The following is a 274,137-nucleotide window of genomic DNA, read 5'->3' as shown; positions in this document are numbered from 1 at the left end:
TATCCATTAAGCCAAATTAATGATCCCACAAGCCTATGGGATGCTGGGTTTAATTCCATTGGCATTATTCCATCCACATCCCAGTGTTTTATGTTGGGATTATTCATATGCCACTTACAGGAAGGTCTCCCAGCTTCTATTTGCCATTCCAAGAACTCCATGGAATGGGACACTCCAGCCATTGAACATGGAACAATCCCAGTTTTACCACTCTTCACCAATTAATTACAGCAACGAGCTTAAGACAATTAAAGACAACTAATTAATGGGCTGCTTCATTGTTTGTCAGGAGTGATTCCTTTGGATAGGAACTGGAGCTGAATTACAGCAGTGTTAGAGATGGGAAGAATCAGGGAGCTGGGAATACAATCCCCTTCCTGAAGATGTGGCAATCATTCCTGCTGGGAATTTAAGTTAATCAAAGCAGCATCTCCAAGCTCTGATTTAACTGTAACTCTGACTTTTCATTAAGGTTGGCCACCTTATAACTCACAAATTCCTAGCACAGGAAATATTTTCATTTTCCATGAGATTCCTCTTCTGGACTCTCATCATTTCACTTCCAGCCTTTTCTCCTTGGTTACCTTTAAACAGATGCCCGTTAAAACTCACTCATCTTTTCAGTTTGAAATGCTATTTTCAGGCAGTTTTGCCGCTTCCAAAAACTTCACAAATGTGATTTTTTCATCCCAGAATATTTGTTGGATTTGAATTCTGGTTATTTTTTGGAATTTGGGGGTTTCCAATAGAAAATATGTTCAGAAGAGAGGAATAAAAATAAGGAAATGATAGTTATTGTTTTTTTCCTTTTAAAGTTTGGATTATCTGTGTGAGGATTTTACCTTTCTAAGCAAGAAAGGTGGACCAGAATTCCATGAAAACCAGGAACACTGATGCAACTGAGCCTTTTTTCCTGCCTTGCCATAAATCCCTTCCATCAACCTCCAATTTATCAATTCTCCAGTGGCTGTGAGAGTGATCCATAGCCCCATTCCAAAGTCCTACTTCCAAAAGCCTCCAAGCCCAAGAATTAAGGAATGATCTGCAGAAGTTTGAGTTGAGAATCAGAACATTTAAGAAAAGATCCAAATGTGACATTTGTGGTTTGGAGACAGAGGAAAATCACTGGATTCATGTTCCAATATTCCCTTTTTCCAGCCAAGGAGCACAGAACTGTCAGGGAGCTCCAGCTGCTGTTGGAGGTTTGGCACCTTCACGGGAAAAAGGTGGGGAGGCAAACTGAAGGGATGGAAATGTGACATGGAATGGCTGCAGCTCCTGGGATTTACCAGCACAGGGATTTCCGAGCAGAGCCAGGCTTCTCACTGCACCCAGCAGGAAAAGGCACCCACGGGCTGGGAAGTGCAGGGAAATACACCTGGGCAGGATAAATAATGTCCCTGGGGCACATCCCAAGGGATAAACTGAATGCCAGCCCTCAAGCAGGGAAGTGCTGGACAGTGCAGGACACCAGGAAAGGCCTTTCAAGCCAGTCATGGGCATCTCACAGATCCATGGAATTCTTTAGGCTGGAACAGACATTACAGCCCATCCAGTGCCACCCCTGCCATGGCAGGGACACCTCCCACTGTCCCAGGCTGCTCCAAGCCCCAGTGTCCAGCCTGGCCTTGGGCACTGCCAGGGATCCAGGGGCAGCCCCAGCTGCTCTGGGCACCCTGTGCCAGGGCCTGCCCACCCTGCCAGGGAACAATTCCTCTTTTAGCAGAAAACTGCTCCCTCCTTGTCTCACCTGCCTTCAAAGCCAGGATTTTTCTGTTTTCCCTCAGGTTTTGAGTGGAAAGTGTTGAACAAATATCCAGGAATCTCCATGGACAGGAGGGAATACCATGAGCTCTCTGCCGTGTGAGGAGGAGCATGGAATCCACTCCCAGGGGTGGCCCTGGCTTTGGGGATGGAGAAATGAGCAGAATTAGGGCTGGAAGTCCCTCTGAACATCCCTTCCCAGCACAGGGGACTCCTTAATCCGACCCTTGTCCTGAACAGGGATGTGGCACATGGAAAAGGAGCCTGGATTGAGGCTGGAGGAGGAGGCCCGGCCATGCTGGAGCTGCTGGATGGCTCAGAGTGATGGCTCCGAGCCCTGGGTTACACAAGGATTATCCTAATCCTTTCATTAGCTTAAATCCTGCTTTTCTCCAGCACAGGCGAGCCTTTTCCAAGGAGAAAGGAGTCAGTGGTGCAGGAGCACACTCCCCCTTTCTGCCAAGGAGAAGGTGCTGGGAATAATCCCCTCTGTTAAACTGGGATGAATGGGATGTGATTGACACCCCTGGTCCCCTGTTCCTCACTCCAGAGTGGATGGAGCTGCTCTCACAGCAGCTCGGGAAAAGAGCAGGAAAAACCCCAGAAGAGGTTTCTTAATGAGGAAAATTTCATTTCTGCAGATTAACATATTTATTAGAGCCATTAATCATCCCTGCCTGTGTCCTACAAGAGCACAGCTCCACAGGAGCAGGGTGGGATGGGGGAACTCCAGCAGGGAGCCAGTGGCTTCCAGAGGAGTATCCCAGTACAGAGCATCCCTCTGCTCCAGGGTCACTGGGAATGAGCCAGGAATAGCCTTGACAAAGTTGTCACCACTGCCACAGGAGGCTAAAAAAGAGCTGGAGAGGGACTGGGGACAAGGGATGGAGGGACAGGACACAGGGAATGGCTCCCACTGCCAGAGGGCAGGGATGGATGGGATATTGGGCAGGAATTGTTCCCTGGCAGGGTGGGCAGGCCCTGGCACAGGGTGCCCAGAGCAGCTGGGGCTGCCCCTGGATCCCTGGCAGTGCCCAAGGCCAGGCTGGACATTGGGGCTTGGAGCAGCCTGGGACAGTGGGAGGTGTCCCTGCCATGGAGAATGGGATGAGCTTTAATGTCCTTTCCCTCCTAGGCCTCAGGACTCAGAGGAACCAGTCTGGGGTCCCACCCAGTGGTCTGAGGGATGAGAATTGCTCCAGCCCTGATTTCTGAGTCATTTCCACCTCCCACCATATCCCCATAACACCACATCCCCACCCAAGAGGGCAAAACAGGCTCTCCAAACATCTGTTCCAGGATGGAACCTGGACCCCTCCTGCCACGAGGGCACTGCTTCAGAACTTTACATGTGGAATATAAACGGAAAATACAAATGAACTTTAAGGGATCACTTCGTACCCCTGAGGCTTCTGCTGGAACAGCTGGGGCTTGGGGGTTCCTTCTCCTCTGCTGTGACCCTTTTTGGGGGTCAGGGAGGTGCTGGTGTGCCCTGGTGGGAGGGGAAAAGAAGCCTGGCTGGCCACACTTGTCACCACTGTGCAGTGAAGTCTGTGCTCTCTACCCTTCACTCCGTGACCTTCTTCCCTCTTTTCCCCTTTCCAGCACTCCCAGAGCCCACCCAGACTTTGAAATCCTCAGTGACCTCAGCATCCCTGTACAAACAACATCATTATTGTCCTACTGTATTTTCCCTGCTGAACTGCATCTGCCCTGCTCCTGGAGGAGAAGCAGAAGGAATTTGCTTTCCTCTCCCACATATTCCTGGGCACCACCATCAGGATCTCTCTGAGCCTGCCCTAATTTCTGAGCCTGGGAAAGGGCAAGGGGCTGCTGTGTGCTCCAGCTCCAGCCTCCAAGGTGCTCCCAGGACAGGCAGGGGAGGGAGAAGTTTTTGGGAGGTCTGGGCTGAGCAGGAGGACTTGGCAGCACTTACAGACACTCAGGAATAAGGAATTTTTTAGAGTGATGTTTCCTCTGAGCTCCAAAGGAGCAGATTCTGCCTGGATTTGCAGTGATGAGCAGCACAGAGCTCATCCATCACACTCAGAGGGTTCCCCTAATTCGAGATCCCCTTTTGGAGCTTCAGGCCCATCCAGTCCCTGACAGAATCCAAGCAGGGCCTTCCCTCTGCTCTACTCCAACCAGAAGATTTTTCTTCATCTGCCTCTGACAATTGCAGCTTGTTGGGAGCTGCTGTGGCTGTTGGGAGCTGCTGGCCAGCAGCCAGAGCCGGCAGCAGGAGTGGCTCGGTGGCACTGGTGCAGGAGAGTTCCCAAGAGATCCAAGGCCTGGCCAGGGTGCCACTGGCTCCCCCCAGTGTATCCCAGTGCCTCCCAGTGCCACAGGACTCAGCTGGATTTCCTGGCAATGACCCCAGGGTGCAGGTGGGTGTCCCACATCCACCCCTCATCTGCTCCCCGGGTTTGTGCCAAAGGCAGCAGCGCTCCAGCAGCTCTGCCCAGCCCAGCCCAGGGTCAGGGGCAGCTGCCCTTCCTCTGGACAGGTGTTTGTGGTTATTTTATTTTACCTCTGGACAGGTGTTTGTGGTTATTTTATTTTACCTCTGGACAGGTGTTTGTGGTTATTTTATTTTACCTCTGGACAGGTGTTTGTGGTTATTTTATTTTACCTCTGGACAGGTGTTTGTGGTTATTTTACCTCTGGACAGATGTTTGTGGTTATTTTACTTTGCCTCTGGACAGGTGTTTGTGGTTATTTTACCTCTGGACAGATGTTTGTGGTTATTTTACCTCTGGACAGGTGTTTATGGTTATTTTATTTTGCCTCTGGACAGATGTTTGTGATTATTTTGCCTTTACCCCCAGAACCATCACCTGATATCAATCTGTAGCCCACAACAATTCCAGCTAATCAGTCACTAATTACAGGATTGAATATCTCAGTGGCTTTTAGGAATATCACACCGTGCCCTGGCAGGAGTCAGGGATGTGCCAAAGATCCTGGACAAACCACCTGGGAAGGGAAATGTTTATCCAAAGGCCAGGCTGGCCCCGGACTCACTGTGGTTCTGGTCCTGTCCGTGTGTCTGCTGCTACTGTGGATATCCTTGCTCCTGGAAGGAGAAGGGGCTGGAATTGGTGTGGTGAAGTTTCAAAGCCCAAATCAGTCCCTGCAGATGCATTTCTGATCTGCTTTTCTGCTGGAGTTTTAGAAAGAAGTCCATGATTTTCCCTGAGTCCCCAGTGCCTCACGATTCATTTTATCCCCCCAGAAAATTCCTGTCCCCACTTCCAGTCACCTGTCCTTGCTGAGTGAGGCACAGGAGACAATCTTTGAGGAAAAAACAGCTTTTTTTTGCTCAGACCAAAGTCCTGCTTAGCCCTTGGCAGCACCACAGCAGAGATGTTTGTCCCAGAGCTCCTGCAAACAGGAGCTGATCCCATGCACAGGACAGGGTTCAGCACTGGCAGAAATTTGGGGCTCCTGAATCCTGGCAGGGAAGTGTCACCTGGAAATGACAGCAAGAACTGATCCCAGCCAGGAGCTGCAGTGAAGCCTCTGCTGCTCCATAGCAGGAAGGCAGAACTGCAGGAGACTTTATTTTGGGAATTTATTTTGGGAATTTCTTTTCTGTGTCTGACATCTTAAAACTTTTCTCTCAGGATTTGCTGGAGGTTATTGTCAGAAATACCAAGTTAGATGGACCTCTTGTGGTTATTTACCTTCTGAAAGCGTGGAAATACAGAACAAAATATCCAGGATTTGTTTTGACCTCCACATCCATTAAATATTAACCTCATTTGCTCGCTAAGTAGGGAAGACAGGGCACCAGGTCCATGGAGAGAATCTCTTCCTGTCTCCTCCATAACTCAGCTAATGATGATTTTGGAAAACCAACTGTTCCAGGGAGCTGAATCCCAGCACAGGGCACGGGGCTGGCACAGGGAATGGCAGGAGATAATCAGGATGTGCCGGAGCAGATGTAGCAGCAGAGGAAGATAAATGGGTGGGAGTTAGAAGGGAAGCAGCAAAAATGAATAGGGGCTGCGAGACCTGAGAGATTAAACAAGATAAAAAGCAATAAATATGTACATTCCTGGTAAACAAGGATTAATGGGAATGGGGGATGCTGCCAGGAGAGGTCTGCTGGAGCCAGCAGAGGGTGACAGGGCTAACAAGACTCTGAGGAGACAGAAGAGTGCTGGCAAACCTTGAACCATCCCAGTGAGGAGGAGGAGAGGAACCCAGGGTGGGGTTGGTTGGGAGAGAGGACAGGGAGACAACAGGAATGTGGTGACAGCAGTGACCAAATTGGTGCCACCTCACAGGGCAGAGGCAGGGGGTGATGGAGACAGCCAGGCCTGCAGCAGCCTCACACCAGCTCCTGGGGTCATTTGGGAACAGAAACTTCTCTCCTAGGGAAGGGTGAAGCCTCATCGAGAGGATGAAACCTCCTAGCAGCTGCTCTGTTTTATTGCCCAGAGAGAAGCAGAGTTCAAATCCTTTTTCCCTTTTCTCTTACACCAGGACCTCCAAGGCTCCTTCTCCAGAAGGTTTCAGCCTTGATCCTCCTGCCCAGAGGATCCAAACACCTTCACCCCCGGCTTTGGGCACTCCCTGCCCTCTGGTGCCGTTGCAGAGGCCCAGAGGGGAGGAAGAAGAGGGTGAGGGAGGATCATTTGCCCACCTTGGAGAGGATTTTGGAAAAGGGGAGCTGGGGATGGGGTGGGAATTCTTGCCAAGGACAGAAGAGTGAGTGCTAAACTCTCCACCAGGTGCTGGGAGAAGGGAGACATTCATTAAATGGAATTTCCCTTTTCCCACCAGGCTGCAGATTCCGCAGTGATAAAATTAATTAACAACTGCAATTAAACCCAAACCTCCCCTGCTTTGTCAGGATGAGCTGGGGTTTATTATGGCCCCAGCATCCAGGGGAAAGCAAGGGTAGGAAGTGCTCACAGGTTGGGATCCTCTGAACCCTAAATCACTTTGTTCTTGTGGGAAAATTTATTAGGAGGCTTGGATTTGGGAAAGCAGGATCCAAATTCCCTGAGTATCCTGGAAAATGATGGACAGGAGAGCTCCAGCTCTGAGGATGGGCTCCAGCTTCAAGATCTCAGGGATCTTGGATTCATGGCAGAGAGCAGAGGGTGAGAAAGGCCCTGAGTGAAGAAAATGTGGATGCCCAGAGCAGCTGGGGCTGCCCCTGGATCCCTGGCAGTGCCCAAGGCCAGGTTGGACACTGGGGCTTGGAGCAGCCTGGGACAGTGGGAGGTGAACCTGCCATGGCAGGGGTGGGAATGGATGGGCTTTAAGGTCCCTTGTCCAAAGTCCCTCTCAAACAGAAGTGCTGGCACTGCTGATGCCCAGATTTTCCAGAGTGTGAGTCCTAACTCTGACTTCTGGGAGCAGCAATCCCATCTCGTCCTGTGCTCCTAATTAAATCAATTATCAGAAGTAATTTAATTAAGAGCCATTTATACAGAGCCTGATTATTTCAGGTCTTTGTAGAGCCCTTAAGAGAGCAAAGCCTTCAAGCAGGACCTGACTACAGCCAATCTAGCCAGGGAATACACACCCAGCCAGAGCAAGGAGAGAGAAAAACTCAGGGAAAAGCTCCACATTAAGACATCAGCAGTGTGCAGGGGAGGTGTCTGTGAGGTTGTGCAGTCTCTGACTATGGAGACTCCAAGATCAGAAGGACTAAAAGCCCTGAGCATCCTTGTCTGACCTCAAACTCCTCCTGCTCCGAGCAGGAGATTGGTCCAGAGCCCTCCTGAGGCGCCTCCAAGCTGAATCCTGTGTGACCACATCAGTCATTAATGGGACATCGGCTCTCATGGTGCTGCACAATTATTAATTATCCATTGGATAGCTCCTGTTAGGCTACCAGCAAACCTCTTCAGCCTTTTTCACCCCTTTTTTAGTGATTCAGCAATGCAGGAAGCACAGGGGCAGCAAACCCTGCAGCCACAAGCAGCAGCATCTTAATTACAGCTCCCTGCAAGTACAAGGAATCATTTCAGAAGGAATGAAGTATGTGGGTTCTTGGGCTGGTGTTTTTAGCAGAGACATTTCAGGGTTTTCTAGGCTTGGATTTTAAATAAACATGGCATAATTCCCTGGGAAGGAGGGCTCTGCCACTACAGCAATAAAGGAAAGATTAGCACTTGGAGGGGAACATTTCAATTTGCCTACAGGTGGCATTTAAACCCTCTTGGCTGGGCCTTTCCCATCCTCATTCCCTGGAATGGGCTGCCTGCCTGCCTAGCTGGGATAATGAAGTGGCAGCAGTGCAGGAATAATAGGGAAAAAAAATAGAATTCATGCTTTTTAATTCCATTTTGAGGGAAATAAGCAAAAGGCTGCGTTGGTATAGACACAGAACCTGGCGTGGAGCCTGGAGCTCTTCTCCTTCAAGGATCTGCTGGAATGCCAGGGAAGGAAAAGCCTTGCTGGTTAAAAACTTTGCATTTCCCTCCCCAGAGGTGCCCCTGTGGCTACACCACAGAGGAGGAACCAATTCCCATTGTTGAGTTCCGAGGGCTGGGCTTTACAGCAGCGACTGGGCTTTAATAACAGGGATTTAATAGAAATCCAGAACACTTGCCTTGCACGAAACGGGGATCAAATGGAAGCAGAACTCTGGAGAAAGGAAAAAACCTTTCAGACAGCCTGGCTCCAGAAAGAGGGGAGAGATTAATATCAGCTGTGGGATCATCCCTGCTTGTGGATTTTATTTTTATTTTATTTTTATCTAAAAGAAAGAATTGATTCCATGGCATAAATTCTCGATCACATCTAATTGTCATATATTATAGAATGACATTGTAATGCCATTTTTGTCTTATTAAATGGATCTGGAGAAGAGATTTTTCTTCCCCCAGTTTCAGGCACTTGTTAGCACCATAAAATGGCAAATGAAGTACTAATGAGAGGAAAATCCTGTGGGAACCAAGTCACCTTCTGCTGGGAATGTTGGGATGAGCCTTTGGCTGACACAGAGCTGTCCTCGAGGCGTCCCCTCAGTGTCACAGTTTCTCTCTCAGTCCCAGCACTGTGTCCTCCTTGTTTTTGGGCACCACCTAATGGCTCCTCACCGCCTCACAGATCAGGGAAAAACGGGAAAAAGCATTCCCAACATTGGTGGCAGCACAAGGCAGAGAATTGCCTTAAATCCTGCTCAACTCCTGAGGCAGAGCGAGGGCTGTGTGCCTGAGCCCCATCCCACTTCCCACCCTTCAGCTGGGACAAATTCTTCTCCCAGCTGGGGTGGGATGGAAACACACATCCAGTGAGGGCAGAAATGCAACCCTGAGTTTTAACTGTGCATGGAATAATGAGTTATAGGAAAAACCTCCTTATGGATCATGCAGATTTATTAGAGAAAGTGTTCATGGAGCTATGCACATGAAAGGGTTGGGGCTGCACAAACGTGGAATTGTTTGGATTTTTAGGATTGACTGCAAGTCTTCACCTTAGGGAAAGATAATATTCCTGTGGGAAGGGAGAGAGCAGGTCACAATGGAGCTCTGCTGACAAGACAAGTGATCTCCTGCCAGCTTTCCTCTTCCCAAAGCAGAGGAGCTCTGGGGTGAACACATCATCCCAAACCCTGTCCCTGAGGCAGCCCTCAGCAGGTGCAGGGATTCAGGAATGCAGGGATGAGCATGGAATGCCCGTCCCAGAGCCCCACAGCACCTGGGGTGAGGAGGTGCAAAGCATTTGGATCAGGGACTGTGTCCTGTTGAGATGTTTGTAACCTTTCTTTTTGCCATTTTGGTTTTATACCCCCAGGTGTCTTTTATCTTCACCAGCAGGAAAATAGGACTTTTCTTGCTTCCATGGGATCATGGAATGTTTTGGTGGGAAGGGTCTTAAAGATAATCACATTCCATCCCCTGCCATGGCAGGGACACCTCCCACTGTCCCAGGCTGCTCCAAGCCCCAGTGTCCAACCTGGCCTTGGGCACTGCCAGGGATCCAGGGGCAGCCCCAGCTGCTCTGGGCACCCTGTGCCAGGGCCTGCCCACCCTCACAGGGAGTGCCCACCCCAGAGTGACCATCTCAGAGTGACCAGAACACGCTGCCCCACCAGTGTGACCACTGCAGAGTGACCACCATGGTGTGCCCACCCCACCCTGCCCACCACAGAGTGACCACAGTGACCACAGTGCCCACCCCACCCTGCCCACCACAGCTGCCCAGAACCTCCCAAGCCCTGCCAGAGCCGTGCTGTGATGGCAGCAGGAGGAGGAGGATTCCTGGAAGGATTTGTCACTGGGAAATCATTTGGGGTTTGCTAATTGGATAACAAGGCAATTAGAGCCTTGCATGTGTAATTCCCCGCTCCGGGTGTGCTCAGGCCATGGGATGAGGATGTGTCGGTGTGAGGGGAGGTTTGGATCAGCCCCTGAAGGATCTGTTTGACATCAGAGCTTTGCTCAGACTCGGGGAGAGGCTCCCAGCTCTGCCCCAAGGCCTGGAGAGCCCTGGCCCAGCCCCTTCCCTGCTCTGCACTTTGTCCTGTGGGACTGCCCGGGGTTCCCAACACTCCTGGGAGCACCAGGAAGATCCTGAGGGATCCACACACCCCAAAGCCCACCCCAGCCACTGCTGCCACCCCGGGATGGGGCTCACAGTGCTCCACAGCCCTCCTGGGGCCCCCTGCGCTCCTCTCCTGCACAGCTGAGAAATGTCCTCTCTTCCAGCTCCTCCACCACTCTGAAGGGCCAAACTCCCCTTTCCAGAGCAAAGCACCCCAAATTCACCTTTCCCTCACTGCCTTCCAGCTGAACTCTTGCCAAGGGGATATCTGTGGGGTTTTCTCCCTTTTTCCAGCAGTCAGAGTCTTTCAGATCCCTCCTTTCCCCGCTCCCATTGTTCCCACCAGAGGAGTAGCAGGGGGACACCAGGAGCACATCTTCAGGCAGGGCTGTGGCAGCACCTGGCTCCAGGGAGCTTCTTCCTTGAGGTTTCACAACATTCCCACCTCTCCTTATTGGTTTATTCCATGTTTTTCATTAGGAAGAGCTGCCCCCCTTCCTCTGCTCCCGCAGGTTCTCCGTGCCCAGCCCACAGAGCTTCTGCTGGCACCACTGAGATGTTCCTCAAACGTGGAGGTTTTTCCAGAGTTCCTTTGCTCCTGGATTGCAGGGGAATCCCATCAATGTGTGCAGGACACTTCAGCCTTTCCTCAGTTCTGGAAAGACAAGCAGTAAAGTGTTAGGAATTCATGGAATCTCAGAATGGTTTGGGTGGAAGAGATCTCAAAGCCCATCCAGTGCCACCCCTGCCATGGCAGGGACACCTCCCACTGTCCCAGGCTGCTCCAAGCCCCAGTGTCCAACCTGGCCTTGGGCACTGCCAGGGATCCAGGGGCAGCCCCAGCTGCTCTGGGCACCCTGTGCCAGGGAACAATTCCTTCCAAACATACAAAATTTTGCCAAGTTCTGCATCGCTCTTTCAAAGTTCAGCTCAGACCCCTTTTCCTTTGGGAGCAGGGGATCCACCCTGGTAACTCCTCCTTTGGGATCTTCCCTGCAGATCTTCCTTTGAGCTCCCAGAGGCCCAAAGTCACTTGGGAATATCTAAGTAAAGCAAGAATTAATGCCTTTAGCAACACAATAATCACAGAATCATGGAATATCCTGAGCTGGACCCACAGGGATCATGGAATCCAGCTCCTGACCCTGCACAGACACCCCAAAATCCCACCCTGTGCCTGGAAGCATCAGTCAGCCTTACACCCAGGGACACCTCTGGGATCATTAAATCTTTATTTACTCCATTTCCTCCCTCTGCCTACTCTAAAATTTCACTCTTTTATTTTACTGAAGGAGTTTTACACCTTCAGTCTCAGATTTAGCTGTAATTCTGACAGAATTGTCTCTGACCGTGCTCATAAATCTGTTCTGTGCCAAAAAATAAAAAAATCTTTGATTTTTGCTTTGTTTCACACTAGAATCAGGAACTGTCACTGCTAGGTGGAAATGTCACAAAACTACATCTCTATAATTTTTATGTCCCTGTTGCAAAATGCCTTTGTGCTGTGTTTGCGTTTTGAATTTGCTGCTGGAACAATAACATCCCATTTGGGTCACAATCAGGGGCCTTGTGCTAGGATAAAATTTTATGCCTAATCAGAATAATTTGGGTTGTTTTGTGGGCATTTGGAGTTTGGGATGTCCCAAACCATTCGCTTTGTTGCTTTTAAGTGGCCAGGTGTGCTAAGTAGGGACTTTACTGTCAGTCAGCCATCCATAATTGGCTTTGGAAGCAGAGACTTGTGGTTTTCAGAATATTTACAAGCAAGTGGTGACATTTTCGACAGATCAGGCAAAGCTGCTGACTCGAAAAAGCCTCATTTTTGTGACTATCAGCACCATGACCTCCCTGGTTTGAAAGGAAAAGGAAGGGATTGTGCTGTTTAGAGCTGACAATGAGGTTTCACAGCTTTTCTCAGATTCACGGGGTTTTCCTAATGCAGCTCAGTGATGGAAACTGGATTCCAGCCCTGCACAAGGACTCAAACTCCAGCCAGGAAAAGTTTTGCCTTAGGGAATGTTTTATTAGGATTACTAATTGAATCATAAAATCATGGAAATTTTTGAGGTGGGAAAGGACATTAAAACCCACCCAGTGCCACCCCTGCCACGGCAGGGACACCTCCCACTGTCCCAGGCTGCTCCAAGCCCCAATGTCCAGCCTGGCCTTGGGCACTGCCACGGATCCAGGGGCAGCCCCAGCTGCTCTGGGCACCCTGTGCCAGGGCCTGCCCACCCTGCCAGGGAACAATTCCTGCCCAATATCCCATCCATCCCTGCCCTCTGGCAGTGGGAGCCATTCCCTGTGTCCTGTCCCTCCATCCCTTGTCCCCAGTCCCTCTCCAGCTCTCCTGTTGACCCCCTTCAGGTCCTGGAAGGCCAAAATTGGGTCAACCCAAAGTTTCTCTTCTCCAGGCTGGACAAACCCAACCCTCCCAGCCTTTCTAGAGCAGCCCAGGGAGAAGAAAAATTCCCACTTTTCCTTATCAACAAAATACATTGAGCAGGGATACACTGTCCCTCATCTCATTCCCAGTGGAGATTCCTTGTGGGGGCACACACAGGGTCTGGCTGAAAATCATTAAAATTCAAGATTAATTCTAAAATAGTCATAATTCTATCCTTCCTGACAGCAATCCCAGAACTTGGAGTCCAAAACATTCTGATGTGACTGGGAGAATCTTTTCTGTGGCCATGTCTGCAGTGTCTTTGTGAGCTGCCACAGGACACCACAATTCCATAAAATCCATGGCATTTTGTCTTTTTCTTCTTAGACTCAGTTCTGCATCACTCTCAAAGTTGTGACAGTCACCACAAAAACGGTGACACATTCCTGTCTAAGCTTTACACCTCCAGCTCTTCAGGAGGCTGAAACTCAGCACTAGAGTTGAGCCCAGCTGAAAAACCAGCTTGGATTTAGGTTCCAAGATGGAAATAACCTGATGTTGGCAAACTGGTATTCCGGGAGGTAACCATAGAAACATTCCCAGGGATGGATGGGGGAGATTCAAAGCTGCAGGAAGGCAGGAACAGGCTCTGGATCGGTTTTTGTTCGTGTGAGGACAACACCTTAATGAGGGATTATTGACTGCATTAAAGAGCTGCTTCCATGCAGCTGCAGGTGATTCCCACATGGATGAGGATGTGGGAATCCTTCCCAGAGGAACAGAAGCTCCCGTGTGTTCACGTGCAGGCGTTGCAGCTCACATTTCCATTATTATCCCGTTATTCTGTTCTGGAGTGTGAGCAGTGACTGCCCCAAGCAGGAAACTGGGACCAAATTCCTGCTGCCCTTGGAGCCAGTGGTTGGATATTGTGGAAAAGGCTCCTGCTTTTAAATTTGGGAAGAGTCCAGTGAGTGCAGGGGAGAACTTCCCAATTTAGCACAGGGCTAAAACTCTTCTCCTGAGGAGCAGCTGAGATGGAGAGGAGAAGGCTCCAGAGACACCTCAGAGCCCCTTCCAGGGCCTAAAGGAGCTCCAGGAGAGCTGGAGAGGGACTGGGGACAAGGGATGGAGGGACAGGACACAGGGAATGGCTCCCACTGCCAGAGGGCAGGGCTGGATGGGATATTGGGAAGGAATTGTTCCCTGGCAGGGTGGGCAGGCCCTGGCACAGGGTGCCCAGAGCAGCTGGGGCTGCCCCTGGATCCGTGGCAGTGCCCAAGGCCAGGCTGGACATTGGGGCTTGGAGCAGCCTGGGACAGTGGGAGGTGTCCCTGCCATGGCAGGGGTGGCACTGGGTGGGTTTTAAGGTCCCTTCCCACCCAGCCCATTCCATGATTCCCTGACACAGCCCTGATCTAAAGCTCAGCAGGTGCCATCCCCCACACCCCCAGCAGCTCTCACCCCTCCCCAGGCAATCCAGGCCTGGCTCCAGCTCCCAAAATACAGATTTGCACCAGTCCTTGGAAGTTTGAGCAGCTCATTATTTATTGCATCCTTTTGCTTTTAGAAACTCAAGATGAAACTCTCTGTTTGCCAAAATCAAACCTGTGCCCTTTGTGTGACACAAAAACACCTGGGGACATTTTCCATCACTTTGCAAGAGCAGGCACAAGATTTTGGACAAGTCTCCCTATTGACCAACTTCCAAACACATGAAAATCCAAATTAAAGCCATCAAACTTGATTGGTTTTGGGAGTGTAGCCCTGTGCTCCCCACGTTTGTTTGGATAATCTCTAATGACTCATTAGGTGGGAATCGGAAGAGCAATCAGGGTTTAATTTGTTTCACAATATTCCTGCAAGATTCCATGTTTATTTTAATTATACTGAAAACCAGGCATCCTTCATGGAAACTTGCTCTGAACTGTTGCTGCTGTAACAGTGAAAATAAAAATAAAAGGAGAAATAAACCCATGAACTCAATAAAACCACCAAAATATTAGGATATTTCTCCACTTTATCCTCCATGCCTGCCACTGGACCTGCAGAGTAAGCAAAGCCTGGACAGAGAATCCCAGAATCATCACAAATTCATGGAATGGTTTGGGATGGGAGGGACCTTAAAGCCCATCCAGTTCCAGCCCCTGCCATGGGCCTTCCACTGGGCCAGGAGCAGAGGAGACGAGATGCCGGAAGGGCTCAGCACAGAGATCCCATTCCAGAGGTTTTCCAGAAGAAAGGATGTGGGTCTAAGACCTGGACATTGTTGCTCATGGACATTCCTCCATGGAAATTACATTCCATCCATCTTCACAACAAAAACATTGCTGTGAGCCCCAGGTACCATCAAACTTCTTCCCTAAAAAAACTCTAAATATACTACAAAGGACCAAGACTTTACTGATCCCAAGGAGATTTTAATGCCTTTGTTTGCTTTTAATTCTTGCTTTATATTCAGTACAGCTACTTCTCGTGTGTATTCCAGACTCATGGAATCACTGAGACTGGAAAAACCTTCCAGGATCACCAGCCCAAGCTGTGCCTGATCCCCACCTTGTATGCCCCGAGTGCCTCATCCAGGCCTTCCCTGGGCACCTCCAGGGATGGGAACCCCAAACCTCCCTGGGCAGCCCCTTCAAGGCCTGACCACCCTTTCCATGGAGAAATTCCTGCTGATGCCTCTCCTGGAGCAGCTTTAGGCCTTTTCCTCACATCTGTGAGTGTCCCCAAGGAGTGAGGACTCTCAGGATCACCCTCACTGGAGCTGCTCCAGTTGTCTCAGGCTACAAACCCCTCTTTCACCAGGAAATAAATTATCTGGGAAAACAAATCTCCCATTTCTACCCCAACCCTGATGTCTTGCTAATGGTACAACACACAGAGAGACATGGCTGAGCCACAGCTGAGTTATTTGTCTTTTCTTTTCCCTGTGTCAAAGGCTAAAATAAACCCAGAGCAGAATCCAGACCCAGAAAAACCAGCCCCATTTCCCCCTTTCCAACACGCTCCTGTTAATAAATTTGGGCTGATGATCTATTTGAGGGGGACACACTCCTGCCCTTTCCTTGTGGTATCTGGACAGCTTCTCTATAAAATTAATAACAAGAATTAAATCCCCAGTGAGCTCCAGGCAGTATCTGATCCTTCTCCCTGCCAAGGACAAAGCTCTGCTCTGTGTGGGTTTAACAGAGCTCTGATAACCAGAGCAGAAAAGAAGAATTGGGTTTTAGCACAAAGAATTTTAGAGATTTTCAAATATAGTCCCAAAAGGAACGTGAAACTAAACATTGATATTTTCTTCCTGGGTAACTCTTGAGGGGGAAATTCCAAGCAGCCAATGAAAGGATTTAATTTGGACACAATGCAGTGAGATTTTGATTCTGAAATTGGATAATCAATTACAATATATTATATTATAAACATATTGGTCTCTGCAGTCTGGCAGGCAACAGTTGGCAAAGAAAATGAGGAAAGTTTCCATTGCAATATCCTGCAGGGATCAAAAACCCTCCACTTGGAGAGCCAAGACAGCAGGGGGCAGAGGGAAATCCTGGAGGATTTTGGAGTGCAAGGAGCTCTGCTCACATGGAATTTGTTGGGTCTGATGTAGATCCCCCTTTGGTGGCCCAAGGCAGAGGGACTGGGCAGCTCTGGACAGCTGGACAGAGGCAGCTCCTGCACCTGGGATTTCAGCTCACTTCTGTCACTGAGATGTGGAATCACAGAACCATGGAAAATCCTGAGCTGGGAGGGACCCAAAAGAGCTGGAGAGGGACTGGGGACAAGGGATGGAGGGACAGGACACAGGGAATGGCTCCCACTGCCAGAGGACAGGATGGATGGGATATTGGAAGGAATTGTTCCCTGGGAAGGACCCACCAGGAACATCAAATCCAGCTCCCAGCCCTGCACAGACTCCCCAGCAATCCCACCAGGACCTGATGGAATCAAAATACTCTGTCAACACTGAGGCCCATCTCCTCCTATTCCCTGATCCCCATGTGAGAACAGAGGGAAAGGCAATTTTATCCCTGTACTTGGAGCATCTCGTGGTGAGCACAGCTCAGGACTCAGTCTGAGGGCTTCAAGTTTGATTTTACAAGTAAAAAAAAAGAAGAAAAAAAGGAAACAAAGAGAATGAATCCTCTGAGGGCTTCAGGTGCATCTTTGTGCTCAATAACACCTCCTGTCCTTTCTCCAGGTGTTTCTTTAGGCACAGATGGAATTCCCTCATCCTCCCAGACACCAAGGACAAGACTTGTGCTATTCAGCCTTATTTTGAGGGGAAAAAACACCAAGTGAAAAAAACTTTGAATGAAAATACCCAAACCATTCCATTGAGTCTATCTGCTCTCACATCATCCTGTTCCCTGGCTGTCCATTATCACTGGACAATCTCAGGAATTCCCATTCCCACTCCATTCTGGCATTTAGGAGTTGCTTCTGTGTCTCTGTTCCAGCTGAACCAGCCCAGCCTCCCTTGTCCATCCTCGAGGCCATTCCAGGTTTCCATCCCCCTTGTTGCCTTTCTCTGCTCCAATTTCTCCTTTCCAACCTGTTCCTGCTTTTCCAGCACAGGGATCAGGAGTGAGTCTGGAGGAGCAGGAACACCTGGTGTCCTCTCCATCCTTTCATCCCAACATCACCTAAAGAACCTGGGGCATCACCGAACCTGAATGTGCAGAGGAATCCTCGGAGTCGCTCCAGGATTTCCCTCCTGAGCAGGAACAGCCTCTCCAAGGGACACTTTGGGAAGTGGTTGGTTTTGCTTGGCAGTTGTTGCATTTCTTTGGAATTTGCTGGTTGGATCATGGAGCATCCCAAGCTCCTGCAGCAGCTCTTTGCCATCAGCTGCCATTTCACCCTCCAAGGTGGGAATGTCACGGGAACAGCCTGTGCTGCTCAGGAGATTGGATTTCTCCTTCCAGCTGAACAGAGGGAAGGAGATGAGGCTGGGTTTCCTCATCCTAGGGAGAAAAAAAACACAGCAGAAAATTAAAAGTTCTGGAGAACAATTTCCCTAATTAACTCCCAGACTCCAAGCCCCAAACCTGGTGTATTTATTAATCTTATGACTCAGAAATGCATTTTTCTACACATGGCTCATCTGTCTTGTGCTTTAACTGCTGTTCTGTGTCCATCTTCAGGAACATTGGCTGAAAAATATTGGGTATAAAAAATATGAATGGATGAAACATAATACATGTAAAGAAACTCCTGGACTTCACTGTTTTCCCTAAATTTTTATCATGTTGAGGAATGCAAGGAAATTCCCAGCACAAGGAGGGCAATAACAGTGAGCAACTTAAAGATGCTGTATAATAACCTGGAATATTAAAATTAATTGCTTAATTGAAAGGAATTGGGTGAATTAGTACAGTAATACAACCTCCAAAGTGGAAAAAGTGTTTAAAAATTTAATATTTATTATTTGTATTTTATTTTATGTATTTTTTTTACAACAGAAAATGGAAAGGCTTCTCACACACTCCAGGCATCTCAGTCTATAGATCCACATAATTCTAATTCATTCCATCAAATCATGTGTCACACTTCCTGAATTACTGCATGCATGGATTGCTTATCAAATGGACCTGACCTGGAAAATGCAGGGAAGTGGAAATGTTAAATTCATTGGGATAAAGGTTCCAAGAAAAATACCTCTCCTCTCCTCTCCTCTCCTCTCCTCTCCTCTCCTCTCCTCTCCTCTCCTCTCCTCTCCTCTCCTCTCCTCTCCTCTCCTCTCCTCTCCTCTCCTCTCCTCTCCTCTCCTCTCCTCTCCTCTCCTCTCCTCTCCCTCCATCCCTGTGCTCAGGATCCTCACGGGTGAGGAGATCCAGTGAACTGCAGTGGGAACAAGACAGAAAATTGAATTATTTTTTTTTCAGTCCCAGGGAAAGAAGACCATGAAATCCCTGAGGAGGATGAAAACCTGAGCATGAGGAGCTCCCAAGCCTCCTGTTTGCCAGCAGCTTTCAGGCCATGGTTGGAAGTCATTGCCCAAAAAAAAAGGATGCAAAAGGCTCAGCAGGACATTCCTGATTCTCCTTTGGGAAGGAGCAGATCCAAAGGGAAGCTGGGTGTGAAAGCACCACGGCGCCTCCACCCTTTCCCCACCAACCTCCTGTGAGGAGCTCCTCCCCTGCTCCTCTCACCTGAGCACCCATCACTCCTTCCTGGATGAATCCTGATGTCCCTAAAAATATTTGTTCTGCATCCCCAGGTCCTTGCTGTGGAGCCCATTCCCTTGGGAATCCTGCAGCTGGGAGTTTAATTAGCCAGCAGCTCATTAGTGTGTCCTCTCCAGCAGCCACTGCTCGGCCTCAGAACCACAGATCTGACCACAAACTCCAACCTGGACAGACTCCAGCAGGTTAATTGCTTTATTTAAAGCAAATTTATTTAAATTGCTGCATTTCCAATTAATTCAGCTCAGAGTCTAACTCCTTCAACTCAAAGCCCTTCCATGGCAGAGTTTCTTTTGGAGAGCAAAATCACTCATTCCCGGCCTTTAGGGACAAAATTTGGGGTCATTATATTTTGTCTCACTCCACTGGGATTACCCAGCACATCTGAAATCTGGAGATTCATCACAAACAGACAAGGAAATATGAAATTATTGTCTGGAGCATTCCAGGATTCTGTTACAAACTGAAGATCTCTTTGTCATTACCAACTCTTTCCATAGGCATTTTTTTTTCCTGGGAAGCTTTGAACCCATTAGCATAATAAGCTGTTCCTCAAATCCTGATTGCTAATTAAAGCCATATATTGTTGTCAGCTCCCCCATTGCTGTGTGGGCTCAGTTTTCCCTCATTAAAGTGTAATAAATGCTTCTTTTTTTTATTTCCCTTTCTTTTTGTTTCCCTTTTTTCCATCTTTTTTTTTTTTTTTTAACTTGCAAAAACAAACTCGGAGTGAACTTACATAAAATTGGATTAGTTCTTTCCCTGCTTTCTGGAGGGAAACTCTACAGCTTATTCAGCATATTTTCCATGTGTTTTCCACAAATAAAGGACTGTATTGACTCTCAAAGATATCACACGGCTCCGGAGCTAATTAAAAGTCAGCCTCTGTGCAATTATCACGGCACAGGGAGAGCACAAACAGCTAAAAATTCACAGATTTTCTTTGAAACTCAACCCCAGAGTTACTCTGTGCAAATACTAAATGAGGAAGTCAATTAAAAAAAAAAAAAAAAAAAGAAGAAGAGAAAGGCAGGGAATGATGGTTGTGCTCAGCACAGAGGGGGTTTAAACAGCTCAGGAGTCCCACGAGGGTTCCATGACCCAAAATTAAGAGACAAAAGGAGATGTGGGATGTTAGATTGGAACCCAGCTGGGACAGGCTGAGCAGCCTCTTCCTGCAGAGGAAATATCACCAGAAATATCCATGAGAATCCAGAGGAGTGAGAAAGAACAAGGAGAAACCATGAAGGGAAGGAGAACAAAGTAAATCTACAAATGAAAGTTTGGACTCGGTGATCCTGGAGGTGTTTTCCAGCCTTGATGACTCTATGGATGCGTGGCTGGAGAGGCTGGAAGGATTCTCCACCCCTCAAGTTGGATGTCTACCCCATGGATGGATTCCAGAGCATGCCACAGGTTGTTTTTAAACATTCCTGTGTTTCCTGGAGAGGGAATCACCCCTTTTTGGGTGAACAGGATGTGTTGGGATACAAAACCACAAGGAACTGGCTCAGTGGGTCAGAGCAGGGGGCTGATACCACCAAAATCATGGATTTGATCCCTGTATGAGCCGTTCATTTTAAAGCTGGACTTGATGAGCCTTGTGGGCCCCTTGCAACTCAAATATTCTGGGATTCTGCGTGAAATTTAATCCTTGCAAAAGAGACTGAGCCTGCCAGAGGGCAGGGCTGGATGGGATATTGGGCAGGAATTGTTCCCTGGCAGGGTGGGCAGGCCCTGGCACAGGGTGCCCAGAGCAGCTGGGGCTGCCCCTGGATCCCTGGCAGTGCCCAAGGCCAGGCTGGACATTGGGGCTTGGAGCAGCCTGGGACAGTGGGAGGTGTCCCTGCCATGGCAGGGAGGGCACTGGATGGGATTTAAGATCCTTCTCATCCCAATCTAGTCTGTGGTTTTACCATTTTGACACGGAATTGCAGGAGTCCCTTCCAAATGTTTAAATCCCAGAATAGTGGAGGGCAGCTCAGGGCTGAAGAGAGGCCACAGGCCAGGCTGTGCCTGCTCCTCCCGTGGAGAGAGGATGTGGGACAGGATTCCCCAGCTCCTGCTTCTTACTTTCTTTCCTAAAAAATAGCAGTTTCCAGAGAAAGGAACATCCCAACCAAAACAAGAGAAGATTTTGGAGTCTCTCCATGGTCTTTGGGCAAGACTCTTCCATGGCAGAGCAGGAATGAGGGAAGAGATTTCTGTCCTGGGAATAAACGTTCATCCCATTCCCTGCAGTGTTTCTGAGGCATTGATACAATTGTCTCTGAAAACCACAATCCCACTGAAGCCTTCCAGCTGGGAAGGTGCCTCTTCCTGTCAGGCTGGACACAGGAGAGGGTTAAAAGTGGAAGAATAGCAAGGAGGGGGTGGATTCCAAGTGATAAGGGCTGGAAAACAAGTGTGGGGAACCCATCTCTTATCCCTACTGCTCTGTTTTGGGAAGCAAAACCTCTGTGCAGGGTAAGGGAGGTGTTTGGAAAGACTTGGAGGAAAACCTTTCCCCTCCAGTGGACTAAAAGCTCCATAACCATGCTGTGGTATCCCAAAAAAACCTAGGGACAATTATAAGTGTATGAAAAGTCCAGGAGTGTGGGGGGAAACACAGGAATTGTGCAAAAAGCAAAAAGAAAAAGTTCCCCTGAGAAGTGCCTGCAGCACAGTGTTTCCATTTCACTCCTTCACCTCCCCAAATTAAATTAATTTAAAAGTATTAGCTGGAGTTATTAATCTTTCTGTAATTGCTATCTCAATAATAAGGAATTGATTAATGATTGCATTAGGAATTATAATAATAATTATTAAAATTTATGCTGGCCAGTAATTATCAAATGCCTGCTAATGGGTGGAATGGAATCATTGAGCTTTCCCTTGGAGGAGTCAGAAAAGTGAGAGGAAACACAAAGTTTTTGGGAGCTGTTGGACTGAATCCTGATGAGAATCATTCCAAGCCTGTCCTGACCTCGGTGCTGAAGTCAGGGATGTATGGGATGTTCCCAGAGTCCTGTGACACAGGAGACAAAATTCCTGCTACTGGATCATCACAGAGACCCCTCTGGTGCCCTCTGGGCTCCTGGAGTCCAGCAGATTTCTAAATTAAGGCGTCTCTCAGAAGAGGGCTCAGCTGACCTTGGCAGTGCCCAGAGGAAATCTTGGAGTCATGGAATCATTACAGTTGGAAAAGCCCTTTAAGGGCATTGACCATCACCACAACACCTCCACATGGAAATGAGAAATGCACTTTCTTTATTTCACTTTCAGTAACAACAGCTACAAATGGTTCCCAAAGGAGAGGAACTGTGGACTTTGTCTTCTGCTCCCACCAAGATCTGCACTGGAACATCTCCTTCCACCCTAAATGGACAACTTCAACTCTCCCAGGCTCCTCCAAGCCCCATCCAACGTGGCCTTGGACACTTCCAGGGATGGGACATTTGCCAGGGATGAGATGCTTTTCCCCTGGCCAGAAACAGAAAGAAAATGGGGGCAGAGAAAATGAAGAAATCGAATTTGCCTTTAAGAGGATTTCTACTGAAGACCCAGAAATCTGGAAACTTTCTAAGGTAATTAGCTCAAAACAAGGTAGTTAAGAATATCTACAGTCAAAGGAATCCTCATATGATGATTTTACAGTTAATATTTAATAATGGTCCTAAAAATACCTGCCTGAGCACAGCGGAAATTGTGGAGCCTCCGGGAGATTGTTGGGAAAAGTTCAAGGAGATATTTTTTATTGTCTGAGTTTTCAGAGGTGTGGGTCCCTCTCACCCCTTGCTGTTGTCATTCCTGGGGTACCAGGACTTCTTTCCCATATTTTGCCATTTTTTTAAAGCTCTACTAAAAATTCACCTGGCACAGATGGTCTTTGCATCCTTGGAAAACTTTGTCAGCTCTGCCTTCCTCCTGCTGGATATTCCCTGGATGTGGCAGGTGGAGAAGTTGAGGCCAATCCCAGCTGGCTCAATCAACTCTAGAAGGTCTTGAATTTGATTTTTGTGGATGAAAAGATCTTCCATCTCACGATTCCTGAGTTTTCCAAGCAGGCTGAGACCCTCTCCTTGTGCAGAAGGAGATGGGAAGCACAGATGTTCCATGAACTTTGAGGCACCAATTCCCATGAAAAGGCCAGACATGGAGCAGTCTGGAGAGGGAAAGAGCACATTTATCCACCTTGAAGGAAAAACGAAGCTCTGGTGGCTCCACAGAGGTGTCATTTTCCTGGCAGTGCAATATCCCACAGGATTTCTGCCTTCCTTAACCTCTTCCATGTTACCAGCACATCCCTGTCACCAAAGGGAAAACGGGGCCCTGGGAAAGGCTGTGGGAGGATCACATTTCCCAGTGGATGGTACTCCAATAAGAGCAGGAAATCCTGAAAGGTGCACAGCTCAGACCTTGTTCCCACTGGTTTTAATTCCAGACTTTCACTTTAGGCCTGAGCTCAAGCTGATTTTCCTTGGGATTTTCACCTCCATGTTTTACCATCCCTTCCACATCCATGAGGAGGTGGTTGGTCCTGGCTGCTGTGGGAAGGCAGAGCAACTCCAGGTCTGGGCATGCAGGGATTCAATATTTTTTTTTTTAATTTCATTTTATTTTATTTTATTTTATTTTATTTTATTTTATTTTATTTTATTTTATTTTATTTTATTTTTGTTTCATTTTATTTTTGTTTCATTTTATTTTTGTTTCATTTTATTTTATTTCATTTCATTTTATTTTGTTTTATTTTTATTTTGTTTTATTTTAGTTTGTTTTGCTTTAGTTTGTTTTGCTTTATTTTATTTTATTTTGGTTTGGTTTGGTTTGTTTTTTTATTTGTTTTGGTTTGGTTTGGTTTTTATTATTTTTATTTTTTAATTATTAAGTTTTTTATTTTCATTTTCATCTAATAGATTTTCAAGTCATTCTAATGTGACAAAACTCTACCAGACAGCCATGGCTGAAATCCCCATGGGAACCTGAGCTATCCCAGGACCAAAGGCAGGGATCCTTTCCCCAGCTGCATTCTCTGTGAAGTTCAAGGCAGCTGTGAGGATTTGGGATCACCCAGCTGTGTTGTAGGACATTCCCAGGGCTGAGTTCTCCTCCTGCTCTCCAGAATTCCATGTCTCGCTGCCATCCCCTCACTATTTTCACACACATTCCTCAGGAAGAAGAAGACACCCCCTAACATGGGATCACGGGGAAAATCCTTCCCTTCCTCGGGACACCGACCACAGAACTCGGGGAGAAAGGGATAAGAGGACAACTTAGAAGACGAGGGGAAATAACAGAGTGATAAATGACAGATTAACCCAAATCTGCTTTATCCCAGGGGTGACACCACCCACGAGCCCCAGCCTAAAGAGAGGTTTCCCACAGGCTCTGATGGAGCACAGTGGGAGGCCTCAAATAAATCATGGAATGGTTTGGGTGGGAAGGGACCTCCAAGCCCATCTTGGGCAGGGACAGCTCCTGCTGGGCCAGGATGCTCCAGGAGAAGGGATCATCTGAGCTCAGCTGGAAGGTCCTGAGCCCTTCCCAAAGGAACAACTGCTATGAGCACTCACATTGATCTCCCCAGGCCCCCCCATCCATTTTGGGCTCCAAAGGACAGTTAATCTTCCTGAGGAATAAACACCCTCAATTACTGCAGAGGGGAGAGGAGCAGTGTATTTATTGGGAGGAAATCGAAAGTAATTACTGTGGAAAAAGTTATGCTGTGGCCTGGAAGTGTAATGCATTATCTGTCATGGCTCTTCCAGCAGCTGGCAAAGCCCATTCCATCATATCCCTCCCAATAACCTGGGAAAGGCTGCAGGAGCAGCACAGAGGGATAAAATGATGCTGCTTGGGCAGGGTTGGCTTTTCTGTACCTCAATCACCCAATTTGTCCTGGCTCACCTGGCAGGAGGAGCGGTGTGCTGTCTGCACATCACGCCAGGCTGGCTTCCCACCCTGTCTCCATGTCCCTTTGTGCCAGACCTGTGCTTCCAAGGGTCCCCAGACCCACAGCATTCTCCTCTTTCTTCTCCACCTTTCCCTCTGAACCCACCATCACCTCCTGTTTTCCTGCTGGGCCTTCCCTCTGTCCCCAGGCTTTTCCAGGAACACAAATATTTCTGCTGCAGAGGCTCTGATGTCACGTCAGGTCAGGACACCCCTTTCCTGTGCTGCTGGGAAGCTGATCCCCAAAATTCCATGGATAATCCAGCTCAGCAGATCAACTGTTAACAGTCCTCCTAGCCCTCCTTCTCTCAGATGAGAATATTGAGGCTTTGGGGCAGTTCAGAAGTGTCCATCTCACAATACCCCCATTCCTTGACACCGGTGACCAGTGGCCCATCCCAGTGCCCCACTTGCCACAGAAGGTGCCTGACACCTGCCCTGCTTGGGCAGAGAAGTACCTGGAGCAGAGATTTGGGGAGCCAGGGGTGCTGCCCTCTCCCCATCACTCCTTTAGGGATCATTAGAGGGATCCCTTAAAGCAACCTGAGCTCAAATTGCTCCCAAAGAAAAGCCCAAAGGAATATTTGTTTGCCAAATTCCAAATACATGGCAGAGTTATGTTGGCTGTGAGGAGATAAGCTCTGAGTAGCTGGACTGAACCTTGTTTTTATTTATCTCCCATTCCATGAGTAATTCCTGGCTGTTGGTGGTGCACTCAGGAGCATCCAACTCACAGGATGTCCCAGCTGGAGTGTGGGGGGGCTTTAACATCCCCAGTGTGTCCTCACAGAAAGAATTTCTATATTAAAAACCTTTCCATGTTTTCTGTGTAATCCCATGGGCCCATCTTTGATATTTATCCACACTGGACCCTCTGACACCCTCACCACCCCCCTCTGCACCTCCCACCATCCCAGTTATTTCTCTGCAGTGAGGAAAATTGGCTTTTCCCGTGTCTACGAGGTGATCTGCCCCTGCTGGCTTTGAATGTGGCAGTGTCCCTTGAGCCTGAGCTGCTGCTCTCCGTGTTTGCTCTAAAAACAGCCAGTTAAGACTCTTCCCTTGCTTTAGGAAGCTCTCAGCAAACTGCCCAAGGAAAATGCTCTTTGCAGGAGTTGTGCCAACCTTTACACAGCATTAAACTGCTTAAAACCACTTGAAGCTGCTGGGAGTGGCAGTGCTGATGTTCCAGCACCCTCTGCCACCCCACAAGGGCCTTCAGGAGCTCCTGATGCCACCCAGGCACAGGGTGGGGCTGTTGGGGTGTCTGTGCAGGGCCAGGATTGGGCTGGATGATCCCTGTGGGTGCCTTCCAGCTCGGGATTACCGGGATTCTCTGAACACCTCCTCAGTGTGGGTCTTGTTTTATGGTTGTGTTGTCACCAGGGACAGTGGAGAGGTTGTTTGGAGAGGTGTGAACCTTGCAGTGACTGTCCCAAACACACAATATTTGTGTGTGATCTGTCCCCACTGTCCTGGCATGCTCAGGGACAGGGATTCCCTGGATAATTCCCAGTGCTGCCTGCTCCCCTTGTCCTGGGAAGAGATCCATAAAAACAGCTGAGAGAAACCTTTTCAGCCCAGTTCCTCTTATCAGCTGTCTCACACAAGGCATTTGCAAATAAATGTGCCCCCCTTTCTCTTCAGACACCCGATAACCCATGTAAGATAAAGTCCCCTCAGCGACCCCATTAATCACTCAGGATAACATTTGCAAATGAGGATTTCACACTTCCACCTCCTTTAGATCTGATCAAATTTCTGCTTCAGAACTGGGCTTTAAAATGCTGACAGAAAAAAAAATAATTCTTTCATTTCCCACCCACTTTTCCACAAAGGAAAAGAAACCTCACAGGTAGAAAGAGAAGAACCACCAAGATCACCTGTAAACATTTTTCCAGGGTGTTATCTGTGTTTATCCCTCTTCCCTTCTCCTACCTGTAGCAAAATCAGTTCTTTCAGGAGAACAACAAAGGCTAAACTGAAATGGACAAACTCAGTGAACAAAAAACAGCTTTTGGAAAGGGGTGGTGGTGAATTATCCCACATTTCCATCAGCTCTTTCTCTCCAATATTCTTGGAGCAACCTGGGATAGTGGAAGGTGTCCCTGGAATTTTCTGGGAAATCAAATCCCTGGAGAGTGCCCTGCTGACCTTTGGGGTCTTTCCATCCATCCATCATCCATCCATCCATCCATCCATCATCCATCATCCATCCATCCTTCATCCATCATCCATCCATCCATCATCCATCCATCCATCCATCCATCCATCCATCCATCCATCCATCATCCATCCATCCATCCATCATCCATCCATCCTTCATCCATCATCCATCCATCCATCATCCATCCATCCATCATCCATCATCCATCCATCCATGATCCATCATCCATCATCCATCCATCCATCATCCATCCATCCATCCATCCATCCATCATCCATCCATCATCCATCCATCATCCATCCATCATCCATCCATCCATCCATCCATCCATCATCCATCCATCATCCATCCATCATCCATCCATCATCCATCCATCCATCCATCATCCATCCATCATCCATCCATCATCCATCCATACATCCATCCATCCATCATCCATCCATCCATTCATCCATCCATCCATCCATCCATCATCCATCCATCTTCCATCATCCATCCATCATCCATCCATCCATCCATCCATCCATCATCCATCCATCTTCCATCATCCATCCATCATCCATCCATCCATCCATCCATCCATCATCCATCCATCATCCATCCATCCATCATCCATCCATCATCCATCATCCATCCATCCATCATCCATCCATCCATCCATCCATCCATCCATCCATCCATCCATCCATCCATCCTTCATCCATCATCCATCCATCCATTCCCCTGTAGATCTAAGCAGGAATAATATTCTTTCACTCTGGAGATGCTCAGACTCCTGGGCAGCCCTGCTGGTCTGTAGCCATGACACAACTCCAAAATTCCCCTTGATCACGAGGGAATCCTGGAGTGCTGAATTCAAACTGTGCCAGCTCAGCAGCTCTGGGAATGAACAGCTCCTCAAACTGTGTCACTTGTGGAGCATGGATTTGTCTAAAGAATGAACTCCCAGGCTGTTGTGTGCAGGAGAACTGCATCTCTCTGGAATTCTTCTCCTTTTCCAGATCCACAGGCAGGGTCAGCTCTCTGGCCAAGGTGAAAACTGGAGCTGGGGACTCACTGGTGCAGAGGCAGGGCTGGGTCCACCCACCAAACCAAAATTCAAATTAACTGGCACCCCTCATGTGGAAATTATGCCTCCTGCTGCTCTCAGGCCATGGTTAAGGTCTGGAAGAGGGTGATGCCTTTGGAAAACTCAGCTTCTGCACTTGACTCTCAAAAGTAGGATTTTCACTCCTGCCAAGCTCCAAAGCCCCCTTTGCCCATGGGAGATCCCCTTGGGGGGCCACCACAGCCCTGCCTTGGAGAGGCTGGAGAGGCACAGGGGAGAGGAAATTTGTCCTTTGAATATCCCTGGGCTGGGGTTTTCTCCCTGCTCCAGGGAACACAGCCAGCGCCCTCATCCCACGGATCCGAAGCTGAGCCCGGCTGCTCCGTTGTTCAGTGGCTCCTTCAGAGATTAAGTGGGATCCTGCCTGGATGTCTGAGCACACAGCTCCCCCACATTTCCAGGGAGAAGAAATTATTCCCCTGCCTGCAAACTGAGACTTGATAAATCAGATTAACCTGTCCCAGCCGTGATGGATTGGTCCTCTTGCTCTGATACAAAGCTCCAGGGCAAGACTGGAATTTCGATGTCCCCAGAGCCACCTCTTGGCCTGGGAAAGCCACAGCCCTGCTGTGAGCAGTGGCTGAAAGGGGCTTGAGAGCATCTCCAGGACTGCCACAGGTTGGGGACATGGTAGGGCAGGTCCCCAACAGGTGGAAAAGGCAGGGCTGAAGCCCCTCCAGCAGAACTGAATGTGTCACCTTTGGATGAGATTTCCCTGGACACGGCTCTCCGTGGTACGGTTTAATGGGGATGGGAGTAATTGGCCAAAGGTTGGACTTGATGATCTTGGAGGTTTTTCCAACCTTAATGAATCTGTGATCCCGCAAACCTGGGACAGCAGTGACAGAGTCAGTGTTAGAAGGGATGGAGTTTGCTCCCTCAGGGTGCTTTTACACTCCTGTTGCATCCTGCTGCAGGAACAGCAACAGCAGAATTTTGATTTGGATTTGATCCAGACACCACCAAGGCCCAACTCCTCAGCCCACCCACTACAGCCTCCATTCACACAAGCCCTTGGCCAAGGGCCTGGAGGCACCTGGAGGGCTCTGGAGTTCACAGATCTGTGTTCACAGGCAGCTTTAGGACTTCTCATGCTCATGAATTCCTCAGGGCTTCTGCTAAGAAGAGAAAAATGAGTCCAGTTACCAGTTTTAATGAGCTGGAGATCATCAGAGGAGCTGTGTCAACACAGAGTCCAGCAGGTCCAGCTGCTCTGAGCTTTCTGAGAGCTGAGAGCTTTGGACAAATAAAGCTGCCTCACTGAGCATCCCTAGAACACCAAATTCCAATGCCCAGCGTGAGGGTTTTGCAGGAAAAGTGGATGTGTACAATAATTCACCTGCTCCCAAATGCCCTCCTCCTCTGCCCTGGTGTCTGGGAAGGGAGGGAGGGAGGAGATGAACACATTCCCAGCTGCCCAGGAATGGGGCTCAGCCCACTTCAAACAGATCAGCTGAGTTAATGGACACAGCTCAGGGGTTGGTTTCTCCCCAGCATTACCAGGTGTTAATCAGCAGAGAAGGATTTTGAAGTAAGCTCCCAGTGAGCAGCTGGAAGTGAAGTGATGCCACATGTGCATCAGGAAAGGTGATTTATCCCAAAGATAAATATGGATCCAGTTTTGGTTAGACCAAGGCAGTGGCAGCTCCTCTGGATTTCCAAGCTCAGAATTGTGAAGTGGTTTGGGTTGGAAAGGACCTTAAAGATCATCTCATTCGGTGGAATGCCATGGGCAAAGGTGTCCTGAATTCCATGGATCCCGTAGGATGGATGGTGTGATTGATTGATTGATTGATTGATTGATTGATTTTTGCTCAGCTAATTAATTCCTTTCCCTGATCAAGTCTGAGCAGGTCAGGAGGGATGAAGGGAGGGATGAAGGGAGGGATGAAGGGAGGGATGCTCCTTCCCCAGGAGTGATGAAATCTCCATTCTGCTGAGATTCCTAGGGTCAAAGCTGTGGAAACCAGGAAGTTGTTCCAATGGATGTGAGCCCACAGACTGCATGGAGCTCTCCCACAAATTAATGTGCCCAGGGAGAGGATGGAGGAGGTTGCAGATTGAATTAAATGTAAATATTTGTCTTCTGAGAGCTCTTTGTTTGCTTGGGTTTTTTTTAGAATAGAAGTGAGCCTCAGGATGGTACAGAAGAGACCAACAGCCCCCTGGACCAGCAGAACTAAGGAAGAGATGATCCTAAAAAAGTCAGGAAATGTTTTTAATGGAGACTTTTTTCAGGATCAGCCTCCCAATCTTTCTAGGGCTGAATTTCGACGGAATCCCTGTCCTCTACTCCTTGGCAAACTTATTCAGCGGCTTTTTCCCAGCTCCACAATTCTTGTGCTGCTTTGATACCAAACTTCCACATTGAAAGGTGTGGAATTGGGGGTTGGATCTGCCCTTGTCCATTGCTTCCTCTCCACGGAGTTGCAGATTTACAGCATTTTAACAACTTGCCCTTGTTTCCTGTAAATGTTTCTTCAGTAAATTGAAGCAATTACTGCTGGAGGTGATCAATACTGCAGCCAATACAGAGGTTCAGGAGCTGTGATCGGGATTGGGATTGGCAGCATGGAGTTTATTGGTGCTGGAATACATTGTGGGATATCCCATGGAACAAGCAGCCCTTCCCTGAAAAACACTGAAATGTAAAATGTAGGATTAATTCTCCTTGGGATGCGTTTAGGGCTTTACCTGGATGGAAAGAAGAATTTTCCCACTATTTGGTGTTCCAAACACAAAGGAAAATGCAAATGGTTTCATTAGCATGTAAATAGTTGGATTTGTCACCCCAAGGTGTGAAGGCTTTCCCTGGGTGCAGAAGGCTCAGAATCCCAAAATTCCAGGAGATGGGGTGGCGGCAAACTCAAAATAAGTCCCCAGGAATGATGTGAGCTCCAATCCAGCTCCAGGTAAATCAAAATGCACAGGGAAGAGCCAGACAGGTGTAATGACACAACAAAACATTTGTCTGCTCCCAAATTTCTGGCTCATGGAGAGAGTTTTCCATCACAAGGAGAGTGTGGGTCCCCCAGGAAAGCTCCTCTGGCTCATTCTTCACGGCAGCTTCTTCAATGGCCTCTGGATATTTGTTCCTGGGGAATTTCCAGAAATATTGAAAAGTGACGAATTGAAAAGCACCTGAAACTCTGTCAGGCTCCTTTTGGATTTTGCATTTAATTGAATTTTACCCTGCATTGTCCCAGAGTGTCACTGAGAGATGATGTGTCTTCTATAGCTCCTGGGAAGCGTTTTCTGCCTGGGACAGCAGCTCTGTGTGGACACTTCATTAAAACTCCCCGTGCTTCCTGATCCATGGGCACTTCCACAGGGAATGGGAGCGCTGCTGCCACAGCCCATCCCAGCTGCAGCTCTGCTGCCACTTTAAAATGAGATAGGAATTCCATCCAACCCTAAAGCAATGCTCTGAGGGAGAAATGTGACATTTTTGTGTCCTCAGAGGGGCCAGAGTGACCAGGTGGGGATTGTCCCCCTGTGCTGCAGGGGGTGAGGGACCAGGAGGTTCCTTTGCCATTCCAGCCCCTTTTCCCTTCCCTGGTAACAGCTGCACTTCAGGGGAGGAACAAATGGATCCTGTTCTGTTCTGTCCTCTCCAATTCCACATCCTTTCCTATTTGTGGCTGGCTTTTTTCCAAAGCTGTGTCCCTGTTACTCTGCTGGGTTCTTGGACCTTCCTCCACTGCATAATAACAAATAGCCAGGAAAAAAAATTCCTTTTTCCTCCCAAGGACAGCAGCATCGTTCAGCAGCCATCCCTGTGACACAGCACAGCCCTCAGGGAGAGGGAGCCACTACTGGAGCACATCCCAGCAACGGGAGAAGCTCTGGATTAGGCCCAGAGGGATCACAGGAGCCTGACAGGAGATCTCACAGCAGTTTCCAGCTTCCCCCAGGGCAGCTCTGATCTCAGCCCTGGGACAGGGCCAGCAGCCAGGGAAGGGCTGGAGCTGTGTCAGGAGGTTTAGGTGCAGATCAGGGCAAGGTTCTTCCCCCAGAGGTGCTGGCACTGCCCAGGCTCCCCAGGGAATGGGCACGGCCCCGAGGCTGCCAGAGCTCCAGGAGCGTTTGGACAGCGCTGCCAGGGGTGCCCAGGGTGGGATGTTGGGGGGTCTGGGCAGGGCAGGGACAGGGGTGGGGCTGGATGATCCTGTGGGTCCCTTCCAGCCCAGGATATTCCAGGATTATGTGAGAGGAGGGATGAAAAATGATGAGAGGGCTGGAGCAGCTCTTCTGCAAAGACTGAGAGAGCTGAGAGAGCCTGGAGAAGGCTCAGGGGAGGCCTTGTTGTGGCCTTTCAGCACTTGGAGGCGGCTCGTAGAGGGGCCGACAGCGACAGGCCAAGGAGTAATGACTTAAAATTCAAAGAGAAATAATTTGGAATAAATATTGGTCAGGAATTGTTCCCTGGCACAGGGTGCCCAGAGCAGCTGGGGCTGCCCCTGGATCCCTGGCAGTGCCCAAGGCCAGGCTGGACATTGGGGCTTGGAGCAGCCTGGGACAGTGGGAGGTGTCCCTGCCATGGCAGGGGGGCACTGGATGGACTTTAATGTCCTTTCCCACCCAAACCAATCTGGAATTCTGTGATTTCATGATTTGACAAATCCCTGGGGGAATGTGGGGGGCACAGTGTGGGACAGGGATGTGCTGGGATCCCAGCACAGTGAGCAGCCTCTGCAGGCAGGAATTGTTCCCTGGCTGCAGAGGAATGGGATCACAGCCACACTCCCAGCTGGGCTGCTCCCAAAACATCATTCCCAAAGCAGGCCCGTGGCCTCCAGAGGTACAAAACAGCTGTGGTAGCTCTGGAGAGCTGTGACAGGAGCTGGCAGAGCTTTGGGAGCTGCTGCAGTGGCTGCAAAGGTCCCTTGTCACAGGTCATGGCAGCTCTGCTGAGCCCAGCACTGGGGTGGCGGATTGGGGAGCGAGGGGCAGCAAAGGCACAGCGGTGACACCGAGCTGGCACCACACAAACCAGCCTGCAGCACCCGTGGTGAACCTGGGCCTGCTCATCCCCTCTGGAGATTTGTTGGAACAATTTGGGGAGCAGCAGGGAGCTGGAGAGCTGCAGGTGACACAGGCAGGCAGGTCCTGGCAGGGAAGGAGGGGACCAGGACTCAGCAAACGCTCCTGAGAGGACCCAGCTTTGGAGCACAAAGGGACAGGGGTTGGAAAGGGGGAAATCCCTGCTCTGTGCCTTCCCCGATAACCTCAGTCCTCCCCAAGGACAAAGCTCCAGGTGCCAGCTCTGCAGTGCTGAGAAAGGAGATGCTGGTGCAAACTGGGACACCCCGAACCCCCCGTGGGAGTGGAGCCACACAGAGCCAGGATCAGGATCAGGATCAGGGCACCTGAGCACCCTGTGGGAAGTGTCCCCTCTGCCTGGACCAGGAACATGCTCTGGAGACGTGAGGGAAGTGAGGAGAGCACGAAGGGAAAAAAGCACACAAGGGGAAAGATCCAAACCAGAGAAAGGTCTGAGGGCAGTGAGAGGAAATGGAGGGAAGAACACAGGAAAGGAAAATGGGAAAGGGAAAGGGGAAAGGAAAATGGGAAAGGGAAATGGGAAAGGAAAATGGGAAAGGGAAATGGGAAAGGGAAATGGGAAAGGGAAATGGGAAAGCTGCTGAGATCCACACCCCAGATTCTGAGGTCTGGTGCTGTGCTGGTGCCTTTGGTGCAGCCAAGTGCCCCACAGGAGCCCCAGCCCAGCAGCAGCGTCTCTGCAGGTGCCTGAAGGTGTCTCCAGGGTGGGCAAATCCATGCCCAGATCCTGGCTCTGTATGGAGATGGCAGTGGTGCCCAGCCCAGCACATCCTTCCCCAGCTCAGGGGAGTCAAACTCCCCCAGGTGCCGTCCCAGAGGTGCCCAGGAGGAGCCCCAGCAGGGTTTGCTCACACAGAGACACCTCTAAAACAGACACTGGAATGGCGTACCCATGGATCCAAGTCCCAAATTCAGGATGTGCAGCACAGAACCACTGAGCTGAGCCCAGCTGAGGGAAGAACAAGAACCCAGAAACATCAGTGCTGCTCCAGGACTCTGTGTCTTCTCTCTTCCTCAAGTTCTTTCCACGTCCATCCCACTGCTTCCATACATTCCTGCCCCTCCCAGAAAAAATCAGAGATCTTGGAATGCAGCTTCAGCAACCAGCTCAGTTTCTCTAATGGATTATTAGTAGTAGTAGTAGTAGATAATAATAATAATAGTAATAATAATAATAATAATAATAATAATAATAATAATAATAATAATAATAATAATAGTAGTAGTAGTAGTAGTAAACCAGAGTGGAGCATTTTCCAGACTGTTCTTGCTTCAATCCAAGTCTCTGCTCTCACAGACAGATATTCCCTTTTTTCCCTACCCCAAGCCCTATCACAAAGGATTATCTTCCTATTCTTTCACCCTATAAACAAATTGTTTTCTTAATTTGCCACATGCTGGTGCCTGCAATCGTCTCCTTATTATTCCCTTAGCAGATGACTCTCTGCAGCTCCCTGGAAGCATGCTCCCAGGCAGAAATTTATGTCTATTCTTCCCTAAAAAACGTGTGCTTGGATGTTTTCCTGGTTGTCTGAGCTGGGGAAGAGCTCCTTTCATCAATGAAAGGCCTATTCAGCCTGGACCAAGCCCACAAGAGCATTCCCAGCTCCAGAATATTTTTAATTGGTTCCATTTCAAAAACTGGGCTGCACAGCTCTTGAAAGGGTCTTAATTCTTATTAATTTTCCTGATGGCAGACGTGGCTTCCTTTTGATGTGTAAATTTGAAACTATTTTTCCACACACAACCCCCCCTCCTGCTGCCGTGCGTAGATTGGGATCTGTGGGAATGGAATACAGAGCAGCTCTGGGGGAAGGGATGGGAGGGATGGGAGGGACAGGCCCAGGGATGTGTCAGGAGGAGGAGAAAGCAGCAGCCAGGAGATGTCAGAGGCTTTAGAGATCAAGAGCAGGCAGCTCTGGCCGTGGAGGGCTCTGGGGGTGGAGGTGACTCCGCTGGATGTTCCCTGTGGGATGCAGAGGTGCTGCAGCATCCCAGGGATCGCCAATCCTGCCAACAGCAGCTGAGCCCCGGCTCTGACTGACCCCACGGCTGGCCAGGCACCGTGGTGGTCACTGGTTTTACCTGGAGCTCTACACCCACTCTCCCTGGCCAGAATGGGGTAGAAAATGCCCCGTTTTATCCAGGATTTTCATTTTTCCCTGTTTCAGTCACCCATAATCATGGAATGGTTTGGATTGGAAGGGACCTTAAATCCCATCCAATGCCCCCCTGCCATGGCAGGGACACCTCCCACTGTCCCAGGCTGCTCCAAGCCCCAATGTCCAACCTGGCCTTGGGCACTGCCAGGGATCCAGGGGCAGCCCCAGCTGCTCTGGGAAACAACTTCTGGGGCCACGGTTGCAGGAGTGGTTTCCTGGTGAGGTCTCCTCTCCTCCAGCCTCAAACCCTGCCTGTCCCTCCCCTCCCCAGCCCTGTGGGACTGGAAATACCCTGGCAGTGCCCAAGGCCAGGCTGGACAGGGCTCAGAGCAGCCTGGGACAGGGGAAGGTGTCACTGCCAGGGCAGGGGGGGAATGGGATGAGCCTTAAGGTCCCTTCCAAACCAAACCACTCTGGAATTCTGTGATTTCATGATCTTTTCAGCCATTTATTTCTATTTACGGACAGAGGGCACTGATCTGCTGCCAACAATAAAGGAATATAGCTGTAACATTCTCTGTACAAGACCATCACTATTTTCCCTGTCCCTTTCCCCATCCTTTTCCCTCTCACTGCTGATCACCACCTGCACCTGTATTTTTATGCACCAGGCCAGCTCTGCAGTCCCTGCACTGCACATTTCTTGGGCCTCAGCACCCTCAGACCCCTCCCAGGCTTTTTCTCCACAGGGCACAAGGATAAACTTCATCCCCTAAAAATGGTAAAGGCTGTACCTGAATTTACCAAGATCAAAATCCATGTTCACCGTGGCCCCTTTTGTCACATAATTCCAATTTCTGTAAAAACCTCCTGGTCCCTGAGCAGCAGTTTGTGTCACATGCAAAATCCATGGGATGATTTAAGGCGTGCCTGGCTCGGGATCATTGAGGAGGATTAAGACTTTCCCAGCAGCCTCCCAGGAACTTGTGGCAACTTGGCACCCCTTTATGACCTTTTGGGGACATTCCATCCCCAGCAAACTGCTCCAGGGAGGGGAATCAGAGATGTCCAAGGACTGTAGATCAAATCAAGCAGAAAAGAGAGAGAGGCTCAGTTTGGGAAAGGTTTACCCAACCTCACCATGGAAATCATTTCTGTCACTTCTTCCCAGCGAGAATGAGGGACCCAAAAATGGGACAGTAGCCACCCCCAGTGAAACTCCAAGGAATATTTTGAAGTAATGCCACTTAAAATTTACCCTGTACAGCCAAGTGATAAATGGAGAGCGAGACAATGCAGCCAGTGTGGAGAATCCAAGCTTGACCATAATATGGGATTTATGTAAAAATAAAGGAAGGGATTATAAATGTGATATGGGAAGAATTAATTTTTTTAGTTCAGGAGTTTTGTTCTGGAACAAAACACAGATGCCCAGCTTGTGTCCAAACAAACTTTACTGAATCCCACTCTGACATCAGCCTCCTTCAGTGTGGGCACTGTGGGATTTGGGCTGGAAGGAAGGAGCTCCTGCAGTCCCAGGCAGGTCAGGGGTGTTTCCCAAGCATTTTTTCCCACACCAGGATCCTTTGTTTGCACTTTGGCATCTCCCAGCTGCAGCTGGGATGCGCAGCAGAACACGGGCATGGATAAGGATGGGACTGCAGGAAAAGCATCCACAGAGGATATTTTCCAAATCCCAAAGTCCCAAAAGTCATGGATTCCCCTCAAGCAAAGCCCCTCTGCCTTCCCAGGGATGGAAAAACAGGATGATGGAGTGAAAACTTGGCTCACTGAGGAAAACACAGCTTGGGTGGATCCATGGGAAAAAGATTTAGCCATTTAAATATAAAAGATAAGAAAAGTCTAATCCCAAGCCCATGACTTTGTTGAGGTCAGTGAGAAGAAAGGAAGCTACAATTAACAAACATTTTAAACCTTCCTTAACTGAAGGGAGAAGGCTGAAAAATTTAACAGGAAGACCCTGGTCCCAAATTTAATTGGATATGGGTGTAGAATATGCATTAAAGGTTCATTTTAACTCAATATTGCTGAAATATAACCAGCACATCCAGGGCTGTGTCCATCAGCTCCCTGCCCCATTCCCAGCGTGACCCCCTCCGTGAATTTTTGCTGGGGGAACCCAAGGTGGCTCCAGGGACCTGTGGCACAGCCAGGTCCTCCTGGAAACCCTGGGAATGTGCTCCAGAGGGGTTTCCAAAGGATAAATGTGTGACTTTCCATAAACACATTGTCTGAGGGCTGTCAATGCTTATCCATATTTTTAAGAAGGGTTACAATTTGTGACGTCAAACCTCATCACCTGGAAAAATAATTCCCACTTCTCTGGTGCTTTCACCACCCATGGTCCATGTCCCAGAGCGTGGTGACAGAGACAGGACAGCAAAAAACTGGGAGGAACTGGCCTAAAATAATCCCATGTGTGAAAAAGCAGCTTTGGAAGTGTGAAACCCTGAAGGGAATGGACACGAGGCTAAAGGGCCACTTTCCAACCCTTTGTTTCTCCTTCACCACAACTCAGAGAAGCAACCCAAAGGTTTATTTATTTTATTAGTATTATTTCTCTTTAAATCCACATATCTTTGATTTGGGGGTGGCCAATTCCAGAGGGAGCTGATTCCCGGGAAGCACTGAGCCCTTACCCTTGAACTTTAGCCCAGTTTGAGTTATTAAAGCAGCCACAGCACCTAAAACTTGCACCAGTCTTGGCCTGAGGCCACATCTGAGCCTGGATGAACCTCTAAAAAACAAATCTCCTGGCAGAGGAGCAGAGGGGAGAGTGTGGAAAAGAAAAATGAGGCCATTGCTGGGGCCAGGTCACATTAGAAGACTTTAACACAAAGCCTACAATGGAATGTGGGGTTTTTCCAATCTTTTTTTTTTTTAATTTGCTTGCAGAAGCTGCCAGGGGACCCTGTGCCAGCAGCCAGGGATGTGCTGAAGCAAGCAGGAGGATTCTGGGGACAGGAGGGACAATTCTTCAAGCACAGCCATGAAAATGCCATCAGTGTCTGATGAGTTCATTCCCATTTGTAGCCCCTTGGTTTCAGTGACACCCATTTGGATAAACACACTCTGGGATCCCTGGATTCTCCAGCAGTGGGGAGCAGCAAACAGCACTTCAGGCTGATGGAGCAGGAACATCCCTGGATGTCCCAGAGCAGCTGGGGCTGCCCCTGGATCCCTGGCAGTGCCCAAGGCCAGGCTGGACATTGGGGCTTGGAGCAGCCTGGGACAGTGGGAGGTGTCCCTGCCATGGCAGGGGTGGCACTGGGAGAGTTTTAAGATCCCTTCCAACCCAAACCATTCCTGGCTTTGGGGTGGGATGGGGAAGGGGACACCCACTCCGTGCTGTTTCCCATGGATGTGTGGGTTTGGGAATAATTAAACTCAACCACAAAATTCATTTCCCCAACAAGGAGGAGATTCTGCATGCTCTTGATACCTGCTGGGGATTCTCCCTGAGGAAAATCAGGATTCATTTAGGGAAAACACTGATGACAACAAACAGCCTGGGCTTAGATTCCACTTGGAAGTGATCCTGGCAGGATGAAGGGATTGGTGCTCCTGGGCAGGACCAGTGGGGTGGCACAACTCACGTGGCTCCCCCCATCCCAGCAGCTTTATCCAAGATATTTTGGGCAACACAGATGCAGATTCCAGCTCTTAAATCTTTCAGGCTTATCAAAGAGTTTGTTGCTTTTTTTTTTTCCCCTTCTTCTTTTCCCATTTTCAGCCCCGTGGATTCTTAACCACTGAGATCTTCTTATGTCTAATAAACACAAAAATGCTTCTCTTTCCAGCTTTACTGCTAAAACCAGGATGATTATAAAGCTAAATCCTGGGCATATGGCGTGGGTGCTGCTCCTGGAAACTTCTCCTGGGTCTGGCACTGAAGGGGGAATTAACCCTTGGCAGCAAAAGCGGGGGGAAACCAGGGCTGTCCCCCACAGCTCCCTGTGCCAGGGAGGCAGAAACAGCTGCCCACAAGGTGACAGAGTGGTGGGGCACACTCAGGGCTGGTGACACTCCCCATTCATGAAGGAATTGCCTCTGGAAGCACATCCCCAGCACTGGACAGGCAGTGGGAGGGAGGGAGCACAGGGACAGAGGCAGGGAAAGGTTTAGGTAACTTGAGCACCTGAATGATTCCAAAATTCTGGCCCTGCCTCGCTGAACGCTGCTGCATCCCAAAGCCGTGCCAGGATGATCCGGTCTGGGATGATCCAGCTCAGGATGCTGCTGGGATTCCATAGACCTGGGAAGGGAGGAGAGAGCAGGGAGAAGCAGAATCTTGCTGGGAAGTCCAGAGGTGGCCAGGGCACAGGTGCCATCCCAAAAAATGGTGCAAACACCCGGAGCTGGGATCATCTGAGCCCAAATCAGTGCCAGGGACCATCCTGAGCTCCTTATTGAGGCCACCTTCCAAAACCAGACCTCCCTAAAAAGGCTCAGCTGCCTCCTCCAGTGATGGGGCTGAGCAGCAGGAAAGCCTCAGCTGCTGGCTCCAGCCCAAGTGGCAGCCAGGAGCTGGAATTCACTGGGATAACTGGCCAGAGCCACTGCACACCTCCAGGGAGTCCAGAAGAGCTGCAGGTCAGGAGGGGTTTGCTCAGCACAAGATGCAGCTGCAGAAGGGCCCAGCCAGGCCCTGGCTCCTGGATAAGGTGGGATAAGAGCCCCACGGGATCCAGTGGATCTCCCAGAGGTACAGGAGCACTGGCAGGGCACTGCCAGCCTTGGCAGGGCAGGGGGCACGTTCAGAGCATCCCCCAGAGCTGAGCCTCACAGGGCAGGTACAGGGAGAAACCCCGAGATGTTCCTGGCTGTGTTTTGTGTGTTTGTGTTTGAATACAAATTGGTTTTCCATATAATTTCCAAGCTTTGCACTTTTCAAAGTGATAATTTTTTTCCAAAAAAGGGCAAGTTCCACATGATTTGACAGCATCTCTGCCCCATTAGTTGGAATTAAGTTCCAAGTACAAGGATTTACATTGTTAAAAACAGGAGGGGCTCTACAGACCCTTTAAAAACATTGGAGGTGTCTCCCTAATTTAACTTGCAAAGTGATGCTGGTCCCTACCATTGCCTCTGGTGGCTCTGTGCTCTGCAGAGGGACAGCTCCAGCCCTGGGGGGCAGCAGGAGCAGGGCAGGGCCCGTCCCCTGTGCTGGCCCTGCTGGGGCACCTCCAGTGCTGGGGCAGCTCTGGGACCCTCCTGACAAGAGAGCCCTGGAGGGGCTGCAGCGTGTCCAGGGCAGGGAACGGAGCTGGGGAAGGGGCTGGAGCCCCAGGAGCGGCTGAGGGAGCTGGGAAAGGGGCTCAGCCTGGAGAAAAGGAGGCTCAGGGGGCCCTTCTGGCTCTGCACAACTCCCTGCCAGGAGGGGACAGCCGGGGAGGGTCGGGCTCTGCTCCCAGGGAACAGGGACAGGAGCAGAGGGAACGGCCTCAGGCTGGGCCAGGGGAGGCTCAGGTTGAGTTTTGGGAAAATTCCTTCACTGGAAGTGATCAAGCACTGGAGTAAGGTGCCCAGGGCAGTGCTGAAGGGATTTAAAATCCCTGGAGGGTTTTAAATGACACATGGATGTGGCACTTGGGGACATGGGCCAGTGGGGAGCATTGTGGTGCTTGGTTTATGGTTGGATTGATGATCTCAGAGGGCTTTTCCAACCCAAACAGCTCGGAGATTCCATGATTCCATGAGGAACAGCGCTGTCTTCACTCCCCTGGTGTGAGGTGAGGGACCCTCAGCACCCCTGATGAGAACAGCCCCATGAAGAGTTCAGCAGGAGCTCCAACACTGGGAGAAGTTTTCCATGACTGTGTGGCTCTCACACAGGACCTTGTCCAAGGGACAGGCCCAGGGGAGCCAGGACAGCTCTCACTGGCCAGAGACAGAGGAGTTTCCTCTGAATATTCCCACAGAATCCCAGCCCTGAGTGGGTGGGGTGAACTTGAGCACGAACTGCTGCAGATGTGCTGTGGTCAAAGCCCAACTCTCCTTATGTGAGATTTTGTGAGGGGCAAAGACAAGAACAAACTGCAGCTTTGAGCAGTTCAGACACCTCAAGAGCTCGAGTTGCAAGGAGAAAAACCTCAGCCCAAAGACAGCATGGAGGCCCTGCCTGCTGCAGTCATTACTGAGGGGATGGGCGAGGGCACAGGTTCAAACACGAGTTTTTGATCAGATCCCGGGAAAGGCTCTGTGGGGTCAGCTAAAGGGGTTCCCTGTCAGCATTTCACACGTGGCTCCAGAAATCAAACACTCCTGCAGGCAGCTCGGAGCCACAGGGCTGCATTGGGGAGCACCCTTGACTTTGAAAAGCAGGAGGCTGCATCCACAGGAAAAATAACTTCAATAAATGCAAGCCCTGGGTTCTGGGCCTTTGGGATCCTTTGGGTCTCTGTTCCCTGCATGGATTTTGTGCATATCAACAATTTATCTCTTGCAGGAGTGCTTTGAACAGTGGCCACGTTCTGTTCCATGAGTTATTTCAAATATTCCTTCATGATGGACAAGGAGTTTGATACATAAAATGGTCTGAAGGGTCCCCTCCCTTCCTGCTGTGCTCCTGCCCCTGAGGGGTGACACAAAGAGGGTCAGCAGGGAGCAATCCTGGTCCTGAGGGGACAAGATTGTCAGGATATTGTCAGCCAAACTCTGTGTCCATGGGCAAGGTGCCTCCCCTTGTTACCTCAAAAACAAGGAGTGCTGGAGAGCTGCTCTCCTGGAGGAATTGCTGAGACATCTGAAAATCAATTCTCTGCCTCTGGGAGGAGCATTCGGTGAAATATTCCACAGGTCACTTGGTAAGGAAACCTCCATTCCAAAGATTCCAAAGGAGCCATTACCTGCTCAATGGGGAAAAAAAAACACCTTGAGGATGGAAACAGAGGTTCCATCCACTTTGTAAAGGGTGGCAGCTCAGCTCAAACAGCCCAGACATTCTTTTTATCTCTTGTGATTTCAGGTATTAGAGCTTTATCCCCGATTGCATCTCCTTGCTCCTCCTCAGAGCCAAGTGCCCAGCACAAATCTCCTCCAGCCTCCTGTGAGGGAGCATCTTCTGCAGCAAATGACCTCTGAGATGTTATAAAGAGGCTGTGGAACCACATCAGGCACCAAATAATGCAGCATTTGAGTGTCCCCTGAAAGATGACCCGAGCCAGAACACAACTCGTGGGCATCACTCTCCTCCTGTGACTGGGATGTGATTTAGGGCTTCACATCCTTCTTCAAAAAGTGCCAAAATTAATAATGAAATCGGTGCCTTTCACAAGCAGGGAGCAAAGCAACCCAGTGGCCAGTGCTGCAGATAGGTTTGAGAAGAAAAATGGGAGCCCAAAAGCTGTAAAATGACGAGGGAAGGAGAGGGAGTCAGAGAAATGTGAGCTGTGTGTAAAGCACAGGAGGTAATCACGGAGCTGGGAGAGGAGCAATGCTGGGGACTCACGGGGACAAGAGGAGCACAGAAGTCCCAGAGGGTGGAGGGAGAGACTTTGTCAGGGAACAGCAACAGCATCAAATCAGCCAGCAGGGATGGCAACACAACCAGGGACTGCTCCTGGAAAACCTTCTAGGGAATGGTGATATCGATGGGAAATGATCTGATCCATGGGATCTGATCTGTGGGAAATGATCTGATCCATGGGATCTGATCTATGGGAAATGATCTGATCTGTGGGATCTGATCTGTGGGAAATGATCTGATCCATGGGATCTGATCTGTGGGAAATGATCTGATCTGTGGGATCTGATCTGTGGGAAATGATCTGATCCATGGGATCTGATCTGTGGGAAATGATCTGATCTGTGGGATCTGATCTGTGGGAAATGATCTGATCCATGGAAGTGATCTGATCCATGGGATCTGATCTATGGGAAATGATCTGATCTGTGGGATCTGATCTGTGGGAAATTATCTGATCCATGGGATCTGATCCATGGGAAATGATCTGATCCATGGGATCTGATCTGTGGGAAATGATCTGATCCGTGGGATCTGATCTGTGGGAAATGATCTGATCTGTGGGATCTGATCCATGGGAAATGATCTGATCCATGGGATCTGATCTATGGGAAATGATCTGATCCATGGGATCTGATCCATGGGAAATGATCTGATCCATGGAAGTGATCCATGGGAAATTATCTGATCCATGGGATCTGATCCATGGGAAATGATCTGATCCATGGGAAATTATCTGATCTGTGGGATCTGATCCATGGAAAATTATCTGATCCATGGGATCTGATCTGTGGGAAATGATCTGATCTGTGGGAAATGATCCAATTCATGGAAGTGATCTGTTCTATGGGAAATTATCTGATCCATGGAAATCATCTGATCTATGGGAAATTATCTGATCCATGGAAATCATCTGATCTATGGGAAATTATCTGATCCATGGGAAATTATCTGATCCATGGGATCTATGGAAGTGATCTGATCCATGGAAGTGATCTGATCCATGGGAAATGATCCAATCCATGTGATCTGATCCATGGAAGTGATCTGATCTGTGGGAAGTGATTTGATCCATGGGATCTGATCCATGGGAAATTATCCAATCCATGGAAGTGATCTGATGAATGGGAGATGATGCAATCCATGGAAATGCACTTCCAGTGCCACGTAAATCCATGGCTGGTGCATGTCCTTGGCCTCTGGTGCCGTTGTCACCTCCTCACCTCAGACTCATGGAACAAGATGATTTTTAGGATCCCTTCTATCCCATTCCATGACACAGCAGAGCCAGGAAAACAGGGCCACAAGGAGGTGCTCAGAGGTCTGGAGTGGTTTTGTGTGAGGAAAACTGGAGGATGAGATTGTCCAGCAGAGAAAAGGGATTTGCTGTAACAGAGCTATGGAAGAAGTCAACAAAATGATGAGAGGACATCAAGGACTCAGGTTGTGATCCTCTTCCTGCAGAAGGAAAAGGGGAAACAAACAGGAATCAAGGTCAAAACAAAAACAAAAAAAACTCTTTCTTCATCAACAGGAATTGGATTTTCTGAGCTTCTTGCCAAGGAAAACTGCAAGTGCTGAAATCCTGCATGGCCCATAGGAAAAGTGGGAGAGGATTTGGGGAAAGATGCACCAAGGGGCGCTGAACTCCTCATCAGGCTCAGGAATCTGCTGCTGGAGCAGGAATGTGGTCTCCCCCAAAGCCCTGCAGATGTTCTGAGATGATAAGAGAAGGTCCTGATAAGTAAATGTCTAAAATGGTTTAAAAAGGTCCAAAGACTCTAAGAAAATGTCCAAAAAAGCAGGAAGCAAAGGACAGGAATAAATTTTTGGTTCCTGGAGTGCAAGGAGGTGGATTGTGAAGGGATCTCTGCTGAAGGCAGGATACTTCTCCATGGTCTGTGAAGGAAAGGATGGAATCATAACCAGATTTGCAGGGCTGAGTTACTGAAGGTGGAAAAGGCAGAGGCTGCTGCAGAGAATTCCAGGAGGAGCTCGTAATAGTGAGTGAGAGGGTGACAGAACAGCAGCTGGAATTCAGTGGAGAGAAATGGAAATGGATGCACAGAGGGAAAAGAAACCCTGACTCCAAATGGACCATAATGGGCTCTGAAAAATCCCCAGTCAGGAAGGAGGGCTGGAGTTATGAGGGACATTTCTGAGGAAATGTCAGCACAGCTCTTTGCAGCAGTCAGAAAAATGGGAAAATTGAATGGTGGGGACAGGCAGGGAATGAAAAGGAACAGTCCTGGTACAACACAGAGGTTCAGCTGCAAGCAGGAAATTGGGAGTCTTCCCTGTCCTCATCCCATCTTCCAGAGGCACAGGGCAGAGGATTCACTGAGAGGAAAACCAGACATTACTGGGTGCAGAGCTATTGAGGCCAGGCCAAAGGGAATCCCCAAGGCACAGGCAGCTGGAGCCAAGGAAATCTCATCTCTCCAGGCTGGTGCTGCTCCCCAGAGCTTCCCTGAGCACTCCCCACAGTGCTTGTTGCTGCTGCAGGGGATGAGATCCAGGGCAGGACAGGCTGGGATAATCCCGGAGCCAGAGGAGTGCAGAGATCACGGAAGAACCAGCGCATGGATGCAGGTCCAGGAGCTCTCATTGCAGGCCTGGCCTGGTGTCTCAACTTCATGGCTGGCTGAGGCTGTCCCAGCTCTGTTTCTCACTCAGAATTAATTGTGTCTGCTGTCCAAAGGTGGGAGAGTCGGGCTCTGCTTCCGTCTTCGCTCACGTCCCAGTCGTGGGCTCAGCCTGGAGCTGGGACTGTCGCACATTATGGAGGTCAAGTCTTGTGGAGCTCATCCCTGTGGAGCCTGAACTCTTTCTCCTCTCCTCTGCTCCTCAGTCTTCACCCTGATCAGCTCTGGCAGAACTTGCCTTCTCTTTTCATGGGGACTTTGGAATTCTTCAAGGTTTCACAGAATCCCAGAATGGTTTGGGTTGGAAAAGCCCATCCAGTGCCACCCCTGCCATGGCAGGGACACCTCCCACTGTCCCAGGCTGCTCCAAGCCCCAGTGTCCAACCTGGCCTTGGGCACTGCCAGGGATCCAGGGGCAGCCCCAGCTGGGGCCTCACAACCCTCAAAGAGAGGAATTTATTCCCAATATTCAATCTAAACCTTCCTTCACCTTTAACCATCCCCCTTGTCCTGGTCACTCCATGCCCCTGTGACAGTGCGTCTTCAAAGTTATTAAGGCCCTTTATTAGAGAACTTGGTAAAAATCTTTAGGAAAGTCACGTAGATTGTGCCCATTGGATCTCAGGGCCACTTGATCTCCTCCCTTGCTGCATCACTCAGAAACTCCAGGACAAAAGCCTGGTTGAATTTCCCAGGAGCTGGTCTCCCATGTTCCTTAATTCCCCTCCTAAGTTCAGTTCTACCTCATTTGAACATCACTTTTAATAATCTGCCTTTTCCGGAGCTGCTCAGGAGCGTTTTTTCCAATCAAGGTCTCGCTGCTTTCTTCCCCTCTGATGGTGAGGAAATGTTAAGTGAGAGCTTTCACAGCAGAGTTAATGCTGTTAATAGCTCAGCTATTTCATCCTTGAATTCCTTTGGAGCTCTGGAATGAGAAGCAGCCGGCACTAGCCGAGTGTTACCGTTTATTTTGTCAGCTTGTTTTATAACTTCATCCACCGAGACAGCACTTGGAGCCACATTTTCTGACTCGTCCTCCATCAAGGTTTCCAGACTGAGGATTCCTGGAAACTCCTTTTTCCTAGAAACCTGCAGTAGGTTCTCTGCTGAAGTTTGATCCTCTTCGTTCTGTGCTTTGCATAATTCCAAATACTTGGAATAATCTTCTTCCTGCTCAGGTGTGTTTGGGAAAGAAAACACCCCTGGAAGGCAATGGCTGAGCTTCCAGCGGGCACTGGAGGGATGCAGGGTCCTGTGGATGGTGTGGGGGATGATCCTCATGGAGGATCCAGGATTTGGAATCGTGTTGATCCAGTCCTCCTTCCTCTGCTGCCTCCTTTTCCTCAGGATAACCACGGGGGTGACCCTGATCCTGCAGGAGCAGCTGCCAAATCTTCATGAAGGAGTAATTTTTACATGAGCAGAGAATGATCAAGTTTTAAACTAAAAGAGGAGAGATTTGGATGGGATATTGGGCAGGAATTGTTCCCTGGCAGGGTGGGCAGGCCCTGGCACAGGGTGCCCAGAGCAGCTGGGGCTGCCCCTGGATCCCTGGCAGTGCCCAAGGCCAGGCTGGACATTGGGGCTTGGAGCAGCCTGGGACAGTGGGAGGTGTCCCTGCCATGGCAGGGGTGGCACTGGATGGGCTTTAAGGTCCCTTCCCACCCAACCCATTCCATGTTTCTATGATTCCATGTGCAGCTCACCAGGCAAGGCTGGAGGCAGCAGTGGCCTCAATGACCCCTGGCCTTGGCCACCCCCAGGAATGAGGCAGACCCAGCTTCAACTTCCCCCACATCCCTCGCTCCTCCCCAGGCATATCCATATTCTCCTCCATCCTCTTCTCTTCCTTCCAGAGCCTCAGTTGTGCTACAGAGATCTCCCTGCCCCTGCCCCAAGCTCACATTCCCCCCCAGCCCCTCCCAGCTCGGAGCTGCTCCCTGTCTCCCACAGCTCAAGCTCAATTCCAGCCTCACTGAGCATTTCACCGAGGCTCTGGCTGTTTGCTGGAGTTTGTATCCAGCAAAAATTGGATTTGCCGTGCTGTTAGAAGCATTTCCTGCCTGGGAGAGGGAGCTGTGGCAGCGTTAACATTCCGGTCACTGCTCCTTTAGTGCTTCCCCCTGCTCTGGGGATGGAGCAGCCTCAGGATTCCCCCTGGGCTCCAGTGAGCACCCCCCGAGTGCCAGCGAGGCTCAGGTTCATTCCTGCAGTGTTTGACACTTTTCCAGCCCCTTTTTCCCTTTTTCCAGGTGCACAGGAACCAGCAATGCCTCTGGAAGAGGAAACACCTCAGGGAAACACCTTGCATGAGGAATGAGGATCATGAAGGGTCAGGTACAATTCCCTCTTGCTGCCTTTGTCTCCAGGCAGGATTGGGCTGGGGTAAAGCAGCCTCTGTCCAGCAGGAGCGGCCCAAGAGGTGCCAACAAGGATGATCACGAAGGACGGGAATGTGCCCTGCTCTGAAACTGCCAGTGAGGCTGGACATGGAAATCTCCTGGGTTATGGAGGAGATTTTTCCTCACTTTGTGTGGGGAATCCTCCCCCTGGGCTGGAGGACGTGCTCTGGGATAGATCTGCTCTGCTCAAACCCTCCTGAGAGTAGGGCAGAGCTGCTCTGATGGAAGTGGTGAACGGAGAGAGCTGCCCAGGGAAACATGGAAACACCAAGGAAAAGGGAAAATTGTTCCTTATCCCTCCCTTGGGGGTCACAGATGTCCAGTGCTGGCACTGCCAGGGAATGGGCACGGCCCCGAGGCTGCCAGAGCTCCAGGGATGCCCAGGGTGGGATGTTGGGGGCTCTGGGCAGGGCAGGGGTGGGACTGGATGATCCCTGGAGGTTTTTTCCGTCTCGGGATATTCCATGATTCTACAACAAGCCCAGGCCCAGGGTTTGGCTTTAAGGGTGTTTCATCCAAGGTCTGCACCTCAGACATGGAGTTGGGAAGGATCCTGTGGATCTGAGCCCTGGAGGGGCCATTCCATGGCAGAGACCCCTGGCCCAGGCTGCCAGAAATGCCCAGTTTGGGAAGAGGGGGGTGGCACATCTGGGACCGCTCCATCCCTCCCTGTCCTCCCAGAGCCATCCCGCTGCATCCAGCGGTGCTGCTGTGCCTCGCACATCTGTATCCCGCTGCTTTCGGAGGAGGAAACCCCTCCAAGTCTCCAGGGAAGCGGGAGCTGATGGATTTTTGTCACATTTGCGGTTTTCCGAGCGCTCCGAGCGGAGCCAGCGTTGTGCGGAGCGAAGTTGCCATCTAGTGGGACAGAGCATCCCTGCAGAGCTGCTCGGGGCATCCCTGCTCCCCGCACCGGGATTCATCCCCAGTGGGAATTATCCAACGGGAAAAGCTTCCAATTAACCCTTGGGATGAGCACAGAGCCTCCCACAAGGGGCCACCGCTCTCCATCTGCAAACTGAGCAGGGATTAAATGCATTGACCCCGACCTTGCTTTTAGCCCCAAACTTGCTTTTGTCCCACTAATTTACGGCAGGATGGATCCTGTGTGTGTGCACATGGGAAGGAAAAAGCCTCGGGATGATGTTCTGGGAATTTCCTGCCTGCCTGGGACTTGCTTTGGGCTCTGAGGCTGCAGCTGCAGCTCCAGTGCAGCGTTCAGTGACTGCAGAGCTGTTCTGACTCCTTTCCTAATTGCCAGATTTTCCAGGGTTCTAATTAAAACAGGAGCTCTGTGTAATTCCAACACCCATTGGATGCAGCTCCTGCAGGGAATTGGATTTAAAAAAAAAGAAAAAAGGTAATAAACCATTTCTTTTCCTACAAATCAGCACACACAAAGGGTGTGTGTCCCCCTTTATGGTGGGACCCCACCTTAAACACCCCCAAATTCCCCCAAATACCCCCAAAGGTGCTCAGGCTGCAATTCCTGATGGCAACTCCACAGCTCTGCCTGCTTTGAGTATCCCAGATTTTGAAAACAATTGGCAGATGTTGCAATTTGCTGATCTTTGTCCTGTAAGCACCAGGAGTTCTCCAGGGTTCCGCAGAACCAAGGAATGGTTTGGGTGGGAAGAGACCTTGGAGCTCATCCCAATCCACCCCAGCCATGGCAGGGACACCTCCCACTGTCCCAGGCTGCTCCAAGCCTTTCCAACCCAGCCTTGGGCACTGCCAGGGATCCAGGGCAGCACTTCCAGGATCAGCCAGTGACAAATTTCCTCCTTTTCCACCCTCATTACTCCAATTTTCCCAGCAAAGGTGGGAATTTCTCACCATGGTCACGATCAGCTGGGAGCATCCACAGGGAATGGGAATGAAAAAAGCCCCAAAAATTGGCTGCCAGAGCCAGAAATGGCAACAGGGGTTGCTCAATGTGAGTACAAAACGCATTTAATAAATTTAATTACACCAAAATTAAGAGAATTAATTGTCCCTGCTTAATGGGCATTGATGGTCGAGGACTGAACAGCAATCCCAGCCATTCCATGGAAATTATGGGATTTCAACAAAACACACACCTGATGGAGCAGAGCTCCTCGAGGATGGAAAGAGTGGAATTCTCCAGGCAGGGTGGGAATTTTTGCTGTGGGACCACCAAAATCCCTTTCCAAGCAGAGTTTCCCTCAGGAGTGAAACATTCATTGCCACTTGTGCCTTTCAGAGGGGTTTAGCTACAAAATGTCTTAAATTGGGAATAAAGGCTGTGCTGGAGCAGCGTCCTACAGGAATTCCTGGAATCAGGAAGAAGACAGCGAATGCACCTTTAGTTCAGCACTGCTGCACCTTCATTCCTGTGGGGAATAATTAACCAGGAGAATAAAAATGTCTTTTCCAGGCTGAAATTGCCTCAGAATAGTCGTAATTAATCCCCGAACCCACCCCGTTCCCTGTGGCATGGCTGGAGTTCATCATCATCATCATCATCATCATCATCATCATCATCATCATCATCATCATCATCATCCAAGGAATCGAGGTGATGAACCAGGACTGCCCAGGAAAAGTGGGAATGAGGGAGGTACGTTTTCACTTGAGGTTGATGAACTTGCTCCAAGCCCCAATGTCCAGCCTGGCCTTGGGCACTGCCAGGGATCCAAGGGCAGCCCCAGCTGCTCTGGGCACCCTGTGCCAGGGCCTGCCCACCCTGCCAGGGAACAATTCCTGCCCAATATCCCATCCAGCCCTGTCCTCTGGCAGTGGGAGCCATTCCCTGTGTCCTGTCCCTCCATCCCTTGTCCCCAGTCCCTCTCCAGCTCTCCTGGAGCCCCTTTAGACCCTGGAAGGGGCTCTGAGGTGTCCCTGGAGCTTCTCCTCTCCAGGTGAGCACCCCCAGCTCTCCCAGCCTGGCTCCAGAGCAGAGGATGAGGAATTCCCAGCTGTTTTACTGGGAAGTGCTGCACTTCAGACCCTTCAGCAACATCAGCAACTTCCCAAGCAATCCCTGGGATCCTCTGGATGGCTCCAGAGCGAGGCAGTGGCTGCGGTGTCCGAGCACATTCCAGCTGCACCCCAGGGTGGGGAAAAAGGTCAGAAATGGGGGGGGAAAGGTGAATTCATGGATATTTGAAAACATCTGACTCCATCTGCTGCCTCACAGCTCCTTTAGAGGTTCCTCCCAGGAAAGCGTTCAATTGGTTCCAAAATCCCAACAGCACCACAGGGCTGGAAAACTCCATCCCAAGAGCATTCCCAGCTCAATTCCCATTGGAAAGGATCCTGCTCCAGAACCAAACCAAAAGATCTCCTTTAAATCACGTCCTTTTCACTCTTTTTTTTTCCCTGGGGAATAATTTCAGTTTCTTGTGGCAGTGGATCCAAAGGATCCAGGACCCCACACATGGCACCAGCACCAGGACCCTGAACCCTAAAACTTGGCACCCACCCCTATGTGGGACCCTGCACCTCAACCTTGGCACCCTACAGCCCAAAACTGGATCTCTGCACCCCAAAACTGGATCCCTGCACTACCTGGGACCCAGCACCACCCCAGGCTGTGCCCCAGAGGTGCCCCCAGGATTCCCTCCCTGCTTCTGCGACATCACGAGGGAGCACCTGGCACTCGGACAAGCGGAAAATCCCCCGGGATGAAGTCCTGGCTGTGACCATTCAGGGATTTGGGAACCATTTCTCCAGCAATCTCCTGCTGAAGGGTCAGTTCTGTGTCCCTTGGTGCCATCCACATGTCCAGGAGCCCTGAGGTTGGCAGAGACACCCACAGAGCCTTGCAAACATTTGGGGTTTAATTAAAAACTGTATAAAAATGGGTTTGTGGCACTGTCCTGCTTGTGAAACTTAAAAGGAAAATAATAAATTCTGACCTTCAGCCAGGGACTGGCCAAGCATCCTGAGGGATTCCAGATTTTTCCTGATCCCACATTGCAGAGAAACAAACAAAACTCACTTTTATTTTCATTGGAAAGAAAACACACAAATATTCCAACCCTCATCCATTCCCTCCCCTGGGCACAGCAATGAAATCCTGCAAGAAACATCCCATGGAGAAACTTTCCTTGGATGTTCTCCTGCAAATTAAAACCAGCATTTCCCAAGATGTGCAGAGATGGAGGAATGGGTTTCTCCTTTTCCAAATTAAATTAAAGCATCCAAACAGAACAATTCCCTTGGTTTTCCATGAAACCTCTCTGTCGCAGGGTCAGCGATCCCAGCCTGGCTCCATGGGCAGATCCCACTTGTCCAAGGGCACTTGGCAGCTCCAGGATCTGTCACAACCTCGTGGTGCTTTTTGAGGAATTTTCAGGAGCTTTGTTCTGCCTATTGTAATTCCATAAGTGAGACCTCAGTGTCCAGGGAGAAAACTCAGAATCACGGAATGATTAAGGCTGGAAAAGACCTCCAAGATCATCAAGTCCAACCTTTGAGCAAATCCCACTAAAGCCCATCCCAAAGTGCCACATGGACCCGCTTTTTTGACACTTCCAGGGATGGTGATTTCACCACTGCCCTGGGCAGCTTGGGCCAGTGTTTAACTTCCTTTTCAGCTTGGAATTTTTCCCAGATATCCAACCGGTGTCCTCGTGGTGGAACAGAAGAGAAAATGTCACCTGCAAGCTGCCCCCGGCTCTGTCCCAGAGTGAGAGATGGGGGAGTGACCAGGGGAGGAGCTGCAGGCTGGGAAGAGGATGTGGGAGCCCTGTGCCTGATCCCTGGGATTCCATGGCCATCCCACCTGATTCCCTCAGGATGGAACAGTGACCCTGGGATCACTGGTGCCGTGGGGTGCTGCTGGTGGGACCTGCCTGAGGGCTGTTCCCACCGGGAATTGTGCTCCATGGTGGAGCTCTGCCCCTCTTCCTTTCCTTGGATCAGCGCTGGGCCGGTGCCAGAGGGGGAGTCCCCACCTCGGGCTGGCCCCGGGTCTCCTCTCTGGGGCCCAATTGTCCCCCAGGGCCGTCGGGCTCCCCGTGTCCCGTGTCTTCTCCAGCTGCAGCTCCTGGAAGTGCTGCTGGAGCTGCTGCAGGAGGGAGGGATGGGGATGTTCCCTCTGTCCCTGCACAAGAGAGGGAAAAGTCAGCTCGGCCCAGGTTTGGGAGCTCCAGGAGGATCCTGCCCACACATTCCTGGTTTCTCTTGGCTTGGAGATCAGCCCTGGACTCTTGGGGCTGGACCTTTCACCAGACAGCGCTGACGGAGCCTCCGGAGCTGCTCCGGGGGTGCCCGTGGCTCTCTGAGACCCCAACCCCGCTGAGACCCGGCCCGGGCTCGGAGCAGGAGCAGGAGCAGGAGCTGGGCATTCACCTGGACCAGGGGCTCCCTCGGGGCTCCTGGAGCTGGGACCTTCTCCGGCTGCTGCCTCTGCTCCTCGTCCTGCTCGGGGACAGAACCAGGGCTGACACCCCCCGAGCCCCAAAGGGAAAGCTCCAAGGGTGAGGAACGGGGCTGATGCTGTCGTGAGCTCCGTGTCCTTCCTCCCAGCCCCCAAATCACCTCCTGCCTCTGTCCGGCGGCTCCCAGGGCTCCCTGCAGCCTCTGCCACCGCCCGAGGCGCCGCTGGATTTGCTGCCGGAGCCGCCGCAGGACGCGGAGAGCGCGGCTGGGGAAGGGCAGGGATGAGCTGCAGGGACAGGGAGGGAGGGAGGCTCGCACGAGTGGGACCCCCCCGTCCCCCTGGGCAGCTCCTGGGACCCACCCGAGCGCTGCCGGCGAGGGGCCGGGTCCCACGGCACTGCTGGGGCGGGGGAGGGTCCCCAGGGCCCGGGAGCCCCCAGCCCGCCCCGGCACCGCCGGGTCCCGCGGGCGGCTCGGGAGATGCTCCCGCAGGACGCTCCTGCCGGCCCGATCCTGGAGGAGCAGGGAGAGAGGGATCAGAGCAGCACCAGCTCTGCCCCCCGAGCCCACGCAGCCTCTGCAAGGAAAGCTCTGGAGCCAGGTCAGAGCTTCAGGGAACATCCGCAGCCCCCAGGGCCGAGCAGAGGTTTGGCAGGAGCAGAACAAGCACAGAAACACCCGGAGGGCGCCTCCTGTGTCCCCCGAGCCCCCTCCCAGCCCAGTCCGTGCCCCCGACACCTCTGTGCCCCCCAGCCCCTCTCCCGGCGGGGACAAAACCTCTGGGTGGCCTCAGAGGAGCAGCACATCTGGGCTGCTGTGCCCCGCCGGCTCTGGGGCTGGCTGTGTCCTGGAGCTGCCCCGCATCCCCACCGCTCCCTCCTCCTTTCCCTGACCTGCTCCAGGGCCTCCCGGAGCTGCCGAAGGGTCTCCGCCTTGTCCCTCTGGAGCAGCCCGTGGAGCCGCTGCAGGACCCGCAGCCGCTGCTGCAGGAGGGAGCGGCTGCCCCGCTCCAGCTCCCGCAGCCTCTGCGGGAGGAGCAGAGTCACCCTCTGGCTGCCCAGGGCCACCCCCAGCTCCTGCAGGGCTCTTCCCACGGGCAGTGTCCAGGTCCCTCCCGGTCAGGGCGGCACCACCCCCGCCTCGACGCCCATTGGAAAAGAGCTGAAGTTTGGTGGGTCAGTGCCCAGGAATTCTCACCCCTGCCTGCTTCTCTGCCCTTCCCAAAATTCCAGCTCTCCCTGCCTCTGCTGGGGCTCTCCAGGGACCTTCCGACCTGCAGACAGTCACCCCAGTTTTCCTACAGCCACAAGGGTGGTTTTCCCCACAAATCCTTCTCCTAAAAGTCTCAGTCCCTCAATAAAACCTCCCGGTGGATAAGTCCAGTTTGGTTCTTCAGGAATTTGGGCAGCACGGAATGTTTCCCAGGGGATACACGTGGCTGGAAAAGGGGCTGAGCTGCTGGCAGGGGTGGGATGTGTGTGCTCCTTCCCACGGCCCTGCCGGTGTGATCCTGGCCCCTCTGGAAAACCGGGAGTGCGCTGACCTCCAGCAGCTCCAGTTTCTCTTCTTGTGAAGTTTTCTCCTTGTCCAGCCACTCCTGGCCCACACAGGCTCTCTGCCCCTGCCAAGACTGGAAAAACCCCCTCTTTTCCCATTCCCACATCTTTGCCTCTTCCAGGAGCCGGCTCTGGCCCTCCCATCGCACCCAGGAGCAGCAAAGCAGAGCCCCCAGCCTGTCCCTGCCACCTGCAGCAGTGCCAGGCCAACCCCTGCTGGGGCCACCTCGAGGTCACCTCACCATCCTCTGCAGGTCGGCGTGGCACCGGTGGTTGGTGTCCCAGGTGTGTCCCAGCAGTGCCAGGCCATTCCTGTGCCAGGGACAGCGTCACCCACGCCCCCAGCCAGGCCCCAGCCCAGCCCTCAGGGTGCAGGACCCGGCCCTGGAGCCCCCTTACCCGGCTCTGTCCCCTTTGCTCCAGGGCTCGGCACCGGATCCCGGCTCTCGCGTCCCCTCCTGGCGGCTCCGCAGGGACCAGCGCGGTGGCACCGGCTGCCCCGTCACCCCCTGGCACCCAGGACCGGGGTCACAAACCCGTCTGCCCCTTTTCTATTGCGTTTCCTCGTGCCTTTCCGTGGCCACCACGTGGGACACAAGGAGCAGGGCCAAGCTTGGTGTCCTGGCCGCATCCCGCTGCTCTCCAGCAGAGCCAGGAGCACCCCTGCACCCATCCCTGCCCCCACCAGTGCATCCTGTGCCAGCCGTGCCTGTGGCAGACCCCAAACCCCAGAGCCCAGGGCCGTACCTTGCAGGGCAGCCCCCCTTTCTGGTCCCCACGCAGCCCTGGGGACACGGGTGACCCCCAATGCCCGGGGGCTCCCAGGGCTGTGCCAGCACCTGCGGGGAAAATGGCATTTGGGGGAGGGGGCCCCACAAACCCACAGAAACCCCACAGGCAACTGGGGCTGGTCCCTGCCACTGTGTCCCTGGCCCTGCCATGTCCCTTCCCGTGCTTGTCCCAGCCCTGCACCTCCCAATGCCCCACGGCCAGCCCGGACTCACTCCTGCTGCTGCCTGCTCCTCCCCTGGCCGTGCCATCCGTCCTGAGGGTGACATTCCCTCCACGTCCCCAGGGAGCCGCTGGCTCCTGTGGCCTCGTGCCCAGGACGGGATGTCCCCCGGCTCTGGCACTGCTGGCCCTGGGAAAGCTGCTGCCAGGAGAGCCTGTCCTTGTCCCAGCCCTGCCCGTGCCAGCAGAGACCCCCGGAGTTCTCCAGGAATGCCCAGGGGAGGCGGTGGCCAGCAGGTCCCCACAGGGAGAGTCCCTGCGGCCCAGGGCTGGCTGGGCAGGGGGGGATGGCCAGGGGACCCCCCAGGCCACCCCCACATGGCTCTGGCTCAGGCGGGAGATCCTCGCTCCCAGGGACTCCAGGCTCTCCCTCCTGCTCCGGGATGGAGACGGCTCCTGCCAGGGGGCTCTGCCCAGCCGTGCCTGCGTGTCCAGGCTTCTCCCTGTGGGGAACAAGGGCTCATCCTGCCCAGGGTGAGCTCCTTCCGTGGAGCCATCCCCAGCAGGCTCCTGCTGGCACAGCAGCGGCTCCACCATCCCCTCCCAAAAGCTGGCAGCGAAGTCCTCGGTGCAGATGGAGCTGGAGCTGCTCCAGCGCCCCGGGCTGGGCTGGGAGTCCAGGAGCTGAGCCCAGGAGCGCTCCTCTTCCCCTGGGACAGGGCTGTCACCCCTGGTGTACCTGGCACGACGTCCTGCCAGCTCTGTGGGGGACAGCAGAGCCATCAGCCCATCCCAGTGGGAAGGAGGCATCCCATCCTGCTGGATCTGAACCACCTTGGAAGGGCTGGCAATTCCTGTTCTTATCAAGGAGCTCATGGAGAGCACCAAAGCACCGACACTGAACACATCCCACCCTCTCCTGCAAGATCCTCAACTGCTTCCCATAGGAAAAGCCACAGTATCATACTTATTTTCATTTTAAACCAGGATCAATTTTGACCTTGATGCTCCCAGGGTCGGCACAGCGTGGTGGGGGCCAGAGCCAGCAAGGGCTGGCAGCACCCAGGATGAGGTAGGGATGTTGTCAGCTCTTCCCAGGAGGAAATTATCTCTAATATCCAATCTAAAGCTCCCCAGCATGACTTGAGGCCATTCCCTCTGCTCCTGTCCCTGTTCCCTGGGAGCAGAGCCCGACCCTCCCCGGCTGTCCCCTCCTGGCAGGGAGTTGTGCAGAGCCAGAAGGGCCCCCTGAGCCTCCTTTTCTCCAGGCTGAGCCCCTTTCCCAGCTCCCTCAGCCGCTCCTGGGGCTCCAGCCCCTTCCCTGCTCCCTGAACCTCTGCTCCATCATCATTCCCAGCCAGGCATTGCTCTGCAGGAGAACAGGCAGAGGGGGCTGGGGGCCCCAGGAGAGCTGGGAAAGCCCCAGAGTGCCCCATCCCCACTCACCGGCCATCCCAGGACACTGCTGCGATGGATGGCACCGTCCCTGCTGCCACCAGCTCTCGGCACAGCCACACGTGGGTGCTGCAGGGAATGGGGCAGGGAATGGGGCAGGGAATGGGGCAGGGAATGGGGCAGGGAATGGAACAGGGAATGGGGCAGGGAATGGAACAGGGAATGGGGCAGGGAATGGAACAGGGAATGGGGCAGGGAATGGGGCAGGGAATGGGGCAGGGAATGGGACAGGGAATGGGGCAGGGAATGGAACAGGGAATGGAACAGGGAATGGAACAGGGAATGGAACAGGGAATGGGGCAGGGAATGGAACAGGGAATGGAACAGGGAATGGGGCACTGCCAGATGAGTTCACCAGGGGGGCCAAGGCAGGAGCTGGGCTGTGTCTGCACCCCCACATCTGAGCCCCACAAAGGAATCCCCCATTCCCACACCCCACACCTGGATTTGCCAGGCACCAGCAGGGTGCAGGTCCAGGATCCTGGAAACCCTGGGATCCAGGGCTGAGAGAGGAGAGAACCACCGATGGTCCCAAAGCCCTTGGGGGTGGGCCAGAAATCCCATGGGCGGTTCTCCAGTGGGGCCAGGCAGGGCAGGCACCGCCCGGCCCCACCAAACCCTGGAGGGGATGGGGTAGGTCCGTGCTGGAGCAAAGGAGTGCGAGTCCTGGTGTGTCTGTCCAGGTGTGTCTGTCCAGGTGTGTCTGTCCCGGTGTGTCTGTCCCGGTGTGCCTGTCCCGGTCTGTCTGTCCCGGTCTGTCTGTCCCGGTGTGCCTGTCCCGGTGTGCCTGTCCCGGTGTGCCTGTCCCGGTCTGTCTGTCCCGGTCTGTCTGTCCCGGTGTCTGTCCCGGTCTGTCTGTCCCGGTGTGTCTGTCCAGGTGTGTCTGTCCCGGTGTGTCTGTCCCGGTGTGTCTGTCCCGGTCTGTCTGTCCCGGTCTGTCTGTCCCGGTGTGTCTGTCCAGGTGTGTCTGTCCCGGTCTGTCTGTCCCGGTGTGTCTGTCCCGGTCTGTCTGTCCCGGTCTGTCCAGGTGTGTCTGTCCCGGTGTGTCTGTCCCGGTGTGTCTGTCCCGGTCTGTCTGTCCCGGTCTGTCTGTCCCGGTGTGCTGGTCCAGGGCTCAGGGAAGGTGCTGAGTCCGACACAGCCCGGCCCGGCCCGGCCGCCCCCGGTGCAGATGGGCCCGGGGGATGTTTCTCCTCAAACCCAGGACACGGCACCGGAGCTGCCCCCGGAGCTGCGGTCCCGGGGCCATCGCCGTGCCCAGCGCCCCGAGCCCCCGGTGCCCAGGGGGGGTCACAGTGCCCGGGTCCCCCCACCGCAGCCCCGACTCACCTGGGCCGGCACACAGGAGGCAGGAGCGGGACGGGCAGGGCTGTGTGTCCCTGTCTCCTGGCAACATCCCGCAGGGACCGGCCTCAGCCTGCCCGGGCCAGCTCCTGCCCACCAGCCACAGGGAACCTCCGCGTCTGGGAACCTTCCCTGAGCCCCGTTTGCTGCTCCTCATTCCCTGTTCCTCCTCTGGGCCACCACCCTCCCCCTGGGCCAGACTCCCCTGGGACATCTCCATCCCGATGATCTCTCCTGGCCCATCTCCCTCCCGGGGCAAACCCTGCCCTGGTTCTCCTCCTTCAAGCTCCCAGATGATCTCTTTCCATGCTCCTCCTTCCCTGGACCTCCTGCCCTTGGACACCTCCTGCCTTGGACAACTTCCCCTGGATCACCGCCCCTCCTGCCCCTCAAACCACCCTCCCTGTTCCATCTCTTCCCCTCAGCAACTTCTCCCCCAGATCCTTCTCCTTCCCTGCATCACCACTTCCCTGGTTTCCCTCTACTTTGGGCAACCTCCTCCTTTGAGCAACACTCCCTGGATTTTCTCCTTCCTCTGCCACCTTCCAGGATCCCTCCCCATCCTCCTTGGAGGATGCCCAAGCTGTGTCCATGTCCCCTCTCACACCCAGATCTCCTCCAGGACCTGCAGCCCTGGGGAGCCAGAGACCATCTGAGCACCACGGCTTTTAAAACTCCCGAATCCAAGTTTTATTTCCATGTAGGAGAAGAGGGATCACTCACAATATATTATTGTTCAAAAAGAAAATACATTCAACAGCATTTACAGTGGAATGACATTAAAATCCTCGAGGAGGAACAGAAGGACCAGGAGATGGTGCTCTGGTTAAGTGCTGCTGACAAGATGATTTCTGGGAGATGGAGCAATTTTTTCCATTAGCCTAAAATCCGGGGGATTTCTGGGTTGGGGTGCTCCTGGTGCTCCCCCCGCTGTGCAGGGTCAGTGATGGGCATTCCCAGACGGACACAGAGGGGGGCACAGCACAGGGGACCCCTCAGGACCAGCACTTAGGGAGCAAAATCCCACTCCCTGCTCTGCTCTGCCCGGGAACACCCCAATCCAGCTTGGGAACAGCCTGTGCTGGAGCTTCTCCCTGCTCCAAGCTCCCGGGTGACGCTTGCATTGACACAGCAAAAAGGAAAATAAGGCATTCTGAAGAGCTCCATCACGGCCCCGGCCCAGGCCTCGCGTGGGACAAATCCCCCGGGACACTTCGGGGCTGCCACAAGGAGGCAGCGGCATCAGGGATCAGTGGGAGCATCCTCCCTCTCCCAGGCAGGACACCTGGGGCCGGGGCACAGGCAGCTCTCCACAGGCCGAATCCCAGACTGGGTCATTTAAGATCGGCTTTCCCGAGCCAGGGCAAAGCTCCAGGAAGGAGGGAACATTCCGGAGCAGCAACTCTCGGGACACTGGGAAGCAGCTTGGAGCAGCCCACTCCCAGGAATCCCCAGTGCCACTCCTCAGACCACAGACTCATCGTTTCCAGGTGGGAATGTCTCTGGAACACCCTTTCCATGCTACAGGATCCAGCTTTGGAGCTTCCCTGCAATGGGAATCATTCCACCACCACCCGAGCTCGGGGATGAGCCAAGGGGAATCGTACTTGTGCTGTAAAAACTCAGACAGACACTTCTGTCTTCATCATTTTTCATCTATTGTGTACCATAGAAATTTAAGCAAAATAATTTTTTATATATATATTTTATATATATATGTATAAATTAGAAGCAAATAAATAAGATTCAAGGGTGCAGTGGGGGCTGCCCCGCACCACGGTCCAGGGCCGTGGGGACTGTACATTGTGGGGATCACAGGGATGGAAGTGCTGGAAGCTGATCAGGAGACTGATGGATGAGGAACCTGATTGCATAAGTGTCCCGTGTGCAGCCTGGATATTCCAGTTACCATTGCCTCAAGGTTCGTTATTGCTAATTAACTTCCACGTGGGTGTGACGGCCCGGCCCGGGGCGGCCCCGGAGGCAGGGTCAGTGTGATATGATGGAGGGTGGGAGAAGGAGACAGCAAAAATGGGATCCAGCAGGGCCAGTGCAGATCTCCAGGTGCTCCTGCTACTCCCTGGCCCAGCAGATCCCGTGTTTGGGGTGCTGCCACCTCCTGCTTCCCCTCGGTGCTCCTGATCCTCACCTGTCACCAGCAGAGCTCGTTCCACTTCTCCCGGTGCATCCAGGGCCAGGCAGGGCGATGGCAGCCAGGAGGGGTGAGGGGACAAGGGGTTCCCTGCCCTGCCAAACTGGAACTGCTGCAGGGAGAGGCCAGGACGAGGGAGGAGAGGAACAGGAGCCGGGAGCAGGAGCTGGGATGCAGGGACCCTCCAGCCTCAGCCTGTGCCCAGGCCTGTCTGGCTGAACAGGGTGGGAGATGCAGGACCGAGGCTCCATCCCAGCGGGATCACAGCATCTCTCCCCTCCTCTCCCACCCAACATCAGGCACAGCTCAGCAGGAGACACCGATGGAAAAGCCAGCATGGAGAGCCAGCCCCCGTGTGCAGGGATATGGAGCAGGGACACGGAGCCAGAAGCATCTCTGGGATAAAAACTCTTGACTGCACCAGCCTGGCACTCCCAGCCTCGCTGAGGCCATTTCTCCCTTCGGATGTGGTCGCAGGAAAACCAAAGCAAACTTCACTCAAACCACTCCCACATGATAAAGACAGGCCCAAGCTTTGCCTGAACACATCAGACTGTGGGGAACCTCCAAAGCTCTTGAAAAAAAACAAAAACCACATCAAAAACCCCAAAGTCACCAGCTGAAATATCCTACTGGGTGTTACTGGGATGACTGGGCACTGTGGAACCACCAAGAGCCTCTGGGATCAAGCTCCTGGGGACAGTTTTCCAAGCAGAGTTGTTCGTGTCCGTCTTTGAAGGAAACCTGAACCAGGAGCAGGATTTGTTTTTATAAAAAAATAATTCCATAAAGTCCACACAGAAATGGGGTCCAAAAAACAAAAAAAGAAAAAAAAAATGGCAAAGAGAAGAGTTCACACAAGCACAGCATTCCCACACCCCAGGCATCTTTGGAAGTCGACGTCTCGGCCGCCGGAGCCAAGGCGCTGGAGGATATAGGCAGCAACTCCTGACAGCAACAAACATCCTAAACCCAACCCAGCTCCACGTGTCCTCACTCCTGAGCAGTCACTGGAAAAGCCATCATTATAAAAAAAAAAATCAAATCAAAACAAAAAAACCCAACAAAACCCAAAACAAACAAAAAAAAATTTAAAAAAAAAAAAAGGATGCTATTTATTAGTGCATAAAAAAATAGGTTTGGAATCCGTGTTTGGATCTCTGTGTGTATTGACTGTGTCGGCCCGGCAGGACGCTGCCGGCGTGTCCCGGCTGTCCCTCGGGCTGTGCTGCTGTCCCAGGAGCACTGGGGGGCTCAGAAGATGTCGGGGCAGGCGCTCCAGTCCTGCTTGTCCTTGGCCTCCCAGTAGCCGCCCTTGTAGACACAGATCAGCTCCCCGGTGACGGCGTCCACCTTGCGCTCGAACCACAGCGGGGTGTACCCCTCGTAGTCCTTCCCTGGCCAGGCAGGACGGGGGTCAGGGGGGCTCCTCCACCCGGAACCCCGCGATCCCACAGCTGCCCCAAGTGCCAGGACTGGCTTTGCTGCTCCCTGAGCTCCCAGACTGGTTTGAGCCCAGCCCTGAGGGTCACAAGGGCCAGGGGAGGACTGGTCCCCAGGGGGACAAAGTCACTGCTGGGACATCATGGCCAGGGACAGGGTGACCAGCAAGGCAAAGCGGCCAACAGCCCTCCCTGCCAGAGCCCACCGCCCCAAAACCCCAACCAGCCCCACAAGTGCCCCAAACCCACCCACAGGAGTCCCCAAAGCCGCCCTCCCACTGCAGGGTCTGTCCTCCACAACCCTCCCCCAGCAACGGCAGCGCGGTCCCTGCATCCTGAACCATCCTGAACCATCCTGAACCATCCTGAACCATCCTGAACCATCCCTCACCTTCCTCCAGGGCCTCCACGGCCTCGGCCTCCCTGCGCCGGCGCACGGCTCTCTGCTTCTCCTCCAGCCTCTGCTTCTCCACGTTGGCCTCATCCCAGCGGCCGCTCTCCATCAGCCGCTGGTCGGGGCGCAGCCGGCTGTCCGTGGGCGCCACGCGCTCCTCGGGCTCGTTCAGCGTCAGCGCCAGCTCCGAGAAGAAATACATGTTCTCTGCATTTTCCCTGAATCCAGAGAGCCTGGTCAGGCTGGGGGCTGGGGGATTCCTCAGGCACAGCCCCCCAGCCCCACTGATCCACTCTCGCTGTGCTGGCCCTGCTGGTGCACCTCCAGTGCTGGGGCAGCTCTGGGTCCCTCCTGACAAGAGAGCCCTGGAGGGGCTGCAGCGTGTCCAGGGCAGGGAACGGAGCTGGGGAAGGGGCTGGAGCCCCAGGAGCGGCTGAGGGAGCTGGGAAAGGGGCTCAGCCTGGAGCAAAGGAGGCTCAGGGGGCCCTTCTGGCTCTGCACAACTCCCTGCCAGGAGGGGACAGCCGGGGAGGGTCAGGCTCTGCTCCCAGGCAACAAGGGATGGAATGAGAGGAAATGGCCTCATGTTGCACCACAGCACCTTTAGATTAAATATGAGGGGAAAATCCCTCCTGGAAAGGGTGGTCAGGCATTGGAACAGGCTGCCCAGGGCAGTGGTGGAGCCCCAGGGACTGGCTTTGCTGCTCCCTGAGCTCCCAGACTGGTTTGAGCCCAGCCCTGAGGGTCACAAGGGCCAGGGGAGGACTGGTCCCCAGGGGGACAAAGTCACTGCTGGGACATCATGGCCAGGGACAGGGTGACCAGCAAGGCAAAGCAGCCAACAGCCCTCCCTGCCAGAGCCCACCGCCCCAAAACCCCAACCAGCCCCACAAGTGCCCCAAACCCACCCACAGGAGTCCCCAGAGCCATCCTCCCCTTGCAGGGACCTATTCTCCCACCTCAGAAAAAGCCACTCAGCCCCACACATCCTCAGGCCTGGGCACGTGAGCCTCCCATTCCACAGGGCTCTGAGAAATCCCACCCCCATCCCTGTCCTGCTGCTCCATCCCACCCCCAGGGGACTCACGGCAGCGGGTACTTCCTCCACAGGACCTTTGGGGACAGTGTCTGGTAGACAGTTTTCTGCTTGCCCTCAGTGCTGGTGCTGCCATGGCTGCTGTGGACAATCTTGGAGCACTCCATCTTCTCATCCCACGTGCCAGACATGACGTAGTGGGCTTTGCCATCGGCGTCGCTCACCACCCCCGTCACCTGGCAGGGGGATACGGCTCTGGTGGCATTTGGGAACGTCCAGATGGACACCACAGCCTCCAGATGCCCAGCTGGACGTGGTGCTGTGTCTCCTGGGACATCCCAGGTAGGTGCCCAACCCACCAAGCCCCTCCCAGGCCTCAGTGCTGCAGCTCCAGCACATCAGAGCCAAGCCATGGCACGTGGAGGTGCCACCCAGCCCTCCCTGGTGACACATGTCAGAGGTGCCTGACCAGCCCCTCAGCCCTGTGCTGGGGCTCATCCCAGTGGTACTGGGAGCCTGGAAGAGCCAGGTCTGACCCTTGAAGGAGCAGAGTCCCTGCTGGATACTCACCTTGCGGGGGACATCCCTGGAGAAGTAGCTGTAGGGGGTAAATTTCAGCTGGCATTTATCTTTGGACTTATGGTTAACAATCTCTATTTCACCAGACTGGATAAAAGACAGAAAGAATCACAGCAGGGAGAGACAGAGGAGACATTAGTTGTAGTGCAGGTACCAGGGGCTGTCCTACACAGCCACCCCCACCACACCTGCAGGCCTTGGGGAAGGCTCCAGGAGGCCTCTCCCATCCCTGCAGGGAAGCACAGCTTCCCATCGTGGCAGGAGCACGTGCCCCAGGAGGGCAACGCTCCTCCAGCCCCCCAGAGCCAGGCAGAACTGTCCCCTCAGCCACCTGGTCGATCCAGAGCTTGCCCACGATGATGTTGTGCACAGTGGAGGTGACTTTCCTCCAGACGTAGTGATTCCCGCTGGAGTGGAACTCCAGGTGGATGGCGCCTGTGGAGAGAGGAATGATCTGAGCTCAGCAGGGCCAGATGTTCTCCAGAGCCCACCACCTCCCCAGCCCTGTGCTCATCCTCAGAGCCATCCCTCTCCCTGCATCCCCCAGCCTGGTCTGGCTCTGGATTCATCCCTCCCAGGCTGCTCCAGGAAGGGAGGGTACAACTCCTGCCAGGCCCTCTGCCCAAAGCACGTCAGAAATGTGCTGCCTGGTTGATTAAGGCACTGGCACCACTGTGGGAATGCTGCCCAGCCCAGGGACAGGCAAAAGGAAAATAAAATGCTGGAAGGAGGCAGCTTATTGCACTTGACTGGCAGAGAGAGGGTTAAAACAGGCAGCAAGTTAACTTCAAATATCATGGAAGGAAAAATCAATTTCTGGGCAAAGCAAAGGAGCCTTTGCAGCTGGCATCACTTCCACTTCCAGGGCAGACGTTATTGTTGGATCATTGGATCAGGAGCACAAATCTGGGCTCCTTAATTGCTTGGGGTGGAATTCACTGAGCCCTAGGTGAACCCAGGAAATTCCTAAAGGCTAAGGAAGCAGTTTCTTTAACTGCTGGGTTTTGCATGAGCAAGGCCTATCAATCCCAGTTAATTCCAGAATCCATCACCTACCCAGTGGCATGATGGAGAGGTATTTGCCCCTGAACTTGCTGGCGATGGTGATCTCCTGCCACAACGTCCACCCTCGCCTGGAGTACACGTGGTGGGCAGCTGCTGGGGGGTGGTGGCTCACCTGGGGACAGGACACAGCCCATGAGAGCCCAGCTGAGTGCCTGGAGCAGCTCCACACCAGCCCAGCACTAAGGATACTCCAGGCTCTGCATAACCCAGTCTCCTCCTGGCCATCAGGGGGGTCCCCATGCAGTGCCCTGGCAGCAAATGCAGACACACCAGGATCCTGCCAGGATTTGCTAAGGCTCATTTCAAAGCATGATCCATGAAATCTTCACTTGAGCAACCACTGCTGAGAGATGCTGTTGTTTCCTGACCCCAGAACATGGCCCTGCTTTCCTGGGATCCTGGCTGAGAAACACGGATGTGCTGGCACCCCAGTAATCCCAGAGGAACAGCAGCTGGGAAATCCCAGAGGACACAGGCTCACAAGGTGTCCAAAACACACAGCAAGACTTTGGCTTTTCCCTCCCACACACACCAGGCTGGAAAAGCCGACACAGCATCCTAAACCCCGAGAGTGACTTGTTAGAGGATGGTGCTCACAAGCCCTGCCCTGGAAAAGCTGCCCAAAACAAAGGTGGGAGCAGGAAGGTCCCAGGCAGAGGGATCTGTCCTCAGGCAGGCTCTCAGCTCGTGGCACAGCCTGGCACAGGCACCCACGGATGCCCAGAGCTCTGGGATGATTTATTTCCCTGCTGTAATTACAGGCTGAGCGCCCCGAGCTCTGGATTACACACACGGGCAGGCCAAGGCCTCGCCATTAAATCCCAGTCACCAGCAGCAGGAAATCCTATTTGGATAACTGGATTTCAGGCACTGGATTATCACTGCTTGGCTGGGCGTGTTGGCAGGCTGAGCAGCACAGCCAGCATCCAAGGAAAATTCAGAGCAGTGGGAAAGGCAGCTGGAATTGGTCAGGAATAGCAAATCTGGGTACAAACAGAGGAAAACTGGGACCAGCCAGAGAAAGTAATTCTGGGCAGGTTATTTATTTGGGAGGGAACAGGGCTGGAGGAAGGAGTGTGGTGAAAAGTGGGGGTGAAAGAATGAGAACAGGGATAACAGAGTTTGGGAATGATGTAGTCTGGGTGTCCAGCAGTACTGGACAGGCAGGATTGGGAATACTGTGGTCTAAGGTATCCAGTGCCGGGGTGTCTGAGGGATGAGGCCACCTCTGACCCTGGCAGGCAGGAGGGCTGCACCAGGGCCCACCTGCTGCAGCCACGGGCACTGGGATGGCTCCCAGGCTGGGACGGGCGATCTGGGGACGTGCAGAGCTGGGTGACATCGGGCACACAGAGCTGTGGGGTGTGGAGGCACAGCAGAGCCAGGAATTTTGGGGATTACCTGCTTCAGGACCTTCCTTGGGTCACACTTCCAGGAGACCCCACACAGCCTGTTCCCTGCCACTGCCCAGAGCAGCACGGCCTAGAGATGCAGGGTGGCATGGCATGGCATGGCATTTGACAGGAGGCTCCATCCTGCCTCAAACAAGTGCTGCACAGGTGTCTGACAAGTTTGGGCACTCACTGCCAGGGAGGGCTTTGCCCACCCCTGGGTGTCCTGCAAGGAACTGGTGGCACAGCCTGGCACTGCTACAGCAGCTGCTCCAAACCTGGGGATGAAGGGTCAAACCCACCGAGTCCAACGTGTTCCCAATGCCCCCCTTGTCACCCAGCCCAGAGCACTGAGTGCCACGTCCAGTCCTTCCTTGGACACCCCCAGGGGTGGGGACTGCACCGCCTGGGCCACATCCCACTGCTGGGAGAGGAGCCCACGGGAGGCTCAGGGAGGTGCTGGGTGCCCCCAGCAGGACAGCAGCAGCAGCAGGATGATCAGGATGATCCCACGGAGCCCCAGCCCTCACCTGCTCGCAGAGGGAGCGGAATCCCAGCTCCTCCAGGCGGTCCAGCTCGTAGGTCTCCCCCAGGAGGGGGTTGAATGGCTTTGCAGTGCGGTGGACAGTGGTGGAGTAGGAGGACACGGAGAAGGCGGCCACAAAGCACATCTGCTCCGTGGAGCTCTCGCACTTCACCGCCTTGTCCAGCAGCTCGTGGTACTCCAGGTCCTCCGTGAGCCGCTGCAGCATGGACAGGGGCTCGTTGAAGTTTACCTGCAGGGGAACAAGGCAGGGTTAAGAAAGCAGCAGAAATCCCCAAGAGGCACCACCAAGCCCAGAGGGAATATGTGCTTTGCCCCCTGATCTGTGCCAGGCAGCACCAAGGGGTGTGGTGGAGCCAACAGCCCTGTGAGATAATCAGGGATCACCCCAGGTTACCACCCTGACCCCAAAATGAGCTTCAACAACGAGATCAGCCCCCTGCTGCCTCCACCAGACACAGGACAGGGATGTGCTGCTCCCCAGCCTGCCCTCATCACCTTCACCCCTAGGCCAGGTGGCCCAACTGCCCAGAAAACCTGGAAAAGTCCCATTTTGGGGTCTCCCTGCTCCTGGGACTCGAGTCACATGACGGCACCCCTATTTTTCACACTGAAAATAATGAAATTAAAAAAAAATTGAAAGAAAGACAGAGCCTCAAAAGGTCTTCTGCCTTTTTAGTTCCAGTTCAAAACAAAGAAACATATTTTAAGAGGAGCAGATGGCTGAAGGATGGGAGAACCACTTCTGTAAGCCAAGTTAAATATTTCATAGTAGAAAAAACAAACTCCAGATTCCAGGATTTAGCTTTTTTTAGATTCTCCACTCGGGGATTTAGCCTGTAAGTGGCAGGGATCTTACAGCATCAGAGAAGGAGAGAGCTGGAAAGAAAGAGCAGCATCAAATCCACATAAAGAGCAAATCACTTGGGATAATTCTTGGGAGAAATGCAGAGAACAAAGCCAGCAGCTGCATCCTCAGAACTGCTCAGGCAACAGGGAGCAAAACCCTTCTATAGGGGAAGAAGATGAATCCACCCAAATCCCTACAACTGTTTTCCTCCTTTTCAGTGCTGCAGGTTTGTTCATTCAGAGGGAAAATCAAGGAGCTGCTTGCACAAGAGTTTTGTCAGTCCATCACATCCCCAGGAAGGGGATGGTTCTCAGAAGAGCTCAGAGAATCTCAGAAATGCTCTTAATTCATCAGGAATCTCCCCAGAGAATGTCCACATGCAGCTGAGCTTGTGGAGTGGATCCTGGTGCATCCTCTCATTTCACAGTGACTGTGGGATCCTCCAAGATTTCACAGAATCCCAGAACAGTTTGAGTGGAAGGGACATTAAATCCCATCCAGTGCCACCCCTGCCATGGCAGGGACACCTCCCACTGTCCCAGGCTGTTCCAAGCCCCAATGTCCAGCCTGGCCTTGGGCACTGCCAGGGATCCAGGGGCAGCCCCAGCTGCTCTGGGCACCCTGTGCCAGGGCCTCAGACCCTCATGGGGAACAATTCTTTCTTGTATCTAATCTAAACCTCGTCTCTTCCACACTGCCCTCAAGTTTGGACTCAAGCAGCTCCCAGGATGATTTGATTGATAGGGAAAATATAAACTTCTCTCTCCAGGCACCAGCAGCTGCTGGGATTTCACATCCTGAGCTTACTCCTGTGTCCATCACACCCTGATCTGCTGCTGCTGCAGAACTGGATGGTGCTGGGCTGTCCATCCCAGCTGGAAATAGCACAAGGAAGAGACAGTTCATCACTCAGCCAGAGCTCTGAGCTCTCACTCAGGCTCTGTTTGAAGAGACAGAACACAACCAATTCAGCATCCCAGCCTCTGGAATGAGCTCCTTGCTCTTTACCCAAGAGAGGATGGACCGTGAATGCAGCTCTGTGCAGCCCATGCGAGGGGCTGTTCCACACAGACCCCCCCAGCAAACCCTTTCTGGCCATCATGGGGAGCCTCTGCCCCCAGGGCTGAACCAGCAGCACCCAAAGTCTGCCCCAGCACCTCCTTCACCAAAAAGCTGCTCTCTGTAAGGAAAATGAGGCTCACTGAGCCCCTGAGATGGAACCCAGCCCTGCCGTGCTTGGTGCAGGTGGGACTGAGCCCTGAGTGTCCTGACCTAGATCACACCAGGGAAAACATCACCAGCAACAAGGTCCCTTCTTCATGAATCCTCAGGGATTCACAGTGTCCTGCTTCCCTCCACACCTCTGCAACAGCCGGATTTACAGAGCATACCCAGGCAATGTTCCCTCTGCTCCAGCTTGCCCAGGAGCCACAATGTGCAGCCAGTCCAGAGGAGGCCACGGAGCTGCTCCAAGGGCTGGAGCCAGGCTGGGAGAGCTGGGGGTGCTCACCTGGAGAGGAGAAGGCTCCAGGGACACCTCAGAGCCCCTTCCAGGGCCTAAAGAGGCTCCAGGAGAGCTGGAGAGGGACTGGGGACAAGGGATGGAGGGACAGGACACAGGGAATGGCTCCCAGTGCCAGAGGGCAGGGCTGGATGGGATATTGGGCAGGAATTGTTCCCTGGCAGGGTGGGCAGGCCCTGGCACAGGGTGCCCAGAGCAGCTGGGGCTGCCCCTGGATCCCTGGCAGTGCCCAAGGCCAGGCTGGACACTGGGGCTTGGAGCAGCCTGGGACAGTGGGAGGTGTCCCTGCCATGGCAGGGGTGGCACTGGATGGGCTTTGAGTTCCCACCCAAACTGCTCCACAATTCCACGATAAGCATGCAGCAGTTACAGAGGGCTCTGCCAGCACAAAATCCAGTCCCTGGTGACAATCCCTGTCCCTGCTTGGGGCTGCTGGGCCACCACAGCACCGGCAGGACCACGCAGAGCTGTAACCCAAACCCTCTGCACGGCCCAGAGCTGCCCAAACACAGCCCCTGTGCTAGCCCTGGGTGCCAGGGACACTCAGACTCACGGGCATGGGGATCTTGGAGAGCTCTTTGCCAATGCAGTTCTTCATGATGCTCCAGAGGTTAAGGCTGTAGTTGGGTTTGTCGGGAATGCGAGTCCGTCTCCTTTTCCTCGGCAGGAGATCTTTGCCCATGGACTCATTGTAGCTGCTTTGATTTGAACTCTCAAAGACCTGTGGAAGCAACACAAGGAACTCAGGTTTAAGCTGGACCCAACCAGACCCAGCAGCTCCCAGGAACAGCAAGCACAGCCCAGGAGACACCTGAGGAGCATTGCTGGAAGCCTGCTCTCCAGGGAAACATGGGTACAATTGTCCCCCAACGCTCTCCTGCTTCCCTCAGGAGAATGTTTAGGACGCTGACGACTGCTGATATCTGACCCCCACCCATGACTGACAGAGGAACCACCACAGAGCACCTAGACCCAGATGGAGGGTCCCTTCACAACCATCCCCTCTCCCCTGCTTTCACCCCACCAGGACCATCCTTCCCACTCTGCCCAGCAACTCACGCTGTCCTCCAGGTTCCAGTCCTCGGGGTGGCCCTCGCTGGCCCCGCTCAGGTTGCTGCCCGAACGCCTGCGGGAAGGAAACAGCGGCTGCTGAGCACAGGTGAGGGCAGAGCAGGGGAGAGAACACCCAGGGCTGGTGCAGCATCACCCAGAGCATCTCCCTGCACCACCCCAGGGGACTGCCAGGAAGGAAAAGGGCTGACAGAGGCTGTGCACGGCTGTTAGGAGGGGATTCTAAGGACAGGATGCTCAGGACGGGATTCTCAGCCCCAGCCTCGGTGGTACAGAGATTCTGCTTTCATCACCAAGCCCAGTGATGTGATCATGGGTCAGACCACAGGTTCCTCCAGCCCAGATGTCCATGGAGGAGTAAGAGCAGGTGACAGCAGGCAGAGGGCAGGGTTTGATGGGGTATTGGGAAGAAAATCTTCCCTGTGAGGATGGTGAGGCCCTGGCACAGGGTGCCCACAGAAGCTGAGACTGCCCATCCCTGGCAGTGTCCAAGACAAGGTTGGATGAGGCTTGGAGCAGCCTGGGACAGTAGAAGGTGCCCCTGTCCATGGCAGGGGTGGAATGAGAGGAGCTTTAAAGCCCCTTCCCCATGGAATCCCATGATTCTGTCACGGCAAGGTGTTCCCTACCTCTGCCCAACACTCGGAGGGATTTCCCTCCAAGTCCCTGCTCCCATCAACTGAGGGGCAGAGGATTAAGCTCTCCCACAGCACCTGCTCTTCTTCACCTGCTTCACTACAACTGGGAGCCATCCTCAGCCTTGCTCCAGGAATGCAGGAGCACCTGGACACAGGATGGACCCCTGGACAGAAGCTGGGGAAATTTTGGATGACATGCCCACAGAGTGACTCTGTGGGAGGTGCTGCTGCAGGAGAATTAGCTCTTCCCAGCCCTTCCCACATTCCCAGGCAGGTTGGGGATGGTACCTGTGGTGCTTGGGGTCTGCGGTTACTGTGATAAAAGCTGGTGCATCCTCCATGGCATCGAAGTACTCTGTCTCCTCATCTTCATCACTGGCCTCTCCTTTGGCAGACTGCACACTCCCTGCTGGCACAGAGCCTTTGAGACATCCCGTGCTGCCATCCCCTCCAGAGCCCACAGCGCAGGATCTCTCCCCAGAGCCCCTCTGTGTCCCCTCCTCGCCGGCTCCCTTCACAGCCTGACCCCTCCTCCACATCCCACTCCACACCCCGAGGATGCTGAACCAATTTCCAGCTCTTAGGAGCAAGGATGTGCCCTGGCACACAAGGTGACCCTGCCATGCTCGGGAGCACCCCCGAAAATGCCCCCAGGCCACCTGACAACACTCTTCTGATGTGGCTCCGCTCCAGCACCGCCCCGTCCACCGGGAAATCCGGTTTGGATTAAAGCAGGAATCAAAAGTCACGTGTTTCAGGTGATGCTTGGAGAGGTTTCCCAGTCTTGAATTTCCAAACATTCCTCTGCTGTGGTGGGAGGGATCGATGGCTGCGAGTCCCGGTGCAGCTTCCCCGCTCCTGCCCCATCCCGGACAATCCCATTCCCTGCCTCATTCCCACTCTCCAGAGGAGCAGGGTCACCACCTCAGGCCGATTTGTGCCTGTCCCTGCAGCAATTCCCACCCTGCCCTCCCCACCTGCACCTCACAATTGTTTAGGCTGGAAAAGCCCTCTGGGAACTTCAAGCCCAGCCTTTCCCCCAGCACTGCCCAGGCCACCACCAACCTGTGTCCCAGGGCCACATCCATACAGCTGGTAAATCCCTCCAGGGATGGGGACACGGCTGGACAACCCTTTCCATGAAGAAATATTCCCCAACATCCAAACTAAACCTCCCTTGAGGCCGTAGAGGAACGAGGGCAGTGCCTGGCACCAACATCACTCCCCCCCTCCAGCAGCCTCTCTCCCTCGGGTCTGTATTTCCTTTAAAAGTAAGACCTAGCACTATTAGCAGTTTTTGTGGCTGTAACTAATGCTTCCCTGGGGGAAGGACATTTGGCAGGAATCTGCAAAGCTGTTAGATCTTATTGCAAACAAGCCCTGGCCGTTCCACTGCCACCCCACGCAGCCAATTCAGCAGTGCCAGGGGCCCCTGAGCCTTTTCCCAGTGCCATGGCTGCCCTCCAGCACCCGGAGATGTGCCCAGCCGTAAGGGTTAAAGCTCCCAAAATAGCCAGGAATAGCATGAGTGAGCTGGGGACACAGCCCTCCCTCACATCTGAATCTTGGGGACATCCAAGTCCCTGAGCAAGGACAATTAGGAATAATTATGGCATAATGGGATCCATTTAAAAAAATACCATGGGGATACAGGGCATTGCCTTGGGCATCCTTCCCATTGCTGCCAGCTCGCTGGGAGCAGCCAGGCAGAATGTTCTGAACCCTCCCAGAGGTGCCTGAACAGCCCTGGCCTGTCCCACGGGTCCCTGAGCAGCTCTATCCCATTCTGGGGGTCCCTGAGTGGAACATCCTGACCCATCCTGGAGGGCCCTGGTCGATCCCAGGAGCCCCCAAGCCATCCTGTCCCATCCTAGTCCCTGAGCAGCTGTGTCCCATCCCAGGGATCCCCAAGGGGAACACCCTGGTCCATCCCAGGGGTCACTGAGAAGCCTTATCCCACCCTGGAGGTCCCCAAGTTGAACGCCCTGGGTCCATCCTGGGGGTCCCTGAGAAGCCTTATCCCACCAAGCTGAACACCCTGGGTCCATCCTGGGAGTCCTTCAGGAGCCCCATCCCATCCTGGGGATCCCAAACAGCCCTGTCCCATCCCGGGGATCCCAAACAGCCCTGTCCCATCCTGGGGATCCCAAACAGCCCCGTCCTATTCCAGAGATCCCGGAGCAGCCCCAGCCTGTCGCTCACCCTTGGCGGTGCTGGAGATGCTGGCAGTGCCCGAGGCCAGGCCGGGTGCCCCGCGGCAGGCGCGCTCCAAGCTGTTGTGCTGCTTGGCTAACTGCTCGATGGTCTCCTCCAGCCGGATCCGCTGCTCCCGCTCATGCTGCAGCAGCCGCTGCCATTTCCGGCTGTGGCTCTCGGCTAAGTCCAGGAAATCGCGGCAGGCCTGCGGCAGGAGGGGAAAGCTCAGCTGGGAGGCGTCACGGTGACTCCGGGGCTGGTTCCCCAACGCCCCCCTCCTGCTCCTCTCCCAGGAGTGTTTTACCAACTCCCAGAGCTCTGCTCAATCCCCACATCCACAGCTCAGCTCCGGCCATCCAGAGCTGAACCACCCCACGGAGGTGGCTGCAACACGGACACCTGTCCACGGCAGCCTGGCCTGTGCCCATCCCTGACCCCACCGTGCTCCCCAGGCTGGGCCCTCACAACCCTCAGCCAAGCCCAGAGGTCTTCAGTGGCACCTTCATGCCCAAATTCAGCAAATAAGAAGCTGGATGGGACCGTGGTCCCTGGGGTGACAGCCACAGACAGGAGAGGATCATAGAATCACGGAATGCTTTGGGCTGGAAGGGACCTAAAGAACATCCAGTTCCATGGGCAGGGACGCCTTCCACTAGCCCAGGCTGCTCCAAGCCCTGTCCAACCCGGCTTTGGACACTTCCAGGGATCCAAGGACAGCCACAGCTGCTCTGGGCTACTCAAGCCAGCAATCCCTATGCTCCAGGGAGGCAGAGGGGAAGGATGCCCAGCTCCTCCCCACAGCTGCACAGCCCAGGACATGGCACAGGGCCTGGCCTGGCCCCTGCAGCAGAGGGGGCACATCCACCATAGCCAGAACCCCCCATTCCCCTGCCCAGAGAGCCCGGGGGACCCCCCAGCCATGGGGACCCTGCTGGGCACAGGGAAGGAGGGCTCAGGGAGTGCTCCAAGTGAAGCCTTGCGGTGCACACAGCATCACCATCCTGTGCCACCAGGCAGAGGACAGCCAGGACACCACAGTCCAGGCTGGCAGGGAACCCCTTGGCACCCAAAGCCCCCTGGGCTGGCATCACCCAGCCCCAGCCGTGCCGGTCTCGCAGCAGATTTCCGGGAGCAGGACATCCGCCCGGGGCCAGGACACCGGGACACTGCTGGCTGTCCCACACTGCCTCATCCCAAACAATGGTCTCACAGGACAGCCCGGCCCCCACAGCTCTATTTTTAGGTTATTTTCCATCTTGGATGAAACCCTGAGTTCCCGTGGCCTCGGCACTTCCTTTGCCATCAGCCCCACGTGCAGCTGCACACGGAGGCAGGGATGCTCCTCCCGCCCCAAATCTCTGCCAGATTCGACACACTGAACTCCTTCTTATGTTTCAAAGTAGGAAAAGAGGATTTTTATGGAAATTCTCCAGGAGCTGGCAACATGAAGGGAAATTAACTGTGCTTGCGCAACTCCTTGTCATACCAAGCAAGTCCAGTGGGTAAATGCTGGCTGATAAACTCAAAGCTATTCAAAAGTACTAAACCTGCAGAGTTTTGGATGTCTGACAGACTTCCAACATTCCCAGGACTTGCTCATTTTCTGTTTCCAGCTATTTGGAATCTACAGATTCCAGCTCTTGGCTTGGTTACTCAGCATTTGGGCTGCAGGTGGCACCTGAGGATCGAGGTAAGATTCAGGGTTTCAGCTGCCATGACTTGCTCTGATTTTACCAGGATTTGTCCAAGGAAAGCTCCAATTCATCAGTTCTTCATCAAACCTTTCCTTTGAATAGGAGCAGGATTTGAGACTCATCTAGTTAGGAAGTTTTTCCTTTAAGGTTTTGTATCACATACACTTGGAACGTGGAGGGACCAGACCCCACACGTGTCCCCTCCATCACCCCTTTGATACTTTCCTTACTGAAGGCAGGGAGGGCTCAAGGTCCTGTCCTCCCAAATTCCTGGCTGTGCTTCCATCTTTCACGTGCTCAAAACTGGGATCAGCTCTGGGACCCTCCTGACAAGAGAGCCCTGGAGGGGCTGCAGCGTGTCCAGGGCAGGGAACGGAGCTGGGGAAGGGGCTGGAGCCCCAGGAGAGGCTGAGGGAGCTGGGAAAGGGGCTCAGCCTGGAGAAAAGGAGGCTCAGGGGGCCCTTCTGGCTCTGCACAACTCCCTGCCAGGAGGGGACAGCCGGGGAGGGTCGGGCTCTGCTCCCAGGGAACAGGGACAGGAGCAGAGGGAACGGCCTCAGGCTGGACCAGGGGAGCCTCAGGCTGGATATCAGAGAACATTCATAGAAAGAGCTGTCCAGCCCTAGCACAGCTGCCCAGGGCAGGGGTGGAGTCCCCATCCCTGGAGGGATTGAACAGCCCTGGGGATGTGGCACTGGGGACATGGGGCAGTGGTGGCCTTGGCCGTGCTGGGGAATGGTTGGACTTGATGCTCTCAGGGGGCCAGAGCAGACCCCACATTCTCAGGGCCGTGTTTTCACCTCCTCCTCTGGAAACAACTCACCTCCTCCCCACCCCAAAATCCTTCTGGGAGCCACCCATGGCCCAAAGCCCACGGAGAACCTTCCCTGGCCCTTCCCAGTGACACCATCCCAGGCCAGCCCCTGGCTCCGTGCATCCCACGGATGCACTGGGCTAAGAGGATGAAACCAGGGCACATAACGGGATCTGGCCATGACCTCCCCATCCCAGCAAAGCTCATTATCTGCTCCAAAGGTTCAGCTCCACAGGCAGCAGGAGCAGAAATGCCCCGTTTGGCACCGAGGGTGGGAACTGCTGGCTGCTCCCAGCTTAGGGGCTGAGCAGTTTAAAACGAGATCACCTGTAATTATCCTACTGCAATTAACCACGGGCTGGAAGGTGTAAAAGGGAATTAGGGGGAAAGGAGGTAATTATGAAGGAGCCATGGGGAGGGAGGGCTGGGAGAGCTTGCACCAGCAGCTGATGGGAATCAATGTCCCAATGAAAAGGAGCAGGTGACACCTCAGAATCTCCCACCCCAAAGCTTCAAGGAGGATTCCATGCTGTATATCCCAAAGGGAAATCTGCACCACTGGGCTTCATTTACAGCCATAAAAAAAGTCCAAGTGATGGGGAATGGTTCTCAGCGTTGCAGAGGGTGGGGAGGTTTTGGGAAGGTGAGCAGGACAGTCCTCACAGGGCCACAGATGCCACCATGGGCTGTGGAGCTTCCATGGAGCAGGACAGGACAATGCATGGTCCACACTGCATCCCACAATGGTGTCCATGTGGATTTAGGAGCTGGGATACAGGTACAGGAATTCCCTGTTTTTGAAAGGCTGTACAGGTCTCTCTCTGCAGCCTCTTCCTCTGTAATTCAGACAATGGCTTGATCCAAACCTGGATCAAAGGATCCAGATCAACCCAGGAGGTTCACAAGGATCACGTTTGCTCCTTGGGAGAGAAGTGATGCCAGGGTGGAGAGGGGAGAATTTCCTGCAAGAGGGATCTGCCAAACTCAGCCCCCACTGCTGCCACCAGCAGCCAAGCAAATTAAAGTGATTAATTTGGGTTTACACCCCCTACAGCCAGGACAGTGCCAAGTTCCACAGGGATGCTCACTGGAGGTGGGAGCAGCACCAAGCAGGGATCAGGCAATATTTTTTCACAGTCTGTCGACTGAGCTCAGTTCTGAGCCAAAACTCATCCCTGTATGGAACAAGGGCTGCAGAGCACTGGGGTGAGGAGCTCAGACACGAATATCCCAGCTCATCACTCATTCCCAGCATTAATCCCCTGCCTTGGTGTTCCCAAGCAACAAACAATCCCAGCCACTGAGCAGGAGCAACACCTCGAAATCCAGCTTATAAAATCCTCATGGAGAGGTGGCTAAATTTAGTTCCAGCTGAACTTGCTTGGGGATGCAAGACTCAGCCAGAAATCCACGTGAGGCTGGCACAGGGACACAGGACAGCGGGAAGAGGCTCCTTGAGGAATGCACCCAAAGGAGGGCACAATGCCCAGGCTGAAGGATGAAAGTGCAGGAAAAGTGATTCCCCAGTGAGCTGTAAGGCTGAGGAGTCAAAGCCATGAAGGTACAGCCTTGGGAGGCACCATCATTCTCAAAGCTCTCCCAGGACCCATCCTCTGGAGAGTGGAGAAGAGGAAAGGGCAGAGGATGCTGTGCCTATCCCCACGTGCTCCTCACCCCATCAGGAGACTGCCTTTATGCTTCACAGCATCCAAACTGCTGCCTGCCACTCACAGAGGGGCAGCAGGTACAGGAGCTGACAGAACCTGGGTTTTGCCCCAGGATCAGAGCTGGACCAAATCCTGAAGTTCCAAAGGCTGTTCTGCCTCAGCATCATCACGGCACAGATGGGGCTGGAGAGCAGCAGCCAGGCTGACAGGTCACCAGCGACCAGAGCTAAAAGCAGGCTCCATCCATGTGCAGCCCCTGATCTCAGGGTTACCTGCAATCATGTGGAAGAGGAACAGGGGAGGTTTCTCCTCCTCTCCAAAGCTGGAAAAAGTTGTGGCAGGTCCCAATCCAGCACTGGCCGATGGAACTGCAAATCTCAGCCAAGACAGGGAGGCACAGCCGAGGTGGCCAAAAGAAGTGGAAAAATACCACCGAGGCTCCTGCAAATTCCCGTGGAGGAAGAGGCAAAGTGCCATCGAGGTCCTGCCGGGGAGCAGAAGGCAAGACTTGGTGCCATCAGCTCTGCTGTCCTCCCAGTGCCCAGCAGCTGCCTCCCAAGGGCACATTTAGCACCTTTCACACATTTGTCACGGCAAATATCCCGATTTCACAGCTTGTTGCTGGCTAATGGGAACGTCCTTAACAGCCCCGGGATTATTCATGCAGCGGAAAACAATCACCCATCACCCGAGGTCACCCATGTCCTGCCAAGGTGGTGGTGCCACACACCCACGGGGATCTCTGCTTCCTCAGTGGAGCAAACAGTCAAAATCGGATGGAAGGAACAAAGAGACGAGGTTAATTAGCTTGAAAGGGTAAATGATCACAGCAAGGCCTGCCAGACTGCATAGAATCATGGAGTGGCTTGGCTGGAAGGGACCTTAAAACTCGTTTTGTCTCATCCCCCTGCCGTGGGCAGGGACACCTTCCACTATCCCAGGCTGCTCCAAGCAGTGCAGCAAGTGGCCTTGGACACTTCCAGGGATCTAGGGACAGCCACAGCTTCTCTGGGCACCCTGTGCCAGGGCCCCACCACCCTGACAGGGAACAATTCCTGCCTGGGGTCACCACAAGGGGACAACCTCTGGGGCAGCCCCAGCACAGCTGAGCATTCCCAGTGTCCAGCACAAAGCTGATGGATGCCAAAGGAACGTGCTCACACCTGCAATCCCACCTGTCCCACCATCCCAGAGGATCAGCTACACAAATCCAACCTGCAGGAAAAATCCAGCAGGGAAGTGCCTGCTGCTGTGGGACCAACACCTCCTGCTCCTCAAGCATGGGACAAGGACCACTTCATGGCCCGGGAGTGACATGGGAGGAGGCAAGTGCCAGATGCGTTCAATCATCTCTTTCTTGGGTGAATTACAGAGCAGGAGCCGTCACCACTCAGCGGGGACAGAGCTCTGTCGCTCCCTGGGAGATAAGTGCTCCCTTCCTTCCTGGAGTCATCAAAACCCTGGGAGACACAGCTGGCTGCTGCTTGCTGCAGAACAGCCCCCCGAGGGAAGGACACTTGCAGAGCCTGTCTGGCTCTGAACATGGCACAAAGGCACAGAATCACAGGATCATGGGTTGGGTGGGAAGGGACCTTGGAGCTCATCTCATTCCACTCCCTCCATGGGCAGGGGGACCTTTCCACTAGGCTGCTCTGAGCCCTGCCCAACCTTGAGCACTTCCAGGGATGGGGCTGGAGCCATTTGGGTTTAGAGCTGTGAGACAGAGTCACAATCTGCCACTGCACCCAGAGAGGGTTAATTTGTCCTTCCTCCCCCAAAAAACACTCTGAGCAGAAAGCAAAGGGGAAATAAAAGGATGGAGCCAACCTGAATCCCAAATCATCCCACACACCGTCAGATGGCAATGAGACATGGAGTGTGGTCATCTGCTCAACAGTGATGGCACCCACAGCCATGCTGGGGCCCAAGGCCAGGCTGCTGCTCAGCACCACATCAACACAGCCTGCTTAAATAACAGCAAATCTGTCCCAAATCCTTGGGGTGACCCTCAGCCAGCATCCCAGCTGTCTGAAGCAGGAAGTGGGAACACCAGGAGCTGCCCCTCCCTGGGGCAGGGCTGGTGGGGAGAGCTGGGCTGAGCCTCAGTAAGTCATGACACCCTGAGAAACCAAGGTGACGTGGTGCAAAACCCCAGGAGTTCAACACGGAAAATCACCCCACTCCCTCTGCAGCCAGGGGAAATAGGTGCTACAAAAAAAGCACAGACATGGAAAAAATCCTTAGTGAGCCAACAGGAAATGGGAATACACTGGAGCAGGCTCCAGCCCATCCCTTGATGCCACTGTCAGCAGCTCAGCCAGACCCCCAGTGCTTGAACAAGGTGCTCCCTAAATCCCTGATGGTCCCATTCCATGTGGCACCTTGTGCCCCAGCAGTGCCTGCTGCCCTCTGGGGTTCATGGATTCCCTGGGAGTCAGAGATATTCAAGATGGAGATGTCCAAGACTGAGAAGTATGGGACAGGTATGTCCGAGATGGAGACATCCACAGGTCTTGTCTCCTGGTTGTGAATCTGGGAATTCTTCCACCTTACCATGTTCTTTTGGGCCACCTGCTGCAAGGCCATGGACACAGCAGTGTTCCACCAGATCCACCCTGGCCAGGGGTTCCTTAGAGCCGAGCTCATCCCAAAGCTCATCCTGAAGCACCGGGGCCGGCACAGCACCCAGACCCCGCCTGCAGCGCCGCCGTCGGCGCCATGGAATCCACCCCATCAATACAGAGGGGATTAGTGGGAAACAGTGGCAGATCCGCTGGCTGGCTGTGCTAAGAGGCTCTAATCCCAACCCCACACAGCCTCCATGGAGGAGGAATCACGGACTGATCCCGAATCGGCGGCGCTCGGCGGGACAGGAGGACGTGTTCAGTGCGGTTCTGGGAAGGGGAACGAGCCAGTGCTGCCCATGGGTTACAGACCAAGGCAATGCCAGCCTGGAGCTGGACCATGGGAAGGATCTGGGTCTGGTTTCTGCTGGGAAAACAACTAAGCAATTTGCTGGATACTCTGGGGTGTCAGTCCTTCCACCCCAAACCTCACTGAGCAGCACCCAGCAGCCTCCACTGGCCATGCCAGAGGGTGCCAAGGACATGCTGGGACCAGTACAGAAGATATCCTGGGAGCTGAGAGGGTGCTGGGACCTCCTGCTGCAGAGTGGCCACCCCAGAACTGTGTCCCTGCAGGGCTTCCCTGCTCTCCTCCAGCCATGGAAAGTCTCAGGCTTGTCCTGGTGCTCCCACCTGCCTGCACAGTAGTGGGGCCTCTCCACTGCCACCTGTGCAAAAATCCCTTCCCTGGGAAGCTCCCAGCACTGTTTCCTTCCCTGCAGGGAGGTACCTTCAGGTGGCTGCTGCACATTCTTCATTCTCCTTTGCTTGCCCAAGCCCCCAAACCCACCCCAGCAGTGGGGGACCACAAGGAGAGTGGCCAATCTCCACTTCCAGGCCCCTGGAGCCCCAATCCAGGTGCTGGTGTGCCTGGAGAGCTCTGTCCTGCCGACAGCTCCCAGGATGACAGATTTCCTGAGGCTGTCACTGGCTGCTTTCCTCATCCCCTGATGGAGCAGATTCCAGGCTGGAGGAGCATCTGTCCAAGCACTCAGCGGCAGGAGCAGCTGGCACTGCCCGCGGGCAGCTCCGACCCCGGGATCTGCAGGAAGCTGCCTCGGATTGTCCCTCACGTTCAGCCTCGTGCAAACCTCCCCACGGTATGAGAGGGGCTGCAGGAGCAACAGCAGCCCCCCACAATCCCCTCATCTCCCTGTGCCGTAAGTTCTTCCTGGGTAAATCCATGGGAGAGCAGAGCTGCCATTCCAGTGCTTTTTCCTTCACTGGAGGAAGGAGCCGGAGTGAAGCATCTTGGGGCAGCGGCCCAGGGAAGAGGCAAACCCAACCCTCGTGATCCCAAAGGTATTCACCCAGCAATGCTTTGGTATTTGCCCTCCCCACAGCCCCATCCTGCCCCAGGCTCCAGGCAGGGATGAGGATCCCAGGAGGATCCCTGGGCATCAGGAGATGCCTGGCTGGGCTGGCTCCCAGCTCAGCAGAGCTGCTGCTCAAGCCCAGGCACTGCTGATGGTGCAGGGCTGAGCTGGGCCCACCAACACAGCCCTGCTGAGCCAGCAGCACAGCACAGACACTCCCGGCTCTCCTCAGTGCAAAAGTCAAACACATCCAGGAGGGAAGGGCTGCAAGAAGCACCCTCAGGTGCTGGGGACAGATTCATCCTCCCTCTTCTTGCATGAGGTTCTGAGGGGAACCCTGGGACAGTCTGAAACCTCCTGGGTTTCTGGGACAGCAGGAGGAGGAAGAGACAGGAGAGGGGTAAGAAAGGTGAAAACCCCCACAGCAGGTGAGCACCCACTGCAAGCACTGGCCAGCACAGAGGCCCCACGGCCACACACAAGGGCTGAGTACCCACAGGCCTGATAAAATCCAGTTGGAAGCACTCAGGGAATGATGATGACGAGGGAGTGGGAGGAAGGCACTGCCTGTCTGAACAGATCTGCTCAGAGATACCCTCACACTTCTACATTTAAAAGCATCACAGGATGCTCTGGGAAAGGCACAACAGCTCCAAGAGCAGGGGCCAGGCTCCACCTCTGCCCATCTGCACTCCCCCAGCCCCACTCAGGCAGGGACAGACCCCAGGGTGCCACTGTCACCCTCCACCCTCCCCCGTAACAGCAAAGCACCCACCAGTGATTTCCTGTGGCGCCTCCACAGTAGGAACACGCAGGACACCCGGAGCCCTCGCTGCAGCCCTCTCATCCGAGGGGGATTAGGGCTGGGTTAGGGATTTAATCCCACTGCCGGGGCTTTTCTGGGTCGGTGACATGGTTTGCGAGGCGCTGATTAGTGCGCGTCGTTAGCGCAGCACGGATAATTAACACAGCCTGTGCCACATGCCAGCGAGAGCTCCTGCGCCATCACCCTCACCACAGCTACGGGGGACAAGCCCTGGCCCTCTGTGGGGTCTGGCTGGACTTTTGGGCAGCAGAGCAGCTGCCTGGGGTCACAGAGGGAATCCTCGCCCTGAGGAAGCAAATCCAGGAGTTAAAGATGGGAGTTTTCTCACTGCAGTGCTGGAATTAACCCCTGAGAGCACAGGGAGAGCTCCTCCAGCCCACTGGCTGTACTGGGGTGAACTGGGAGCTGCTGCCCAGGTGGAGGATGTCAGTTCCATCATCCTGCCTGTGCCACGATGGGTTTGGGGACCCCAAGGGACAGACCATATGTCCATCCACACCAGTTCAGCACAGGGACGTGCCAAAGGTGGGGACCAACAGCATCACCCCGGCCCCACGGTCACTCCAGAGAGGTGATCCCAGGGACTCTGTTGCCCCCCAGCTTTGAGCAGGTTTCCAAGCAGACACAGACACACCCACAGGGTGTATCCATCATCTACCACTGGATAAACCCAGAACTCACACACTGGGCTGGAGGCTGTGCTGGGCAACCTGAGGCTGCTCAGAGCAGGTGCTCAGCATCATCTGAGTTAATATGGCAAGAGTTTGGGGAGTATGGATCAATCACAGCAGCATTCCCATGGGGCAGTGCTCCACAGGGAAGCTGGAGGGAAGCACATCTTGTGCCCAGGCAGCTCATTCCAGCACAGGCACCCAAAGGGCTCCAAATAAACCAACTCCAGCAGGCAGATGCCACTCTGAGTTCCCAGGAGACCAGTGTGGCTGCAGGGAGAGGCCAGAGGTTCCTTGAGCCACTGGCACATGGCCACCCCAAAAGTGCTGCTGAGCTGGAGCACAGCCCTGGAGGGACTCGCAGTGAGAAACCCTGCTGGGACTGGAGCGTGCAGCCCCTGGGATGCTGCTGGGTGTCCTGCAGGGGATTAAAGTGACAGCCTGGGGGCCATGTCCTGGAGGAGAGGCGGCACATGCTGTTGTCCACCTCACTCTGGCTCCAGCTCTGTGTTTCACACTATTGGAGGCCCTCCTGGCAGGACTGAAGGATGTGTCAGGCAGGACTGTGAGATGTGTCAGGTGCTGTTCCTCCAGGAAAGTTCATTCCCATGGGAAAGGAAAAGCTGGGTGGGAAATCAGCCTGCCTCAAAGCAGCTGCTGGCATCCCTGCAGGACAGCCTGGGGCAGCCAGCAGTGCCTCTCAAGGGCAGGTGAGTCCTTTGCTCCTGATGGAGCAGCATCTCCCACCCAGCACTGCACTCCTGCTCCTCTCACCCTTCCTGCACTGGCCTGGCAGAGCCTTCCTGAACCCCTGCTTCTCCAAAACCTCAAGGGGAAACACAAACTAACCCAAGAATGACACAGGCAAGCCCAAGCCCTGCTGCTCTCCAAGCTCCCGTTCCTTGAGGAAGCACAAAGCTCCACCGTAGCATCCCCATTCTCATTAAAAACTATTTCCATCACCACCCACAGCGCTGTGAGCTCTTCCCGACGCCCAAACTGCTTCCTCAGCTCATCCACACACCCCTCCTGCCTGCTGTCTCCTGCTCAATGATGAGACAGAGCTTTCCCCACCCTTCCATGAGTCTGTCTACACAACTCAGCGCGCTGCTCCGGATCCTCTGGGCCTCTCATCCCGGTAATTTGTTGCCCTTATTTTTCCACACCTCCCACTCCTCCCCCGTGGCAGATTGTGCCTTGGCTTTCCGTGTCTCTGCCCAGCCCTGCTGACACTCTGCTCCCTCATCCCAGCAAGCCTGGACCCTGCCTGGTGAGATTCCAACAGGGAACAGAGCCAACAGGAGGCTCCCAGAGCTCTGGGCTTCAGTTTAAGCCCTGCAACAGCCAGTCTGAAATCCAGCACATCTGAAACCCTCACCTGTAACAGCCCAGCACATCCTGCTCTGCCTCTGCCCAAACCCTTCCCCATCACTCCCAGCACCTGCCCAGGGATGTTCCCAGCCTCTGGAGAGGAGCACCCGGTGCCAGTCGTGGCAGCACCCAGAGCACAGAGGGAAGGTCACCTTCGCAGCAAAGCTCTTTTATTTCCATCTCTATTTATTTATTTCCTCCGCTTGCTGCGCTCCCCGTGGCTCCGGGGCCATTTACATAATCAGATCAGAGGCAGCTGCACAGGAACTGCACACGCTGGCCCCAGAGCTCCCAGCCCTTCTTCCCAGGAGCACCTTTCCATTCCCTGGACTATGCCTTCCCTCCCTGGAGCATCCATCCCTTCCCCAGAGCGCCCATCCCTTCTGCTCACAGCCACAGCACCAAACCTCACAGATCCGTATCCACTTTTCCACTTCCATGGAGCAGATCCATGAGCTTCGGTGCTGCAGCCAGGGCAGAGCCTGGACATGGAGCATCCACATGCCAGCACCTGGACAGTGCTGCCAGCTGGGATCTCTGGGAAAAACCTGGTGGGCAAGGACACTTTTAACTTCTCCTGCAAGGAACTTCTGGCCTGGCAAAAGCACCCTGTGCTCCCATGGGATATGTGCTCAGGGATGGGCACGAGCACGATGTATTTATACATGGAAACTCCACCTGCTTCCCTGGAGCAGTTTCATGTTCTATACAGATTTTGGGACCTTTGCACTGCACAGAGCTCCCCCATCCCCCCACGAGAGGCTCCTGGCAGCTCCAGAAGGCATCAGCCCATCTAAAAGGAGAAATCGAGGCACAGGAAGGGATCCATGCTGGAAAAGGTGACAGTGCGGCTGGGAGCCACCAGTTCCTGTGACAGGGGCATCAGGCTGGTCCCCTCCTTCCTGGTCCCCCCCTCTCTGCTTGTCCCTCTCCTGCCTTTCTAACCCAGCCCCTCAAAGTGTCCCCCTGCCCACAGCTCCATCACCTCCTCCCAAAACAACTGATTCAGCAGGGATCTGGGAGAGCCACAACCTCCTCCCAGAGCTGCCACGCTGCTCCCACCCTGCTCCTTCCAGTCCTGCTCCCTCCAGGGCACAGCCTTTCCCTCAGGCATCTCCTCAGGATGCCCATCCAGAGCCAAAGTACCAAAGGATGCACAGCATCCATGTGAGAACGTGCCCTGCCACCCCCCAGCCCCTCTTACCTGTTTGGGACTTTGGGCAAGCCACGTTCCTGCTGTTATATCCCAGCACAACAGTTTTTGTGGAATTTCCCACCCTCCAGACAGCCTTGCTCAAGCTTTTATCACGTTGCAACCACCACAACCTCCTCCTCCTCTTCTTCCTCCTCCTCTCTGTGCTGGACACGGCAAATACTGCTCTGCTCATCCCTTCCCAAAGGCTGCTGGAGAATTCTCTCCCTGGCAATTCCCTGCCCACATCCCAGTGCTGTTCCGCCTCCTGACAGCAAACCTGGGCAGCACCGAGGGTCTGCTGGCACCTCCCACCACGCTGCCAACCCCATTCCCAAAACTTGGACAAACTCTCCATGGGGAAAGTGCTGCACAAGCATCCCCAAACTGCTCTGAAACACAAAAGAGACTCGGGAAGCCCTTTCCCCCTGTGGCTACAGAATCCTAGGAGTGGGAATGGGGAGGATGCAGCGACCATGGGGCTCTGAGTACCCTCCAGCTCCTGCTGGGAATTACATCAAACACCACCCAACCTCCTTCTGCTCAGGGCTAGGACAGCCTGATGACAGCACTGCTCCATTCACAATTCCCTGAGCTCTGCCTTCATACATTATTCCAGCCCGTTGAAGCTTTGGGATTGTTTTTTTTTCATTTCCTTTAAATATTTTATTCAGTTTTGCTCTCTTTCAGAGCTCCCTGGAGTAAACCAGCCTCCCAGGAAGGGCTGTCTCACTGCGATGGAGGCACACTCAAAGCACAGCCGGAAAGCACCGTGAGGCTGCACAAGGCAGGTGCAGAGGTGGTGCCAGCACCGCTTCCTGACCTCCAACAGCCTGGCTGGGAGAGCAGAGCCAGCACGAGACCCAAGGGGGTTAAATCCCACAGCTGTGTGGAACACCAGCAGCTTCATGGAAGCAATGAGGATGTGAGGGATGTGGGATGTAGGTCTCAACCCGCAGCGGGATCTGAAGTGCTGTGCCGGGCAGAACTCCCCCACGGAGCAAAGGAAAGCCCCTCAGCATTTCCAACATGCACATTTCCCAGCTTTACAAAAATGACCTACACATGGAGCAGGCTGTAAGGATGTAGCAGAGCTGTGTCTCGGTGGGGTCCATATCCACGCCCTTTCCCCAGCTGCATCTTCCCAACTTCCCATGCCCTCACCACGGCGCCGAGCCCCGGCCGTGCCGAGCCCCACGGTAACGCGACTCAAGCCACGGGGAACAAACAGGGAGGGCAGGAGGATGGAGGAGGAAGAGGAGGGGGAGGAAGGGCAGGAGAAGCAGCACTCACGTTGATCATAGCATTGGATGTGATGCGGAAGAGCGTGGCGCGCTCGTTCACCGCCTTGATCTTCTCTCCGCTGTCGGCCGGCAGGCGCAGGTTCTCCAGCTCGCTGAGCGAGCGCTGCAGGGCCGCGCCGTGCTTGGCGATCAGCTCATTGCAGGTGCTCAGGTCCTCCAGCTTACTCGACAGGGTCTTCAGGGGGCCGTGCAGCTCGCTCTTGTCTGACTGCGAGGCGGGCTCCTCATCACCCGAGTCATCTGCACGGGGAGGGATGGAGAGAACAGCGTTTCCATGGTTACCCCCGCGGGCAGGGACCAGGGACCTCCCTCCTCCTGCCGGGCCGGGGGTCGCGGCCGCCGCGGCCCCTCCGGAGCACGGAGTGGTGGGGGTGGCACCAGAGCCCCGAGCAGCCACTCCTGGGGCTGTCACCGAGATCTGCTCCAGGGTTGGGTGGTGGGGTGGCACAGGGGGTGCCACACACCAAACCTGCCCTTCCCAGGCTCACCGGGGTCGATCCACCCTGCACTGGGGGCTCTGCCAGCTCTGCTCGGGGCAGGGTGTTGTCACCTGAGGGAAAGGTGACAGAGACACCAAGGAAAGTGACACTTTACCCAAAACCACCACGTCTTCAAAGGGCAGAAAACTCCACGATCAGCACCTCAGCTACAGCAAAAATTTCTGCAACTCCAGAACACTTAAAACCAGGAAACAAATCCAGATCCGCTCAGTGGGAGTAACACAGCATTTCTGATCACCCCACTGCTCCCCCAGGAAGGAGGTGATCGGACCCAAGAGGAGCAGCACCCAAAGCAAATACAAAGAGAGAGAAGCAGGTCCTGGGCAGGGGCTGTGCCCCATCCTTATGCTCCAAAGTTTAGCCGAGGGTTTTCCAGGTGCTCCCAAAACCTTCTGAGGCAGCAGAGCAGGGACCTACTCGTGTATCTCCCCTCCCTGAATCTTCTGTCTCTGGATTTCAGAGAGATGGGCACCAGCAAAACCCGGCTGCAGCTTCTCTGCCAGGTCTGGGGGAGCTGGGGGAGTGAGAACATTCTCCAAACAATCCAGGCACAGAGCTCAGGGATGGCTCTGGTGTAACGGGGGAGCAGCACATTCCCTCTCAGGGCTGCGAGGAAAGAAGGAAACCCGTGATTCCCTGGCAGGTGGGTGTTTGGCTGCTATTCCTGGCTCATTGATAGGAGCTCTGGAAATGCTGTGGGTACTGGGAGAGGTGTTCAGGCACTGCTGAGATTGAATCCACAGTAAGGGAAGCAGAGGAAGAGCAGTGATTCGATTACTGTGATCCAAAAGCAAGGATCTGGATAAATGTGACAGGATCATGAACCTGGAGTGGAAGCAGGAGCAGAGCACAGCACAGTGTCACCCCAGGACTCATGGTGAACCTCCCAGAATGGGTGTGATGGGACAGGGGACACAGCTCAGGGACAGCACTGATCCTCTACAGCAGGACCAACCTCACTGCCCAAGGACAATGGGAGAAAATGCGAGGGAAACAGAGCATGGAATGGCTCATGAAGCACCAGGACAGCATCTCCCAGTGTCACCACTTGGTCCCTCTGCAGCCCAGCTGACAAACACGAGCAGCAGCTGCTGGAGCCAGGAGAGAAAGCACCACCAAGGACAATCGGAGCACCCAGGGGAAACCAGCTGAGAGCTTCCCAAGGAAGGTGAGCTGCCAGCTGAGGTGTTTGGGAGATGGGCAGCTCCCATAGCCAGGCTGGGGAGCTGCTGAGCCCGGACAAGGGACAGGACCAGAGGTTTGAAAACACACCCGGAATCAGGGAAGTCTCCAGAACAGCTGGTAGGAGAAGGGGAATAGGAACAGGCAGGATTCCAGGGACTCCATCCCAGGAGGGTGCACAGAGGCACCACAGCGATGGCACAGGCTCACACCACAGGCCAACTCCAAAAGACCTGGCAAGAAAATTGAAGCCACCTTTCTACCAGTACAGAATATAACCAAAACCTCCTCAAAGCCCATTTTCTGATACAAAAGTTCACTGGGGCACACAAAGGGTCTCCAGCAGTGTGGGTACGTTCCCTGGGCTTGGATATTGTCTCTGCACCTGTCCTGATCCGGTGCTTCCAAGGACAGAGCATTCCATACCCTGGACACTCTCTGGGACAGGGGCACCAGGCTGCTCCTGCTGCTCTGAGCTGTGTCCCTGGGGCTTTCCAGGGCGGTCTCTGGCCTCCTTCACCATCTCTTCTCTCCAGGTGGGGAATTGTGCTCTTCCCACCAGCATCCCAGCAGCCTGTGCAGGCTGTGCCTGCTGCCTGCACTCCTCCACAGCTCTGGGATCTGATCACTAACGAGGCTGGACTTTAACAGCCAATTTATAATGAAGTCTCATGTTTTATAAAGCTCTCAGGAGCAGAAGCCAACCCTGCTGGCTCAGCTTTCATTGCTAACAGGAGCCTCAACATGGCAAAACCCACCTCTGAGGGACTCCAGGGGACAATCCAAATTTCCCAATTTTCTGTTTGCAGGCATCAAAAGCAATTTACAAAGCCAATTTTACCTGCTTACAAGCGCTGCAAAAATGGTGCCAGGCAAGAGAAAGTGCCTCTCTGCCCATCCCCAGGCAGCACTTAACACCCAAACCCCTCCCTTTGATTTTCCCCCATCCTGCCTTTCCAGAGCAAAGCCTGGATCACCTTGCCAGGTGCAATCCCAGATCACAGCCTGGAGATTTTTCACAGAATCACAGAATGCCCTGAGTTGGGAAGGACCCACAAGGATCACCCAAAGCCCCCAACAATCCCACCCCGTCCCTGGCAGCGCTGTCCAAACACTCCTGGCAGCCCTGGGGCCGTGCCCATCCCTGGGAGGCTGGGCAGTGCCAGCACGGGGATGGCAGGGCACGGAGAGGGACGGGCTCTGCACTTTGCCAGGACATTATTTCCTGCCCATTGATTGAGGCTGTGGGAACAATCCCTGCCTGAGTGCTCAGCTTGAGGCAGGAACACAGCATGGCCCAATTTTCTATCGCTGTGCAGAATTATATAAACGCCTCAAAGCCCAGGAAAAGGGAGAAGGAACCTGGGTCAGCCCAGTGATGCTGCTCATTGCAGCTGAGCTGGCTGAGCTGAGCATCCCTCACCAGCTCCTGCTGTCCCACAGCCACTGCTGTGGGATGCTGGAATGCTGACAGGGTGGGCAGCAGGATCCCACCTTCCCTCTCCTGCCTGAGCAGCTGCAACCATAGAGTGGTTTGGGTTGGGACCTTAAAGCTCATCTCCTTCCACCTTCTAGACATGGGCAGGGACAGCTTCCACTAGAGCAGGAACCAATTAAGAATATATACATACATACATACATATATATATATATATAAATCTCAAGCAACATAATTTCTTGCAATTATCTCAAATCAAAACATGGGAAGAAGGAAATCCAGAGTCACAGCTACAGTCAAATAAATCAGAGTAGCTGAAAGCAGAAACGATCACACAGAGCACCCAAACCTCCTCACTGCCATGCCCAAGAGCTCTGACACTGGCTCTGAAGGTGCTTCCATCTTTCTCCTGGGAGCTCCTGGGAAAGCTGACCAAATCCCAAATCCACAGAAACATGAATCCTTCTGTTTCCTGCAACAAGTAGCAGCCACTCAGATCTGCACCAGCTTTGGAGCAGCAGCTCCAGGTCCCAGTGGAGGAGCCCTGCTCCCACCAGGCCATCCCCTCCAGCTCTCCGGCTGCTGTTTGCACCAGCAGGACAAACTGCCATGGGAATGCTGGGACACAGCACAGGACAGGGGCTGGGCTCTGCCATCCCCTCACTCCCCCATCAGGGCTGGTCTCAGGAAAGCTGCTTTGAATCACGGGACCAATTAGGCAGGAAAAGACCCCCAAGACCACCATGTTCAACCTTTTCCCAACTTTGCACATGACACACCAGTTCCTGTAGTTACAGCTGATTATCATGAAGGGTTGGAGGAGAGAGCTGCAGATATATTCATCCTGTTGCTGAGGATGAAGGATTCACTCATCCAGAAAGGTGGAAGAGCAGCAAGCCTCTGCCTGGAGGTCTTTGCCTGGAGCCCAGCCAAACACCACAGCTTTGAGGATCTTGCCCTTATTCCAGCTTTTGTATCAGCTCAGACAGGGAAAAAAATTATTTGGCTTTGCTAAGGCTGGGAAAACACCCTGAAGCTCAGGAAATACCCACAGAGAGTCTATCCAGGGCTCCTCATTCGAGGATGGACCACAGGGGATTTGCAGAAGCCAAAGTGCAGCGGGCCCAGCAAGATCACAGCACTGGGATTTCAACCCAAATGGGGGTCCCTAGCTGCACTCCCTCGGGGTCACAGAACCTCTTGGAAGCTCCTTAAATACCTGGGAGGATTTAGGAGAGGGACGAGGGGGAGAGGGGAAACACAACTCCCACAGGATGATGGTGATGGACACCCAGCAGAATCCAACTGAAACATTTTCCAGCACAGCCCAGAAGTGAGGACTGGCTGAGGTGGACGATGCTCAGGGGCTGCAGCGTGTCCAGGGCAGGGAACGGAGCTGGGGAAGGGGCTGGAGCCCCAGGAGCGGCTGAGGGAGCTGGGAAAGGGGCTCAGCCTGGAGAAAAGGAGGCTCAGGGGGCCCTTCTGGCTCTGCACAACTCCCTGCCAGGAGGGGACAGCCGGGGAGGGTCGGGCTCTGCTCCCAGGGAACAGGGACAGGAGCAGAGGGAACGGCCTCAGGCTGGGCCAGGGGAGCCTCAGGGTGGATACTGGGAAATGTTTTTCATGGAAAGAGCTGTCCAGCCCTGGCACAGCTGCCCAAGGCAGGGGTGGATCCCCATCCCTGGAGGGATTGAACAGCCCTGTGGGTGTGGCACTGGGGACATGGGCCAGTGGTGGCCTTGGCCGTGCTGGGGAATGGTGGGACTTGATGATTTCAGAGAACTTTTCCAACCATAATGATTCTGGGATTCTATCCCAACACTCTGTGCTCCTTGTCTCTGGATGCTGCCCTCACTCCTTTCCTCCAGTTTGGTCCTTTTGGATCCTCAGCTCCCAGCAGCTCCTAAATCCCATTAAACCTCAAACCAACATCCCCCAGCTGGGAAGGGCCAAAGTGGGTCAGGACCGTGTCCAGGACCAGCAAAAAGCCTGGAGGCCCTGCAGGAGCCAGGAAGGCCTCCCTGCTCCTCCACACAGGGAGATCCTCCAAGGACACAAAGAGTGCTTTAATCCATGGTTTCCAGCCCCCAGCACACCCTGTCCCTGCAGAGGGAAGAGCTCAGTGATGGATCCCCTCTTTCCATGCAGGATGACAGCAGTGCTCTCACCCGACCCTCATTCCTCCTGGTGCTCCAGCTCTCCATGGAATAAAGATCCTCCCTGGAGCAGCAAACCCTCAGGGGCTGGCAGGGGGGCTCCCAGTCCCATGCTGGGATGCAGGTGGCCCTGGATCCCCTCGGGAAGCAGCACATCCCTAGCTCAGGAGCTTCACCCCGGCTCACCCTGCTCCTCCTCGTGCTCAGAATGAAAGGCAGACATTCAGCAGGAACTCCTGCTGCACTTCCCCAGGGAACAAAAGCTCCTCAAGAAAACAAACATGAAAGGCTGGCAGAAAAAAATCTGACAACAAATTGCCAGGCTCCTCTGGCTCCTGTACTACGGGTCAGGCAGCCCAGCCTCCACAGCCTCCTCCTAAGGGTTCCTGCATTCCCAGTGGGCTCTGGAGATTTCCCTGTGCTCGCCAGTGGCACAGAAGGACTATCCACGATTTGAATTCATCCCCATCTCCATCCTGCAGCCAAGCTTCGCCCTGGCCTTGTGCAGGGCTTGGTGCCAACACCTCCGGGACCCTGGGCCGGAGCAGTGGATTTGGGCTGAGCAGAGCGTGAGCGGCCATCACCACCCAACTCCAACCCCATCCCTCTTCCCCGTGCCACAACACAAGTGTGGCACAGCAGGGCTGGCCCCAGGCACTGCAGTAACCCACATAACACCCTCCTCCTCCTCCTCCTCCTCCTCCTCCTCCTCCTCCTCCTCCTCCTCCTCCTCCTTTTCCTCCTTCTTCCCCCCCTCACTCCGGAAAGGCTCCACAAATGCAGCTGCTGCTTCCCGCTCCCCTCACGATGCACTCGGGGGGCTCTGCAGGCACAGGCTCAAATCCCAGAGACACAAACCACAGCAGCTTCCCATGAATCTCCTCTCCAGGAACACTCCAGGCTCGTATTTTACACCTCCAGCCCCAAATCCAAGTGTTCCCCAAGCCAAGCCCCTCGTGCTCTGTCTGGACTCGGGAGCAGCTCTGGCGATCCAGGCTGCCTTTGGTTTGTAGGGCACAGGCACGCAGCGTTGCTATAGGAACAGGCAGCCGCACCGTAAGCTGGGGAGATTATTTTTGGAGCTGTGATGCAACTTAATCTATGGAAAATGGATCGGCAGCCATCGGCCATAAGCCTCCAGGGGTTGTTTCTCAGCCCAGAAAACACAAACCTCAGTGCCTGGAGCAGTGTCCCACCAGAGCCACCAAGGCAGAGCTCCCTTTCCACCCTTTTTCCATCTTGAAATCTTCCCTCAGATAAATGTTTGCCATTGCCTGCAATTTCACCAGAGCTGATGGGAAAGCTGCTGGCTGGAGGCACCAGAGCATTCCCAAGCTCTGGGGACACAGTAGGGCTTTGCAGTGCAGTCCATGAGATCCCACAGGAGGCACTGCCACGCTGAGCTCCCACCCCAAAACCAGCAGGGAGCTGCTGCTCACGGCTGGGCTGTGCCAGTGCTGCCCATGGGTGAGCAGAACTGGGAACAGCCTTTTCAGGGATAAGCCAGAAGGAGGAGAAGGGATTGAAGGATTCAGGCTTGGATCTTTTATTCCAAAATTCCCAAACTGCATCCAGAGTCTGACTGTGATATCTGCAGCCCAAAGCACCACAGTTCCTCAGCCCCACACCATGCAGTTCATCCCTGCTTATCTTCCTCTCCAAATCCAGCACAGTTCTTGTCACCCTACACCCCTCACCTTCCTCCATCCCTCACCTTACTTCTCCCTGTGAGTAGAAAACTTTCCCTTCCCAAGTATTCTCTTTTTCAACAACAGCCCTCGTCCTTCCTACATCACCTTGAATGTCTCCCCAGTCCTCCTGCAACCCTGAGCTGCTTTCCTACCACTCCACTGGAGCCTCCGGAGCCTCCCAAAGGCAGGACTGGCCCTGTGCTGGAAATTGAACCCAGCTTTCTCCTGGAGGCAGCTGGAATGAGCTGATGGGAGGTTTGGTAGTGTGGGATCAATACTGCAGGAGTGAAGTCAAGGCAGAACAGAGATCCCTGAGTGTTGTCCTCAGAGAAAGCTGTGATGGGATAAAAGGAATGCTGATGACTTGAATTCAAACAGCATTCCTGGGTTTCCCCAAAGCCACCAGAGACTGCAGCAGTGACAATGGGGAATCTCAGATTTCCCTATGGGCAGCAGGACCTGCACATCTGCCAGGGGGAGCTGGGCTTGGGAGCATTGGAGCCCCAACCCTGGCTGTTCCCAATGCCTGGAACAAGCTGCCTTCAGGTGCCTGGATGATCCAACCACCAGCACAGCATGGATTATGTCTCCATTCCTGGTTCCACCTCTTGTGCACTTTCTCCTACCTTTTCTCACACTTGTCTGGGAGTTTTGGATCTGAAAGTATGAGAAGTATCCCACTGACTGGGAAAAGCCTTTTCTCCTCCCACAGTCAGAGTGGAGGATGTCCATGAGGATCAGCCAGCAGCAAATCCTGCAGCCATCCCAGCCAAAACTCCAGGCTTTCTCCCCACAGTAAATCCACAGAAAACAACCCCACTTCCTTTCCAGATTCCCTGTTTATCCCAACACCAAGCAAGGGTATGATTCAGAATCAGCAGCCCTTCCTGTGTGGAATTATCCGGATCTCTGGGATACGCTGCTCGCCCGTCATTCCTGGAGCAGAGCAATTTCCACCCTGGCTCTGGCAGACACAGCTGCTTTCATCACTTTTAATCGCTATGAATATTAAATGGAGCAGGGATCTATATTTAATAGCCTGGCCCGGCTGCCAGGGAGATGGATGAGGTTTATAGCAGCTGCAGATGCAGGAACAAGCGGAATTTTGGTGGCTAGAAAGAATTACACTGAGAATTAATCATCAAAATAGTAGGGAAAATAATCATTCATAAATCATTCCAAATCCGGGTGATCGCTCAGCAATTACCACCAACCTGGCAGGGCTGTTGTTTCTCCCTGCTAATGCAAAGGGAAAGCTGCACAGGCAAATGGGAGCCTAAAAATAGGGAAAATTGGCTGCTCGTGACAAGCTGGGACCTATCCTGAAGTCACATTCAGTGGGAGCAGGTGGGGAGGGCTCCACAGAGCAAACCCAGAGATCAAAGGCCACTGCAGACACACTGAACTCCAGGTCTACCTGGAGAAGAGAAGACTCCAGGGACACCTCAGAGCCCCTTCCAGTGCCTAAAGGAGCTCCAGGAGAGCTGGAGAGGGACTGGGGACAAGGGATGGAGGGACAGGACACAGGGAATGGCTCCCACTGCCAGAGGGCAGGGATGGATGGGATATTGGGCAGGAATTGTTCCCTGGCAGGGTGGGCAGGCCCTGGCACAGGGTGCCCAGAGCAGCTGGGGCTGCCCCTGGATCCCTGGATCCCAAAGCCAGGCTGGATGGGGCTTGGAGCAGCCTGGGACAGTGGGAGGTGTCGCTGCCATGGCAGGGGTGGAAGGAGATGGGCTTTAAGCCCATCCAGCCCAAACCATTCCATGATTCTGTGAAAATAAGCAGGATACAAAAATGGGCAGTGGGAAAGCACAAAGCATCTCCATTCCCATCACTGCAGCATTCCCAGCCTGGCTATTGAACATTTTATTGCTGCAATTACAAAATGATGATGCTCCTGGTCAATAATCCTGAGCAGCACAAGCTGCACTTTGTCTGGACTGCAGTCATGCACTTCCTGGCACGAATGGGACTTTCCCAACACCCAAACACCTCAACAACCCCAAGAAGTTGAAATTCAGGCTACAGAGTCATGCAGATTGAGTTTAAAACACACCAAAATGCAGAGTTTAAACTACAAATAGGATGGACACACTGAAGAAATGGAGATGAAATGCAGGATGTGATCAGTCCAAGACTCCTCATGGCATCCGTGGAGAGGCCCAGCCCAACAGGCAGCCCTGGGAGCCACTGGTCATGACTACTTCTAAATCCATACAAATTCCAGTGAAACTTTTAGAAGTAAGCTAAAAGAGCAGATGAATTCAGGGTTACAGGAATAGAGAAGGCAAATTCAAGACATGAGGTGGTTTCTGGTAAGTCCTCACCAGCCCATGGCCGGTTGGGGATCCTGCAGGAGAGGACAGCCCTGAGGGCACTGAGGATGGGAAGCACAAAGGAACAGTGACTGCAAAGCCAGGCTTGGGCAGAAGTGGGAGAACCCAACTGGAGACATTTTGACAATGCACGAGGAACAATTTGAGACACTCGGGAAGCAAAGCTGGAAAACAGAGCAGCTACAGAGGGGCAGCTGTGACACACAGAGCCCTGAGGGGTGGAGAGCAGTGTCCCTGTGTCCCCCAGTGCAGGAGAGCCCTGGAGGGGCTGCAGCGTGTCCAGGGCAGGGAACGGAGCTGGGAAGGGGCTGGAGCCCCAGGAGCGGCTGAGGGAGCTGGGAAAGGGGCTCAGCCTGGAGAAAAGGAGGCTCAGGGGGCCCTTCTGGCTCTGCACAACTCCCTGCCAGGAGGGGACAGCCGGGGAGGGTCGGGCTCTGCTCCCAGGGAACAGGGACAGGAGCAGAGGGAACGGCCTCAGGCTGGGCCAGGGGAGCCTCAGGGTGGATTTTGGGAAAATTCCTTCACCAAAAGGGCAGTCAGACACTGGCACAGCTGCCCAGGGCAGGGGTGGATCCCCATCCCTGGAGGGATTTAACATTTAGCATTGAATGTGGCACTGGGGACATGGGGCAGTGGTGGCCCTGGCAGTCCTAGGGGAACAGTTGGACCTGATGCTCTCAGGGGGCTTTTCCAACCTAAAAACCATTCTGTGATTCTATAAATACCTATATATGTGTGTATGTATATCTGTATGTATATGTGCATATGTGTATATATATGTATATATATATATATATAAATATATAAATATGTATATATATGTATATGTATGTGGGCTGAAACACAGGCAGGCATCAGTGCTGCTTCCACAAGTCTTTCCAGTGGATTTCTTCACAATCTTTCCAAAACTCTTCTCAGGAGGAGCCAAGAGAGCTTTGCAAGATGCCACTTTGCTGGCTTCTGGAGGAGGTGGAGGATTGGTGGTTGTTTTTCTGCTCTGCCTTTTGAGTAAAATACTCTGTTCCCTATTTCCAACAGGATAAGAAGTTGGGAAACTCTACAGAAAAGTAGGAATCCAGCCCTGAAACCTCCTGAACAGCAATCCCAGAGACTGAGGGGCAGAGCTGGCAGGGAGCACCAGGGGAGATAAAATGAAGCCAGCTGATGCTTTTGTGGGAACGCCGGAGAGTCACAGTCAGTCCTGCTGGACACAGCCAAATGTCCCTCCTGTCCCCTGCAGGCACTTGTGAATAGCAATGAACAAAAACATGGAGGGGAAGGTGTGATTACAGGGAAATAACAGCTCATTAGCAGATAATTGGGGGCTCAGCAGCACAGCTCATTGCCAGGAAAGAAAATTAAAAAAAAAAATTTAAAATAATGGCTTGATAAAAATAGAAACTTTTTTCATTCTCCAGCTCAGAACAGCAGCAACACAGGAAGTGCTGAACTCCAGGAGCAGTTTGGGTGCAGAGCTGGGGCCAGGGACAGTGACTGCCTCTTGTCACACCTGGAAAATGTTTCCCTTCCAGGAATCCCTGCGAGAGAAGATGGGACTGGCCCCACTGGCAGGGGGCAAGAACACAGCGTCAGTGCCTGCATCACCTTCAGCTTCTCATTTCCTCCACAAGCCCAGGAAGTGTCCAGGGATCCCAGCAGCCCCTGCCAGTGCCCAAAGGGGCTCCAGGAGAGCTGGAGAGGGACTGGGGACAAGGGATGGAGGGACAGGACACAGGGAATGGCTCCCACTGCCAGAGGGCAGGGATGGATGGGATATTGGGCAGGAATTGTTCCCTGGCAGGGTGGGCAGGCCCTGGCACAGGGTGCCCAGAGCAGCTGGGGCTGCCCCTGGATCCCTGGCAGTGCCCAAGGCCAGGCTGGACATTGGGGCTTGGAGCAGCCTGGGACAGTGGGAGGTGTCCCTGCCATGGCAGGGGTGGCACTGGATGGGCTTTAATGTCACTTCCCACCCAAACCATTCCATGACTCCAGGAGCTATGGTGACCTTGCAGGAGGCCCCATCACTCCAAAATCCTGCAGTCAGCCTGGATATCCAGTTACCTCCCCACCAGCCCCTCCCAAAGCTGCCTGTAAAAGCTTTTCTCATCCCTGGACAGATCCATATCAGCAGGACAGAGGCACAGACCTCTGTGTCCCTTTCTGAGCCTCTGAAAGATCCACGTGCAGCTGAACATCTCCCATTTGTCCTTCACCAAAGCTCCCCTGCTCGTATTTCTCTTTACCCTCTGAATTCACAAGCCCTCACCTGATCTGAGACATCCCAGCAGGGAGAACCTGCCCTGCCTGCAGCTCCAGGACCATCTCCAAGGGAATATTTAACCCATGGACACAAGTGGCATCATAAATCATTCAGTCACTCGTTCTTGTCCAAAGCATGTCAGAAAATATAAGAAATTTGTTAATTAATTGTTTCTCTTTGTTTAGTCACTGAATCCTTCGGTATCCAGTGATTACTACAGATTTACATCACTCCCCCACACTGAAATGGAGCAGCTGCCACAGTCTGGTGGCACCGTGGGCTTGGGGACAAGAAATCCCCGAGTCCCTGAAGGGGTGACAGGCAGGAGCACGACACCAGGCCAGGCATAAGCAGCTTCCTTAGCCAGGAACAATCCCAGAAAAGGGCAGAAATAACTAAAATTCTAATATTTTGGAGGAAATGAGCCTTTTCTCAGAGCAGAAACTCACAGAAGTGAGCACTGTCACAGCTGGGGGGTGACACCCTGTTCTTCCACAGACAACAGCAAACCCTGGCACACTGCTACCGAAACCATCACAGGTCTTGGATGTCTCCTCCTGCATCACTGAACATCCATTTTTTATGATGCTTAAACATTTTCCAGCCCCAGGTCCATCTCCAATGTCAGAAGGTGAGGAGGGGAGCTCACAGGTGGGCTGGCCTCTCCCCTGACATCCATCAGGGAAGGAGACTCAGGAAGCCGATGGCCTTGGAGAGCTGCAGGAGCTCCCACCCCCGAGCACAACGTCATCCTTGGTGTACCCAGGACCACTCCCAGGGTTCACCACAGTCAATCTGGCCCAGGATTTTTTTCCTTTATGTTTTTTACCAAGAGCTTCTTTTTTTTTTTCTGGAAGTCTCCCATCAGCAGGGAACACATATCCTGCCCCAGGCTTCCTCCCTCTCACAGAAAGCAGTGGGAGATGTGCAGAGGACACTCCTACACTCCTGTCAGCTCTCTCCTTGCTCACTAACCCCATGAACATGAAGGAGATGACAAGGGCCCTCACTCCCAGGAGGGGGAGCAGAGGAGAGCGAGGCAGGGAAGGGACAGAGCCATCACAGCACTGTCCCTGTGGCACCCACGGCTGCACAGGATCACACAGGAACAGTGAAACTCAGCAGCACCGGGACAGCAGCAGTCATGGTGTGCTGGGACACGGGCAGCCCATCCCAAACGGCTGCTGTGCCACCCAGAGCAGCTCAGAGAGAGCACCTGAGCCTCCCTTCTCCCAAATCCAGCAGCTATCGTGTCCCTTGCCTCGGGATCAGGGCTCAGCACATCCCTGCAGGCCCATCCCAGCTCATCCCAGGCCTTGGAGAAGCATTCACACTGAGCCGCAGTGCGGACACGGAGATGGAGACACGTCCTGATGGGCACTGAAACCCTCCTGAGCTGCCAGGGCTCATCTTACCTGGGGTAAGAGGATCCAGGGGTGTCACTTATCCACCATCCTCCGATTCCCGAAGGTCAGGACATGCCAAAGCCACTGCAGAGATGTGCAGGACCTGGGAGTCTCCCAGCCCCCCTGCTCAGGCTCGGGGAGGATGGCAGCAGGGCAGCAGCAGCAGCCCCAAAAAGGCACCCAACTTACATCCCCTTTGCCTTTGGATTTTAATGCTACTCCCTCAGAACCCACAGGCAGGGATAACCTCCAAGCCCATAAAGTCCAAGCTGTGCCAGGTCCCCACCTTGTCCCCAGCCCAGAGCACTGAGTGCTACATCCAGGCCTTCCTTGGACACTTCCAGGGATGGGGACTCCAAACCTCCCTGGACAGCCCCTTCCTGACCACCCTTTCCATGCAGAAACTCCTCCTTATGTCCAGCCTGAGGCTCCCCTGGCCCAGCCTGAGGCCGTTCCCTCTGCTCCTGTCCCTGTTCCCTGGGAGCAGAGCCCGACCCTCCCCGGCTGTCCCCTCCTGGCAGGGAGTTGTGCAGAGCCAGAAGGGCCCCCTGAGCCTCCTTTTCTCCAGGCTGAGCCCCTTTCCCAGCTCCCTCAGCCGCTCCTGGGGCTCCAGCCCCTTCCCCAGCTCCGTTCCCTGCCCTGGACACGCTGCAGCCCCTCCAGGGCTCTCTTGTCAGGAGGGTCCCAGAGCTGCCCCAGCACTGGAGGTGCCCCAGCAGGGCCAGCACAGGGGACGGGCCCTGCCCTGCTCCTGCTGCCCCCCAGGGCTGGGACAGCCCCGCTGCCCTTGGCCACACCTGGGCTCGTGTCCAGCCCCTGGCACCGGCTCCCCCAGGGCTTTTCCCAGCAGCAGCTTTCCAGCCCCTCTGTCCCCAGCTCACCTCCCCTGCAAGGACAGGTGATTTCACGGGTGCCACAGGATAACACACCTGTCCCCACGGCCAGGGCACTGTCACATGTCCCACGTTAGAGCACAAAGTCACAGTTCCACTGCCTGTGGTGAGCCATGGACCACTGGCACCAGCCTCCTTTACAGCCAGGACAACCCCAAGCCCCATCCTGGGCTGTCTCAGTTCCTGCTGTGGGAGCACCTGTAAATCCAGGTTTAATCCTTGCAGGAAGCAGCAGCACAGCAGCACTGACAGCTGCTCCAGCAGCAGGACACAGAGCAGCAAGGGCTGAGGCCGGGCCATGCTCTGCTCCCTGCACAGCAGGTCCTGTCACTGATTTACTGCCAAAAGCTCCTCCAACAACCAATCCATCCCTGGAATCTCAGCAGCTCGGCACAGAGAGGGAGAAGGGCACTCCATGCTGTCTCCCCAGGAAGTGCTGTGCTGGCTGTCAGTGCAGACACATCAGGAAAAAAGGGAAAAGAAATAAAGAAATCCACTCCTGCTGCAGTCAGAGCCTCTATTTGCAGAGCTGTTTGATGGAGCTGGGAGTTCATCTCCCTTCCAATTCTATAAGAGCGTTCCTGGCCTCTAATTAACACTATCAGGCTGTCAAGATGGCTATTTCCTCCCTAATTACTGTGCTTTGTAATTAAGATACAGCTAATAAACTCCTGTTATTAGTGATTGCTGCTGATCAGCTCCGAGGTGCAGAGCAGCTCCTGCCTTGTGCCTGCACCGGGAGCTCCACGCAGTGTGTCCACATCACTGAATCCCAGGATTATTTGGGTTGGAAAAGCCCTTTAAGGTCATTGAGTCCAACCATTAACCTCCAACACCTCCACACCCAACCCCAAACAGTGTCCCTGAACCATTCCCATGGCACTTGCACATCCTTGGGATTCATCCTCTCCCAGCCAAGCCACATGTGCTCGTGGGCAGGAATCCACCTTCACAATAGCTAAAAATGAAAGGGAACAGGGCAGAGAGGGCATCATTTGGAAAGAAAATGAACATTCCCTGCCTTCAGCACATGATCTGCTCTTTGCTGAGCGTTGAGGGCTCCCTGCTGTGAAGGATGGGCTCAGCCAGCTCCAGGCACTGCGACATTCCCTGATGGCCCCACAGACACTCACTGTCCTCGCTCATCCCAGTGAGAATCACGGAATAGAATCATGGAATACCCTGAGCTGACCCACCAGGATCATCCAGTGCAGCTCCAGGCCCTGCCCAGACCCCCCAACATCCCACCCTGGGCATCCCTGGAGCTCTGGCAGCCTCGGGGCCGTGCCCATTCCCTGGGGAGCCTGGGCAGTGCCAGCACCTCTGGGGGAAGAACCTTGCCCTGCTCTGCAGCCTGAGCCTGCCCTGGCCCAGCCCAGTGCACACAGATACCCCCACATCCACCTCCCCCAGCCCTGGGGGTCAAGGGCAGTCACAGGGGAGGGTTTCCTTCCACTCCTGGCCTGGACACCCCAGCTCACACTGAGCTCCCTGAGCTCTCACTTCTTGAATTGAAAGGATTCCACTCCATGAAACATCTCCAAACATCTCCATGGACATTCCTACATCATTATTTCACCTGGAAAAACCATCCAAAGCAAAGGAAACCAGGCAGGGCCCCGTATCAATGCACCCAGTGTGACCCATGACTCAGGCCTGGAGCATCCAGGCTTTCTTTAAACGAGGTGAATCCACCAGCCCTGATTACAGATTTTAACTGCTCTTCACAAATAAATCAGCAGCCACAACTGCTAAAGCTACAACAAAACACCTCCAGTTCCACAGCAGCTCCAGCCAGGCACAGCCTCAGCCCAAATTCCAGACTTAACCCAGGAGCAGAACAACCAGGATACAATTGGTGGATTCAGCACCTCCTCACACTAAAACTCTCAGGAAAGAGCTCCTCACCTCAAGAAATTTCTAAATAAATCTGGAGAAAGGCTGAACCAACATATCTGCTTTGGGAGCAGGATACAGCAAGTCCATCATCAATGCTCCAGCAGCCACATGTGCTTGGTCCTCCTGGAAATTTAATCCAGCTCATTCCTGAGCAGACTTTAAACACTCATTTAAATGGTTCCTAGCTGGGCCATGAAATAAATACACTCTGCATGTCTGTAGGGAGAGAAATGCATTTTTCCATCTATTTTATGCTCCTCTGTGTGCTGAAGCTGTGGACCAGGTGCAGCCCAGGATCTGCCATTCCTTTGAGGGTAATTATCCATGTCACCACCAAATATTAATGACAGATTTCATTTGGGCATCGTAAGAAACTGAGCACGGAGCTCAGGAACTTCAGCATGGAGCTGGAGAGAGGAATTCCTGATGGAAATTCCCTCTGAAAGCAGGAAACAACACTGCTTCTACTGGCAAGAGCTTTGAGATCCTCAAAATTAACTAATGATAAGCTAATTATCTTTATCTCTTAGCTACCCACAGACCTTTCTGTGCACAGCAAGTGAAGTGTCTGCACTCCTCTTTCTGTAAAGACTTCAGCACCTCAGTCCTTCCTCCTTAATTTGACCATGAACACAAAACCCAAGATCCTGTCAGCTCTGACTGAACCAGATCAGCCCCTGAACCCACAAACACAGAACGAAACACCTCCTTAAATCCATCCTCACCTTCCTTTGTCTCTATAACCAAAAGAGCACAGGCACAATTTGTGCCATCTGCACCCCTGGCAGTGGCCAAGGCCAGGCTGGACAGGCTTTGGAGCACCCTGGGATAGTGGAAGGTGTCCCTGGCCAAGGCAGGGGTGGCACTGGAGAAGCTTTAAGGACCATTCCAACCCAATCACTCTGGAATATTGAATCATTCAACCCAAAGATTCAATAATTGGTTTTATCTTACAAGCACAAAAGGAACTCCTAAAGCCACCCAAAGCCTCCAGGCTGAGCTCTTCTGTTCCCAAGGAATCTCCTGCTGAGCAGAGCCAGGCCCAGCTTTCCCCTGGGCTGCTCATTAAAAATCATCAGCATTTTAAACATACCTCAGACAGCTCCTTTTGAGGAGATAAGTGGATTTAAGGACAAAATTTTGGTAGGGAAAAAAAAAATAAATCACAGCATGAGGATTTCCAAATGAAAAGCAAAGCCTCCTTGGGATGTATTTTCCCATCCAAAATAATGCATTTCCAATGGGGAATGCGCTTACCAGAGCAACACACTTTACACATCACAGTTTTTACAGTAAATTGGTTTTAAAAGCCAACATTTTCCCAGCTTTGGGGTTCAGTTTGCTGTTAGACCGTGGCAAATATTTGTCTGTCATGTCCCAGGGCCAAAGCCTCTGGGTTTGTCAAATTTGTTCCACATGTGTGAAATAGATGTTCCCCTCCCAGACAGGGAAAATTTTTCCATGTCACTGCAAAGCTTTCCCAAAATACCACCATAAAATGGGGGAAAGATGTTTTGGGGGCAGCAAAAGACCAGGCCAGCCATGGAAATACCCCAGTCTCACCTCAGACACCCTTGGAAACATCTCCCCAGGTTCTTCCCTGCAGTTCCCAAGCCCACTCCCCGTTTCTCCAGTGCTCACCACTCACCTTCCCCCAAATTTTTCACACAAGGCTGGTTTCAGCTTTTGATGAGAATAATTCTGGTTTGGGGCATTTTATTCTCCACTGAAGCCTCGTTATGTAAAGCTCTGTGCAGAACTCCTGGAACACGCATGTCCTTACGTCACCCAGCTGGAAAAACAGCTCAAGAAGGAAAGCAAAGGGAAGGGGACAATCTGGATTTGATAGAAAATGATTTTTGGTTTTTTTTGGTCATCTGAAGGCAGCTGTAAATCCTCAATTGTTTGAATTTTGATTTGACCTATTTGCATTTCTCCTTTCCTCATCCTTTTCTGGGGGAAAGAAATTGCATTTAGATAAAATAACTTATTGTGAAGTGACGCTTGAGAGCAGGATGGGACCACAGGAAGGAGTGGAGTGACACAGGGCCATGGGATCATGGAATGGCTTGGGTGGAAAGGGACCTTAAAACCCATCCAGTGCCACACCTCCCACTGTCCCAGGCTGATCCAAGCCCCAGTGTCCAGCCTGGCCTTGGGCACTGCCAGGGATCCAGGGGCAGCCCCAGCTGCTCTGGGCACCCTGTGCCAGGGCCTGCCCACCCTGCCAGGGAACAATTCCTGTCCAATATCCCATCCATCCCTGCCCTCTGGCACTGGGAGCCATTCCCTGTGTCCTGTCCCTCCATCCCTTATCACAAATTACATCAAAGAAGCAACATTTGGATTTGACAAGGCCCAGGTGTGAATCACCAGGTGCTCCCAGGTCCCTGCAGGGAGACCCTTGGAACACAGCAGGGATAGAAATAAAACATGGGATGTGATGAGCTGCCAGTGCTCAGGATCAGGGGAGCTGTCTTGGGTCTGCAAGGAAAGCAAAGAACCTCCTGCAAATCCTCATTTCTCACCATCAACCTTCACTGTGAGACACCGGCTTTTGCTCAGCCCCTCCACTGATGAATCATGGAATGGGCTGGGTTGGGAATGACCTTAAAGCTCATCCAGTGCCACCCCCTGCCATGGCAGGGACACCTTCCACTGTCCCAGGCTGCTCCAAGCCCTGTCCAACCTGGCCTAGAACACTTCCACAAATTGCTGTGCTGCCATGAAGCAATATAAAAGTTGAACTGAAAGGCAGGACCCACCCCCAGCCTTTTCCTGCTTCATCCCACTCAGGAAAAAACACCAAAACGAGGATTTCTGCCCCAAACCAGCACAGATTTGGGCACAGCATCCTTTACCCCATGAAGGACAGCGCTCCTGCACACCCAGCACTGAGCTCGACTGGGAAACACCTGGAGTAACACAGAGGGCAGTAACAGATGGGACATTTTAGTGCACACCTTAAATCACAGCTCAGTGCTCCTGGAGAACATCTCTGCCTCTCACCACGGCGTGGGTAGGCAGCAGCACAGGACTGACACAGCAATGCTCTCATTCCATCTCAACTCCAAAGGAATTTGGCTTAGAACTAAAAAAATAAATCCTGACACCAACACAGGGACTGATTTATCCATAACAAACAGACCAGTACCCTGTGCAATTAAAGGCGCCCCAAAAGAACAAATTATCACCAAATTTAATGGGGTTTTGTATTAAAACTGAGTCAGTCTGAGTTAATCTGGATTTTTTTAAACACCTGATAAAGCAGGAGCCCCACACTTTGTCCATCTCCAAGCAAACCCAGCAGGGCTGTACAGCAGGTGATGCCTGCAGGGCAGATTCCACACGTGCATTCCTAATATTCCTCTTGGTGGGGTCAAACACCCCCTCCCCACCCCGGGCAGACACCCCAGTAGAGCAGCCCGTCCATCGCTCCCCAGCAGAGCAGGGAAGCCCCAGGGATCCATCCAGAGCCGGGAAGGCCACTAACCCTTGTGGAATTTATTCAGACAGCCGGCGTTGCAGAAGGAGCGGAGGGATCCTGTCTCCCAGCAGCCCCTACCCTTCATCCCCACCGCGGGATCGCTCTCGCCGAGGCTGCCTCCTACATGGCTGGGAGCTTTAGGATGGAGGAAAACCCACAGGAATGAAGAGAGAACAGCCAAGGGAAATGTCCTTATTCCAGTGCCACACTTGCCATCATCCATTCCCGGCACATGCCGGTAGCAGGGCACTACGGCTCCATCATCAAACCAGCCTCGTACCAGCATGCACCACGGAGCAGCCCTTAACTCCATCCCTGCCGGAAAATCATCTCATCCTCCCAAAAAATCGGGATGCAGAACACCACCAGCAGCCCCAGCCCGGGGAGGTTGGGCTGGGACCGGCTCCGGAGCGGTGCTGCTGGATATCCAGCCCCAAATCCAGAGGGATGATGGTTTTTTGGGGACAGACGGGGAGATCTGGAAGCTTGTCCCTTTAAATGCTGCTGGAGGTTATTTTTAGGACACTGGCTTAAAATAAAGATCAGAATTCCTTTCTTTTTTATCAAAAAGTCCATTATCCATTTTAGTCGCTTGGCCACATTTCACATCCCAACAGCTCCGTAACAAACCCCCAGAGGCTCCTTCAGCCCCTCCTCCCTGAGATCCCTTTTCTCGCCCCTCCGTTCCAAATCCATTGGATTTTCCCAGCTTTGATTTTCCCAGTCTTGAGGGAATGAGAGATTCTGGAGGAAAAATGCAGCATAAGTCCCAGTTCAGAGCCCAGCAGCTGCAGGCAGGAGCTGCTGCATTTGTGCAGCGGGATCCAGAGCATGGAGTGGGAACTGGGAATCTCCAGGACCCACATGGATCAATAGTTTGTATTTGATCATTTTTTTCCCACTTGAGATGGATTTAAAGGATTTTACAGCAAGAAGTTTATATTCCAGCTTTTAAGTGGGAACCCCTTTCTGTGGACACACAGAGGCAGGGACTGTGCAAGAATTCCAGGTGGAAAAAGGAGAAATTCAGCCAGATCACACAATCTCTCCTCTGTGCATCCAAGCCAAGGAAACTAATGCTGGCATCCACACAAAGATTTTATTAAATCATTGGCATATTTATTGATGGTTTGGGTGAGAATCAGCAGCTCCTAAAAGGAAAATGACCGCCACAAGAGACTGGACTGTTAATTGGAGAGGAGAGGGAGGTCTTGATGGGATTTAGCCCAAAACAACCATTTCCAGCTCTGATATCTGATCCAAGGACCATGTGGAGGCAGGATCTGGGTTTTGACACTGAGACCAGAGTTAACACAGGGCGATACAGACACAGACACACACACACATTTATATTCTGTATTATATCCTCATTCCCAACCCCTGATCAGCAGGTATGGAGACACAACTCAGCTCCACTCCTGCTGCAGGAAATCAAGGCAGGATCATGGGAAAAAATCCTAAGATCCTCTCCATAGGGATCACATTCCCAAACTGCCACAGCTCTGCATCTTTTCTGCCAGCTGCCCCCAGCCTCCTCCTGCCAATATTTAAGTCACACCCCCAGTGACACATCTGAACATTTGGAAATCAGTCCTGAAGTTCCCAGCTTAACAACAGACTGCAGGTTTATCCCTGGATTTAGCTGGTTCTTCTCCAAACCAAGAGTTACCTGAGTCCCAGGAACAGCAGAAGGTGCCTGGGAAAGGCTCCCTGCCCTGTGTGTCAGAATGAGCTTCCTCCTTTCCTTCCAAGGGAAATGCTGGAACTGTGATGTTACTTGTGCTGAGCAACTGAAATGCAGGAGGTGGCTGAGGTGGGAACAGGAGTGAGGGTGTGGAACAGCCAGGGCTGGATGAGGGGCCAGGAAAAGGCTGGGATTAACACAATGAATGAGGGGAACCAGGAGGAGATGATCCATCTCATGATGGCACACACAGCTCCCAGACCATGGATCTCCCAGCAACACCAGAACATTCACCTTCCAGAAACTGTATCAAATTTAAAAAGCCATTAAAAAATGCAACTTCTACCTTCCAAATATTTTGCCTGGAAGAAAACAAGGCGGGTAGGTCAGAGGATGGCTGTAGTTTGGGTTTAGTCTGACTTCTTTTCCAAGTTTGATGAAATTCCAAAACAAACTGGAGAACTTTAAGAATTCTGTTTTCCCATTCCCGAGCATTCCCAACACAACTCCCAGCTGCAGTCACTGCACTCTTCAGCCTGACATCTCCTTTATCATTATCCAGATAACCTTGAAAGCATCCATAATCCCTAATTTTCTAGTATCTTTACAGCTCTGCCACATCCACTTCCCAAACCAACTGATAAAAACATCAGGTGATTGTTACAAAGCCCTGACAGGATCAGTGGGACCAAACTCAAACTCCAGCTCATCCATGAAAATCGATTGGAAATGTTTTATTTGGAGCAGCTACAAAAACTTCTCGCTGGTTCAGAGGTTCCCTGCACTGGGCAGAATGATGGACTGGGGTGGGTGGGAAGGGACCTTAAATCCCATCTCGTTCCAGCCCCATGGGATTGCTCTGATCCCCATCCAGCCTGAGCACAGGGCAGGGTGGGAGGAAGGGCTGCCCCACACCAGGACCCTCCAGAGACCCCTCGGGGATGGGAACACCCATCACTTCATCCATTTATCATCAATTCAAGTGTCTGACCAACTCCTGGGGCTCTCCCCAACACTTCCAAACCCACTGCACACCCAAGAGGAGCCCGGCCCCACACGCTGCACCCACAAAGCTCAGCCCAGGGAGTTACATACTGCGTTTCCCACAGCACCTCTTCCTCATCCAGCGCTCCGGAGGGGAGGCAGGGACGGGGGCTGTGGGATGGGGGCCCGATGGCTCCGGCCCCGGGCCAGCCTTTCCCCGGGATGCTCTCCGCAGGCTCCATATCCTCATTTCTTCCCTTGCCCTCTCCGCAGCTCTCATTCCCCGTGCTCAGGGCTGGGAGTGCCTCCTCCTCCTCCTCCTCCTCCTCCTCCTCCTCCTCTTCCTCTCCCTCCTCCTCCCTCTCCCGCACCTCACTCACAGCAGCTGCGCTGCCCCAGCACATGGAAAATGGGCTCAGAAAAAGCAGAAACTTGGGAAATTTCACCTTTTACAAGTTTCCAGTGGAAAAACCCAAAACCAGCCCCTTTTTGGGGTCTCTTCTGGAGCACATCAGGGCAGAGTTGCACATCAAGGGTGACACAGACACTCCTTGCCCAATTTCAAGTCATTGCTTCAAATCTTTAACCTACCTAAAAATAATTCTGAGGACTTATGCCTGCACTGAAATACCTTACAGTACACTGAATATGAGATATTAAATACAGTCATTTACTGTATATAATCTAATATTGCCTTGAAATACTCTTTCCAGAGTATTTACATTCTTTTTGGGCAGAAATGCTCAAATATTCCAAAATAAAATAGCTACGCTGATTGCAGGTCTTCCTGCTTAGGGATTGTTGTGTTTTGTAGGCAGAGTTATTCCCAACCCTCAAATTATCTCCTTGCTCCAACTGCAGGGATTGTCTCTGCCCCCTGCAGACACAAAGGAGAAGTGGCCACTTCCCTCTGCAAAAACCTTCATTTAATCAGAAAACACTCAGCCCATCTTCATCCTCTGCTGCTTTTGGCGCTTTTAATAAAATTTGATGAAGTGTTTCCTAGAGGGGTGGGTGTCCCTCAACTCCCCAAATTCCTGCTGTCTGTTTAAAGTGTGATGCCCAAAACCACCCCACATAAAGTCACACACAGGAGTGAACATGTCTTAAATATCACAGAATCATGGAATGGTTTGGGTGGGAAGGGACTTTAAAGCTCATCCAGTGTCACCCCTGCCATGGCAGGGACACCTCCCACTATCCCAGGGGGCTCCAAACCCCATCCAGCCCTGCCTTGGGTACTTCCAGAGATCCAAGGGAATCCACAAACTCCCTGGAAATCTGTGCCAGGGCCTCTTCTCCAACCCTTGCTGGTCCTCTCCTCCCTCCCAGGAAAAGCCAGTGTCCTCGTTCCTCCATTGTCAGAAAACTTTTAGGATTTCCAAAAGGAAACCCATTCAGGACTTGAAACCTTCTCTGGGCAAGGAGATAACACTGGATCTTTACTCTTGCTCTGTGTGAATCAAAGAAAGAATTCTTGACATGGTAAAAAGTAAAGAAAAAAACCTAAGTTATACTGGGAGGGATTTTCCTTCCTGACTGAGAAGAGCTCCAGCCCCTGGATATCACCAGGAAACAGCAGTGCAGGTCCTGAGCAGTTTAAGCCCCATCTCCAGGCTGCAAATCTCAACCCAGGGATGCCCAGAATCCAGCTTGGTCCAAGGTCAACCACAAAGGCTCTCTGCAGAGAAACAGCTCCCTGAAGGCTCTTCAACAGCTCTGCCCAACAACTGGGATTTTTAACAGTTTTCTCCTGACTCCATTTATTTTATTTCTCTCAAAAATGCTGCTGGAGTGCGAGAAACTTCCACCTGTTCCACCTTGGTGACACTGAATCCCATGGTGGGTTTGTGTGCTCTGGAAATCTTGGATTCTTCAGTTACACAATTCACCCTCGAGAAGGTAATCGGTGGAATAACCAAAATATCACTGGTTTAGTGTAAATAGGCAGTTGGAAGAGCTCACACATGAGCTTTCCTTCACACTCCACCAGTTCTGCTCCCAGACTGCTGGGGGAACTTGGTTCATCCAGGAGCTCCATCCTGCAGCCAGGGGCTGGAGAGCAGAGGCAGAACCTGGAGGGAATTTGAGGGTTTTTTTACTCCTTTCATTGTTTAAAGCCAGACATTCACCCTCCAGTGGATTTCTTCTGCACTGCTTACTGACAAGATGCCAAGGAAGGAAAGGGAGCAGGAAAATGCTCCTCTGGGTCAGGCTCCCCAGGGCAGAGAGGAAAGGAAGGGACCACTTGAGCTGCCTTAAAATGACAGAGCTACAGAAGGAGAAGTGGCTTAGCTGGGATTTCCAGAGCCAGTGACACAGACAGAGACGAGATCCATGGAATCCATCATTCCTTGCAGTCTGCAGGAATTACATTCAGGCAGGAGCCCTCTTCCAATGCTCCCCACGCAGCACCCAGGTAACTGAGTGCCCTGGGATGGCACTGCCTGCTCCACCTCACTGTCCATGGGAATGAGCTGTTCTCCTCCAGCAGGGAATCCTGCCAGGAACAAGCACAGCCTGCACCATTTCTGGGAAGAGGGAGCAGTGATGCTGGCTGTGTGCGGGGGCTGGCTGCAGGTCACAGCTCCGAACCTGGCAGCACTGGGAGCACCAACCTCCTCACCACCACACAATCCCAGGATCTCTGAGGCTGGAAAGGCCCTCCTGGGACTTCGAGTCCAGGCTGTGCCCAGCACCCACCTTGTCACCAGCCCAGAGCACTGAGTGCCACCTCCAGCCCCTCCTTGGACACTCCAGGGACGGGGACCACAAACCTCCCTGGGCAGCCCCTTCCAGTGTTTAACACTTTCCATGAAGGAAACTTTTCCTGATATCCAGTCTGAACTTCTTCTTCATAAACCAACCTCCATGGCTGGAAAACCTCCACCTGCAGCACCCAGAATCCTGGGTTTAAAAAGGATTAACAGCTTTTGTACTCCTCCATCCTCTCCCAAGTCAGTGCCAGCACTTTACACAATCAGATCTTGCTGCTGCTGTCTGCATCCAAGGGTTCAGCCCTTGCTCCCTCCATTCTGTCAGGAGCTGAGGGATAAGCCAGTGTGCCACTGTGCTCCTAGATCCAACACCCACCACACCCCTCAGTGAGGCTCTGGCAGCAGTTTAAGCTCCTACCAGCACATTTCAGGGAGAATCCCAAATTGGGTGTTTCTCATCTTGTCATGCTTTCAGCCCTCTCTGTTCTCCCTTCCCTTGCCCAGCTTTAACTGTAAATGAATACTTGAATTCCTCATGAATGAGTTACTGCCAGAGGGAGAGCTGCTCCCTGAGGAGACTCACTTTAAATTGGAAACACTCCTTAGAGCTAAATTTTTAGTTGAAGCTACAAATCTAATCACTGAGGTCAAAACTCCCTCGTTACCCATCTCCAGGAGCAGCATCCCTGCCAACATGATGTTATTACAGAACCACAAGAAGTCATTTTCCATGGGAAAAGGCAGGCTCTGGTGCTGCATCCATCCTTGGAGAAGTGGCTCTTCACTCCCCACTAGGTTTGTGTTTCACCTCCAGCATGGAGCTGGAGCTGGATCCCTGCCCCCAGGACAGGGCTCCTGCAGGAGAGGCTGCTGAGCCCACCCAGGGCACCAAATGTCCTCAGACCAGCAGGGCCAAGACCCCCAGCAGACCTCCCAGCAGAAGCAGCATTCCATGAATCCCATCTCATCCCTCACCAATGGAGCCAACGGAGGAGACTCCAAATTATTACACAAGAGAGATTTTCCTCAAATAAAATAAAAAGCTGAGCAGAATAGAAGTGGCATTTTATCCTCTGCAAGTTGATCTTCACTCCCTAGAGTGACAATTTTAGCTTAAAGACGCCTAAAACTCCACAGGAATTCTCAATTTCCCAGGTGGATCAGGGGAAATACCCCAAAGGAACCTCTGCTGGCATCAGATTCCAGCCCTGGGAGGAGCCGAGGCGCTGCAGAAGCACAGGCACCACAAGGTGCCAGCACAGCCCAGCTGGATGAGCCATTTCCAGCCCGGAATGTGTCGGTGCAGGGGGAATTTTGGGGTCCCCACGTGCTGTGAGCAGCCCGAGGGCTCTGTCTGGAACTGGGAATGGGGCTGGAATGCTGGGAGAGGAGAAGCAGCTCTTCCCCACGGAAAAGCCGACTCTCCTGCCCTACTGGAGCATCCAAGCAAGGTCTGGCTGGCAAATCCCTGTTTTCCAAGACATCCATTAAAGGCCAGCTGCAAAGTCAAGCACAGGCAGTAAATAATGTCGGCACCTCCAAGGCCGGGCTCTCCGCAGGGACAGCGCTTACACAAGAGCTGGGAAACCTCCCAGGAGCCAGAAATCGCTGTGAGCAGCCGGGAGAGGGCAGCCTGCTCCTGCTGCACGGCCTGAGACGGGAACACGAGCAAAGAACCCGGCTGGAGAGTGCCCGGCAGGAAAAGCCCTGGAGGAGCCGGTGCCAGGGGCTGGACACGAGCCCAGGTGTGGCCAAGGGCAGCGGGGCTGTCCCAGCCCTGGGGGGCAGCAGGAGCAGGGCAGGGCCCGTCCCCTGTGCTGGCCCTGCTGGGGCACCTCCAGTGCTGGGGCAGCTCTGGGACCCTCCTGACAAGAGAGCCCTGGAGGGGCTGCAGCGTGTCCAGGGCAGGGAACGGAGCTGGGGAAGGGGCTGGAGCCCCAGGAGCGGCTGAGGGAGCTGGGAAAGGGGCTCAGCCTGGAGAAAAGGAGGCTCAGGGGGCCCTTCTGGCTCTGCACAACTCCCTGCCAGGAGGGGACAGCCGGGGAGGGTCGGGCTCTGCTCCCAGGGAACAGGGACAGGAGCAGAGGGAACGGCCTCAGGCTGGGCCAGGGGAGCCTCAGGCTGGATATCAGAGAACATTCATGGAAAGAGCTGTCCAGCCCTGGCACAGCTGCCCAGGGCAGGGGTGGATTTCCCATCCCTGAAGGGGTTTAGCAGCCACCGGTGGATGTGGCACTTGGGGACACGGGGCAGTGGTGGCCTTGGCAGGGCTAAGGAATGGAGGGATTTGGCTGATCTTTGAGGGTTCTCCCAACCTAAACAATTCTGTGACTGTGGTATGCTCAGATATCCCACATCCCTTGTCCAGAGGGATGTCACAACTCCCATGGGTTGGAAGCCACACATGGCCCTGCAGGTGTTCTGTTCCCTCAAGCTGTGATTCCCAGAAATTCCCTGGCTCCTGAGTAACAAATGAACATCCAACCCAAATTCCTTCATGTGCAGGGAGAACCCTGAGGGACTCCCTGTGCCCTGCCAGGGTTGTATAGAGCTGTTGTACCCCACCACCAACCTAAATCCCATTTTCCCTTCTGTGGCCAGGAGCAGGAGCTGTTTGGCTTCATTAGGCACAAACACCACAAGGTTTCCTGCCAGACCCTCATTCCTCAGTGTCCAACAGCTCTGCCACCTCTGCCCCAGCCCAAGCCTCCACAGATGCCTTCAGACCCACTGAAGGATCAGTTTTCACTCAGTGACTCATTTCTACCTAGCAAGGACTGCTATTGTTTCCAGAGTTCAATCTTGATTTACCTCCAACAGCCTCTTCCTGTGCCAGGTAAAGAAAAAGCCCGTGGGAATTCTGAAAGACTGACAATAACAGTGAGATACTGAACTGACTCCCTGAGCTGGGAATCTCCCCCTTGCTGCTCCCAATTGTATGAAAATCCCTGCTGTGTTGATAAATGTGGCATCAAAAACTACTTACAGGTGAAACTTGCCTTAAAAATCAGCACCCAGAGTCTGCTCCCAGCACTTGGAGTTCAGGGCACAAGAGCCAGGGTGAGCAAGGACCCGGCTTTGTCCCCTTCCTGCAGCCCTATTTCCATGAGGACACCACACCCCCTCACCATACCAGGAAACTCCTGTGCTGGAATTGTTCATCCCATGGGCAGAGACATCTTCCACTGTCCCAGGCTGCTCCAAACCCCTTCCAGCCTGTGTCCTGTCCCTCCATCCCTTGTCCCAAGTCCCTCTCCATCTTTCTTGTAGGCACTCTCAGGTACTCTCATCCTCTAATTCTCCCAGTGGATAAAGTTGAACTGTGTGTCCAGACCCTTTTCATGTGTTGTTTTTCCACAAACCTGTGAATCTTAGTTTGGGATTAAGGTTTTGCAGCATATAAATACGATGCATGCTCCTATTTTAGACAGCACTAGAAGTGCTTGAAAGTTTTGATATTATTTTTAGCACAAATATTTTTGAAAGTCTTCCCAAGCTAAACCTGGTGTGTCACTGGTACTTAGGGAAACCACATTTTTTTGCCTGTTGTGAAAAATAACAAGTTTGTAGTATATGAAAGTGTTTTCTTGCTCAAACACCAAAGCCTTGTCACCAAGGGTGAGTCTCTCTTGGTTCCCTGCCAGGCAAGCACTGTGTATTCCCTGGGATCTTAAAAATCCCCCTTCCTGCGTGGGTGCAGAAGTGGGAAGGATGATCCTTGTTGTTCCTTCCCTGCTGCACTGGCTAATGTTGACTGGGTTTGTCATTTTGGGAACTTTTCACTTGAGTTGGGATGAACTCAGGGCAGGTGGTCCCTCCTTGCTGGGCACCGGGAAGGGGAAAGGACATAAAGGTGTCCCTGCCCATGGCAGGGGGTGGGACAAGATGAGTTTTAAGGTCCCTTCAACCCAAACATTCCATGATTCTATGGCCCTGCAAAGGCTGTTTGAACCCATTTGGCTGGAAGTTACAAAGCACCACTTGCAATTCCCCAAGGGAAATAATTAGCCCTGAGTTAAGGTGAAATGTGGGCACAGCTGCCCAGGGGTCACTGGTTTGGGCTTTGCAGCCTTGCCAAGTGACCTTGGGAAATTCTATTGTCAAAAAGATGTGTGGAAGGGAGAAGACTGTGTGGAATCAACAAAAAAAAAAGGCACTGAGAATGACAGAAAGCAAACACTAACTTCTAAACAGCTGGAAAACATGGAATGATGGAAATCCCCTTACTCAGGCCACACATTCACAGTGTTTGGCCAGGGCACAGGGGGAAAGGGCCATAAATAATGAAATGAGGGATAAAAATAGATTTAAAGAAACACAGGAGATGGGAATGGGAGAAACACAAACCAGTAACACAATCCACAGCATTTTTGGAAATATGAATGGATTTGTGGTACCTACAAACATGGCACAGGAGAGACCATTCTGCCCTGGTATTTATCACTTTATCAATTTATAACCAGTTTTTCCCTGCTATTTATCAGCTCCAGGAGTAGCACTATCCTCAGCACAGGAATTTATCCCTCTTTCTCCCATATTTTTCTGGAGAAGAATCTGCTCTCCAACTTGCCATGGAGTGAACTGAGTCCTATGGGCACGATAGGATACTTTAGCCCTGGGGTTTTGCCCACCCTCCCAGCTCCCACAGGCACCAGGCAGGACTGAGCAAGGACCCAGAAGGATTTCTCCTCCTCCTGTTCCTGCACCAAACTCCTTCTGCATCAGCTCAGCCAAGAAAGGGCCTTTTCCTTCACCACAGCTGTCCCAGGTCACCCTGGTGAGGAAAGGAGGGGCCTGGTGTGCCAGTAGAGTTCAGAGAATCATGGAATCACTCAGGCTGGAAAAGCCCTCTGAGATCATCGAGTCCAACACGATGCTCCCCAGCGCTGCCAAGGCCACCCACGTACCCAAGTGCCACATCCACATGGCTGTTAAATTCCCCCAGGAATGGGGACTCCACCATCTGGGCAGCCCGCTCCAAAGCCTGACCACCCTTTTCATGAAGGAATTTTCCCCAATATCCAATCTAAACCTCCCCCAGAATCCTCGTGCTGCACATCCCACCCTCCTCCTCCGGCAGTTTTCCCGAGCTCCGGCGTGGGCACGGAGCCTCCTGCCCACCCCTGCTCGGCTCCTGCTGCGCCAGCCCTTCCCAGAGCCTCGCCCCCACCACTCCTCTGCTCTGTCACGTTCCTGTGTTTATTTCCAGGGGGTTATTGCTGCAGCCTCACCTGGAATGCTGAAAACACGGGAGCCCAAAAAGCTCCATGGAGAAACTGCCACAGGGCCTGGCTCACCACACACAGCTGAATGCCAGCCCTGCTGAGGGATTTCAGGAGCCCTAAAACATTCCAAGAGGCTGCCAAGAGAGTGAAAGGACAGGGTGACTGCCAGAGAATGGAGCACCAGGATTCCCTGGGCAGTGGCACAGGGCAGGGGAGGCAGGGGGGGATTTGCCTCTGCCCTTGGGCAGGGGTAAGAGCATCACTGGACAGCAGTAGGAGCTGTGACATCAATTCCCATCCCACTTCTGAATCACAGAATCCCAGAATGGTTTGGGTGGGAAAGGAACTTAAAACTTATCTAGTTCCCCTGCCATGGCAGGGACACCTCCCACTGTCCCAGGCTGCTCCAAGCCCCAGTGTCCAGCCTGGCCTTGGGCACTGCCAGGGATCCAGGGGCAGCCCCAGCTGCTCTGGGCACCCTGTGCCAGGGCCTGCCCACCCTGCCAGGGAACAATTCCTGCCCAATATCCCATCCAGCCCTGCCCTCTGGCATGGGAAGCCATTCCCTGTGTCCTGTCATAGAATCATGGAATAGTTTAGGTTGGAAAGGACGTTAAAGTTCATCTTGTTCCAAGCCCTGCCATGAGCAGGGACAGCTTCCAGTGGACCATGGAGACCATCCAGTGCTGAGGAGCAGCCACGGCTCCTTCGCTCACTCCGGAGGATGAGGCAGGAGCAGCAGGAATGGCCTAAATACTGCTGGCTGCTCTGAGCTCCTGCTGGAATGTTTAATTCGTGCTGTTATGTAAGTACTGTTTTCTGGGTTCCTTCGCTGGGAATGATTATCACGGATTACATCTGCAAAACAACAACAGCCAGCGTGGAGCGGTACCTGGGAACCACGGGAACAGCGGCACCACAGCAAGGAGGGAAGCTCAGTGCTGGGGTTACTCCATCCCCACATGCAAGTGGAGTGGAAAACAGCAGCAAGGGAATTAAAAACAGATTAGAAAAATAACAAGGCGGGGGAGGGAGGGGAGGGAAGTGGCTCCTGGCTTGTGAAATAGAAAAATTCAAAGATTCCTCCCATCTTCCTCGTGTTTGCACCACCAGGAGCAGCCAGGAGAAGGGAGCAGTTGGAGGCTGTGTAGATAAGAGAACCCTACACTGATTTGGTGTGGAAGGGACCTTAAAGCTCATCCAGTCCCACCCCCTGCCATGGACAGGGACACCTCCCACTGTCCCAGGCTGCTCCAAGCCCCATCCAGCCTGGCCTTGGGCACTTCCAAGGATCCAGGAGCCACAATTTCTCTGGGCACCCTGTGCCATGGCCTCAGCACACTTACAGGGAACAATTTCTTCCCAGTATCCCATCTCACCTGTCACTCCAGGCCTTTGTCCCAAGTCCCTCTCCCTGGCACAGGTTCCCATGGATCCAGCCTGTCCAGATCCCTCTGCAAACCCTTCCTGCCCTCCAGCATTCCTGTGGCTGCGGCAGGAGGGGCTGAAGTGTTGCCTGCAGCTCACTGGGGTGGCTGAGATGGATGAACACCCCAATCCATCAGGAAACCGGGGAGCCAGAGCATCCTGCCAGCTGCAGGAGGGAACCCAAGTGAGAGCAGAAGGCAATGAGAGGAGTCAGGAATCATTAGGAATGGGAAATCCAAGCAAACAACTCCATCAGCAGCACCGTCAGTTCTATTTCCCACAGCAGCAGCAGCTCCTGGCATAGTTAACAACAGCTGGCTATCCTGGGAAAATCCAGACTCCAAGGATAAAAAGACAATTAGAAGAGCAAGGTGACAGCGCTGGCAGCCAGTGCCTCCAGGCACGAGCCCTCCAGCACAGGGAAAACAGCTCACTGTGCCGGGGAAGCTCAGGGAGGAGGGGAAAAGGGAATGCTGTTGTCAAAAGAGCTGGGAATAGCTGGACTGTTACAGACAACAATGACAGGGATTGTCCCGTCCTGCCACAACCCCAGCAGAGCCACAAGCCAAGGCCACCTGGCCAGGAGCTTCTGTGAGGCCAGGGGGAGCAACAAGGGGATAATTCATGGAAAGGGACAGGGAAGGTGCCAGATGCTTTGCAGTGTCACAGGCCCAACTCAAAATGGCTTTTGCAAACAAAACGCCTGCCTTGGAAAAAGAACAAAAACCAGCCAAAATTAGTTGAGTGACAAAAGTGACATTATCAGTGAGTGATTAAAGAGAAAGCTGAGGAATAATTAATTACGACTATTTCTTAATGCAGCCATAAAGGCTGGATCTGGGATGCTGAAGGGGAACTCCTTGCTGGCTTGAGCTGCCCCTTGGCTTCCACCCACCCAACTGCAGCCCAACCCTGCAGTGGGATCCCCACGGCTCCAGGGTCCCTGTCCAGAGCTGGATTTTCCCTTTCCACTCTACTGCAACAAGAATTCACCCCAGGACCAGAGCAGAGGGCATCACCAGCACAACCAACCCTCCTCCTCCCCCTTGCTCAGAGGTTCCACCCTCCTGCAGTCCACAGAAAGCCCCCAAAAGCAATTCCTCCCTGTTTTTCAAGAAGAAAACAATGGATTGAGGCAGGAGGAATAACCAGTTAACCCAAGTAATCACCCCCATTATCACTGACCCACACCACAGGGTGTTGGTTTTGAAGTGAATCCTCCCCCTGGTCGCACAAGGTGAACCTAAAACCCCAGGAGATTCCATCCCTTCCCAGCAAGCAAACTGCAATTGGTATTTTGGAAACAGGATACTGGTTCCTCTGAGCACTGATCCTTCACAGTCAGAGCTGTGGTGCACAAGGAGCCCCCAGGTCACATTCCATACACAGCCAGTTACAGCTTGTACCCCAAGGGATGAAATTGTGCCCAAATCTGTTGAGTCTCCCTGGATTTTCTGGCTCTCGGCAGCAAGTGCCACCATTTAATTGGATGTTGTACAAAATATTAATTATTCTTGCTCCATTTATGACCTGATAATTCCCTCCTTTCTCTTGTTTTAAGCACTCATCCCCAAATTTTCCTAGACTCAGACATTCACAGAAACGTTGATGTTGGAAAAGACCTTTAAGATCAAGTCTAACCATTAATCTAGAACTACCAAGGCCACCAATAACCCATGTCTCCAAGTGCCACATCCACTCCTCCAGGGATGGGGATCCACCCCTGCCCTGGGCAGCTGTGCCAGGGCTGGACAGCTCTTTCCATGAAAAACATTTCCCAGTATCCACCCTGAGGCTCCCCTGGCCCAGCCTGAGGCCGTTCCCTCTGCTCCTGTCCCTGTTCCCTGGGAGCAGAGCCCGACCCTCCCCGGCTGTCCCCTCCTGGCAGGGAGTTGTGCAGAGCCAGAAGGGCCCCCTGAGCCTCCTTTTCTCCAGGCTGAGCCCCTTTCCCAGCTCCCTCAGCCGCTCCTGGGGCTCCAGCACATTTCCTGCACCACTGACTATCATCCATGCAGCACCTTCAGCTGTCCCTCTCCCAGATGAAAAATTTACTTTCCATCATCCTCCTTCCCTTGTTAGAGGAGCTCTTATTTCTCTGGTTAATCTTGTGCCTGTTTGGTTATTTGGGTTTTCTTTTCAAGTTCTGCTGAAAACCCTGTGAGCCACTGTGGGAAGAGACAGGGCTTCTCTAGGAAAGAGGTCACAGCAGCACACAGAGCAAACCTTCACTCCTTCTTTTCCACTCTGATTATCAATTCCCAGTTTTTCTGCTGCACTGACTCCAGCCTCAGCCAAAGGAACCAGATGCCTCTGAGAGTGGCTGGCAGGTGAATTGTTCTTGGCACAGATAGCAGCACTGACCTGTCCAGTGAACTCCTGGATTTCAGCACCATGAACACCAAAATCACTTTCTGGAATCTGCTTTGGATCAGGAGAGCACTGGAATTACAACACAGCTTCCACCCTCTCTCCTGCCAGGAATCCCCAAGCAAGGAACCAAAAGGAGTCACCAACTCCCTTTCCAAGCAGCCCAAGCCCATTTTGGGGAGTTTTCCTAGTGCTTAAAATACCAGGAACAGATTTCCACCCTTCCCTTGTACACTCTTCCAAAGACCCTCTTATTACAGAGCCAAGAGAACAATCCTCATATATTCAGCAATCATACAATTCCTGGATGTCATGATACTGCTCTAAAAAGAAAAGATAGTTTTGTATCTATTTTTGTATTTGTTTGAAGAAAATCCACCACCCACAGTCACCAAATACAGAGGGTGAATACAGAAATCTGATTTTCAGGCCAGGTAACAACACAGGGCCACAGCCAGTACTGATAAAAGCAGGTGATGGAGCTGAATGTGGACAAATTGAGTTTACTACAACTTTTCCAACACTTTGCAATCCCACCTAGAAAAAGGAATGCCAGGTTTGGCTGAGCAGAGCTTGGTTTGGGATGGGACTGTCCTGTCCTCCTGTCACACTCTGCATGGAGGAATTAAGCACATGTGCTAATTGAGGAGAGAGATAAGCCAGCAGCTCAGCTCTGCTCTCACTTTCTGCCGCTAATCCACGCGGAATCCCTGGGCAGGTTTCTCCCTGGGAAGCAGGATGAGGACAGGGAGCTCAGGTCACATCTCTCAGTACCAAGGTCCCAGGTAACAGCTCGTTACCAAAATACTCCTGACTCCAGAGGGCGGAGGGGAAACCAGAGCTCCCCCATGCACAGAACAGCAAAGTCTCCCACCCCATATTGGTTTGGGGACAGGTTTGCTGTTAAAAACAGACATGAAAAGCAGTCCTGCGAATGGCCACTGTGGGTGCACAGCTCCAGCCAGCAGCTGAGTTAAAAACACTTCCACAGCTGTTCAATTCAGGAGAACTCCTGGGGAAAAAACCCTTCTCATCCACCCCAAAATGGTGACCCAGCAGTGAAGATATGGGCAGCAATTTGCCAGTCCTTCTACCCACCAAATTTCCCATCAAATCCCAAATGCCCTGACAGCACTGAGGGATCACTGATTCCTGCAGAAACAGTGAATAAATCCCAGCTCAGGCTCCAGCAGCTTTGTGAGTGATTCAAGGCTGAGTGGTGCAGTTGACACAACAGAAGGATGGGGACATCCAGGGGGGTGGAAAGCTGGAGAGGGCCCAGGAGAACCTCACAAGGTTCAACAAGTCCAAATGCCAGGTCCTGCATCCGGGTCAGGGCAATCCCAGCTGTGAGCACAGTCTGGGAGAGGAACTCCTTGAGAGCAGCCCTGGGGACAGGACTTTGGGGTGCAGCTGGGTGAGGGCTGCCATGCCCTGGCTCTGAAACCCCCCTGCCCTGGGCTGAACCCCAGCGTGGGCAGTGGCTGGGGGGGGATTCTGCCCCTCTGCCCCACTCAGGTGAGACCCCACCTGCAGAGCTGCCCCAGCCCTGGGGCCCTGCACAGGAGGGACCTGGAGCTGCTGGAGCCAGTCCAGAGGAGGCCATGGAGCTGCTCCAAGGGCTGGAACCAGGCTGGGGGAGCTGGGGGTGCTCACCTGGAGAGGAGAAGGCTCCAGGGACACCTCAGAGCCCCTTCCAGGGCCTAAAGAGGCTCCAGGAGAGCTGGAGAGGGACTGGGGACAAGGGATGGAGGGACAGGACACAGGGAATGGCTCCCACTGCCAGAGGGCAGGGATGGATGGGATATTGGGAAGAAACTCTTCCCTGTGAGGGTGGTGAGGAGAGGTGTCTCTGAAGCAGGCAGGGCAGCAGGCAGTGCCCATGAGCACAGATGGCCACAAGGATGCTCTCTGTGTCCTTTCCCAGAAGGACAGACAGCATCAGCAACAAACCTGCCCCCTCTGCCACCCTCTCCCCACCTTTTGGACTCCCAGAGCCATGGATGCTCCTCCTTGAGGGCACAAATCCCTTCAGCTGCTTAACCACCCTTTGCACTCCTTGGAGCCCACCTGGGCTCTGCAGAGCAGCCCTGGGGGAACACACAGATTCTGGGGATCCCTCAGGATAAGAGGGGGCAACTCAGACAATTCTGCACATGAGCAGACTTGAAAGACTGGGGATTTCTACAGCAAATCCAGAACTTCTTCCCTTTACTTGTAAACATCCAACCCCAGTAGGGGCACAACATCAGGAATTCTATTTTGATTCAAGCCAAACACACAGTCACTCTTTACTATAATTAAAAGATCTCTAATTGGAACCATCAGCCAGATGAACATTAAGGCATAAATTAATTCACTGATGTGCTCAGCTCTACCTCCACAGCACAAGGATTCAGCACCCATTTACAAGGTGTCTTATCCCCTCTGATGAGATCAGGAAAGCTTGGAAAAGCAGGAATCCAGTGCGGAATTTCTCTCCCATCAGCTCCATGGCCTGGACCAGAGCTGAGTCAGCAGAGCCACAGGGAAGCACAGTCACAGCCACAGCACTGCTCTCAGCCCAGAGAGCCCAGAGCCAGAGCTCAGCACAGCCAGGCTCTGCATTTGCTATTTTTATGGGCAGACACAAACCAAAATAGCTGTGCCTGACTCAGGAGGCAGCGTGGCTGACAGCCCCTGTGACTGCTCCACCCAGCACTGCCACAGCCCCACGGTCCCAAAGGGAAGGTAAAGCCACACACCACATCTCCAGGAGATCCTTTCCCACACCACTTCTCCAGGAGATCCTTTCCCACACCACTTCTCCAGGAGATCCTTTCCCACACCACTTCTCCACATCCTTCTCCACACACCCACCCAGCTAAAGGACTCGACAGTCCCCACAGCCCCCTCAGTGCAGCCACGGCCAGCACAGAGTCCCACCTGCCCAGCTAAACAAGCATGCCCAGAAACTCTCCCCTTCTCCTGGATCAGCTGGGCTCTCTGTCAGTATTTGCATATTCCAGAGCTGGAATTTTAAGGGACAGAAAGTTCACAGCTCTTAAAGTCACAGAATGGTTTGGGCTGGGACTTTGAATATCAAGTACTCCAACCCCCTGCCATGGCAGGGACACCTCCCACTGTCCCAGGCTGCTCCCAGCCCCAATGTCCAGCCTGGCCTTGGGCACTGCCAGGGATCCAGGGGCAGCCCCAGCTGCTCTGGGCACCCTGTGCCAGGGCCTGCCCACCCTCCCAGGGAACAATTCCTGCCCAATATCCCATCCAGCCCTGCCCTCTGGCAGCCATTCCCCCTTGCCCTGGCACTCCTGTCCCAAGTCCCTCTCCATCTCTCCTGGAGCTCCTTCAGGCACTGGAAGGTGCTTTAAGGTCTCCCTGGAGCCTTCCCTTCTCCATTTCTGAAGTTTGTTTACTGCAGCTGGAAGCTGTGTGTGCTTGTAGAAGAAAACCCAATGTTAACCCCAGAAGCATTATAAACATTGAAATACAGACTCACAGAATCATTGAAGTATTTCTAAAATATTCTGTTTGTCAAGCCTAGCTGACCCAACTGACCCATTACGGAGCAGAACAAGGTCACCCTGGGGAGGAGCTCTGGACCAGGCACAGGGCTCTGACAGCTTTACAAAGTGTAGCTGTCCCAAACCTACTCCAATAAACACCACAACAAAGGGACAGAAGGAGAGATGCACACAGAAACAGCTCAACTAAATATCTGTGTCATTCATCCACCAAACCTCCCCAAGCTATGGAACACCATCCACGTGGTGCCCAGGCCTCTGACCACAGCATTTACAGCATTCCCAGCACAAAGTCTCCAGGAGAAAGACTCGTCATTCTGCCTTCCAGAAGCAGCATCATTAGCTCATTGTTACTGCCTCTCCACAATTTACAGCCATTCCCAGGCTTTAAAGACCTGCTCAGAGCTGCCCAGGCAGCTGAGATACCACAGGTGCAGCAGGGCTGTGTCCAACCCTTTGTGTCCCTGGGAGACCATCGGCAACTCCCAGCTATGTGTGAAGCCATACCTGGGTGGGTTCTGCACCATTTAACAAGCCCAGGAGAGCTGGGTGACCAGGAGGAACTGGAAGGCTGTGGCTGCCCATCGGGTGCACCGTACCTGACTGGTTGTTCCGCATGCGGATGGCCTTGGCCTTGGCCAGCTCCAGGGCCGTGACCCAGCGCTGCCTCTCCACCTCTGAGTTGGCCTTCAGGTGGTAGGTCCTGCCCCCGTTGGACAGCACGATGTTGCACGAGTCCTCCGTGTCGATGTGGGCCGTGGACAGGTTGATGGTGCCTCGGCACGTGTGGGCCATCTCCGCCTGCGTCCTGCACAGGAACAGAGGGACAAGGAAGTGTCAGTGCCCCTGTACCTGACCCCAGAACGCCTCCAAGGCACTTTCCTGCACAGCACAGACCTGTGGAGATATCCTGAGCTGGCAGCACTCACATCCAATCCACTAAAGCTGGAAAAGATGGACAATCAGAGAAACAAGGACAGGCTGAGGTATTTAGATGGAACAGGTTCACTTGGAGGAGCAACACCCCATCATTCCTTATACATTCACATCCCACTGTGTCCACTGCTTCTGGCTGCCCTAAAAGCAAAGTTACCAACTATGCAACACTGGCTTTCTCATCTCATTACCACTGCTGCTTTTCTCCCTTCTCCCAGCTGTCCCAGCTCCAGAATCCAGCATTTTGTGGCTTTTTATGCCCTCTCCATTCCATCATTGTTTTTGTCCAAGTGTGCTTAGACCTCGTATATCCCAGCCCTGGGGGGCAGCAGGAGCAGGGCAGGGCCCGTCCCCTGTGCTGGCCCTGCTGGGGCACCTCCAGTGCTGGGGCAGCTCTGGGACCCTCCTGACAAGAGAGCCCTGGAGGGGCTGCAGCGTGTCCAGGGCAGGGAACGGAGCTGGGGAAGGGGCTGGAGCCCCAGGAGCGGCTGAGGGAGCTGGGAAAGGGGCTCAGCCTGGAGAAAAGGAGGCTCAGGGGGCCCTTCTGGCTCTGCACAACTCCCTGCCAGGAGGGGACAGCCGGGGAGGGTCGGGCTCTGCTCCCAGGGAACAGGGACAGGAGCAGAGGGAACGGCCTCAGGCTGGGCCAGGGGAGCCTCAGGTTGGACATAAGGAGGAGTTTCTGCATGGAAAGGGTGGTCAGGCCTTGGCAGGGGCTGCCCAGGGAGGTTTGGAGTCCCCATCCCTGGAGGGATTTAACAGCTGTGTGGATGTGGCACTTGGGGACATGGGGCAGTGGTGGCCTTGGCAGTGGCAGGTTAACGACTGACCTCAATGATCTCAGAGGGTTTTCCAACCTCAAGGACTCTGTAATTCCACATGAACATCAGAGCAAGGAGGTTTTACAGGCACAGCCTAGAGCTGCCTGATTCCTGCTTGTTATACAGATGGAAACCACTCTGCCTGACCAGGAACTCAAATCCTCAAACCTCCCAAACATCTCAATGACATCTCTCACCTGCTCTGCCCTGACACTGCTTTGTGGGACAGATTTATCCCAGGGCCATATCCAAACCTGACATGAAATCCTCCTGGTGCCTCCTAAAGACTTCCAGTCTGTGTCTCTCAGCACCACAGGGTAAGTTCAGACCCAGTGCACAGCATGGTTACACTTTTTGTAGGGGACGAGTTGGCCCCAAAGGAATCAAGCCCAGATTTTCATTCCCAAGTGATCCCTTCACACTGCAGCACATACTACATTCCCAGAAGGAATCCCTTCATACCTTGAGAGAGCTGCTAAAATAATTTTTTCTCCACAAAGCGAAGTTCTCCAAGGTGACTGCAATAAATCAACTGCAGATGTTCAAAGAGTTTCCCAAGAAAACTGGGATGTTGCTCTCCCAGCTCCCTTCCCGTGCCAATCCACATGGGAAATCAATTCCTATCAATCAGCACCCACACACGAGGCAGGCATCTGACCCAGCCTGGAGCCAACAGCGATCTCCTATGTCCACACATGGGGAAAGAAGCAGAGGTGCCCTTCAGAGCCCTCGTGGTCAGCTGGATCTGCTTATTCACCGCTCACACTCGGCTCTTGCATAACGTGATCCCGGCAGATTTCCCGGTTCTCCCCTTCCCGCAGTGCTCGGAGCGCTGTGTTTGGAGAGCACCTGGCTGAGGGAGGTTAAACATGGACATGGAGCACACAGAGGTGGAGGCAGCTGAGCCTCCGGGATTTTTTAGCTCTGAGAGGGAGCAAAAACTGCCGGGATTCGCCCTCGAAGAGCCAAAATTAGAGCTGTGCAGGGGAGGCTGGGGGGGGAATGACAGCCTTGGAGAGAGTCCTGGCCAGGACACACCAGAGAGAAAAAATATCCCAAAATACCACAGGGAGGACTAAAACATCCACCAAATCAGCCAGGGGACAGCAAACATCATCATATCAACACCAGTATGTCCCTTTTCCCAGCAGCAAGATCCCAAAGCATCAGGACACGCTCCATGGAAGCCTTGAGTGATTGGCCCAAGGCAACACTGGCCAGCCCAGGCAGCCAGCTCCAGACAGAGCAGGACAGGAATCATGGACAGATATCCCCAAAATCAGGTTTGTGGCAAGACCAGTGCTGTTATGGATGTGCTAAGATCATCAGAGAGAGGATTCCTTACTCTAAAACCACTGATGTCTTTTACCACAATACCAGCAAGACCCTATTTCAGCTCTCCAACCTCCTCTGGATGCATAGGTCCCAATTCCCACATGGATTTTGTCCAAGCCAGCAGATGTTGCTGCTCTAAATATATTTTTTTCCTTTTTTATTTCAACAGAATCATAGAAATTTCAGACTGGTGAAAACCCTGGCATCTCCATCACCTACCCTACCCACCAGCCCAGCACAGCTCTTGTATCCCAGCCACTCACAATGACAGGTTTTGCAAAAATCTTGAAAGATTTTCTTTTTAAAATATTATTTATAGCACTTCTCTCTTTTTTGACTGAAAAAGCTGCTCCAGCTCCTTAACACCACAAATCTAAACACAGAGCTTGACAAGACAATTTACAGCATCAGTTCCTTAAAAGGGCTTCAGTCTAAAACTCGTGGAGTCTGATTTTCAGGGGCTTGGATTCTACAGCCTGACAGAGCAGCTCCACACTGCCATAAAAGAGCAGCAAATTATAATTTAAAGACCTGTTTCCTACTTCTGAAGGGACACTTGAGCTCCAGGAGGCTGCTCAGCATGCCAGTGCTGTGCAAGAGAAAGATGCTCCCAATTTTTAACAACTGTACCAAATCTCCCTGGATATAAACAACAAATCTCCCTGTAAGGGCTCACAGGACAGGTTTATCTACAGACCAAAGAGAAGGTGAAAAAGGAGATAATAAAATGGTTTTTGCCTGCCAGCTCCACAGCTGTGGTTTTGGTGATATCCCAACAGCCAAAGATTGAGCTGTGGATGCTGGGAAGATGCTGCTTACACAGAATCTCTAATTGTAACTGTGTGGCTCTGCTGGAAGTTAACAGGACACAGCAAGGAATGAACAAGCCCAGCTCACTCTGCTCCCAACACTTAACAAGCACAAGGGATGCCCATGGAATTTCTCCTAGAATTTTATTTCCAGCAGCAAGGCTCTGCAGCATTCTGGGTATCCCTGTCCTTCCTGACAGCATCAGGCAGAGGAACCCAGCAGGGAACCAAGACTGTCCCCATGTCCCAGGCACAGCAGAATTACAGCCTGAGCATCCACAGGAGGTCAGGGAGCTCCCAGCAGCCCAGCCCTGGGACCAGAGCATTCCAGCAATCCTGGCAGCTCAACAGCTGCCCCAGTTCAGCCAAGCAGAGTGGGAGTGACACCTGGAGGGACCCTGTGCCATTCTGTCCTGCCTGGGAGCATCTGGCATCTTGAGGGAGCCAGAAACACTCAGGGTAGTGAGGGACAGGTCTCCAAACTGGATTATCCACCTGAAACCCAGCAAGGAGCTACACAAACACTGAGCTGAGGGTCCCCTTCAAAGCTGGCAAGGCCAGTCTCCATTACCAGCTGTGTTCTAAGGAATCTCCACAGAGAAATCCAAAAATAGCTTAAGTTATATCCTGAAATACATCCACACTCTCATCCTACAGATTTCCCCGATTATCTCAAAACCATTGCTTCGCTATGAGCCTCAGAAATCAGCACACCTGATTCTACATCATGGAATCATGGAAGGCTTTGTGTTGGAAGGAACCTCAAAGCCCATCCAGTGCCACCCCTGCCATGGCAGGGACACCTCCCACTGTCCCAGGCTGCTCCAAGCCCCAGTGTCCAACCTGGCCTTGGGCACTGCCAGGGATCCAGGGGCAGCCCCAGCTGCTCTGGGCACCCTGTGCCAGGGCCTGCCCACCCTGCCAGGGAACAATTCCTGCCCAATATCCCATCCAGCCCTGCCCTCTGGCAGTGGGAAGCCATTCCCTGTGTCCTGTCCCTCCACCCCTTGTCCCCAGTCCCTCTCCAGCTCTCCTGGAGTCCCTCCAGGTATTGGAAGGGGCTCTGAGGTCCCCTTGGAGCCTTTTCTTCTCCAGGAGAACATACCCAGCTCTCCCAGCCTGTCCCCAGGATCTCAAACACTGAATTCCCACCTTATCACTGTTTGCTGGTGTAAATGTAGATCACTGCAGGGCTCACACTCAGCCACTTCCCCAGGACAGGCTCACAGAAGCACAAGGGGAGCAGGAGAGACCCTTAAAGACTCAGAAGGTTTTGTCTTCCTTATCCCAGTGTCACCCTGGGCTTTCACTCCCTGCTGTTACACCACAACCAGTGAAATTTGGGCACTGAGGGGTTCAGAGGCTGCATCTGAGCCCCCAGCCTCAGACCACACACTCCAGGAACTTCACCCCAGTGTTACCCAGGAGCCATCACATCTCAGGAGGAGCCAGAACAGCTTGTGAGCAGCCTCTGACTCTGCCTCGTCTGGGAAAGCAGCACCAAGTGCTCCAACAGGGACCTGCTGGGAGCTCTGGAAGAAGCAGGAGGCACCAGCAGCCACACAAGACCATTTGCAGGGCACCACTCAGCTCCCTGGACACTGCTGACCCAGCAAGTATTTCCTAATTTAAACAGCATTTACAGAAAAATCTCCTGCTGTTGCTGCACAATCTTAGGGTTTTTTTTTTTTGCCTTACATAATGATCTAAGTTGTTTCCCAAGGAAGTTTTGCTGTCCAAGTTTGGGGGTGTGAGTGTAGATCCAGCAACAGCTTCCCCTGCACGACCAGACAGCTTCCTGCAGGTCCCACACTTCAGCTGGATGGGCAACACAGGGGCAGAGCCAGCAGGGATGCCCCCAGCTCCTCCTCTCTTAGGCAGGATTTAAGGAGAAAATAAACATCTGAAGAGCTGGAAAAAGCACAAACTGTCAGGGAAGAGAAGGAAATTGCTTGTGGTTTGGGGTGGGTTTTGAGTCTCTGGCTGTGAGGTACAGAGACCTCACAGCAACATCCATCACTACACACGTGGGATGGAGCTGGACACCAATCCCAGGCTCATCCCTGGAGCTGGCAAATGGATGTGTCAAGGGATTTTCCCAGTGAGCTCCACCACCACACTGTATTTGGAACTCAGAAACACTTTCTGGCTGTCAGATCTCAACAGAATTACAAATCCAGGCTCCTGAATTGCTGCAGATCACGCCCAAAACCCAACACAACACAGCCAGGAGCAAACACACCCACCCACAGCACAAACCCAACAGCTTCATGAAACACAGAGGAGCTTTGGACAAGAGCCCAGAGGGACAAGGGGGAATGGCTTCCCACGGACAGGGGTAGGATTAGATGGGACATTGGAAAGAAATTCTCTCCTGGCAGGGTGGGCAGGCCCTGGCACAGGGTGCCCAGAGCAGCTGGGGCTGCCCCTGGATCCCTGGAGGTGTCCAAGACCAGGCTGGACGGGGCTTGGAGCAGCCTGGGACAGTGGAAACTGTCCCTGCCATGGCAGGGGTGGAACAAGATGATATTTAAAGTCCCATCCATCCCAATTTATTCCATGATTCTGTGACACCCTCGCTGCTTCTTACACCACTGACCTCTCCAGACTTGGAGATTAAGACCTGTTTTTTTCTACTGTTTCTTTTATGGATTAAGTAGAAACCAGTTTATAAAACTCATTTCTTCATCATACTGGAAAATATTGTACCATTAAAGGCTCTGCAGCCATAGAGGAATATTTATACCCGTGGCCAACTGGGAAATGCTCTTTGGAGTCAGGTGCAAGGACTGCTGCAGGCAGAGGGAAGGAAAGAAATCAAGGACAGGGAGCAGACCAGGCAGAATTGGATAATTCAATAGCTGAGGACATTCTTTTCTTTTCTTCCCAAGAGTGGGAGGCAGCACAAGAGATGCCACAGCCCTGAGTCCCTGCTGTGCCTGAGCAGCACAGCTCACTCTTCCTACAGGAACAAAGATTTCCATGCAGAATTCAGAGCCTAGCACAGCCACCTGTGCTTAGGCTGAGCTCTCCCATTCCTCACAGCATTCCCACAGGGCGCAGGGACAGGAGCTGCACTCCCCATTGCTCACTGCCAATAAAAGGCTCTTGTGCCACCACCTCCTCCCAGCGTCACCCGCACCAGACAACAGCTCCCACTTCCAGAGCATCCGTGCCCACATGTGGTGTTTGAATTCCTGTCACCCCCACCCCACACTCCATCCCTGAAGAATCAGACACAACGAGCCCACCCACACAAGTGCTCCAAGGCACATTTCCCAACAAACTGACATTTCCCATGTCCTTGGTTCAGTTTTGGGGGGTATAAAGCCAGTGAAATCTCTGCTTCCCTTTTAGGCATGAGAAATTCCAAAGAGCACTTGAATTTGAGCTCACATGCATGAAGTCAGGGCAGGGAACATTGAAACCAACCCTCTTGGGGTTATTACTCTCCCTGGGTTCAAGGAAAAAGGGATTTTATGACAATTCAATTCCAGAACTCAAATACCCAAGGGGATGCAGGTGTGTGGCTCCAGAGGTATTCTCCCAGTGAGTTCAGCACACAACAGCTGGTTCAGCAGGGCTCTCACAAACCACAAGCTCTATGTGACAAACAGCTCAGCTTTTCCCTTTGCTTCCTCTTTTCGCCTTCCCCAAAACCAAGAAAGCACAAATCGACCCCAAACAAGCACATGGCAAGTGTTGGGCTGAGATTGCTGAAAGAACACGTGATTTAAATCTATTTAAAGGCCAACTAATCTGCAACTGGCTGCAGTCAGGGTGGGCACAGATTGGGAATGATCAGGGTTAAGGGAAAGCCTGCAATCCTGGCTGCAATCCTGGCTGCAATCCCCACCAGCCAGAGGGATGTCTGAAGCTCGGGTACTCACCACCTCCACAGATCACAGGAATATTCCACCACAACCTATCCAGCAGCTTCCCAAGCTGGTTTCCAGGACAAACCCCTGCCCACACTGGGACCCAACACCAAAGAGCCTCAGCAAGACCACCCAAGCATGATTTAAGGAAGATTTGGCCATACAGATCTTCTGTAAGTGAGCAATAAGCACAGCAATCTGGAGTTTACACTCCATTCTCCAGTGCTTTTCCACTTCAATTTGGCTGCAATACTCACCCCAGTGAAGGGGCAAGGAAAAACCTGGAAGATACCTTCTGCTCCAGATCATTAACAAACAGCCCTTGTCTCTCTGTGCTTCAGAGAGGGGAAAAACCTCCAGAGGAGCTCAGGACAGGCAATTTGTCAGACAAATTCCCTCAGAGCCACAGTGCAGGACCTAGCACTGCCTGCCAGGAAGGTTCCATGAAACATCTCAGGAGGATGAGACATTCTCCCAATGGCAGCACTTCCTGCTCAGAAGCATCTCCGATGTGACTCCATCCAAACAATCCCTGCTGGGGGAGTGCAAGATGTGCTCAGGGCAGGAAAACCAACATTGCCAAGCTGAAAGGGCTCTGAAAAACAACACCCAGGCTACCCCTCACCTCTTTCCTAAATAAAATCTAGCTTGAGCTGCTGGGTGGCTGAGGGGCACACAGAGAGCAAGCTCCTTCCAATATACAAGGGATCCAAGCTGGGTGCCAAGTACAGGGGTTCATTTCCTGAAAACCTGTGTAAAACCTGCAAAATGCAATCAGACCTCAAAACCTTTCCCTGCCAAAATCAGAATCACAGCAAAAGGCACCGTTCCCTTCCCCTCATTCCATTGTCCCCATTGTTCCATTGAGGACAATGTTGTTTCTGCAGTGCTCCCAATGACAAGACTCCCACCCCAAATACAAAGACACTCTGAAGTCAGCCCATCCTGCTGCACTTCTCTGGCATTGCCTTTTACACCACACTCCTGCTTCTCTCATGTGCACGGTGCTGGTTTTCTGACACCTCAGCAACAGCCAGGAGATAAACTAAACCATAGTGCAGGTATCAGCAGATATGGGTGGCAAAGAGACTTTGTGTTGGAGTTTTTATGGGAAAAATAAATAAACAAATAAATTAATTAATGATAAAACTAATGTTAAAAGAATTACTAGCAAGCACTCCCACTCCTCCCAGCACTTTGTGCTATCTCCTCTGCACCTCTGGAGAGGCTGGTGTGGCCCTGGCTGACAAGGGCCCTGCAAACATGGGCACCCAAGAAGTTTCTGGAGGCACTGGTTTGAGGCTTCACCTGCTCCACCATCCCCCAGCTCTGCAGGGCACCAGCAGCTCCCTGAGCTGGCATGACACAGAACAACTCCAGCTCCCACCCAACACCGCTGTGGCTCCCCAAAAAAGGGCTTCCACTCCTTCCCTCCCTGCAAGAGCAGAATTAAAGGAACTCGGCGTGGGGAAAGGATCTCAGTACGTGAGCAGAAGGAAACGCCCCGGGAGCGTGTCCTTGGTGGCAGCTGACCCAGCACAGGGACACTGGTGTCCCTCACAGCCCAGAAACCAAACCACCGGCTCAGCAACTTCGGTAAAACTGCTGAGCAGGGCTGAGGGGAGCTGGATCCTGGGCATGGAGCTGGGAATGGCTGTGGGGAGCTGGGAATGGCTGAGGGGAGCTGGGAATGGCTGTGGGGAGCTGGGAATGGCTGAGGGGAGCTGGATCCTGGGCATGGAGCTGGGAATGGCTGCAGGAGCCATGCTCTGGGCATGGAGCTTCCAAAAATGCCAGAGGAAGCCCCCCAGTTGTGCCAGTTCATTGTTTAGTTTCCAAACTAAAATGCCGAAGATCCAGAAATGGAAAATCCCACCAAGACTTTGGTGCAAAAATCCACCAAGCCTTTCAGCTACGCTGAGCTTATCACATCAGTGATATCACATCAGTCATGAAAGGTCTGGTCCAGATCCCATCACCTCCACGGCTAGCAGGATAATCCAAGACCTGGGCCAGGCCTGACTCACGAGCTCGGTGGCTCATTTGTAAGCAAGAATGAACAAGGAGTGACCACACACAAGGTTCATTTGACAAATGCTCTTTACTACACAAGAAATAATTGTACTGAAGCAGATGAGGGCCTCAAGCAGTCATTTTTCTCATTACAGCCTTTGCTTTCAAGTTTTTACTGGTGCTTCAGCCCTTGGGAATTGCGTTAAATGATCAGCATAAAGATCAGCCACAGTCAACTCGTGTTTTATCTTTTCTCACCAGCACAGCCAAGGACATAATACCACACATGGCACACAAAGTCAACATTAAAACCCAATTTTTATTCCTATCCCACCAATTCCTATCTCATTTACAATATTCAGACTGGTTAAAAAACCCTGGTTTTCCAGACTACAGACTTGAGGGATGTATTTGCTTCAAGCACAGGACTTATCCCATCTTTCCTGAGATTGAGGGTGGGTAGAAGAGCTCACTTCCAAGAATTTTTCCATGCTGCAAGCATCTCTCTTTTCTACAAGCTACTGTCAATGTTAATGTTTTCAGTACCAAACAAATTTCCCTCAGAGACAGCACATGAACTACAGTCTGTGACCTCAAACATCACTCTAAAATCATCACACTCCTGACTTCTTGCCAGCTTTCAAACAATGCTCAATTATAGCCCAGGATCTCTGTGTGGATGAGGTGTTTCTTAGGGATAGATATCTAGATGCAGAATCTCCTTCTGGATGAAATATTCCTTAGATATCCGGATGCAAAGCCTACATGGTTGCATAAATATACATTTTCCTCTATTTTAAGGCATGAGATGAAAGATAAAACTTCATATTTAAAAGCTGAAGTGTTGCTTCTCAGCCCTTGACTATGAAATCCTCAGTTCAAGAACCACTTTCCTACATGTTTATGTGGAGGCTGGTTTCAGGTGTGTGTCCAGCACAGACATGGAGAGAGGTTCCTTCAGCTCCATCTTCTCCCTGAACAGGACTTGCAGCTGCCTCTGCTCAAGGCAAACACCCCGTATCAGCCAACAGCAGCAACTTCTGCAGCCTCCTGTGACACCCAGAACTTTATTCTGTGACAAATCCATGCTCAGCTCGACAGTCAGCATATCCTATTTCTGGGAGCAGTGGCCAGTGGAGGCAGCTGCCTGCTTCCAGAACGGATTCCAGGGGGCAGGAAATCACTACTTGAGAGCAGAAGGAAGGGATCATGAACTTGAATACTGCATACAAGGTGCCTCTATGACCTCCACTACCCAGGAAACGATCAGCTGATCCTTGCAGGACATGCTCCTGAGGAGTGTGGATGGAGGTCAGCAATCCTGGGAAGAGCAGGTTTCCCATAAGAACTGAGGAAACAGAGGGAAATGCAAGCAGCACAGCAAACCATGTCAGCAGTGGGAGTGCAAGGGGCAGTGTGGCACAGTGCAAGACCTTTCCCATCCCTTACAACACCACCAATAAAATATGTTGGCAGCTGGCATTCCAGATGCTGCAGATGCCAAGAGTTTTATATAGAACAGAAATCAAGAGTTAACCACTTACTGGGCCATGACTGGGGCTGAGGGTGCTTTTGGATCAAATCCTGCAGGAGCCCGAGTGACCCTGGCCAGTAACTCAGGGACAGTCCTGGCACATCCCAGCTGCTTCACTGTGACACCCAATGTCCTTCTGCACTGAGTCCCAGGGCCAGCACCAAGGGCAATGGCTCCCACTGCCAGAGGGCAGGGCTGGATGGGATATTGGGCAGGAATTGTTCCCTGGCAGGGTGGGCAGGCCCTGGCACAGGGTGCCCAGAGCAGCTGGGGCTGCCCCTGGATCCCTGGCAGTGCCCAAGGCCAGGCTGGACATTGGGGCTTGGAGCAACCTGGGACAGTGGGAGGTGTCGCTGCCCATGGCAGGGGTGGCACTGGATGCGATTTCAATTCCCTTCCAATCCAAACCATTCCATAAATCTGTAATCCAAGACATGCTGCTCTGGGATCAGTGTTCAGGGCTGCGTATCTTCTGCAAAAACCCCACAGATATTGACTGTGGGTTACCAGGAACAGCCAAGAGGGAAGGCAAAGTCATTGACCTTCACAAGGGAGGGCTCTCACACGTAGAAAGGATGAATTGCAGTTTTCAGCCAATTTCCCAAGTGTTCAGACCAGACTCTGTGTTATTTCAGTGCATTGTGTTGCAAGACAACTTGTGTGGTGCAATAAATGCTCAGAGGTTTTAATGCAGAAACATTGCAGTTGTTTCAGCACAATCTGAGTCCTGCCCTTTGTGCTCCCCTGGCTGCAGCCAAGCCTGGCCATCATGTCCCTGCACAGGACACCTTCACACCTCCCAGAACACCCAGCTGCCATCCCACCCCTTTGCTCCATGCAGGAAAGGTTCACATTAACAAAAGCAGCACCAGAATATCCAAAGTCACTCCCTCCCATTCCAGAGCCACTCTGGGAAGCCAAGGGGTTCCAAAGCAGCCTGCTGTACACACAAAGGCAAAAAAGCAATCCACGAATCATGGAATGGGTTGGAAAGGACCTTAAAGCTCATCCAGTTCCACCCCCTGCCATGGGCAGGGTCACATTCCACTGTCCCAGGTGGCTCCAAGCTCCGTCCAACCTGGTCTTGGACATTTCCAGGGATCCAGAGACAGCCACAGCTTCTCTGGGCACCCTGTGCCAGGGCCTGCCCACCCTCACAGGGAACAATTTCCTTTCAATATCCAATCTAAATCTACTCGCTTTCAACTTTAAGCCATTCCCCCTTGTCCTATCATTCCAGGGCCTTGTGTGAACTCCCTCTCCAGCTCTTTTGAAGTTCTTTAGCTGTTGTTTTTCAATGAGAAAAACCCCCAATTTTACATGTTGCTTGGCCAGACAACTCCACAACCCCCCTCAGCTGCTCAGGCTCCTCAGAAACAACAGGACTGTGCCAGGAGGCCCCAGAATCCCACTGCAGCCCAGGCTCTGGTGCTTCATAGAGGACATTAAAAGCCTCCATCCCCGAGAGCTCGTGTCCAGCAGTTCCTGTCAGGAACAGGAACTGTTCCTGCAGGGACAGGGCTGGGAATGGTTTATTTTTAGCCCTCAGCATCTTTAATTTCTGAAGGAGCTGCATCCAGTGCTCCCTTCTACAAAACACTTCCTCCCCTGCCTCTCCAACAACTGCAAAACCAGACTGCAGGGACAGAATGCAGGGTTCTGGCTGCTCTTCAGGACAAATCCCACCCAAGGAAAGAAGCAGAGAGGCAGCACACACAGGCTGGGTGCTTTGCCAGTGCAGGGAGACAGGGAAAAGCAAAGAGACATTTGCCACGTGTCCCAGCAGGATCCGTGCAGTGATCCACGCTCCCAGTGAGGTGTGAGACAACAAACAAACACCAGAAGTGCAGCCAGCACCACAAGCAATCCAACTCTGTGGAGCCTTTCCAGAACTTTTCATCTTCTCTAGTCAACAGCAGGGAGATGAATGTTGCTCTCTAGTTTTAATTTCCTGTGTGGTGAAGTGCACCTATTTATACAAATTTTTAAACAGATAAGATGCCAAGTTTGGCCTAGAAGCCACTGTCTGCATCCACGTGCTCCTTGAAAGACTCCAAGGAGTGGCTCTTGGCCCTTCTCTCCAGCAGGACCCCGAGTCCTGGGGGTCTCACCCCGGCAGGTTCAGCAGCTGGAAGGGTTCCACCAAAAGACTCCAAAGCACACAGAGGAGGACAGGACACGGGAAGTGTCCCAAGAGAGAAGGAAGAGGCCAGCTGAGCTGCAGAGGAACAGAGCCCAGCACTCAGCTGGTCTCCCAAGCCAGACTTCATGCAGGGGATAAATAAAACTGTGACCACCCCACTACTCCTTTCTTCCCAGGATACACCAAACTGCTTGAAAACTTTTTATTTTTCTTTTCTTCTCTACCCACTTTTATTTCTTTAATCTTCTGCAGGAATAAAAGCAGGTTTAAACCTTCAATTTTCTATCTATTTTTATGTTATCAGAGGTTTTAAAAAATAGTGTAAGAGGGGACAGAAGCCAGACCACTGAAGGGAATTCTCCCATAGGAACATATTCCAGGAGCTGGACTTTGATGATCCTTGTGGGTCCCTTCCAACTCAGGATATTTCATGACTCTATGATATTAAGGAGCACAGAGCAGTGAAAAGCAGCACAATGCCCTTTTCCCAAGTGAGGGAGCAGGATCACATCACATCCAGGCTCACTGAAGCTAAACTGTTCCGACTCCAACACTTGCACATGGGTGCAAATTCTTTTTATAGAGACCTGCCATGGCACAAACACTTCTCATGAGGTAGTGTTAAGGGATAAAGGTGCAGCAGCAGGATGTGCCCCCACAAACTGCCATCACAGGACTGCACTAATCCCACATAAGGATTTCAAGCACCTCTGCTGGGTTTACATCAAACCAGCAGTTCCATAAATAAACCAATCTGTAAACTAAGATTACAACTAATGCTATAATGGTCTATTACACGGTAGAATATATTTTGAACTTGGAAATTAAAGCTACACCTAATGCTAACAGCAGAGTTTAGGTACCTGACCTGTGGGACAAAGGGCTCACTACCTATTTCCTTTACAAGGCAAATGGAAAATAAGCAGAAATATTTGGAGGATGGTGCCTCGAATGTCAAACAAAACTCTAATTCCCTCTGTACCCATGAGGATGTCTCACTTCAGGGTAATGCCTGACTTAATATTGGTGCTTTAGCTACTTTACAAATTCACCCTTCCTAAAACTACAGAAATTGTAAATCTTCATGGAAACACCCTGGACCAAATTACCAACATTAACCTCACTACATTAAAGCTGAAAGAATTAGGATTGTTCAGCCTGGAGAACAGAAGGTTCCAGGGCCACCTCAGAGCCCCTTCCAGGGCCTAAACCAACTCCAGGAGAGCTGGAGAGGGGCTTGGGACAAGGGATGGAGGGACAGGACACAGGGAATGGCTCCCACTGCCAAAGGACAGGGATGGATGGGATATTGGGCAGGAATTGTTCCCTGGCAGGGTGGGCAGGCCCTGGCACAGGGTGCCCAGAGCAGCTGGGGCTGCCCCTGGATCCCTGGCAGTGCCCAAGGCCAGGCTGGACACTGGGGCTTGGAGCAGCCTGGGACAGTGGGAGGTGTCCCTGCCATAGCAGGGGGTGGGACTGGATGGATTTTAAAAGGCCCCTTCCCACCCAGGCCATTTCATGATTCTATGATTAAAGATTTCCCCCACCCCCCAGCCTGACACCCCAGGCCTTGCACCGCAGCCTCATGACAGAGAGAAGCTCCTTGCCATGATCCCACTGCTTCCTACAAATGCGTCACTGCCTCCCTGCAGCATCCACAGGGATTCCTCCGTAAAGCTCTCGGTCTCCACTGCCTGCAGAATGTGACTTTCACAACCATTAAGCCTGTTCAGGTATTGTGCACTTGGAAATCAATTGTACAAATCCTGATGGGATCAATCCTGTTCTCACGGTATGTGCTTTGTGCTTAAATTAATCTACAACATTCCAAAAACAGGGAATAACAGCTACAGGCAGCCAGAGGTTTCATTCCTGCACTGCAATGGCACCTTAGGGCTGCAGTTGTGCAGCAGAACTCAATCCAATCCAGTAATTACAGACCTTATCTGTGCTGGGATACAGAGCTGCAGCCTCTCAAGGTACTTACAAGTGGCAATTCCAGGCTGGATGTCTGCAACTGTAAGGAGAGGAAAATGGGCTTGTTACAGAGCAACAAAGCACAAATTTCCAGACCTTTACAAGTCAAGTTTCAAATTCAAAACTAAATTTCCAAGGAGCTTGCATCCATAGGTTTTTCCACTCTGAAGCAGAAATTTTTACTTTTTTCCTTGTGAAAAGGAAGGGGACAGAGAGGGAGAGGCAGATGCTTCACCCAGCACATACTCAGTGTTTACCCACAAAACAATGTAGGTTCCTGGGAAAACAGTTCCAGGGCAGCACCCAGCGGGGACATCCCAGAGACTGCAGAGGCAAGAAAATAGGAAAATTGCTGTCCATCAGCTCCTAAGCCAATCCCACTCCTAAAAGGATCAGAAACACCACTGGGTCTTTGCTTCCCCAAGTGTTCCAGCAAAACACTGTACTTATAATAAGCTTTAACAAATAAAAGCCTGATAGAGGAGTAAAGCACAGCTTAATCCCATAAATTTGGCTTGCCAATCCTCAGGCTGTCCCAGTGTCAGGCAGCTCCTCCCTCAATTCAGAGTGCCGTGGAAGTGGAGTGAACAGACCTGTGGGGCTGTTTCACAAGGCCTGAAACATGGTCTGTGTAACAGCCTGAAGGGTTCAGACACAGAAACCACCAAGGCTCCCCTGGCACTGACAGGACAAGCCATAATAGGACATGGCTTTTCCTCATCCCCATCAGCATCCAGAGAGCTAAAGGCAAACTCACAGAAAGCATCAGAAATAATCATAGAATGGCCCATGAAATGTGTCTGGAAAGTACCTCAGGAGGCCTCAGGTCCAGTCTCCTGCCCTGAGCATCTGCATCCAGACAAGGTTGCTCAGGACCCTGCCTATGCCCAGCTGGAATAGCCATGAATTCCCTGCACTTCTCCAGATCCCTATCCCAGTATCCAGTCCTCATTCCCAAGTCAACATGCTTCCATGTGTCCATGCAGGATTTCCCACATGTTCTCCCGGTCCTGTACCTCACCCTGCCACGAGCAGAGCCAGGCTCTGTCCTCTGTTTCACATCCTCCACCATGGAGCTGTGGGTGTCCCTGTCTCCTCTGCTCCAGCCTCATCCTAGCAGGTCCCAAACCAGACTGATGGCCCAGACAGGGCACCCCAGGGCACTCCTCTGCTGAGCAGAGGGGACAGCCCCTTCCCTCAACTCTTCTGCTAACACAGCCAAAGCCACCACTGACCGCTGGTCACTCCTGGTCACCTTCTTGTCCCCAAGACAAGGCTCTGCAAAGCTGCTTCCAGCAGCAACCCCAGGGCAGGGCTGGTGCTTGCCTCTGCTGAACACCACAGGGTTCCCATCACCCTGTTGCTGCTCCAGCCTGTCACAGTCCCTCTGAAATCCAGACCTGTGACCTCTGTGCTCCACTTGGCATCACCCACAGCCCAGCTGCGAGCGCACTCACCCGTTAATAACCACATTACACAGCAAATACTGCAACTAATGAACTGTGATCACAGCTACCAAAAATCAATCAAATTAGATGTACTCCTAATCAATGCCTGAGAGGATACAGCAAACTAGAGCACCACCAGCACCAGCCCAGCTCTCAATGGGAGTGAGTCCTGCATCTTGTGTACAGTTCCAAATGGGAGCTGATAATGTGCCATGTGTGGCCATGTAAATTATGCAGTATTAAGATTATTGTCACCTTTGTACCATCACAAAATAACTTTTAGTTTGAGCACTCTCTTCCTCCTGCTTATAGAAGTTCCATTCCAACAGAGATGCAAAGCCAGGAACTTCAAGCAGACTCTTCCCAGCACAGACCACAGAGCCCCAGCTGACAAGGAACGGAAAACTCTGCTGGGATAAAATAAAGCCATGGAGTAGTTCCACCTGACCACGCACTATAAACCTGCAGTGCCTTCTGCTCCAGAGCCCTGCTGGGAAACACTGCAGTGGCAACTTGGGAATAATAAACAGCAGATAAACAGCATCAGTCACAGGAACGTGCATGCTTGAAAACACTAAAGACGGAAGATTTCAGTCTTCCAAGAACAAAGGATGGGGCTGCTGGAGAATAGAGCCCTGACACCAGACACCACCTGAGCGCTCCCGGATGGAGCTCTCCATAAAGGGCTTCAAACCAAAGGCTGAAACTTTACACAAAATCATGGAATCTCCTGAGCTGGAAAGGACCCACCAGGATCATCCAGTGCAGCTCCAGGCTCTGCCCAGAGCCCCCAACAACCCCACCCTGGGCATCCCTGGCAGCGCTGTCCAAACGCTCCTGGAGCTCTGGCAGCCTCGGGGCCGTGCCCATTCCCTGGGGAGTCTGGGCAGTGCCAGCACCTCTGGGGGAAGAACCTTTTCCTAAAATCCAACCTAAACCTCCCCTGACACAACTTCATTGACTCCTCATGAGCTGTGGGCACAGCCACCACCCCCACCTGCTGTGCAGCATCTCCACATCTCAAGGATAAAATCTGCTTCTTTAATCTTGTGGTCTCCACCCCTGTATCATCCTGGAGAGGAGGGGCATGCCTGTGTCCCACTGCCATGAGCACATCCCAGTCACCCATGTGCATGCTCCAGCCAAATCCACCCAAACTCACCCCATCTTCCAAACTGGGACCGGTGTATTTTTCAAGCGCTTCCAAGAAGAGCCACCACTCCTGACAGTTGCAGAAGACCTGAAAAAAAAAGTTTGTGGAACCACCCCTGTGCATTTCACAGGAAAAGAGAAACTTCAAAAATCGTGAAGATTTCCAGAGCTGGGGAATTAGTTGCCATGGATATTTGCTGCTGTGACAAATACTCTAATTCTGTGCTGGGGTGAGTGACAGGCACAAAGCACCAAGTCAGCTGGGAACAGCAACACGGCGCGGCTGGAACACAGCACACACAGCCCCACATCTCTGGGAGCATCCCTGAGGAAACTAAGCCATGGGCCTGAACATCACCAGCACCAGGCTGACTCACCAAAGGAGCTTTGCTCCCATCCAGGCTACCCAGCCCTGCTGTCACATCCATGGCTGTGCCACGGGAAGGAGAGTTCACTGTTCTTTGAGAGCCCACCCAGCCACAGTGTTCAGGTGTCTGTGCCAACCAACCAGCCTGCAGTGAGATGATCTTACTCACAACAGCAATACACAACCAGCAGGCCCCCAAGGACAACATTTTCCTGCTCTGTTTCTTATAAAGTTCCTAGAAGAAACCTGCTCTAGCTATTAATAACAGATTAAGAATCACTGTTTTATGTTAAAGAAGGAGAAAGGCACTGACTCCCACTTCACCATATTTACCCCCACATGCATTGCAGAAGCTGCTTTAAACAGCCACGTGTGCCCAGACAGTGCTCTCATCCAGAAAGATTTGGAGAATTAAGACTATTTTTAGGAAGTGAAGCACCTCCCCCTGTGTCACTGCAGGGACATACATCTATCCAGTCGTGATTCAAAGCAGAAATAGCCTTGAAGAGTTAGATAAAATTTTTTTAAAAGCCAGGAAAGTGGTTACTAACACAGCTTGGTGTGAAAAGAAGGGCAGGGAAAACAGAGGTGACAATGGGTTTGGCCACAGTCAACAGTGCTGGCACAGCAGCAGCTCCATCAGTGGCCGTGTCACAATGTGACCTGTGAGCAGCTCCAGCCCCACAGCGATGCTCACAGCAAGGAGCAGCATCACCTGCAGACAGCACAGGCCAGGTACAAAACAGCACTGCCAGGAGCCCTGGCTTGCAGAGGGGGGAAACGAATCCCAAGTGCCTGGAAGGGGACCAAAGAGCAGATTTGCTCCATTTGTTCCGCGTTCATCGCAGAGCTCCGCTGACACGCAGTCCCACGCTTCCCATCTGCGTGTTTCATTCCAGCGTTGATCCGTTCGCAGCCCGAGGCTCAGCACCAGCCCTGCACACACGGCTGTGAGTCAGCAGCACTGCCCCAGCACCACACACACATCCAGCTCTGTTTTCCTCCAGCTTCAGCTCTGCCTGCCCAGCCCGCAGCCACGGGAATATTATGTCATTAATTATTAAACAAGCTTTTTGATCGAAACCAAACAAAGGCTGATGCAAAGTGTAGAAAGATCCCTGCCACGGTGCTGTAGGAACTGCTACAATAATTGAACAGTATAATGAGGACCTGAAGGGATATTTAACACCTCCAGATAGTGCTTCCAAACCTGAGCTATCTTATTTAGGAATAAATCTCCAGGATGCTGCCTGCCCTCCTGACAGAAGGCTGGGACAACTCACATTTCAAGGTGACAACCTGAGCTATTGGCCATCAGCTGAACAGACCTACAGGGAGCAGCGGGCTCTGATATCACTGATAACACTTCAGGCACCTAAAATTACCAGGCTGAGTTACCCAGCTACAACAATTGATACACAAGCACAAACTACAGCGAAGCTCAGTAGTCTGACCTGCTGCAGGATAACTCAACCTACAGATAATGAATGTCATCATCGTTCAGAGGTGAGTTCAGAGCATACTGCACTGATTGGAAACTCCTTTTCAGGGGAAAATGAGGCAGGATACAAGGGATACTGCATGGAAAAGCACAGCAGGTTCCTCAAATACTCCTGACAAGAAGGATCAGTTCCTTCCCCAGTGACTCACTGTGGGTACAGAGGATGACAGGCCATACAAGCACCAACTTAAACCTGTAATTGGAGCAAGCCAAGTCAGAGCTGAATACGTATCTCCCTGGAAAAAGACAGGCAGGGGAGCTGCAGGAAGAGGCAGGTGATGCCAGTCACCTCTGCAGGCAAAGGACAGCAGCCCTGTTTCTGGAGCAACATGATAGCAGACGGACCAAGGGCTTGGCAAGGGTTTTCCAGGGGTGAGCACAGCCATGGATGCCCTGGAGCAGGAGCCAGTCCACACCAACCTCTGCTCCTAAAGGTCAGCACAGCCCCTGCTGTCCCACTCCAGCAGAGCTGAGCGAGCTCCAGCACCATGCAGGAGAAATGCAGGGCTGGACAGTGACCCCCTGCCCTTGCCTGGGACAGCAAAGCAGAACTGCACCAGTGTGTGCTCCAGCAATGCAAGCTGGACCAGGGGACACCAGAAAGGGATAACAGGCACCTCACTCAGGTAAGGACCCAGCCCACAAACACCCTCCATACCTGCAAACAGCTCCAGGAGAAAAAACTGCCGTGTGAGCTACCTGAGAGATCCCCATGGGACCAACATGGAGACAGCAGCACAGGCTGCTGTGCTTCCACACAAATCCAGACTGCTCCACCCCCTCCAAGTTTAGTTCTGCACAAGACAAACCAGTTACTTCTTCTACAATTACATCACGTTAAGTATTTGGCCAGTATGGAATCATGGAATGGTTTGGGTGGGAAGGGATCTTAAAGGTTCCACTCCTCTGCCATGGGCAGGGACCTTTCACAAGACAAGGCTGCTCCAAGCACTGTCCAGCTTGGCCTGGAACACTTGCAGGGACGGGATGAGGGATGGTATCAATCCCATCTAGGTAAATGAAGATGATATGGATAGAAATAAAGCAGAAGGACGGCTCATGGCTCTTGTCACAGTTTGCAACCAGCAAACAGAACCAGGCAACAGCTGCAAATCCCCTCACCCAGCACTAATAACCAAGCCATGATGGGAGCATCCTTAAGGATAAGATCCGTGCCTCACGCCCTCCTGCAGAGTCAGCAGCAGTTGCTGTTTGGACTCAAGTGAGCCTGGCCTCCTCCACAGCACTAAACTGGGAGCAGAGCAATCCAGCCTGGAACCAGCAGCCCAAAGAGCATCGTTCCCCCCACCCCACAGCACCTCCCAAGTGTCATGTGGACATGCAGTGTCCCCAGTGAGCAGTGGCAGCACCGTGTCCCCAAGGACAAAGCACAGCAGAGAGCTGCCTCCAGAATGGGCAAATAACAAGGAGCAACAGCAAAGCACCATATGGATCCAGAGAGTGCCATGGGAAAACAAGCTGACTGGGAACACCAGTTATTCATCACTGTTTAAAAACAAGTAGCTCCAAGTCACCAGGAGCTGCAGAGCTGCCCTGGAAACCTGCACACTCCAGCACCCAAAGGGAGACAAACACTCCACGACTTGTCTGCAGAGGGACAGGATGTCACAAAAATAATTCCAAAAGAGCATGCTGCCTCATTCTACCATGTACAAACTAAATGTAAGGAAAAGTTTTCCCTTCCAAGGCTGGTCCAACACTGGAAGAGGGGCCTGGAGAGGCTCTGCAAGCTCATACCTTGGAGATTTCAGGGACTGGAGCACAAGTGTGATGAGCAACAGCTGAGGGACCTGGAGGGGCCCAGCAGGGACCTTCTGGCTCTGCACAATTCCCTGACAGGAGGGGGCAGCTGGGGAGGCTCAGGCTCTGCTCCCAGGGAACAGGGACAGAATGAGTGGGAACAGTTGTGCCAAGGAAGGTTCAGGTTGGTTATTGGGAAAATTTCTTCCTGGAAAGGGTGGTCAGGGTGGCGCAGCTGCCCAGGGCTGTGCTGGAGTCCCCATCCCCTGGAGGGATTGAACAGCCGTGTGGATGTGGCACTGGGGACATGGGTCAGTGATGGGGGAACAGTTGGATCAGAGGTTCCCAGAGGTCCCTCCTGGCTCCCTCAATCCCCCTACATCTCTACCATCAGCAGCGGTTTTCAAGCTCCTTCCTGAACTCCCTTCCTCAGCTTTCAGTGGAGTCTCAGCACAAGAAACAAAAAAAAACCTCTGGATTGCGCTCAAGCCCTGATGATGCCAACCAAGAGTTAACTGCTGGATAAACAGAGCTGGTGAAGAATGCTGCTCTGTGAAACATAGCTTTTCCAGGGAAATGAGCTGCAGGATGACCCAGACAAGACAGCTAAAGTGCCCCAGGCACCCATCACTGCTCTGAGAGGGGAGTTAATGCTGCTTGATGGAGAAACCTTTCCCTTCCCAACAATGACATGGTTTTCCCCTATTTGTCATTGCTTTCATTATTACACCCCATGCCCACACAAAGCACTGCTGAAGGCTCTCCAGACACTCAACCCACAGGTACCCAGCTCCAGCCCATCCCACAGAGGAGCCAACACATCCCAGAGCTCTTAGAAAGGTCAAGGAACTGCTGGGAAAACACGACACCCTTGGAGCATCCATGGTCACATGAGCCAACGCCAACCTTCGATGAATTAATACTCACCTGAAGATCTTCTCTAATCTCCTTGAAAACACTTATCTGTTCAAGGTGATTAGATTCTCCCATACAGAGCTGCTAATTATAGACAATGATAAATCTGAGTGGCAGCCTGCAAGAGGAGTTCAGAGAGAGAGTTTGGATCATTAGCAAGTCAAGCAGACTAGTCCTGAATCCCCAAACTGCCTTCCCACGCTGGCATCACTGAATCAGCCAAAAAATTTGGTCAAAAACAACCTAGGAGGAACAATCAAGGGCAAGTAAAATGGTCCAAACGTATTGCTGTGGATTTAGGAACTTCCTAAACCCACACACCTCACTCCAGAGGAGGGTACTGCACAGCAACTCCTCAAGAATTCCTCAGCAGTTGTTATTTTTTACAGGTTCAGAGCAGGGAATACAAAGCAAAGGCACGTGAAGTTTCCCTGGCAGCAAGACTTGATGTCTTCATCGATGCAGCAAAGCTACAGGAGGCTTTAAATGCTCCATTTGGGAAAAATGCTGTAATTAGAAGCTTTAATTCAGCAAACTGTCCCTGTGAAACCAATTGGGTAGCAAACAGGCGTCGCTCTTGGCTGCTGGAGCAAACCCCTCAGAACAGCTCCAAAGGATGGCACAGCACCCACCCACGCAGCAGCAGCACCAGGGACACCAAGGGGACACCCGGGATTCCAGCAGCTCAACTCTGCAAACCAAAATCCTCCCAGGCAACGTGACAGGCTGGGGTTTAAAGCTAAAGAGCGAGCGACAGGAAATCCAAATGGAACAGAAAGCTTCTACCTGGAACAAAATCAAACTATGCAAGGAGGCGGCTTGGGCACCAAGGGGCAGCTTTCCCAGTCTAGATAATTTTAGCAGACAAGCAAAATGAAGTTTCTACAAAGCTACTCCTGAGCAGCCACGGCTACATCAGGTAGGCTGTGCAGCTACAAAGATGACAACACAAGGAGCGTGCAGCAGTTCACCTGCAAGGGCAGGAAAGGAGACTTCTGGTGTGGATCTGCTGAGCTGGGATGAGCACAAAGAGCCAGCAGAAAGCAAGACCCGTGACTCTCAGAATTCACAAGACCTCTACAGAATATATATATATATATAGGTAGACAAATATAGATATATGCTCTTTATCAGTGAACAGGCAGCAGCCTGACACCTGCCGGGCTCCTGTCATGGAGCTAGAATTTGTATCAAAACAGAACTGCCAGTTTTTACCCCAGACTGTCTCCCAGGAGCCCTCCCAGATGAGCAATTCAAGCTGACACAGCCACTATTTCAGAGCGCTGGTTTTGAAGAGTATCATGGAGGCTTTTCTCCACTTAAGAAAGACTTCACCACGTGTTCTGCACTGTATTTTTGTACTTCTGACTCACAACCAAATTAACTCAGTTGTCATCAAGCCCAGCGATGAAAAGAAGCACAAAACCCTCCAGCATCCCTTTTCCCAAGCAGCTGCTGAAGGTCTGCCCTGCCTGAAAGCTCCACAAAGTTTCAACTCCTTCAAATGCTGCTCAGAATCATTTCCTTGGGTGTTTCTATTTGTTGTTTCAGCCTAAACCAGATCAAATGGTTTTAAAATAAGCTTGGTTGCTCCCATCTAAAATAATTGTTGAAGAAAACCACTTGTTCACTCATGACAGACTTGGCATCAACACATAAAAATAATATCTTGACATGGTTACAAGTGGGGTGTTAAACTCCAACAGTTTTTTTGAGCAGAGTTAATGCATTCCAGAAAGGATTACAGTAAATTAGCTGAATTACTCAGAGGTAACTACTTTTTTGCGGGGGGAGGTTGTTTGGCTTAAGTTCTTCCAGGGTTTTCAACAACTCCAAGCAGATAAACACATCATTGACCTGCACTGTTACCTGCTGTGGTCTGACCCCAGGACCCAGGTTCCAGGTCTCTCTTAGAGCTGGAAGAGTTTATATTCACATCTGACAGGGAGCTGGAGCTCTGCAATCTGCTCCAGGCTACGTGTCAGCAGCTGGAGCTGAGAGGAAATCAGCTGATGAACTTTATGTCAGGAGGAAAAACAGCTCTGACATAACCTACACAGAGAATTCCTGTCTCAGGGGGTTTGGCACTTTAAAGAATTATTATTTTATGAAGTTAAACCATCTCTAATATCCAGGATTGTTTCCGTGTCCTGAAGTACAGCCAACATCTGCTGCACAACACTGAAGGTGACAGAGCACTTGTATTCCAAGTGACAAGAATAAACTTGATCCAAATCACAGAATCCCTGAATGGTCTGGGTGGGAAGGGACCTTAAAGCTCCTCTCGTTCCATCCCCCTGCCATAGACAGGACACCTTCCTGGAGGATAAAAACACCAACTTCCACGTTTGTATTTTCACCACTCAAGTGAGACAAGCAGCACAAGAGAAGCTACAAAGATGACACCGCTTTGGATTCAGCCTTACAGCCTCGGGGTGTCTGGCACGCTCCTCGCCGAGCCCACAGCCCGTCTGCACAAACCCACCGCGTCAGACAGCGCAGAGCGCCAGGCACGGCTCGGAATCACGGCTGGAGCTTCCTTCTGTCCCCCAGGAGCGCAGCCCCCAGCCCGGGCACGGCTCGGAATCACGGCTGGAGCTTCCTTCTGTCCCCCAGGAGCGCAGCCCCCAGCCCGGGCACGGCTCGGAATCACGGCTGGAGCTTCCTTCCGTCCCCCAGGAGCGCAGCCCCCAGCCCGGGCTGACTTCCCGAGCACATTCCCAGCACAACGTCCCAGGCCATCCCTGCACCGCCGCCGCAGCGCCCGCAGCCACTGGCACTGCTGGGGGAAGGATTCCCAGGATCTGGCAGGGTACGGCAGCAGCAGGAGCAGGTTACATAGCTAAGGGAGGAGGGTTTGGGGTGTTTGCCTGGAAGGTTGTGATTTGGGCAGTTGTAGCAGCCGGAGCTGCTGCAGCAGGAGCGGAGGGATGGAGAGAGAGAAGGATGGGAGATCCAGGGCGTTCCATCATTCCGGGGCCCCGCTGCCCCACGCCGGACCCCGACGCGGCTCTGCAGGATCAAAACTCGAGTTTGACTTTGAGAAAAAAAAAAAAACAAACTAAGCAATAAGAGGCGATTTTCGCTGTGCAACAGGGAAGCCCCCGCGGTGCGTCCCCCCCTCCCAGCGGCCCCTGCCCGGCGCCCTGGCCCCGGTACCTGTAGTAGCTGAGCAGTCCATTGCTGAGCACGAACCAGCGACGCTGGTAGCCCTTTAGGTAGTTGGTCCACTTGAAGAGCCACCCCTTGTAGGTGTCGGAGCCCGGGGGGGCGGCAGGCGGCCCCCCAGCCGGGCCCCCGCCGCCGCGGCCGCCCGGCTCGGCGCTCATGGCCGGCAGCTCGTGGCAGGCCAGGCAGGGGACGGCGCTGAGGAGTGAGACCAGCCCGCGGGTGCCGCCGCCGCAGAGTGCGGCTGCCTTCCCCATAGACCCCGCGGGGCCCGGCCGAGGCCCCGCCGCCCCCGGGGCGCCCCGGGCCCGCCCGCACCGACCGGGGGCGGCGCCGCCGCCACGTGACCGCCACGGGGAGGGGAGGGGAGGGTGTGAGCGGAGGGGAGGGGAGCGGAGCGGAGCGGAGGGGGAAGGGGAAGGACAGGGAAAGGGAGAGGGAGGGGAGAGGGAAAGGGAGAGGAGAGGGAGGGGGTGAGCGGGTGAGCGGGAGGGGGTGAGGGCGAGGATGAGGATGAGGATGAGGATGAGGGTGACGGTGAGGGCGAGGGCGGCGCGCGCCCCCCGGCGGCGGGGCGGGAACAGCGCGCCCCGCCCCCCCCCCCACCCCTCCCCCGCCATTTTGACCCCCCGCCGCCATTTCGTGCCGGGGGGCTGGGGCGGGGGAGAAGGTTGAAAATTGTTCCATGTAAATCTTTCCGTAAAAAACCCTCCAGGGTGCCGCCTGCCTTGCTTGGAAGCTACTGTCCAGCTCACCTGCTCCCTCCAACAGTACACGGGCCTGGATTTTGTGCCTGAGGAGGTACCTGTCCACAGGGCAGTGTGGAGGCCTGTGGCAGGTGCTGCCCAGCCAGGTATCCCCATATCTGCTGAGGGTTCTTCCCTTTCCCCATTCTCCTTTCTCTTCCCAGCCTTTTTTTTCCCTTCTTTGTACCATCTTCCCTTTCTCTTCCCTCTCCCCTTCCTTCTTCCCTCTTTATCATCTCCTCTTCATTCCCATCCCCATCATAGATCATGTCTCACTGATCTGCTTGATCCATTCTGATCCCTCTGATCCCATTATCCTCACCCATCACCTTCCCACACTGTCCCAGTCGTGCCAGGGGCTCAGGAGGCTCTGCCAGCCCTGGGAATTCTTTAGAGGGGGCACTGGGCTCCAGGCCTCGGCATTCAGGCGAGGCAGCTCCAAGGGTGAAGAACACTCCATGTGCTGCTCTGGGCTGAGGTCCTGCCCCTCTGGAGCTGGGTGAGCAATTCCTCCCTGGAGAGTCCTTCAGCCAGGGGCACTAGGGACACTGAGACAGCCTGTGGGGCCACTCCTGGGTCTGCAACAGCCTGAGAGTGCTTTGGACTCCAAAGGCTGCTTTTTCAGAGAGCCATGGAATTGGTTGGGATGGAAGGGACCTTCAGGTCCATCCCAGTTCCACTCCCTGCCATGGGCACAGACACCTTCCACTATCCCAGGTTGCTTCAAACCCTATCTCTGGCCTTGGACACTTCTGGGATGCAGGGGCAGCCACAGCTTCTCTGAGCACCCTGTGCTAGGGCCTCACCACCCTCAAAGGGAACAATTCCTTCCCAATATCCCATCTAACCCTGCTCTCTGGAAGTGGGAAGCCATTCCCCCTTGTCCCAAGTCCCTCTTCCATTCTCCTGGAGGCCCTTCAGGCACTGGAAGGGGCTTTAAGTTCCCACTGCAGGCTGCTGGTGTTTGGGAACTCAAGCCTATCTGGACAGAGAATGTCCTTGACGTAACTACACCCCAAAGTATCCACATGGGTACCAGCTTCTCAAAGTCTCATGGATCCCAGTATCTCTTGTGGGTGCTAAGAAGGGAACACATCTTCCTTGGCCATGTCTGAGAAGAGAGGGGTCTTACCAGTGCCACCGCTCTCTCCTGGGAAGGGAGGCTGCAAGGAAGGGCCTGAAAGTCAGGAGTGGGCTGTCAAATCCAAACAAGCAGGACATGACAGGATATGGGGAAATGGCCTCAAGGTGTGCCAGGGGATGTTTATATTAAATATGAACAAAACTTTTTTTCATGGAAAGAGTCCTAAAGCCCTGGGAGAGACTGCCAAGGAAAGTGGCAGAGTCACTATCCCTGGAAGTGTTCATAAAGCATGTGGATGTGGAACTTGAGCATATGGGTTAATGGTGAAAATGCTGGAACTGGCTTGGCTTGATGATCTTAAAAGTCTTCTTCAACCTCAACAATTCAATGCTTTTACCTGGAAGAGCTCAGACACAGCAGCTTTGCCAGGGAGAGAAAAGGGATTTGGGGTTTTATTTCTTGCCCTTGCCCTTGCCCTTGCCTTTCTTCAGTATTGCCTTGTAGATGGACCGCACCAAGAAGCCCTTCCAGAAGGCCTGGATGCGGGTGGCAGCATCATTCCTCCTGGCCTCTTCCCGTGCAGCTTCCTCCTCCTTCTCCTTAAGCATCCTGCGCTCCTCCTCAATCGCGGTATATTCCTGGAGCAGCAGCGCGTGTTTCTCCATCAGCAGGGACAACTGTTCCTTCTCCTCGTTGTAGACAGCCTGGATCTCTTCATATGTGGTCTGGCAGGACAGCAGGGATCAGGGACAGCCGGTCAGCAGCTCCTCCCCACATCCCCAGGTGAGGGTCCTGAAACCCATCCCAAAGCCATGGAACCTCAACTGGTTGGAGCCTTTCCAAAGGGATTCAAGAGGAAGGCGTGTACCCAGTACCCAGGGAATTTCATGAGATGCTGGGTCCCTTAATGCTCCCACAATGGAAGATTTGGAGAACCAACAGTGTGGGGGTGGGTCTGGCTTGACAAATTCTGCCCCAAACATGGGGCTCCTGCCTCTCCATGGACAGGAAACCAAAATAATCCCATTATTAAACACCTGCCAGGGGTATGATTCCATACAATTAGCAGCAGCTTTCAGGCCCCTCCCTGCATTTTGCTCTGTAAGGAAGCCAGCCGCTTTTATCCAACCCCATAAATACTGCAAGAACAGGAAAGACATCAGGGCCTTCCCAGAGGCAAGTTTTGGGGGTGCTAATGTGACCCTCAGCCTGTCATGGCTCAGCTGGGAGCAGGCTGTTTGGTTTCTTAACACCCAGCACACATCTCCCAAGGCTTCAGCATGAACAAGAGCAGGATTGGGATACCAGGTAGGGCCATAAGAATTGAGGATTGGAGCAAAACTGAAAAGCCTGTTTCCTGGTATCAGGTGGACATCCCAGACAGAACATGGTGACCCATTTGCCCCCAGATTCTGTCGGATTTAGCAGTGGATGTAACTTTTCCTAAAGCCAAAGCAGCAGAGGACTCCTGGACACACAGGCAGGACAAGGATCCCTTTCCTGTAGTTCACCTGGATGCAGAACTGCCTCTCACTTCCACGGCCTCCTGAGTAACAGCCATGTGTCCCTTTGGACAGGAATGTACCTGAGCAAATCACCTCATAGGAGAGCAAAGCACTTAAAGCCAATACCTGTTTTTCTGACATTTCTGTGTCATATTTCTGGACCAATTCGTGAATTTCCCTCTCTGCTTTGCACTTTTCCTGAAACACAAAACAAGATCAGATCCTTGCAGACATCTGAGGCCTGGTAAGAAGGATCCTGGGTGAGAAAACAGGGAAACTTTGAGCCACAGCATCATTATATCTGAGTATTCCGCCTCCTTCCTGTGACAAGCTTCCCTCAGCTGACACATGTGTGGTTTGCCCTAATTTGAGTATTGTCCTGGGACATTCCCAAAGGGCTTTATTTGGTTTACAGCATGGAGCTGGGGGGCTGAACAGCACCTGGAAGTTGCTTTCTGCAGAAGGAAATGAACGTGTCTGATGGAATGTGGCAAGTCATCAACAAACTGAGGCAACCAGCCTGAAACTGAAGCAAGAGAGAACTGCAAAACATGAATGTGGGACAGAAAGTACTCAGAAGATGGTGCCTTTTAAAATATAGATATATTTCAGGCTGTAAAACAGTTTAGCAGCAGCTGTACTGCTGTAGAAGCTGGGGCAGTTTACCCCCAGCTCTGGATGTGTGCTCTGTGGAATCATTCCTGCTCCATTTCCTATGTGGCACTGCCCCAGGATGTCCCAAGGGCTCCCAGGCCATCACGAGGTACCACCTGAGCTATTTAGACCACAGGTACAATTTGTACTTGCTGAGGAAAGGAGGTCTCTGTGGTCAGTAAATGCATCTGCCACGGTGTTGGAATGAGCTGAGCTCTCCACAAGCAGCCCTGCTGTGGCAGGAACTGCAGCAGGAACTACCTGACACAGCCACTCTGCCAAAAATTTTGGGGGTTGTACTGTAGCTCTGACTTGGGTTTGACATTTTGTCAGTGCCCAGCCCTTCATGCTGTGCCACCCAGTGCAGCAGTGACAGATGCCCCATCACCACGTGGGCCTCCTGCCCATGGGAGGCTGTGCTGGTTTGGAGAGAATACCCAGGATGAGCAAAACGAGAAGGAAAATTCCCTTTTTCCAGTTCTTGATTCTCTGTGTCACCGGTGTGATCTGCTCAGGGCAGAGCTGTTGATACAGGGACCTGAGCCTGTCTGCTGGTCCCATTTCTCCTCCTGTATCTTCTCAGCCCTAGGGATGAGGACTTTGGGGTGCAGGTGGGTGAGGTCTGGACCCGCCCCAACCCCAAAACCCCCCCTGCCCTGGGCTGAGCCCCAGCCCCATTCTGTCCCTTTGCCCCACTCAGGTGAGACCCCACCTGCAGAGCTGCCCCAGCCCCGGGCCCTGCACAGGAGGGACCTGGAGCTGCTGGAGCCAGTCCAGAGGAGGCCATGGAGCTGCTCCAAGGGCTGGAGCCAGGCTGGGAGAGCTGGGGGTGCTCACCTGGAGAGGAGAAGGCTCCAGGGACACCTCAGAGCCCTTCCAGGGCCTAAAGGGGCTCCAGGAGAGCTGGAGAGGGACTGGGGACAAGGGATGGAGGGACAGGACACAGGGAATGGCTCCCACTGCCAGAGGGCAGGGCTGGATGGGATATTGGGCAGGAATTGTTCCCTGGCAGGGTGGGCAGGCCCTGGCACAGGGTGCCCAGAGCAACTGTGGAGCCCTGGATCCCTGGCAGTGTCCAAGGCCAGGCTGGACACTGGGGCTTGCAGCACCCTGGGATAGTGGAAGGTGTCCCTGCCATGGCAGGGGGTGGGACTGGATGGGCTTTAAGGTCCCTTCCCACCCAAACTATTCTGGGATGATTCTATGAAATCCCATTTCCCCCTCATTCAGCCCAGCCTGACTCCTTGGCTTGTCTTCTCTGCCAAGCTGGGCAAAGCAGGACCTGCTGAGCCCTCAGCATCAGCCCCATTCCACCTTGGACACTAAATCAGCTCTAAAAGATGCCTTCTACCAAGCCAGTATTGTTTGTTCTGCTCCCCCAACAGCAGATCCCTGGTTTCTCACTATCCCACACCTGTCCTGCTCCAGCCTTGCTGCCCTGAGCCCTGCCCAGTGTCACAGCACAGTGTGAAGGTGTTCCCAGAGCCGAGGCAGCCGGCAGGAGCAGGACCTGTGACAGGCTGTGTCCCTGCTGTCGCTGCAGGGCTGCTTTCCGCTGGAATCAGCAGAGCATGAGGACAGGGCGGGTGTGCTCTGACAAACACCATGTGCATCCTGCCAGGAATGAGCAGGGACCAAGGAACTCCTTGCAGCAGGCAGCAGCCAGAGCTGACAGCTCTGCAAACAGGCTTAAACCTCCTGTCCCAGAGCTCTCCGCCCCTTTACCTTCATGAGAACCAGCTCTGAGGCTCGATGCTCCAGCACCAGTGCACTGAACTGTACTTCCAGGTGCTGAATGTCCTGCTTCAGCCTGGCACACCTGTCCTGTGAGGCTTTCTCATCCTCTTTTTGCTGCTTTTCCCCTTCCTTCATGATCTGCTGGATCTCAGCCTTGCAGTCCTTGGCCAGAGCTTCCATGCTGGTTTTGAGGTTTTCAATCGTTTTGTCCTTCCTGTTAACCTAGACCAGAAAACAAGAGGAATACCTTTGGGAAATGCCCCTGAGGCATAAGGTGGGCAGGAGAAGAAAAACATCGCAAAGGTGGAGGAGATCCAAGAAGGGGCTCTCAGGGGCTGGCTCAGGTAGCACCAAGGACCTGGCACTGCCACCTCAGGGAAGAGTTAAATTTACACAGGAGCTTTGGAAATCTTCCCTTGGCTCCTCTGGGAACCTGTTAGTAAAGGCACAAAGGAGGACAAAGTGAACAACATCCCAAGCCCCACTGTCACTGCCACCTGAGGATCAGCCAAAACAGATTCCCTGGAGTAGCCCCGTGGCTCCCTCAAGGGCTGGATCAGGCTCAGAGTGACTGTCTGGGGGACACAGCTCAGAGAGGGAAATCCCCAGCTGGGATCAGTGAAACAGATTTATTCACCATGTCCTGGACAAGCTGCCAAATTGTACATAAAGATCTCAATTCCCAGAGCTCCAAGGAGCAGAGGAAAAGGGGAAAGCAGGCCCTTGGTTCTGCCAGCAGTGAGTGCAGGTCAAAACCTCATCCAACTCCTCTTGGAATAGAAAGAGAATCACAGGTAGAAAACAAAGGATTGCTGTCAGGAGCTCTGGGCTTGGCACACAGGCTGGGAAAGTGGCTGGGAAGTGCCCAGTCAATTATCTGCACCACAGCTGCAGATAAAATTAAAGATTCATGTAATTTGTATAATCACTGATTAATCACAAATACTCCGAGGCAGCTGTTAAGAGTCAGGAGTCACAGAAATGTTGGTTTTAAGCAAGAGTGAAGACAGAGCAGATATTAAAAATGGATTTTAATCAGAGCAATCTCTCCCTGCAATGATTTTTCATTCCTTCAGCAGCAGGGAATGAAGCAGCTGGCACTGTCACCCTGCCAGGATACCACGACAGCAGTTTGTGCCTATCCTGCCATTCCTCTGGAACTCAGGGACTTAAGTTGTTTAAGTTGGCTGGTGACAACAGGTTCAAAACATGTCAAATTCGAGTTCAAAAAAAATCAAGCATGCAATAAGCATTTTTCATTCTATTTTACAATAAAAATATTATTTTTAAGTTTGAGGTCTGATTTAGAAGGAATTTCTGGAACTTGCTCTTTAGGAGCTGCAGTAAAGGGATAAGGTTTATAGATACCAAGGTTTTTCCAACACTTGGTTGGAAAACACATTCACACAAGATCATACCTCCTCATCTCGAGTCTGTATGACTGCTGCCAGCTCTTCCCATAGAGCTGAGATCGTTTCCATGTTTTTCTCAACCCGGAGGGAAATGCGTTTCATGAATTTAATCTTTTCCTCCTCTTCATCAGGACTGGTCAGGAGCCTCTCAAGCGTGAAATCCCGGAACTCCATGAAGGCTTTGATAAACACATCAGCTGGTGACTCTTTCACTGGAACTTCGTATTTCAGACCATGGTAAAGCAAGGGGTTGGCCAGAAAGAGCCTCAGGATGTTTCTCAGGGAGCATTTCAGGCGTTGCTCCACAGCTCTCACGGGCTCCTCATCTCCAGGGCTGGCAAGCAGGTCCTGTACTGCCATTGAAAGCTTCTGATGCTCCAAAAGGCTGCTCATGATCTCAGGTCCCAACATCCTAGCATACCTCTCCAGGGATCCAATAATCCGTGAGATCAACCTGGTGATCTCCAGCTTGACAATGGTCTCATCCAAGACAGTTAGGATTCTTTCTGTCTCCGTGCTATCAGGCTTTAACTGGCGTGGATCTAATGCCTTCATGACACCTGATGGGATCCCTGCCTTCCCTGAAGTTGCCATCCCCTTCACCAAGGTGCTTTGCAAGGATTCTTGGAATGCAGCTGGATCCCCTGTTGCCATGGATTCAGTTAAACACCGGTGGTCTGGGTGGTTTGAGGTCTAGAAAGGACACAGCAGCACTTACACAAGGTGAGACTCTGGAAGAAAATTGAGGTCCCTCTGCTAATCTCCCTTCTTGGATTTTCTCTCTAAAAGGAAAACACGGTGACAGCATTAGAGAAACAATGTAATTTGGGAAAACGTGAGAGTCTGAGATTACCCCGGAGTTCTCTCTGAGTCTGGGCAGGGGGTCAGGACATGGGGTTGTGGATCAGAGCTGGTCTCTGTCCCAGAGCAGCTGTCAAACACCCATGGCAAGTGGGGGATGGATTCCTGGCTTTGAAGGGTGGTGGGGAGAAAGCTTCCAGCAGCTTCTGAGTAGCAGTGAGGTAGAGCAGCACAAGCCACAGCTCTGCAGTCCCCAAGAGGGTGTGGAGAGGGGCTTGGAGAGCCCTGGGATCACCCTGGAGGGAAGGGGAGGGTTTTCCACAATGGGAAACCTCTACCCTTCCAGGCCTGTCCCTGTCAGAGGAAGTGGGAGAGGGGATGTGGCAGGACTGGCAGGGACAGAGGCAAGAGGAGGAGAGAGGGAGGGGATGGGGACAGCATTAGCGGGGAGACCGACAGGGAGTGAAGTGTCCCCTCGGTGTGGGTTTGGGACAGCAGGAGGACCCAGGGACTGGGGAACAGCCAGAGGTCGGGGGCGGGGGGCGATTCCCGGTGGGGAAGACCCCCGTGTGAGGGGCGGGCGGCTCGGGGGCCGGTGCGGGAGGATCCGGGGGGTCTGTGGGACCCGCGGCCCTGAGACATCCCGGGCGGGGACGGGGTGTCTCAGGAGTCGGTTACTGGGGGATGCCGGCTCCAGACGGGCTCCACCCCTTGCAGCGTACTCAGTTCCGGTCCCGGTCCCGGTCCCGGTCCCGATCCCGATCCCGATCCCGATCCCGATCCCGATCCCGATCCCGATCCCGATCCCGCCGTCTGGCGTCTCCCGTTGCCAGGCCACCGGAGGCCGTTTACAGGTGGTCTGATGGCCCCGCCCCCATCTCTTGATTGACATCTCCGCTGTCCAATGAGGAGTCCCGCTGCGGCGTCCGGCAGGCGTTGGGTCTGTCATGGAGCCCGCGGGGCTGCGCGGGGTGAGGGTGTGGGTGTGGGTGTGGGTGTGGGTGTGGGTGTGGGGGTGGGGGTGAGGGTGAGGGTGAGGGTGAAGGTGTGGGTGTGAGGGGTGAGGGTGAGGGTGTGAGGGGTGAGGGTGAGGGTGTGCGTGTGGGTGTGCGTGTGGGTGTGAGGGGTGAGGGTGTGAGGGGATGAGGGTGTGGGTGTGAGGGGTGAGGGGTGAGGGTGTGAGGGGTGAGGGTGAGGGTGTGCGTGTGGGTGTGAGGGGTGAGGGTGTGGGTGTGAGGGGTGAGGGTGAGGGTGTGCGTGTGGGTGTGAGGGGTGAGGGGTGAGGGTGTGAGGGGATGAGGGTGAGGGGTGAGGGTGAGGGTGTGCGTGTGGGTGTGAGGGGTGAGGGTGTGGGTGTGAGGGGTGAGGGTGAGGGTGTGCGTGTGGGTGTGAGGGGTGAGGGTGTGCGTGTGGGTGTGAGGGGTGAGGGGTGAGGGTGTGGGGGGATGAGGGTGAGGGTGTGGGTGTGAGGGGTGAGGGTGTGAGGGGATGAGGGTGAGGGTGTGGGTGTGAGGGGTGAGGGGTGAGGGTGTGAGGGGTGAGGGTGAAGGTGAAGGTAAGGGTGAGGGACAAGAGGCGTCTCGTGCCCTCTGGGCTGCCCAGATCTGTATTCCTGAGGGCACAAGTAACCCGAAGAATAGACTTTATCTCCCCGAGGTCACGTCTGCCAGGTGGGGGTCAGCCCAGTGGATGTCCAGGAGCCCCGAGGGGGCTGTTTTGAAACATCAGAACAAAATAGAGTTTCCCTAAGCCGCTTTCACTGGCTTTATGGGGCCATAAAAGTGATAAAGAGCCTCAGCTGACAAAGATCCTGATGTTGTACAGGCTGACTGCAAAGGACATGCTGGCCCTTGAACTGTGCACACACCTTGAACTTGAACACACTGCAACTGTGCCCTCACCCTCTGCTCAGGCAGTGACATGGATGCCCTCGGGTAAGGAGGATCTGGTTTACAGCAGGAAACATGGCGAAATGCTGAATTCCAGGCCATGTTCACAGTGATGCTCTGTCCCTCGCAGGAGCTGGCACAGCACAGTGGTGGAGTGGCCATGTTCTCATGGGCAGCCTTGTCCTGGGTTCCAGTCTTACCTGGCCTGAGCAGCTCCTTTATTTCTGTGCAGGGAGTGACCAAGTCCATGAACAAATCTGTAGTGCTCACTGCTCACCCATTCCCAACTGCTTCCCTACACAGAGCAAAAAAGGGGCTGGTGGAGGGAGATGTAGTGGGCCCACCAGGGCTGGGCTTTCTGGTGTGGCACTGGTGAGGATGGATGAGGGGACACTTGGCCTTCCTGCCTGGGCATACCAGGTACCATCTCCAGGACCCCCAAGTCATTTTCCTCCAGGCTCGTTACCTGGAGCAGTGACCTCCATGCAGGTTCCCTCCTGCCTGAGTGACTCAGGCAAGGGACTGATTCGAATCAAGAACGGGATTGAGTGTGACAGTGAGTCTGGGTTTGGGTCCCACCCCAAGCTGAGACATACCCAGCCCACCGTGGGAAGAAGGGGCAGCTGGAACTGCAAGTATGGGTTAGGCTGTCCTGTAGCCTCCAGGGAAAGTATCAGGCTCTAATTTGGCAACTGGGATCACACTGGATCTAAATCCAGAAGATCCATGATTTCCTGGCTGCACTATGGTTGAGAGCACAGCAGAGCTGTGATTTGAGGCTGCAGAGGGATGTGCTGTCAGTTGGATGTGTCCTCGTGGAGCTCATCACAACAGAGAACAGCCCCTGAGACATGCAGAGCTGCTACTTTTCTTGACAAGGACTCCAGAAGGGATCCTTGACCCCCCTGAAGGGTTGCCACATGGCCTCCAGATATTTTGGAATTTAATCCATCATGAAAAGAGTGTCTTTCCAAAGTTGAGGAGTTTCTTGATTGCTTTGTTTGAAATGTGCCACTGCTCTCCAAGAAGTGCAGACTTGGACTTCCTGACAGCTGTGATCTGGAGATGGCATCAGCTGGCCAGTGACTGTCACCAGAGTCCCCTGTGTCCTGGTGTGCACAGCCTGCTTGAAGGGACACCAAGTCCTTGTGACATCCAGGGAGAGAGGAAGGATAAGGGGTGGAGTCGTGGGTCACATCCAAACCTCCTCTAAAGTAGGGAAGACTGTGGATCACTGCTGCTCTCTCCTGGATCTGGGTAATTATAGACATCTTGCAGGAGGAGATGCAGGTGATGACACATGTCCAGAGCAGCCCTGACTCGTCCTGCAGCTCCACACACTGCTCCAGGCCAGCAGCAGTGCTTCAGCCAGGAAGAAAACCAGGTCACTTTGGGAACTGGATGAAACATCACCAAATCTGCGTCAATCCCACCTCATTCCAGGATGTAGTGAAGCCTCAGATCTATCCTCAAATAATTCTCTGCACCCAAACCCACCAGACTGCATCACTGCCTGAGCCAGAGGTGCCCAAGAATCCAAATTATGTGGGGCATGTCCAAGCAAGGAAGGGAGAGCTGGGAGCCCCTGGTGCAGCCTGGGCTCACTGTCCCCCACAGTTTGAGTCCAGTTGTGTTCCAACAGCAGGACTCTGTGACCTGCAGGCCAGAGACTTCCCTGGCCCCCGCTGGCTTCAGCCACCACCCAAACCCCTCTGCAGATGCTGAATCCTGCTCCTCTGCAGCAAAGGGAAGCACAGCTAGAGCGTGGAAGCTGGCTGGCTGATCTGCTTGGAAAACCATGATCCACCCCAGCCTGGTTTGCCCAAAGAATTTTCCTGCTCCTGCTACCACCGACCCCTGCGTGGGACTTGGGAAGGGACATCAAGGTGGGGGATGATTTCAACTGATGGTGAAACAGCAGAAGCATGCAATGAAGCCTTGCTGCAGGCAGCAGCACCCCAGCCTGTCACTGCAGGGAGAGTCAGCTCCTGCCATGGTCGTTTGGCTCTAGCCTTACATTGTGCTCTGCTGGGAACATGGAGCTCTGGCAACACACCAAGCCCTGGAGGACTCCACAGGGCCAACTGATCCCTGACCACATCCCTCCTGCAGCTTTGGCTGCTGTTCCCTCATTCCCATGTCATGCTGTAAGTGGGATGATGGCATCCTTATCCTGAACAGGTGGGAAAGAGTTTGCACTTCCCTGCCCCCCAGAGCCTGTCAGGAAGGCCCAGGCAGGGCACAGAGAAACCAGGGAGTCCCTGCAGAGTTTGCTGAAGGAATGAGTGTAGTGGGGTTGATGTAAGCTCTGAGCTAAAGCGCCCAGTGGGGAAAACAGGAGGGCTGGAGGTGCTGGGCTGGCTCTGAGAGCACCAGGCTGCAGCTGGGGGGCAGGAGCAGGAGTGCAGAGGGACACAGCCAACTGTGGCACAGGAAAATGTCCCTGGGGCTGTTAGGGCACTGAGACCACAGTGTGTGAGTTTGGTCCTAATCTGTCTGCTGAGGCCGAACCTCAAATCCTTTGTCCAGCTCTGGGCCCTCCTGACAAGAGAGCCCTGGAGGGGCTGCAGCGTGTCCAGGGCAGGGAACGGAGCTGGGGAAGGGGCTGGAGCCCCAGGAGAGGCTGAGGGAGCTGGGAAAGGGGCTCAGCCTGGAGAAAAGGAGGCTCAGGGGGCCCTTCTGGCTCTGCACAACTCCCTGCCAGGAGGGGACAGCCGGGGAGGGTCGGGCTCTGCTCCCAGGGAACAGGGACAGGAGCAGAGGGAACGGCCTCAGGCTGGGCCAGGGGAGCCTCAGGGTGGATTTTGGGAAAATTCCTTCACCAAAAGGGCAGTCAGACACTGGCACAGCTGCCCAGGGCAGGGGTGGATTTCCCATCCCTGGAGGGATTGAACAGCCCTGTGGGTGTGGCACTGGGGACATGGGCCAGTGGTGGCCTTGGCCGTGCTGGGAGAATGGTCGGACTTGATGCTCTCAGAGGGCTTTTCCAACTTTAATGATTCTGTGATTCCATGAGTCTGCAGCAAGTCACAACTTCCATCTCCCAGGCAAAAGCCAGCTGCTTCCTGGCTCTGCCGAGTGGGAACACGCAGGGCTCGATCAGCACGGACACCCAGCCCCTGCAGAGCCAGGCCCAGGGTGTGCCAACACCCCCAGCCTGCCCGGGGGAGCGCTCCAGCTCCAGCAGCTCCAGAGGCTGGGGAGGGGCAAGGAGAGGGCAGACAGGATCACTCAGGCTTGGGGCTCTTCATCCCAGGGATGCTGCTGCGTGCCAGCACTGCCTCTGCCATGGGAATGCTGGCATCACGGACAGCACCGAGCTGGGGGACCAGAGAAGCTGGTGACAGGCTCCTCCCAGCACGGGGAGGATGGGGATGGGCTCAGAGGGACTGAGCTCTGTAACCTTCACACGGAGGAGCCTCGTTAGAGCCCTGCAGCTCCTCTGCCTCCACGGCGAAGAAGGGAACACTTCCCTCGCTCCCCCTGGGTGCTGCTGTGTGCCAGGAACCACTTGGGGACCCCTCTCCGGTGTGCAGGGTGGGTGCTGTTTGCTTCTAAACCACTCATTTTCCCACAGCATCTTCCCACAAGGAAACCCCAGGAGTGGCCAGCATGGGTCACCCCTAGGTGACAACTTCCAGGCCCCTCTCTAAAAACTTCTGACATTATTTGCTTTTTGGCATTTCGTTTTTATTCATCTCAATCCATCTCTTCTTGGGTTTCAGTCACAAAGCCAGCTGGTGTAGGTGGACACCAGGCTGGCACTGGTGCCTGCATGACCAGAGATGTCCACTGTCTGTCCTGTCCAGCAGTTGTCACAGTGAATCACGAAATGGTTTGGGTTGGAAGGGGCCTTAAAGGTCACCCAGTTCTTCTGATGAACAGCAAATCCTCATTTTCCTGGACAAACACAGCAGGCAAAAACTGAGATCAAGAAGAAAGGGTCTGTCCATGGAGAGGAAAGGATGCCAGGCAGATTCATCACAGGTGGGAAGAGGAAAGACAAGAACATACCTTAAATACTCTGGAAAGGCAAGATTTGACAGATCTGTGGTTTGAAGCCAATTCAGATGCCAAACCCTGATTTTCCATGCAGTGTTTCTAGAGCCTTGCAGCACCTGAATTATGTCTATGGAGAGGTTAGGAGAAAGTTTTGTGCTTCCTTAAATAACAGTTTTAACCATAAATAGAAAATTTATTGCCAAGGCCTGATGGCTCCTGATTTTTGAGCACTGAGGTGTGACCTGCCTGTGCTGACCTGGTGTCTGAGCTATGCCTCTCCCATCAGTTTTGAGAATTCCCTTCAGAAATCCCAGCTGAGGGGCACAGATTGAAGGTACTGAGCATTTTTCAATCCAGTGAAGGAAAGACTTGATTGAGGATGTGACGTGATTGAGGACATGGAAGCAATCTTCCAAGGTCCAATTATTCCCTCAAGGTCACTGGGAAACATAAAGAATAAGCGGCTTCATTTCAAGCAGGAAAGGTTTGTGTTATGAAATCCAAACACTGCAATGGTGGCTGGAAATCCAGGACACAGAGTCATGGAATATCCTGAGTTAGAAGGGATCCACAAGGGTCATCCAGTCCCACCCCTGTCCCTGCCCAGACCCCCCAACAACCCCACCCTGGGCATCCCTGGCAGCGCTGTCCAAACGCTCCTGGAGCTCTGGCAGCCTCGGGGCCGTGCCCATTCCCTGGGCAGTGCCTGGCCAGCCCCAAGGCACGAGCCAAGGAGAAACTCCATCCCTTTCACATCAGTGTCCCACTCCCTCCCAGGAAAGCGGTCCCTTGAAGAGATGTTTCCCTCCTGCAGCTGCCTCACTGCTCCCTCCCAGCCCAGGCTCTCCAACCACCCCGTTCCCATCGATTTAAAAGGGCAGCAACACCAGTGGGATTGAGCTGGTTTATTGCTGTAAAAGGAGCTGTAACTTCCTAAAGTCTCTGCGTGCTGGAAGCCGTGGCCGCAGCCGGGGCATGGCCTGCAGGAGGAGCTCTCTGGACGTGTCTCTCGGTTGTTTTTTTGTCAGCAGCTCCCGCTCGTTCCGAGGGCTCCGCTTCATCCGCAGGCAAACGGGAGGTGGGACCTGGCACCTTCCCACTCCTGCGATCGAACACTTCCAGGGATTTTCTAAATTGTTCGGCTGTCTTCTTCCTGTACGCCATCTTTCTCTCCTGTTCTTTCAAAAACTGCTGCCGTAATTGTTTGTAGAGTCGACGAGTTTTCTTTTTGGCCTTGTCAAAGCTTTTTACCTTTGTGAGAGTAAACATAAGACCTTATTGCCACTCTCCTACCATGGAATAAAGAACTCCAAAATGGTGCTTGTCTTCAGGAAGAGACAGATCCCACCACATCTCTCGCTATGGCCAAGGTGACCTCCGAGCAAAAAGCTCCAATATGCATAATCACAAAATCACAGTATCACAGAATGGTTTGGGCTAGAGAGGACCTTAAAGCTCATCTTGCTTCAGTCCACAGGGACACCTTCCACCAGACTAAGTTGCTCCAAGCCCCATCCAACCTGGCCTGGAACACTTCGAGGGATCCAGGGGCAGCCACAGTTCTGGGCACCCTGTGCCAGGGCCTGCCCACCCTCACAGGGAAGGATCTCTTCCCAATATCTCATCTGAACTTATTCTTTTGCAGGGTATCATTGGAACAATGTCTGAGTCCAGGTTAAGTCCATGGCCAATGATGCCTGTAGCTTATTCCAATCCACAGTTGACCTGGAGATAGGATATGACAGCTGTGTCCTGAGGTTAGGGTGGAGGCACAACCATTCGTGTCAAAGGTGGCCCAAATCCAGCAATTGTCTCTCCCAACCATTGGAGAGAGCCTTGGCACCCCCTCCTGATCCAGCAGGCTGAAGACCTAAAGGCCTCCTTGTGCCACAGTGGGCCATGAGCTTTGTCCCAAGGAAGAGGAAACCTCACCATCTCCTCCAGGACCTGCAGCTCATGGGCACTGGTGAGGCTGCTGGAGGTGGGCAGGGGGTAGTCCAAGTCCAAGTCCCAATCTGCAGGGCTGCTCTGGGTGAGAAAGAGCTTTGTGTCAGAGGCCCACAGACCTGCTCTGAGTGTGAGGGGCCCCCAACCCGGGGTGAGTGTTTCCCAGCCCGGGGTGAGTGTTTCCCAGCCCGGGGTGAGTGTTTCCCAGCCCGGGGTGAGTGTTTCCCAGCCCGGGGTGAGTGTTTCCCAGCCCGGGGTGAGTGTTTCCCAGTGCAGGGTGAGTGTTTCCCAGCCCGGGGTGAGTGTTTCCCAGTGCAGGGTGAGTGTTTCCCAGCCCGGGGTGAGTGTTTCCCAGTGCAGGGTGAGTGTTTCCCAGTGCAGGGTGAGTGTTTCCCAGTGCAGGGTGAGTGTTTCCCAGCCCGGGGTGAGTGTTTCCCAGCCCGGGGTGAGTGTTTCCCAGCCCGGGGTGAGTGTTTCCCAGTGCAGGGTGAGTGTTTCCCAGCCCGGGGTGAGTGTTTCCCAGCCCGGGGTGAGTGTTTCCCAGCCCGGGGTGAGTGTTTCCCAGTGCAGGGTGAGTGTTTCCCAGTGCAGGGTGAGTGTTTCCCAGTGCAGGGTGAGTGTTTCCCAGCCCGGGGTGAGTGTTTCCCAGTGCAGGGTGAGTGTTTCCCAGTGCAGGGTGAGTGTTTCCCAGTGCAGGGTGAGTGTTTCCCAGTGCAGGGTGAGTGTTTCCCAGCCCGGGGTGAGTGTTTCCCAGCCCGGGGTGAGTGTTTCCCAGCCCAGGGTGAGTGTTTCCCAGTGCAGGGTGAGTGTTTCCCAGCCCGGGGTGAGTGTTTCCCAGCCCGGGGTGAGTGTTTCCCAGCCCGGGGTGAGTGTTTCCCAGTGCAGGGTGAGTGTTTCCCAGCCCGGGGTGAGTGTTTCCCAGTGCAGGGTGAGTGTTTCCCAGTGCAGGGTGAGTGTTTCCCAGTGCAGGGTGAGTGTTTCCCAGCCCGGGGTGAGTGTTTCCCAGTGCAGGGTGAGTGTTTCCTAGTGCAGGGTGAGTGTTTCCCAGTGCAGGGTGAGTGTTTCCTAGTGCAGGGTGAGTGTTTCCGAGTGCAGGGTGAGTGTTTCCTAGTGCAGGGTGAGTGTTTCCCAGCCCAGGGTGAGTGTTTCCCAGCCCAGGGTGAGTGTTTCCCAGCCCAGGGTGAGTGTCCCCCAGCCCCAGGATGGTGTGAGTGTCCCCCAGCCCCAGGATGGTGTGAGTGTCCCCCAGCCCCAGGATGGTGTGAGTGTCCCCCAGCCCCAGGATGGTGTGAGTGTCCCCCAGCCCTGCACCGAGGCCTGCCGATCTGCAGGCTCTGGGGTGGTACAAAGATGGTGACACGAGGCCGTGTTTGGCCCTGCTCCTCCATGACCCCTTGTCTCCACTGGGGTCAGTTGTTGTCATGGTGACCTTGACAGGCAGCCTGTCAGGAGTCACCTCCAAACTCTGCCTCAGTGACACGGTGGGCCCAACAGCTTCTCGTGCCCTTCACCCACTGCACCAGCACCATCCTGGATGTCTGCCTGGAGTAGTGACCAGGCTCCATCCCAACCTGGAGCACCTGTGTCCCCATGATGGGACCCCCAGTGCATCTCCAGCAGCTGTGCTCGGTGACAGCCAGGGTGCACGGCATGGGGACACAGAGGGGTGAGTCAGTCCCCTCATGGAGCATCACTCCATGTCCCCTGTGGGAACAGAACCATAGAATCATGGACTCGTGGAATCATGGAATGGTTTGGATTGAAAGGGACCTTACAGCTCATCCTGTTCCACCCCCTGCCGTGGGCAGGGGCACCTTCCACTATCCCAGAGTGGTCCAAACCCCATCCAACTTGGCCTTGGACACTGCCAGGCATGGGGCAGGCACAGCCTCTCTGGGCACCCTGTGCCAGGACCTCCCCACCCTGCCAGGGAACACTTTCTTCAAACTATGCAGTCTAAACCTCCTCTCCTTCAGATTGAAGCCATTCTTCCTTGTCCTGTCCTTCCAGACTCTTGTCCAAAGTCTCTCTTCATCTTTCTTTCTCTGGAAGGCTGTAATTAGGTCACCCTAAAGATTCTTCTCCAGGCCAAGTTATCCCTATTCCCTCAGCCTTTCCTCACAGCAAAACTGCTCCATCCCTCTGATCATCTTGGTGCCTCCTCTGGACCTGCTCCAGCAGCTCCAGATCCTTCCTGTGCTGGGCCCTAGGGCTGGTGGAGTCTCACCTGCCTGGGGCAGAGGTGTAGAATCCCCCCTCCCCTGCTGCCCACGCTGAGGGATCAGCCCAGCACACAGTGGCTTTATCCAAGGTCAAATCCTGCCATCCCAACATAGAACCCAACAACAGCTCCTGGCAGCAGGGTCAGGCCAGTGCAAAGTTCAGCATCAGCAGGTCCAGATGCTCATCTCTCCAGCCGGAATGGTGCTCTGTGTTTGTGGAAATGAAGTAGGAGAAACATTGCTGCTCTGAGTACAAACGAGCTGCTGTGACCTCTTGGCAAGAAATCTAGAGAAAGCCAGCAGCAGTTCTTCCAGATCCATGCTGGAGCACTGAAAATAAACTCACATCTGAGGAGCTGGAACATGAAGCCTGTGCTGCTGAAAGTACAGAGGATTTGAGATACCCCAGCGAGTAGTGAATTTTACTATTAATAAAATCAGCACAGTTTTCACATCTCATTTGTACCAGGGCCTTGACAGGGACTCTGAGAGCACCACGTGCTCAGGGAATGTTGTTTTATTCCAGCACAAAATGTGCTGCTGAGGCGGGACGGCAACTTGCTGTGAGTCAGGAGACTTGGAACGTCACCAACACTTGTTTTTCCTAACTGGGATACAGCTTTGGGTTTTGAGACAGCAACTCAAAGTCCCATCATCTGCTGCCTTCCAGAGAGGGAAGGAAGAGCACAGGCTCCAGCATCTCTGGCTGGGAGAGACCCAAAGATCTTCCTCTTTCTCTTCCCCCACTTGATTGCCACAACTCTTTTTCATAAGATGCCTTGGGAGATCCATGGTTATTGTCCCTGCCCATGGCAGGGTGTTGGAATGAGATGAACTTTAAGGTCCCTTCCAACCCAAATCATTCCATGTCTTTTGATTTGAGCAAGCTGATCCTTGATCGTGAAGAACCCCATTCCTTGGTGGGGTCCCACAGCCCAAACAGATGTGAGGGGTTGGAGCCAGGTGGGGGGGTCAGGCTCTTTTCCCAGGGAACAAGAGACAGGACAAGGGAGATGGCCTCAAGTTGCACTAGGGGAAGTTTAGGTTGGATATTAGAGAAAAATTATTCACAAAAAGGGTGGTAAGGCATTGGAATGGGCTGCGCAGGGCTGTGGTGAAGAACCCATCCCTGTATATGTCCAAAAAATATGAGTATGTGGCACTTGGGGATGTGGGTTAGTGCTGACCTTGCCAGTGCTGGGGAAACAGTTGGACTTGGTGATCCTAGAGAGCATATCCAACCTTAACTGCTCCATCTTTCTCCGATTCTAAGACTTTTAAGATGTCTTTAAGCTCCTATGATTTCATCTTTTAGAAACTCAGCTACTCAGCCAAGAGCCTGCTCAGTGCAGGGCAGGGGCCTGTGACACGGAGAGCCAGCAGTGAAACCATAGTGAAACCAGCAGTGAAACCACAGTGGAACCACAGTGAAACCAGCAGTGAAACCACAGTGGAACCACAGTGAAACCAGCAGTGAAACCACAGTGGAACCACAGTGAAACCAGCAGTGAAACCAGCAGTGAAACCACAGTGAAACCAGCAGTGAAACCACAGTGAAACCACAGTGGAACCACAGTGAAACCAGCAGTGAAGCCACCAAATGGTTAAGGACAAAGCCTGGAGGGCATTTTTGGGTGCTGGAGCAGAAGCTGTGGAGCTGGAAGGGAGTCTGAGGAGTCATCCTGTCCATCTCCTGGCCTGCAGTCTCATTTGGACAGCTTCAAATGCCCTCAGCTCTCTGGGCTAGGCTGTCGTACAAGGAAAAAACCTTCCTACATCTACCCTAGAAAAGGCTTTGCCACAATTCCAGATCCATACCCAGGAAGTCCCTGACACTATTTAAGGCCTGGGATGTGGTAGGTTTGAGAACACAGCCCAGCAGATCCCAGAAGGATAATTTCCTGGCTCAGGCTCCCCAGCTTAGCAAGTGTTTGTCCCTGCTGCAGATCCCAAATCCCTCTGTGCCAGTGCAGTGAGCTCCCGACGGGCCCCAGGGCAACAGTTAATCCCTGTCCTGACACAGAGATCATTTCCACTCTGCTCCCAGGCACACAGTAAAGCCACCCTGGATTTCCTCTCCCTTGCGTGGGCACATGCTGCTCCTGCTCCAGCGACATCCCAGCACATTCCATCACCACTTCCAAGGAAGGGTTCAGCAGTGATTCAGCAGCAGATCCATGAAAAACTGTCTGGCCTGATGTTATAACTACACTGTCCCACTGGACACGGGTTTATTTCTCCCACTTGGACTTTCACACTTCACCTGGAGCTCCCTGATGGAGAGGGAGGGCCCTGGAGCAAGGGCTTGGAGGGACAGGACACAGGGAATGGCTCCCACTGCCAGAGGGCAGGGATGGATGGGATATTGGGAAGGAATTGTTCCCTGGCAGGGTGGGCAGGCCCTGGCACAGGGTGCCCAGAGCAGCTGTGGCTGCCCCTGGATCCCTGGCAGTGCCCAAGGCCAGGTTGGAGAGGGCTTGAAGCAACCTGGGACAGTGGAAGGTGTCGCTGCCCATGGCAGGGGATGGGATGAGATGACCTTTAAGTTCCCTTCCCACCCAAACCATCTTGTGATTCCATGATTCTTTGTCAGCCAGCACATCCAAACGTGTGCAGGTGCCGCCTATCCCTCAGAGCTGTGGCCCCTCCTCACAAGGGGCCATGTGAGGGCTGTGCCTCTTGTTCCCTGCTCCACCTGGGCTGGTCCTGCCCTGTGCCAGGGGCTGCTCTCCAGGAAAGTTGTCCCATCTGCTCCCCCCCTGAAAAACCCCAGGGCTGGGATGCCTTTTCCTTGTCCAGCTTGGCTGGAGCAGCACCGGACTCAGCCCATGGGCAGCTGTCGGTGTGGTGAGAAACCAAATCCTTCCTGGGGCCGGAGCAGAGGGATAACAGCAGGGCTGAGATCATGGCCTGGAATACTCGGAGAGAGAGTCACCACACCCAGCCACACCTCCTGCCACTGCTGGACTTTCCACGGGCAACACAAACCCCAATCCCAGCAGGAATGCTGCCCTTGGGACCGCCATGAGCAGCCCGGCCACTGTCACCACTGCACAGGGACACACACCGTCCACGCTCCCGGGAGCTGCAGGGCACCGGGAGCACCACAAGGCACCGAATCCAGGGTGGAAAAGGCAAAGCCAGGGATGGAGCCAGGGATGGAGCCAGGATCCGGGCAGACCCAGTGCCAGCAAACGAGTCAGGGGGCTGGGATAGACAGGGAGTCCCTGGGGCTGGGCTCCCGAGGCAGCGATGCTGCAGGTGGCAGGTTTGCAGGTTTGCAGGTCTCAGCCCTCCCTTCCAACACTCCCCGCTATGAAAAAGCCTCTGGAATGTGAGCGCAGAAAGCAAACAGGCTCCCGGCCAGAGCAGGGCTGATAACTGCGGGCCCTTTGTGTCCTTTTTGGGTGGGCACCTCTCCAGCCACACCTTGGCACAGCTGGGCACGCCCTCACCTTGGGAAGGAGCCGTTCCTCAGGTGCTGCTGCTGGAAGCAGCCTCAAATCACTGCCCTAATAATGGGAAAAAATCGCTGTTTGGAAAAGAGGGCAGGAACCAGTGGGGATTTTCCAGGGGAAGTGGGGTTGTGTTTGTGTCTTCAAGTGAGTCACCAGGCTAGAGAGGGGCGGGACAAGCAACACATGGTGTGACTTTTGGGGCTGTCCTGTGCGAGGCAAGGAGCTGGACCCCATGATCCTTGTGGGTCCATTCCAACCCAGGATACTCCACGATTCCATGACTCAGGGGACAGGATGCTCCAGCGTCGTGCCACCCCAGGGCAGGGCAAAGCTCCCAGCCCTTTTCCAGACATTTGTGGTCAGTGACTGCTCTCCCTGTCACTGCATCCCTCCCGTGTCCTGTGGATGTCCCAGTGCCAGCCCCGGGGCTGCCAAACCACAGCTGTCCCTGCTGGAGCTGGAGCTGCTTCCCAGGAGCTGGAACATCCTGAGGCATCCTGTGCCTCAGTTTCCTATCCCTGCACTGGGTGATCCTCCCTTCCTTCCTTCTTGGCCAGGAGATCACTGGGAACCGAGGGTGGAGTACAACAAAAATAGAGCTTTATTTTGGGACAAGTGCAATCGGAGCTGGGTCCTTGGGCCCCGGCGTGGAGATACAAGTGTGACAACGGCCACCACGGAGCCCAGCAGTGGTGCCAGGCACACACACACTGGGCTGTCCCTTTGCCACGGTCAGCATGTTCTGTGTCACAGCCCAGCACTGTCCTGGAGTGATGGCAGCTGGCCCAGGCTGCTCCCGTCCCCTCGGCTGGGCTCTCACCATCTCTGCCACGGATGCCAGTCTGCAGCGAGCTGGGAGGGATGGGGATAGAGGGGGCTGAGGGGCGTGCTGGAGAAAAAGACACTGGCAGCAGCACCGGCAGCCCTGTGGGATTGTCACAACACGGTGGGGATGGGACAGGAGGGGACACGCGCCTGCCCTGTCCTGGGCGTTCGGTTCAGCCACAAGAACCGAGTGTACACAGAGAGCCAGGGGCCACTCCAGCCAGCAGAGCTCAGTAGTGACACACACACACACACACACACACACACACACACACACACACACGGCTGTTTGCCCAGGTGACACAGCAGCTGGATGCACGGAGGAGCTGGGCACACACAGCTGTGTATCCAGAGCCAGTCACTGGGTGTGCCCTGTGCACACACACAGGAACCTGCTCACCTGCACAGAGCCCCTGTGCACAGCGGTACCTGCCAGCAGCACACACCTGCACACACACACGGAGCCGTGCACAGCAGCACGTGTGTCACACACTCAACTGTGGACAGTCTGTAGCAATACACACGTGCCTACAAGCACGAGACCTGCTTGAACATAGAGCCTGTGCACACCAATGTGTGCAGCGTCACACACATCAACACACACGTCCCACACAGAGCCCTGCTCACACCTGCAGAGCCTGTGCACACCTACAAGCACAGAGCTGTGCTCAGACCCATTCACACCCGAGTGTGCAATTCAACACACGTACACACAGCAGTGCACACAACACGTGCACACCAGCACATCCAAATGCACAGGGCTGTGCACACCAGCACACACAGACACTGCGCAAAGCAGGACGTGCACACTCACATCAGGGCACACAGGTGCACACAGCCATGCACACCGACACACGTGTGCACCTCAGCACCTGTGTGTGCATGGAGCCCTGCACACCAGCACAGTCACACACACCGGTACACACCGGCACAGACACACACACCGGCACACACCGGCACAGACACACACACCGGTACACACCGGCACAGTCACAGGGTGTGCAGGCTCACACACACCAGCACACACACAGACACAGGGTGTGCAGGCTCACACACACAGACACAGTGTGTGCAGGCTCACACACACACAGACACACACAAGAGCAGTGTGTGCAGCTCACACACACACAGACACAGGGTGTGCAGCTCACACACACACAGACACAGTGTGTGCAGCTCACACACACCAGCACACACACAGGAGCAGTGTGTGCAGCTCACACACACCAGCACACACACAGGAGCAGTGTGTGCAGCTCACACACACACAGACACAGGGTGTGCAGCTCACACACACACAGACACACACAGGAGCAGTGTGTGCAGCTCACACACACACAGACACACACAGGAGCAGTGTGTGCAGCTCACACACATACAGACACACACAGGAGCAGTGTGTGCAGCTCACACACACACAGGAGCAGTGTGTGCAGCTCACACACACACAGGAGCAGTGTGTGCAGCTCACACACACACAGGAGCAGTGTGTGCAGCTCACACACATACAGACACACACAGGAGCAGTGTGTGCAGCTCACACACACACAGACACAGGGTGTGCAGCTCACACACAGCAGCACACACACAGGAGCAGTGTATGCAGCTCACACACACACAGACACACACAGGAGCAGTGTGTGCAGCTCACACACACACAGACACAGGGTGTGCAGCTCACACACAGCAGCACACACACAGGAGCAGTGTATGCAGCTCACACACACACAGACACACACAGGAGCAGTGTGTGCAGCTCACACACACACAGACACAGGGTGTGCAGCTCACACACACACAGACACAGTGTGTGCAGCTCACACACACACAGGAGCAGTGTGTGCAGCTCACACACACCACCACACACGTGCACAGCATTCCCCAGAGCCCTCCTGGCCCCCAGTCCCCCGCGGGTCCCTACTCGTGCCGCAGGTGCCCACGCAGGCCCCAGCAGGCGGCCAGGAGCCGGGGCTGGTGGTACAGCACCATCCCGGCCAGCGTCAGCGCCACGCCGACGTAGCCCAGCGCGCCCAGCTGCGTGCCGAACAGCAGCCACGACAGCAGCAAGTTGCCCACCACGGTGAGGCTGCCCAGGAGGTGCAGCGTGAGGGCCGAGGTGAGGGACAGGAGGCAGGAGGTGGCCAGGTTGTAGAGGACGGAGCCCAGGCAGCTGAGCAGGACGCAGCCCCAGAGCGCGGCGTCGGGACGAAGGACGCCCTGCCACGAGGGACCCAGCTCCAGCGCCACGGCCGCCCCGAACAGCAGCACGAAGCTGGGCAGGGATGTCAGGCCGAGCAGCGACAGCGCGTCCAGACGGTCCTCCTGCAGCAGCACACCTGGGGGGACAGGGGACAGTCAGTGGCACATCCCACGGGAACAGCCACCAACAGGACACAAAGCAGTAAAGAAATCCCAAATGTCACTGGGAAGGGGAAAATGATGGGGGGCTGTTCCTTCCATGGGCCGGGGGTCCCAGTTTAGAGCGAAGCAGTAAAATCACAGACAAAGGCCTATTTAAAGTCAGGGAGGGTATGTGTCTTACTACGGCCGTGTGGAGTCACCTCTCAGAGACGGACACGCCCCACCACTGCCCCTCATTCCCTATTTATTCCCTAAATTACATATGCATAGATGACACAATGCACTATACATATTCATTGTCTAACCCCGCCTGTTCTCGCCTCGTATGGCGATGAGCTTCACGCCCCTCTGGGCATGCTCAGTTCTTCTTTTGAAATGGGTCTGGGGTCCTTTTTAATGAAATCTTCTTCTTCGGGCTTGAACTTTTCAACTGTGCCCTGTTGGCAGCTCTCCTGCTCCTCCTGGGACATAGTTCAGATTTCCTGCCTGCAGGTGTGCCCACAGTTCCTTTCCACAATAGTCTATTTTTCTTGTCTCCTTCTATAAACACAATTTAGGACAAGTAAGTGATATAGGGTCTTATTCTAATTAAGGTTTAATACAAGCAGAAAAATATATATATCCTTGGTCTATTCATTTCATCTTGGCAATCGCTATGTATTCCTTCTGCAAGCAGGTGTATAGCCTAACTACACCTAGTAATAATTAACTACTAACATTGCTCTTATCTCTTTTATATTTTTCTTTTACTTTGAATTTCCTTAAGTTACTCTTATTCTAGTCAAAATCTTAATTTCCTAATTTTCTTCACTCAAGAGGTTCCCTGGTTTGGATGTGTCTCTGTTCAGGAGTCCTTCATTTCTGGGATTCCTTGGTTTAGGGGTGCCTTGCTTCAGGGGTGTCCCACTCTGGGTGCCTGTGTTTGGGGTCAGAGTGCCACAGGGAGGGTTGCACAGGGCAGCTTTCCCAGCCTGGTTTGGAGCATTTGTCCCCATGTCCCCCCCTCCAGGTCATCTGAGGACAGTGGGGACAGCAGGCACAGCAGGGCTGGTGCCACACACAGACATGTCCCTGCCCTCCCCAGGGCCACTGTCCATGTCCCACCAGGGACATGGTGGCAGGGCAGTGGCACAATGACCAGTGGCGTCCCTTGGGGGGCCACAGCACCCCAGTACAGCCACGGGGACCTTGGGGTGGGCACAGGGCCCCAAGCCAGAGCCCATCCCCACACTGTCCCAGTCACAGGCTCCGGAGGAAACGCTCCTTTCCCAGCCAAAAGCATTCCAGCTGGCTCCTCGCTGCCCTCCGCCAAGGACACCATGGCCCGAGTGCCACCAGAGTCCCCAGGAAGGGGGGACTCACAGGGAGTCCAGCAGCCCACAGGGATGGGACAGCCTGGGTGACCCTGTGCCAAGCTAGGGCACTTCCACTCCCCATGGCACAGGGACAGCACAGGGACACTAAAGGTGTCATCAATGACAAACTACAGTCATGTCACCTCAGGGCCACAAGCACAACACAGCCCTGAGAGAGGCAAGGGTGGCTGTGGGGTGGCACCAGAAACAGGAGTGAGCAAGGGGTGGCACCAGGGCCAACAGGGACAGGGGGTGGCACCGGGGCTGGGGTGAAACTGGGAGCCAGGGTGCCACCACTGCTGGGGTGACACTGCGGCCAGGGTGGACAAGGAGTGTCACCAGCACAAAGGTGGCACCGGGGTGACACCAGCGATAGGGTGGGGTGGCATTAGGGCTGGGGCGACACCAGGGTGCACAGTGGGCAGCAGAGCGAGCAGGGAGAACCCCGAGCAGGGGGTGGCACCGAGGTGACACCAGCACCTCTGCGCAGGGGCCGTGCCAGGGGCAGGCAGACATGCAGGAGAGGGACAGGGACAAGCGGCACTTACTCTGCTGGATGGACTTGAGGGCGCGGAGCACGGTGGCGGCCAGGAGGAAGCCGCAGCCGGGCTGGGAGAAGCAGAGCCCGCCGGCGATGCTGCAGGCGGCCCCGGCACACACCGGCCCCATGGCCCAGAACTGCAGCGGGTGCGGCCGCCGGCCCCCCAGCACCCCCAGCACCAGCGTCACCAGCGGCGTGGTGGTGGCCACGGCCTGTGCCACGTCCAGCTGCACGTAGCTCAGGCCCAGGTTGCCCAGGGCCACGCTGGTGCAGAAGGTGAGGCTGAGCAGGTAGATCCTGGCGCGGGGCCGGGGGCCCGGTGCCCGCGCCCAGCCCAGCGGGTAACCCACGGCCACGCCGGACAGCATGTGCAGCGCCGACAGCAGCAGCGGGTAGCGGAACCCGTGCGCCGCGAAGATCCACTTGTTGAGGCCGGCCATGGTGGTGCCGGTGCCCAGCCAGGCCAGCACGCTGAGGGTGAGCGGCAGCGCCGGTCCCGGCCGCCCCCCGCCCGCCTGTCCCGGGTCGGGCTTCCAGGGCCGCACGGTGCCCCCGCCCGCCGCGCTCATCGCGGCCTCATCGCCCCGCCGCGACGGCGGGCACATGGGCACCGGCTCCGCTGCCTCCGGCCGCCCCTCGCCGCTCTGCCCCGTCCTCCCGAGAGCCCCGCGATGGGTGCCGGAGGCGGCGGCGCTGGCGCGGTGGCGGCCGCGCTGTCCCCGCTCCCTGCGCGCTCCGGCCGGGGCTGCTGCCGGCGCTCAGCGCCGCGGTGGCGGGGCCATGTGCCGGGGAGGAGGCGACCGGGGCTGGCGCAAAGTTTGGTGATGGCGGGAGCGGAGGGCGGAGGCTCCTCCCGGCGAGGCCAGCGCGTCACTGCCGGGCGGGCGGGGCACGACGGGCACCGGGAACACACCCGGCTGTCACCGACCTGCGCCGGCTCCGTGCGGACAGCGGGGCCGCCCCCAAGCCCCCGCCCGGCTCCCGGCCCCAAACCGCCTCTGTCCCGGTGATTTTGGGGACCGGATTAAACTCCCGGGGGAATCACGCAGATTTGGGCACACCCGTGGGTCCCCCTCGGGCAGCGCGGTCCCCTGGACCCCCTGGGACAGTGGGGGCTCAGTACCCCCCAGAGGGTTACAGAGGAGGAGGATCCCATCTGGCACCTTGCTGAGGATGAACAGCACCGACTCAGACTCCCCAAATCTTTGGCCGTCCCAAAAAGGCTTTGGACACCCCAAAAACGGCTGCTCCCAGCAGCTGCCTGCCCCATTCCCACGTGGGACCAGGACTGGAGGAGCTGCTGGTTTTGGTCCTCCGGTCCCACTGCAGCTGTAGGACACAGGGCATCGTGTGTGTCCCCTCCTCCTGCCCCTGGCAGGTTTGGGGGGCTGGCCCACGGAAAGCAGGAGGCAGGCAGCCAGAAGGTCCTGTGCCACTGTGGGTGTTTCATTGCCATCACCCCCCACCCTCTACCACTCGCTGAGGCGCAGGATGAGGGTCTCCCCATCTTGGGGTCTGTAGTCAGCGATACCTGTGGACAAAGGGACAATGGTTTGGGGTGAGGCAGCAGCCAAGGAGTTGTGGGGGACCTCTGCCACCTCCCCAGGAGCCCCCACCCACCACTCACCCATCTGCAGGGGGGTGTTGGGCGCGGTCAGGAGCTGCCAGTAGTTCCGCTTCTCCTGCCGGGCCTCCAGTCCCAGCACCTGGGTCAGGAAGGGGCCCTGGGGGGTGTCCTGAGTGTGGAACCTGGGGGGTGGGACAGTGGGGTCAGGGGGGTGAGGGTCCGGCCTCGGCACTGCTGTACAGAGCTGCTCCCGAGGGAGCTGTGTGGTGGGAACCAGGGCGAGCCCGGTGCAGGGCACAGGTGCAGGACACACGGCCACCACAGCGTGACCCCCACGTACCTGAAGTCATGGGGTTCCAGCGCAGCAGCCGCCTGGAGCACGCCCAGGAGGGAGGCGGCGGCGGGCACGAGCACGGGGCGGTCGTAGAGCCGGAGGTCGTAGCACCAGGGCAGGGGACACTCCACCACCAGCTGCACCGTCTTGTTCCCCGGCACCTCAGCCAGGGGCTCCATGTCCAGGGGAGTCAGCGTGTCTGCGAGAAGCCACCACAGCACTGGTGACACCCAGCCACTGTGCTGACACCAGCGCTGACCCCAGTCCTGTTGCCCCCGGCTCCCACCTGGCTCCTCCTGGCAGTGCATGGAGGCGATGTCCAGGTAGGAGTGGCCGTGCAGCACCGGCAGCACCTGGGCCATGGTGGCGGCGGTGCCGAAGGCTTCCAGGTTCTCCAGCAGTGAAGACATGGCCTGGACAAACGCTGGCTCCGTCTGGCACGCACCTGTGGCCAGGAACACCTGGGACAGGGAGGGATGGAGGTGGTGGGAAGAGGAAGGAGGGTTGGTTACCTGGGCACTGCACTGCTGAGCATCACCTGCCCTGGGGCAGCTGCCCCTGCCTGGGCACTCACATCTACGTCTGCACCCCACATCTGCACCTGCACCCCACATCTGCACCTGTACTCCACACCTGCACCCCACATCTGCACCTGTACTCCACACTTGCACCCCACATCTGCAGCCTCACTTCCCACCATGCCCATTGCCAGTGGCAGCCCAGATGTCCCCTCAGGTGACACCCACCTGCAGGGCCCATGGGGTGCTGTAGATGTTGCCGATGATGCCGTCGGGGCCCTGGGCCTCGGCCATGCTCCTGCTGGCCCCGTGCGCGGCTGCCCGGAGCTCGGCCGCCAGCTCGGTCCCCACCAACTTCCTCCGCTCCAGACAGGTGAAGGCCAGAGCCACCACGGCCTCGGTGTCTGCAGGGACACCCCGGTGTCACCCCGGGGTCACACGCCACCGGGGTGCCACCACCTGTGCCCGTGGGTCCTTACCCACAGCACTGCCACTGTGCCCGAGCCTTCCATGGTGCTGGGCCGCCAAGAGCCGCCGGATCACCTCCTCCCGCACCCGCTTGTGGTGCACACACAGCGCCAGCACGCCCAGCCCGTACTGGTAGTAACTGGTGAGGGGGTGGCCGTGCCGCCGGGAGCCTGGGGACAGCGGGCGGTGTCACTGGGGTGAGCCGGTGCCTCACAGCTGGACGTGCAGGCGGGAACCCGCCCCGCAGGGACGCTCTCACCTGTCCAGTCCTCCTCCAGGTGGTACTTGAGCCATGTCACCAGCGAGCGATGGGGACTGGGTGGGGGACAGGTGGCCTGCAGCCCCAGCAGGTACAGCGCCAGCCGCCCCGTCTGCGGGGGCTCCGCCGCGCTCCTGCAAGGCAGCGGTCACTGCCAGGACACCGCCAGGGCTGTCACCTGCCCCGAGGGGACCCCGGGACACCCACACCTACGTGCTGTGCTCAGCGTCCCACCGGGAGCGGCCGCGGGCCTGCAGGCTCCTGCGGGGACAGGGGGTCAGCGTGGGCCACAGGGGCGGCCCCAAAGGCCCGTGGGGGACCCCCGGGACCCACCTGCCGTAGGGCTGCTGGAAGGTGTCCTGCAGGCGCTCCAGGTAGCGCTGCTCCAGGCGCGGGTCGTGCTCGCGGGCCAGGCGCAGGGCCAGGTACACGGCGGGGTCGGGGTCCCGGCCGGGGTCCCCCGCCAGCCCCAGCAGCCGCGCACTCAGCGCCCGCACGGCGCCCGCAGAGCCCTCCGGGGGCTCTGCCCCGGCCCGGGAGAGGCAGCGCAGGTCAGGGGGAACGAGAAGGCCGAGAGCCCCCCCCCGGCACGGCCCCGCAGCTCCACAGCCCCCCCAGAGCCGTGTGGGGCCGCGGTGGGGAGCGACCCCCGGCATCCACCCCTCCATGCACCCCAAAGCCTCAGCGTCCCCCCCACACCCCCTAAGCTCCGGATTTCCCACCAAAACAAAGAGGAAGGAACGAAGAGACGTGACATGGAGCAGGAGCACAGAGAACCCGAGGAGGTGGCAGGGGGCTGGGGTGACACCCCTGTCCCCAGGGACCCCTGGGGGGGTGGGCACGGGCAGGGGAAGGGGTTACACGGGTTGGGTTGGGGGAACTGAGCCCCGGAGAATTTGTCACCGAGAGCTGCCACGAGGCGCCGTCCGAGGCTCCGGACATGGGGCTCATCACCCCCAGCGCCGCTCCTCGGGGACCCCCCGAGCTCAGGGCGAGGCCCCGGCCGGGGGGGTCCGGGGCAGGTTTGGGGGCCGGAGCCGCACTCACCGCAGCACCGGGCGGGCAGGACCGCGGGCAGCAGCAGCAGCAGGACCAGCGGCAGCTCCATGCGGGAGCGCGACAGGGGACACGGGGGTGACAGCGCTCGGCACAGCCCCGGGAGCGGGGACAGCACGGGAAGGTGTGGCGAGGGGCCGTTTCCGCACTCTGGGGCCGAGTCAGCACAAACGGGGCAGAACTTTGGCTGAGGAGCGGCCGAGGGGAGCGGGGGCAGCCCCGGGCAGCCCGGGACACCCTGCCCGGGGCAGCCTGACCCGAGGTGCCGCTGCTCGGGTCAACACCGGCGCTCACAGCCCGAAAATAAACAAGGGCGAAACCCGGCCACATCCGGCGCCCTTGGAAACGAGAATTCCCGTGCTCGCCTCGAACGATTTAATAGAGAAAACGGAGACTGAGCGGCCTCACCCTGGAGCCGAGGGACAGGCGGGGCGGGGCACGAACCCCAAAATTAACCCCTAAAGCCGGAGGGTCCTGAGCCCCAGGGGGTAAAACCGCCCCGCCGGGGGGCCGTGGAGTCCTGAGCAACAAAAGCGAATCCCCGAGCCCAGAAGGGGATCCCGGGGCACCGCTGGGGCTCGGTCCCGTCAGCCTGGGGACCCCCGAGCACGGGGACCGGGCCTGGGGATCCGCGGCCACCGAGACCCCCCGTGCCCGAGTGTTCCCCAAACATCCGTCCCGCTGTGGGCCCCGCAGGCCGGGCACCCCCGGGCTGGTGCTTGCGATCGGTGCTGAGGCGCCAGGGACCACAGGATGGCAGCGGGACCCGCGGGCTCGGGGAGCGAACGGAGGCCGCGATCCCGGTGGGGGCCCGGCACCCGCCCCCCGCGTCTCGGTATATCCCGGCATGCCCCGCGCCATCGCTGTCTCGGTATATCCCGGCATGCCCCGCGCCATTCCTGCCTCGGTATATCCCGGCATGCCCCGCGCCATTCCTGCCTCGGTATATCCCGGCATGCCCCGCGCCATCTCTGACTCGCTATATCCCGGCATGCCCCGCGCCATCTCTGACTCGCTATATCCCGGCATGCCCCGCGCCATCGCTGCCTCGGTATATCCCGGCATGCCCCGCGCCATTCCTGCCTCGGTATATCCCGGCATGCCCCGCGCCATCTCTGACTCGCTATATCCCGGCATGCCCCGCGCCATTCCTGCCTCGGTATATCCCGGCATGCCCCGCGCCATTCCTGCCTCGGTATATCCCGGCATGCCCCGCGCCATCGCTGCCTCGGTATATCCCGGCATGCCCCGCGCCATTCCTGCCTCGGTATATCCCGGCATGCCCCGCGCCATCGCTGCCTCGGTATATCCCGGCATGCCCCGCGCCATTCCTGCCTCGGTATATCCCGGCATGCCCCGCGCCATCTCTGACTCGCTATATCCCGGCATGCCTCGCGCCACTAAGCCTCGTTATATCCCGGCATGCTTCGCTCCACACATACCTCGCTATATCCCGGCATGCCCTGCGCAGCACCGCAATATCCCAGTATGCATCGCGCCTCAGGACCCCCCCCGCCAGGGCTCTGGGCTGCCCGAGGCGCGCCTGACCGAGCCCCGTTCTGCCGCCTGTCCCGGCCCGCCCGCTCGCTCTGCCCGCTCTCTGTGCCCGCTCGCTGCTCTGTCCACGCTGTTCCCGGTGTCCGCGCTGCCCTCGTGCCCAGAGCGGGCCCGCTCCGGTGTGCGCAGGCCGGGCAGTAGGCGCAGGCAGGGCGCGGGCAGCGCGGGGTCCTGCGTTGCGCGGGCGCACGTGGCTGTGGCGGCGGCGGGGCCATGGGTGGGCTGGAGAAGAAGAAGGTACCAAACCTTTCCCGACCCCTCCTTTCGGCCGCGGTCACGCTCCCGGGGCCTGTGCTCACCGCCCGGTGCCTTTTCGTGCCGTTCCTTCCCCCCTGCCCTCTCCGTGTCCCCCGCTGTCGGTCCGTGGCTGCTGTCCCCGTTCGGGTGCCTGTGACGCCCCTCCGGCAGTGTCGTGTCCCTGGCAGCGGTGCTCGCCCCCTCTCCCGGTGCCCGGCTCCGCTCCTGCTCCCGCATTGCCCGGGCTCGGTGCCCCTTTCCAGCCCCCCCACCCCCCGGTTCCCGTTTCTGCTCCCTCTCCGTTCCCAGGGGTCCCGGTGGCCCCGGGGCGGTTCCGGGGTTCCCCTCAGCCCCCCGAGCTTCCCCCGACGGCCCTGTCTCTCCCCAGTACGAGCGCGGAGCCGTCACCAACTACATCACCCGGAACCGGGCACGGAAGAAGCTGCAGCTGAGCCTGCCCGACTTCAGGTGCGTCCGGGACCCCCGGAACTCCCCGGACCCCCTGAGACCCCGCACCCCCTTCCGCTGCCCCCTACTCCCATCCCTCCAAACCTCCGGTCCCCTTGAATTCCCCCGGTTCCCACCCAGGGAAGCGATGAGAGATGGAGCCTGTGGTGGGTGTGTGGAGTGGCCCCGGGTTCCCCTAAACCTCTCCCCCGGGATCCTCGGTGCCTCTGAACTCCCTCCCAAACCCCCTGAAGCCCCCAGGCACCCCTGAACTCCCCTCAGTGCCCTACCCCCGATCCCCAGGACCCCCCCCGTGGGACCCCTGAACTGCCCTCAGACCCCACAGCCCTCCTGCTCCCCTTAAGGCTCCCCATAACTCCTGAACTCTGCCCATCCAGACCCCACTGATCGCCCCCAGTTCCCCTTGGGGCAGCAGAGGGACTCAGGTCTGTGCTGGGTGTGTGGGGTGGCCCTTGGGGTGGCCTTTTCCCTCGGTGTCACGGAGCAGTGTCCCGTGTGTCCTGGGTTTCAGGGGCTCCCCCTCCAAGGGAAGGGTGTGAGGTGTCCCAGGGGACACAGGGGTGCCGTGGCCCCTCTTTCCCAGCCCTGTCCCTGTCCCCAGGCGCCTCTGCATCCTCAAGGGGATCTACCCCCACGAACCCAAGCACAAGAAGAAGGTGAACAAGGGCTCCACAGCCCCCAGGACCTTCTACCTGCTCAAGGACATCAAATTCCTGCTCCATGAGCCCATTGTCAACAAATTCCGGGAATACAAGGTATTTATGCCACCCAAGGGGCCCCTGGGGCTCGTCCTGTGCCACAGAGCTCCCACGTGCCCCTGTCCCCCCAGGTGTTTGTCCGGAAGCTCCGCAAGGCGTACGGGAAGAGCGAGTGGGGCGCTGTAGAACGGCTGAAGGACAACAAACCCACCTACAAACTCGACCACATCGTCAAGGAGAGGTGAGGCAACCCTGGCAGAGCCACCTGGAGCATCCACCTCTGGGGCCCTGCACAGGAGGGACCTGGAGCTGCTGGAGCCAGTCCAGAGGAGGCCATGGAGCTGCTCCAAGGGCTGGAGCCAGGCTGGGAGAGCTGGGGGTGCTCACCTGGAGAGGAGAAGGCTCCAGGGACACCTCAGAGCCCCTTCCAGGGCCTAAAGGGGCTCCAGGAGAGCTGGAGAGGGACTGGGGACAAGGGATGGAGGGACAGGACACAGGGAATGGCTCCCACTGCCAGAGGGCAGGGCTGGATGGGATATTGGGCAGGAATTGTTCCCTGGCAGGGTGGGCAGGCCCTGGCACAGGGTGCCCAGAGCAGCTGGGGCTGCCCCTGGATCCCTGGCAGTGCCCAAGGCCAGGCTGGACATTGGGGCTTGGAGCAGCCTGGGACAGTGGGAGGTGTCCCTGCCATGGCAGGGGTGGCACTGGATGATCTGTAAGGTCCCTGCTGACCCAAACTATCCTGGGATTCTATGATCTTTCACCACATCCATCCCTCTCTGGGAATCCACCTCATGCACTATTTTTGGAGTTTTTGATGGAATTTTGTGTTTCTGAGCTGGAGAAGAAGGAATGAGAGAGCAGGGAATGCCCAGCCATCCTGGGTGGCTCCAGGGGAACACAGGGAACTCCCCTGCTCTCCCTGTGGGGCATTTTCCTCGGAGAGCTGGTGAAGGGTTAATGCTACCAAGGCTTTGGTGTGTTTGCTGACAGTGAGAAAGGAGGAGGACACAGGAGGGAGGAAACCCCATAAGTCTTATGGGTGCTTTCCTAAATCAGGATATTCCATCGTTCTCTGACGGGTTGTGCTGGGATGTGCCAGTGGATGCTCCCCAGTTCCCATTCCTTTCTCACTCAGGGTCTCCCCCAGCCCCAGCAGCTTTTGCAGGGCTCTGGGGCTGGGTGTGACCCCTCCCCCTTGTCCCTTACCTGGGCACAGGTACCCCACGTTCATCGACGCCCTGCGGGACCTGGACGATGCCCTGTCCATGTGTTTCCTGTTCTCCACCTTCCCCCGCACCGGCAAGTGCCACGTCCAGACCATCCAGCTGTGCCGGCGCCTGGCCGTGGAGTTCCAGAACTACGTCATCGCCTCGCGCTCCCTGCGCAAGGTGGGGGCTGTGGGGAGCTGCCTTTGGGCACTGGGAGCCGCTGGGATGTCGGATCCCGGATCCCGCTGGGACCTGGCGCTCCCTGAGGAGCCTCCTGCCGAGGGAAGGGGTGACAGTGACAGGGACACAGCGATCCTGCTTCCTCCCGCTGAGCCTCTGCTCTGTCTGCCAGGTGTTCCTCTCCATCAAGGGCATCTACTACCAGGCAGAGGTGCTGGGGCAGCCGATCACCTGGATCACCCCCTACGCCTTCGCCCACGACGTGAGTGCCTGGGACGAGCCTGGGGGATCTCCAGGGAAGGGCTGAGGGACCGGCCCCTGGCAGATGAGGCTGTGCCCAGCCTGTGGTGAGAGCACAGGGCCTGGCTGCAGAGGCACGGGGGGACACAGCCCTCTGTCACCTCGGGATCCCCCGGGGCTGCCTGTACCAGTCTCCGCAGTTCCCCGTGTCCTCGATCATCGAAGTGCTCCTTTATCAGCCATTAAAGATTAACCTGTGGGAGCGAGTGAAGTGGAGGGAAGGGATGAGTCAGATCTGCAGCCTCCCCAAGGGGATTCTGCTGTCTCCCCCAGGCAGCAGGGCAAGGGGAGGTCCCCACTGGGCTGGGACAGATTCCCCTGAGCCTTGGCAGGAGGTCACAGGCACGGCAGGGCCCTCTCCATTCACTCATGGGATTTCCAGGGCTGGGCACGGTTGGGTTGAGGCTTTGTGGTTTTATGGTTCTGAATCACAGAACCCCAGAATGTTTTCAGTTGGAAGGGATCTTACACTCCATCCCATTCCACCCCTGCCATGGACAGGGACACCTTCCATTGGACCAGGTGGCTCCAAGCCCCATCCAGGCTGGCCTTGAACACTTCAGGGATCCAGGGGCAGCCACGGTTTCTCTGGGCACCCTGTGCCAGGGCCTCATCATCCTCACAGGGAGGAATTCCTTCCCAATATCCCATTTATCCCTGCCCTCTGTCAGGGGGAAGCCATTGCCCCTTGTCCTTGTCCTGCTCTTGTCCAGCTCTGCCATACCCTATACTCTTCACCTTGAAGAGTTGGAGTTCCTGGACCAAACCCCAAGGTCCACATTGATGATGGGATGAAGTGTTCCATGAATCCAGGCATAGAGGGGTGGCAGCAGGACCCTGGGGGAAGCCTGCAGAGTTCTCCCTTCCCAGAGTCAGGCAGTGCCTGTGGCATCTCTGCAATTGGAGCATGTTTAGGCTGGAGGTCAGGGCAAGGTTCTTCCCCCAGAGGTGCTGGCACTGCCCAGGCTCCCCAGGGAATGGGCACGGCCCCGAGGCTGCCAGAGCTCCAGGAGCGTTTGGACAGCGCTGCCAGGGGTGCCCAGGGTGGGGTTGTTGGGGGGTCTGGGCAGGGCAGGGACTGGGCAGGAAAATCCTGTGGGTCCCTTCCTAAATGGGGATATTATGTGATCCTTCTCCCTGTGGGTGGGATGGGCCTGTAGAGGGAGGTTCTTTTATCCCTGTGTCCCCCCATCCCGTGTGCTGGCAGCACCCCACAGATGTGGATTACCGGGTCATGGCCACCTTCACCGAGTTCTACACCACCCTCCTGGGCTTTGTCAACTTCCGCCTCTACCACTCCCTGAACCTGCAGTACCCCCCCAAGGTGAGGCCACCACCCCGGGGTCACCGTGTCCCACCCTGGGGTGGCGGCAACCCGGAGCGGTGAGAGGGAGGGTGGACATGAGGGATTTTTGGGATCTCTGTTTTTGGGAGCTGCTTCCACACCCTTTTTCCTCCCCAGATTGACAGCCAAGCTGAGGATGAGCTGAAGCCTGCAGAGGGCAAGGAGTATGCAATGGATTCAGAGAGCTACCTGGAGGTGAGGGACACTGCTGGCACTGTGGCCCACGGGGACACTGTGTGGCCTTCGTGTCCTGCCCACAGCCCTCCTGGTATGGCACTGAAGGACAGAGGCACATCCCTGCAGGGTGGAGGGGGCTGATCCCAAACTCCCTGTTCGTGTAGGGCAGAGCTGGGCTCGGCCTCAGGCACCACTGGCCTCCCCCCTGCATGGCTAGGGACCCGCTGAGTCCCATGTAGGGGACAGTGCCTGGAGGAGGCTGAATTCTGTCCAGGCCCTGGCTCTTCTGGCCACTTGCTCTGAGAAATCCCCTTCTCCCATGGGGCTGGCCCTTTATCCCACCCCTGGATGTGACTCTGTGTTCTCTCCCTGCAGAGGCTCTCCGCTCTGAGCGCCAGCCTGGCCCGGGTGGTGGCTCCAACCCATGAGGATGAGGTGGAGATTGATGAATTCCCAGTAGAGGGGGTAAGATCCTGGTGGGGAGCTCATCCCTGGCCTGGATGAGGAGAGGGGATCCTGTCCTGTGCCCAGGCTGGCAGTTTGGGACAGCTCCTGAGACCCCTCTTTGCCAAGGGGGGCTTGGCAAGGGCCGTGTGTGAGGAGGAGGCTGAGGGCTTTGCTCTGAGCAGGAGACAGCAGAGCTGATGGACGCCAAGAAGAAGGAGCAGGAGGCTCTGGAGAAGCACAAGAAGCTCTTTGAGGGGCTGCGCTTCTTCCTCAACAGGGAGGTGCCCCGGGAGCCGCTGGCCTTCGTCATCCGGTGCGTGATGGGCACGAGACCCTCGGCAGCCCTGGCCTCCCCCTCTGGCAGGACTTTTGGGACCCAGCCACCTGATGTCCTGTGGGTGGGGTGACCCTGAGGCTCCCACCTGCCCCCCTGACTCCTCATGGCGTTGCCCACAGGAGCTTTGGTGGCCAGGTGTCCTGGGACAAGTCCCTGTGCATAGGTGCCACCTACGACGCCGCCGACCCGTCCATCACCCACCACATCATCGACCGGCCCCACGTGGACAAGCAGGTGGTTGGCAGGTGGGTGAGGCAGGGGGGCCCTCCCCACAGCAGCCGTCCCAGAGCTGTCCCATGGGCAGCCGAGCCTGAGGTGGGACCCCTCTGCCTCGCCCAGGTACTACCTGCAGCCCCAGTGGGTTTTTGACTCGGTCAACGCCAAGCTGTGCCTGCCCGTGGCTGATTATTTCCCCGGGGTCCTGCTGCCCCCGCACCTCTCGCCCTTCGTGACGGAGAAGGAGGGTGACTACATCCCTCCTGAGAAGCTGAAGCTGCTGGCCCTGCAGAGGGGAGAGAATCCAGGTGCTGGGAGCCCTCAGAGGAGTTTGGGAGCTGGGCTGTGCCCGCTGCAGAGCATCCCAAGGGTAATGGTGGTGTCTCCTTGTAGATGAAGAGAGTGAAGAGGAGGAGGAGGAGGAGGAGGAGGAGGAAGGTGGCAATGACAAAGAAGAGGAGGAAGAGGAAGATGAGTCTGAAAAAGAAGAGGAGATGAAATTACAGAAGATGGAAGAGCAAAGGATGGAAGAACAGAAGACTCAGAGTACTGAGAACAAAAAGGTGGGAGCCCATGGAGGCAGCTCTGGTGTCACTGACCCTGCTGAGGGGTGGTCCCTGTCCTGGGACCACTGGGACACTCGGTCATGGAATGGTTTGGCTTGGGAGGGGCCTTAAAGCTTATCTTGCTCTGCCATGGGCAGGGACACCTCCCACTGCCCCAGGTTGCTCCAAACCCTGTCCAGCCTGGCCTGGAACACTTCCAGGGGTGCTCCTGGTCCCACATTCAAGAGCTGCAGCTCCCACCCCTGTCAGGGCCTGCTGCAGGTCCAGAGGGAGCTGTGGCTGTCCCTGGCCCGCAGTGAATGGGCTGGAAATGCCTGTCCCTGTGGAAGGAGGGTGGGTTCCTGGTATCCTGAGCTCCCTGGCTCCCCACAGGTGCTTCCTGTGAAGGTGACAGCGGGGAAGGTGTGGGTGGAGGACAAGCAGCGCCTGGAGCAGGAGCAGCAGAGCGAGGAGAAGCGCTTGGCCATCATGATGATGAAGAAGAGGGAGAAGTACCTCTACAAGAAGATCATGTTCGGGAAGAAGCGCAAAATCCGCGAGGTACGGAGACTGGGCCCCTCACCTACATCCTGGGACGGGCTCTTCCCAAACCCACTTGTTCTTTCCACTCCTCCCCGTCCCTGATGAAGGTGTATGAGGTCCCTTCCAGTGTCCCCAGGCTGCCCCATGGTGGGCCAGAGCTCCCTGTGCCCCCTCAGGGCTGTGGCTCCTGCGGCCACTTTCCTTATCCCATCCCTGATCCCAGTGCTGTGGGGTCCATCCTCCACGTGCAGCTGGAGCTTTGGTGGGACCAAGGGGCTGCAGCCCCTGTCCTGCTCTGACTGAGGGTCTCGGGGGTCTCTCCCCAGGCCAAGAAACTGGCTGAGAAGAGGAAAGCCCACGATGCAGCCCTCAAGGAGCAGAAGAAGAAGAGCAAGAAGGCACGACAGGCGTGACCGGGCCAGGGGCTCCTGGATGGTTTTCCACTGCTACTTTTGGGTGGAAAGCCCTTGGCTTTGCTCCTGGGACAGAAAGGCTGGATTTGAAATGGATCCCATCTGTAAATAGATCTGCTGCTCTGCCTTTCCCTTGGTGCTCTCTGCGGAATCGGTGTTACAAGGACTGTTGTCTCCATGCTAGTGCCACCTCTGTGTGAGGAAGAGGAGGCCAAGAGGAGCTCTGGGATCGTTCCGTGTGAATTTGCACAGCCCTGGGTGCTGGAGCCTGGCTCCCAGGAGCACCCCAGGGCAGAGGAGTGCGGAGCATGGATCTGCTTCCCAGTATCCACACAGAACCATATTCCCTTGTATTTTTATTTTTAATTAAAGAAGGTGACGCTTTCCTCCTGGTGTTTGTTGTCTGCTCCTTCTGCCTGGGCATGGGGGAGGCTCCCCCATCAGGATGGATGTGGATGGAAGTGGAGATCCATGGCTGATGCCAGGGTTGCTGATCCTGCTGGATGTGTTTGTGACATCAGCAGTGTTCCGTCAATCCTGGGTTTTCCCCCAAAACACCTTGGAGACACTACAGCTGGGGACAAGCTCGTGGGGTTTATGGACACACCTTTGCCCCCAAATGTGGTGAAGGCTGTGTCTCACTCTGAGGAATTTTTGGAGGACACCCCTGGCACTGCTGTGAGGACACAGAGAGGATCCAGGGGAGTGACAGCCCCTGGAAGGGAGTGAGCTCAGATGGGGAACACCTGGGAATACTCAGCTCAAAGGACTTTCAGATTTTGTTTCCTTTCCTATATATTTTTTTCCCAATTTTTTTTTTTCTTTTCAATGTGGTGTAAGTTCTTTTTTCTTTTCACCGTTTCCATTCTCCCCTTTATTTTCCATGTTTTTCTCAGTTTTCTCTTTTTTCATTTTTTCTTTTGTCTTTTCATTTCCTTTTTCCTATTCTTTTTCTTTTTATTTTTTCATTTTTATTTATTTTTCCCCTTCACTCATTCCCCCTCTTTTGCTCCTTTCTCCCTCCCATTTTTTTCCCCTGTTTTTTATTTTTTTCCCCCCTTCCAGAGGCTTGGAAGGCTTTTCCCTTTCTTTTTATGTTTTTCTCCTTGCTTTCCCCTTCCATTCCCCTCTCCCAAGAGGAGCAGGAGTGATCCCAGGGCCGGGGCTCCCCTCTGGGCAGGAGAACCTGAACAAGGCCTCAACCCCTGGGAGCCACCGATTCCCACCCAACCCAAACAAACAAACCCCATCTCCCAAAAACCTCATCTCCAAACAAACCCCAGCTCTCAAAATCCCGGCTCCAAACAAACGCCAGCTCCCAAAATCCCGGCTCCAAACAAGCAAACCCTGGTTCCAAGCACGCAGCTCCAGGCCTCCCTCCCAAGGCCTGGCTGAGGGCCTGGGCCGGCCGGGCCAGGCCGGTGCTGGTGGCCACAGGCCGCTCTGGCTCCCCGGGGCCTCTCTGCCTGATAAAGGTGTGTGTCCAGCCAAGTGTGACCCCCTCGGTGTTACCTCCCCCTCGGCCTCCTCACCCAATCCCTCAGGATCCCCTGGGATCCACGGCCATCATGGCTTTCAGTGAGTGCTGCACATCGGGGGGATGAGCTGGTGGAGCCCTCCCGGGCACCCCCCCTGGGATGTGGGACATGGTGGATGTGGGACATGGGGTGTTGTGGCTTCCCAGCTCCATCACATCTGTCCCCAGGCTGTCAGTGTTCCGTGGTTGAGTTGCCACATATTGGCCACTGTAGCTCTCTTGTGGCTGGAAACCCTTTACCCCTTCCCAAAAAACAGGAAACCTGGGAACACTGTGTGACCCATTCCAAAATAAAAAAAATAAAAGTGTGGGGGGGAATTGGAAAACCTTCGCAATCCATCCCCCCAAAAAACCACAGGGCAATCCTGGAATCCCTTCATAACCCACCACCAAAAAGGGGAGAAACTTGGAATCCTTTTGTGACCATCCCAAAAAAGAGGCAGAAACCTGGAATTAGGGGCGGTACATGCAGAGAAGGGGTGAGACAGCTCATTGCTCCCACACACCAATTCCACAGCTAACGCTGTGACTGTGATTACTTGTCTTCACCCCTCCTCTTGCAATGATGATGATGATGACAGTGATAATGATGATGAGGGAAACAAAGCTGTTCTGGCTTTTCCTGATCCTGGAGGGCTGTGCAGGTTACCCTGGTGAGGTCAGGCAGGATGGGGGCAGCTGTCAGAGATGAGGCAAGAGCTGCCAGCTCACTGCAAGGTGATGTCTGTAAATCCTGTGGGGGCAAGTTCTGAACCCCAGACACTGATGGTGAGTCCCAGGCGTGGTAACCCCTTGTTTGGGGACCCAAGGCCGACATCACCCCCTTCAGGGACAGAGACCCAGATCTGAGGGCAGCGGGAAGAGGCTGGATCCAGGAGCACAAGAGCCCCTTTTTCACCCTGCCACACGAAGGGTGATGGACCAGCGACAGGGCTGAGCCCTCCTGGTGTGCCCAGGGCAGCCTCTGGGCACCCAGTCGGCTGCCATGACTAGAGGAGGGTGGAAAGACTGGTGGCTCCATGGCTACTCCACAGTTGTCACCCCAAGGTTGGATTTGCCAGAATATTGCTGTCATTAAGGCCATAAATGCATGGAAACATAGTGGGAGGAGGGAGGAAGGAGGGCGGGGAAGCTGTGGGAGAATGAAAAGGAGCTGGTGGTGTGTGGCCAGGGTGCCCCGGGGAGCAGGCGGCTGGGACAGGGTGCGGGAGCGAGCTCCCCAAACCCAGGTGAGCTCCGGCTGCGGGAGGTGATGGCCAGGCCATGAGCTGTCCCGTGGGACGAGGAGGAGGACGATGGCTGGCGAGAAGTGGGTGCTACCGCCCAGGGACAGCCGTCGTCACCCGGGGCTGTGGGGCCCAGCCAGGCTGGTGGCGGGGAGCCGAGGGGCCGGCAGTGGGGCCAGCGGGGACAATGTCCCCGTTGAGGCCACGGTCGCAGATGGAGACAAATGTCCCCGTTGTTCCCGGGGCGGGCTGAATGGCTCCTCTGTGCCCCGGCAGTGGGTGGGGGCCGGGTGGCTCGCGGTGGCCGCAGGCACCCAGGGCCGGCCCCGGGGAGCCGGGCAGTGCCCGGCCGCAGCCCCGCGTCCCCGGCCGGCCGCTCCCACTCCCGTCCCGTCCCCCCTTCCCAGGCCGGCGACCCAGGGCCGCGATCCCGGTGATGCCATAAACACCGCGGTGCAGTGGGGAGGCTTTGGAAAAGCCGGCATTTGCGGGGTGGTGCCCGGGAAGAGCTTATTCCATGTCGGAGCAGCATCGGCACCCCCGCCCCGCTCCCCTGGCACCCCGCTCCGCGCAGGAGAGCAGAGGCACGGCCCAGCGCCAGCGGTGCAGGCAGAGGAAAAGGTGATGGATACTGGGGGTCCGGGGGGGTCGAGATGCTCGGGGGAGGTGGTGGGGTGCTTGGTAAGGGGTAAGGGGGCAGCGGGATGTTTGTTGAGTTGCTTGGGAGGCCGTGGAATGCTAGGGAGGGCAGCAGGATGATGAGGAGGTAGTGGGATGTTTGAGAGGGTGTTGGGATGCTGGGGGCAGTGGGATGCTCAGGAAGCAGCTCTGTGGGGCAGGATGATGGGGGGAATTGTGTACACATGGGGCACAGAGGCGATGGAGGGGTGGGAAGCACCATGCCTGTGTGGGATGGGGCCTGTGGAAAACTGTGTCCATGGATTTGTGGGATCAGGAGAAAGCAGGGGCACGTGCCCTGTGTATGGCAGGGCCTTGGCCCTAAAAAAATTTGATCCTGTGGAGAAAACCCAAAAGCAGACTCTGGGATGCCCCCAGGGAGATGGGGAGCTGCTGGGCACAGAGATGGGGCTGCGGAGCTGCGTGGCCTGGCCCGGCCCGGGGGTAACTCGAGGAAATGGCGGGTGCAGGGGTGTGCTCCAGCTGGGCATCTCTGCCAGCTGGTGCCACAGCCCCCCCAGCCGTGGGAGCTTCAGGAGAACACCCAGCGCACCGCGTTTCTCCTAACGAGCTATTAATAATTAAGCTGCTCACTGACGGCAAAGTCAATAGAGTATTTGGCTGGGAAGTACTTGCCAGAACCACCCCAGGGAGGCAGACAGGGTGGAGCAAGGCATCTCCTTGGCATTCCAGAGCTCCGGAATGGAGTGCTGTGTGGTCCTGGGGGCCTGGTGGGGTCCCATAGGGATCTATCAGCACCCGTTGGGACCCATCTGGACTCACTGGGATCCCCTGAGACTCATCAGAGGGGTTCATGGTGCCATTTCAGTCACTCCTGCGGAGCTGGTGCCAGCTCCACTCCTGCCTGGCAGCACCAACAAAAGTGTCCCTCCAGCCCTCTTCAGTGGCTTTTCCAGGTGGTGACTGTGATAAAATCACAGCCACCGTGTAAAACCGAACTCAGCTGCTCCTGGGCACATGGAGCCCTGTGGCATTCCTACCCACAGGGTGGTTTTGGGATGTAGTCAGAGCCACCTGCTCCCCCCCTGCTGACACCGTGCACCCCCACACCCACGTGAAAGCCACTCGGGAAGGGGCTGGATGCACCAGCCCTGCCTGATCCAGTGGTCCTGGCTCCAGGGGAAGTGGTGGGGACTTGGATGAGCTTTTCGGGTGCCCCAGGTGCCCTCTCGCAGCTCCCCCCCTGTCCGCGGCGCTGTGCCCAGCACCCGGCCGCAGCCCGGGGCTCCGGTTGCATTTTCCATTCATTATTCATCGAGCTGGAAATCTCGGCAGCACGAGGCGATCCGAGCCGGGGGGGCCGGAGCGGGGGAGCGGCGGCAGCAGCGGCACCCCGGGATCGCCGCGGTGCTGGGGGTGAGCCGGGAACCGGGGGGGCTTTGCCTCGGGGGCCGGGGGGGAGCGATGTGCCGGGCTGTGATTTCATCCTGCCGGAATTGCCGCGGGGGCTCTGAGGAGCTGAGGGGGTGATGCGAGGAGGGGATGGGAGCCCGGGGGGTATTTCTGGGGGTGTTGTTCAGTGGGAGCGCAGCCAGCCTCGGCCGAAGGATTCCGGAGGATGTGGAGCAGTGGGAGCATCGGGAGCTGGAGCAGGCAGGCGATGCTGCTCCCTCCGCTAAATGGGGGTGCAGGGACGGGGGTGTCAGCCCACAGCTCGGGGGGGCTCCCGGGCACGGAGCTGTGCTGTGGAGGGCTGCGGTCACGGGTGCCGTGTCCCCGTGTCCCTGTGTCCCCGTGTCCCCGTGTTCTGCCGCAGGGGACAGCCTTGCTGCAATGCGGTGTCACAGTGAGGGTGACCCCCGTGTCCCGGGAGGAGGGAAGGGACAGGGATGGGGGCCACGGGGGGAGCGCTAGGGAGGGGACAGGGGGCACAGGGGCTCTGTGTGTGTGTGTGCACACAGTGTGTGTATGGGCACGACTGATGTGTGTGCACATTTTGTGTGCGTGTGTGTGTGTGTGTGTGTGTGTATACAAACATGCATTGATGTGTGTGTGTCTTGGTGCACACACGAGCACACGAGGGGATGGGGTGTGTGCCCCTGTGTGTGTCCTGTGTGAGTGTGTTCTGTGTGTTTGGGGGTGTCTGTGTGTTTGGGGGTGTCTGTGTGTACCCTGTGTGTGTGTGTGTGTGTGTTTGGGGGTGTCTGTGTGTGCCTTCTGTGTGTTCTGTGTGTTTGGGGGTGTCTGTGTGTGCCCTGTGTGTGTGTGTGTGTGTGTGTATGTTCTGTGTGTTGCCATCCTGGCTGCACCCCTCTGTCCCCAGATCTGTTCCTGACCCCCACCCTGTGCCAGCCTGAGCTGTCACAGCCAGAGGGGCCCCACGGGCCCCCCACTGCTGCTGGCAGGGCCGGAGGGGCCACACTGGGAGGGTATTGCAGCACCCAGACCACCCTGAGCTGCTGCAGCTCCTGCTCTGACCTGCAGATTTTCCTTGGAAAATGGATCCCAGCACCCTCAGGGAGCTCCTGCCAGTGCTGCTGGTGTCCCAGTGGATATTGGTCACTCTGTCCCTCAGTTGCCCACTCTGCCCCTGGGCTATCCATAGCCCAGCTCCCCCTTCCCCCAGTCCCAGCCCTGCGTCCTCTCCCGCCGGGCCTGGGAGTCACTCAGTTTTCCCAAGGCGGGCAAAGGTTGGCTGGATGGGCAGGGCCGCTGGGCCTGGGCCATGGATCTGCTGTGCCCATGGCTGGGTCATGCCAGGCGCCAGTGAGATGCTTGTCTGGGAATTGCCATGCCCATGAAATGTCCACGTGCCTCGTTCAAGCCACACACCCCCGAGTCCCCATGTCCCTGGCACCAAGGTCTCTCCTCTCCGGCTGCAGGTGACCAGGATGCTGTGGCATGGGAAGCCCTGGAGGTCCATGTGCAAGGGGCTGGTCCTGGGGACCCTCCTGACCAGCTTCATGTTGCTGCTCTACTCCTACGCCGTCCCCCCGCTACAAGTCAGCGTCACTGAGTGAGTCTGGGGTCTCTGCGTGTCCCTCCCGCTGCATCTCGGCCTCCCTGTTCCACACAGGAACCCCCAACTGGAGATGGGGGACATGGAGATGGCCCTGGGGCTTTCCAGGCCCTGGTGGCTTCACCCCAGGATGTCCCCTTCCTGCTGGAGGCTGCACCCTGTCCCACAGCCAGGGGGGAGGTGCCTCCCAACTCCCCGTGGGGCTGGGGACACACCCTGGGGCACTCACTGCTCCTGGGTGGAGAGGAGAGGAGAGGAGAGGGAGAGGGAGAGGGAGAGGGAGAGGAGAGGACTCAAGTCTCCGGTTCTTTCACTGCCAGAGCTCTGCAGTGCTGAGCTCCTGGCCATGATACCTGTGATGAAATTAATCTCCAAGCTTGTAAACAAGGTTCACGTGCCTCACAATCCTGGTGCTGTTGGATGGGATCCTTATCAAGGATCAGTTTGGCAAGTTCATTACAGGTGTCCAAAGTCACTTGACTGTGTGGGCTCTGCGTGCTGCCCCAGGCAGCTCAGATAATGTCCCATGTGTCCTTGCGTGCTCCTCCAGGGTCCATGAACTCGTCTGTGGGGCCAGGCTCTGGAATTATTTCCCTCTTTGCTGGGGGCTGGATCCTTCATGGATCCCACAAGGTGTTGACGGGTCCCAGACCTCCACAGATCCCATGAGAGGTTTGTGACTCCTGTAAGGGGTTGAGAGCTCCCAGACCTCCTCCATCGATCCCATGAGGAATTAGTGACTCTTATAAGGAGTTGAAAGGTCCCTGGCCTCCACCATGGACCCTACAAACAGCTGAGAGCTCCAGGCCTCCTCCATAGATCCTACAGAGGGTTGAGAGCTCTCATACCCCATAAAAAGGATGTCAACTCCTCTCCATGGATTTGTGAGGATGGAGAGCTCCCCTTAATGCACTTTTTGGCATCACTTCCACCAGGACCACCATGGCCATGCCCATGGAGACCCTCTGCTCTATTTCCATTTCCAGAACCTATTTCCAGAACCCATTCCCAGGTCCAACACCTGTCTCCAGGTCCAACACCCATTCCCAGGTTCAGCATATATTCCCAAGGTCCAGCAGCTATTCCCAGGTCCAGAACCCATCCCCAGATCCAGCTCCTCCAGCACAGAATATCCCTAAGCCTTCAAAGTGCCACTGCCATTCTCACCATGGTGCTCCACCTCTTCTGTCACCCAGGATCCCCGTCCCCTTCTCCTGCTCCTCCCACCTGTCCCCCGTCCAGGCTCTGTCCCCGTCCAACGGCACGGGCAGCACCTCGGGGTGGAGCTGCCGGCCCAAGCTCAATGTCATGTTCATGAAGACCCACAAGACCGCCAGCAGCACCATCCTCAACATCCTCTTCCGCTTCGGGGAGAAGCATCGCCTGAAATTCGCCTTCCCCAACGGCCGCAACGACTTCTACTACCCGTCCTTCTTCGAGCGCAGCCAGGTGCAGCACTACCGGCCCGGGGTGTGCTTCAACATCATCTGCAACCACATGCGCTTCCACTACGAGGAGGTGCGCAAGCTCCTGCCGCCCGACACCACCTTTGTCACAGTGCTGCGGGACCCCGCGTACCTCTTCGAGTCCTCCTTCCACTACTTTGGTCCCATCATCCCCCTCACCTGGAAGATCACGGGGGAGGATAAGCTGGATGAGTTCCTCCGGGACCCCCAGCACTACTACGACCCCAATGGGTTCAACGCTCACTACCTCCAAAACCTCCTGTTCTTCGACTTTGGTTACGACAGCAGCATGGACGCCAACAGCCCGCTGGTGGAGGAACACATCCAGGAGATCGACCGCCGCTTCCACCTCGTCATGTTGCTCGAGTACTTTGATGAGTCGCTGGTGCTGCTCAAGGACCTGCTGTGTTGGCAGCTGGAGGACGTCCTCTACTTCAAGCTCAACGCCCGCAAGGGCTCCACTGTGTCCCGCTTGACCCCTGAGCTGTATGAGCAGGCGACCGCCTGGAACCTCATCGACGCCAAGCTCTACCGCTACTTCAATGCCACCTTTTGGCGCAAGGTGGAGGCCTACGGGAGGGAGAGGATGGCCAGGGATGTGGCCGAGCTGCAGAGGGAGAATGAGAAGATGACCAGCATCTGCATTGATGGGGGACATGCCGTGGATGCCAGCGCCATCCAGGAGTCCTCCATGCAGCCCTGGCAGCCCCTGGGGGAGAAGACCATCCTGGGGTACAACTTGAAGAAGAAGATCAGCAAGAAGCACCAGAAGCTGTGCCGCAAGATGCTGACGCCCGAAATCCAGTACCTGACTGACCTGGGGGCCAACCTCTGGATCACCAAGCTGTGGAGCCACGTGCGGGACTTCCTCAAGTGGTAGGGGCTGGCAGGTGCCCCACTTCCCTGGGGAAGAACCAGGTGCTTTCGTTTTTCTTACTTACAGTTCTCTTGGTTTGGAACTGGCTGGAGGCTCTGAAGCCTGGGAACTTTTGGGGAGATCCTCCATCACCTTCCTGCAGAGCCCCAGTGTGGGCAGAAGAGCGGAGACTCTGCCTCCATCAGCAAGGTCAAGAACTGGGGGCTCAGGGGTGGTGTTTTCCTGCAGGATCCACTTCTTCCTTCCCCATGGAAAAGCTGGAGGAATAATTTAAGAAGGATGTGGCCTTGTCACAGCAGGAGCAGGACATCCATCACCAGGTTGCTGGATGTGCTGGGACAGCAGTGGTAGAGGGTCTCCTTTGCCCGGGGTGGGCAGAGATGCCCACAGGGAACCCAACCCTTCGGGGGCTCCTCAAATCACCCTGCTGAGCCCTGGTTTTGGGGTGTGGGAATGTCAGAAGCTGCTGCAGTGCCTCAGCCCGTGGGTGTGATGAGTGCAGCATGTTTTCAGCCCACCCACAGCCATCACTCCATGCCAGGCTGTGACCCGGAGCCACACGGATCCATTTGGAGATTGGAAAACCCACCTCAAAAGCCCCGGCCTTTATCAACAGGTCCCCGTGGCAAAGGGCACCCCCTCCATGCCCTCCATCATCCCAGTTAGAGGGCCCCATGGCCCTGGTCCCCACAGGGGACATCCCAAAAGGCCAACAGGGTCTGGTGACAACTGGCATGGGGAGGAGATGGGAGTGGGTGCAGTGGGACTGTCCCCGTGATGCCATCCTGAGCACAGTGGGGATGCTGAAGGCAGGGGCCATCCCCAGTCCCCACCTGCTTCGGGGACAAACCTCGTGCATCCCAGCTGGGCTGGATGACACCGGTGACGCCACATCCCACCGAGAGTAGCCCTAGCTGGGCACAGAGGTGGCACCTGTGGCTGAGCCACCCCCCAGCAAAGGGACCCCCTTGTGCCCCCACCTGTGTTCAGCTCCTTCTGTAAAGACCAGAAATAAAAAAAGCAATTTACTTTTTTAATATAATTGTGTATTTGGTAGTTTTTGATATAAGGATGGCCCAGCTGGTCTCCAGCCATCTCCTTCTTCTCCGGGATGGGATGGATGAGGTGAGGATGTTCTTACAGGCACAGCAGGATGCTCAGCCACGCCCTGCTCCTTCTGGGAGCTCTCCAGGGTCCTGGCACCACTGTCCCCATCAGTCCTGGGGGTGGGGGGGCCCCGTGTCCCCCAGGCAGTGCTGAGGAATGAGACCCTCAGTGTGAGTGGGATGCCTGGGTCTGTCCCCTATGTCCCTGCTGGGTGCTGCTGGGGGACAGCCCCATGGTGTGCAGGTGCCCCCAGGAAGGTCTGCTGGCTTCACAGGGACACCAGAGCCACGGGACCAGCCATCGCTGGTGACACAAACCACTCGAGCCACCGCATTCCAGCTCTGCTGCTGATGGGGAGCACACAGTTTCAGGGGTGGCCATGGGACTTGCACTGGGACTTCTCCACCCTCCCTGTCCCTCGGTGCCCAGGCCACCAGGTCAGACCACTCAGAGGAGGCCTGTGGTGGGGTGTTGGGGCTGTGATGGGGACACCTGAGACAGGCAGGACCCAGGGACACAAACACTTCACCAGGTCTCTGTCCTGGCTGTGACCAAAGTGCTGCTCTCCAGCAGAGCTGTGATGGGACAAGGAGGGATGCTGGGGACTGTGACTCTCTGGTGGGACTGGGATCAGCCATGGGATCATGACAGTGGTGGGGTCAAAACTGTGGTGGGCTTAGGAACCATGGGGTGGGACCAGGGACATCCAGGGGACCAAGGCTGAGTGATGGGACCAAGCCATGTGGTGAACTGGGATCAGGGCAAAGTGGTTGGATCAGGACCATGTGCAGGAGTAAAAGGATATAGTGGGAGCAGCACCATGCACAGGGCCAGGACATGGTGGGCATGGGACCTTGCTGAGGACCAGGACCACAACAGTGACATGGGAGGCCCAGCATCACACCTGGGAACAGGACTGATTGGTGAGTATGGGACCAGGACTTACTGGTGGGTATGGGATCATGCTCAGAACCACCTGCAGGACCAGTCTGAGTGGTGGCACTGGGACTGTGGGATGGAACGGGGACTGGAAGATGGGCACAAGCTCTTGTGGTGGGACTGGGAAGGTGTAAGGGGTAGGACCAGCCCCAGGTGTGGGGCTGCTGATGGCTGCAGAGACCAAGCAAGACCCTCAACCCCATCAGTGCCAGCTGGGGCCCATTGACACCCAGCCCCAAGCCCTTAAAGACCCCCAGCTGTTTGGGGATGCTGCTTACTGGGGATGGAGCTGTGCTTGTTGGTGCTGGTGTGTGGGGCTGTGCTGGGGGTGCCAGGTGAGTGGGGCTGGGATCCCCCTTCAGTCCTCCCACTGGTTGTACTGGGGGAAGTGGGTGGTGGGTGCCCTTTGCTTTGCCTGCTGCTGGTTCCTGAAGGTCACCTGGGAGCTGTTCTGGGGGAGAGAAGCCTTCCTAAAATGATCCCAAGCTCTGAGGGTTGGGGCAAGGGGCTGCCAGAAGCTCCCCCAAGGTCCCAGCAGGGCTGGTGGGACCTGTTTGGGGCGGGGGGATCAGAGGCACTGGTGGGATCTGTGGCTGCTGACAGTGGTGTCCCACCCCATGAGCAGCTCCTGGTCTGTCCCCAGCCCTGGGCAGGGTCAGGGTGCTGGGAAGGCTCCTGGTGTATTCCTGTAGTGCTGGGGACAGAGGAGCCCCTGATGTGCTCCTGGGTGCTGTCCTTGCCTTTGTGCTGCTGCCACCTGTCCCCAACAAGTCCTGGGGACACCTGAGGATGTGGATGTCCTTGCTGTGTTTGGGACATGCTCAGCCCTCCCCTTGCAGGGACCACCATGGCTCCAGTTGCCTCAGAGCCCCCTGGTCACACGGTGACAGCTCCAGCAATGTCCTCAGGAATGGGGACAGGGAAGGTTCCTGCTCACCCCCACTCTGAGGACCCCATCATGAACTTCACCTTGAGGCTCCTGGATGGTGAGTGCTTGGGGGTGCTGCAGGAAAAAGCTGAGGGTTGAGCCAAGACCCTTGGGTTCAACCAGCAGCAGTCAGTGCCTTCTCCTGGCTGGCATTAGGACCACCAGGAGAGGTGGCTGTCCCTGGCTGTCCCTGCAGGAACTCCCCCTTGTGGAGGGTGCTGGGCTTTGAGATGTTCCCAGTCCTGTGCCTGACACCACAGTGGGGTTTGGGGGTCAGCTCTGCCCCGATGGGTGACATGGTCCCTCAGCTCCATGGGTGGCCCAGGAAGGTGCTGTAGCTCTGGAGAGCAGGGAAGGCAGGCCTGGGGGGCAGAGCCAGGACAGGGGATGGGCTCTGGAAGAGGAAAGCTGGTGGGGATGAGGGCCAAGACACTGGTGGTCTGGGATGTGTCTGGTGTCCCCAGCTCTGGTGGGATAGGTTTGGGGGTGTCACACTAAACACACACTTCTCAGAGGACTCCAGTGCCACTCCAGAGAAGCTGCCAGTGCTCAGCCCCGGCTCTGTGATCCGCCTGGAAGCCAGTGTCCGCTTCAGTCCCAGCATCTCCGTGAAGATCCATGTGCATCAGTGCTACAGGACCACCACGGAGCAGCCAGGACACTCCAGGAGGGTCTCCATGGTGGTGAACAGCCATGGGTCAGTGCTGGTGGGACAGGAAGTAGGGGCTCCTTCTCCAGCTACCCTGGGGTCCTGTAGGACCTCCTGCTGGAAAGGGATGTCCAGAGTCTGGAGACAGCTCTGGAATGTCCTTTGTCACTCTCCTACCATAGATGCCTGCATGGGGAGAAGCTGGGGAATGTGTCTGTCCAACACCAGAGAGGGGAATCTGTCCTCCAGCTCTCCATCCTGGCCCCCACACTGGAGGGTGAGGCTGAGGAAGAGCAGGTGAGGTGGGGATGGTGCCCTTGGTGGTGGAATGGAGGTCCCAGGGAGGGGGATGACCTGGGTGTCCCAAACCACTGTCCATCCTGAGACAGGCTGGGGTGGCCTCAGCCCCACGAGGTTGTGTGAAAGGAGAGCAGGGTCCCTGAGGAAGGACGTGGTGTCTCAGCAGGTCTACGTGCACTGCCTGCTGATGGCATGGGGACAAGGACATGCCACCAGGACCTGCTTCTACAGCCACACCACGGCCAGGTACGCTGAGTGCCCGGGGACATGAGCAACCCATGGGTGTGCTGGGGGCAGAACCCACCTCTGGGAAGACCAAGTCATCCCACTGTGGTCTGGATGTCACCTCTTATTCAATGGCAGCTGGTGACATCACCACAGGTCCCAGCTCCCTCATGATGCAGATGTGTTGGGGAGGTGTTTGGAGACATCTCTGGGGAGGCACCATGTGGGTCTTGTGGGGGAGTCTGAGGACCCCCAGAGCTTCCTCCCCCCAGCTGTGTCCTCTCCTCTCCCAGCTGGCGTAACGCAGAGGACCCTGTCCAGAGCAGCCCATGCCACTGCTGTGACACCGGCTGTCCTGCTGCTGACACCTTCCGTGGAGACATGCCAGGTACCAGGGGTGGGACAGGGTTGGCCCCATGCTGTTTTGGGGTCTTGGGAAGCCTCCTGGACCTGGGCTGGACCACATTGGACATATCCTCCCATAGCATTCCCAGGAGAGGGGACACTCCACCGGGAGATAGTTGGACCAGTGCTGGTGAAGAAGGAGAAGGTGCCATGGTACAAAGGTGAGGGACACCCCAACCCTCTCCCATGTCTCCAAAATCCTCACCTCTTGTGCTGAACCCCCCTCTGACCCCAGGTGTGTTTTTTGCCGTTCCCAGCAGTGTGCCAGACGATGAAGAGGTTCCTGCTGGCTGGGCTGGCCCTGGTGGGCAGCGCTGTGCTGCTGGTCACCGTGCTGGGGCTGGCTCTGACCACCCGGCGCCTGGGCAGAGCCCGGCAGAGACAGCGGCCACCGAGGCAGAGGTGTCCCTTCCAGGCTGAGCTGCAGAGTGTGGTGGGGGCCCTGGTCCTCAGGGAGATGGAGAAACAGGGTGAGATGGGACCAGAGCCTCTTTCTCAGCAATAAATGTAGCTTTGCTTTCTCTAAAGTGTCTCCTGGTTGGTAGTGTGTCGATGCCACCAAGGGATGGAGATGTGCCCCTACACTGGCAAGCGGTCTCTCCAGGTCTCTCCAGGTCTCTCCAGGTCTCTCCAGGTCTCTCCAGGTCTCTCCAGGTACCTGGAGATGTGGTTTCCAGGTGTTGTGACAGTGTCCCAGCCTGTGACTCCTGGGTGGGTGGATTTTGTGTCCTTGGAGACCATGGACATGGTGGCAGCTCCTTGGGGACAGTCCCCAGGATGTCCCAAGAGGTTGTAGAGATGGAGATGTTCCATGCTAGGGACAGCAGGGCTGCTCAGGGCAGGCAGAGACCTCTCCCAGCTGGAGTCCCCTGAGGTTTTGGGACCCACCCAGACCCATGTGTCCCCCAGGAGAAGACATGACCTGGCCATGATGGCACCTCAGCATCACCCATTGGGGTCATGTTTGAAATGGTTTATTAGGACTAGTGTGGGGCAGGGTGGCCACTCTGGGGGTCACCAGAGTGAGGGGTCACAGTAGGTGGGTCAGAGCAGCATGCCTCAGTTTCCCCGGAGTGTGTGGGGCGGTGCTCAGTGGGATGTCGGGGGCTCTCCTGGTGTCCTGTAAAGCTTGCGGAGGCTGGAATCCATCAGGAAATCCACAGTCCTGCGGCAGGAGAGAATGTCAGGGGGTCCCGGGGTGGGGGGGTGTCTCTGGGGCGGTGGATGTGATGTGGGATGGGTGGGGCTGTCCTTAATATCCCCTGAGACACCAGCACCACCAAAACCAGGTTTAGCACAGCCTCACTGCGCTAATCCCGGCTCAGCTCCGGATAATCCCCATCCTGGCAGGGACATGTCCTGGCTGGACCCCAGCAAAGCCCCTTTGGAGCGGAGACATCCCATCACCACCCTCTGCTCCCAGCTCCAAGCCCAGATTGGGCCTTGTCTCCAAGGAGACAAATGTGCTCCATCCCTCTGGGCTGTGGGAATGGGGTGCTGGCACCCGTCTGTCCCCCCAGGTGTCCTGGTGTCCTGTTACCTGTCGATGGGGGTGATGATGAGGGGGATGGCAGCCAGCCCCAGGGCAGTGGTGGTCCAGCGGCGCACGGGCAGGGGCCAGCGGGTGAGGGACCCCAGCAGGGCCAGCGAGGCAGCACAGAGCCGGTTGATGGTGAAGCCAGGGATGGCCACAGAGGCCAGGCTCTGCCACACGAAGGTGTCCACCACGGCCACCCCCACGCGTGTGGGGTCCTGCCCGTGGGCCTGGGGGGATACAGGGATCAGCAGAACGGTGGGGACGGGGAAGCTGGGGGGTGAGGAGGGGTGGCACTCACAGCAGCAGCTTTCCGACCCTTGTCGATGGCGTCGGCGGTCACGTAGGCGGTGGCCACGCCGTAGCTGGCCCACACCACCGGTACTGGCACCAGTGGGCGGAAGGACTCACCCACCTCGTTGGCGTAACCTGAGGGAATGGTAGGGTCAGGGATCGACTGTCCCCATGTCACCTCTCCAGGGTGCCCCAATGTCACTGGATGGACATTGCACAGAGTGTGTTTGGAGTGCCCGTGTCTCCTTGGACCCACTGCCAGCAGGACAGCTGGGCTGGGGGTGCTGCCAGTGCTGCTGTGACTGCCCAGTGCTAGTGACAGTGTTCTGGTACCCGTGTCTGTGCCCAGTGCTAGTGACAGTGTTCTGGTACCCGTGTCTGTGCCCGGTGCTAGTGACAGTGTTCTGGTACCTGTGTCTGTGCCCAGTGCTAGTGACAGTGTTCTGGTACCTGTGTCTGTGCCCAGTGCTAGTGACAGTGTTCTGGTACCCGTGTCTGTGCCCAGTGCTAGTGACAGTGTTCTGGTACCCGTGTCTGTGCCCAGTGCTAGTGACAGTGTTCTGGTACCCGTGTCTGTGCCCAGTGCTAGTGACAGTGTTCTGGTACCCGTGTCTGTGCCCAGTGCTAGTGACAGTGTTCTGGTACCTGTGTCTGTGCCCGGTGCTAGTGACAGTGTTCTGGTACCTGTGTCTGTGCCCGGTGCTAGTGACAGTGTTCTGGTACCCGTGTCTGTGCCCAGAACTGGTCCTGCTCTCCAGTGTCTGCACGGTGCTGGGGGATGATGGCACTAGTGTCAGTGCTGGTGACAGGTACCAGCTGCTGGTGTGCAGTGCTGTCACCCTGTGCCAGGGCCTGCTGCGAGGTGCTGATAGCCGGTACCAGAACCCCGCAGTGCCCGGAGCAGTGTGCAGTACTTGGTGCCGTGTGCCCAGTACCATGAACCCGGTGCACTCTGTGGTGCCAGTGCTGGGTGCCAGTGCCCACCAGCACCAGGGGCAGTGCCTGGTGCGTGGTGCCGGTGCCCGACAGTGTGTGCTGTCACATCCCTAAAGCATTCCTGGTGCCAGTGCCTGGTTCCTGCTGTGGCGCCTGATGTTGGTACCCGGTACCAGCGTCTGGTGCTGTGCTCAGTGCCCAATCCCGCTGCCCGGTTCCTGAGGTCAGCACCCACTGTCAATGCCCAGTTCCCGATGTCGGTACCCTGTGACAGGGGCCGGTGCCCGGTATCACTGCCCCATTTGTGCAGCCGGTACCCAATGCCAGTGCCCAGGTCCCGGTGGTGGTATTTAATGTTAGTGCCCAATGTCAGCGCCCAGGTCCCCGTGCCTGTACCCGGTGTCGGTGCCCGGTGCTGGTACCCGGTACCCGATGTCAGTACCCGGTTCCCGGCGTCAGTGCCCACCTTCCGGTGTCAGCTATGAATGTCAGTGCCCGGTGCCGGTACCCGCTTCCCGGGGTCAGCGCTCAATGTCAGTGCCCGGTTCCCGGGGCCAGCGCCCAGTGTCGGTGCCCGGTGCCGATACCCGGTTCCCGGTGCTCACCCAGGTATCGGACCCACGTGTCCCGGTACAGGTCGGGCTCTTTCTGCCCCATGGCGCGCGCCACCGCTCCCGCCGCATGCCCCGCCCACCGTCCTACGTCACAGGGCCACGCCCCCATTGGGATCTGATTTGCATGACCCCGCCCCTCGGGGATCGCGGGATGGCGGCGGGGGCGGGGCCTGAACACACACGTGACCCCGCGGCGTCACCTCCCCGGCGGTCACGGGGGCAGCTCGGGGGGGCAGTTTTGGGGCTGGGGGGCAGTTGTGGGGCTGGGAAGGGCAGTTGTGGGGCTGGGGGGGCAGTTGTGGGGCTGGGGGGCAGCCGGGCTGGTTATGGTACCGGGGGCGGTTATGGGGCTGAGGGGGCAGCAGGGGCAGTTCTGGGCCTGGGTGGATGATTGTGGAACCAGGGGCAGAGTTTTGGGGCTGGGGGGAGCAGTTTTGGGGCTGGGGGGAGCAGTTTTGGGGCTGGGGGGAGCAGTTTTGGGGCTGGGGAGCAGTTTTGGGGCTGGGGGGCAGCTGGGCGGGTTGCGGGGTTGGGTTGGAGGGCAGCAGGGGCAGTTCTGGCGCCGGGGAGCCACAAAGCGGAGCAGACCCCGCTCAGTCCGTCCCTTTACTCCCCACCCCAGGCAGCAGCAGCGGTGGGGGCGGGACACACGTAAGGCACAGAGTTTGGGGGGGCCCGGCCCCGCTCGGCCCCCGCCTCAGGTCCGGCAGCTCCGGGGCTCGGCCCCGGCTCCATCTTCCTGCGGGGCCATCCTGGGGGCGCGGTGCAGCCGGGGGGCTCAGGGGCCGTGGTTGGGGGACTCCCCCTGGATCTGCTGGGCGGAGGCGGTGTCGGGCAGCAGCACCTCCACGCTGTAGCTCACCTTCTTGGAGTGGAGGAAGCTGTAGGTGTTGTCGAAGCGCAGGACATCTGCGGGGGGACGGAGGGGTCAGGGACACGGGGGACACCCCGGGGGTCCCCGCAGCGCCCCGGGGAGGGCTCGGCACTCACAAATGCCGGGGGTGGTGCAGGTGAGGGAGCCGTCCTCGGGCACCATGTGTGCGTTGTAGCGCTGGTTCGGGAGCACCTCGGTCATGTCGGCCGCCCGCTGCCGCTCGCCGACCTTGGTCTTCAGGTACACCCCGAAGCCGATGTCAGCACCCTCGGAGCGGAACTGCCACCTGCACGGAGGAGGGGCGGTGCTGCGGCTGTCACCCGGTGCGGGGCTGGGGACACTGGGGCTGTCACCCGCGGCGCAGAGCTGCCGCTCACCTGAGAACGCAGCCAGGGAAGAGGATCTCGTACTCGACCTGGTGGGACGAGCCCCGGTTGACCACGACCGAGTGTTCGTACTTCTGTGCCAGCTGGTCCCGCACGTAGTAATGCTGGGGCACGTCCCCCCCGTAGTTTATCTGGAAGGGACGGAGGATGTGGGGGTGGGGGAACTGCCCAGCAGCCCTAGAGAACCCGGGGGGCACCCTCCTACCTTGCTGGAGCACTTGGGGTCCCCGTCAGGGTCTGTCAGTGTCCCCCCGTACTCCACCGGGATCTGCGTGGGGTCGATGTACTTCTGCAGGACCTCCTTCCAGTTGGCTGGGGGGGATGACAGTGGGTTTGGGGGGACTGTGAGTTGGAGTATCCCCCCTGAGTGGGGTAACAGCAGAGGGGGGACCCATTTGGGACACCTCGGGGAGGGTCAGGACTCACATCCCAGCACCACGACCTTCTTGCGCGTGTCCTCGCTCAGGAAGTGCTTGACCAGGTTGTAGGCCACAGGGAAGAGCTTGGGGGCTGGGGGCAGAGGGGGGCATTAGGGGGGTGTCAGCACCTGGATAAGGGGAGCAGGACCCCGGGGCCAAACTCACCCTTCACAATAAAGAGGCGCTTGAGGGACTCAGGGTAATTCTCCTCAAACATGGACAGGATCTGTAGGGCGGGGGGAGCTCAGGTCACCCATGCCATGCACCCACCAGGACCCCACCCAGAACACTGGGGGGTGCAGGGCACTGCAGGGACCAGGGATCAGGCCAGACCCCTGTGGGCCAGTGGGAAGGGGGGTGGGCAGGAGCCCTCACCTCCCCATACGTGTCCACAGCTGGCTTCCAGAGGTGCTTCAGGCCCAGGCCCTCACAGTCGTACACCATCATCACCATCTCAATCTTCTTGCCCAGCTGGGACAGGAGGATGGGGGGATCAGGCAGGACCCATGGGGAGGTCCAGGGATGGGGTGGCCCAACAGGCTGGTCACCCCAGCCAGAGCCTCCAGCCAAGTGTTGGTGCAGGGAGAAGGGACATCGTGGGAGCTGGGTCAGGGATTTGGGTTAAGGGACAGCGGGAACTGGTGGGGATGGGCAGGATGCAGAGTTGTGGGGTGGGAGGATGAACCCGAGATGGACATATGGGGTTGGCAGGGACATAGTCCATGGTGAGGTGGACAGGACATGGATTTGTGAGGCTGAGGGAGATAAACTGGATGTGGACCTGTAGGGCTGGTGAATGAGGCCATTGGCTGGAGAGATGGACGTATGGGGCTGGGGAGGACATTGGGTGGTGGGGATGGACAGGACACGGGCTGGCAGGGACACAGGCTGAGGGGGATGGACAGGATGTGGACCTATAAGATAAATAGGGCTGTCGAGGACATTGCCTGGTAGGGATGGACCAGAGATGGACGTATGGGGAGGACTTTGAGTTGTGGGAATGGACATGGACTTATGGGGCTGGCAGGGACCTGTAGGGCTGGGGAAGATGATGACTGGTAGGGGCAGACCAGATGTGGACACATGGAGCTGGCAGGGACGTGGTCCCACAGGTTTGTTGGGGCCAGCAGAGCGTGGACAGGTTCCCACCTTTTCACTCTGCTGGTCACACGCGTGCCGGAGCAGTTCACAGTCCCGGAACTTGTTCTTGATCAGGTCCTGCTTGGAGGCGGAGAACAGCAGCCCCTTGGCGTCCAGCGGCCCGATGATCTCGTACCACACCGGGCTGCCCTCCCGGTCGTAGCCGCACATCCCGCCAGACATGTACTTCCGAATCACCTGCGGGAGCGTGGGGGGCTCAGGGCACCTCACACACACCTCAGGGCACTCAGGGGGACAGTCCCCTCCAGGGCCACCCCCGGGAAGCCAGGGACACTCACCTCAGGTGGCTCCCAGGCGATGATATTGTCGGCGTCCATGTGCTTGCGGACCTCGATGTGCTGCAGCGGGGGCAGAGCAGGCCAGGGTGAGATTTGGGACAAGGTGAACCCCATGGGTGAGTCTCCCTTGGGGGCGGTGGCCCAGGGCAGGGGGTCCCACGCCAGGTATGTCCCGGCACAGCGGGGTCCCCCCAAAAGCAGGGTGCCCCTCTCACCTTGCGGAGCATCGCCTCTGCCTTGGGCAGGTCGAAGGAGCGCGCTGCAAGAGAGCAGAGAGCTCAGCCCCCGCCAGCCCCACGGGGACTCCTGCCCCACCAGGGCTGTTCCCCACTTTGGCGTTACCTCGGAGCCATTTCAGGAGGAAATAGTCGTCCTGGGAGGGGAGGGAGGGCAGCACGTCCTGCAGCTTCTCCCGGAACTGCAGGGACAAGAGGGGCAGTTGGTGAAGGGATCCCTGATCCTCCCCAAAAACCTCAAGGCTGGAGGTTTGTCCCTTCTTTGTCCCCCCAAAAACATGCCAACCGGGACTGGGACATTTCCAGGGGAGAAAGGTCACTCTGTGTCCCCTCCCTGCCCCACATGCAGCCAGGACCAGCGGTCACCTGGCAGGGGACTGTCCTCAGGCTGGCTGCCATGCTCTGGGTGTCCCCCAGCACAAGGTGTCCCCAAGCCCTTGCGTAAGGTGCGAGTGTGGACTGTCACCACCCCGCTCCTTCCAGGGTGTCCCACAGGGACTGGTTCACCCCCTCCAGGGGATCCTTTGGGATGGATGGAGGTGGTCACTGTGTACCCCTGCTCCAGTGACACCCCAGTGGGTCACAGCCCCCCTGGCAGAGGCAGGAGGGTGTCAGGGTGCAGGACTGGGGGGGTTGGAAAAGCTGGGGCCCCTCAGAGGGGTCCTGCAGGCATCAGGCAGACCAGGCCCTGCCAATGGCATCCTTGGGATGAAGCCTGTCACCAGCAGATCATCACATGTCCCCCCGTTTCAGTGATGCTCCAGTGGGTCACAGTCCCGTGACACAAGCAGGAGGGTGTTGGGGTGCAGGACTGGGGGATTTGGGGTCCCCTCAGGGAGTGTGCTTCACTACAGGGAGGGACCAAGCAGACCAGACCCCACCAGTGGCATCCTTTGGGATGGTGCTGGTCACTGTGTTCCCTGCTGTTTATGACCCCCCCAATGGGTCACAGCCCCCCAGCACAGGCAGGAGGGTGTTGGGGTGCAGAACTGGGAGGTTTGGGGGACTCAGGGTCCCCTCTGCACGTGGCCCCGCTCACCCCAACGAGGCTACGGCTCAAATCTCCGTACCAGCCGAGGCCCTCCCCTTAATGAGCCTGATTAGCTTATCTCCCGCTGAATTTAGGGGTAATTAAACCCGGGATTAGCTCCTTCACCCTGGGACAAAGCCGGTGGTGGTGGACGAACGGGTTCGGCCACTCATCTCCCTCACCCGCCCAGGGCACGGCTGGCACCGGGCACGGTTTGGGCTCCGTGCCCCACGCCAGCCCCTGCCCCCCGTGCTGGCACCCGGCGGGGTCATCGCCCGCCCGTGGAATTTGGCTGGGTCTGAAAGGCAGCGATAAGATAAAGGCACAGGGGTGCGCTGAACCCCGATAACGGCTGGCACCAAACACGAGGGGTGGCAGAGGTGGCCGTGGTGGGTGACAATCACCGGTGCTGGGTGTCCCCGGGCCCGCAATCCCGGCGTGAGGGGAGGAAGTTTTCCAGTCCCATGGGAAGGGTGGAAGAAGAATATTGGGGTTCGGCGGCGGGGCCCAGTCTGGTGAGACAGGCGGGATGGTCCCTCCCAGGTGGGCAGCACCACGGGGGGCTCAGCCCGTGGGCTCGGGGTCCAGGGTGGGATGGGGGTGGCAGGAGACTGCCGTCCCAAGGGCCCTGCAGTGAGGCAGGAGGATCCCGAGCCCCGGGGAGGATGGGAGAGCGATGGGGACCCACCAGCGGGAGGGTCCAGCCAGTGGGAGCCTCAGGACCCAGCCAGGACGGTCCTGCCCTGGTGGGCAGTGCCACTGTGGGGCTCGGCCCGGGTGTTTGGGGTCCGGGATGAGGGATGGAGGCAGCGGGAGCCTCCCGGGGCCGGATTTAGGGGGTGGGGTGGAGCCTGAAGGCGATGGGATGTCCCAGGGGCCAGGAATCGGGGTGAAGCCGGTAGTTCTGGGCTGCGGAGCCCTGCGGAGCTCGGAGCGGGGGAGATGCGGTGGGTTTGGAGTCCGGGATGGGGGGGCTGGAGGGGGCGGTGGGAGCCCCCCGGGGCCGAGACTGGGGGTGATGCCGGTGGGTTTGGGGTGTATGGGGGGTATGGGGGGCCTGTGGAGCCCCCCGGGGCCGGAAGCAGAAATGCTGCCGGTGGGTTTGGGGTGCGGGTGCTGCCGGTGCCGCGGCGGATGCGAGCGCACATCGGGGAGGACAGCCCGGGCCCGGGCCTGGCCCCGGTCCCCCCGCAGCCCCCCGGCCCCTCCGTCCCAGCTCACCTGGGCCAGCACCTCCGCCTGCCGCGGGCTCAGGTCCCCGGCGCGGCCGCTCATGGTGCGCTGCGGGCGGCTCTGCCCGGCCCCGGCGGCCGGGAAGGCTCCGAGCACCCCCCCGGGCCCGCCCCCCGCCCCGCCCGGCCCGGCCCGGCCCGGCCCCCCGGCCACCCCCGCGGCCTTGGACCCTGCCCGACCCCTGCCCGCCCGGTCAGCGCCCGCCCCCGCCCCGGGATCGGGCACGGCGGGTGATGGAGGCAGAGGGGATATGGGGGCACAGAGGGGCTTGGGGGCTATAGGGGGGTATGGGAGACTTGGGGGCTTATGGGAGCTATGGAGAATTTGGGGTCACAGGGAGACACGGGGGATATGGGGGGCATGGAGGGGTATGGGGGCTATAGGGGATATGGGGGCTTTGGGGGATAGGGGGGCAATGAGGAGGGCCAGGGGGGCTTGGGGACTTGGGCAGGGGAGTGTGGGGGCTATAAGTGATGTGGGGGCATGGAGGATGTGGGAGGGTATGGGGCCCATAGGGGATATGGGGGCATGAGAAGGCTTAGGGGTTATGGGGAGTATGGTGGCTACTGGAGATATGGGGGCATAGAGGGCCTGGGGGGTATGAAGGGCTCGGGGGGTGTGGGCGATAGGGGAGCAAGGGGACTTGGAGACTGTAGGGGACATGTGGGGTAGGGGTGCACGGGGAATATGGGGAACAGGGGGTATGGGGGCACAGGGGACCTTGGGGAACATCGGGATTTGGGGGGGCAAGGGAGAGATGAGTGTAGTGGGCTCTGGGGGTTAGGGAGTGTACAGAAGGGTGGGGGCCCTATGAGAGTTTGGGCAACACTGGGGTAGAGGGGGTGTGGGAGGACATTGGGGTATGGAGGGAGATGTGGCCGTGGGATGGGAGATGGTGATATGGGACAGGTGTCAGGGAGAGGGGACAATGACAGGGATGGGAGGTGGAACAAGGACAGAGTGGAGGGGGCAGGGACTGGGGCAGGGACAGGGATGGGAGATGGGGACAGCTTGAGGGCTCAGGTGCAGTGATTGGAAGATGGGGATCAGGAGCAGGATGCCCACAGGGCTGTGTGTGTCCCATGGAGCCGTGGATGTCCCATGGGTGTCCTATGGAGTTACACATGTCCATGGATAACCCACGGAAACATCCCATGAAACCATACATGTCCCTTGGGGCTGTGGATGTCACACAGAGCCACCTGTGTCCCATCTGTGCATGTTCCAAGGAGCCATTCATGTGCCATGGAGTCATATGTGTCCCTTGGAACTGGGACCCATAGATGTCCCATGGAGCCACCCATGTTCTGTGGACCCATAAGTGTCCCCTGGAGCTGCAGATGTCCAGGAACCCAACCATATCCCATGAACCTATGGATGCTCCATGGGGTCATTCGCACCCCTCACGTGTCCCCTCCATGGGGCAGCTCTGGCAGCAGGCATCCCCAGGCCCCATTTTGGTGTTCCCCTGAATCCACACAGTCCCCCATGTCCGTGCTCTCTGTTCCAGGCTGGTTCCCAAGCCAGCTGTGCTCCCGGCTGTTGTTTATGGCACATCCAGACCCGTTGCAATCGGGATGTTTCACCGTGTGGTTAAACCGGCTCTGGCTTTGGCCGTGGGAGGAGAGACCGTGCCCACCCTGTGATTACACCCCCACACTTACAACATGGATGGGGACAAGAGGGACATGGGGACACACCCAGATCCGGCCCACAGCACCCTGCAGCCATGGGAACTGGGTCCCACGGCCCGGAGTCCGGTCCCCGACGTGGCCCCTGCCAAAAGCAGGTCAGCCTGGGCCCATGCTGCAGCTAATCCAGCCGACAAATCCCCCGGAGGCACATGTGCTGGGCACACGTGGCCAGAGTAGGGCCAGGATGTGGCACCCAGGGGTCAGGATGTGGCACTGGAGGCTGTCTGGCACCCACCAGGCTGGGGGTGTTGAGGGGTGTCTGGTGCGGGGGCAGTTGAGTTTTGGGGTGTTGGTGTGTGTCCATGTCACCCAGCTGTGCCCATGTCCCTGTTGTCCCAGAGCACACGTGTCCCTGTGTCCCCATGTGTCCCTGTATCCACACATGGGGATGTGGTGGACATGGTATCTGTGTCCCCATGCCTGTTCCTGTCCCTGTCACTCTCCTGGTGACCGTTGGTTTCCTGGTCCCTGCGTCCATCCCTGTCCTTCTATTGCTGCTGGTTCCCATTCCAGTCCCAGACTTTACCCCTGTCTTACTCCCACTCCTAGTCCCTGTCCCATCTCTCTCCTGATTCCCATTCTCCTGGTCTCTCTCCCTGTTCCCATCCCAGTCCTTCTCCTTTGTCCCTGTGTTGGTCCCACTCCCTTTTCTTCCAGTGCCTCTCCTTGTTCCTGTTTCCCACCTGGTTCCTGCTTCTATTCCCATCCCAATCTCATCCTTGTCCTTATCCCTGCTCCACCCCTGTCCCAGTGCTGGTTCCCATCCCAGTCTCAGCCCTTGTCCCTGTCTCAATCTCCATCCTAGTCCCCATTCCTTGTCCCTGTTCCTCTCTTGGTCCCTGTCCTCTTCCTGGTCTCCATCCTGGTCCCTGTCCTCATCACCTACTTTGTCCTTGCTGTGTCCCCGTGTCCAGCTTGGTTGTGGTTGTTGCTCCTGTCTCAGTCTCAGTCCCCACTCCCTGTCAGTGTACCTCTCCTGCTCTCTGTCCTCATCCTGGTCTGCATCCCCATCATCCCCATCCCTGTATCCCTGTCCCCTGTCCTTATCCCAACCCTTGTTCCGGTCCCCATCCCTTTTCCTGTCCTGTCCCTTTCTCTGTCCCTTTTTTCTGTCCCCGTCCCTGTCCCCATCCCTTTCCCTGTCCCCATCCCTTTCCCTGTCCCTTTCCCGGTCCCCATCCCCGTCCCTGTCCCTTTCCCTGTCCCCGTCCTTGTTCCTGTCCGTTTCCCTGTCCCTGTCCCCATCCCGGTCCCTTTCCCTGTCCCTGTCCCCATCCCGGTCCCTTTCCCTGTCCCTGTCCCCATCCCGGTCCCTGTCCCGGTCCCCATCCCGGTCCCTTTCCCGGTCCCCATCCCGGTCCCTTTCCCTGTCCCTGTCCCCATCCTGGTCCCTGTCCCGGTCCCCATCCCGGTCCCTGTCCCTGTCCCCATCCCGGTCCCTGTCCCTGTCCCCATCCCGGTCCCTGTCCCGGTCCCCATCCCGGTCCCTTTCCCTGTCCCTGTCCCCATCCCGGTCCCTTTCCCGGTCCCGGTCCCTTTCCCCATCCCGGTCCCCATCCCGGTCCCCATCCCGGTCCCTTTCCCGGTCCCGGTCCCTTTCCCGGTCCCGGTCCCTTTCCCGGTGCGGGCTCTCGGGCTCCCCCTGCGGGCGGTGAGGGGCACGGCGGGTCCGCCCGTCCGGCAGGGGGCGCTGCGGGGCGCGGTGCGCGCAGCCATGGCGGCGGTGCGGGCGGCCCTGCTCGCCCCGCTGCTGGCGCTCGGCCGGGCCGGCTCGGGGCCCGCGACCCCCGCGCGGGTCGAGGTGGCCGTGTCGGGGCCCGGGGCGGAGGGGCCGGCCGGGGCCGGGGCCGGCAGCGGGGCCGCGGGGCCCGGCGGCTCGTACACGCTGCGCGGGGCCGTGCTGGGGGCGGGGGGCGGCCGGGCCGGGCCGGGCCGGGGGGGCCCGCGGGGGGAGCGGGACGAGATGGAGATCCAAGGCCGCCTGGTGCTGGTGAGCGCGGGGAGACGGGGAATGGGGCTGGGGGGGGCTGTTGGCACTGGCGAGGGGGAGCCGGAGGGCACTGGGAGATATTGGGGAGGGCAGGGGGCAGTAAGGGAGGGAGGGGAACACTGGAGACTGGGGGGCACTGAGAGACATTGAGGGGCTGCTCGGTTTGGGGTTGGGGACGGAGGTGCTGGGTGGCAGTGATGAGGGGGAATCAACGGGAACTGGGAGATATCGAGACCAGTGGGCATTGGCAGGGCAGTGGTCAGTGTGGGAGGAGGGGTCGGTGGGCACTGTGGGTGCTGGGGTGAGTCCTTGGGCACTGGGACATGAATGAGGCAGGGGAGAAGTGGGAACTGAAGGGCACTGGGAGGCACTGGGCGGTTGGTGGCGACGCCTGGGACACTGGGGGCTGACCAGGACAGGTAGCGCTGCTCGGGTGTGGCCAGCAGCAGAGAGGAGGTGCAGGGAGGGGCACAGAGACAGTGGGGGCCAGGCCGTGTTCCCTGTGATACCCCAGCTGCTGTCCCTGTCCCCATACAGTGCCTGGCTCCCCAGGACCCCTGGGGACATGGAGGTGCTTTGGGGATGCCCTGAACCTTGGGATCCATCGCAGCTCTCGCTCTCCTTGCCATGTCCCCAGGTGGGTGACGTGGAGCCGGAGCTGGGCGCTGCTGACAGCTGGATCGGGGTGGTGCCCGTGGGCACAGAGGAGCCGGCCGAGGGCCCCCGGGGTGCCAAGGAGGAGTCCTTCACCACCGCTGTTGTCACCAAGGTGACCCTCTGCCTGACCCTGTCCCCTCTGCCTGACCCTGTCCCCTCTGCCTGGCCCTGTCCCCTGCCTGGCTTGAGGGCTTCCGTGGTGTTGCAGGTCACAAAACTGCAGAGGTGTCACCTGGAGTGTCTCCTGGCCAGATCCAGGGGGTCCTGGTCTGTGCTTGGTGGCCATGTGGGTCTCTGACAGCTTCTGTCCCCTCTTGGGTCCCTTGTGACCCTTCACCTTGGCAATGAGGTGCTGGGTGCTTCCTGCAGCAGGACAGGAGCTTGCTGGGGACACAGCCCCGCTGTCCCCTGATCGTGTCCCCTCTGTCCCTGCAGATGAAGCGGGCCCTGGTGCTGGGGGCCTCTGCCCTGCTCATCCTGGCGCTGAACCAGAACGCCATCCGTGAGGTAGGACAGTGCCAGCGGTGGGGCCGGGCGGGGATCGTGCCCCGCTGACGGCTCTGCTTCCCTCCCGGTGCAGCTGGACGTGTCCCAGCTGCTCGCCAAGCCTGTCGTCGTCATCCAGTCCTCAGACAACGTCACCAGGCTGCTGGGAGCGCTGCTGCGGTACGGGCTGGGGTGTGGGAGGGGCTGAACCCTGCCTGGTCCCTGCCTGGTCACTGCCTTGTCCCTCTGCAGGCTGTGACACCCAGGGACCACCCTGGGGGTTTCTCACTCAGCCCATGGTGTTTGCTGGGGTGGTGTTGTGCCATGCCAAGGCCAGCTGGGGCTGAGATGTGTTTCCAGGGGAGATCCGGGTCAGATCCAGCCCTTCCCCAGGGCTGTAGCCCTTCCGTGGTTCCCCATGTGGTGGCAGTGGCCTCACCCAAGAGCTTTAGGACTCTCAGTAGAAATCATTGAGACCAGTTATTTCTTGTCGTGGCACCAGCATCCCCACAACCTCTGTGGGTGTTCTCACCGCCAGCAGCAGTGGGACTCTGTCGATCCTCCTGACATGTGGGACATTGGGATTGCTGCCATGGTGTCACACATGGGGAAACTGAGGCATGAGATTGGAAGGAAGAGCTCTCTGCAAGATCACTGAGGGCTGGGCACAGCTGGGGAGGAAGTGTCTTGTTGTCACCTCCCCTGTCTGTTGGTCTGGTCCCCTTTGGTGACTGTCTGGCTGTGTGGGGAGGGGATGCCCCTGGAGAGCTGTGCCTGGGTCCTGCTGTGTCCATGGAATGGACACTTTCTCTTTGCTCACAGTGGGCTCCGGGCTACGGCAAAGATCACGTACCAGGCAGTGCTGCTAGAGAACCTGGTATGTTTGTGTGTCCTCCTCTTCCTCATTCTGCCAGTGGGAGGGCATGACTGTGCCCAGCCAAACTTCTCTTTCCGTGGGAAGCAGCTGCAGGGAGCAGGGAAGGGAAGGGATCCAGTGGGAACAGAGCAGCTGGCAGCACCAGTGTTCCTCCTCCCAGGACACGTGTGCTGGCATTGCTGGACGCTGCTGTGGCCATCAGCAATGCCGTGTCCTGCCTTGCAGGGAGTGACCCTCACGCTGTGGTCAACCTGCGGCCTGTCCCGAGGGGGCCTCTACGGGGAGTGGCAGGGGGTCATCTGTCCCGGGGAGAGCAGCTCGCAGGTGCAGGTACGGCGCTGGGGTTTGGGTGGGGCTGGGAGTGGGGCTGGGCTCTCTGGCTGCCATCCCCACCGTGCTGTCCCCACAGAAGTACCTGCAGCAGCTGTGGAACACCATCCTGCTGATCGCCCTGCTGCTCTGCACCGGCGTCATGGTGCAGGCGCAGCGCCAGTCGCGGCAGGACCTGTCGGAGCGGGACGCCGAGGTGGGAGTGTGGGAATGTCTCCGCTGTGCTCCGTGCCGGGGGTCGTGGGGTGGGCTCTGACCCTCGGCTCTGTCCCCGCAGCTGGACCTGAAGCGGCACATCCGGCGGCGGCTGTCGGCGCTGAAAACCCGGCGGTACCATCCCGGGAAGCCGCCCCAGAGCCGGGCCTGTGAGATCGACAGCTGTGCTGTCTGCCTGGACCAGTTCCACAAGAGCCAGGTGGGACCGGGAGGACTGGAACCCACCCTGGGCCGAGCCTCCAGTCACTGGCCAGGGCCAGGGTGTCCCTGCCAGGGTCTGGGCTGTGTCCCTGCCACCCGGCTGTGCTCACATGTGCCCTCGCTTCCCTGCTGGCAGTGGCTGAGGGTGCTGCCCTGCTCCCATGAGTTCCACCGGGACTGTGTGGATCCCTGGCTCCTGCTGCAGCAGACCTGCCCTCTCTGCAAGCGCAACATCCTTGGTGAGAACCGCCCTGGCACCCAGCTGAGCCCCCGCTGGCCCCGGGGAACGGGCCGGGGAGGGCCTGGAGCCTGCCAGGCTCCCTGTGCCGAGGCTCTCTGTCCTCCCTTGCAGGGAACTACTGCACAGACAGCTAGCTGGCCCGAGGACACACTCCAGGGACAGACCACGGCCGCTCCAGGGACAGGGAGGGGGGCAGGGGGTGCCTGGTGAGCGGCGCTTGCTGCCGGAGCAGGGTTGGTGTGGCTGTGCCCGGCACAGTGCCCAGACTTTGGAGAGGGAAGGGCTTGGGGCTCTCCTGCTGGGTGTGAGTAGAGGGGTGGGGGTCCAGATGGGCAGTGTTGGGGAGGGAAGATTTGGGGCACCCATGGGTGTATTGGGGTGGGAGCTAGGGCAGGGAGAGACCTGTTCCTGCTGTGCTCTTGCCCTGCTCACAGCAATTTTTCTAAGTCTTGGGTTTTTTGTCTATTTGCTGGTGGCCGTGGCAGGGTAGGCAGAGCCTGGCTGCGGTGCCAGCCCCTCTGGGAGGTGGGTGACAGACCTGCCAGGGCTGGGGCTGCCAGGGCTGTGGGGAGACTCACAGCCTCAGTGTGGGAGGGCAGGGGTCAGACACTTTATTTATAATAACTTATTAGAAAGGATGGCACGAGTCGGCTGCAGAGCCAACACAGGGCTTGGCTCACCCAGCACAGTGACTGGGGACCTGCTGTGAGCCCTGCCTGGGTTCTGCCCCACGGGCTGCAACATGGCACGTATCCATCCCTATTAAACATGGAGCAAGGCTGGCTGTGTGGTTTGTGTGGGGCTTGCACGGGGCTCACAGTGCTGGGGAGGCAGCTCAGAGGTCAGGGCCAGCCTGCACCAGTGACTCCCAGCCCCTCTGGGTGTTCATGGAGGGGGGAATGACTTTCCCAGGCTGTGCTGGTGGGCTAAGGGTGGCTCAGACTCCTCTCATCCCAGGCCAGCTCTGCTTTCCTCTTCCAAGTGTGGCCACATCCCAGTCCCCTCTTGGGAATGATTCCTGGCAGGAGTTAGCACATGCTGTGTCCTGCCCAGGACTCTTTTGGGGACTGCAGCAGTGGCACAGCCATGGGTGACTGAGCTCCAGTGCCCAGGAACGTCCCTGGAGCAGCTCCCCAAGGAACCAGGTGGAGCCCAGGTTTCCCAAGGGAATGCACCTTCCTAATGCACAAAGAACTGGTAACGAGGTCCCCTGGGCAGGGCAGGTGGCTGCTGGTGGAACACAATTTCTCTGCTGGGAAGTTCAGACTGATCTGTGTTTATTTGTGGTGAGCCCCGGTGTGGTGTGAGGGGAGGCCCAGCCCCAGGCGTCGCACTGAGAGCGTTAGGCAGGGTTTGGCCTGGGATGTGGGCTCTGCCTTCAGTTGTCTGGAGTTGTGGCTGCTGGCAGCTCCATGCCAGGCCTTGTCTGTGCATCCTGGCGTCCCTGTGCTGTCCCTGCTGCTTCCACTGCTGAGCCGCCTGTGGGGTGGGAGCAGTTAAAGGGGAAGAAGAGCAGGGAACACACCCCCAGCCTCTTCCTCTGGGTTCCTACTCACCCAGGGTCCTGCCTGCCAGCCTCCCTGTGGAGCTGGGACCCCAGCTGGGCCTCTGGGACAAGCTGGGGAAGGGAAGAGCAGGTGAAATTTCCCACCACCAGCTTCAGCTCTAATCACATTCCTTGGCCACCACAGCTGGTGGTCAGTGATGGGAAGGAGCTGGAACCAACCCAGGCAACACCAGTTAAACCAGAGCGACCTCCCAGCAGCATGTGCAGCCTGGGCTTGGTCCTCCTGGGGTCCTCAGAGGGTGCCTGGGGGCCACGGGGTGGTTTTGGGGTACACAGCACCCACCCCTTTGGCACCCAGCTCACCTTGAGCACGCCCTGCTCAGCTGCTGCCTTCACCTTGGCGAGCAGAGCCTCGAGCTGCGCGTTCTCCCGCTCCAGCACCTCAATCCGGATGGTGTTGGCCTGGAGCTGACTCTCCATGTCCTCTGTCAAATTCCCGCTGCCTGCAAACAAAATCCAACAGAGCCCAGCTTGCAGCTGCTGCCTGCCTGCTCAGAGGCGTGGCCAGCCCTCCTGCCTCCCAAGGGAAGGAGCCTGCCCCGGGCAGGGAGCACCGGCACAGCCCGGGAAGTGGCAGCTGGGACCACAAGCCCTGTGGGCAGAGGAAGCTCTGCCATGTCCTGGTCCTGCTGTGTATCCAAAATGTGGGATGCACAGCACCCATGCAGGGATGGTCACAGCTTTGCACGGGCTCTGAGCCCTTCCTGGCTATCAGTGGGACAGCAGGATCCCCTGAGAGCTCCGGAGACCCCAAGGCACAAACACACTCCGCTGCCATCTGCTCCCTTACTCTCAAACTGCGTCTCAGTGGGGATGTGGAGATCGGGGAAGAACACCAGGAGCCTTTCCCGCTCCCTCAGCTCCTGTGCCTGTTCCTGCAGCTGGGATGTGTTTGCCTGCAGCTCCAGGATGGACTGCTCCAGTGCCAGCTTCTCCTGCTGCAGCGCGTCCAGCAGCTCCTGCGTGGGACAGCGGGGAGGAAATGAAGTTTGCAGGAGTGAGGACTCAGCCCCACATGGAAAGCTCCCACCCTTCCCTGATGGGTGGATGTCCTGTGGCACTGGGGACAGTGACAATTTGCAGGGTTTTAGCTGTGAGATCCCTGTGTGTGCTGGAAGCAGCAGCACCAATTGTGAAGTGTGCAGCATGTCCACGTGTCCAAGAACAGAAGACTGGAGATGTGGAAGCACCTCAAGATGTCCCTTCTTGCTGCTCCCCTGCCCTGACTCCACCAGAGACTTGTCTGGCACAGGGTGGAGGGAGAGGGCTCTTCCCCAGGGAATCCCATGAGGACGTGACCATGTGACAGTGTCACCCTAGGCCCCAGAGTATCCCTCCTAGGAAAACTGGCTGTGGGACAGGGCAGTGAGTGGCTCCTGACAGCCCTGTGGCACAGCCTGTGTCCCACACCTGGGTACCAGCACTCACCTGCTGTGCCTGGAGCTGTTTCCCACTCTGCTCCTGGCTCTGCTCCAGCTGCTCCGCCAGCCGGGCGTTCTCCTCCTCGGCCTCTGCCAGACTGGTCTGCAGCTCCTCACGCTCCTGGTCCAGGCTGTCCAGCTGCTGCAGCAGGGTCCTCTGCTTAGCCTGCAGGGACTGCGGTGGTGGGGGTGAGCCTGTGTGGGGCTGTGGCACCCATTCCCCACAGCCCTGACACCGAGCAGCAGCTCAGCCATCCGCTCCAGAGCCGGCTGTACCTCCTCGTGCCGGAACATGCTCTCCACACGGACCTTCTCCTTCTCCAGCTGCACCCTGGTGGCACTCAGCTCCTGGTCCAGGCTGTCCCTCTGGCCTATGAGCACCTGCACCTTCTCCTCCAGCTCCAGCACCTGGCTCCGGGCCACCATTGTGGTCATTTTTTCCAGCAAGGTGGTCTTGGAGAGCTCTGGGAAGACACGGCCACCGTGGCCCAGGCTGGGTAGGGGCGAGATGCTGGAGGACCATGGAGGTGATGAGAGGGATGGGGGTGTTCAGCCTGAAGAAAAGAAGGCTCCAGAGAGAACTTAAGAACCTTTCCCAGTGCCTAGAGGGGTTCCAAAAGAGCTGGAGAGGGACAGGGGACAAGGGATGGAGGGACAGGACACAGGGAATGGCTTCCCACTGCCAGAAGGCAGGGATAGATGGGGTAGGGGGAAGAGATTATTCCCTGTGAGGGTGGGCAGGCCCTGGCACAGGGTGCCCAGAGCAGCTGGGGCTGCCCCTGGATCCCTGGCAGTGCCCAAGGCCAGGCTGGATGGGGCCTGGAGCAGCCTGGGACAGTGGGAGGTGTCCCTGCCCATGGTGGGGAAGTGAAATGGGATGGGCTTTAATGTCCCTGCCCATCCAAACCAGTCCATGATTCTGTGGTTCAGGGGCACCTCATGCCCTCCACAGGCCCTGGCAAAGGGAGACAGGTCTGACAGAAGGCCTGTGGCCCCCCTCACACCTCCATCAGTATCAGCCCACTCTGGCACTGGGTGATGTTGAGGTGCTGCTGTGAAGGAGGCCCATTCTCTGCCCATCCCCACCATCCCCACAGCACAGTCTGGGGGTGCTGGGGGCTCCGTGGGTGTGAAACACTCAAGAGGCCAGGGTGAGAGGGGAGAGGTGTGAGCTGAGTGAGCCCCTGGATGAGCCCCTTACCCAGCTCCTGCACAGCCACCTGCTTCGCTGCCAGCTCCTCCTTCAGGGCTGAGAGTCGCTCCTCCAGCAGAGCAGCTCCTAAACCAGCAAGAAAACTCTCATTAATCAGTTCCTCAAAAAAAAAAAAAAAACTAAACCAAGGGGAAGCAAACAGCCACACCAAAGTGTTTTCATCCAGTGATCATGTTGTGCTATCAGGGAAGTAATAGGACACCAACTCCCACTGCCTGGGATTAGCCTCACAGCAGGGAAAATCCCCCAGCAGCTACAAAAAGCCCTGCTGGTTGTGGTGGGGCCAAAATCTGCCCATGGACTCTGTTCTCCTGCAAATGCCCCCGGGCGTGGGAGGGGATGCTGGGAACAGCTCTGTACCTCTCCGGAGATCGTCCTTGTCCTGCTCCAGCCTGGCCACAGCCTTGGAATGCTCCTTGTCCTTGGCTTTCAGGCTCTGCTCAGCCTTCCTCTGCTGCTCTGCTTGGGCGTCCTTCTCTGCCTGCAGCTTCCTGGAAAAGTCCTCAACCTGTTTCTGCAGCTTCTCCTCCTGTTTGCCCATCTCTTCCAGCTCAGCCTTCAGGGGGTTCACCTGCTGCAGCAGCCCCTGGAGGTGTTTATTGATCCGGGAGAGGGCCTTGCTCTGCTCCGAGGCCCAGTAGCTCATGTCTGTTGCAGAGAGGTTCCTTCTCTCTGCGCTGTCCTTCAGCACCTCCTGGAATTTGCTGAGAGCAGAAGGGATGTTCTGGCTCTGGCAGATGCTGGTGATGGCTCTGCTCACCTCGTGGAGGCTGGCCTGGGTGCTGGAGCAGGTGTCACAGGAGCCCAGGGGTGACCCTGGGGTCTGTGTGGGGACACTGCGGGTGCTCGGAGCCAGGCTGGGGCCAGCCCTGGGCTGGGAGCTGTCTGAGCTGGCCAGCACATGGACACTTGGACATGGGCACACAGATGACTGGGCAGCCTCTGGGGCAGTTCCTGACTCCAAAACATCCAGCAAGAGGCAATTTAGGTGCTCCTTCTGATATTTCCCAGCCTGGGGAGCAGAAGGTGGAGTGGATTGCTGTGAGGGGATCTCCTGCTTGCAAGCCTTCTCCTGAGGGACAGAGCACAGAATAAAACTGGGGCCCAAATCGAAGTGGAGATGACCCATAAAAGCCTAAATCAGGTGTGGAGATAGGACAGCAACTCCCAACTCCCCAACTCCCCACCATCCCTTCTTTCCCACCCCCTGCACTGCCTCCTGGTTTTGCCACATGGATTGTTGTGAGACTTTTCCATGAGAAAGATCATTTTGGGGAAAATGAAATGCAGGAGAGGTTGTTTTTACCACCAGTTATTTAACTGTCTTGGGGCAGCTCAGATCCACAGTGGGATCAGCAGAGCTGCAACATTTTGGCAGTTGGAGAATATTTTCCAAGCTCTAGAGGCAGCCCAGCTCACCCATCCCGAGATCCTAGAGCAGGATGGATGCATTGGCACAGCTGGGAGTGCTGGAGGGAAGGGGCTCAGGCTGGGAGGGAACAGATGTGTGACACAGAGGTCAGCACTCAAAGGGTGCACGCACATCTGGCGTGGCCGCAGAGTGTTGAGAAGGACCACGATCCAAATCCTGCAGAGAGGGGAGTGACTCAGCTCATGGGATGTCCCCAGGTGTCCCACCTCATCCTGGAGTTGCTGGCAGAAGGCCCCAAGTTTGAGCATGGTGCTCCAGAAGGTCCTGGCCGTGAGCCCCGCGGACATGCAGGGCCCCAGGCCCCGCGCCGGCGGCACCGCTCGCCCGCTCAGCAGCGTCTCGGCGTAGCCAGTGAAGCTCTGCAGCAGCAGCAGCAGCCTGTGCCGAGGGAAAAACGACTTGGAGCAGCTGGGAATGCGAGCTGGGGCACGGAGGTCAGCCCACTCCCATCACCCAGCAAAGCTGGTGTGAGGCAGGAGGGTGGGATTGTTACTCCCGAGACTCCCCAGGCATGGATCGCTTCATGGAGCAGCCACTTCCAAGAGGCTGTGGTTAAGCTCCCCCCACTGATTTGGGGCACCCATGCTGTTGCAAATCCTGACTTCTAGGGCCAACAGCTCAGTGGGAATGGCTCATCTTTTAAAGCAGAGCTGTATTTATTTCACCCAGACTACAGAAGGGGCTTTGGCCTCCCAAGGCTGTCGATGCAGCTGTGTCCTAGTGTTTCCAAAAAATTGCAAAAATGCTGTAAGTGTTTCAGTTATGCTTTGGGAGGCAGTTTAACAAGCTTGTCCCATCTGCTCCACCTCAGCTCCTGGGTGGATCATGTCTGGCTCTGCTTCTTCGTGGCCAGTTTGTGCTGGGAGCTCTAAGCAGGGAAAGGAGCTGGGTTTTAAAGCTCAGCAGGGCATGAGGCCGAGGTGCTGGCACTGCTCATCATGGAAATACATGGGGAACAAAGCATCCAAAAAACTTCATGAAATCACAGGATATCCTGAACCGGAAGGGACCCAGGGATCATCAAGCCCAGCTCCTGGCCCTGCACAGATACCCCAACAATCCCACCCTGTGCCTGAGAGCATTGTCCAAAGGCTCCTGGAGCTCTGGCAGCCTTGGGGCCGTGATGTGGCACTTGGTGCCATGGTTTAATTGATAAGGTCATAGCGTGGACTTGATGATCTCCAAGGTCTTTTCTAACCTAGCTGATTCTGTGATCATTCCCTGGGGAACCTCTTCAGTGTCCGAGCACCTTCTGAGGGAAGGACCTTTTCCTGATATGCAGCCTAAACTTGTGTGGCACAGCTCGAGCCATTCCTTAGAATCCCATCCCCGGTCACAGAGATCAGAGGATCAGAGCTGTTCCCCAGGAGGAGCTGCAGCCCCGGTGAGGTCTGACCTCAGTCTGCTCTGTTCCAGCTGAACAGACCAAGTGCTGTCACCCTCAGCCCTTCACCACCCTCTCAGCCCGCATTTGGACACTCTATAACAGCTTGAAGTTTTTTCTGTGCCAAGTTGCCCAAAACTTGGGTAAGTTCAGACACACAACTCCCTGTCCTGCCCGGGGCAGGAGCCGCCCCGGGGTGCTGGTGCCTCTCACCTGTCTATGAGCAGCTCCAGCAGCACCACATGTGCGTGCTGGCTGAACTGGGGCTCGCTGTCGCTGTGCCTGTAGCGCTGCAGCAGCACCGACATGTCCAGCTCGCAGGACACCTTGTCGGGGAACTTCCAGGAGGGGAAGCGCACGGCGCCGGCCCGGGAGGACACGTCGGCGATGGCGGCCTGCAGGTCCCGCAGGTCGGCCCGCAGGCTCTCCATGCAGCCGCGGTGGCCCAGGAGGTGCGCCATGGTGTGGGACACGGCCCGGGAACAACGGGGCCACCAGGCCAGGGAGAGATGGAGCCTGGGATGGAGGGAACGCCCTACTGGGACAGGCTGCTGGAGAGGGACCGGCACGCTGGCCCCCGGGCCCAGCGGTCTCCAGGAGTGCTGGGGAACCGGAGGAATCAGTAGTAACAGCGGAGAAGAAACGCCGGGCCCGGGTCCTGTGCTAGGCCTCGGCGTCCCAGCCCTGTGGCCATGACAACCACGCCCCTCCCGCGCCGCATTGGTGCATTCCTGCTTGGGACCCCCCCCCCGCTCGGGACTCTAATGGTACATCCCACAGCTGGCGCGCACCTCCCAGAAATCTGCGCCTGCGCTCCGTCATTTCCGGCGCGCACGCGCGGCACAGCGCCCGCCGCCGCCATTTCGCCCCAGTTGGTGCCGGCGCCGCGTCTGGTCCGGACCGAGCCTCGCCCGCCCCTCGATCGGCTCCGGCCACCCCTCGATCGGCCCCGCCCGGCGCGGACACCCCGGCCCCGGCAGCGCCATGCCCGCCGGACCCGTGCAGGCTGTGCCTCCGGCGCAGCCCGCGCCCCCCGCCGAGAGCAAACCGGTGCGGGCCGGGGAGGGGGGGCGGTGAGGGAGGGAGGGGAGCGGGGAATGGCGCGAACCGCGGGGTTTGGGAGTGCGGCCCTCACGGGCTGGGCTGGGCTGGGCTGGGGGGAGCTGCAGTTTCTTCCGGAGCGCGGCACTGCCCCTCTGCCCCACTCAGGTGAGACCCCACCTGCAGAGCTGCCCCAGCCCCGGGCCCTGCACAGGAGGGACCTGGAGCTGCTGGAGCCAGTCCAGAGGAGGCCATGGAGCTGCTCCAAGGGCTGGAGCCAGGCTGGGAGAGCTGGGGGTGCTCACCTGGAGAGGAGAAGCTCCAGGGACACCTCAGAGCCCCTTCCAGGGCCTAAAGGGGCTCCAGGAGAGCTGGAGAGGGACTGGGGACAAGGGATGGAGGGACAGGACACAGGGAATGGCTTCCCACTGCCAGAGGGCAGGGCTGGATGGGATATTGGGCAGGAATTGTTCCCTGGCAGGGTGGGCAGGCCCTGGCACAGGGTGCCCAGAGCAGCTGGGGCTGCCCCTGGATCCCTGGCAGTGCCCAAGGCCAAGGCCAGGATAGTGGAAGGTGTCCCTGCCCGTGGCACGGGGTGGGACTGGATGAGCTTTAGGTTGCCTTCCCACCCAGATCATTCCATGATTCCTTTGAGACAGCAGCATCCTGCTGGGGCTGGGCAGGAGCTGAGCCCTTCCCTGGCAGTGTCCCAGGGCTGTGATTGCAGTGAGTATTGGGGGTTGCCAGGAGCTGTGGGAGCCACCCGAGCTCCAGGCATGATGTGTGGAAGGATTGAAAGTCTGAGAGAGCGTGGCAGTGCTGTGTATCCCAGTACCCTCCCAGATCCTTTCTCTCTTGGCCATATTCATGTTCTTTGCAGCTTTCCTGAGATGGGAATCCAGCTCCCACAGAGCTGGAGCTGCTGTCCTGATTCTCACAGATCAACATCAGTACTCTTGGAGCTGACAGGGAGATGATCTCACTGAGAACCTTGGAAAATTGTGATTCTCCCCCAAAAACCCGGTGACTTTTATGCACAGATGTTACCAAGGCAACTCAGCATCACTGTTAAATAAGATATCTCAAGTGTAGTGTTGCCTCATCCTTCAGCTCATCAAGATGATGTTGTGAGGGAGTGGGAATGAAAACTAAAAATATTCATGGTGCCTTTCTCTTAACACACTTTATTGAGGTTGTATTTTATGGAATGGTTTGCATTTGAAGGGACCTTAAAGCCCATCTCCTCCCACCCCCTGCCAGGGCAGGGACACCTTCCCCTATCCCAAGGTGTTCCAAGCCTTGTCCAGCCTGGCCTTGGACACTTCCAGGGATCAGTTTGACTTGAGAACATTTTCTGGCTTGGATTCCATGGATTTGGCAGTGCTGGGAGCTTTACCTGGATTTTAAGTTATCCCTGACTGTCCCTGTTAGGATTATAAACATTTCCAGCAGGTCTGTCCTGGTTTATAACACTTTTTCTTGGAAGCTGCTTGGTGAGGAAAGAGAAACAGCATCTTTAGTATCCTGCAAAAGCAGCTTCTGGTTTTACTGGAATACAGAGCCATCCACAAGGAGGGTTCTGGGATTTTAGTTTGGATCCTCCTGTAACATCAGTGAGATAAACACTCTGTTGGAGATTTTCTCTTCAAAACAGCTTCTGTTGCAACTACAGCATTAAAGCAGTGTTTTATTTAATGTGGAGTTAATAACTCAGGTCCCACAGGCCCCTTGGAACATTCAGAACTGCCACACCTGGTGAGGAACGATGAATTATTTCTGGAAACATTAGTAGAGCCTCTTGACTCAGCATTTCAAAACATACTTGGAGTCAAGGCTGAAATAGTAAAAATTGTTTTGGTTCCCATGGAGGCACCTTCCTTTGTTTCCTGCTGTCCCTGCCCCTGCAGCAGGTGCCCCTGAGAGGCAGAAAAAGGTTATCCCTCACTCTGAGAAACCAAGGAATTGGTGAGATGGATGATCCAGGTTGTTCAACCAATTCAGCGATTGAGGGGCTGAGGAGGAAGATGAGTAAATGTGTGCTGTTGGAATTGTGTTTGTAGTGCACAATCCTGACACCCCTTCACCTTTTGTAATGAAACAATCTTTATTACAGCCAGAAGAGGAGCCTAAAGAGGAAGCAGCACCAGCCAAGCCTGTGGTGGGAATTATTTACCCTCCTCCAGAGGTCAGGAATATTGTGGACAAGACTGCCAGCTTTGTAGCCAGGTGAGTGACACTGGTGGTGTCTCTTTTTTCCTGGGATTTTCATGCTTCTGCTGTTCAGTGCAGCTCTGGAAACTGAAGCAGGTCCCAATTTTGTGGTTTTGCGTGAGGGATTTTTAAGGATTGAGGCTGTACCAGTGAGACTGGCAAAGAAACAATTTTCTGCTGAGAAGGGTGTAAGACACCCTTTGCTAGGGAAACTGGTAATAAATAGATGAAGTCCTTGTTCAAATGTGCAGTGGGTGCTGCAATAACTGGGTAACAGATCCTGGTCTGAGGGAGAAACCAAATTCCAGGTGCAAAGGAAGCCTTGTACAGGACTTATGGTTGTGTTTTAATGCTAAATGTGGTGGGTTTTGGTTTCAGAGAATTACTAAATGCTGCTCCAGTCAAACCCTTATTTTGTAACTCATCTCTAAAGTGCTGCCAAGGAGTGTTGGCTGCTTCTGAACATAAGGAAGGGGCTGTGTTTATCCTTTGGGATTGTAGAGACCTCCTCTTTTGGAGGAGGTGGAATGTTGAAATGAGACTGGGAGAGAGAATCCAGAGAATATGAAGAGGAACACCCTGTGGCAGTTGGGAATTTTCTCAAAGTGCCCTGAAATAACTGGCTCGTGCTTTAGGTGGGAGGAGGGGATGTTACCTGGACTTGGGGCTCCTAAATGCAGCACTGTGGGCTGGTCAGTCCCTGCACAGGCTGATGGTTACCTGCTTTTTTTCCTTGTATGATCATTCTGGAACTGAAATTAATCTTGAAATCTTGTTAAAAGAGCAGATAAAATTGATGCAGTGAGTAACTTGTAAACTTCAGTCAGTGGTGGAAATGACCTTTGAGTGCAGGCAGATGTGACTGTGGAACACTTGTGAGGGTGAATTTTTAATATTCACATTAAAGACAAAATTAGGGAGAGAATTGCCTCTAACTTGTTCATGTCCAGCTGGGTGTGAGCTACTGAGAAAAAAACTCCTCCCATGTGAGAGAGAAAATGATCTTCCGAGGGGCTGATGCCTCAACATGTCCTAGTCTGAAAGAGACTTTTACACTTGAGTTGATGACCTAAACAATTTTTCTCATGCTCCCCAGAAATGGTCCAGAATTTGAAGCCCGAATTCGTCAGAATGAAATAAATAACCCCAAGTTCAACTTCTTGAACCCAAACGACCCTTACCATGCCTACTACCGGCACAAGGTCACCGAGTTCAAGGAGGGCAAAGCTCAGGAGCCCTCGGCTGCCATCCCCAAGGTCATGCAGCAGCAGCAGAGTGCCCAGCAGCAGCTCCCACAGAAAGTGAGTGTTCCTTTTCATCACTTTGGGGAAGAATTTGGCCACTTTGGAGTGGTGGTGTAGCCTGGGATTGAGAAGGACGGAAGCTACAAAGTCAGGAAGGAGCAGTTTGTTATACATTTGTCAAAATGCCAGCACTGTCAGGCTTGGAGTTGAGTGTCTGGGGCTTTGTTTTGATGCAGATGTGCATCTGCCAGGTGCTGGTAACTTAAAGTTGTTAGAAACTGCCAATATACAGTTTAATTGGTCCATTTTAATTAAGTTTAGCTCTGTATTGACTGATAAAGTCACAAAGGATCACTTGGACTGGATGTGGCAGAGGCAAGCCTTGGAAATCCCTTGGAGTTCTGCTTGGCCTTGTTCCATGCACTGTTTTGTAGAAACTTTTCCTGCTAGAAGGATCAACCTGCCATTAAAACATGGGGTACAAAATGGTGCTCACCTTGTTCAGCTGTGTCTTTAAACATACGGCGTGGGAAAAGGGCATGGAGTGAATCCAGGGCTTTGCCATGCTTGGCATGCCCAGCAGCCACACCGTGGTGTTGGTGGTCCTGGAGGGCTCTAGCAAAGTCCTCATACTTTCCAGATTTGTTTGCTGTTCAAACAACATTTTTAATAGTATTGAATTATACCTGATGGATTCTTATCCTTGCACCTGCCAGGATGGCAACTGCCATTGCTTTCCCACAGCAGCTGGAGGAAAAAAAAGGGATTCTCTTGAGTGTTTGGTGAGTGTTTCTTGCAAGAAGTCACTGAGCTGTGTGCATTCTCCTGCAGGTGCAGGCCCAGGTGATCCAGGAGACAGTGGTTCCCAAGGAGCCCCCGCCCGAGTTCGAGTTCATCGCGGACCCTCCGTCCATCTCGGCCTTCGACCTGGACGTGGTGAAGCTCACGGCGCAGTTCGTGGCCCGCAATGGGAGGCAGTTCCTCACCCAGCTCATGCAGAAGGAGCAGAGGAATTACCAGTTTGATTTCCTTCGCCCCCAGCACAGCCTGTTCAACTACTTCACCAAGCTGGTGGAGCAGTACACAAAGGTACTCCGGGCAGGGTGATTCCTTCCACAGCAGGAATCCATTTGGAATGCTGATGAAGCCCTACAAACCTGGCTGGAAATGCAGTCCCAGGAAGCCATCCTTTAAATCCTGCTCTTCAGAGTACTGAACACAGTGGGCTGTCACCTAAATGTACCACACACTATTGTAATCTCAGTAAAGATTTGTTTCTTTTTCAATCCAGAAGATAATTAGAAGGCCACAAGTGAATATTTTGAAGTGCAGGGATGAGCAGTAAGTAGTAGTGAGAGGGCTGCAGCAGAATAAATGGGATATAGCCCTAGGGGTCTGCTGGTATTTTTAGCAGTGTGAAAAGAGAATAATTGCTCTGAAATAGGCTTTGGCACAATGAATTGTCACTAACTGTCATGCAAAATGTGTTTCAGATCTTGATCCCACCAAAGGGCTTACTCCTCAAGCTCAAGAAGGAGGCTGAAAATCCTAAGGAAGTCCTGGATCAGGTATCCAGAAAAAAATTGCAAAAATGCTAAAGTGTTTCAGTTATGTTTTGAATTTTTTTCTCTTTGCGTGTTTTTGGCTTGTTGGCAGCAAATAGAGAATAAAAGAGATGTGTCACTTCCTGTCACTCGAGTACAGGAGCTCAAAGTTGCTTTAAGCTGCAGCTGGTGTTTGTGTTGGGGGTAGTTCGTGGCAGCACAGAGATACTGCACAACCCCATTTCCAAGTGCTTACAAAGTGGAATCCTGGAATATCCTGAATGGGAAGGATCCCATCATCCAGTGCCACCCCTGTCCCTGCCCAGACCCCCCAACATCCCACCCTGGGCATCCCTGGCAGCGCTGTCCAAACGCTCCTGGAGCTCTGGCAGCCTCGGGGCCGTGCCCATTCCCTGGGGAGCCTGGGCAGTGCCAGCACCTCTGGGGGAAGAACCTTGCCCTGATCTTCAGCCTGTCACTTCTCCAGCTGTTCTTCCTTTCATTTGCAAAGCAGCAGTGAGATGGCTGTGCTGTTCCTTGTCTGACACTGTGCTCTGCCTGCTCCTGCAGGTCTATTACAGAGTGGAGTGGGCCAAGTTCCAGGAGCGAGAGAGAAAGAAGGAAGAGGAGGAGAAGGAGAAGGAGCGTGTTGCTTATGCCCAGATTGACTGGCATGACTTTGTGGTTGTGGAAACAGTTGACTTCCAGCCCAACGAACAAGGTACTGATGTTAAATATTGTCACCTGTATGAAACTGCCCCCTTTGTGCAGGAAATATGTCCTGAAGTGCCATTTTTAGGCAGATGTTGGGGTTTACAGCCTTTATCCTCCAGAGTTGAAGGGAAAAGCCTTACAGTGATATTTTGCAAGGCTGTTGTGTTTTTTCTGGAGTCACTGATGTTCTCCTTGAAGGAAGTCCAGGTCCACTTTGCCACAGCAGAGCTTGTCACAGTTTCTAGTAGTGCTTCCATTTTTAAGTCTCTTTATCTTCATGTGTCATGCTGGTGTTTGTACAGACTCCATCCATTCCCTTCCATATCCTCTGTCTGCCAAGGATTTTGTTGCCACTGCTTTTTGTTGAAGAATTGGTGTTTCTGTCAGTGTGTGTTGAGTAATGAAATGGGATAGAGAAATAGAAGCTCTGTTTTCTGCATTGTAGGGAATTTCCCTCCTCCCACCACTCCAGAAGAGCTGGGAGCTCGAATCCTGATCCAAGAGCGTTACGAGAAGTTTGGAGAAAGTGAGGAGGTGGAGATGGAGGTGGAATCAGATGAGGAAGATGAAAAGCAAGAGAAAACAGATGAGCCTCCAGTCCAGCTGGATCAGGACACACAAGTGCAAGATATGGATGAGGTAATTGGATGATAGGATTTTGTCCCCTAAGGTTCATGTGGTTTATGATGGTCCCCATTTTCACTGTAAATAGTTCTTCAGTTTCTTGAGGAAATGAAATTTCCCTTTGATGAAATCTCCAAACAACCTGTTACTGCTGGTACATGGTTGGTTTTTTTAATGTTTTCCGTGACAATGCAAGTTCCAAGAGAGAAATCCAGTAATTTTGGCACCCAGTGGTGTGGATTTTATATTTCTGTGGTTCTAAGTCTTTCAGGCTTTTTTGTGCCCAGAGTCTGGAGCACCGAAAGATGACTCATCTTAGGCTCTGCCCACTGTAAGCTGTTTTTCTGCTAACAGGGAACAAGAGTGTGGTTAACTATAAGCCCCTGCATGCAAGGCTGCTGTAATGTGGAAGCTGAGGAATATTTGCTTCCTCTTCTGGGGCTGCTGAATTCCTGAATTGTGGTACAGAGGAACCACTCTGCCATAGGTGTCCAGAACAGCTCCCTTGCTTTGAAGCTGCATAATCCATTCTTCCAGTACCGTGTAGGATTTTATGTCTCTCTCAAAGGAATTTGACCATTGGAACTTGGTTATGATTTTTGTTTCCTTTTCAATAAGGGGTCAGATGATGAAGATGAAGGTCAGAAGGTTCCTCCTCCTCCAGAAACCCCTATGCCACCCCCACTCCCTCCCACACCAGATCAGGTCATTGTGCGGAAAGATTACGATCCCAAAGGTAAATCAAATAAAAAAACCACCTTTGTTTCTTCCTGAAAAATCCCAAACCATTTGTTTCTAGACTGAACCAACACTGTGGTTTTGTTCTCCTAGCCTCAAAACCGTTACCACCTGCCCCGGCTCCTGATGAGTACCTCGTGTCTCCCATCACTGGAGAAAAGATTCCTGCCAGTAAAATGCAGGAGCACATGAGGATTGGGCTCCTGGATCCACGGTGGCTGGAGCAGCGGGATCGATCCATCCGCGAGAAGCAGAGTGATGATGAAGTCTATGCCCCAGGTCAGCTTTGAGCATTGATTGCCCAGCCCCTCACTGCCCCCACTGATCAGAACTGTGTGAAATGTAGCTCTGTGTAATGCCCTTTCTGTGATAATGAGATGGGTGTGTTTGTCAGCTGGTGCTGGCCAGTATCTTTCCAAAAAAACACAGAAAGGGGACAGGAATTGTACTTTGGTGGTCCTTGTGGTCCCTTCCAACTCAGAATATTCTGTGTAAAAAGAGCATCAATCAGCCACTAGGTATCAAATAATAGATGAGTAAGAGGCTTGGTTATATTCTTTGAGATAATAATTGCTCTTTTTCCCTTAGGTTTGGATATTGAGAGCAGCCTGAAGCAGCTGGCAGAGCGTCGTACTGATATCTTTGGTGTAGAAGAGACTGCCATTGGTAAAAAGATTGGAGAAGAAGAGATCCAGAAACCAGAGGAAAAGGTAGAGTAGAAATTGGGAATTTTTGTTTGATTGGTGGTGTTTTTTTGTGATAGGTCCCTGTAGCATTGTGAATGCTCAGAGACACAGAGTCTTGAATTTTTTCTTTCTATCAAGCTGCTTTCTGGATTTCTTTGCAGTCTGGCCAAGTTGTGTTAATCTGATGTATTTTACTCTCTCAGGTGACCTGGGATGGCCACTCAGGCAGCATGGCCCGCACACAGCAGGCTGCTCAGGCCAATATCACTCTGCAAGAGCAAATTGAAGCCATCCACAAGGCCAAGGGACTGGTGCCAGAGGATGACAGCAAGGAGAAGATTGGGCCCAGCAAACCCAATGAGATACCCCAGCCACCCCCTCCTTCCTCAGCCTCCAACCCCCCTGCCAGCGCCCAGCCCATCACATCCGTACCTCGTCCACCCACCGTGAGTGTTTGGGCTCTCAGAAGCCAATTACTGGGGCTGTAGTTAATTAAGAGGGGTCCTGATGGAGGGCAAAGGTGCTGGCATGGAAGAGGATTTTTTGGGAAGTTTGTGGTTTAAGAGTAGTTTGGAAATATTAGAAGAACCTTATTGAACTTGCTGTTAAAAATGGAATATAATACTTAGGTGGAGTTTTTACCTTAGAGATATCAAAAAGACTGGGATCAGCTGGGCAGTGGGATCTTGGAGGCAGAGAATATGGCTAAGAAAGGGATGGCTGGGGGCCTTTGTAGGTGCAGGGTGATGTTGGACAAAAGCAGCCCAGAAGGTAAGAAGGGATCTGCTCTGAGTCCCAAACAGCAATCTAGCAAAGGAACTAAGTGCCTGGAGGTCTGATCCCAAAGTGGGGAGGGAAGTAGGACCCATTTAATCTGTTAATGAGGCTTCTGTGCCTGTTCAGAGCAGCTTGGCTTGTCCATATGGTGGGGCCACTTAGGCTCCCTGCAAGTCTTTGGGCAGCAGAACCCGTGGTTCTGTTTCCCTGTTATTTTAATGAGGATTGTGGCCAGCCCTGGGCATTCTTGCTAAGGAAATTCACCTTCTCTTCCCCAGATGCCTCCTCCCGTCCGCGCCGCCGTGGTTTCTGCAGTTCCGGTCATGCCTCGTCCCCCCATGACCTCCGTGGTCCGGCTGCCCCCAGGATCCGTCATAGCCACCCCCATGCCTCCCATAATCCACACCCCACGGATCAACGTGGTGCCCATGCCCCCCTCTGCTCCCCCCATCATGAGCCCCCGCCCGCCCCCCATGATAGTCCCCACAGGTCAGTGACTTCAGCTTTTCCTGGGGAATTGTCGGATAATTCCTTTATGGTGGGTTTCAGCTTGGAGTCTTTTTCCTCCTGTGCCGCAATATTGGTGTGTAACTGGAACTGCAGGCACTAGGTTGAGTTGTTAAGAGTTTAGGGGTGTTTGGTATGGTTTATCTAGTCCTGCTTTTGGGCTCAAGGCTCTTCCTACACCATAAAATGCAGGGAATCCTGTGGCCCCAGGAGCCTGCCCGGGTGGAAATTAAGAATGCAGGGTAAAGAGAAGCTGCCAGCGCCTCAGTGGTGGTTACAGCTCCTTACAGAAGCTGCTGCTGCTGTTTGCTGGCCCTTTTCCTCATTGGGTGCTTTGAAGTTAAAAGGCATGATGTAAGAAGCAATTCTTCCCTTTTTTTCCATCTTCTTTTCTTCCCTAACTGGAGGAGCTGGCACCGCTGCCTGCCAAACTGAGAGTGTGTTCTTTTTTTGCAAGATCTGCAGGAAGCTCTCATGCCTTGTTATCTCTTCCTGGAATGCTTCCCAATATAAGAGCTCTGTGAATGTTTGAAGTTTGCATGTTGCTGTTGGTTGTAACTTCCTCCCATGTATTGTGGTGTTTATTTTCAGCCTGTGCTGCTCTGCTCAAAGCGTTTTTGTTGTGAGGGGGTGTTTGCTGTGCACTCAGGGGGTGACTGTGAGTTGTGTTGTGTGTCCCCAATCCATTCCAGCCTTTGTCCCTGCTCCTCCCGTGGCTCCGGTCCCATCCCCGGCGCCGATGCCTCCTGTTCACCCCCCACCACCCATGGAGGATGAGCCAGTCTCCAAGAAACTGAAGAGTGAGGACAGCCTGATTCCAGAGGAGGAATTTCTGCGCAGGAACAAGGTACATGTGTGGGTCAGAGTCCTGGCCTGCTCCTCTCCAGCTCCAAAGGGACTGGAAAGCAAATTTCCTGCACAGAGGGGCAAAAATATCTGGCAAGAAAGGGACTTCCTGAGGTATCTCCTTTCTTTTGTCATTCCTGAGCAAACCAAATTCCTTTGTCTCTTACTGGGAAGAGTTACACAGAGTGGGATAGTGCTCTTCTGTAATTAAGGGCAGTGAGAGGTAGGTTATAATGCAAAGAACTAAAGTTGCTAATGAGATTTTAAGGAGAGGAGGGCTAAGCTGGAGTTGGAAAGAGATTAGAGTATCAATGCCAGCATGATAGTAGGGTAATGTGGTATATTCTGTAACAAGGTGAGCTAAATGTGAGCCTCAGTTCCTTCCTGAGGAGTGCCAGTTACAGGAGGAGTTTTAAATCCTTAGGAGTGGTTGTATGGTTTTTCTGGGAATATTTAAAGTAAAAGAGATTTAGATGGGATACTGGGAAGGAATTGTTCCCTGGGAGGCTAGACAGGCCCTGGCACAGGGTGCACAGAGCAGCTGTGGCTGCCCTGTCCTTGGAAGTGTCCAAGGCCAGGTTGGATGGGACTTGGAGCACCCTGGGCTGGTTGAAGGTGTCCTCTGCCTGTGACAGGGGGTGGGACAGGATGGACTTTAAGGTCCTTTCCAACCCAAACCAATCTGTGATTCTGTGACTTCATGTGCACAGAGAAACTGTCTCCTGTTGAGTGCTTCACACCTTCACCCTGTGACACCGTCAGTGTATGTGCTGCTGGATAGATGGCACACAAAAGGAGAAATCCAACTAAATGTTTTATTATGGGAGCAGTGGGGTAACTTGTAAACGCATTTCAGTGTGTTTACTGAGGAGCCAAGATATGGAAATAAATACTTAGTCTGGTGCTGTGTTATCACAGCCCTGAGAGACTTTATCTGTGTTTTCCCATAGGGCCCAGTCACGGTCAAAGTCCAGGTTCCCAACATGCAGGACAAGACGGAATGGAAGCTGAATGGCCAAGTGCTGGTGTTCACCCTGCCCCTCTCAGACCAGGCATGGCTCATCCCCCTGCCCTGCTCCTGTGCTGCTCAGCCTGCTCCCCACGCTGCAGCTCCACGGGGCTGGGGAGCAGGACTGGGACAGAAGCACTGAAGGAGCCCTTTGATCCTCCCCAGGTGTCTGTTATAAAGGTTAAGATCCACGAGGCCACAGGGATGCCAGCTGGGAAGCAGAAGCTGCAGTACGAGGTGGGTATAAGCCCTTCAAATGCTGGTTGTTTCTTCAGTGCATTCTCTCACATGACTTTTTTACAAAGAAAAATGATGATGTATAATTTAATGCACGGTGAGATACTGGAAGAGCAAAGGGAATGTTTTTCCTGCCTGCACAGCACAGCTGTGACAGAGCTGCCCTCTGTTACAGCAGGACAGGCTTTTAGTAGGCGATTAATCAGTGGATTTTCACATTGTTGCTGCTGCAGATGAGTCCTTCAAACTTGATGTGGCTTTCTCTGAAATCAGCCTCTTGTTGTATTAGAGTTGTTTTTTTTTTTTGACATTTAACTGCAGCAGCCTGCTCCCACAGCTCTGCTGTGTGCTCTGGGAGGTGGGCGAGTGTGCTTTGGATCCCTGGCAGCTCGGGGAAGGCTTTCTCCAAAACAGAGAAGGGAAGAGCTCACTCTCTCTTCTCTCTCTTCCTCTAGAAGCTAGAGCTGTGAGAAAGGCCCCATTCCTTTTTAATGACTTATTTCCAGTCATGCATGTGCCTGGGCAGGCACAACCTGCTGCCTAAGCAGTGAACTTTGTGCACTTAGCTCCTCAAAGTTCATCTGTGGGCAGATACTCTGTTAACCCTTAATGAGAACAGGAGCTGAGCTGATTATTTTTAAGGGAAAAAAAAATCTGGGGGGAGAGTGGAGCCTGAATAACTTCCCTTGTGTGTTATAGGGGCCACATTGTCTATATTGGCTGGTCTAGTGGAAAGTGTCCCTGCCCATGGCGAGGGGGGTGGAATGGGGGGATCTTCAGGGTCCCTTCCAACCCAAGCCAATCTAGGATTCTGTACCCACCTCCAGTGTCCATCTTGGACTCTGGAATCTCTTTGGGGTCTCCACAAAGCCTGCAGAGTTCTGCCATCTCCCTGCTCTGAGTGTACAGCCAGGAGGATTGGGACCTGGGTGGGATTCTGTGGGAAGGCAACACTGAGGTTTGTGCTCTGACTGCTCTTTTGTGGGTTTTTTTTTTGTTTGTTTGTTTGTTTGTTTTTTTTCCTTTTCTCCTCCCCTCAGGGCATCTTCATCAAGGATTCCAACTCCCTGGCTTATTACAACATGACAAGTGGCTCTCTGATTCACCTGGCACTCAAAGAGAGAGGAGGCAGGAAGAAATAGGAGACATGGAGACCTGAGACGTAATGTGTCCGTGTTGTAACCCCAACCCTCCCAATCCTATTTCCATTCTGGCCTTTTTGGGGCTGCATCCACTGCCCCCCAGCAGTAGTTTGAACAGAGAGAGTCTGACCCCCACTGATAGGAGAGAAGCTGATGGAGCCCCAAAATGTGCCAGTGTAGTGAGTAGTCTGTAGTGATCAATGCTTTGCTTGAGTGCAGGCTCTCCCTTGAATCCCCTCAGGAAAAGACATCAAGGTCATGCCCAGCTTAGTTTAGATCCATCTTTGAAGGATTTATGTTGGCCAGGAGCATCATCTGTCTGCCCTCAGCACTCACTGCTTCATTTAACCTCCTGCTAATGAAAACTTCTTCTCCACACACTTATTAACCCCCTTGTTCTTGTTCTTTCCCTGAGTTTGATCTTTTACTGACCCTGACTTGGAGGTTTTTCCTCCCTTGGCATGAGCTTGTGTTGCTGTTCCTGTGATAAAGGAGGTCTGGGTCTGCTCTGGACAGCCCATGATTTGTTTTAATAAACATGCAGTTCTTCTTCCTTGGATTTGGGGTTTTTAATGGAGATGTGCCTGGTTTCAGAGTACTCGGATGGGGAAATACATCAGGATTTGTAATTAAGCAGTTTACAATAGGAAATCCTCTTATTTTCTGGGAAAAGCTACAAGGGGCTTGTTGAAGTTTCCCTGGTGCTCCTCAGTCATTCCTGAAGGAATGCTTATGTCTGGGGGGGGGGGGGAAATCTGAACTTAGCAAGAATTTTATTGGAAAATGTGATTTACAATTATATCCTGCAGCTGGAATCTCTTGGTCATGGAGAGCATCTGGGTCTGGAAAACAGATGACTCCTGGGCCTTCAGTCAGTTTGACAGAAACACAACACAGCAAAGTTAATCCATGGAGTTAGGTGCCCAGGAAGAGGCAGGTGTCTGGGTACCTCTGGTTTTTTGGGTAACCCAAAGCCCTAGATTTATTATTACATATATTTTTAGTCGTGGTCAGGCAGTGCAGGAACATCCTGTTTACCTGATTCCATGCTTAGGAGGGGAGAGAGGGACGAAGCAGGAGGGAAGAGCCGGCATCCTCCTGCCTGTGGTGTGCTCCCCTGGGATCTGGAGGAAGCTCTGTGGCTGTGGGGAAGGTGGCTGGCGCTGGCCCAGCCCAGGTGGCTGGTGTTCCCTGACCAGTGTGTCCAGCTGTTGTCTCTGACAGGTCCCCACACGTCCCTGTCACAGCCTGCTCCCCTCCCTGCTGCAGGAATCCGGAGCGTGAGGCTGGATGGTGGATGCAGGGTGCTCGTGCCCCGCAGGAAGGCGGGATAATCACTTCCCTTTGCTCTTCAAAACCAGACAATAGGTACAATCCTGGAGAAAACAGGCAGTGAGTGAGTGAGTGGGGTTTTCCAGAGCGGATAGAAACAAACTGCCAGGAGAGCTCTGAAATGGAGAAGTTGTGTTTGTATCCGGGGCCGGGCTGGCTGTGCTGAAGGTCACCCTCTGTTCCTCCTCCTGCTGTGCTTGGAGCCTGGTGCCCACGGAGCTTCCCTGTGGGAGCTGTTCCCTCTCTTCCCTCGGTAACATTTTCAGCCAGACCCCTTTATGGGCACTCCAGCAAGAGAACTTCCCCCTGGAAATCACTTGCATGGAGCCTTGCCAGCCTGTTTCCATCTAAAACCGAGGGACGAATGCTGCAACAGACTGTGTGTGTGGAGATCTGGTGCAAAACAAGCACCATCAGAGCCTTCCACTTCAGTGGCAAGGACTGGCAGGGCCTGGCTGCCAGAAAAATCTGGAAGTAGGTTGAGTTGCTGATTTTAAGGAGCCTCGTTCCCTCTTCCTTTGGCACGGTACCACCTTGAGAGGGATCCTTCCAATAAGCCCCTGTTCTGTGCTGTAAAAGGGAGGAAATGGAGTGCTGGGCTCTGGAGAAGAGTCTGGAGGTGGGATGGACCTACCCCTGGAAGGCTTTATCTGGGACAGGTCCCAGCACATCCCAGTCTCCTACAGATCCTTTGGTGTGTTATTTTTGGGAGAGCTGGGCTGGTTTTACCTGTCTGGGGTGCTGTGGATGGGGACTTTGGGGTGACACAGTGGGGGTCTTGCTGTGGGATCTGCAGGGCAGGGACAGCTTTGAAGAGGGAAGCACATTCTACCACTGCCTCATACTGGTGTGTGCCCCAGTGCTTCCCAGCACAATCCTCCTGCAGTCCCAGTATCCAACCTTCCTGGAGTGCCAGTGCCATCCCAGCCCCACTGTGGCTCAGTCTGGTCCCACTACAGCTCTGCTATGTCCCATACTGGTCCCAGCATAGCCCATTTTATCTCACACTGGCCCTGTTGTATCTCATCCACATCCCAGTACAGCCGTGTTGTGTCTCATACAGATCCCAGTACAGTGTGTTATGGCCACTCCTGCTCCCAGTACAGCTCATTATGGCTCATCCTGCTCCCAACAGAACTCGTTATATCTCACGCAAAACCTAGTACGGCCCCTTTCTATCTCATACTGGTCCCAGTACCTCCCGTTATATCTCATACTGGTCCCAGTACCTCCCGTTATATCTCATACTGGTCCCAGTACCTCCCGTTATATCTCATACTGGTCCCAGTACCTCCCACCCCAGCCCAGCCCCACTGCCGGTGCACGGAGCCCCGCCCCTCACCGACACCCGCCGGCACTTGACGGACAGCTTCCCCCCGTCCTCCTGACCAATCAGCTGCGGGGGCGGACTCTCCTTACCCCAGTCCTGGCGGCTGATTGGTCAGGCCTCTGCTCCCGCCCAATGGCGGAGCAGAGAGGGGGCGGGGCCGGGGCGGGGCGTGGCCGCCGCCGTGTCCCCGCATGGCGGGGGGGGCGCGCCGCCGCTGGGGCGCCGCCATGGCCAAGAGCCGCGGGGGTGGCGGGCCCAGCTCGCCCGGCGGGCGCAGCCTGGCGGGCACCCGGGAGAGCCTCGCCGACCCTGGCGGCGATGAGCTTAGTTCGCTCGGCTCCGACTCTGAGATCAACGGCGGCGGCCCCGAGGAGCGACGCGTCGATAAGTTCGGCTTCATCGTGGGCAGCCGCGGCGCCGAGGGGACGTGAGTGGGGGCCGTGAGGGGGGGCCGGGGCCGGGGCCGTGAGGGGGCGCTGGGGGCACCGAGGAACAGAGGAGCCGGCCCAGGCCCGGCCCGGTCCGCTCCGGCCGCCCGGCCCCCGCAGGGCCGGGCCTGGGGCTGGGCCGGGCCGGCCGCGGCTCTCCCCGCCCCGTGGGGGGTTTGTCCCCGCCGCCCCCGGGCTGGGCGCGGGGCCGCTGTCAGGCATCGTTCGTGCCCGTGGCGGAGGCCGCAGCAGCCGGAATGTGAACAACGGAGTGAGGCTGGGAGACCTGCGGATTTTCAGCTTGGGGAAGAGAAGGCTCCGAGCAGAGCTTAGAGCCCTTTCACAGTGCCTAAGGGGCTGCAAGGGGAGCTGCACTCTTGCCTTTGGACAAGGACCTGGAGTGACGGGATAAGGAGGAACGATTTCCTTCTATCAGAGGACAGGGTTAGATGGGATACTGGGGAGAAATCCTTCCCTGTGAGGATGGGCAGGCCCTGGCACAGGGTGCCCAGAGAAGCTGTGGCCGCCCCTGGATCCCTGGCAGTGCCCAAGGCCAGGCTGGACGGGGCTTGGAGCAACCTGGGACAGTGGGAGGTGTCCCTGCCCATGGCAGGGGGTGGCACTGGATGAGCTTTAAGGTCCTTTCCACCGCAGACTATTCCTTGATATGATGGCTTTGTAAAGAGCCCCAAAAGCTGTTCCAGCTGTCCCATCTCCCTCTGAAGAGGGGGAATGGCTGGGAAGTGGTGTCCACCCCATTTAGGATCTGGGAGCTGTCAGCACACCGAGGTCAGTGTCTGCTCAGCTCCAGGTGCTGATTCCAGTGGACTTTTGGCCTCTGTCAAGCCAAGGAGGCCAGGCCATGGTGTCCTTCCAAGGATCCCTTGTTGGTAGTGCTGGCAAAGGCACCGTGGTTACCCTGCTCCGTGGAGGAAGCCCTTGGAGGAAGTGAGGCTAACCCGAGGCACTGGGCCCCAGGGCGGTGCTGACACCCAGGAATGTGCTGTTGCTGTTGAGCTGGTTCGGCAGCGTGTTTGGTGTTTGCCTTCTTGGCCCTGCTTTCACAACAACGCCCAGAGAAAGTCAGGATGACAGTGGGGACAACACGTGGCAGCCAGCTCCTCTCCTGCTGGGACATCGCCTGGAGCGGGCTCCCTGGGTTTTGCCCACCTGAGTGCTCTGGTGCCATCTGTGCCTCAGTTTCCCTGTCTGTGAGGAGCAGAGTGTTCACACCCCATAGTCTGTGGGTGTTACTGGGTGGGTCTGTGGGGTGAAAAGGAGGTTGGAATGTTGGCTCTGGGCAAGGTACATCTCTCTGGGTGATAAACCTTGTCCCTCGGCACTGCGGGAATGGTGTGACCTCTCCTTCCCATGGTGCTGCACTCTGTCCTGGCCACACATCACATTTAGGGGACACCTATCCTGGCTGTCATTCCCATGGCTGTCCCTGGGGTGGGTGTCCCTCTCTGTGCAGCAGGCAGCAGCAACTCTGGATGAAGGTCGTGGTGCTGGAGGCTGCTCCCAAGGGTGCTGACAGTGTGGTGGCTGCAGTCACTGGGGACTGAGCCTCCTGCAGAACCCCACACGTGTGCTGGGGCCCAGTCCTGCCCTGCTCCAGGGCTTTATTGGCTCACTGTCTGTCCAGGAGCGGATGAAGGGGAATACATGACCTGCTGCTGTGGCTAGCAGTTGGGATTGCCCTACTGGGAGGGGAAGCAGAGGAAGGACAGGCAGGGTATCCCAGCATCCATGGAGGGTCTGAGGGCACCGCAGAGGGCTGAGCTGTGGGGATGTCACCCACGGTATGGATGCAGAGGAGCTCATTCCTGGCATAGGGCATCCCGTCACTTCCCTGCCTGGAGTGCCCCCACCCTCCCGCCTGGGCCATATGAAATGCAGCCGGTCCTCGCTCCCTCCCCGCTGCCAAGCAGCCATCAGCTGGGAACAGCTTCCAGTCTGTGCTGGCGAGGTTCCAGCAGGCTCACAGCCAGCTCCTGTATCCAGCGTCCCGCGCTCCCGAGCTTCCCACGCCTCGTGGAGCCCCGGCTGGAGGCCAGCGCTGCCTCCATCCCCATGCCGGGCTGGGGAGCTGCCGGCCATGCCTGGCCGTGCTGGGGAGGGTGGGGAGCCAAGCAAAGCAGACCCTTTGGGAGCGGGTTTGCTCTCGGAACAATCGCGCCCCCCCCCCCGGTCCGACCCGCTGTGCTGGGTGGGACTCGGCAGGGAAGGGCTGGGCAGGGCGCAGGGCTGCGCTGCCAGCTGGATGTGGCCCTGGACTCGCTGTGCCGCTCGCTTTCCCGCTCGGAATGTGGAGAGAGGAGGCAGGGCCTGCATGTCCTATAGTGGGGCTGGGTGCTGGAGGATGCTCAGCACCAAGGCCACTGTCCTCGGGCCCTCAGGAAGGATCTGACCTTTCCTGAGATTGGCGTGGCCACAGGACAGTGTGGAGCAGAGCCTGGGAAGGCATTGAAACTTCACTGATGGCTTGAAGGAGCATCTGCTCTCTTTGGATGTCCCTGCCTGGGCCTGCCCGAGCTGCCCGTCACCCATCTCTGCACAGATGCGGTGCCATGGGGGATTGGAGGCCTTAGTACCAGCTTCAGCATCACAGCAGCTTCCTCCCTGCCTCAGCAGGGTTAAATCAGATTCCCTGGCTAGGCTGAGGCGTTTCTGGAAAACACTCCCCTCTCTCCTAAGGGACCCTGGTCTGGGCTCAGCGCCGGGCCTGGAGCAGCGCCAGGCATTGGGAGTGCAGTGTGGCTGGAGCTGTGTGGATGATATGATGCTTATGGCCCTGGCTCTCTCCGTGTGCAGCTGGCCCCTGCTACAGGGATCAGGTCTTGCTCATCCCTCACCTTCCTGGCATGTCCCTGGGGATGCTGCGGCGCGTGGTGTGTGCAGTGCAGGCTGCTCCCGAGAGGTTTGAGCTGCTGTGCTGGCACAGTGACTTCACTCACGGGTGGCGAGCACTTCCGGCAGCTTCCGAAGCGCCAGCGCTGCCGAGCGTGTACTGAGGGGTGCAGCCACCTGGGCATGGGGGGCACCCAGGGTGCTCGGGAAGCCAGGGGGCTCAGCACCGTACGGAGGGCCGGGCACCCACTGACCGGCCTCTTCCTCCTGGTCCCACAGGCTGGAGGAGGTGCCCTTGGAGGTGCTTCGGCAGCGGGAGTCCAAGTGGCTGGATATGCTCAACAACTGGGACAAGTGGATGGCCAAGAAACACAAGAAGGTAAGTGACAGCCGTGTCCCCTGTGGGAGGTGGCAGCGAGGGACAGCCAGGCACAGCGGTGTCCCCTTGGGGCAGCCTGGTGTCACTGGTTCCCTGCAGACAGGCGTCTGTGTGCCTTTAGATGATGCTGTTGGCTTGAATGGGCTGTTCATTCCCCTTGGAAACTGGATACGGAGTGGTCCCGAGCCAGCCCACTTCTGCCTCCAACTCTTCCCTGCCGGGCTGGAGCTTTCCTAGGGCTCCTTTGGCTGCCTGCAGGCAGCCATGGGAATTGTTTGCTCATGGAAACTTCTGTTCTGAGCATCTTGCAGACCAAAAAAAGCTCCGTGTAGGAAATGTTTGAGCCTGATGCGCGTGACACTGGTCTGTGGACTGGGATCCCTGAGAGATTCCTGGTGTGCTGGCTCCATGGCTTGGTTTGCTGGTGCTCCCTGATCCCCTGAGCCTGCAGATGAGGTGGCAATTGGGATGCAGCAAGTCCAGGGTTGCTGCTGTGTGTCTGCTGGGAGCAGTGAGGCTGCTGGCATGGGACAGCAGTGCCAGAAAGTGGCCAAAGGGCCTTCTCCTCCTCCTCCTCCCCATGCTGGTAGAGTCTCCTGGCACCACTCAGTGTGCCTGGAGTGCTGTCCCTACTCAGTTCCTGGTGAACTACACCGGAATCCCTAATCTGTTTCTTGGCTGCTCTTAAAGGATTTGGGAGAGTTTTCTGGGCCACGGCAGGCGGGCTCTTTGTTCCCTGGGCAATTTCCGCCACTCTCCGGCCGTGTGCCACAGGGTGCCCTTCGGGATGGGGTGAGTGCTCCAGCAGCCCTGTGCCTGGCACAGCAGCTCCCTTGTGCTTGGACTGAGCCTCTGGGAGTCTCTGTGGGGCTGATGTGCTGTATAGTCTGTCCTGCAGCAAAAATCCATGCCTGGAGCTTTGGAGAGGCTGCTCCGGAATGCTGCTCTGTGCCTGGATCCCTGGGGCTGCTCAGGGAAGGCTGCCAGGCCTGGCCTTGGATGCTGTCAACTATCTTTGGTCTGGCAAGAGCCTGCTTGGTGCAGGTCCCTGCTGCTCTGGGGGAGCTCCCTAAGCCTCTGAAAAACCCCAGTACTTTTCTGGCTGCCTCACCAGGGTTGGCAGGCAGCCCAGGGATCCCTGGGCCAGCTCCTGCTGGGCTTGCTCACACCTACACTGCTCCAGCATCCCAAAATGCTCCCTGCTTGGCCCCAATCCCAGCAGAGCCTGACCCCACATCCTTCACAGTGCTGAGCTGTGCCAGCACCGTGTGCTGGAAGGAGGGCACACCTGTGGGTGGGCAGCTCCCACCTCACCTTGCTTTCAGCATCCCTCAGCCCAGACACACTCCCTGTCCCTGGAAAATCACAGTGGGATTGGGGGGTTGATGGCAGGACCCCATGTGGGACCAAGGGGATGAGCTGCTCAGCCCTGGTGGTGCTGGCCTGGCCAGCTGAAGGGGCTGCTGAACCAAAACCCAGTGAGGTGGTTTCCTTCCTGGCAGCTCAGTCAGCAGGAAGGGGAGCTGCCTGGAAATGGGAGCTGTCAGCAGCCTTGGAGCTGCCCACAGCAGCCCTGGGCATCATCCACTGTGTTTCCTGCCGGCACAAAAGGACCTGCCCTTGTAAACAACCAGTGAGGGAGCAACAAACCCCCTGGGGAGGTGATGGTACTGTGCTTGGAAACAACCATCTGTTCCCCAGTTGCTCCAGCAAACAGGGAAACACATCCCTGGGCAAGCAGGAGAGGCCTAGGGGGAATTTGGGAGCTGTTGGCCACTTCTCTCAGAGCCATGGTTGCATGTGCCACCCAAGCAGGGACATGAGGAGTGGAGGCTGTGCTGGGGTTTTGCAGGGTGTTGTGGGGGGTGACTGTGCTGAAAGCACCAGGCTTGTGGGGCCCACCTTGCTGTATGCTCTGGCTGAGGACTGTGGGGAGAAAGACACATAAGGATGTAGAGCTGCTAGAGCCAGTCCAGAGGAGGCCATGGAGATGCTCCACGGGCTGGAGCCCCTCTGCTCTGGAGCCGGGCTGGGAGAGCTGGGGGTGCTCACCTGGAGAGGAGAAGGCTCCAGGGACACCTCAGAGCCCCTTCCAGGGCCTAAAGGGGCTCCAGGAGAGCTGGAGAGGGACTGGGGAGAAGGGATGGAGGGACAGGACACAGGGAATGGCTCCCACTGCCAGAGGGCAGGGATGGATGGGATATTGGGAAGGAATTGTTCCCAGTGAGGATGGGCAGGCCCTGGCACAGGGTGCCCAGAGCAGCTGGGGCTGCCCCTGGATCCCTAACACTGTCCAGGGCCAGGTTGGACACTGGGGCTTGGAGCAGCCTGGGACAGTGGGAGGTGTCCCTGCCCATGGAATGAGATGGTCTTTATTGTCCCTGCCAACCCAGACCATATCACGATTCTGTGATTTGGAGCTGCTGCTGTGATGAGGACTTGGAGTGGGATCTTGGGGGCTCTGTTTTGGTCCCTGCTGGTGCAGGCAGCACCAGGGCTAAGCTGGCTCAGCTCCCCACACAGGGTAGGCACTGACTGCCTTGCCTGGACTTTGGTCCTGGCTGGTGCCCAGTGCCAAGGAACAGGAAACTGTGGGCATGGAGCTGGCCCCTGGGGCCTCAGGATTTGGCCATGTATGCAGATAGGGCCAGACCTGCCCTTCTGCCTAGGATGAGCAGATGGAAAGGCTGAGACACTCGTCAGGGTGCACATCCCTGCTTTCCATGGCCCCACAGGGCAGTGGGGGGCTGGACTGGGGGCTGGAGAGCCTCCCCTGTGTCCTCAGCGCTTCCCATGTGGACAGAGCCACCCGCTCCCCACCTTGGCTCCAATGTTTGCTTTTCCAGCTCCCAGCAGGATCTGGCTTTGAGGCAGTGCCAGGCTTGTTTGGAGCTGTTTGCAAGCCACAGAGGCTCTGCTGGGCCTCTGGCAGCTCCCCCATGCTGCTGGTGTAGCCCTGACTGCTGTTCCAGCTGGCATCTCTGCATCCCAGGGGCTCAGGGGCACTTCTTGTTTGGGAAGCAGCAGGGGACCAGCCTGTGGCCGTGGTGCTGGCCTGGCTCCCACCTTGCCCCAGGAGTCTCTTTGTTTCCCAGTGCTCCGTGATTTTCCCGTGACAGCTTTGTCTCTCCCGCAGATCCGGCTGCGGTGCCAGAAGGGGATCCCACCCTCGCTGCGGGGCCGTGCCTGGCAGTACCTCTCTGGGAGCAAGGTCAAACTGGAGCAGAACATGGGCAAGTTTGATGTGAGTCCTGCCAGGGACCCTCCTGCACCACCAGGGAGAGGGCGGTGCTGGGGCTGCTCCTGCTTGGGCTTGGGTGTGTGTTGGGATCTCAGACGTCATGGGGGGGAGTCAAGGGTGTTGCTTACCCCAGTCTTCCCCTCCCCAGGAACTGGACCTTCTCACAGGAGATCCCAAGTGGCTGGATGTGATCGAGCGGGATCTCCATCGGCAGTTCCCCTTCCATGAGATGTTTGTCTCACGTGGAGGCCATGGGTATGTGGAGCTACTACTGTGTGTCCAGCCCTCAGCAGCCATGGATGGGGTGGGCACTGTCTGTCCCAGCTCATGGGAACCACACTTCTGTCCCCAGTGTCCTCCCCATTCCTCCAACATTCCCTATACTCCCACAGTCACAGGACATCCAGTGACTGAAAACAGGATGGCTCAGACCAGCTCTGACACCCAGTGGGTGGGAACTGCCATGACAGGAGGGCAGAGGGAGGAGGTGGCAGCCCGTGGCCTCCGTTTCACCAGGAAAATGCTGCTCCCAATGTGTTGAGGGAGCATCTGTGCCCCTGTGCCTGCAGCTGGGTCCCCTGCTGTGGGTCCCCTGGGTCTGTGGCTCGCTCTGGGCCATGTGGTTGTCTCCATACCTCAAATCCCAGATCCAGGCAGGATCTGTGGGCAGCACTTGCCAGGGTTTGTGTGGAAAGGGGATCCCAGGGGGGCACTGACCCAGGCTGGTGCGTGGGATGCACGGGGGAGGCTGTGTGCCGTGTGTGCATGCCGGTGTGTCCGCAGGCAGCAGGACCTGTTCCGGGTGCTGAAGGCGTACACGCTGTACCGCCCGGAGGAGGGGTACTGCCAGGCCCAGGCGCCCATCGCCGCCGTCCTGCTCATGCACATGCCGGCCGAGGTACGGGCACGCGGCTCAGGGGACAGAGCTGGGACCTCCTGGAGGGTGTGGGGCCCTTTGGGGGGTGCTGATGAGTGGGTGCCTGGCCCAGAGCAACCCAAAGTGCCCCAGGGATGCTTTGCTGCTTCCCACCCTCTCCCGTGGTCCGTGGGAGCAGGGAGGGGGCCACAGGGAGGTCCTCTGGGATCTCACCCTCTGTCCCTTGGCTTGCAGCAAGCGTTCTGGTGCCTGGTGCAGATCTGTGAGAAGTACCTCCCTGGCTACTACAGCGAGAAACTGGTGAGTAAAGGGCTCATGGTGCTTTCAGCAGTGGCAGGGACCTGCAAGGTGCTGCACCTGGGTTGGAGTGCAAGGATCAATCTGGGCAGGGGATGAAGGGATCAAGAGCAGCCCTGGGGAAAGGACTCGGGGATGCTGGTTGGTGAGGAATGGCCATGCCCTGGCTGTGTGTCCTGCATGGGCAGCAGGGGAGGGAGGATTCTGCCCCTGTGCCCTGCCCAGGTGAGACCCCACCTGCAGACCTGCCCCAGTCCTGGGGTTCCCAACATCAGAAGGATGTGGAGCTGCTGGAGCCAGTCCAGAGGAAACCATGAAGCTGCCCCAAGGGCTGTAGCCTGTCTGCTCTGGAGCCAGGCTGGGAGAGATGGGGGTGCTCACCTGGAGAACAGAAGGCTTCAGAGAGACCTCAGAGCCCCTTCCAGGACCTAAAGGGGCTCCAGGAGAGCTGGAGAGGGACTGGGGACAAGGGCCTGGAGTGTCAGAACGAGGGGTAATGGCTTCTCACTGCCAGAGGGCAGGGCTAGATGGGACATTGGGAAGGAATTGTTCCCTGGGAGGGCGGGGAGGCCCTGGCACAGGTGCCCAGAGCAGTTGTGGCCACCCTATCCCTGGAACTGTTCCAGGCCAAATTAGACAGGGCTTGGAGCAACCTGGGATTGTGGAAGGTGCCATATGGCAATGGAGTGGAATGAGGTGAGTTTTAAGGTCCATTCCAACCCAAACCACTCCATGATTCTGTATCTCCAGGCCAAAAACTTGTCCAGCTCCTCACCATGGGTAAAGAAGGGGTCTGGGGAGGTACTGGGTATTCCCACAGTCTCCCTGTTGTGCTGTGGTTCCCAGAAGCATTCCACATTCAGGGATGGGGGTCTCAGTGGAGTATCCATGGGACACAGCTCTGCTCTCCTATCAGGTGTAGAGGGTTGGCTGCCCCTGCTGAGGCCAGGCCCTGGGGGCTGATCTCAGGGCTGGATTATTCACTGGGATTCTGGTCCCTGTCCCTGCAGGAAGCCATCCAGCTGGACGGACAGATCCTCTTCTCACTGCTGCACAAGGTCTCACCTGTGGCCTACAAGCACCTGAGCAAGCAGAAGATCGACCCCATCCTGTACATGACAGAGTGGTTCATGTGCGCCTTCTCCCGCACGCTGCCCTGGAGCTCCGTCCTGCGCGTCTGGGACATGTTCTTCTGCGAAGGTAGGAGCTCCCCAGCATCCTCCTCCCCACAGCCATGGGACCTGCAGCAGGGCAGGTCTGGGGCAGCCACATGCTTGGGGTGTTCAGATGGGCTGTTTTCCTGGGGGTTAGGAGGCATGCACATGCCAAATTCACCCTCTTGCACGTCCTGTTAGTGGGACTGGGATGTGCTGCCCCACTGCATTTGAGGGACATGGTGGCAGTGTCACTCTGTCCTGCCTGGCACTCACTGCCTCATGTCTCCTCTTGCAGGAGTGAAGATCATCTTCCGGGTGGGCCTGGTGCTGCTCAAACACACCCTGGGCTCCTCGGACAAGCTCAAATCCTGCCAGGGCCAGTATGAGACCATGGAGAGGCTGAGGGCCCTCAGCCCCAAAATCATGCAGGAGGCCTTCCTGGTGCAGGAGGTGAGGTGCTGGGGACGGTCTGGGGGCCCAGTGCTGCCACACTGGGCTGTCTCTGGGTGGGCGGAGCAGCCCCCAAAAGGCTTGGTGAGCGTTGCCTCTGCCGTGAGAGGGATGTCGCTGTCGCTGATGGCACAAGTGTCCCCACAGGTCATCGAGCTACCGGTGACGGAGCGTCAGATCGAGCGGGAGCACCTGATCCAGCTGAAGAAGTGGCGGGAGACGCACGGGGAGCTGCAGTGCAAGTCCCCCCCTCGCCTGCACGGCGCCAAGGCCATCAGCGAGGCGGAGCCCGCCCCTCGCAAAGCGCTGGAGCCCGTCCCCCCCATCGTCGTCTCCCCCGGGCCCGCCCCCGTGCCCAAGGCCCGCAAGAGCAAGGAGAAGAACCGGGAAAAGGGCCCGGCCAGTCCTGCCAACGGCCCCGGGGCCGAGGGCAACGGGGCGCCCGGCACGACCCGGGAGCTGCTACACCCCCAGGTCTCCCCCCACCACCAGTCCAAGGAGAGCCTGAGCTCCCGGGAGAGCGAGGACACGTACTTGTAGGGCCCGGCCCACACCCCGGGCAGCCGGGCTCAGCGGGGCTGCGCACGGACCCGGGCGCAAGGACACCGAGGGGGACCCCTGGCACCCGGCGCTGGGGGCTCTGAGCTGGAGGGATGGGACGGGGGGGCCGTGCGGCTCCTTGAGAACAGCGTGGCCCTCTCGGGGCATCCGTGGAGCTTAGCCAGGTGTGGTGACCAAAGGGGACACCGTGGGTCTGCGCTGGGTGCCCACCCCGCAGGGTGCTGGCACCACGAGCGGTGGGAGCCCGGGCAGGGGGTGGCTGAGCCACCCGAGCTCCCTCCCCACACTGGGGGGGGCTGGGCTGCCCCTCAGGCCCTTCTCCCCGTCCCAGAGCCCCTGGACTCATCACCCCCTGGGTCCCTCCCGTAGCCCCCACCCTGCGCCAGCCGGGCAGCCCCAGCCCCGCTTCCTGAGCACTTAGGCCTGGCGCAGGGCACTGGGGGTACGCGAGGAGCCGGGGGACCCCTCGCCCCCCCCTCTTATCTAGTGAGGATATATCAAGCTGTAGCCCTATATGTAGTACCCAACTTACCTACTCACTGAGCCTATTTATTATTCCTCCAAGGCAGGACAGGGACCGAGGCAGGATGCGCTAGAGGCAGCGGGATTTGATGCCGAGTTTCGGGGCTAAAGCCCCCCCATCCCATCCCCTTCCATCCCCAAGCTCCCCACAGCTCAGGGGGAGTGTTTACCCTGCCAGGGCTCACCCCAGCACTGCCGCCCCCCCCAGGCCCCAGCGCAGGTGAGACGGGGTGGGTGAGCAGCAGCCAGGTGCTCCCTGGTTGTGGGGTCCCCTCTGCCCCCCCTGCCCTCCCCAAGGGCGGGTGGTGGGTTTGTAAAATAAAGCGGGAAAAGCAGTTTTGTACAAAGGGGTCAATAAAGCGAGTGTGTAAAGGCGCAGCCCTGGCTCCCACCTCTCTTGGGCTGGGATGGGGGGTTGAGGGTGGCAGGAGGCAAAGGTACCAGTACCAGGTTTGGGGGGGTACCCTGACCTGCACGCTACCCATGGTTCTCTATCCATGTGGAGCACCCTTCCCTGCAGTGGTCACTGATCCTGACCCCTTCCCTGGGTCCCACCTCCCCTGGCTGCCCTTGTCCTGGGGGGCAGATGCTGGGCAGTGTCCTGGGATGGGCCATGCTGCTGTCACTGCTCTGTCACTGCTCTGTCACCACAGCGGGTGGCCCAGCCCCACTGTCTCACTCAGCCTTGGGGCTGCCCGTTTGAAGTGGAATGGGAGGAGGCTGAGACCTGCCCCAGCTTGTGATAGTGGTGGCTGGCAGGCCCTGGTGGGTGCCAAGGGGTGCACTCCCATCCCAGCCTTTCCCCCCTCTCCCACTGTCACAGCTCTTGTGGCTGAACAGAGCCGGGGACCATTAATTAATCCCATGACACCCCAGAGCTCAGCTTTCCATCCCAAAATGATGCCCAGGCCATTTCTCGCCTGCTTTCTGCAGGCAGGAATTCTTCCCAAACCTCCATTCCTCCCTCCAGAAACCCTCTTTTTCCTGGCAGTGGCCCTGGTTTGGTGAATCCCCTTTCCAGGCCTGGTGTTGGGGCTGAGCGTGTGGGACCCGGTTGGATGCTGGGTGGGGTTGGCAGTGGCTCCCAGAGGGTCACCCTTGGCTGGGCACCCCCAGAGCTGCAGTTTGGGGGTAACCCGGGACTCTGAGTTGGAGCTGCTCCAGGCACCACGGAACGCTGAATTTGGGCTGCTTTGGGCCCCATGGAGCTCTGTACTGGGGCTGGTTCCGAGGCTCCGGTGCGGCTACCCCGGGTCTCCAGTGCGGGCATCCCGGGGCTCCGACCTGAGGCTGCTCCCGGAGCGCCGGGCCCGGGTCGTTGCCTTTTCCGCGGTACCGGGGTTGTCCCGGGGCGGTACCGGGGTTGTCCCGGGGCGGTGCCGGCTCGGGGCCCGAAGCGATGCGGAGCGGCCCCGGAGCCAGGCAGGCGGTCACAGGGCGGTCCCAGCGAGATGCGGGGCGTTCCCGGGTCGGTCCCTGGGCGATGAGGGCGGTCACAGGGCGTTGACGAAGACATGTGGGGCGGTTCCGGAGCGGTCCCGGGGCGATGCGGGGCGGTCCCGGGGCGGTCCCGTGTCCGCCCTTATAGCGGCGGCGGCGGCGGGTCCCGGGGCGGCGCGGCCGCCATGGACCTGCACATCCTGGAGCACCGGGTGCGGGTGCTGAGCCTGGCCCGCCGCGGGCTCTGGCTCTACACCCACCCGCTGCTCAAGCTGCTCTTCCTGCCCCAGCGCTGCCGGTACCGGCCTATTTCCCCCACCACCACCCTCCTTCTCCTTCTCCTTCTCCTTCTCCTTCTCCTTCTCCTTCTCCTTCTCCTTCTCCTTCTCCTTCTCCTTCTCCTTCTCCTTCTCCTTCTCCTTCTCCTTTCCCCGACTGCGGGCCCCGGGAAACGGCGGCGGTTTTGGGATTAGCAGCACCGATTTCTTCTCCTTCAGATGCAAGTTCTTCAGTCTGACGGAGACCCCCGAGGACTACACGGTCATGCTGGACGAGGAGGGCTTCAAAGGTACCGAGCGGTGGCCTCCTGGCAGGGGCTGGCACCGCCGACAGGAGCTGTGCGCGTCCCCAGCCCGGCTCCACGCCTGGGCCGCAGGGAGCGAGTCCCGGCTTGTGCTTGGCTCCCTCGGAACGTGCCCATCCCGTCCCCTCGGCGCCTGCGCCAGGGATGTACCGGCTTGCCCGGCAGAGGCTCTCCCGGCGTGGCTGCCCTCGCTCCTCCCGGGCAGAGCTGCCACCCGGCTGCGGAGAGCCCGGTGCCAGCCCGAAGCAGGGCGCAGGGACCTCCCGGGATGGCCGCGGGCAGCGCTCCAGGCTCTGGCAGCCCTCCTGTCATCATTCCCGTGTCTGATTTCATCCCGTCCCTCTGCCCGGTGAGGGCCAACTGGAGCTTTGGCAGGGCAGGGCAAAGCACAGGGCCAGCCAGGCTGGCAGGGGTGAGCCCTGTCCGGCAGTGGGGTCCAGATTTTGGGGTGTCCTGGGGAGGTTTGATCCCTTCCAAGCCAGTCTTCCAGGGATGTGTCATTTAGTGACGTCCCCACCGCTGGTGCCCCGGTGTGTGCCGTGCATCACCCTCACCACCGGTCCTGCCGGGGGTACCGGCCCAGCGGGCTGAGCCGGAGGGTCCGGATCCCGGCCCAGCTTCCCACGCCCAAACCTTCCTGCCGAGGCCGCAGGAACCGGGCGCAGCGGATCCTTGGCCGTGACCCAAGGAACGAGGGTCAGTGCTCCGGCCACGGGCACTCAGGGCCAGGTCCCAGGCTCGCCTCCTTTTGCTGTGGGACGGGACCGCGTCCGGGCTCTCCCGGAGCCAGAGCTGTTCCCCATGTATTGTTTTATTTCGGGGCCTTCGGACAAGTATTCCTCAATCCCGAGGGGAGGGCGGGAAGTGCTGAACAATGGTGCTGCGAGCCCGCGGCCCCCCAGTGCCCTGTGAGCCCCCCTTGGCTGGGGGCTGCCAGTGTCCCCCCGCTGCCGGGCTGGAGGGGGACCCCCAGCCGAGGAGAGCTGCACCCCCTCTTCCCTTGGGGATCAGGGTTAAGCCTTGGGCTGGGTGACACGGGGACAGATGGGTCCCCTTGCATTCAGCCTCGCCCAGGGTGGTGTTGAAAAGCAATTAAACATTGAGCTCTGGGACAGGTCCCCATGTCCCCGAGTCCCTGTCCCGCCCCCCTGTTCCCAGCACTGGGCCCTGGGCCCGAGCCGAGGCTGTTCTGGCGCTTCCTGCACAGGAACCGGCGCTGGGAACACCCGCCGAGGCCCTGGATCCGGCCCCGCTCCCGCCCTGCCCCGGGCCGGGTTTGGGAGAGGGGTACAGAGCCTGTCCCCTGCTGGGGTCCCCCTCCGTGGGTGGGGACCCTGCCCTGCGACCTCCGCCTCCACCACTGGTGTGATGAGTTCGGGGTCTCAGCGGGGCTTGGGCACTGGGTGCCCACCGAAGGGCCGGGGCTTGTGTGATCTCCCGTGGGAGCTGCTCCCACCTTTCCTGGCTGGGAGGAGTGGATTGGAGACCCCTTGGGTGCCCTGGCTCGTCCCTCGCTGGGAAAGGGAGCCCGGAGAGGAGGGGACAGCCTGGCTGAGTGGTGCCAGCCCCTCTCCTGGGCAGGAGAGTGGCAGCGAGGGGGGTGGGAGGCAGGAGCAGCTGGCATGTGCCCACCCTGCCAACACCAGCAGATTTTTGGGAAGCAGCTGTGGCCCTCTGCCAGCCTGGGCTCTCTCCACCAGGCTGGCACCAGGTGCTGGGACCCCCAGGACAGAAGGAGGACCCTCCCCTTGTCTCCTCCAGTGTCCCTGTGCATCCTCGCGAGCATCTCTGTTGGTGGGAGCTGGGCTGGGGGCTCCTGGGGGGCAGAGGATGAGCTGGGCAGCCTCAGGGCCCTGGTGGTGCTGGTTTTGGGGTGCGGTGCCAACACCCCCATGTACCCAGCCTGGGGTGCTGGCACAGGGAGGAGAGACACATCTCGGGGTTTGGGAGAGCTGTAGCCTTTGCCCCCCTCATCCTTATGGTCAAATCCCATTGTGGAGCAGCTGAGCCCTGTCTGGTTCCTTCCCCCTGTGGATGGAGCTCATCTGCACCCCCAAACCAGTGTCCCCACACCTGGCACTGATCCTGCCTTGGGTCCGCTCATCACCCGGGGGACAGCGTGACACGCAGTGCCCGAGCTGGCACCGCCTCTGTGCCTCTGTGCCGAGCCCTGTGGAGCCGCCTGCCTCAGTGTCCCTTGTCCCTCGCAGAGCTGCCGCCCTCCGAGTTCATGCAGGTGGCAGATTCCACGTGGCTGGTGCTCAGCGTCGTCTCCAACGGGCGGGAGGTCCCCGGCTGCCAGGCCACCGGTGTCACCAAGATCGCGCGCTCCGTCATCGCGCCGCTGGCCGAGCACCACGTCTCGGTGCTGATGCTCTCCACGTACCAGACCGACTTCATCCTGGTGAGTGACGGTCCCTGTGTGCCCTGCGGGAGGGGAGGCAGTGCAGGCCCTGATCCCACGCCCTGGAGCAGGTGCGGGAGCGGGACCTGCCCGTGGTGATCCACACGCTGGCCGGGGAGTTCGACATCTACAGGGAGGAGAGTGGCGAGTGTGTCCCTGTCACCTGCGATGATGTGAGCAATGGCTTCCTCAAGCCCAAGCCACGTGAGTGACACTGTGCTCTGTGTCCCCTGGGGCCACCCATTCCCACCCAGATGCTCCAGCTACAGCTGGTGGTGCCCATATCCACGAGGGACCTCCAGGACCACCCAGTCCCCACCAACATGATCCAGTTCCCACCAGTGGAACCCACATCTCTGGGGGATCTCCAAGGCCACCCTGTCCCCAGGCCACACTGTCCCAGAGCCATCCGGTCCCCACCAAGATGCTGCTCCCATGGGTGGTTCCCGCATCCTGGGGGACCCCCATGGTCACCCTGTTCCCAGGACCACCCAAGTCCCTGCCAAGGTGCTCCTGCTCCCACCAGCGGTAGTTGTGTCTTTGGGGGACCCCCCCAGGATGCTCCAGTTCCCACTGGAGATGCCCATCTGGGGCCACCCAGTCCCTGCCGAGATGCTGCAGCTCCCACCGGTGACACCCACATCCTTTGGGACCCCCGGGCCAGCCCTCTGCGCCCCGAGAGGCTCCGGGCTGTGGGCGCGGTGGCCACGGGGTGGCACTGCGGGACTGTCCCCGAGCTGTCCCCAGGCCTGACACGCGGCCGTTCCCCTGGCAGCCGCCAGCCCCACGCTGCACCCGGTGCAGAGCCCCCAGACCCGCTTCTGTGTCCTGACGGTGGCCCCCGACACGCTGCCCGCCATCGCCACCATGCTCATCGATGTCCTCTTCTACTCCCACAGGTGAGTCCATGGGGGTGGCCCCTTGCCTGGTGCCACCTGACCTGCGGTGACATTGGTCCCAGCCGTTGGTCCCAGCCGTTGGTCCCAGTGGGTTTTCAGGCTCCGGATGGGTTTTCCAAACCGGTTTTGCCTTCCCGGGAGCTGCACTGTGAGGGGTGGGAACCCCGAGGTGACACAAGGGACAAAGCCAGCACTGTACCGAGTCCCGGGGGGGAGACTGTAAAGCAGGAGGGGATGGGTTTGGAAAAGGCAGTGGGGATGGTGCTGGGGGAAGGGAATGCTCCTGGTTGGGTCCTCCCGTGTCCCCTGGGATGGGGTCCCTTCTGGTGACATGCTCCTGCTCCAGAGTGACCGTGGCCTTTTGAGAATGCCCCAAAACCTGGTGTCACCTGTGAGCTGCAGACCCTGTGGGGACCACCTGCTCCTGTCCCCTCCCCTCCCACCCTGCAGCACCCCAGCATGATGCTCAGACACCCAGTGCCACCACCGAGCCCTTCTCCTCCCCATTTTGGGGTTGTGACCCCTGCCTGTGTCCCCTCCCCCTCAGCAGCCCCCCGTGGGATGCAGCCACCAGCAGCCAGGACCTCGACTCCATCACCTTCTTCTCCTTCTCCCTCATCGAGGGCTACATCTCCATTGTGATGGATGCCGAGACCCAGAAGCAGTAAGTGCCATCCCGGGGCTGTCTGTCCCTCTGTCCCTGGGTCTGGGGGCTCAGGGAGGGGGTGACACTTGGTTTCATCCCCCTCAGCTTCCCCAGTGACCTCCTGCTGACCAGCTCGACGGGGGAGCTGTGGCGGATGGTGCGGATTGGGGGACAGCCCCTTGGCTTTGGTGAGTGTGGCCGTGGTGGCCGTGTCCCCTCTTGTGCCACTGCCACCCAGGGGGTGCTCTAGGGCACTGCTGTCCCCGGATGTCCCCATGGCAGTGACCTGAGACCCCCTGTGCCCCCAGACGAGTGTGGCATCGTGGCGCAGATCGCAGAGCCGCTGGCGGCCGCCGACATCTCGGCCTATTACATCAGCACCTTCAACTTTGATCACGCCTTGGTGAGCCCCTGCCCCTCCCCAGGGACCCCTGCCAGCCCCGGGGTGTCCCCTGAGGCTGACACCCCCTCTGTCCCCCGCAGGTCCCCGAGGAGGGCATTGCCGAGGTCATCCAGCTGCTGCAGCAGCGGCAGGAGAGTGGCAGATAGCGGCCGGCTGTCCCCACACTGACTGTCCCGGCGTGGTGTCTCCTCCTGCCCACCCCTGTTCATTCAGTTTTCATTTGAATGATCCCCCAGCACAGGACAGAGCACAGCATCGCTCCCTCTGTGCTGGGGATGGGGTGGCTTTAGGGACATGGCCTTGTGGCAGTGGGCACTGGCCCACAGGAGCGGGGTCAGTCCCCGTGTGCCATCCTGTCCCTCTTGCCTGGCCTGTGCAGGGTGGGTGGCAGGGTGGGTGTGTCCAGGTGGAGGGGACACAGGGTGGGGGGACAAAGAGCAGTGATGTGCCACCATGGTGCTATAGGGGACAGCCTGGGGCTGATGGGATGTGTCCCCTTCGGAAAGGAGGGGTGGCCACGAGGCTCAGGGACACCCCTGGACCAGCCCCATGGAAGGGAGAGCATTCCTGGAGCTGGGGTTACCCCTGGCACCCCAAAAATCTCCAAGGGGGCAGTGGGGCTCTGGTTCAGCACCAGCACTGGCTGTCAGCTGTCGTGGAGGGGTGATGGTGACACCCAGCCCCTCACAAGTGGTATTTTCACAGTTTTTGATAAGTCAATAAAATTCTTATTATTTTTATTTCTGTGCAGCCCAGGGAGGATGCCCAGAGCTGGTGGTGGCAGGGGCTGGCATGGGACAGGGGGACAGAGTCCCACTGTGAGGTGACTGGGACACGGCCACTTTCTCTGCTCGGTATTTTGGGTGAAAAACGGGTTAAAGCTTCAGCCCACAGTAAATCACGGCCCTGGAGAAACCCAAGCCCACATTTATGTCCTCCCCCTGACCCACACTGGGCCAGACTGGGGAGGAACTGAGGCAGGAGCTTGACCCCGGGCTTGGGGATGTCCCTGTCACACTGCCACTGTGTCCCCACATCCTTTTCCCTTGCTGGCAGCACGGCAAAGTGGGGTACACGGGGTGGGGGCTGTGCCTTTCCCAGGGGTGCTGCAGCCAGTGGGGGCCCCCAGGGGGTCCTGGTCCTCAGCCAGACCCAGCAGGAGCGTGTTGGGAACCTCTGCTCCCATCCTGTCCCCAAAATCCATCCCCTGCTCTCCCACGTTCCGAGAAGGACAGTGCCCCGCCGCTGGCACGGCTTGCCCACGTCAGCCCCACACTCTTGCAACTTCCTGCGGCTCTCCAGGCACTCTCCTTCCTGTCTCGGTCCCTCCTCCGAGTCATGGGACGCTGGTGACGCGCTCCCGCTGATGAAGAAATTGCTGCTGGCCCATGCGGTCACCGGCGCTATTTTTGTCCCTGTTGGGTATTGCACAGTCGTGGCCACCTGCTGCCATCCCCGGGTGGCACCACCGCGGTGTCCTGAGGGCAGGGGAGAGCTGAGGGTGGGGACCCTGATCACCCTCAGGGCAGGGCATGGATGGATGGATGAGAGTGGAACAGGAAGAAGGAGATGTGGATGATGGATGGATGGATGGATGGATGGATGATGGATGGATGATGGATGGATGGATGGATGGATGGATGATGGATGGATGGATGATGGATGGATGAATGATGGATGGATGATGGATGGATGGATGGATGATGGATGGATGGATGATGGATGGATGGATGGATGATGGATGGATGGATGGATGGATGATGGATGAATGATGGATGGATGATGGATGGATGATGGATGGATGGATGGATGATGGATGGATGGATGATGGATGGATGGATGATGGATGGATGGATGAATGATGGATGGATGATGGATGGATGGATGGATGATGGATGGATGGATGATGGATGATGGATGGATGATGGATGGATGGATGGATGGATGGATGATGGATGGATGATGGATGGATGATGGATGGATGGATGATGGATGGATGGATGATGGATGGATGATGGATGGATGGATGATGGATGGATGATGGATGGATGGATGATGGATGGATGGATGGATGGATGATGGATGGATGGATGATGGATGGATGGATGGATGAATGGATGATGGATGGATGGATGATGGATGGATGGATGGATGGATGATGGATGGATGGATGATGGATGGATGATGGATGGATGGATGGATGGATGATGGATGATGGATGATGGATGGATGATGGATGGATGGATGATGGATGGATGGATGATGGATGATGGATGGATGGATGGATGGATGGATGGATGATGGATGGATGGATGATGGATGGATGGATGATGGATGGATGGATGGATGGATGGATGGATGGATGGATGATGGATGGATGGATGGATGGATGGATGATGGATAATGGATGATGGATGATGGATGATGGATGGATGGATGGATGGATGGATGGATGGATGGATGGATGGATGGATGGATGGATGGATGGATGGATGGATGATGGATGGATGGATGATGGATGGATGATGGATGGATGGATGATGGATGGATGGATGATGGATGATGGATGGATGATGGATGGATGGATGGATGATGGATGGGTGAATGGGTGAATGGATGGATGGGGTGGGTGACACAGGGGCAGTGGGGTGGAACAGCCTGTCTGGGCAACCTGAGGAGGGATGGACAAACTGCTGTGGAGCGAGCAAGATCTGGTTTCTCCACATCTCTAGGACTGCCCTGGGCACAGCCCTGCCCACCCCAGCCCCACAGAACCCACCCCAGCCCCACAGAGCCCACCCCAGCCCTACAGAGCCCACCCCAGCCCTACAGAGCCCACCCCAGCCCCACAGAACCCACCCCAGCCCTACAGAGCCCACCCCAGCCCCACAGAGCCCACCCCAGCCGCCTCCTCTGCCGGGGACGCCCCGGGAAGGAGGAAGAGGAGGAGTCCTCAGAGGCGGCTGGGGAGGAAGCAGACCGTGCAAGTCGTGGCGCGGTCAGGGGCAGGGAAATTTTGGGAAAATAAAGCACTTGTAAAAGTGAGTCACCGCCGCATCCTTCCTCCTGGAAGGAGCTGTTAATTTCTAATCTGTCCTGCTGTGCCGAACTCTCCAAATGCGTAAATTCAGCGAGGGTCACCAAAATCAACGGGATTGCGACACACCCCGGAACGGAGACATCCATCTCTAAGGAATGGGAAACCCCCCGTGGTTTCCGGGCTCCTCCCGCCAGGAAGGGGAGTCCGGGGGGACAGCGGGGGTGCCCTGGCTGCTGCTGCCGGTGCCGAGGCTGTGCCAGCCCCAGGGCGGTGCCGGTGGGGCCGTGCCGAGGCCCAGGGCTCTCCCAGGGCAGCGCTGCCTCGGGCACCACCCGGTGCCCTCGGTGTCCCCGTGGGTGCTGCCGGGCACAGAGGCTAAGCCTGGTGTCCCCCACTTGGTTCAGCACCCAAATTTGTCACCCGGAGGGTGCGGGTGGGTGTGAGCAGGAGGACGGAGCATCCCTCAGAGCATCAGGCCGTGCTGGGATGCTCTGCACTTCCCGCACCTCCGTCTCCCTCCTTGCCAGGGTAGATTTTTGCCTTCCACAGCTGGATTTGGGACTCGAAACACCCCGTGGTGGCACATGGGTGACATCCTTGTCCCCGCTGCCAGCCGCCACTGCCCTCTTTTGCATTGGGGTTTCGGGGCAGCCGGCGCTGGTTTCAGTTCAACCTGTAGGCTGCTGAGCGGTGACATCAGCGTGAATCAAAAAGTTTCTTTCCCAAGAAGCCAGGACTGGGGGGTCCTGCCAGATCCGGGATGAGCCGTGGGACCGCAGCCTCGCAGGCTGGACCCACCCGGACTCCCTCGAGGAACTGACTCGAAGAACATCCCCATCATCCTGCCGGCCCCATTTCCTCCCGCCGCTGCTCTCACCCTGCTCATTGGGCCCCGGGCCATGCCTTCACTTCTCGCTGCCTTCCGTTGGGTCCGGGTGCCTCCTTCGGAGGTGGGGGTGACTCGGGTGCGCTTTAAAAGCCGAGCTTCCCCATCGCCGAGCACTTAAGGAAGTGGCTTGTGCGCCCGGCAGCCCCGGGCGGACACCCTGCCCCGGCCATGCGGTGCGACGGGCGGCCCTGGGGTGTGCTGGCAGGTACGTGTGTCCCCGTGTCCCCGTGTCCCCGTGTCCCCGTGTCCCCTCGCGCCGCCCCGGCCGCTCCGATGCCCCGGGAGCCGCGGAGGGAGCGCGGCCGCGGGGCCCCCATGGCGGCTGAGTCAGCGGAGCGGCGGCAGATGGCACCGGGGCTGTGCCACCGCAGTGTCGCCTCCCTCGGGGGCTGGCGGGGACAGGGACGTTCCCTGCTGTGGCACATGGGGAGCACTGGGGGTGGGCAGCCTGGGAGAGAGGGGACGCTGGGAGGGGCAGGCAGGAGGGGACACTTTGGGGACCAGCAGCAGAAGGTCAGGGGTCAGCTTGCCCAAAGGGACAGAGGCTGTGTGTGAGCTCAGTGCCATACCCAAAGTCCTGAGGGTGACAGCGGGACTGGGACAGTGACTGGCCAGAGCTGGACAGCGGGACTGGATCAGGAGCGTCGCTGCTGTCCCCTCTTTTGCGGTGGCCCGTGCTGGCAGGTGGAGCTGCTGGAGCAGCTGCTGTGGTGGTTCTGCACATCCTGGCTGCTCCAGAGCATCCCCAGCACCGTCATCCTCCTCCCCACCGGGTGCCCAGCAGCTTTTTGTCGCGGGGCTGGGTCATCCTTGGAGCGGGGACAGGGCTGGGGTGCAAGCAGCATTCCTGGCGCCGGGGTAGGGTTGTGAGAGAAGGCTCTCCCTGCACCCAGCCATGCCCCTGACTCCCTTCTCTTCCTCCCCAGCTGTCGCCAAAGGGCTCCTCATCCTCTGGGCAGTGCCGGGCCAGGGGGGCAGGTCCCCGCTGGCCCCCACCGTGCAGCAGACCCAGGCGCTGGTGAGGCTCATGGCCGAGGATGCGCTGGAGCTCTTCACTTTCTACGTGAGTTCCCTTCCCCGGGCCGAGGGGTCACGCCCGTCCCCTCCTCGGGGCAGTGGGGGGCGGTCCCCGTGCTGCTTCCACATCCCTGATCTTCCTCTCCAATGTCTGGGCAGGAGAAGGAGCAGCACCTGGCCATCCACAACATCTGCCGCACCAGCAACACCCCCGAGTGGCTGCAGAGGCCGGCCAAGGGGCCCTGGGGGCTGCGGAGGCTGCGGAGGCCCATGATCCACATGGACCAGGCGCTGCAGGACATCATCCGGCACCAGCGCAACCTCTACCACCCCGAGGCCGAAATCCTTCGCCGCTTGAGCAGGACCCACCGAAAGGTGCGAGCGCTCCTCAACAACCTGGCGGGGCTCTTCCCGGCCTCCAGCCCCCGGCCCGGCCGCCGACCCCTCCCCAGCCCCGCGGCATCCCTCAGCATCTTCCGACAGAAGCTGCAGGGCTGCCAGATCCTCTGGAGCTACGCCCGCTTCATGGCCGAGCGCAGCGCCGAGCTGGAGGCCGGGAGCCGCAGGACGCGCCGGGAGAAGGGGAGATGGCGCTGGGGCTCGGGGCTGCCTGCACACCCCTAGGGCAGCCCCGCCGGCACTGGAGTTCCCTCTGCATCTCCATCATCTCCATCATCTCCATCATCTCCATCATCTCCATCATCTCCATCATCTCCATCATCTCCATCATCTCCATCCCATGTGACGCGATCCCAGCCCCATTCCCAGGATGGAGGTGCCAGGATGGCCGGGGAGCACCACGGAGCCCCCTCACGGCACCGACCCTGCGCTCCCCGTGCCAGCACTCGGCTGCAGGACAGCCCTGCTTGGCTCTCGCACATCCTGCCCCACTTTCATTGGATCCAGGTAGCCCCAGTGGAGCCGGGTGTCCCTCGGGTGCGCGGCTGTTCCCTGTCCCCGAGCCCTGCCGGATTTTCCAGTGATTCAATGGGTCGGGTGACACAGCCTGACTAAGAGCTGCTCGCCCAGCACCCCCACCGGGCCCACGGAGAGTGCTGCTGCCACCGGCGACTGTCACCGGTGTTGTCATCCCTGCCTGCCCTGCGCCAGCTCCGCTCCCAGAGAGCAGCTGGCGTGTCCTGTGTCCCTGCACAGTCTGTGTCCCTCTGTGCTCGGTGTCCCCAAGCTCAGTGTCCCTTTGCACATCCCTCTCCTCATCCCTGCTCGGTGTCTCTGTGCTCTCAGTGTCCCCCGGGAGGGCGCTGGCTGTTCCCATCCTCCCAGCATCCCTGTCCCCTCCGTGTCCCCCCTGAGCCTCCCAGGCCGTGCCACCACAGCCCAGCACTGTGACAGTGAGTGACAGCCCCCACTGCCTCCCCCCTAATTTATACATTAATATTTGTGTGTTTACTGTATTTATTGATTGTTAGGGTTAATTTAACTCCTGCAGCTTGCAGAAGTATTTAAGGACATTTCTAATATATAAATATCTATTTTTATTATATTTTTGTATGGTGTTAAACTATGAACATCACAAGAATTTATTTATGTATATTGGTATTTTTGGTACACATAGAAGGGCAGTGCCCTCACCCACATGGCATTTCTTTATTTTTGTACAATGGCAAAAGGAAATAAAATGCTGACTTTGGCCCATGGGCCACTGAGACGTCGTGTCCCTGTGTCCCTTTGTCCCTGTGTCTGTCCTGGTGGCTGTGGGCAGGGAGAAGCTGTATTCTGGTGGCCAGGTTGTGCCTGATGTCCTTTCCAGGACACACGGGATGTGGCACACGGTGTGACACATGGCATGGCACATGCTGGGATGTGGCTCATGGCATGGCACAGAACGTGGCACACAGCACAGGGTGGCACAGGGCATGTGACATGACAGGGCCTGGCACCACCAGGAGTGTGCCATGGCACGGCACGGGCCGCACGACACCTTGTGCCGCACGTCACAGCCATGCTGAGTGCAGCGTCCTGCAGTCTGGCCAGGGCCACCGTGGGGACCGGGCCACCCACTGCCACCAGTCCCTCTGAGTCAAAAATCCTAAGACCTGGTCATGTGTCCCCGTGGAGTCACTTGTTCCCCGCGGGTGCCGTGTGCGGTGCCGCCGGCACCGCCTGAGTCAGTCCCGGGAGCTTCGCCACCAGGACGGCCACCACAGCCATCTGGGGACACTCGTGGTGGGACAATGTCACCATGAAGCAGCCCGGGCCAGCTTGGGGTGCTGTGGGTAACCGTGACAGTGACCGTGACTGTGCCACCACCGAGCTGCCCACCCGGCTCTGGACAGGGCTGCAGAGGGGACGGTGCAGGTACGTGACCCCCCGGGACCGTGGGGAGGGCTGGGGGACCCCAAAGGTGGGGTGACACCAGCTGAGTGTCACTGAAGGGATGGTGGCTTCTTTGGTGTTCCCCAAGAGGACCCCAGTGCCCACTCGTGGGAAAAGCCTGTGGGTGACACCTGTGGGTGACACCTGTGGGTGGCACCGGTGGGGCACAGGGACAGGGCTGAGGCAGGCCCAGCAGGGCCCCATCGTGAGTCAAAGGGGAATTCGGTGCCCTCCGTTATTCAGCTCTGGGTTTCCCGGGGACAGGAGCTCCCGCCTCGCTCAGCCCTTGCTCAGCCCCCCGGGAGGGCCCCCCGATCCCACCAGAGCCTCGTCCCCACGCCTGGGGGACAAACGGGGCTTTTGGTGACCCTGGAATCTGAGTGTCCCCCCTGCATGGGGACCTGGAGGGATGGGGACCTGGAGGGGAGCCAGAGGGGGAGAAGGATGGGGTGTGGGGGCAGTAATGGGGGGAGCTGGGGCAGTTCTGGAGGGGTTGGGGCAGTTCTGGAGGGGCTGGGGAAGTTCTGGAGGGGCTGGGGCGGTGGAAGGACAATGATGGAATGGGGAAGGGCAGGAAGGGACAGTTGCTGTCTGGGGAGAGGAGAGGTCTGGGGTGGGGAAGGGGCAGGAGACAGCTCCGAAACAGGGATGGGGTCAGTTCTGAGTTGGGATGGGGCAGCGGGGGCAATTTTGGGATGGGGAGAGGCCAATTCTGGGATGGGGCAGCAGGGGGCAGCACGGGGACAGGGATGGGGGAGCAGCAGGGGCAGGGATGCGGCAGAGAAGGATCCTGGGGACAGGGAAGGGGACAGGGACGGGGTGCAGTGTTTGCGGTGGAGCTGAGGACAGTTACGGGCAGGGATGCTCAGACGGGATCGCTCGGAGGGGCACAGAGCAGCAGCATGGCACTGGTGGCCTTGGAACACCCTGGGCTTGTCCTCGTGTCCCTGGGGAGGTCGGAGGTGGGGATGGGGACAGGGGGGACAGGGGGGACAGCAGGGACAGCTGTCCCCTGACCAACCTCCCCCAAACTCCACAGGTCCCCGACCCTCAGTCTCTTCTGACGGGGGGGCTGGCTCCCCCGGTCCCCGCTTCCCGCTCCCCCCTGGGACACGCTGGGACCCCCCAGCTCCTGTCATGGTCTTCTCACGCTCCCGCATCCCCGTTCTGGCTGCCCGTTCACAGGGCATCGGCAGGAATCCGTGCGGGAATGGGAAAGGGGATATTCCTGGGCATCATGTCCCATCCTGGTACCTCCCATCTCCCATTCTGCCATCTCCCTATCCCGCCTGTCTGGACCAGGAATTCGGGTTTTCCCAGCCGAGCATCCCCCCATTGCAGAGATCCGCGGGTTTGTCTTTCTTCCTAGACAAAACCCATCCTTTAATCCTGACACTTTTGCCTAAGGGCTGAGCTGCAGGTGGGGACACCGGTGCCACCTTGATGATCCCACCATGACCAGGGGTCCCACACCCCTCTGGGGACACCAAAGCCCAGCTCAGCTCCAGCCTGGACTCAGTTGCTCCTGGGAAATCCAGAAAAAGGGAAATCCATGTCAAGCCCTGCACACAAAGTCCCCCGGACGTTCACTACGCTAATAATTAAGTGCTATAAATTCCTCAGCTAATTATGCGCGTCAGGTCATCAGATGTCCATCAATATGTGATGTGCTGCTCCCCATATCCCAAAAAGACTGGGATGAGGCTGCAGGGTGGGAGATGGAGCTCGTCATCCCCGCCCTCCACAGTCCCCAGCTCATCCCTGATGTCCCACTAAGACCAGACTGGGCTAAACTGGGCATCAAACCAGGCTGGTCCTTGCGTGGGGAAACCGAGGCAAGCAGCAGCTACGGCCCAACCCCGCCAGCACAGGGGGGTCTTGGTGTCCCCCCTCGCCGTGTCCTCCTTGCCAAGGGAGGACAGCCGGGGTCGTGGTGGCTCTTGCGTCATCGTTCCTGGACTGTCACCGCCGGTTCACCTGCCGGGGCATAAACTTGCTAAACCTGATTAAAGTTTCAGTTCGACCCCGGTGAGAAAAAAAAAATACAGAGAAGGACAAAAAAAATCCATTTAACCTGTTTTTCACCCAAGTCGTGCAGCGAGCAACTCCGCAGTGTCCTGGTCCCATGGGATCCCTACGAGGTGCTGACCCAGCGCCCTCTGCCCGCTCCGGGCAGGGGACAGCTCCGCCGAGGGAAGGGTTAACCCTGGGGGGGCCGGTCCGGCCTCTCCCTCTGGGTGGGTTTGTCCTTTTTCCTGAAGAAAATCCACCCTTTACTGATAATACTTTTGCCCAAAGGGATGAGCCAGCGGCGGGCTGGGGGACACCGCTGCCATCCCACCGTGACCGAGGAGCGCGGCACCCCCACCACCGCTTCCCCGCGCCTTCCATCCCTCCAAAACCCCAAAAAAACCCCAAACCAGACTTTTTAACCTCCTTCATTTTATTGCCTGCTCCGACAGCCAGCGGGGAAGCCCCGGGCCGGGGAGGGGGACCCGGGGGTGAAAGTGCTTGCGGCTCCTGAGTCACAGCACAGCGCGTTCGCCACCGCGCCTCGACACCCCCGAACCCCACGTGCGCCTCCCTTGGGGGGGCTTCAATTCATCCTTCCCAGCCCACCCACTTCCCCGAGCCCGCGCGTGAAACAAAAGGCGACACAAAATTTCGTGTGACATCAACTTTTTTTCAGAAGTTTATTTCTAAGAATCATTCATTATTTCCAAACCCTCCGACTTCCTGATTTCCAGTTTCAATAGAAGTAACGATAGCGGGTGATTCTCCCCCACCCCCCCCCCCTCCTCCTCCCCTCTTCTTACAACACAGGCTGGCTGCCGGACCGGTATATAAACCCCGAGAAGTCCCCCAGTATGAACATGAATTTCTGAAAACTTCCTCTGCCAACACCAATCCCTATTAAGTTGCTCCCGGGACGCGGCTCACAATGAAGTTCGTGCCGGCAGGTAAAAAAAAAAAAATAAATCTACTTTGGGGATACTATTTCCCCTTCTCCCCCTCCCCCTTTTTTCCTCCCCCTCGCCTCCTTTTGCCGGTGATGCTCGGGTGCAGGCGGGTCCCGCTTGGATGCCGCCGCTGGAGCCGGGACGAGGCTCCCGCCGCGCTGGGTCCCCCCCGGGATGAGCATCTCTGGGAATTGGCAGCGGGAGCGGAGCGCGGCGCTGGCGCGGTGCAGCCAACATCTGGACACTTATATAACTGGAAATGCTTCCAAGGGAAAAAAAAATATCTCAAGGAGGGGGGGATTTTTTTTTTCTTTTTTGTACTTTTAAACACTTTTTTTCCCCCCCTCCTGCTTTTCCTCCTTCTGGGTCTCCCGATGCTGCGAGCCGCTGCCATGTCGGGAGCGCTGGGAGGATGGGGAGGCTGCCAAGTGCAGGAGGGGGGTTGGAGGGAGCAGCCCCCACCCCAGAAGCCGTTCTGGGGGGTCCCACGGGGGCAGCACCCAGCCGGGACCCCCCACCCGCCCAGCCCCTGGCACACGTGGGTGCCGAGCTGTGCCCAGCTGTGAAATGTTCAGGAGCAGCGGCCGGGGGGACACAGCGAGAGGGGCTCGGAGGGCTCAGGGGGTCTGCGTCCCGTGGGAACACCCGGGGCCCGGGGAAGGCAGGGTTCCCCCGTCCCGTGCGGGAGGGGAGCGGCGGGTCAGGGATCGGAACACGCCCAGGTAAGTCCTTTCCCACCTGGGCAGGGTAAATAAATCGGGGCTTAGATTACCCGGCACCGGCGGCACGTCCGAGGCGCTGACAAGTGCGGGCGGCTTCGGCGCTCGTCCGGCCCGGGGACTTCGCCCGGCGACAGCCCCGCAGTGGGGCACGGGACCCCCACCCTGAACGGGGCCCTGCTGGTGGCATCCAGGTCACCCAGCAGCGGGGACAGCCGGGCCACCCTCACCGAGGATGCCCAGAGTATGCCAGGGCTCCAGAGGCGGTCTGGCCTCCCCGAGCAGGGATGGATCCCGGTTTGGGGGAGTCCCAGAGGACTGGGGGTCGCAGCGCCCCGCTCTCAGGAGGGGACGCTGGGGCGACCCAGCTGCCGGAGGCTCAAGGGTCCCCTTGTTCCGCGTCCAGGGATTTCCTGGCTGGAGTCTCTGGCAGCTGCATCGTCTCTCCTCAGGGCTCCTCGGCGCTGCGCCCACTCCTCGGACGGGGAAACTGAGGCAGGCGGTGGGGCCGGGGGCGGGAGGGAGGAGGGAGGGCACGCCGAGAGCAGGTTTCCTTGCGGGAGCCCCGCTGAGTCAGCCGGGCCGGGGTGGGGCCTTGCTCCCGAAGCGCCCGGACCAGGATAACGGAGGAAAAAGCGCCTTGCACGTTTGATTAAACCCGCCAGGTCGCCACCGGGCCGGTTGCGAAATGTGGGAATGCTGCGGGGCCCCCCGCCGGGAAGGGAAGCGGGGGAGCGCCGGCCGGGGGGCAGGTGAGGGGGACGGCAGCGGGATGGGAGCTGCGGCAGAGTGGGGGGTCCGGGGATTCCAGCCGGGCTGGACACACACCCAAGCGGGATGAGTCCCCGCTCCAGCTGGACACTCTCCCTTCGGGTGCCTGCAGCTGGGGTCACCCTCGGTGGATTCTCTGCATCAGTGGCAACGCGGTCCCCATGGGCCACCTCCTGCTCCTGTCCCCGCCGTGACACCGGCCTCTCTCCCCACACAGGTGTCGTGCCCTTCGTGGCCCTGCTCCTGCTGCAGCGGCGACCCGTGGCCGGCCGGGCGCTGCTGCTGAGCGGCTCCGGCTGCCCCAGCCACGGCTTGTGCCGCTCCAACGTGCAGGAGCAGACCCGCAGGCAGGTGGCCGTGCTCAACGCCACCGCCCAGGAGCTCTTCAGCCTCTACGTGAGTGGAGCCTGGGGACGGTCAGGGGTCACGGGGGGGTTTGAGCCACAAGCGCACGAAGGGGGAGGGTTGGGGGCGCCGCGAGGACGGTGGCGGGGGGGACACAGGGGACACGTGGTGATGCTCCCCTCTCCTCACAGCTGAAGTGCCAGGGAGAACCGTTCAGCAGCGAGAGTGACAAACTCTGCAACCCCGCCGGCATCTTCTTCCCCGCCTTCCGCGTCAACCGGACGAGCGAGAGGAAGGAGGTGATGGTGGCCATGTACAAGCTCTTCGCCTTCCTCAACGCCTCGCTGGGAAACATCACACGAGACCAGGAGGAGCTCAACCCCATGGCCAAAGAGCTCCTCGAGCGGCTCCACAACACCACCAAGACCACCCGAGGCCTCATCTCCAACCTCACCTGCCTCCTCTGCAAGAACTACAACATCTTCCAGGTGGACGTCAGGTACGGGGACAGCTCCAAGGGCAAGAGCGCCTTCAAGAAGAAGCAGCAGGGCTGCCAGGTGCTCAGGAAGTACGTGCAGGTCATCGGCCAGGCAGCACGTGTCCTCCTACCTCATCTCAGCCCCTCATGAGCGCCCGGCCCGCCTGCACTGCCTCTCTGCTGCCTCCCAGATTCCCGCTTTCCTATTTATTACCCGGACCCTGCGCTGGCCCCATCTGCCCTCCGGTAATTTATTGCCCCTTGAGGGGGTGAACGTTGAGCCCGGAGTGTCGCGGGCGGAGCAGAGCCAGCATCCAGCAGGACCGGACAGCGCATCCCCGAGGAGATGCCGGGGCACGGGCTGGTCCCAGGATGTGCCTCAGCCATCCTCGTGCTCCCGTGGCGTGCGGGGAGCTGTGGGAGCTGGCAGCAGGGCAGGACTCTGTCCCCCACGGACGGTGTCATCATGGAGAGCAACAGGACAGGTGTCCTTGAGCACCGTCTGAAAGCTGTCACTTCCCTGGAAAGAGGACTGTGAGGAAGGACATTGGGATGCAGTGGCTGGCAGGGATTTGGGGACACGGGGACACGCTCCCCCTGCACATTTTAAGGCTGCAAGGAGCCAAGCTGAGGGTACTGGTGGCTGTGCTGGCTGGGGCTGGGTCCCACCGTCTGGGACAAGGCCACCCGTGTGGGACAGTCACCCCACTGCGGAGCATCATTCCCCCGCGCAGGCACGGCGGGGCACGGTACGTCCTCTCCTTAGGAAAAGCACTTTTCCCATTGGAAAAGCTCTGAATGTACTGACGGCCACGAGCTGGGCTTTGCACGGCTCAACACAGCCCTGGCATGGGGACATGGGGCATGGGGACATGGGGCATGGGGACATGGGGACACGGGGACATGGGACACGGGGACATATGGGTGAGGGATATGGGGACACGGGGATGTGGGGACACAGGGACGGGCCCCAGGCCGGTGGCAGGTGGCGCTGGCTCGCTCCTGGCACCAGAGTGGGCTTTGATGGTTATTTATTGCCTCCATGGAAAGCCCAGCGTGCACTGAGAGCTGACTTTTAATAATTTTATTGCTAATAATAATTAATAATTATTAATAAGATTTGTGGTAATATATTCCTGGAATTCTATTTAAATATTTATTTTTTTATACTTCTTGCCCTACTTTTTTAAAATAAACCAATAGAAACAGATTGTATTTGGCTGCTATTCGTTGGGTCCCTTTCGTGCTCACCCTCAGACACCTCTGCTCCCCAAAAACACCCTCGGGGCTGCTCCAAAACCCCTCAAGGCATTGCTGTGGGTCACGGTCCCCTGTCACCTTGTTACTTCCTCCCTTCCCACCTGCTATGGGATGGCTGATTGGAAATATATTTTACCAGGGGGGTGGAATGTTGAAATTGATGCTCACCAGCCGCTCAGAAGTGCTGGGATGACGATGTGGGGACCATCGTGGTGCAGGGATTGTCTTGGCATGGGCACCACCACGGTGAGGGGAGCATCCCAATGTGTGGAGCACCGTGGTGTGGGGACCCCCACTCTGGCAACCCTGGAAGTTCCTGGGGAAGCAGAGAAAGGCTGGGAAGAGGCTGAGGGAGCCGAGTGAGCATGTGCAAGGTGCAGGGCACAGACAGATAAAATCCCAGCCGCTTCCCAGGCTGTGCTGGGAGAGGCTCAGCAGAGCTTTGCCGGGGCCAAGACCACCTAAGGCTGCATCAGTGCCCCGGTCCTCGGCGAGCGCCTCGCATGGGGCTGTATCGGTTAACAAGAGGCTGATTATACAGGAGACGTTAGAGCAGGATGATGAAATTTTCCTCCTCCTCCGGAGCCCTTGGGCCACTGGCCAAACCTCCCAGGCATGAGACAGCAAGCGGATGAGCTAAGATCCTGTGTGATCATCTCTCGTGTCTCAGAGGAACCCCGACCTAAAGATCATCGCAGAAATTCAGAAGTTGCCCCCTAAGCCCCTCTTCCTCTGCCCTGCAGGGTCGTGCTGCCCAGTTGTGTCCCCTGGCTGCTATGGGAGGTTTCATGGCATGGGTTTGACCCCAGACTGGCACTGCCTTGCGCCAGTGGCAGCCTCGTGCTGCACCAGTGGTGACAGCAGGGCCAGCGGTGCCCCTTTCCAGCCTGGCCTTGCTGTTCCTTCATGGAAGGGGCGAATGCCAAAACAGAACAGGCTCCTCCATCCCACAGCTGAGGCACCCAGGGACACCCCTGGATGCCATGGTGTGTCCCCATGCATGATGTGAATCCAGCCTGCCCCCAGGGCAGGGACTCTGGTTGTTCTCTGTGTCCCCACCCTGGAGGATACCCATTTTGGGGTTGCCACCCTTTTGTGGGGCCTGTTTCCAGCCTGCACTGTGGGATACAATGCACTCAAAGCAATACAACCCCCCAAAAAACACAGGAGTGGGGCAGGACATCATTGCTTTAGGATATGCCCTAGGGCCAGGTCCTGCAGCACTTGTCACCATGGCACCCTGACCCTGCCATGGGGACACACAGGTGTCCCCATGGCTATTGTTACCAGGGCATTATACGGCCAACATTTCCTATGCTGGGAGACCCAGGGCTGGACATCCAAACTTAGCCTTTCCTTGTGTCAATACCCACAGTCCATCCCCACCAGGGATGTGGCAGGTGCCATGGGGTGCCACCAACCTGCCCCGGGCAGTCGGAGGGGTGTCAGGGCCCGGGGGCCGGGTCGGGCTCGGCGGGGCCGGGAGCTGGGCTGGGGATGATGTCCTGAGCGGGAGCGAGGAGCTGTGCACATCTGGATTTCTCACGCTTGCGTTCAACATCCCTCCTCAACCAGATGGCAAAAATAAATAAATAGAATAAATCACTGCCTCCTGACATAAATCGGGAACTCACGCCCCGGCTCTGCGTTTCATGAGTCTCCCTGGAAGACAGTCAAACACAGGCGAGGACAATGGGTTCACTTCTCCCCTGTGTCGGGTCATTCCCAGTTAAGGCTCATTAGCAGCAGGCGGGGGATTAACTCTTCCTTCCCTGGAAACGCGTGGACAAGCAAATTCTCCAGATCCCTTCCTCTACCCTCCCCTGAGGTTTTGGAGTCGGGGCCGGCGGCCCCCTGTTCGTGCCATCGCCCCAGCGATGCGGGACGCGCCGCTCTGCTCATCCCACACTCGGGAGAGATGGAAAGGGCTTTCGATTACCTCAGCCAGCGGCTGATCCCACCCAGCCGGCGCCCCGGGGAAGCGGGCCAGCCCCGCCAACCGGACCGGGAGCACCGCGAAGGAACCGGCTCTGCGGCTTCCCCAGCGGCACCGGCAGGAC

General features: G+C 55.9%; 16 protein-coding genes across 25 annotated transcripts; 9 read left to right on the top strand and 7 right to left on the bottom strand.

The window, feature by feature from the left end:
* Positions 1–59,094: 59,094 nt before the first annotated feature.
* On the bottom strand, positions 59,095–149,963 carry OSBP2 (oxysterol binding protein 2). Of its 4 annotated transcripts, none has more exons than XM_014253976.2 (15): positions 149,698–149,963; positions 142,005–142,082; positions 124,548–124,756; positions 86,761–87,011; positions 73,299–73,497; positions 71,385–71,505; positions 70,447–70,513; positions 69,941–70,108; positions 67,002–67,247; positions 65,072–65,192; positions 64,347–64,450; positions 64,007–64,102; positions 63,488–63,672; positions 62,398–62,618; positions 59,095–61,961 (listed from the first exon to the last, which is right to left on the bottom strand). In XM_014253976.2, exons 1-15 carry the CDS (start codon positions 149,961–149,963, stop codon positions 61,819–61,821), a joined length of 2,475 nt encoding a protein of 824 aa, XP_014109451.2. In that variant the 3' UTR covers positions 59,095–61,818. The 4 variants fall into 4 exon arrangements, with proteins under 4 accessions (XP_014109451.2, XP_087921219.1, XP_087921220.1 ...); XM_088065093.1 differs by having other exon boundaries at positions 71,385–71,502; XM_088065094.1 differs by lacking the exon at positions 142,005–142,082.
* Positions 149,964–151,988: 2,025 nt separating this feature from the next.
* DRC10 (dynein regulatory complex subunit 10) lies at positions 151,989–157,484 on the bottom strand. Its single transcript, XM_005524533.3, has 4 exons — positions 156,851–157,484; positions 155,421–155,654; positions 153,168–153,239; positions 151,989–152,261 (listed from the first exon to the last, which is right to left on the bottom strand). Exons 1-4 carry the CDS (start codon positions 157,436–157,438, stop codon positions 151,989–151,991), a joined length of 1,167 nt encoding a protein of 388 aa, XP_005524590.3. The 5' UTR covers positions 157,439–157,484.
* Positions 157,485–171,741: 14,257 nt separating this feature from the next.
* On the bottom strand, positions 171,742–176,863 carry SLC35E4 (solute carrier family 35 member E4). The gene is made up of 2 exons (XM_005524636.3): positions 176,253–176,863; positions 171,742–174,324 (listed from the first exon to the last, which is right to left on the bottom strand). Exons 1-2 carry the CDS (start codon positions 176,848–176,850, stop codon positions 173,906–173,908), a joined length of 1,017 nt encoding a protein of 338 aa, XP_005524693.2. The 5' UTR covers positions 176,851–176,863; the 3' UTR covers positions 171,742–173,905.
* An 807-nt stretch (positions 176,864–177,670) lies between these two features.
* Positions 177,671–181,276, bottom strand: TCN2 (transcobalamin 2). Its single transcript, XM_014253667.2, has 10 exons — positions 180,439–181,276; positions 179,725–179,914; positions 179,605–179,652; positions 179,392–179,525; positions 179,144–179,302; positions 178,893–179,068; positions 178,433–178,607; positions 178,153–178,345; positions 177,873–177,994; positions 177,671–177,776 (listed from the first exon to the last, which is right to left on the bottom strand). Exons 1-10 carry the CDS (start codon positions 180,497–180,499, stop codon positions 177,715–177,717), a joined length of 1,320 nt encoding a protein of 439 aa, XP_014109142.2. The 5' UTR covers positions 180,500–181,276; the 3' UTR covers positions 177,671–177,714.
* A 683-nt stretch (positions 181,277–181,959) lies between these two features.
* On the top strand, positions 181,960–189,507 carry PES1 (pescadillo ribosomal biogenesis factor 1). Its single transcript, XM_014254005.2, has 15 exons — positions 181,960–182,241; positions 182,630–182,709; positions 183,311–183,464; positions 183,539–183,648; positions 184,627–184,798; positions 184,971–185,060; positions 186,306–186,422; positions 186,561–186,638; positions 186,996–187,085; positions 187,250–187,380; positions 187,524–187,649; positions 187,744–187,928; positions 188,014–188,183; positions 188,559–188,726; positions 189,035–189,507. The coding sequence occupies exons 1-15, from the start codon at positions 182,218–182,220 to the stop codon at positions 189,119–189,121; spliced, it is 1,782 nt and encodes a 593-aa protein (XP_014109480.2). The 5' UTR covers positions 181,960–182,217; the 3' UTR covers positions 189,122–189,507.
* A 2,278-nt stretch (positions 189,508–191,785) lies between these two features.
* Positions 191,786–198,870, top strand: GAL3ST1 (galactose-3-O-sulfotransferase 1). 4 transcript variants are annotated; one of them, XM_088064989.1, is made up of 4 exons: positions 191,786–191,887; positions 192,292–192,505; positions 195,406–195,539; positions 196,739–198,870. In XM_088064989.1, the coding sequence occupies exons 3-4, from the start codon at positions 195,415–195,417 to the stop codon at positions 197,886–197,888; spliced, it is 1,275 nt and encodes a 424-aa protein (XP_087921115.1). In that variant the 5' UTR covers positions 191,786–191,887; positions 192,292–192,505; positions 195,406–195,414; the 3' UTR covers positions 197,889–198,870. The 4 variants fall into 4 exon arrangements, with proteins under 4 accessions (XP_087921115.1, XP_087921116.1, XP_087921117.1 ...); XM_088064990.1 differs by lacking the exon at positions 192,292–192,505 and having other exon boundaries at positions 191,853–191,887; XM_088064991.1 differs by lacking the exon at positions 191,786–191,887 and having other exon boundaries at positions 192,245–192,505.
* Positions 198,871–200,167: 1,297 nt separating this feature from the next.
* On the top strand, positions 200,168–202,965 carry LOC148182774 (uncharacterized). 3 transcript variants are annotated; one of them, XM_088065124.1, is made up of 8 exons: positions 200,168–200,266; positions 200,771–200,917; positions 201,373–201,556; positions 201,691–201,805; positions 201,975–202,054; positions 202,327–202,421; positions 202,519–202,599; positions 202,696–202,965. In XM_088065124.1, exons 1-8 carry the CDS (start codon positions 200,215–200,217, stop codon positions 202,941–202,943), a joined length of 1,002 nt encoding a protein of 333 aa, XP_087921250.1. In that variant the 5' UTR covers positions 200,168–200,214; the 3' UTR covers positions 202,944–202,965. The 3 variants fall into 3 exon arrangements, with proteins under 3 accessions (XP_087921250.1, XP_087921251.1, XP_087921249.1); XM_088065125.1 differs by having other exon boundaries at positions 201,972–202,054; positions 202,699–202,965; XM_088065123.1 differs by having other exon boundaries at positions 201,972–202,054.
* Positions 202,966–203,395: 430 nt separating this feature from the next.
* Positions 203,396–206,040, bottom strand: MTFP1 (mitochondrial fission process 1). The gene is made up of 4 exons (XM_005524633.3): positions 205,808–206,040; positions 204,274–204,401; positions 203,979–204,202; positions 203,396–203,603 (listed from the first exon to the last, which is right to left on the bottom strand). Exons 1-4 carry the CDS (start codon positions 205,923–205,925, stop codon positions 203,528–203,530), a joined length of 546 nt encoding a protein of 181 aa, XP_005524690.2. The 5' UTR covers positions 205,926–206,040; the 3' UTR covers positions 203,396–203,527.
* Positions 206,041–206,409: 369 nt separating this feature from the next.
* SEC14L2 (SEC14 like lipid binding 2) lies at positions 206,410–211,528 on the bottom strand. Its single transcript, XM_005524632.3, has 12 exons — positions 211,422–211,528; positions 209,277–209,352; positions 209,150–209,193; positions 208,935–208,994; positions 208,645–208,833; positions 207,871–207,966; positions 207,661–207,721; positions 207,503–207,586; positions 207,282–207,388; positions 207,068–207,207; positions 206,807–206,976; positions 206,410–206,725 (listed from the first exon to the last, which is right to left on the bottom strand). Exons 1-12 carry the CDS (start codon positions 211,473–211,475, stop codon positions 206,595–206,597), a joined length of 1,212 nt encoding a protein of 403 aa, XP_005524689.1. The 5' UTR covers positions 211,476–211,528; the 3' UTR covers positions 206,410–206,594.
* Positions 211,529–214,841: 3,313 nt separating this feature from the next.
* Positions 214,842–218,904, top strand: RNF215 (ring finger protein 215). The gene is made up of 10 exons (XM_088065219.1): positions 214,842–215,117; positions 215,755–215,886; positions 216,210–216,281; positions 216,355–216,440; positions 217,083–217,137; positions 217,363–217,467; positions 217,547–217,663; positions 217,745–217,882; positions 218,021–218,123; positions 218,237–218,904. Exons 1-10 carry the CDS (start codon positions 214,842–214,844, stop codon positions 218,257–218,259), a joined length of 1,107 nt encoding a protein of 368 aa, XP_087921345.1. The 3' UTR covers positions 218,260–218,904.
* Positions 218,905–219,016: 112 nt separating this feature from the next.
* On the bottom strand, positions 219,017–225,830 carry CCDC157 (coiled-coil domain containing 157). The gene is made up of 10 exons (XM_088065218.1): positions 225,356–225,830; positions 223,965–224,136; positions 222,687–223,398; positions 222,315–222,392; positions 221,390–221,577; positions 221,121–221,288; positions 220,483–220,651; positions 219,996–220,135; positions 219,682–219,743; positions 219,017–219,604 (listed from the first exon to the last, which is right to left on the bottom strand). The coding sequence occupies exons 1-10, from the start codon at positions 225,601–225,603 to the stop codon at positions 219,403–219,405; spliced, it is 2,139 nt and encodes a 712-aa protein (XP_087921344.1). The 5' UTR covers positions 225,604–225,830; the 3' UTR covers positions 219,017–219,402.
* Positions 225,831–225,984: 154 nt separating this feature from the next.
* Positions 225,985–239,021, top strand: SF3A1 (splicing factor 3a subunit 1). Its single transcript, XM_005524530.3, has 16 exons — positions 225,985–226,192; positions 228,297–228,409; positions 229,491–229,695; positions 230,470–230,727; positions 231,132–231,206; positions 231,753–231,903; positions 232,342–232,535; positions 233,139–233,256; positions 233,352–233,537; positions 233,847–233,968; positions 234,148–234,390; positions 235,000–235,210; positions 235,921–236,075; positions 237,025–237,126; positions 237,249–237,320; positions 238,361–239,021. Exons 1-16 carry the CDS (start codon positions 226,127–226,129, stop codon positions 238,460–238,462), a joined length of 2,373 nt encoding a protein of 790 aa, XP_005524587.1. The 5' UTR covers positions 225,985–226,126; the 3' UTR covers positions 238,463–239,021.
* A 2,281-nt stretch (positions 239,022–241,302) lies between these two features.
* On the top strand, positions 241,303–252,264 carry TBC1D10A (TBC1 domain family member 10A). Its single transcript, XM_005524529.3, has 9 exons — positions 241,303–241,551; positions 244,682–244,781; positions 247,918–248,025; positions 248,171–248,277; positions 248,806–248,920; positions 249,134–249,199; positions 250,207–250,396; positions 250,649–250,803; positions 250,951–252,264. The coding sequence occupies exons 1-9, from the start codon at positions 241,316–241,318 to the stop codon at positions 251,341–251,343; spliced, it is 1,470 nt and encodes a 489-aa protein (XP_005524586.2). The 5' UTR covers positions 241,303–241,315; the 3' UTR covers positions 251,344–252,264.
* Positions 252,265–253,460: 1,196 nt separating this feature from the next.
* On the top strand, positions 253,461–259,001 carry CASTOR1 (cytosolic arginine sensor for mTORC1 subunit 1). Of its 2 annotated transcripts, none has more exons than XM_014253733.2 (9): positions 253,461–253,624; positions 253,824–253,894; positions 256,120–256,313; positions 256,385–256,517; positions 257,089–257,212; positions 257,763–257,876; positions 257,964–258,046; positions 258,167–258,261; positions 258,342–259,001. In XM_014253733.2, exons 1-9 carry the CDS (start codon positions 253,512–253,514, stop codon positions 258,405–258,407), a joined length of 993 nt encoding a protein of 330 aa, XP_014109208.2. In that variant the 5' UTR covers positions 253,461–253,511; the 3' UTR covers positions 258,408–259,001. The 2 variants fall into 2 exon arrangements, with proteins under 2 accessions (XP_014109208.2, XP_014109207.2); XM_014253732.2 differs by having other exon boundaries at positions 257,760–257,876.
* Positions 259,002–262,358: 3,357 nt separating this feature from the next.
* Positions 262,359–263,831, top strand: LOC102114426 (uncharacterized). The gene is made up of 3 exons (XM_005524628.2): positions 262,359–262,395; positions 263,117–263,253; positions 263,367–263,831. Exons 1-3 carry the CDS (start codon positions 262,359–262,361, stop codon positions 263,829–263,831), a joined length of 639 nt encoding a protein of 212 aa, XP_005524685.1.
* Positions 263,832–268,437: 4,606 nt separating this feature from the next.
* Positions 268,438–271,583, top strand: LIF (LIF interleukin 6 family cytokine). Its single transcript, XM_088065162.1, has 3 exons — positions 268,438–268,504; positions 270,212–270,390; positions 270,531–271,583. Exons 1-3 carry the CDS (start codon positions 268,486–268,488, stop codon positions 270,966–270,968), a joined length of 636 nt encoding a protein of 211 aa, XP_087921288.1. The 5' UTR covers positions 268,438–268,485; the 3' UTR covers positions 270,969–271,583.
* The last annotated feature ends 2,554 nt before the right edge of the window (positions 271,584–274,137 follow it).

The sequence above is a fragment of the Pseudopodoces humilis genome, chromosome 20 (assembly GCF_049639895.1).
Source record: "Pseudopodoces humilis isolate 2021_Gansu_Grassland_sample_001 chromosome 20, ASM4963989v1, whole genome shotgun sequence".
Classification (NCBI taxonomy): domain Eukaryota; kingdom Metazoa; phylum Chordata; class Aves; order Passeriformes; family Paridae; genus Pseudopodoces; species Pseudopodoces humilis.
Note: the sequence above shows the minus strand (reverse complement) of the source record. Positions and strands in the feature narration are given on the sequence as shown.

What these genes read in the sequence shown, in the direction of transcription:
- SEC14L2 (XM_005524632.3), bottom strand. Translation starts at nt 211,475, where the DNA reads ATGAGCGGCCGCGCCGGGGACCTGAGCCCGCGGCAGGCGGAGGTGCTG. An exon ending in CAGAGGCGATGCTCCGCAAG is followed by an intron (nt 208,995 to 209,149) that starts GTGAGAGGGGCA and finishes CCCCCGCTGCAG; the next exon opens with CACATCGAGGTCCGCAAGCA. An exon ending in TCGCCTGGGAGCCACCTGAG is followed by an intron (nt 208,834 to 208,934) that starts GTGAGTGTCCCT and finishes ACGCTCCCGCAG; the next exon opens with GTGATTCGGAAGTACATGTC.
- MTFP1 (XM_005524633.3), bottom strand. Translation starts at nt 205,925, where the DNA reads ATGGGGGCGTGGCCCTGTGACGTAGGACGGTGGGCGGGGCATGCGGCG. An exon ending in AGGGTCGGAAAGCTGCTGCT is followed by an intron (nt 204,203 to 204,273) that starts GTGAGTGCCACC and finishes GTATCCCCCCAG; the next exon opens with GCCCACGGGCAGGACCCCAC. An exon ending in ATCATCACCCCCATCGACAG is followed by an intron (nt 203,604 to 203,978) that starts GTAACAGGACAC and finishes CTCCTGCCGCAG; the next exon opens with GACTGTGGATTTCCTGATGG.
- LOC102114426 (XM_005524628.2), top strand. Translation starts at nt 262,359, where the DNA reads ATGCGGTGCGACGGGCGGCCCTGGGGTGTGCTGGCAG. An exon ending in GCCCTGGGGTGTGCTGGCAG is followed by an intron (nt 262,396 to 263,116) that starts GTACGTGTGTCC and finishes CTTCCTCCCCAG; the next exon opens with CTGTCGCCAAAGGGCTCCTC. An exon ending in TGGAGCTCTTCACTTTCTAC is followed by an intron (nt 263,254 to 263,366) that starts GTGAGTTCCCTT and finishes ATGTCTGGGCAG; the next exon opens with GAGAAGGAGCAGCACCTGGC.
- GAL3ST1 (XM_088064989.1), top strand. Translation starts at nt 195,415, where the DNA reads ATGCTGTGGCATGGGAAGCCCTGGAGGTCCATGTGCAAGGGGCTGGTC. An exon ending in CTACAAGTCAGCGTCACTGA is followed by an intron (nt 195,540 to 196,738) that starts GTGAGTCTGGGG and finishes TCTGTCACCCAG; the next exon opens with GATCCCCGTCCCCTTCTCCT.
- DRC10 (XM_005524533.3), bottom strand. Translation starts at nt 157,438, where the DNA reads ATGGCAACTTCAGGGAAGGCAGGGATCCCATCAGGTGTCATGAAGGCA. An exon ending in CAGAGCTGGTTCTCATGAAG is followed by an intron (nt 153,240 to 155,420) that starts GTAAAGGGGCGG and finishes TTTGTGTTTCAG; the next exon opens with GAAAAGTGCAAAGCAGAGAG. An exon ending in CAGAAATGTCAGAAAAACAG is followed by an intron (nt 152,262 to 153,167) that starts GTATTGGCTTTA and finishes CTGTCCTGCCAG; the next exon opens with ACCACATATGAAGAGATCCA.
- SLC35E4 (XM_005524636.3), bottom strand. Translation starts at nt 176,850, where the DNA reads ATGTGCCCGCCGTCGCGGCGGGGCGATGAGGCCGCGATGAGCGCGGCG. An exon ending in CCTCAAGTCCATCCAGCAGA is followed by an intron (nt 174,325 to 176,252) that starts GTAAGTGCCGCT and finishes CTGTCCCCCCAG; the next exon opens with GTGTGCTGCTGCAGGAGGAC.
- TBC1D10A (XM_005524529.3), top strand. Translation starts at nt 241,316, where the DNA reads ATGGCGGGGGGGGCGCGCCGCCGCTGGGGCGCCGCCATGGCCAAGAGC. An exon ending in AGAACATGGGCAAGTTTGAT is followed by an intron (nt 248,026 to 248,170) that starts GTGAGTCCTGCC and finishes TCCCCTCCCCAG; the next exon opens with GAACTGGACCTTCTCACAGG. An exon ending in AGGCCTTCCTGGTGCAGGAG is followed by an intron (nt 250,804 to 250,950) that starts GTGAGGTGCTGG and finishes GTGTCCCCACAG; the next exon opens with GTCATCGAGCTACCGGTGAC.
- OSBP2 (XM_014253976.2), bottom strand. Translation starts at nt 149,963, where the DNA reads ATGGGGAAGGCAGCCGCACTCTGCGGCGGCGGCACCCGCGGGCTGGTC. An exon ending in GGACTGCTCAGCTACTACAG is followed by an intron (nt 142,083 to 149,697) that starts GTACCGGGGCCA and finishes TTTTTTTTTCAG; the next exon opens with GTCTTCTGCAACTGTCAGGA. An exon ending in GTCCCAGTTTGGAAGATGGG is followed by an intron (nt 124,757 to 142,004) that starts GTGAGTTTGGGT and finishes GTTCCTGTGCAG; the next exon opens with GACGCAGGCGGAGATGGCCC.
- CCDC157 (XM_088065218.1), bottom strand. Translation starts at nt 225,603, where the DNA reads ATGGCGCACCTCCTGGGCCACCGCGGCTGCATGGAGAGCCTGCGGGCC. An exon ending in GCATGTTCCGGCACGAGGAG is followed by an intron (nt 221,289 to 221,389) that starts GTACAGCCGGCT and finishes CCACCACCGCAG; the next exon opens with TCCCTGCAGGCTAAGCAGAG. An exon ending in AACAGCTCCAGGCACAGCAG is followed by an intron (nt 220,652 to 221,120) that starts GTGAGTGCTGGT and finishes TGTCCCACGCAG; the next exon opens with GAGCTGCTGGACGCGCTGCA.
- CASTOR1 (XM_014253732.2), top strand. Translation starts at nt 253,512, where the DNA reads ATGGACCTGCACATCCTGGAGCACCGGGTGCGGGTGCTGAGCCTGGCC. An exon ending in TTCCTGCCCCAGCGCTGCCG is followed by an intron (nt 253,625 to 253,823) that starts GTACCGGCCTAT and finishes CTTCTCCTTCAG; the next exon opens with ATGCAAGTTCTTCAGTCTGA. An exon ending in GTCCTCTTCTACTCCCACAG is followed by an intron (nt 257,213 to 257,759) that starts GTGAGTCCATGG and finishes CCTCCCCCTCAG; the next exon opens with CAGCCCCCCGTGGGATGCAG.
- RNF215 (XM_088065219.1), top strand. Translation starts at nt 214,842, where the DNA reads ATGGCGGCGGTGCGGGCGGCCCTGCTCGCCCCGCTGCTGGCGCTCGGC. An exon ending in CTGCTGGGAGCGCTGCTGCG is followed by an intron (nt 216,441 to 217,082) that starts GTACGGGCTGGG and finishes CTTTGCTCACAG; the next exon opens with TGGGCTCCGGGCTACGGCAA. An exon ending in CTGCAAGCGCAACATCCTTG is followed by an intron (nt 218,124 to 218,236) that starts GTGAGAACCGCC and finishes CCTCCCTTGCAG; the next exon opens with GGAACTACTGCACAGACAGC.
- SF3A1 (XM_005524530.3), top strand. Translation starts at nt 226,127, where the DNA reads ATGCCCGCCGGACCCGTGCAGGCTGTGCCTCCGGCGCAGCCCGCGCCC. An exon ending in ACTGCCAGCTTTGTAGCCAG is followed by an intron (nt 228,410 to 229,490) that starts GTGAGTGACACT and finishes CATGCTCCCCAG; the next exon opens with AAATGGTCCAGAATTTGAAG. An exon ending in AATTTCTGCGCAGGAACAAG is followed by an intron (nt 236,076 to 237,024) that starts GTACATGTGTGG and finishes GTTTTCCCATAG; the next exon opens with GGCCCAGTCACGGTCAAAGT.
- TCN2 (XM_014253667.2), bottom strand. Translation starts at nt 180,499, where the DNA reads ATGGAGCTGCCGCTGGTCCTGCTGCTGCTGCTGCCCGCGGTCCTGCCC. An exon ending in CTGGAACCCCATGACTTCAG is followed by an intron (nt 177,995 to 178,152) that starts GTACGTGGGGGT and finishes CCCACCCCCCAG; the next exon opens with GTTCCACACTCAGGACACCC. An exon ending in CAACACCCCCCTGCAGATGG is followed by an intron (nt 177,777 to 177,872) that starts GTGAGTGGTGGG and finishes CTTTGTCCACAG; the next exon opens with GTATCGCTGACTACAGACCC.
- LIF (XM_088065162.1), top strand. An exon ending in AGGAGCTCTTCAGCCTCTAC is followed by an intron (nt 270,391 to 270,530) that starts GTGAGTGGAGCC and finishes CTCTCCTCACAG; the next exon opens with CTGAAGTGCCAGGGAGAACC.
- LOC148182774 (XM_088065123.1), top strand. Translation starts at nt 200,215, where the DNA reads ATGGAGCTGTGCTTGTTGGTGCTGGTGTGTGGGGCTGTGCTGGGGGTG. An exon ending in GTGAGGCTGAGGAAGAGCAG is followed by an intron (nt 201,806 to 201,971) that starts GTGAGGTGGGGA and finishes GTGGTGTCTCAG; the next exon opens with CAGGTCTACGTGCACTGCCT. An exon ending in GAAGGTGCCATGGTACAAAG is followed by an intron (nt 202,600 to 202,695) that starts GTGAGGGACACC and finishes TGCCGTTCCCAG; the next exon opens with CAGTGTGCCAGACGATGAAG.
- PES1 (XM_014254005.2), top strand. Translation starts at nt 182,218, where the DNA reads ATGGGTGGGCTGGAGAAGAAGAAG. An exon ending in CTGAGCCTGCCCGACTTCAG is followed by an intron (nt 182,710 to 183,310) that starts GTGCGTCCGGGA and finishes CCCTGTCCCCAG; the next exon opens with GCGCCTCTGCATCCTCAAGG. An exon ending in ACCTGCAGTACCCCCCCAAG is followed by an intron (nt 186,423 to 186,560) that starts GTGAGGCCACCA and finishes TTTCCTCCCCAG; the next exon opens with ATTGACAGCCAAGCTGAGGA.